This window comes from Ochotona princeps, chromosome 6, assembly GCF_030435755.1.
Source record: "Ochotona princeps isolate mOchPri1 chromosome 6, mOchPri1.hap1, whole genome shotgun sequence".
Taxonomy (NCBI): Eukaryota; Metazoa; Chordata; class Mammalia; order Lagomorpha; family Ochotonidae; genus Ochotona; species Ochotona princeps.
Window position 1 is genome coordinate 28,450,424 of NC_080837.1, and position 288,358 is coordinate 28,738,781.

Genomic DNA, 288,358 nt, shown 5'->3' on the forward strand with positions numbered 1-288,358 from the left:
TCCTATCCTCAAAGGTAAACATGATTTGATCAAGTATCCGTTGATGCTCTCACAGACGTCTAGTCTTTTCAGAATCGTTTGAGTCAAAGAATTTTTTTTTAATTAGATGGCTGCAACACACACACTGTTTCCCTATTGATGCTGAAATACAACAAAAAGCCGTTTTAAGAATACGTATCCTTATCAGTCCTGAGTAGAAGACCAGCCATGGCTGGCTTCACTGTGAGATGGTCCTTTTCCCACGAAGTGAAAGACTGCCTTACACACACATACTACACTTCAGTAAAATTCTTCCTCAAGATTCTTTGTACCTAAGGATCCAACTGTTCCTGGAACCATTCAAGAGATGGAATAGTCAAGAAAAACGTTTTTTTAGAAAATCAAAACTAAGAAACACTTCCTATATTCTAAGAGTATATTCCAAGAGTATTCCCCGAGATCTATGTTGTTGAGTAGAAAGAGCTATCAAAAGACTTAAGTTACGAAGACAAAAAAGCACTAATGTGAGCAGGGTGCTGAGTGAGCACTTCTGTCTGATTTCCAAACAGAACTTGGAGCCTTTCCTCTGGACTGCTGCATGCCGGGAAGCAGTGTGAAGAATGCCCAGCACAATCAGCCCTTTGATTCTACAGCCTCCCTTTTCAAGGAGCGAGTGAGCCATTCAACCCCCTCAAAACAAACAAACAACCAGGCCGACAAACGCAACTGCCTCCTTCTGGAGGTCTTGGCATTTGGAATCTAAGGAGTACTTCTAAATCTAATAGCTACTTCACAACAAATAGCTCTTCCCTGGCAATGATAATGTAACTTTATCAACCCAGTAAACTGCATTTAAAAATATTAATTCATCTTTGGGCCTTGCTCGGTAGCCTAGCAACTGACGTCCTCGTCTTACATACGCTAGGATCCTATATGGGTCCAGGCAGCCCTGCTTCCCATCCAGCTCCCTGCTTGTGGTCTGGGAAAGCAGTCGAGGATGGCCCAGAGCCTTGGGTTCCTGCACCTGTGTGTGAGACCAAGAAGAAGCTCCTTGCTCCTGGCTTTGGATCGGCTGAGCTCTGGCCATGGTGGCCCCTTGAGGAGTGAATCAGCAGACAGATCTTCCTGTCTGTCTCTCTTCCTCTCTTTGGGTCTTTAAAATAGAGATGGCATGTTCTGTGCAGATCAAAAGAATACTTGCTTTAAACAAGTCATTGTGGTGTCAAGTGCGTTCTGACGGAGCCTTTAAAAAAGTCATGAAATTCATTTGGTCTTGAAGAAACATTTCTGAATTTTAAGTGAACTAATCATTTGGTGATTCTAGGATTCACTCACCGACCTACTCCTTCAGCCTCACTTCTTGCTTTTCCCAATCTGGACTGAACCCTCTCAGAGTTTGTAATTGGGAGAAACTCGGGGTGGAATGAAGGTATACAATGGCTAATGGGTAGACTGCATTGCTTACTTACCAGCAAAAAGCAGTTTACCTCTTTTTCTATCATTTGGGCTCAAAGTGATTGTGCTAAATGAACACTAAATCTCAGAACAACTTATATTTCTGATCAAAAGAATTACAGAGCACTGGTAAGCTATAAGCCATAAATTATAGACATTCTTAAGCCTAGACTCACTGTAGGTCCGAATAGGGTGATTTTGGGTTTCTGTAACTTACATATTTATTTGGCAGATGTTTATGGAACACTTAAAATGCACCAGGAATTGAGATGGTGTGTGTGTGTGTGTTATTTTGCTCGTAAGATCAAATATGTACTCTTGTTGAAAATTTAAGGAATTCAGTACTGCCTAATGAATAAAGAAGAAATGAAGCAATGCAATCTATATAATTATATCTACAGTGTTTCCTATTTCCTGATAATTAGCCATTTTCAAGGATGTGAGGATGCATTGTGGTAAGGTCAGTGGTGGAGAAATTTAAACCTGGTGAGAGGGGTTTTGCTCATCGGTGATGCTCTGCTACTACCTGGTGCCATTTTCAACCATTTTTCACAGCGCAGTGTCATTCCTCGTGTGACCTTTAAGCTGTAATCTCCTTAAAAGGAGGGACTGATCAAGATTCACCTAATTTAGCTCAGTGCCTAGTAACATACATGTCTCCCTCCAAGCACTTATCACTTCTTTATGGTAAAACTATTGAAAATCATTTCTTCTAAGGTCTTAAGAAAGAAAAATGTTAATAAATTAGCATTATCTATAGTGTTTCTACTGTGAACTAGAATTCCAGAACTTGTTTGCCCTATCTAACCACAACTCAGTACCCCTTAACAAAGCTTTTTAAAAGAGCCACCATCTTTTTGAAATCTTTCCATTCCATTGTTTTGACTCCACCTGAACTTTGCACGTACAAAGGGAATCAAAAACATATTTTCATGCTTATTTGCTCATTTACATTCAAATGAAAGCAGTGTGCTACACATGAAATTTATTCACTAAATCACTCTTGCTGTTACAGTCATAGTCTTTTTTTGCTATTAAGTTATAAGACCAGCAGTTGAATAGAGTGTTTTTCTCTTTTTAAAAAATGCATTTATTAAACAGAGACCCACAGAGAGAGAGGAGCCCATCTGGGTTTCACTCCCTGAATGTCTGTAATGGCCCTGGAAGTCAGCACAGGGATACGGGAACTCAATCCAAGACTTCCACACAAGAGGCAGGAATCCAATTCCTGTGGTCATTACCAGCTGCCTCCCAGGGTCTGTATCAACAGACAGCTGGAAACCAGAAGCCTCTTGTGTGTGCAGGGGTCCAAAGACTTGGGCCATCCTCTGCTGCTTTTCCAGAAGCATTAGTAGGAAGCTGGATTGAAAGTGAAGCAGCTGGGACTCAAATAAGATAGATATTGGCACTGCAGGTGGTAGCTTAACCTACTTTTTTCTTTCCTTCTCTCTCTTTAAAAAAATGGGTTTATTTATTTATTTATTTTTGAAAACCAGATTTACAGAGAAAATAAACAGAGAGAAAGATCTTCCATCCACTGATTCACTCACCAAGTGGTCACAATGGGTCAGAGCTAAGCCAATTCAAAGCCAGAAGCCGGGAGCTTCTTCCAAGTCTCCCACGTGGGTGTTGGGTCCCAAGGCCTTGGCCATCCTCAACTGCTTTCCCAGGCCACAAGCAGGGAGCTGGATGGGAAGTGGAGTGGCCGAGACATGAATTGGCACCCATATGGGATCCTGGCACATGCAAAGCAAGGATGTAGCCCTTGGGCCATTGCATTGGACCCAGCTTAACCCATTTCTTGCACAAAGGCAGTGGCTAGTGAGTATTCTTAAATTAGCACTTTAGGAACAGAAGAAATAGGAAGGAAGCAGAATTTGACAAAAGAGAAATCAGACTTCAAAACAATATCAATGGATGTCTCAGCCACCTGTACAAGGAATTAAAAAGATGAGAGGACCCTTTATAGCTGCCCTGAGCTGGGGTGAGAGGGCTAAGTCTTTACATTCTACATGGACAACAGCATTGGGTATAGACCTTCCCAGGGCGAGGTAAGTCATAACGTTGGGTGTGCTGCTCCTTTCAGCAGCTGTAGGAGTAAATCATTGAGTTCTAAAGGGGGATCGTTGTATGTGGTATTCACCACTCAAACTCTGCCCCCTATTTCAAATTGCATTCTAGGATGGGCATTTGGCCTAACAGATGCCGGTTAAGACTTCTGCGTTCCATATTAGAATGCCTGGGTTTGACACTCTGCTCCAGATCTTGACTCCAGCTTCCTATTAATGTAGACCTCGGAAAGCAGCAGTGATGGCTCAAGTGATAGTATTGCTGCAATTCATCCGGGAGACTTGGATTATGTCCCAACTATCATCCTATCCAGCTCCAGCCATTGTGGATATCTAGGGAGTGATTTACTGGATGGAGAACTCTCTTTCATTCTTTGTGTCTCTCTGCCTGTGTGTATGTGTGTGTCAGTCTGTCTGTCTCTCAAATAATTACATACATATAATTATTAGAGTAGCAACCCCTCCCCTTGCATTCTCCATTCCCTAGTGTTACAAGATATTTCTTCATTGCACTTACCCCTTTCAACATGTCATGCTAGAAGCTGATGAGCTGTATTTGTTTCTCTCCCACAACTACAAGATGAGATTTATATGGACTGGGATTTTTGTCTATATGCTTTATTATTGCTATACTCCTAGCATCTAAAATAATGTCTGACATGTATAGGAAGTGATTTATAAATATTGATGACTGAAATTGTTTTAAAATACCCAGGGCGGGGGGCAGGAAACAGACAAATAGAAAAATAAGATTGGCAATTAGTTGACAATTATTGAATCTGTATAAACATAGATGCTGGTTCCTCTCTCATCTTACATATGTGTGAACATTTGTATAGCAATAAGATTCATAGAAAGTTTTATTTTAGATGTGCTGCCCACCAGTGTGAGAGATCTATTTCTCTCCATTCTCCCAAAGGCATTCTGAAAAATCCAATGAAACATCTTCCTCAGTGGAACAGAAAATCAATAGCTTTGCTCTGGTGCTCCAGCCATTCCTGTGCTATGACCCAAAGTGACTTAGCTGCAAATTCCACTGCAAGAGGATTGGTACAATTTATAACCACTAGGGAATTAGGCTGGCACTTCTTGTCAGACACTGCATAGGGATCACTTGAAAGGACTGATACAGGCTGATTCCTGGCTCTCCCCTCCCATAAGGCAGGGAAGGGTGGACCGGAGTGTTTTGGGGGGGTTCCTCCTTCACCGCTGCCCCTGAGACCTCTCTGACCTCACTTCCGGCCACTCTCCCCAAACCCATGCTGGACTCCAGCCACACTGGCCCCTGCTGCTCCTGACATGGCCATACTCGCTCATGCTGGAGGTTTACACTTGACCTTCTCTCCTGGAATAGGCTCCACGTGACTTGTTTTCTCACCTGTTCCAAGCCTTAGCTCAAATATCACCTACTCAGGGATTGATTCTTCAAAATTATACCCTCTTCTAGCCCAGTATCCCCAAACCCATTATTTTCTTGTGTGTGTTCGAATTTCTGAGGACAAGATCTTGATTCTCTTGTAGGACAGTATTTGTACTCAGTAAATACTTTTTTTAGAAAAAGATTTGTTTAGGGGGCCTGGCGGCTTGGCCTAGCGGCTAAAGTCCTCACCTTGAACGCGCTAGGATCCTATATGGGCGCTGGTTCTAATCCCGGCAGCTCCACTTCCCATCCAACTTCCTGCTTGTGGCCTGGGGAAGCAGTTGAGGACGGCCCAAAAGCTTTGGGACCCTGCACCCATATGGGAGACCTGGAGGAGGTTCCTGGTTCCCGGCATCAGATCGGCGCGCACCGGCCGTTGCAGCTCACTTGGGGAGTGAAACATCGGACGGAAGATCTTTCTCTCTGTCTCTCCTCCTCTCTCTATATCAGACTTTGCAACAAAAATAAACAAATCTTTTTTTTTAAAGATTTGTTTATTTTTAGTACATGGTTTTAATCATGGTTTTTGAAAAATAAAAAGATCTCAATTTTAATGAAGATGAATTTGTTGATTGTTTTTCTTTTACAGGTCTGATTGGAGGGTTGTGTTTCAAAAGTCCATAAGCAAACAAAACAAAACCCTCAAAACTAGCTTGAAATCAATACCAGACCTAAATGTAAAAGCTAAATTTAAAAATTCCAGAAAGAAGCATAGGAGGAAGTCCCAGTGACCTTGTACTTGGAAAGATTTCCCCAGGTAATTTTGATGGGCTGCTGCCCAGGCCTGAGCATACCTGGTAATTTCATTCTCAATAAACAGCAGGTCAGCATGACTCAAGAAGGTTCTGGGGCTGTGATGTTTCTTGAGTTTAAGGTACCTAGTACGTATCACCAGGTTATTTAAAAATGAGTTGGTAATTCATTTAGTAGTAATCCAGTAATGTCTTAACCTCTGGTCTTTTTTGGTATGCCTGATGATGTCTGAATTGGGATTTTGTCTATTTTGGAAACTGCTTGTGTGTAGATGGGATTGAAAGCCATTTGGCACAGTAGTTAAATTATTGCTTGAAATGCTCACATCCCCAATCAGCATACTTGATGTCCTGGCTCCATTTCCAATCAGCTACCTGCTAATCCTACCCTGGGAAACAGCAGGTGATGGCTCATGGACTTTGGTTTCTGCTACCTGTGTGGAATATTTGGACTGAATCCAGGGTTCCTGGCCATAGCTCTGCACAGTCATGGTTGGTGATGGCATTCTGCTACTGAGCCAGGGCTTGGAAGAGTCCCTTTTGTCTCTATCTGCCTTTCAAATAGTTTCAAAAAAAATTTTTTTTTAGCCAGGCCTGGTGCAAGGGCTCAATTAGCTAATCCTCCCCCTTTAAGCACAAGATCCCATGTTAGCATAGGTTTGTGTTCTGGCTGTTCCACTCCCCATCTAACTCTCCTCTTGTGGCCTGGAAAGTAGTGGAGAATGGCACAAAGTCTAGGGACCCTGCACCTGCGTGGGTGACCTGGAAGAAGCTCCTGGCTTCAGGTAGGTTCAGATCCATCTGTTGCAGCCATTGGGGAGTGAACCAGCAGATGGGAGATCTTTCTGTCTCTCCTTCTCTCTGTGAATCTAATTATCTTTCCAATAAAAATAAATAAATGTTTTTTTAAAAAATAACAGTAAACACTGCAAAAAGAAGTAGCAATCACCTGTCCCACATCTCCTAAAAATAATTTTTTTACATGTTTTAAATATGTATGTATTTTAGCATACTTGTTTTCAATAGTACTAGGAGGAAAATAGAAGCAATTTTGTATATAGTTGGATCACAACTATAAGATTTCTATAGAAAAAATATCAAAAATAGTATAACAATGTAATAACAGATATATTAGTGAAAATATATGTGACTTCTATGTTACTAAAAATTTTTGTGCTCTGCTAAAATGCTTAATGGGGAAATTAGCATCATAAACTTTAAAAACAAGCTATTTGTTGCAGCAGCTCTAAAAGAAACTTCTGGAATTATTCACAGCTGTAATGACCTAGAAGTAATGACCTGGAAGAATCCTATTTTTTGGACTCTTGTGGCACTGGACAGCGTTGCATTCACACGGGAAGGCTGCTTTCTGGCAACATTTAGGAAACACTGCCACCAGGTGGACAGCAGGGGTTTAGTTTGGGTTCCTTTTGTAAATGTAGCCTTGTGACCTTAATTCTATACAAAAGCTGGAAAAGAACAAGGGCTGTGTGGGTTTAATCTCCAGCAACTTGGAGGGTATGGATTGAACCAGGAGGGTAAACTCAGAAATATGCCTTTATGTGTGTGAGCCATGAAAGAAAATGAAATTTTCAACTTAAGAGGGCAGCTGAAGTGGAAAACATAGAGAAATAGAGCTGTATAGCCAGCAAGTGAGTAATGTATGTGTTTCAATTTCAGTTTTAGGATGTATCCTATCTATGCGCTGGGACTTGCCCTTGATGTTGCAAAGATTTAGTGTCAATGTTTGTCACAGTGGGTTTTTTTTTTAAAAGATTTATTATTATTGGAAAGCCGGATATACAGAGGAGGAGAGACAGGAAGATCTTCCATCCGATGTTTCACTCCCCAAGTGAGCCGCAATGGGCCGGTGCGCGCCGATCTGAAGCCAGGAACCAGGAACCTCTTCCAGGTCTCCCACGCGGGTGCAGGGTCCCAAAGCATTGGGCTGTCCTCGACTGCTTTCCCAGGTCACAAGCAGGGAGCTGGATGGGAAGTGGAGCTGCCGGGATTAGAACCGGCACCCATATGGGATCCCGGGGCGTTCAAGGCGAGGACTTTAGCCGCTAGGCCAAGCCGCCGGGCCCCCACAGTGGGTTTTGTTCATGGCAAGTGAAACAAGAATTTAAATAGCTGCAATTAAAGATTAATTGACCTATTCATTAACCATTACACTTACATTTTAAAATGTGTATTTACGATGCTCTTGGGAGGCTTGCCCCTCATTTTTGAGTGCCAGGAGCCTAATTAGGGATCCTTCCTGACTCCAGTTTCCTGCTAATGCACTTCCTGCGAGGCAGCAGGCGATGACTCACATCCCTAGGTCCCTGTGTCACCCTGGTTGAGTTCTGGGCTCCCAGTTTCAAGCTGGCCCAGCCCCAGCCCAGCCCTTACTGTCCTGGGCATTTGTGGAACTAACCAACAGATGGAAGATCTCTGTCTAGTTTGTCTCTCTGCCTTTCAAATAAATGTTTTAAAATGTATAATGACAAGGAATGATATTTATGAAATGCTTTTGAGTGAAAAATGCGGATCACAAAATAGCATATATCTCACACAGGTAAAAGACTACAAGGTAAGTGTAAAAATATTAACAATAATTAACATATTTAAACCTTTCTATGTGCTAAACACTTCAAAACGCTATGGTGAAATGTCTTAGTTATCTTGTCTTCAATACGGTCCTTTCTTTAAGATTTATTTAGTTGAAAGGCGCAGTCTCTCTCTCACACACACAGGGAGCAATACCTTCCATCTTCTGGTTTATTTTCCAGATCACCGTTAACAGCCATGGCTGGGTCAGGCCAAAGCCAGAGCTAGGATCTCCATCAGCAGAGGGTAGCTTAAGTCCTTGGACAACAGTCAGAGCTGAGCTAATGCGAAGCTGGAAGCCTGGAGCTTCTTCTGGGTCTTCCACACGGGTGCAGGGTCCCAAAGTCTTGGACCGTCCTCAACTGCTTTCCCAGGCCACAAGCAGGGAGCTGGATGGGAAGCGGGGCAACTGGGTCATGGACTGGCATTTGTATGGGATGTGGGCAGTGGGGGGGGATTTACCTGCTGTACCACAATGCCAGTCCTCAACTTAGTCCTTCTTATGTTTCCCTCTCCTTCCATTTCTGGATTTTCTTGGCCCTCAAGCCTCTGAAATCTGGTCCAGTGTACAGAAGGATGCTCTTCAACATGTAAAATACAGCATGAAACATTCAACAGACGATCTTAATGCCTGGCACAGGGCAAATTCACACATACATACTGAGTCTGCATCATCTTTCTACAGATTTACTCAGTACATTTAGACTCTCCCTTAAATAGTGGAGGGCAGAATTAAAAATTATTCCCCAGATGTGCCTGAATCAGTGCACAGGAAAATGAAATCATGCTTCTTTCTATTAATGTAGTAGGTTTTATAAAATTTTGGATCCAAATGAAAGTTACTACAAAGCAGATGGCTCCAAAGCTGCCTTCGTGATTGATGTTTTCTGAATCTTTATTAGTTCTCCATGTTTGTATTGCCATTTGGTTTAGTGCTTCAGTCTGCTGAAGTTATTTTGGATTTTGTTTCTATTAGCTTCTGCATTATCTATTGATGTGGCTAATACAATTTTGGTGTCTGTTCAAGCTATTCCAATTAAAGGAGGGTGGGGACTGACTCTCGGTGATGCCTCCATGTGTGTTGTACACCCTGAATCCACGTTAGAGGGTTAAATCCTGATGGAGCTGATGCTGTAAGTGTTTCAGGTTAAATCATCATTTGAAGTGTTAGCATCCCATGTGAGTGCCAGTTCAAGTACTGCTGTTCCACTTCCAGTCTAGCTCCCTGCTAATGGCCTGGAAAAGCAGCAGAGGATGGGCCAAATGTTTGGACCCCTGCACAAATGTGGGAGACTTGGAAGAAGCTCTAGGTTCCTAGGTTCAGCCTGTCCCAGCGCTAATCATGGCAGCCATGGAAGAAAAGCAGTAGACAGAAGATCTCTCCCCCCCACCCCCGTAACTCCAGTAAATTATAAAAACCACACACACAATAAATAAATGGATAGAAAGATTTTTCAAAAAGATTTATTTATTTTTATTGCAAAGGGAGATTTACAGAGAGAAAGATCTTCCATCCAATGGTTCACTCCCCAAGGGCCACAACAGCTAAACCTGAGCTGATTCGATGCCAGAAGCCAGAAGTTTCCTTTGGCTCTCCTATGCATGTGCAGGGTCCCAAGGCTTTGGGCTGTCCTCGACTGCTTTCCCAGGTCACAAGCAGAGAGCTGGTGGGAAGTGGAGCAGTAGGCTATGAACCAGCACTCATATGAGAGGTTGGTGCATACAAGGTGAGGACTTAAGCCACTAAATTATTGCACTGGGCCCTAGTGAAGTACCTAGCTGTATTCTGCTTTTGTGATTTCTGCTTTGACTGCTTGGCTGGGGGCTGTGTGAACTCCAGGCCTGGCAACCTTATGTGACACCCGCAGGACACCTGGCAGGTCACATAGGCAGGGAGGAAGTAAGTACCTGGTGTTAGATAAGATTCACTGCCCTATAGCCCATCAGTTTGTACTTTCTGAAAGTTGCTTGTTTCAAACCCACCAACAGAAGCCTGTCAACTTGATCTTTGTGGAAGTTAACAGTTAAACTGATCAATCGTAACTGTATAATTTTTAGCCTGAATTGGATAAGAATTCTATGCTGTTCAACCTCTGGCACTCTCTTTTTTTCTGCCCTGCTGTTGCTGCTGCAGCCTTGGCTGCAGCTGCCCCTCCCCTGCCCATCCCTGCTGGGTTGGGGGGGCGTGGCTGGGAGACCTAGGTTAATTTGAATAAACTGCCCTTTATGTGTTAGCACTGTCTTCGGACTCGATGATTTTTCTGGGGATCTCAAAATCTGGCACAACACTAGCAGGCTAATTTTTTAAGCTAATCGTTTTGAATGGCCCACAAATAACGTCATACTTATCCAAATGGTTCTTGACAGAAGCATGGTTTCCTACCTCTGAAAAGGGCGTGGTTTTTAAGGTAAATTTTCAGGAACTGCTAAGCTGCTGCTTCAGTGAACATCTCATTGATCAGAACTTAGCCACGTGGCTAAATAGCAACCAGATAAGTTGGGAAAAGTTGCCTTCAGGACAAGTATCTAGTTCCTAGCTAAACAGTGAGGGTCCTGATGAGGAGAAAAGAAACACTCAAGGAGGTCTTCAGCAGTTGTCAACATTCAGACACAGTCCCTGTCATGTGGACTGAAAAGGCCAGAGAAGACGGTAGGGATGCCTCACCGAGGAATCTAATCCACACCGTGCACTGTGTGCCTGATAGGTGCAGCTGAACTGAGTTTCTGAATATGTAGGGAAGACTGGAAGTAAGTAGGTGGTGGTGGCGATGAGGGACTTTGCAGACTGGGAAAGTAGTCAGGGGTTCAAGGCTTGAAAGCTGAAAGGCATTGCCAGTGCTTTTGTGTACTCGAACCAAATGCTCAGAGGTAGACGAAGCATGACACTGGAAACATGAGCAGGGGTCAATTGTTGTCAAATATTCCACAGAATAACTATACAAAGGACGCATGGTTTTACAAAATTAGTTCTCAAAACTCTCACATGAATTTATGACAGCAGGAATCACTGATCTTTATGGAAATTGATTTTATTTGTAGCGTGTTTTTTTAAAAGATATATTTATTCTTGTTGGAAAGTCAGATTTACAGAGAGAATGGGAGACGCAGAGAAAGATCTTCCATCTACTGGTTCACTCCCCAAGTGGCCAGAACAGCCAGAGATGAGCCAATCTGAAGCCAGGAGTCAGGAGCTGCTTCTGGTTCTCCCAGGTGCAGGATCCCAAGGCTTTGGGCTGTATTCGATTGCTTTACCAGGTTACAAGCAGGGAGCTGATGGGAAGTGGAGGAGCTGGAATACAAACCAGCATTCATATGGGATTCTAGCGCTTGCAAGGTGAGGAATTTAGCTACTAGGCTACGGCTCCAGGACCGAGTGTCTTGCTTTTCAAGACCTTTCATAAAGGTACCTGCAATGATATGAAGCCTTTAAAATTTTTTTTAAAGATTTGTTTATTTTTATTGGAAAGGCAGAATTGCAAAGAGAAAGGTCTTGCATCTGCTGACTCATTCCCTAAATGACCACAACAGCCAGAAGTGAGCTGATTTGAAGCGAGGAGGCAGGAGCTTCTTCTGGGTCTATCATGTGGATACAGGGTCCCAAGGCTTTGGGTTATCCTTGACTGCTTTCCCAGGCCATAAGCAGCCAGCTGGATGGGAAGTGGGGCGGCCAGGATATGAACTGGTTCCCATATGGGATGCTGGCACATGTAAGGGAAATATTAGCCAATTGAGCTCTTGCACCAGACCCCAAGCTTTTCTTCTTCATAAACTTAAAATCATCAATCTTCTCAGAGTGCAAGAACCAAAAAATTGAAATAGATGAAAATTTACTTTATTCACGTGTTTATAAGATTCCTTTAAAAATGTGTTTAGAAGGGCCCGGCGGCGTGGCCTAGCGGCTAAAGTCCTCGCCTTGAAAGCCCCGGGATCCCATATGGGCGCCGGTTCTAATCCCGGCAGCTCCACTTCCCATCCAGCTCCCTGCTTGTGGCCTGGGAAAGCAGTTGAGGACGGCCCAAAGCTTTGGGACCCTGCACCCGCGTGGGAGACCTGGAAGAGGTTCCTGGTCCCGGCTTCGGATCGGCGCGTACCGGCCCGTTGCGCTCACTTGGGGAGTGAATCATCGGATGGAAGATCTTCCTCTCTGTCTCTCCTCCTCTCTGTATATCCGGCTTTCCAATAATAATAAAATTAAAAAAAAATGTGTTTAGAAACTGCCATGTATCCAACGCATTCATGTTACAGATAAAAAGCCACAGTTTTACCCTGTCAAACACCTGGGTTTCCTGCGTTGTCACCAAGACAATAAATACTGCCTCTAGTGGGGAAAGAAGTAATGCTTCTTCCAGCTTAGGAGAAATGTTCTTAACTAAAAGCTGAAAATCTCAAAGCAGAAAGGATGGATCTCTTGGGATGTAGAACTTAGGTCTATAGTACAGATTCTTGCAAAGGTGACTGATAATTCCCCTCTACCTCTTTGCAATATGACTTTTCTGTTGCTTCCACTGAAAGATGGAACTCTCTAGCCCTTGAATCTGACCATGGGGATGGGTGGGGGGAGACTCTGTGACTTGTTTTAATGGAGGATAGGGTTGATCATGTGTGCGATTTTCAAGACAAGTCTCTAGACTGCCAGGGCAGAGAGCCTGTCTGGCCTCTGGAGGATGAGTGGCCATATGGAGGAGAGCCGGGTCCCTCAGACAAGAGTCAGCATCAGCTGGCAGACCCGAGGCCCCGCTAGACCTAAAAAGAAAAAAGAAAACCCTTAACTCAAGAGTCACTTGAGAAATTCTGTATTTAAATCAAAAAGGTAGTTCAACAAAGAACTGATACGGATATATCAAAGATCAGTGTTAGAGTAGAAATTCCAGTTACTCCTATAAGAATAGAAATGATAGAAACAATGCCCCTGGACCGTGATGAGGAAACCCTTGGGCTCCGTGATGGGTTGGATTATAGAGCTCCCTGGAATTCTCATTGCTGTTTCTTACTCACTTGGGGACACGCTCTCCCACACATATTACGGCTGCTCTGTGTGCCCAACAGATCATGATAGAAGTGCTTGTCTGACGGTCTGCATCTGTGAGATCACTTCCTGTTGGGGAAGCTGGCTGCTTCTTCAGGACACTCAAACAGGCTTGTGACTTCAACTAGTGAGGAACTGAGGCTTCCCCAGACAGCCAGGATCACCAGCCAGGAGAGAATGCCTTCTTAGAAGCAGATCGTTCAGTCTCAGTGAAGCCTTCACACAACCATAACCCTGGCCAGCATTCATTTCTTAGACAATTTTATTTTATTATTTTTTAAAATATTTGTTTTATTGGAAAGACAGATTTACAGAGAAAAGAAGAGACAGAGAAAGATCTTGCATCTATTGGTTCACTCCCCAAGTGGCCACACTGGCAGGGGAGGAAGCCAGGAGCTTCTTCCGGGGATCCCACTCAGGTGTAAGGTCCCAAGGCTTTGGCCTGTTGTTTATTCCTTTCCCAGGCCACAAGCAGGAAGCTGGATGGGAAGTGGAGCTGCTGGGACAAGAACTGGCACCATATGGGATCTCAGTGCATGCAAGGCAAGGATTTAGCCACTAGGCTATCACACTGAGCCCAATTTTATTAAGGAATGACTTCTTTATTGTAAAGTTCATTAACTTCAAGTGTAAAATCTAATGGTTTCTAGTAAATTTACAGCATTACTATTCATGAGAATTTAATTTTAGAATATAAGGCATTCCAAAAAGTCTGTGAACAGAATTAAATGGTGAGTTTTGAAATTGCACACAAACAAATGATCTTTTAAAAGTTCATTGAAAATGTGATTATGCATAGGTTTCAAATTTTGTTGCACTGGGAGCTAGTGCCATGGTGTTATGGGCTAAGTGTCTGCCTGCAGAGGTGGCATCCATGTGGACAGTAATTTGAGTCCTGGCTGCTACACTTCTGATTCAGCTCCTTGAGTGTAGCCTGGGAAAGTAATGGAACGTGGCCCAATGCCTTGGGATTCTGCATCCACATTGGAGACCTGGAAGTAGCTCCTGGCTTCCTGCTTCAGATTGTCTCTGCTCCAGCTGTTGTGCCATCTGGAGAGTGAATTCAGACAGAAGATCTCTCTGTCTCTCCCTCTTAAGAAATATTTACCTATTTTTGTTGGAAAGGCAGAGTTACAGTGAGGAGAGACAGTGAGAAAAAGATTTTCCATCATTGTGTTCATTTCATGTCAAAAAGAAACTCCATGCACAATAGCTGTTATTCCATTCCTTGATAATCCCCAGGCAACCACTAACCTATTTTCTTTGACTACCCATTTGCCTTTCCAGAACATTTCATACAAATGGAGTCATACAATATGTAGCCTTTTGTATCCAGCTCCTTTTTTTAGCATCCAGCTGACATTTTGACTGCAACCTTATGACAGCCTCTGAGTCAGAATCTCCTTCCTAGTTCAGCTACCACTAGATTCTTGACCCACAGAAACTAGGAGATCATGCATGTTATTGTTATTTTCACTACAAAGTTTTGAGGTAATTTGTTATGCAGTAATACACAACTGGTACACGTAGTAATGTGAATATATTGCTAGAGTACTTTGACACGCAACAATCTTCCATTAAACGCAATCCCCAAAGTACAATACATACTACTGTAAAAATTCTGGGGACTAGCACAATGGCTCTACTGGCTAAATATCCACTTCCAAGCACCAGCATCCCATATGGGTATCAGTTCTTGTCCTGGCTGCTCCACTTCCCATCTAGCTCAGGTTTAAGACCTGGGAAAGTAGTGGAGATTGGCTCAAAGCTTTGGGACCCTGCACCCGTGTGGGAGACCCCGAGGAGGCTTCTGGCTTTGGACTGGCTCCGCTCTGGCCATTGTGGCCATTTGGGGAGTGAACCAGTGGATGGAAGATCTTTTCCTATTTGTCTCTCCTTTTCTCTGTAAATCGGTCTTTCCATTGCAAATAAATAAATCTCTTTTTAAAAATTGGGAACATGGGAGATTGTATCTTGCAATAGCATTAGTCTGTTTGGTTAATGACACAGAATTGTCACTATTTATTTTCATTTTTTTGAGAGAGAATATTTCCCATCCTTGATTCACTCCTGAGATACCTGAGACAGCTGGTTCTGGGTAAAGCCAAAGCAAGGAATTCAATCCACATGAGTAGAAGTGACCTGAGTATTTGAGCCTCACCTGCTGCCTGCTGGAGGAAGCTGGATCGAGAGAGTGATCTGGGACTTGCATCCAGGCATTCCAATTTGACATGCACAGAGGCATCCTGATCCTAGGGCAAGACCTGCATTGTTTTGTTTTGTAAAGATTTGTTTATTTTTATTGGAAAGTCAGATATGCAGAGAGGAGGAGAGACAGAGAGGAAGATCTTTCATCTGATGATCCACTCCCCAAGTGACTGCAACGGCCGGTGCTGTGCTGATCCGAAGCCAAGAGCCAGGAACCTCCTCCAGGTCTCCCATGCGGGTGCAGGGTCCCAAGGCTTTGGGCCATCCTTGACTGCTTTCCCAGGCCACAAGCAGGGAGCTGGATGGGAAGTGGAGCTGCCGGGATTAGAACCGGTGCCCATATGGGATTCCGGTGCATTCAGGGCGAGGATGTTATTTGCTAGGCTACTGCATGGGCCCAGACCTGCCTTATTTTTTCTAATTTCTGACAAGAAAGCCACTTCCAAACCAGAAGAGAGACTTCCCAGCTGATTCTTAGATTCCGGCAAAATGTTGAATAAACAAAGAATAAGTGAAATGTTGTGCAGTCTAAATTTAGCCCAGCCCTCATGGTGGGCTACTAAGGAAACTTGCCATAGTAGTTGAGAATGAGTTATGGTTGATCACACTGGACAATGGAAGACTCACTGTCATGAATTCCTGGAGACTTAGTCAGTCTCAACCTTGAGGTGTTGTTACCAAGAAGTCATTTAAAGGATTCATGAGGGAAGAGAGGGAACAGGAAGATTGTGGCTTCAGATTCTGAGCTGATGTTGAATGGAAAAATGAAGATCATAGTTTCATACCTTTTATTACAAAACAGAGCCCACCATGACTGGTTTAAAATACTGTGGAATTAATAATGTTCCTGGCAACATTGTATGCTGCACTCATGGCGATCTTGCCTCTGTTCCCAATGCAGTGAAGGTCAAAGATGCAGCACAGTATTTATAACTAGCGTACAGCAAAAGCACTGGCTTTCTGCTGGTTTTGAGGGCGAAGATAAAAGTCTTATGGACACAGCGTCCACTTCCTGCTGTCATGTGACTGTGATTCCAAAGATGCTAGCTTCTGTGCATACCTTCAAATTTTCTCCTGTTGTCTGACATATATATATATATATATATATATATATATATATATATATATATATAAAAATGTTTGGAAAAGTATTTGGCTTTTCTCTATGCCTGAAGCTAGCATTGGAATTTCTTTAAATGTATCACCTTGTTGTAGGTTTAGTTCCAATTTTTAGGCAAATGTTTGTCTATGTGAATTAAATCTTATGAAGGAACCTGCTTATATTGAGCAGCTTTCATTGTACAGGTTTTTACAGATATGTTATGCCAGGAAATCGCTCACATTTATTTGATACCATGACTTTGTTTTGTTGATTTTTCTGTCTGTCATGTTTTCAATATATCTCTTAAAAAAACTGTTAAGTTTATTTGAAAGGCAGCGTTATAGAGGGAATGTGAGAAAAAAATCTTCCATCTGCTGACTCACTCACTAAATGGCTGCAACATAGCATATTCATGGTCATTAGTATAAAATACTAAAGAAATAGTGAGTTCTTAGGACTCTGTATATTGTACCCAGTAACAAAAGAAAAAAATTACAAGTTCTGTTTATTAAAAAAAAAAAAGGCAGAGAGAGAGAGAGTGTAAGAGAGTGCCCTGTTCGCTGGATCACTCCTCCAAATGCCCAAATGCCCAAATGCCAGGGCTGGGGCAAGTCAGAGCCAGGATCCTGGGTCTCTCAAACATGGCTTTTAGGAACCCTGGGGTCATTATCTGCTGTCACCCAGTTACCTTAGTAGGAAGCTGGATGGGATGCATGGCTGATCCAGGACTCGAACCAGGCACTCTGATATGGGATGTAGGGCTGCAGTGGTGGCTTCCCCTGCTGTACACCAATGACCACCCCAACTTAAAGTTCCTAATTTTCTTATATTTGTGATTCCAGAAACAGCTAACTTGTCATTAGGTGAGACAGAAAAACATGTCCTGAGGAACCAAGTAGAGGTTGGTTTTATTGACAGAAAATGGTTACAAAAAAGTAGCGACAGGAAACACTGGTCATTCTGTGGAGGGTGTGGGGAGTCTCCATATGGTTTTGTGGGGCTCTAGAGCCCTGGCTGGCTGCAGGGATCCCCAGCTTAGTCCAGGTTCCTGTCTTCACACATGTAAGAATACAAACAGGAGATGAAGAAGAGCAGGGTTTACTGAAAGATAAAATACAGTGTACACACTTGGACTTGGACAGGCATGCAGGTAATCCCCCACCCTCCCACCACTCCTGAAGGGCTAGGGTCATCCTACAGCAAAGAGCCGTGCTCAGGGCAGGCCCTGGTTAAATGCCCAAAGGGACAGGATTTGGGGTAGGGCTGCCATGATCTCTAGGTGTCATAACGTCTGGAGCATGATGGAAAGTGAGGCTTAGTTGCATCCATTAGAGCGGGTGTGCAGAGCCCTCAGTGACGTTGGATTGGTGTGAAGGATGATGGGATTTGAGTGGTGCACACGCTGGGGTAAGGCATTCCTTGCGCATTAACTTCTCCCAACTCTCTGCCTCACCCGAATCCATTGCAAAGTTAGTGTCCTTTTAAAGGTTATAGCAGGTGGGACTTCCTTGTCTGGGGATTTGAATTTTAGCTCACCTGAATTCTCAGAAGGCCAGATAAACAACTTCCCTTCAGCTTGGTGATGCAGAATTTTATGATGAGTGTTTCCATTTTAGTTTGCTCTGGTCTGTTAGGGCCTACTATAGGCAATCAATCAAAAAAGGATGGCCTGCTATATATTTTAAATAGTATACTATATTTACATGCACATGTAATACTTTTCCTCCATAAACCCATCACAACATCACTGAAACACTTCTACAGGTATAAATAAATCTATGTAGAACGAAAGACAATTTTTCAAGCCACACATTTTTCTTGCAACATCAGGTGCTCTGATTCACATTCCAATCTTACAAGAGCAAATAAAGAGTTGCAATTCAGGTCGGTGGGTGGGAAGGTGTGGAGGAAGGAGAGAATCAGGTACTGACAAGAGTTGAAATATCTAAGACTCCAGTTGCGGAAACTGACATCAGACATAAACAAACACATTGCAAAGGGGTAAGTGATATGTGTGTTTACAAAAGAGGAGGCATCAGAGAGTTTAGGAAGGTTTTACATAGGTGACTTTTGAGCTAAAATGTGATTTGCTAGGCCAACAAGGGCGGAGAAGGCGTACTAGACAGAAGGAGCATGGAGATCCGCAGGGAAGCATTAAAGCACCCTGTAGGCTGGGGCGCCCCCCCCCCCCCCCCCCCCCGCTTTCCGGCTGGCGCCTAGGGGGTGGTGAGATTAAAGCCCTTGCAGCAGGCTGAAGCCAGAGAGAATGCGTTTATCAGCCGGGTTTAAGGAGCTTGGACTTTAACCTGTGGTGAGTGGGGAACTGGGGCAGGGTCTTTAGCAGAAGGATCCCTTTAAGAAGCTTCTTCTGGCTGCAGCTTGATGGACAGCCAGGAGAGGAAGAAGCGGTCAGACCAGTTCCTAGGCCGTCATGGTAGTTAAATAAGAAGTGATAAAGGTCTGGAATGAAGGTATCATTCCCCGAAAGCAGGAATCTAATATTTGTTCCCCTAATACACCTGATCATTTCACCCTCTTCCCTACACCCCTCCACCTGCCCCCAGCCTTAGCCTCGGCTGTCAGGTCCCTAGGCAACGTGAGGTCAGGTTATGCTCCGTGTCCTTAGGTCACCTGCCTCTTTGCTGTGGGGCACTGATTTTTCCAGCGTCACCATCACACTCCTGCGTTCTGCCAGGCTTTAAGGGAAGGTTGTATCTTGGTGTTCCTTCTCCTTTCCCACTGCTGTGACTCACACTCAGTATGAGCTCAAATATGCGATGAGTGGACCTGCAGCAGGGCTCTGCTCTCTGAGTGTCAACCACATAAAGTTCAGCAGACAGTCTAGAAAATCTGGAGCTTCTGCAAAGCCATGACATCATTCAGAGAAAAAAAAAAAGGCCAGAGGAGTCACCTATTTCTAGGGACACCTTCCGCAGTCTGCAATACCCGTGACAGATGGTGGAATACGGCATCTCTCAAGGTTGCAAGCTATGAAAAAAAAATTCTTGGACGATTGCCCCGTTTACCGGCCCTCAGGGTGCTAAGATTTCTGAAGGTGGAATTTCCCAGGGACGGCATCCTTTTCTTGAGGTCAGCTGCAATGACCATCACACCCTGGACTCGGAGACGAGACTCGACCCACAGCAGCGCCAGCTCGTGACTGGCCGCGAGCTCCGGCGCGTCCCTGTCCCCGCCCGGCCGGCTGAGGAGCTGAGGGAACTCCCGCACGTCTGCGCGCGCAATCCCAGGACGACCGGTCGGCTCGGCGCGCGCGGTTACCTCGGAAACCACCGCGCGCGCACGCGCACGGCTCGGGAGGCGTGAGGGAACGCCGAGGGACTGCGCTCCAGCCCCTCCCGCCGCGAGCGGCGCGCGCTCCCGCGAGCGGGGCGGCCCTGCTCCCCGCGCGCCCTCTCCCGTCCACGTCCCCTCCCCCGCCTCGCTTCTCCCTGCCCGCCCGCCCCGCCGCCTCGCACGCACTCTTGCCCCGCGTTTGTGCGCCGGTGCGGCAGGCAGTGGCAGCATCCGGGCATTTCCGCAGCCGAGCGGCCACGGGCGGCGGTGGCGGAGCTCCCGTGGCAGGGAGGAGGCGGGAGGAAGGCGAGAAGGGGGCGAGGCGTTAAGCCGGAGCCGCGGCCGCGGCGGGGTGGGTCCCGAGGGAGGCGGCCCGGGAAGCGGCTGGCGCGGCCGGAGGAGGAGGCGGAGGAGGGCCGGGCGCGGGGCTCAGCGCCCCTCTCGCCGCGCGTTGCTCTGTCCATCCCGGGCTCCGGAGGATGCATCTGCATCAGGTCCTCACCGGGGCGGTGAACCCTGGAGACAACTGCTACTCTGTGGGCAGCGTCGGGGACGTCCCCTTCACGGTGAGCCGCGGCCGAGGTGGGGAAGAGCGTGTGGGGCCGGGACCCCCTGCAGCCCCCGCAGAGGCTGTGAGGTGTCGGCGGGCCCCGCCCGTGTCCCCCATGTTTTTTGCAGCCTCGGGTTGAGTGTTCTCCAGGGCGGTGGGGGAGCCGTGACACCGTTGTGTGGGAAATTACCCGTCAGGGGACGGGATTAGGAATCCACCCTGCCTAGCCGCCCTCAGCCCGGGATGACTGGACTGGAAGGTTCCTCCTGGGGCGGCCCTCGGGTGTGCAGGGGCAGGAAGGGGATTGCAGCGGCCGAATCCCCAGCGTCGGGGCCGCACCTGCTCTGCACCGCCGGGAGAGGCAAAGGTTTGAGGCCGGCGTCCGAGCGAGCGCGGAGGCGGTGCCCGCGAGGTGCTGGGGCCGCTAGGCGCTCCCGCAGGAGCCGGTGGCGGTGAGCCGGAATCTCTGCCCTTCCTCATAAGCACAATCGCAATTCCCCGACGAGAAAAAACGGAAAATCCATCCTTTACCCCGAAAGGGGTAAAGCGTGGAAGCAAGGGTTAGAGGGACCATTGCTCTCCTGTCTAGCACGAGGTCACAGTTTGGCAACCCTGCTAGGTAATATTTTAATCTGTCTGCAAGGTTGACTCGTTTCTGTTTTTTTTTTTTTTTTTTTTTTTTTTAAGACGATAGCATTTGGCAGATTTTAGGACAGTGTTTTTCCTGTTTGTGTGAGGAAAAGTGTAAACATAACGCTGGAGGAGCCCCCTGCTCCCGAAATCACAATGAAATACACATGTTTCTAAACCTGATCGAACCTATCAGCTGTAAAACCAGCCCAGAGTTGCTTTTACTCACGGATTCCCGTGGTTTAGCGTGAGTTTCTTTGTAAAAATGAAATTTTTAAGTGGCGCTTAGAAGGAACGGTAGACAATGGGATCTGAATTAAATACAACTTCTTATTGATCGCTATTCTGCTTGATGAAATTGGAAACTAGCCTAATGGTATGCTTTTTTAGACAAGGGCAAATATTTGGGTCCTGGTGCTTGCCTTCCAACAGTATGTTTTTAAAACTGCAGAAATTAAGAAAAAAAAAAGCCCCGGCAAAACTGCAGAATCATGTAGCGGTGCATTCTGGAACAGAATTTATCTCTGAGTGTTTTGTGATGGATTAACCCCACAAGATTGCTTTCAGGACATTTTAATTCCAAATGTAATCAACCTGGCTTCACTTGTGTTTAGCGAGAGCCCTTTAAAAATTCAATTTGCCTCACTTATATTGTCCCACCCATCATTACCCATGGTGTTGTCTGTATTTAGTGTACATGTAACTTAAGATATCTGTTTAGAATTCATTTCAGAGTCTAGTAGTGTAGAGACTCTTTGGGGGCTAGAAGGAATGTTCCTGCCCCCAGTCTGTAGGTTGCCAAGGTGCTGCTCAGCGTTCACACTGGGCTTCCTCCATTAGCACACAGCTCAGCAGGCTTGGGTTAGAGTTTCCTCTCCAGGTCGGTATGGCCTTCATTGCTTGCATCTGTCAGGGAGTGTTGTTTTACAGTGAGGCAGGTTAGTGCGCTGAAACGGTGCAGCTGTGTCTGGAATAAGGCCTGCTAGTGATGGGCAGGTGTGGTTCTGCCATAGGAGCCCAACCATGACCAGATCTTGGAATTCTTTTCAGATTTTCTTCCACCTCCATCCTTCAAGCTGTCACCAAGTCTAGCTAACTGTGTGTAGGGTCTATCAGATTCACACCTTTTCCGGTTCTCAGGCAGCATGTTACCACAGAACCTTAATTTGTGTGACTAAGGGCTTCCAGGTTCTCTGACACTCACCTGTGATCAATTTAGTTTATCCTCCACGTAGCTGCTAGGTGCGTTTTCTTCAAATACCATCTCATTTGTATCGTTCTTGGCTTTAGAATATGTGTTTGTTTGCCAGTCTCTGTTAGGAAATTTAAACATCAAATATTCTGCTGTTTTCTACTCGATCTTTGATTGTAAGTAGGCTTCGCTTTGGCTCCTCTGTTGTAAACTGAGCTGCTCATTCTAACCTAGATTTCTGTGTTGCGGTAAGAGAATCTTTGTGTTTCATCTTCCCGAATATGACTCCTTAGCTTGTTTAGGTTGTCTGCTTTTGACACTTGTTATTTTTACCCTTTGACAAATGCAGTTCAAACTCATTTTGCATGTCATCTCATTTTTAATGTCCTAGTTTTGAATGCATTGATTCAGTTATAATTTTGCAGTGAACTAGAAATGACCTGTTGGGCTTTATAAAAAAGATTTGCTTTAAAAATAAGAACACACCATTTTCAAGCATCCTAAAATCAACTGACGTACTTGGATACCTATATTTGGATAACAAATCACAAATTTAAAAAATAAGTAAAGCTGTTTTACCCAGAGCTTTGCTGTTTGATTTTTGTAGTGTTCAGATGGGAAAACTCTAGTTCAGGGTCAGATAACTAAAAGGAGGCCCAGCCAGGACTGGAATGAGGATCTTGTGACTTATCTTCTGGAGGGCTTTTCTGGGTGTTATGCATGTTTCATTTTTATCTGAATGCCTGCTCTGAAGAGGGTGTGTGTGCGTGTGTGTGTTGGGGGGGGGGGAAGGAAAGATTGTCTCGTGGCTAGTCAGTGGTTCTTAACGAAATATTCCATGGTTACCCAAAACCCTTTAGGGAGATAATTTATTTTGGAGTCTATAAACTGAACATTTTTGAAGAATACAATAGTTCAGAAAGGGTTTTTGAAGTGTTTATGACATTACAGTGTGCTCTATGTTTTTTGCGCATGGTGGTTTGTGTGATTGGGCAATGAGAGATCGCTTAGTAAAGTCATGGTATGCTAATTTGTGCTGTATTGGCATGGTCCTGCAGTTTGTACTGGGCATCCACACTGATGTATGTAGTTTTAGGGGTAGTTTGTAAGCTGTGATGGGTTACAGTTGCACTTACGGGCAGTTAACAGCAGTTCTTAAATTCTTAAAAATTTACATTTATTTGAGAGAGAGAGATTGACCAACAAACCCTACGTTTTCTGATTCTCTCCCCTAAATGCCTGCAATAGCCAGATTGGGCCAGGCTGAACTCAGGAACTGGGAATTCAGTCTGGGTCTCCCACATGGTGACAGGCACACAACTATTGGAGCTGTGACTTGCTGTCAGTATACATTAGCAGGAAGCTGGACTGGAGAGTAGAGCTGGGACTTAAAGGCAAGCACACTTTTATGGGATGAAAGTCTCATGAGTGGGAGTTTAACTGCATCATCAAATGCTGTTTAAAACATTTTTTAGATTTATTTTATTTTTTTATTGGAAATTCAGACAGAGAGGAGGAGAGACAGAGAGGAAGATCTTCTGTACTTTGGTTTACTCCCCAAGTGGCTGCAGCTGCCGGAGCTTTCCGATCCTAAACCAGGAGCCTCTTCCTGGTATCTCACGGGGTTGCAGGGTCCCAAGACTTTGGGCCGTCCTCTGCTGCTTTCCCAGGCCACAAGCAGGCAGCTGGATGGGAAGTGGGGCTGCTGGAGTTAGAACTGGCAAGACATATGGGATCCTGGCACATGCAAGGCGAGGACTTTAACCGATAGGCTACCGTGCTAGGCCCACCAATTGCGATGTTGTAAACATGGATATAATTGTATAGAACACATTTTAAAATATCCCTTTCTGAATGTGGCCTTATGATGCAACAGGTAGGCTACCCCTTGGGACACCTATATCCCATATAGAAATAACTAGATTGGGGCCAGCTCTGCTTCCAGTCCAGCTCCTTGCTATTGTGCTTAAGCAGCAGATGATGCCTCAAGGACTTGAATTCCTGCAACCCAGGTGAAAGATGTGGATAGAGTCTGGCCCCTCACTGGGCCTGGCCCAGCTGGGACTGTTGGGGGCATTTAGAGGGTGAACCAGTGCATGGAAGATCTCTCTAGCTCTTTCTCCTCCATCTGTTTACTTTCTTGTTTTCTTTCTTTCTTTTTTTTTTTTTCCTACATGAACAACAGAGTTTTTAAGAAGCTCATGTAAAAAAGAATTAAAAGATAATTTAAAAACTACCCTTTGATCATTTTGTTCTTTTCAAGGTAACATTAAGTAAGTTCTTCAGATATTATTACACTGTAATAAGTCAGTTGTAGGTCATCCAAAGAAATGATCTGTATATGAGCTTTATTATACTTAAAAAAAGGATTTGTTTATTATTATTGGGAAGCCAGATTTATAAAGAGAAGGAGATATAGAAAGATCTTCTGTCTACTGGTTCACTCCCCAAGTGTCTGCAATGGGCAGAGCTGAGCCAGTTTGAAGGTAGGAGCCAGATTCCTCCTCTGTGTCTCCCATGAGTGTCCCTAGGGTTTGGGCCATCCTCAACTGCTTTCCCAGGCCACAGCAGGGAGCTGGATGGTAAGTGGAGCAGCTGGGATAGGAACCAGTGTCCGTATGGGATTCCCGTGCATGCAAGGTGAAGACTTTAGCCACTAGGCTACCCCGCTGGCCCTTTTATTATACTTTTTAAGAAAAGATTAATACAGAAAGAGGAAGAGGTAGAGATAGACTTTCCATCTTCTGGTTCATCCTGCGGATGCCTCAGTAGCTGGAGCTGTGCCAGACTGAAGCCAGAAACATGGAGCTTCTTTAGTCTCTCATCCATGGAGGTGGCAGGGACCTAACTACTTGTGTCACCCTCGTTACTTACCAAGGCCCATTAACAGGGACCTGGATAGAAAGTGGAGCACCCTGAGATGACACTCTGGCAAATGGGGTAAAGCTACAACCTGCGATGCCAGTATCTCATATGGGTTCCTGTTCTATGCCAGCTCTTTCCCTTCTGATCCAGCTCACTGTCACCATGTGGGAGATCCAGATGAAGCTCCTGAGTCCTGGCTTTGGCTCTACTCAGGCCTGGCCAGTGCTGCCATCTGGGGAGTAAGCCAGGGCACGGAAGAGCACTGTCTCTTCTCTTATTTAGTAAGCACAGTAGTTGGGAGCTTGATCCAGCGTCTGTTGGATGATCGTGTCACAGGTGATGGCTTAGCGTGCTGTGGCACAATTCTAGCCCCTGAATTTTATTATACTTTATTTTGCCTTTTTGATTTCTTTTCAGATACAGGAATGTTGAGGCTTTATGCAGTGTGAATTTCTCATTTATGTCATTATTTGTTACTACTTTCTTGAAAAGCAAAATTTAGTTTTTTTACTTTGTAAATAAATTAAAAGAATGATCATGGTGATTATTACTCTTATGTTTTTTCAACAGTAATCTCAGAGGAACAAATTAGTTTATATATTTTTAGATATATAGAGGCAGTTGATGTAATTCCAGTGCGATAAGAATTCAATACATTAAAAAAAAGAATTAAATACATTGATCCATTTACAAAAAATTATTAGATTATTTCCACTCTTACAGAGGTTATAATATTCTGGCAGAGAACAAAAATGATGTGCATAATTATAATGTAAGTTTGTTGGAAGAGATCATAAATAGTTGGAAACATAAAAAAAGGTTTCCTAGGAGATTGAGAGTTGGAGAAACGGAAAGGAGTTAGAGCTAGCTTGCTGATAAAGAACAGCAAAAGCCAGGGAACGGTGATTTATTTGGTGACTAGCCCCTTTACAAAAGTGATTGTTAAAACCATTGTCTTTTAGCATTATATAGCAAACACCCTTAGAATCTGAAAGATAATTTTTAAGCATTACCCATATATATTTTCCCAAGAAACTGATATTCTGACATTTCTTGTTTGTGTTACTGATGTGGTTTATTATTGATGTGGTTAGTATGAATGAGAAGTAATTCATTTAAAATTGAGATGCTGCTACATGACCTCTTTTGTTGTTTTAACTTTAGTATAGTAGAACATTTTTGTCATAGAGTAATGGCAACACCAAACTCTGAAAATGATCAGTGTTACCAGGTAAGTGTTTAGCTTAGTGACCAAAAGATGCTGCAGACGACGGTGTTCCGTGTGAGTACTTGGCTTTGGCCCCTGGCTCAGGCTCTCTTCAGCTTCCCGCTAATGCAGATGCTGGAAAGCAGTGGTGATGGTGTCAGGAACTGGGTTTCTGCCACTCAAGGAGATTTAGATTGTTCCTGGTACCAGGTTTGTCTCTCGCCTGGACCAGCCCTGGCCCATCGCGGGCATTTAGGGTATGAACCAGGGGATGGCACCTCTCCCTGTCTGCCTGTCTCTGTCTTTGTGTGCATGTCTCAAATAAACAAAAATAGTGAAAAAGAAAATGCCCAACCCATTTGTATGTTCACCAAATATTTAGAACAAATAAATACGCTAGGCTTTTGGGAATTAAACCCCAGACGCAAAAAGAATAGGCCTGATTTCAAGCAGCTTATTAAAGACATGCGAACCTGGCAATCTAATAGAGTTAAGATGTGTGTTTTATCCCAGCAGGCCAGCTGTGATTGTAGGAATTCAGGAGGGTAAGAAGTCGCTTTTTACTTGCCCAGGGAATCGGTGAATTGGATAGAAAAATGGTGTGTGCTGCCTAATATCTCATATCTGTTGGCAGCCTGTGCTGAGACAAAAGGGAAAGCCAAGTTAAAAACAAAACTTTTCCAAAAGGGTTGGACTGTTTGTCCTTGAAGTGTGGCTTCTTCTTTACCTTTTAAAAATTAATATTGAATATATTTCAAAGTTGGTGGTCCTGTGCTTCCTGGCTGCCTTGTTGCTAGTGGGAAGACTCTGTAGGGTTTTATTTTTTATTTTTATTGTATTATTTATTTATTTGTATTGGAAAGTCAGATATACAGAGAGGAGAGACAGAGAGGAAGATCTTACATCCACAGATTCACTTCCCAAGTGGCCACAACAGCTGGAGCTGAGTTGATCTGAAGCCAGGAGCCTGGAGCCTCTTGCAGGTTTCCCACTTGAGTGCAGCATCCCAGGCTTTGGGCCATCGTCAGCTGCTTTCCCAGGCCACAAACAGGGAGCTGGATGGGAAGAGGAGCCGCTAGAACATGAACTGGCATCCATATGGGATCCTGGCGCATGCAAGGCAAGGACTTTAACCGCTAGGCTACCGCACCGAGCCCATCAATTTTTTTTTTTTATTCTTTAAGATTTATTTGTTTTTATTGGCAACATAGATTTCCAGAGGTAAGGAGAGATAGGAAGAAAGATATTTCGTCCGCTAGTGCACTCCCCAAGGAATTGAGCTGATCTGAAGCCAGGTGCTAGTAGCTTCTTCTGGGTCTCTCACCTGGGTGCAGGGTCCCAAGGCTTTGGGCCATCTTCTGCTTTCGTAGGCCACAATCAGGGAGCTGGATGGGAAGTGGAGTAGTAGCTGGGATTTGAACTGGCACTCATGTGGGATCCCAGTATATGCAAGGCGAGGACTTTAGCCACAAGGCTACCGCCCTGGGTCCCTAGGTAGGATTTTAAATAATGCATTCCCCCAGCTGGAAGGTTTGAGACCAGTCCCTGTGTGATCTTGCCTAAGTCACTTAGTTTTAGGTTTTTTAGTTGTAAAATGAAGGTGTACATTAGGTACTCTTTAAGTACATGGGCCTTGAGTGAATATCATAGGGACTTTATGGAGAGATTTCTAGGGTTGTGGTGAGGTGAGGGTCTGCCAGCTTTGTGGGTTGTTGGTTCACTTATCAGAAAACGTAACTTTCTGGTGGAAGCGATCGTGTGTGACTGTGTCCTAAGCACCTGGGGGAAGGGACAGTGGTTGCCTGGGACTGGGTCACGCAACTGACTCCCCCAGTGTCCTGAATCCTTTTTTCTGGCCTTCGGATTTGCAGTGTATGCTTTGCTTCAGAGATTACGATCATGTTGTCTTCAGTCTCAGGAAATTTTTAGAACAAATCAGAGTTTCAATATTTAATCATCGGAATAAGCACAGGATGTTGGGCAGCAGCCACAGTGGCATAGTGGAAAAATAAGTCATGCCTGACCAATTTAATTTCCTTGTGATAGGAAACCAAGCAGTGTTTAAAATGGATAATAATAGAGAGTATCTGCGATTCAGATTCATTAAGGCATTTCCAGCTTGTTGTTTTTCTAAAACAAGCTTGGAAACCAGGTGTATTAATAGAAATTTTAGTTTTCAAATATCTTTGTGTTAATGGAATTAGTGTGTATTTTTGTTCTGGAATCCTAATTCATGATATGATATAAAATCAGACCTGTTAATGAGAGAGGAGCTTGCTTAGAGATGGCTGCTGTAACCTTGGTGCTTTGTGTATGAGTTTAAAGCCACTTGTCTACATTTGAAGCTTTCAGGCCTTCTCATTTCATCCTTGCTGAGGGCTTGCTTGAGTGCACTTCACTGCCAAACAGCTAAGAACTGTGGTGATTGTCATGCTGTCCTCTGGTAGGGAGGCCAGTAGGTGTGGAGGTGTCAGCTGGGTGGAGCTGGAGTTCTCTAGACAATAATTGAGGCTATTGGGATGATAGGAAATTCATAAATAATACCCTGTTAGATGGATTACCCTTAGAAGGATGTTTCTTTTGCTTCATTTCCTTCAATTTCTGTAAAAGTTTATGTCTTGTCAGGAGTAACAACATTTATTTCATACTAAATCATTTGTGTTGTTTTCTTCTTGTGTTTTTTAGAAAAACCTCCAAAAACCTAAGGCTGAAAGGGCGTTTTGCACAGGGAAATAGATGAATGTGTAAAACATAAAAATTAAGTCCAACTTCCAGATGCATATAGTTCGTATGGTGGCTCTCGTCCAATAACAAAATGCTCAGGTTTCCTGGGAATTATGACTTTGGTTCCATGATGTTTTAGCAACTTCTTCACATCATCCTTGGCCTGACTGTATCCAGTTAGGAGGATCCAGTTAGCAGGAGGCTGTTAAATTATGACACGCTGTGCTCCATCATCCCTCTGATATAGCTGAGTGGCCAGTATTTCTGGCAAAGGGCACGTCCTCTTTTTAACACTTGTTCTAAAATGGGGACAATCTCACCCCCTAAGGACATTTGAAATTTTCTGGAGACATTTTTGGTTGCTGTGATTGGGGGTTGTGATTTGAGCATCTAGTAAGAGGCCAGAGATCTTGATAAATATGCAACAATGCATTGGCTACCCTCCATGATGAATTGTCAGCATGCCAAGGTTGTGCGTTACCCTGATTTACGCCCTAGGTTGCCAGCTCTCTTTCCTCCTCAGGGGTGTTCCTGTACCAGTCTCCCTTTTCTTTTCTGTAAAAGTGCTTTTCCTACTCAGAATACTTTCTTTGTTCAGCTCTCTGCTGTGCGTAACTGCTGCCTGTCAGCTGATTCTAGATTTTTGTATCTAGATGTTGCTTTGGTGTCTCCTTCTTGGGAATCTTAGCACCTATCACAGAGTCCCCAACTTCATGATGACATTCTTCTACAGCCTTCAGCAGTTTGTAATTTCATTTTTTTCCAGTTCCCTTGTAATTTGTCTCTTCTGTTTCTGCCTGGTATGTAGTGTTAGTACATTCTGTTAGTTTTCCCTTCAAAATATGCTCAGAACCTGACAATTTCCTGCCATTTCTGTTGCTACCGTCCTGGCTTATGGCAGTAGAATTTTAAATAATTTCCCTGCCTTTTCTGCCTGTAGTCCAGTGCTTAGGTCCGTTCTTGGCATAGAAATTAAAATGATCCTGTTAAAATATAAAGCATGTCTCATGAGTGCTTGTACAGCACTGTCATGGAACTTTCTCTAATGGTAGATAAAGGCTGAGTACATTAATTGCCATTCCATTTCTTTAGCAACTAGACATAACCTTTTTTAAAGAAAGTACACATAAATGAATAAATGGAAAGGGCATTTTTCATAGTATACAACATTTTTATGGTAAACTTTCCACAGGCTATTTTTAATGACGGTTCTTGATATAGTTCAGTGCCAAGAAGTTACATGTAATAAAGCTGGTTTTACAGGGATGGGAGGGCATGACAATACAATCCCTATGTAGAGCTCTGCTGGTGTGAGTTTGAATCCAGGGGTGTGTCTTTTTTTTTTTTTTTAATTATTTATTATTTAACTTCAGTAATTACATTGTATTATGTGACACAGTTACATAGATACTTGGGTTCTCCCCACCCCTCCCCAAACCCTCCCACCATGGTGGATTCCTCCACCTTATTGCATAACCACAGGGGTGTGTCTTAATGTGTTAGGAGGAACTGACAGACTGCGCGTATCAGGCTGACATCACATTTTCCTCAGGTATGCTCTTGCCAGACTTTGATATAACAAATTGGAGATTCTGGCTTTATTTCCAAATACAGGGAGAGGGACTAAGAGTTTGAACCTATCCATTTTGAGGGGGCACCGTTTTGTCCATGATACATGTAAACAATTAGGCTGAGCTGAGTGCACAATTGACAATTGAAGAGCATGGCAGATCTGATTGGGTTGCCAGTCCTCTTCATGATGATCTGGACTCAGTCATAACTCTTGGAGAACAGCAGAAGTCTCTTAAGAATGTGCTAATTCATGAACACTTGGCGCATTCAAATATGACCATAGTAATTGCATACTGGACAATTTTTATGTAGATATAATTGAAAGCCCACTTTTTTGAGGAAAAGACTGATAAACAGGAAGAACTTGCATTTTTCAAAACGTTTATTTTTATTGGAAAGACAGAGAAGATGAGAACAATCTTCCATCCTCTGGCTCACTCCCCAAATGGCTGCAGTGGCTGGAGCTGAGCCAATTGGAAGCCAGGAGCTAAGAGCTTCTTCCAGGTCTCCTGCATGGGTGCAGGAGCCCAAGGGCTTGAGCCATTCTCTGCTGCTGGGAGCTGAATCAGAAGTGGAACAGCTGGAGTTTGAACTGGTGCTCATATGGAATGCTGGCACCTGTAGGTAGAAGCTTAGCTTGCTATCCCACTGTGCCAGCCCTGAACTCAAGTTTTTTTTTTTTTAATTGAGAAATTAATAGTTGCGTTATATACTATGTAGAATTCAGATTGTTGAACTACAGAAAATAAAGCAGAAAGTTTCCAATCCCTGGGTATTTTTTTTTAAGATTTAATTTGAAAAATCAGAGGAGAGAGGGTTAGACAGATTTTTTTATCTGCTGCTTCGCTTCCCAGGTAACCAGAACGTCCTGAAGGTGGGTCAGACCAAAACCAGGAGCCAGGAGCTAGGAGCCAGGAGCTTCATCTGGGTCTCCCACATGGGTGCAGGGGCCAAAGTGCTTGTGCCATCTTTGGTTGCTTTCTCAATTATGTTAGGTGCTGAAATGGAGTGAAGTAGCCAGGTCTTGAACTGCAGCTGGATGGGATGCCCTTGTCACAGGCTGCAGCTTTACTGGATATGTGATCATACAGGCCACTCTGGGGCAGAATTGTGATGAATTTGAGTCTCTGGTTCTCCTTTATTGAAAGAAATACCTGAGTGCCTACCTCCTGTGCATACCCTTGAATAGTAAACTAACAGAAAATGGTCCCTGTTGTGCAGCAGGACTTTGTGTATGTTATTGTTATGCATTAGTTTAATTGGGAATCATCTACCAAAGTGATGATTTTGACCGTAGAATAATTGAACTGTGTGTAGCCGTTCAGTCTGATAGTATCTTAATAATCTCATTGGTATGTAGTCGGTATGTCAGAAATAAAGCAACATTTATTTGTTCGAGAGACAGAGTGGCTGAGAGAGAGTAGAAGCTCCTACCTGCTGGTTCATTTCCTGAATGTCTGCAATAGTCAAGGCTAGGCCAGGACTCCAGAACAGGTGTCCTGAGTGTCAAGGACCCCGGACACTTGAGCTATCACCTGCTTCTTGCCCTGGTGTATTTTAGCAGGAAGTTGAGTTCTGGAGCAGAGCAGGAACTCGAATGCAGGTACTCTGATAAAGGTGCTAGGCATCCCCACTGGCCTTGTAATTACTAGGACAAATGCCCACTCCCAGTTTTTACAAGTAAGATTATTATCTGTCTCTTGCTAAATTGGTATATGACATCAAAACTTTTTTGCAGTTTAAATCCAGTCTGATGCCCTCATTTCACAGATGAGGAAGCCAGTGCTGTTAAGAGACCGAGAGATACAATGAAAGCTGCATAGCTGGATGTGTGGTAGGATTAAGGCTGAAACTTGAGCCTCCCAGCCCTACCCTTCCCTTTTAAAATTTAAAAGGTAACATATGCCCTTGTAAATAATTTGAAAAGTACAAAAGGAAGATAAAATATTTTATGGTGGCACAACCCTCTTTGGTGGGTTTGACTGAGACTGCTTTGAGAAAGCTTATATTGATTTGAGATTGTTGACTTCTCCCTTTTTTTTTTCTTAAACGAGTTTTGGGTAGTTATTTCTAAAGATTTTTTTCTGTATATTTTTAAATGGAGTGTAAAGTTGACAGCCAACTTTGTTTTTTAGGTTTGTAGTATCTGTACTGTTAATTTTCTCATTTGTGCTATTAGTTATTTGAACCTTCGCTTTAACAGAGGCTTGACAACTTCATTAATATTTTTAATAAATATTTTTTAAAAATGGGAATAATATTTGAAAGAGAGAAAGAACATAGGGAGACCTCTTCCATGTGCTGGTCTGCTGCCCAGATTCCTACAGTAGCTGGGCTGGACCAACCTGAAGCCAGGAGCTGGGAACTCAACCCTGCCCTCATGAATGGATTAATGCTGTCTTTGTTGATCCGTGCTTTTTGGGCCTTAGTGGGTTGGATGCGTTCCCAGGTGCATGTCCCCGTTTTATCTCCTGCTTCCTATCTTGCTGGTGACCCCTCTCCCTCTTTTTTTTTTTTAAAGAGTTATTTTTATTACAAAGTCAGATATACAGAGAGGAGGAGAGACAGAGGAAGATCTTCCATCGGATGTTTCACTCCCCAAGTGAGCCGCAATGGGCCGGTGCGCGCCTATCCGAAGCCAGGAACCAGGAACCTCTTCCGGGTCTCCCACGCGGGTGCAGGGTCCCAAAGCCTTGGGCCATCCTCGACTGCTTTCCCAGGCCACAAGCAGGGAGCTGGATGGGAAGTGGAGCTGCTGGGATTAGAACCAGTGCCCATATGGGATCCCGGGGTGTTCAAGGCGAGGACTTTAGCTGCTAGGCCATGCCGCCGGGCCCAACCCCTCTCCCTCTTGCATGAACTCCTGCCATGATGTTGTCTGCTGTGTTTGTGAGGTGGGCAAAGACCCCGCCAGAGGCCGAAAAGGTCGGGCTGCCTGAGCTTGGACTCCCAGGTCTAAAACTGTCAGTGAAACGGGGCTTCTTCCACTTCCCAGCTTCACATGTTTTGTTATAACAACACCAAGTGGATTAAGACAGTTAGTCTTGAGTATCTCCGTGTAAAATAGAGTAGTTTAATCAAATTTTCATTTTTTTGCAGGCCTTGTGCAGTCATTTTTGTTTTCTCATGCTGAAGAGCCTTAAAATGCAGTCCAGTTTCCTCCTTCTCACGCGTTTTAGAAAGGCTAGGGTTATATTGAGGCTGTTTTGTGTGACTGTCCAGTTGGTCCAACACCATTTGTTGGAAAGCCAACCTTTCTCCTTTGTAGTTTTGTATATAAAAAGAACAGTTTTGTTTGTGTGAGTCTATTTCTGTCCTATTGATTTGTTTACCCCTTTGCCACAATAGGTTGCTAGCTTCTTAATAAACCCTACAATTGAATAGTGTGCTTCCTTTAACTTAACTCTCTAACAATAGTCTAGTTCTTTTTATCCTTCTGTTTAAGTTTTGAGAATTTGGTGATTGCTTTTCTGTTAAATCTGTTGATCAGTTTGAGAATTGATGTTTTTACAATGTTGAGTATTCCATTTAGGAGCATGATAATATACCTATGTAAATCTTTGGTGTTTTTGTCAATGTTTTACACGTATGGATCTCATACGTTTTATTAAATATATCAAATAATTTTCAAAGATGTGTTAAGTGGCTTATTTATAAACTGTTTCCAGTTGCTTATATCCTGTATGTAGATACGGGTTTTTTATTTATTTATTTATTTTATTACAAAGCTGGATATACAGAGAGGAGGAGAGACAGAGAGGACCTCCGTCCGATGATTCACTCCCCAAGTGAGCCGCAACGGGCCGGTGCGCGCCGATCCGATGCCGGGAACCAGGAACCTCCTCCGGGTCTCCCACGCGGGTGCAGGGTCCCAATGCATTGGGCCATCCTCGACTGCTTTCCCAGGCCACAAGCAGGGAGCTGGACGGGAAGGACTCCAGCCGCTAGGCCACGCCGCCGGGCCCCTTTATGGCTTCTTAAGAGGATGTATAGTAACAGTGTAGTAGAGACTATTACATCCAGATATGAAGACACAAAGCCAAACAAAAACCGTATCTAGGGCCCGGCGGCGTGGCCTAGCGGCTAAAGTCCTCGCCTTGAATGCCCCGGGATCCCATGTGGGCGCCGGTTCTAATCCCGGCAGCTCCACTTCCCGTCCAGCTCCCTGCTTGTGGCCTGGGAAAGCAGTTGAGGATGGCCCAAGGCTTTGGGACCCTGCACCCGCGTGGGAGACCCGGAAGAGGTTTCTGGTCTCTGGCTTCGGATCGGCGCGCACCGGCCCGTTGTGGCTCACTTGGGGAGTGAATCATCGGATGGAGGATCTTCCTCTCTGTCTCTCCTCCTCTCTGTATATCCAGCTTTGTAATAAAATGAATAAATCTTAAAAAAAAAAAAAAGAAGCTATAAAGGAAAACTGACGACAGGAAGAAAAATAGAAAATTTATAGCAACATGAAGTTAAAATAACATGCTACAGAATGACCTATGTGTTGGTAAAGAAATGAAAAAGAAAACAAAAATCCTTCTTGAAGAAAACGATGCTACTGTATGACCCATGAGAAATAATCGTTTTTGAATGTTGATAATACCATGTGATCTTATTAGCTCCAGAAGTTTGTTTTTGTTTTTGTTTTTTTTTGTAAGATTTATTGACTTGGAAGGTAGAGTTACAGGGAGAGAGGAAGAGACAGGGAGACAGAGATCCTGTGTCCTCTGGTTTATTCCCCAGATGACTACTGCAGATTGAGCCAGGGCCTCAGTTCCTTTTTCTCCTGTGTGGTTGGCAGGAACCCAGGCACTTGAGCTCTTCTCTGCACACCAGCAGGGAGCTTGACTGTTGCGCATATGTGATACTGGCTGTGTGAGTGGTGGTCTAACCTGCTGTGCCACAGTGCTGTTCCTAGGAGTTATTTTAATTTTTTACAAGGTCTTTGGGATTATCAGTATAGACATATATGCTGCTGCAGTTTATTTCTTCCTTTCCAACCTGTTAATATTACAAATGAAATTTTCTAACATTGTGGTGACAAAGATGTCTACTACTAGAGTTTTAAAAAATTCTCAAAATTGAAAAAATTTTAAATCAGCAGAGTGTCATGCTTTGCTACTTATTCATTGTGTCATGTTCAAATCAGAGTAAGCACATTCACACAAAGATTTGTCATTGTGGAACAAGATTTTTTTTTTTATCATTTTTTTTTTTTTTTTAGATTTATTTATTTTTATTACAAAGTCAGTTATACAGAGAGGAGAGACAGAGAGGAAGATCTCCCGTCCAATGATTCACTCCCCAAGTGAGCTGTAACGCCCGGTGCTGTGCCAATCCGATGCCGGGAACCTGGAACCTCTTCCAGGTCCCCCACGCGGGTGCAGGGTCCCAAATCTTTGGGCCATCCTCGACTGCTTTCCCAGGCCACAAGCAGGGAGCTGGATGGGAAGTGGAGCTGCTGGGATTAGAACCGGTGCTCATATGGGATCCTGGCGTATTCAAAACGAGGACATTATTTGCTAGGCCATGGCGCCGGGCCCTTTTTTTAGCATTTTTGTTTTTTTTTTTTCTGGTAGAAGCACATTCTTTTGTTCATTTTTTAAAAAAAGATTTATTTATTTTTACTGCAAAGTCAGATATACATTTCTGTCCGATGATTCACTCCCCAAATGACCCCAATGGCTGGTGCTGCGCCTATCTGAAGCTTGGAAGCCAGGAACCTTTTCTGGGTCTCCCATGCAGGTGCAGGGTCTCAAAGCTTTGGGCCGTCCTCGATTGCTTTCCCAGGCCACAGGCAGGGAGCTGGATGGGAAGTGGATCTGCCGGGATTAGAACCGGTGCCCATATGGGATCCCGGGGTGTTCAAGACGACGACTTTAGCTGCTAGGCCCCGCCGCTGGGTGCTTGTTGAGCATTTTTGTCATAAAGAGATCTTAAAGATTGCCAAGTGCATTATTGCATCCATTAATATCGTTGTGTATTTTTCTTTATTATTAATGTGCTGAATTATAGTGTTAGGTTATTAAAAATTGAACCAGCCTTGCATTATCAGTATAAGCCCAACTTTATATGGTGTATCATTTTTTTATGATTAGGTTTGATTTGCTAATGTTTTGGTAGGCATTTTACATTTGTGTTCATTAATATTAATGTATTTTTTTCCTTGTACAGCTTTTATCTAATTTTATCATTGTGTCATAGTTTTATTATTGTAATGCTGGTTTCATAAAATGAATTTCATCCTTTTCTGTTTTCTTTTATGATTGTACAGAATTGACATAATTTCTCCTTCAAATATTATTAGACTTTGCCAGTGAAGTAATCTGGGTTTTAGAGTTTTCTTTAGGGTTTTCAGCTATGTGTTTGATTCTTTAATAGTTAAAAAATTTTTCCAGTAATGAACTTCATTTTGCATGTCTTTTTGTGATTTCTAGTCTTAAAAGAATTAGTTTCTTCATCCATTTCATTTCAGTTTTATAGATTTACATGCATTGAGTTTATGCATTTCTTTTTAAATGTCACCAGGACTGATACTGATGTATTTTTGAATTGGTTATTTATGACATTTTTTCTTACTAGAGGATTTCATTTGTTCATATTCTCTGTTGCTATTTGGTTGCCAATTCACTGGTTTCTGCCATTTATTATTTCTTACAGTATACATGCTTTAGGTTTGTTTTACTGATTGAGCTGGAAGTTTAGGTGATTGAGTGCTCCCTTACACTCTGAACATTTTTCGGGTAGCTATTATATTTGCCAGATAGTTTCAACATCTTTTTGTTGTCTTTTGGAAGCTGAGTATTTTGGGTTGTGTGCTGGACATTTTTGTTTTATAGTGTGAGACTCTGGATTGTGTGTAAATGCTATGGAGAATAATGGTTTTTTGTTTGTTTTAGTACAAATTGTACTCTTTGTGCTACAATGAAAATTTCAGCCAGCCTTCTGTGGATTGTAATTTGAGTGTCAGTTCCATTTTCTTTCTTTTAAAGTTTATTAATTTTTGTTGGAAAGGCAGACTTACAGAGAGAAGGAGAGATAGAAAGATCTTCCATCCATTGATTCACTACCCAATGGCCACAACTGTTGGTGCTGAGCTGATCCAAGCCAGGAGATTTGTTTTTTTGATCTCCATGGGGTGTAAGGTCTGCATGAAGCTTTGGGCCATCCTCTACTGCCTTCCCAGGCCTTAAGCAATGAGCTAGATGGGAAATGGAGTGGCTGGGACATGAACTGGTGCACATATGGGATCCCAGTGCTTGGAGATGGAGGATTAACCAGTTGAACTGTATCGCTGGGCTCTCAGTTTGATTTTCAAAGGCTTCACAATATATCCTGTGTGTGTGCTGTGTAGTCCTGTAACAGGCATTGTGGTGTTTCTCAAAGATTTTGCTGTTTTAGGTTAAGATTCACGTCTATACAACCTGGACTTGAGTCCAGGAGTTTAACAAACCAGCTTAATGACTAGCTTTTTCAAGCTCTTCCTTTTCTATGGTTTCCTTAATTCTGTCTCCTGTCGTGGGCTCCCCATTGTAGTTCCTCCGGCATGTCAAACTTTCTTTTCCTAGTCCACCTGCTATCATTTACCTTCTAGATCTTCAAAAAGCTGTTCTATGAATTCTTTTCATGTTATTTAAAAGAATTTTAAAAATTATTTATTTGAAAGGCAGAGAAATAAAGTGAGGGATTTATTGTCTCCAAATTTTAGTTGAGGTTCAGGGTCTTAGCCAAACAGATTTCTCATGTGGAGTTCTAACTGGGAGGTTTGGAACAAGCAGGCCTGTATTTTTTTTTTTTTTAAGATTTATTTATTATTTTTATTGCAAAGTCGATCTGAAGCCAGGATCCAGGAACTTCTTCCAGATCTCCCACTTGGGTGCAGGGTCCCAAGGCTTTCGGCCGTCCTCGACTGCTTTCCCAGGTCACAAGCAGGAAGCTGGGTGGGAAGTGGGGCCAGCCACCGGGATTAGAACTGGTGCCCATATGGGATTCCGGCGCGTTCAAGGCAAGGACTTTAGCCACTATGCCACTGCGCTGGGCCCAGCTGGACTGTATTCTATGGAGGCCTACCATTCGTGAGAGGTGGGCATGGAGGCATATCTGTGCAGAGCAGTTGAAATGCAGGTGGGTTAAGTTGGTTACATTCAGGTGTCTGGTAGTCACCAGATGGCAACTGTACAGGGCAGCATCTGGATGAACCACAGTGAGGAGCTAGAAGGAGGTGAAGAACTAGAAAGTATGTCAGGATGACTGAGCTCTGTTGTGAGAAAGGGAGAGTAAGAGAAATCCTTGTGTTTCTTGTGAAATAAGGAAATTGCTGAAAATACGATTGAATGTTGTGTGTATGACACAGAACTAGCTTGAAGGGCACCCTCCTACTAGCCAAATTTGGGACAACTTAAGAAAATAAATGATAATGGATTATAACCCTTTGAATAAGATAAACGTTAATGAAACTGACAAATATTAAGTCAACAGATAAGGAGACATCTCTAAAATTTGTTGCTGTTGTGGTTGTTGGGACCAGAGTGGTTGTGCCATCAGGCTAATCCTCTGCCCTGCAGTGCCAGTGTCCCATATGGGTGCCAGTTCTCTTGCTGGCTGCTCCAATTCTGATCCAGCTCCCTGTTTATGGCCTAGGAAAGCAGCAGAGGATGGTCTTAGTCCTTGGGTCCCTGCACCCACATGGTAGACCTGAATAAAGCTCCTGGCTTCAGCTCAGCTCAGCTCGGGCTGTTGCAACCATTTGGGGAGTGAACCAGCAAATGGAAAAGCTCTCTCTGTCCTTCTCTTCCTGTAAAACCTGCCTGTCCAATAAAAATAAATATTAAGTAAACAAATCTTTAAAAGAAAAAGCTGTAAAATTTTCTTGTTAAATATATATTTATTTGAAAGGCAGAGTTACAGAGCAGGAGGGACAGAGACTTCCCACCCACTAATTCACTCCCCAAATGGTCACAGTGGCCAGGGCTGGACCAGGCCAAAGCCAAGAGTCTAACTCCATGCATGTCTCCCTAATGTGTGACAGGGGCCCAGGCATCTGGCTCATCTGCTGTCCTCCCAGGTACATTGGCATGGACCTGGATCAGGACTTGAACCAGTGCTGACTGGGGATAAAAGTGGTAGTTTTGATATACTGTTCCATGATGCTAGCCCTGGGTTTTAGTATAAAGTACCCTTTTGGAATACTTGGAAAACTTAAAACTGTAGATATGATGATTGTGCTTTGGTCATGTGAAGCCTTTTAAATAGAAAATACTAAAGTATTAAGGAATAAAAAGTCATGCCTATGGTTTTCAAGTTGTTCATAAACCATCTGTTTAAATAGAGAAAGGGATGAAATCAGATGTGGTAAAATATTAACATTTGAAAGGCTGAGTAAAGGGTTAGCAGAAATTCTTTGCAACTATTCTAGCTTTTATTGTAAGCTTGGGATTATAGCAAAATAAAAATTAAAAAAAGAACCATACTATGAAAGAAGAGGTTTATGGTAAATTGGATTGCTTTAAAATTAGGAATATCCTCAAAAATCATATTAAGAGTAAAATGCAAGCCACAGAGTTGGTAAAGATAATTGCAACACACGTTTGACCAAGGACTAGTAATAAAAATGTTTATAAATCAGTAGGAAAGTGGTAACTGGGTATACAAAAATGAATAAAAGAATTGAACAGGCACTTTACAACAGAAGATCTAAATGGCAAACACAGAAAAGGGACTATCCCCAATTAATCAAAAATGACAGATTGAAGTTGGGTGATACCTTACATACCTAATACATTTGCACAAGGTAAGTCTTGTTCGATCATGGCAAGGATGTCTGTCCACTAGTTCATTAATAGGAATCCTCATACTGCTAGTGAGGATGTCAGTTGGAGGATGTTAGTCTCTTTGGAAAGCAATTTAGCATTATGTAGCAAAAATAAGATGTACACATTCTATAATCATTTCTTCTTCTGCATAATGGTGTAGAAAAATACACAAAAGTGTGTATGTTCAGAGCTGCATTGTTTCAGTGAGTAAGTTTGGAGTATTAATAAGTAATGGAAGTGAATAGACCACAGTTGCATATATCCTGCATAAACCTTTGGCCAGCGTGTTGTTCAGGAAAAGAGCAAGACATTAAGAGATGCATGCGTATTACATAATTCTTATGCACACCAAGTTCAGAGGGTAGGCAAAACTAAACCATATTTACATCTGTTATAGATGTTGAAAACTGCAAAGAGACTAAACGAATTCCCAAAAAGTATAGTGGCTACATTGGCTTGTGGCAGGAAGGTGTAATTTAGGAAGGATACATAGTTTTTGCAGTTGCTCATTTGTCATCCTTTCTCAGGATGGTTACATATGCATTTAATTTATTCTTTGTGGTATATATTTGTTTTATGTACAAACTGGTTTAGAGGGGTTTAATAAAGTATTTTTTTTCACCTCCCTCCCTCCCCATTTAATGAGGTTTTAAGAAAGAATGACTTTAGGTGCATAATTGCCTTTATTATTTATTTATGGCTATTTTAAAATAAGAATCCTAACCCTTTACCATACGAAAAAAACTTACAAGTCTTCCCCCCCCCCCCGGCCCCCATCCCACATTGGCAGAATATACCTCTCATATGGCAGGGACACTGTTTTTCATCCACATGATGTGTTGGGTCTCTGGCTCACAGTAACTCTTCAGTAGTTTGTTGATGTAAGTAGAGTTAAACTGCAGAAGTGAGAGATTTAGTGTACGGGTAAAGAAGAGGAAGTGTAGGCAGATCTTCCAGGAATCTTGTCAGTTGTACTACAGCTGGTCTTGGTTGTTAGGAACTTTGGTCAGTTCTGTGGACTGGTGACTCTAGTTGGCCCTGCGGTCACCATTGCCTGTCTCCATTTATTTTGTGTCAGTTGGGACTAGCTTGCACGAAAACCAGTGATTGGCCTGTGTTTGTGTATGTACATAACGACTTTTGGCTATGGTGCCTGTTACAGCCTGTTATGTTTTTTGCTGTTTCTTTGCTGAGTATCAAGGCTTCTGGCCTAGCTCACTATCCTTTGCCCCACCAAGTCGGAGACTTTGCTATCATTCACATAGTCCATTGGAGAAGGAATGTAGCAAATGAGTCACATTTGTGTTTGGGAGCAGGGCTCTGATGGCATCAAGTGCAGCAGCCCTCTTTGCTGGAGGTGTTGTATCCTCTGCATTTGAAGGTGCAGGAAACCCCAGTAAGGCAGAAGCAGTGGAGGTCCATTTGGGTGGGATGGGGTAGGGGGATGCATGGCAACACAGCTCACTTTTTCAAGCTGGAATTTGCTGTGGATCACTGGCCAGTGTTTAGCTTTTTTGGTCTTCAATCCTTGCCTTTGAAATCGGGTGTCTATTCCTGGTATAGTCAGTTATGTGCTGTGGAGGTCGGTCATGTGGTTTGCTATGGCTGCTCCTTCAAAAGAACTGTGTGGGTGGGCAGCATTTCCTAGAAAAGCCTGTAAGATGGACAGTGTATTTTACATGACAGTGTGTCATTTTGCATTAGGGGAAGTGTAGGTCATTCATATTTTTAAAAATTGATTTACATAATACTGCAATAAATATCTTAGTACTAACAGTCTGGATGTTTTCTAAGGATAGAGACCTAGAAATAGACTTAGAGAATCAAGTACTTAAATGTCGATTCATGTTACCAGATTGTTTTCTAGATAAGATTTTATACTGCAGTAGTGCATATGAGTGACCAGTCTGTTATTCTTTTTTTTTTTCTTTAAAGATTTATTTTATTTTCATGCAAAGTCAGATGTACAGAGAGAAGGAGAGACAGAGAGGAAGATCTGTCCAATGATTCACTCCCCAAGTTACTGCAACGGCTGGTGCTGTGCCGATCCGAATCCAGGAGCCAGTTTCTTCCAGGTCTTCCACGCGGGTGCAGGGTCCCAAGGTTTTGGGCCGTTCTTGACTGCTTTCCCAGGCCACAAGCGGGGAGCTGCCAGTATTAGAACTGGCACCCATTAGGGGATCTCCGCATGTTTAAGGCAAGGACTTTAGTCGCTATGCCACTGCACTGGGCCCAGTCTGTTATTCTTGGTCATGACTTTTTGCTACTTTTTATTAAAGGCTGAAGTGTATTTAGCACCTGATGTTGAAAAACCTTACTCTATATGTACCTATTCTGAGTCTCCAGGGGTCACGTATGATTGTTGTAGTGGTTGTTACTATTACACATCTGTTTTGCTAACTTTTTATCTTAATATTCTTATTGCATTCCCTACTCTAATGTCTTCGTTAATTCCGCATTTTCTCTTTCTTTCTTTAAAAGATTTGTTTATTTGAAAGACAGAGTGACAGGAGCAGAGGGAAATCTGTCCCCTGGCTCACATCCCACAACAGGTGGGATTGGTCCAGGCAAGGCCAGGAATCCAGAGCTCTATCCAGATCTCTTATTTGGGTGGCAGGGGCCCGAGTACTTGGGCCATCTTTTGTTGCTTTCCCTAGAGCACCAGCAGGAAGCTGGATCTCCAGTGGTACAGTTAGATTTCAAAACTTCACCCCAATATTGGGATGTCAGTACCAAATGTGACATGTGATGGCTTAACCTCTGCACCACAATGCTAGCCCCATGTTTCACATTTTCTTTGATGCTCTGCTATGTCTCCAATTTTTGTACCAGTTTTGGTTTGGATCAGGACAAAATTTTTAAATTAGTTTTAATATTTTAATTTTTTATTTGAAAAGCAGAACCACACACAGGGAGAGATAGAAGAGAGAGAAAAAGTGTTCTATCTACTGGTTCACTTCAGATTGCTGTCATGACTAAGACTGAGCTAGGCAGAAACCAGGAGCTTTTTGGTCTCCCATGTAGATGCAGGGGCTCAAACACGGGCCTTCTGCTGCTGCTCTTAAGCCATTAAGCAAGGAGCTGGATGGAAAGTGGAGCAGCTGGGACATGACCTGGCACTGTATAGGATGCTGGCATTACAGGTAGTGAGTCTACCCGCTATGCCATAATGCCAGCCCACAAATATTTTTCCATTAAAGATTATTTTTTTTAAAAGATTATTTTATGGGCCCCGTACAGTGTCTTAATGGCTGAAGTCCTTGTCTTGCGTGTGCCAGGATCCCATGTGGGTGCTGGTCTGTGTCCTGGTTGCTCTATTTCCCTTCCAGTTCCCTGCTTGTGGCCTGGGAAAGTAGTGGAGGCCGGCCTGCATCTTTGGGATCCTGCACCCGCGTGTGGAGACCTGGGAGAAGATCCTGGCTCCTGGCTTCAGATCAGCTTGGAAAAGGGTCCTGGCTCCTGGCTTTGGATTGGCTCAGCTCCAGCTATTGCAACCACTTGGGGAGTGAACCAGTGGAGGAGGATTTTTCTGTCTTTCTTTCTCTCTGCAGGTCTGACTTTCTCGGAAAAACAAAGCAAAACAAAACAAAAAACAAAGCTAACTTTTTTTTTAAAGAGTACTTTACTTGAAAGCCATAATTAGATAGATAGATAATCTTCATACCTGGCTCACTACCCAAATAGCCACAATAGGTAGAACTGGGCTGAGAGCCAGAAGCTTCTCCTGGGCTTCCTCCATAGAGACAGGGACTTGAGGTCATGGGCCGTTCTCTGTTGCTGTCCCAGACTGCCAGCAGAGAGCTGGATGGGAAGTGGAGCGGCCAGGACTCGAATTGACACCTATACGGGATATCAGTGCCACATGCTAAGGATTAGCTGCTATGTCACCACACTGGTCCTTAAAGGTTAAACTTGCATTTTTAATAAAAAAAAAAAACTTGTTTCAGATTGGTTGCCTTTTTGGAAGAAGAGATTAAAAGAAGAAAATCATTTGACTTTTTACCAGTTAATAACAGCCATAATAGTTTTTTGTTTTTGTTGTTGCATATTTGTATTCAAACTTTACATTATTTCTTACTTAGCACAGCACTTACAGTTTTTTTTTTTTTTTCCCTAGCTACCTAGAAATACTCTGTTAATTCTGCATTTGCTGATGTGGGCGCCTCTGGTTGCTGCACAGGCACTCATTCTTCCATTAGTTCTGACATTGCTTTGCTCATTATTAACTTAGACTTAACTGTTAGGCTTTTTATTTGCTGCTTAGTTCCCATGTATTTGTTCTGCTCTTTCAGCACTCTCCAGGGGACTTTTGGCTCTTAGAATGAATCATATGAGTAACCTGTGTTCTCAGTCACGTGGAAAGAACTTAATCCAGCGCTACCCCCTTGCTGCTTTTTATCTTGTTTTATGGGCGGTAGTTAGTAATGATAAGGGTTTTCCTTTAGATTTGGTAATTTGGAGAAAGAAAAATGGTATGAATAATCAGATTGCCGACAAAATATAAATAGCTGGTAAATACATGAAAAGAGGCTTAACTCACCTAATGATAATAAGACAAAGCAAAGCAACCAAAGCATGCCAGAGTTAGGTTGGAAAGAGTAAAATATAGGAGCGCAATTACCAAGGGAGAAAGTGGAGAAATAGATACTACACACAGAGTATAATCCTTTTGGAGGGCAATTTACAGTAGCAATTTTAATTAGCAATTTAATTTTATCTTGAAATTTATGCTTGTGCATATGTATGCATATACACAGAAGCACTGTTTGCAGTAGCAATAGACTGGAAACAACCGAAGTGAGTTTTGGCAGGGCTACAAAATGGAGTACTATGCAACTATTAAAAATGAGAAGCAGGCATTTTGGTGTCCTGGGTTGGGACTGTTTCCTGGGCCTCTTACTTCCCATATTGAAGTGCTGGGGTTGACATCTAGTTATTCTGCATTTCAAATCCAGCTTTCTGCTCATGTTTACTCATGGAGACAGCAGGTTATGTATAAATACTTATGTCCCTCCTCCTGTGTGGGAGACTGGGAGAGAGTTCTTGATTCCTGGCTTCTGCATGGCCAATCCTGGCTGTTATGTTCGGTTTGGAAACGAGTCGGAAGATGGAAGTTATCTTTCTCTGTTTTTCTCTGGCTAGCCCTCTGCCACTCTGCCTTTCAAAGAAATGCCTGTTCCTCTCCCCTCCTCCCACCCAAAATGTTGAGGTAATTCATGCAATTATGTATTACATGATCCAATTTATATTAAAGAATGTTTTATACATAGTTATACTTGTGTGTACTAAATGTTTCCGGAAGGGCAAGGGGACTGTTCCTGTTTGTTCAGAATGAGAAGGGTAGTCAGCGGCAAGAAGGTGACTTAGCTTTCCTGCTTAGCCTTTTAAAAATGGTATGTCACTGTTCCTGCTAGGACAGGAGGTGAATTGAACAGGGCTGGCTCATGGACCCACTGGTATGCGTGAAACCTGGCACTGGGAGAGTTTCTGATGGAGGAGCCTGGGCAACTCCTCTGGCAGGACATAGTCCCTGCAGGTAAGCGCAAGAAGCACAATAGGAAACAGCCCAGAACAGGCTATGGAAATTATCCCACTGGTATACACATGGCATGGATTGGGGGCAGACCAGGCTGAACCTGTTCACATCACCCGCTGGTGAGTCCGAGCGCCAGAACAGAGTGTGGGTCGAGCCAGGTTCGAATGAGACACATACTAGTGCACAATAAGGAATGCCAAGGTGAGATGAGCCGTACCAGATGTGGTTGCAGTGCCCAAACAGCACATGTGATAATCAGGGGGAGGAGGCAAAGCTGACAGGGGAATGTGGGCTCCCCTGCTGGACAACTACTTCCATTGGAAGGCGTGAGTCGGGATGGGGGCAGATCAGAATAGGCAGGGCTGTTACACCTGTGGGCCTCATGTGGGCTAGATAAGGGAAGGACCACGGTGGGCTTACTGTTCCGACTGGTGCAAGCAAAAACTAGAGTGGGTGAGGGTCGGTTGGGCTAGCCGCAGTACTAGGTGTCAGAGGCTGGCACTTGGAGCTAATTCTGTCAAATCAAATGCCAGAACTACCTGGAGAGTGCATAATCTGGGAGTGAGTGTGGCCTAGAAGGGAAATAGTGGGCACCTCCTTCGGGGCTACCACTCTCATTCATTGGACAGCACGAACACCAGGACAGTGGCAGGGGTGGCTGTACAGAAGGACACCTGCCAGTAGGTGTGTGGGCTGGATAGTAGGTTGGTTGGGTTGAGCTGGGCTTCAATGCCCATCGACACGTACGAGAGCTAAACAGATATGGGACAGACTTGACAAGCCTGCAGTGTGTACTGGCAAGCATGGGAACCAGGGTAGGGGGCAGAACTGGTGGGGGTTATGGGGAGTCGCCCCAACTAGGCTGCAGCTCCAACCGGTTTGCGTGAGGACCGAGTATGAAGTGGGCAGGATCGAACTGGACTACAACACCCGTTGGTTCACGAGGAAGACAGGGCTGGAAACAGAACGAACCCAGCAATCCCAACGACCAGCATGAGCATAAGCTGATTGGTGTGACGGACGGTGTTGGACTGTGTACTAGCAAACTCGCGCAAGAATCAGGCCTGGGATCATCTCAGATGAAGTTTCTTTGGAGATCCCTCCAACTGAACTGCTGATCTCAGAACCCCAACCATGAAGAGACTGTCAGCTAGTGGATTCTGAATAGGGTTCATTGCGATTGGAACTGAGAGATTGGCAGCAATCCAGAACTGATGAACTATCAAAACTGTATGAGCAGGACCCTCAGAGCGCACCTCCCATTGGGGATCTGGGATGGGTGGGAGGTTAGCTGGGGCTTTTCCCTTTTTTTTCCCTGACCCCAGATACAGGGTAAAATGATATTGATGTGGAAACAATGATATTACCCACTTTCACCCTGTAGCCCTTGACACTTTGTTCCCTAATCAACTAAGTAAGATTATTAAAAATAATTAAAAAAAAAATAAAAAGATCAGCAAAATTCACAAGACTTTTCAAATAGCTAAAATAAAAAAAAATGGTATGTGTGTATGTGTGTTTGTCTGTTTAGTATAAAAAAGATGCTGTTTGAAAACATTAAAATTAAGCATTTTATGTATCTAACCTAGTTCATAGATGGCTTTAATGGATTAAATGGTACATGAAATTTCTGGTTTAACTGGGGATCCATTTGAGTTTTAAAAAAATTGTTAATTTTGAGAAGATTATGAGGAGTTAGGATTTTAATTAGGTGACTAAATGAAAAGGGCTAAGAATGTCTTCCAGATTGAACTTGGGATTTGTCTTTTAGGTTACCATTGGCCTCTTAACCATTTTATGGAGCTAGTTAGATGCAATGAAGTAACCATCAGAGGCTGCACAGCCCTTTCTGATCACAGCAGAATGAAATAATTTAAATGAATTTATGTAATTATTAGCTAGTGAGCAGAGCAAACATTTGTATAATAGAAAACAAAATGATTGAAGATGATCATTTGTGAAGTGGAAGAAAACAGTGTCAGGACACCTGCTCCCCAGGTCTCTATTTTGTGACTGAGGAGTTTAAGTCTTGTAATCTTCCATTTCCTTCAGGAGGGATTATTGGCTACTCTTAGAATTGTTACTGTTTTGAAAAAATGGCTAAGAGCAGGAGAGTCACTGTCACAGTAGGACTTTAATAAATGGGTCCTCTTTGTGCTCATTATCGTCCTCTTTTTAAAAATTTATTTTTATTGGAAAGGCAGAGATACAGAGAGGAGAGACAGAGAGGAAGATCTTCTGTCTGATGGTTCACTCCCCAAGCAACAACAACAACAGCTAGAGCTGAGCCAATCTGAAGCCAGGTTCCAAGAGCTTTTCCGGGTCTCTCATGCGGTTAGCAGGGTCCCAAGGCTTTGGCCCATCCTCCACTGCTTTCCCAGGCCAGAAGACGGGATATAGATGGGAAGTGGGGCTGTTGGAATTAGAACCGGCGTCCATATGGGATCCCAGTGCATTCAAGGGTGGGACTTTAGTGTTACACTATTGCACCATCTTAACTCTTAATACCATGTGCCCTCATTTGCAGAAAAGTGAACATATTTACATTAATCAAAACTCACGTGAAGGAAGAGGTGGGGATCTTAATGTTTTTGTGGATTATTCTGGTATGATTATAATACCATGTTAGATTAGACCAGCCTCTCAACATACTGAATACTCCTATTTTGTCATGCCTTTTGTCTTTTACGTTTACACATTTTCGTCAATAGTTGTCAATGGTATTGAAGTTTGGTCTTGTAGCATGTTAAAGTACTCTGCTTTTCCACAGAAAAACAGAAATGTAATTTGTTTATACTTTCATTTTTTATAGGAAACATGTTGGTGTAAGATTAAAATTTTTTTTCTGATATTTTATTTGTAACATGAAGGAAATCTGGGAATTCAGAACAATGCTTGTGGGGTTAGAATATTTTCTTTTCTGAAAATAGTGTTGTCAAGGCAATTGTATGTAAACTTAGGGAAGAGAAGACTGAGTGAGGTGCACTTAGTAATTGTTGACAATGACATTAACCCTTCCAGAGAAGGAGTAGTATTATGGTAATGATAGTATGTTATTTCACAGTACTTTCATGGCTTTAGGAAATTATTATGTTTTTTCTCATCAAGTATTGATGCATTTTACTAAGGTAAAAGAGGATCTCTTTGTTTTTGGCCTCAGCAAAGCTGTTATTAAGTTTGGATATTGCAACTAAAACCAGTGTAAAGAAGCTTGATATTAGCAAATATTCAAGCCTTTAGCTCCCATATGATTCTGACGGGGTATTACAGTCAGCTCTGCACTTTGTCTAAGGAAGAGGTTCTTAGTAAGCCAAGTGAAAGCTAAGCCCTAGTTAAAAGAAACACATTCGTGTGAGTGCAATTCTGACTTCCCTGGCAAGTGTTTGAGTAGTGAAGATGCAGTTGAGATGTGCCTTCCATATCAGACTTTTATTCTTAATCATCAGGAGGACAGTTAACCTCTCATAAAAGAAATCGCCTCACAGGAATGGAAGAAAATGGAGTTTTTCTACCACTCTTCTTCTTTTTAGGGACCTTAACTGTGTGGAGGGGCCAAACTGTATTTTCCTAATAGACAGCTGCTGCGCAGGGGCATTTCAGTGTTTGCTTATAGTCTCAGCAAGGACACTTTCTTCCTGCTGAACCATAAATGTTTCCTCTGGTAACACTAGATTCTTAGTTGGGAGGGTGGGAGGGAAAGGAAGGCAGGGGGATGGAACAAAATCCCAGAGATCTAAGATTGAGTAACTTTTGAATAATTACAGGTTTTATATAAACTATCTCAAACATTGCTTTTAATGAGGCTTTTTCATTTCAGAATTAGGTTGTTAGGTTGTTTTGAATATTTGGTCCTAAGTAGAATTTGGAAGAAAAGGAAATTGTCCCTACCCTCTACCCCTTGTGTCATCATAAAGTTCACAAAGTTGCAAAACAGGAATAGCATATACCAAGAAATGTGGCAATAGGGAGAACTAAGTGGTTTTGCATATGACAGTTATTTTGAAGATTTCCTAACAGTCTGATTATTGCATTTTGTGATATGGTTCTATTTGCCCAGTATTTTACATAAGTCACTTTTTAATTTAAACTGCTTTAGGTTAGTTTCCTTTCTTCTTTGTGCTTGTTTGAAATTGAGGTGAGGGGTAGAGATGGTGCAGTGTGGCTTCACTCGCACTGTCGATGAGCCTAAGTTTAATCCTCGCCTTAATGCATATAATTCTGCCTTGGATGTTCATGTCTGCCTAGTTATCTCTTGTAAACCACGTGGGATTTTGTTGGAAAATACTTGTCTGATTTCTATCTTTCTGTTGCTTAAGCGTGATGGAACATAATTGTCCTCTGTGCTTTATTATTTTCAGATGGGAATTTCATTCTTTAGGGCTTTCTGAGATGAGTTTTGGGAAGAGACTTGTAAATAGAGTGATTTAGAACCTGTGGAGACTGAAGCTGCAGGACTTGAAGGCAATGGAAAGTTTTTCCTTATTGTGGGAGTACTGTTACATGGACTGTTTTGTTTTGTTTTAATTGGAAAGGTAGATATACAGAGAGGAGGAGAGACAGAGAGGAAGCTCTTCTGTCTGATGGTTCACTCCCCAAGCAACAACAACAACAGCTAGAGCTGAGCCAATCCGAAGCCAGGTTCCAAGAGCTTTTCCGGGTCTCTCATGCGGTTTTAGGGTCCCAAGGCTTTGGCCCATCCTCCACTGCTTTCCCAGGCCACAAGCAGGGAGCTGGATGGGAAGCGGGGCTGCTGGGATTAGAACCGGCTTCCATATGGGATCCCAGCGCGTGTAAAGGCGAGGACTTTAACCACTATGGTATGGCCTCGGGCCCTGGACTGTTTTTTTATTGTGGCTTTGGAATGTTATTACTTAGAAATTAATATTCTTATTGATGACTGCATAAAATATGTCAAGGTACATTTTATAATGACAGCAAAAGTTAAGATAAATATTATAATAAATGTGAAGTGATAATCCTTACATGTTTTAAAACCTTTCTAGGCGTATGGATCGGGCTGTGATATTGTTATTCTGGCCAATGACTTTGAATGTGTACAGATCATTCCTGGTGCTAAGCATGGAAACATCCAAGTCAGCTGTGTGGAGTGCGCTAACCAACAAGGAAGAGTAAGGCTTTAATTACATTCTTACATGTCATTTTATGTGGTTAATAACTTCAGAATATTCCTACCGTTTTGTCATTTGTCCACGATTTCTTGTTAATGAACCCTTCTTAGGGGACTAATGACAGGAGTTGTTATAAGTTGCTGTTGAACTAACATAATTCTTACAGGTGTACACTGTCTCAGATCTGTGCTTTATAATCCTGTGCTTAGGAATTTTCTTCCAGTTGGTAATTTTCATAGCTGTTACGCCAGTAGAATTCAGGAAGTAAACTTCCTTTTTTTTTTTTGAAGGTTCTTTATTTTATTGGAAAGGCAGATTTACAGAGAAAAGGAGAGACCAAGATCTTCCATTTGCTGGTTTGCTCCCCAAATGGCCACAATGGTTGGAGCTGAGCCAATCCGAAGTCAGAAGACATGGGCTTCTCCTGGATCACCCACGTGGGTGCAGGGTCCCAAAACTTTGGGCCATCCCTCCACAGGCAGGGAGCTGGATATGAAATGGTACAGCCAGGACAGGAACCAGTGCCTATATGGGATCCTGACTCCTACAAGAGGAAGATTAGCCAATTGAGCCATTGTGCTCGGCCCAGGAAGTAAACTTTTTTTTAAAAAGATTTATTTATTTTTATTACAAAGTCAGATAAATACAGACAGGAGGAGAGGCAAAGAGGAAGATCTTCCGTTCAATGATTCACTCCCAAAGTGGCCGCAACTGCAATGGCCCGTGTTGTGCTGATCTGAAGCCAGGAGCCCAGGTCTTCTTCCAGGTCTTCTTCCAGGTCTTCCACGTGGGTGCAGGGTACCAAGGCTTTGGGCCGTCCTCGACTGCATTTCCAGGCCACAAGCAGGGAGCTGGATGGGAAGTGGAGTAGTAGCTGGGATTAGAACCGATGCCCATATGGGATCCTGGCACGTTCAAGGCGAGGACTTTAGCCGCTAGGCCATGGCGCTGGGCCCAGGAAGTAAACCTTCTTCTGTCATCTAGCACTCTATCTTCTGCAAATGATAATATCAGATTTTAATCACGCAATTTAGTAAGTTGTTAGTATCTAATATGCTTGTCATATATTAGGTAAAGTCTGTTAATTTAATGAAAATTTGAGTCAAGAATCTTAGAGTTCATCCTGATTTTAAAACAGAGGATTTACTTTGGAATAGCTAAAATTTTACCTCATACCTCTCCCTCAAATTTTAAAACATCAAGTTTTGGTTGCAGGCAAAGAACATGTAACGTTTACTATATAAACCATCAATTTAGTAAGGCCAATATTATATAATAGAGTTGTATGTCTCTACAAGAATACAAAAATGAAAAATTTACCTGTAATTTTAGTAAATAGTCTTAGTTTTGTAAAAGTTGTTCTTTACTGGATAACAAATTTTGTCAAGTGTCTTCAGTCAGATACTTGTGATAAACAGTAATCATGTAAATTTATATGACATGATGATTACTTCATTTAACCATTTTTCATGTCCCGTTTTTTTCTTATTTTTAAAGATTTATTTATTTATTTTTATTGGAAAGGCAGATTTATAGAGAGAAAGAAAGATCATCTGTTTGCTGGCTCACTCCCCAAGTGGCTGCAATGGCTAGAGCTGAGCTGAGCCAGGAGTCTGGGGACCTGGAAGAAGCTCCTATGGGTACAGGGTTTCAAGGCCTTGGGCCATCCTTGACTTCTTTCCGAGGCCACAAGCCGGGAGCTGGAAAGGAAGTGGAGCTGCCAGGATTAGAACCAGTGCCCACATGGGATCCTGACATATGCAAGGCAAGGACTTAGTTACCACGTGGAGCCATCTCCTGCTCTGCCTTGCTGCTTGTATCAAACCTTACTATTTGTGTAAATGTGCCAGAATTTGACAAACAAGGATATATTTGAACTAGTATGGAAACATTGTAATTTCCAATATTTACTGATACTACTTAATTTTTTTCAAGTCTGCCTCCCATTCCCTTCCCCCTAAGAATGACGTATCCTTATTTTAGAAAACATTGAACTTTTCTTATCATTTTTTTGTTACCCTTTTCTATATGCCAAGCATAGTAGCTTTAAGTCACTTAAGAGTTGTAAGGTAATTATGTCATAGGTGAATTTTAATTTACTTCTTAGTGCTGGTGGTAATCACAATAAAAACTTCCCTACAAGTAGACTTTTTATTCTATTTTATTTATTTTAAGTTGAATTAAGTTTCATTTACTTTTTTTCCTTCTTAAAGTTTTTATTTTTCATGATGCAGTATCATAGGACGGAGAGATTTCTCCTTCCACCATCACTATTTCCTTCCGCACCTCCAGCAAGTCGAAAAAATAATATATAAGGAGCCTGGCGCGGTGGCCTAGAGGCTAAAGTTCTTGCCTTGAACATGCCAGGATCCCATATGGGCACCGGTTCTAATCCCAGCAGCCCTGCTTCCCATCGATCTTCCTGCTTGTGGCCTGGAAATGCAGTCGAGGACGGCCCAAAGCTTTGGTACCCTGCACCCACATGGGAGACCTGTAAGAGGCTCCTGGCTTTAGATTGGTGCAGCTCTGACCGTTGCAGTAACTTGGGGAGTGAATCATCAGGTGGAAGATCTCCTCTTTTTCTCTCCTCCTCTCTGTATATATCTGACTTTGCGGTAAAAATAAATGAATCTTTAATATATATGTGTGTGTGTGTGTGGGCCGTCCTTGACTGCTTTCCCAGGCCACAAGTAGGGAGCTGGATGGGAAGTGGAGCTGCCGGGATTAGAACCAGCGCTCATGTGGGATACCAGCACATACAAGGCGAGGACTTTAACCATTATGCTATTATGCTATTGCGCCGGGCCCATTTGCAGTACTTTCTCCCTGAATGTAAGAATTAGGTAATGGTTAAAGATTACTTTTTAATATGAGAGTGCCCCAGAATCACAATGGACCTTTTTTCGTCAAAGGTCCAAATCGTTGCCTTTTCTGTAGAGTTCATTCTCTAGATGTCTGTGGTATTGGGCTGAACCAGGCTGAAGGCAGAACTGGGAATTTGAATGCAGCTCTCCCATGTAGGCCCCAGGAACTAAACCTGTTGCCTTGTCAAGGGTGTAGTCATAGGCAGCTGGAGTCCAGGGTGGAGCCATGACTTTGTTCCAGAAAGCTTCATGTGGGATGAGGTGGTCTTAACTCTTGGGCCAAATGTCTGCCCCTGATTTAGTTTTACAGGTTAATTGGGGTTCAGAAATGTTGCAGGGATGGATTTGATCTGTTCTCTGTGGCTGATTCTGTGTTTTCAAGAGGAAGATGAACTGGGTACTGTACTGGCCTTCAAAGAGTTACTAGAAAACAGGCCCAGGTGACTTGTGGAAGCAGAGGGGTATTTTTGTTTTGTTTTACAGGTATGTGACCAGGAACAAAGTCTTTCTGGTTCCTCAACCCCTAGGATGAGTCCTCTGGAGACTCCTGTATCAGCTCTCATCCCACAGCTCTAGAAGGTGGCTGCTCGAGTTTTCTATGGCCCAAATTTTCTGCTTTTTCTAGATGTTCTCCCGTTTGGTATTTTTTATTTGCTACTGTTACCAGATTTATTGAAAGTATTCTTAAGACCCATTGCTTGATAATTTTCTCTACTGTTCATGGTCTTTACATGATTTTCACTGGGTTACAAAGTTTTTTTTGGGGGGGTTACAAAGTTTCTAACAAAGATGTGACATTCAAATGTATTTTTGTTAATAAGGCTATTTCAATTTTAAATTGAAAAATTCTGATAAAAGGTCATGGAAAAGATGGTGTTTTTGAATTTATCAGGTTTGTATTTGATGTTAAAATTTTTTTTTTGTTTAAGAGTATTCTTCATTAAAATGTCCTTCAGACATGTTTAAGGAAGGAAATAAGTCCACAATGTCATAATGGGAGTGTATTATACATCACTAGTGTATTCATTGTTGTAACAGGGATATTATTTTTTCTAAGTGTTTTCCTAAGTATTAATACCATGTCTGTTCTTTCTTAGATTGCAGCTTCATATGGCAATGCTGTCTGTATTTTTGAGCCACTGGGCATAAATTCTCATAAGAGAAATTGTGTAAGTATTAACTGATAGTAAAACATTTTTAGCGTCTGGTGAACTTTGTTTAAAAAGCTTTTTTAGTTTTATTTTTAGTTGACTTAATTTTAAAATCCCACCTAGTTTTAAAATCCCACGAATGGGTGGCAGCAGTCGGCTGGAGTATTAGCGTGCAGGTGGTACCAAGATCCTGGACTGTTACTGAGGCTCTGGTCTTGGGATGTTTAGGAAAGAGTTTCTGGGATATTGCTAATTGAGATTTACTACTTTGAAATCAACCTCCTCGTTGAACTACTCTCAAATCTTGTTCAAGTCTAGTCTCAAAGTGATACCATCCCTCCCAACCCCCACTCTCTGCTTGGGTTGGGACAGGTCCTGACACTTCTCTTCAGACTCTGTAGTGGCTCCATATTTCTTCCAGATTTAGTGTCAGAAAGTCTTAAACTGGATTGCATCCTCTCTCCCTGCCAGCACCACACTGAACTGCCTCATGGATCTCTTCTGATGCTGCTTCTCTCTCTGGTTCCCCTCAGGCTGCACTGACACTGTTTCTCAGTCACTTGTCTGTGAGTGTGGCTTTCAGATTTTTGTTCTCACTGTGCAGAATATACTTGCCCCACACAGCTGCAGGGCTAGCTCCCACAGATTCTACATCGCTAGATAGAGCAGAACTCGACCATCATTTGCAGGTACTCAAAACTGCAAATGATGGATTTGAATGCTAAGACTATTTATACGTATTCTTGAAAGTGTTTTTAGATACTCAGTGCAATAAGTGTTGTTGGTAGTTTTCCTTCACTGTGTGTATTTGAATATATACCTTTACATTTCCCAAAACAGTGTGCATTGAAATATTTGGTCTTTCCACCAGGGATTTGAGGAGTTGCTATAGGACTCCAATGCTGAATCTGCTTGTCTGACACACAGCAAGCCAATCCCTGCAGTAGGATGGTGCAGAAAGTAGCTTGTATGTTACAAAGTGCAGAACAGGTAGCCGGGCATCCAAGGCTCACATCTGTGATTCAGGTCTCTTTTCTGGCTGTTACCCTTTGTGTCACTCCTCTAATTGAGTTTTAATCTTTCCTGAGGATCTACAGGGTAAGGAGAAGATACTGGGACCTGATGGAGTCTAGGTAGTCGTTAGGGATAGGGGTTGGCCTCCGTGTTGTGAAATGGACATCAGATTTTGGAATACTTCAAGGTCATCAGAGTATACACTAAAAGTTCAGATTCCTGGGGCTTGTTTGTACACTTTGGGATGTGTAGTTGTTCCACAGATTGCACCCCAAAGAACGTTAATGGAAATACCACTAGGGATGACTATATTTATGAATGACTTAGTGATGACTCTGATGGGTTTTTTGAACAGTATTAAAAATACTGTGATTGTTTTTTTGATCAGCAGTGGCAGAGTTTAAAAAATGATATATTTTCTGATTATAAAAGCTGAAATTTACATAATGAAATGCCAAGTTTTACATCTGTACTTTATTTGTGTGTGAAGGTAAATTGCATACCTTTTTGAATTATAAAATATTTTTTTCTTTATTTTTGACAATCTTTACAGGGTTAATTAGGGCACAAAGGGTCAGGGACTACAGGAAAGTGGGTAAGACTATTATTTCCACATTATCTTTTTCTGTATCTGGGGTAAAGGGGGAGATAAAGGGAGAAGCTCCACCCAGCCTCCCAAACATCCCAGGTCCCTGATGTGGGGCATGCTCTGAGGGTCTTACTCAAGTGTTTTAATAGTTTAACAGTTAGGAATTTCTGTCAATCTTGCCATTCTAAGCACGATGCAGTCGCTGCAGAAATACTGATTAACATAGTCCATCTTAGAGTGTCCGTTTGCCCAGTTTTTCACTGCCAACATATGGCTGGGGTAGGTGATCAGCTTGTTCTGTCTTCTGTTGTGGTGCCAGGTATTCTCTGCAGGTTCCGATAGATTGCCATATCCTCTATGTGCACCTGATGATGCTCTCCACGCTCCGTCTGATCCTTTGAGTCGGCTCGGCTCTGGTATTTGCACTCCATGGCAGACCATGGAAACCTGCACTTATATCATGATTAGGGTTCTGAGTCCAACAGTTCGATTGGGGAGAGCCCCAACTTTGTCTGAGGTGATCCTAGACCAGATTCTTGTTTGTACTTGCAAGTACAGGGCCCAGCACAGTCCATCGCCCCAATCAGCTGGTGGTTGGAATTGCTGGGTCGGTTCTGTTTCCAGCCCTGTCTTCCACTGGAACCAATAGATGTTGCAGTCCAGTCTGATTCTGCCCAGCACACACTTGGCCCTCACACAAACCAGTGAGCCCGGCCCACCCCCAGTCCAGCTGGTGAGGGTTACAGTCTAGCTCAACCCAGCGTGTACACTATCCCAGCTGTAATGTGTACCGGTATGTGTTGCGATCATACCTGGCCCAACCCACACTGTTCTAGTGCTTGGATTTGTCAGTGGCTAATGTGTACTGGTTCAACCTGGTCTGCCCCTGACCTGTGCCAAATGTGTGCCAGTTGATACCTTTGTCTGGCCTGTTCTGGGCTGTTCCTTATTGCACTTATTGCGCTTACCTGCAGGGACTGTGTCCTGCCAGAAGAGTTGCCTAGGCTCCTCCATCAGAACCTCTTCCAATGCCAGATTTCGCGCATACCAGTGGGTCCATGAGCCAGCCCTACTCAGTTCACCTCCTATCCTAGCAGGAACAGTGACCTTTCCTGACTGGCTTTTAACCCATTCTGGGTCTTATTGTTGGATGTTTCAGCCCAGCCAAGGCTCATCCATACCCAAACAGAGCTCACCCATGGCTCAGCAGGGGTAGAGACCTAGCCTAGTCCATCCTCCGTCTACCCTGGTCCTCCAGAGCATCAGATGGTGTTGGAGTCTAGCCTGGCTTGGTGTGTCCATTCCCAGTCCACACTGCCAAGGGAGACTGCAGCTATATCAAGACCAGAACGCAGCCCCCACTTTGGCCCCCACACTCACCAGTGGGAACCATAACCCAGCCAGGGTGTCCTCTTAGCTCCCGAACCAGGCCTATTCCCAGCCATAGATTGTGCGTGTGCCAGTGGTTGCTGTGACCAGCTTGGCATAGCCCCTCACCTGTCCTGGTGATATAAAATATTTTTAAAATACTGTAAAGAAAAAGGTTATTATCATTTAAAAGTTTGCCTTGCAGTTAATGTGTAATTTACCTAAGATGATATGGCTTTACATTGCACTATACTGTCATAAAGCAACATTTTATGTTTGTGCACCACAAAGAAATTTGTTTTAAACCTACATATTGTATTTTTGGCAAAGATACTTTTTTTTTTTTAAGTATTCATTAATTTGACAGAATGACAGATAAGAGACAGAATTTGGTAGGCCAGGCTGAAGCCAGGAACCAGTAAACTCAACCCTGTTCTGCCTAAATGTGGCAGGGTACCAGATACTGGGTTCAGCATATGCTGTCTCCCAGGTACATTAGCAGGAAGCTGGATTGGAACTATGTGGTTGGGACTTGAACCAGGCACTACAATGTGGGATTGGGCAAATTGGTGGCTTAACGTGCTATGCCATAACTCCTGCCCATGTGATAAAGATTTAAACTTCAAGGTGCTGTTTAGAATGTCAATGTTAGGAAAAAAGAATGGAAAATCACTCAGTGATAGTATAAATTAAGATTGTGGATTATATATATTGTGTAATTCAAATAGGTTGACATTTGGGGGGAGATTTGTCTAGTTTTCTTTTGGACTTTGAATCCAAAGGATTAAGATAATTTGCAATTCTTTATAGTGTGCATTTATGTTGCTTTAATGAATATCTTGTCAGCTATTATATAAGCATTGAGGCTAGCAAGATTATTAGGACATAAGGAAGTTCCTGTCCTTGAACAGTTGCACTTTAAAAGAGTGGACATAGATACAGGTAGCAGCTGTGTCCGGCCATTGTTTTAAAGCAGAACGTAAAGGTGCTACCAAGGTACCAGGAGGTTAGAGAAGACTTCACCGAAGAGGTAGCTTTAGGTAGATCTGAATGGAAGCAAAGCAGTTTGCAGGTAGAGGAATGAGGGAAAGGATATTCTAAGTGTACGAGGGTATTTACAGATATGCAAGGAGGCCTGAGGGAAAGTGCTTTGTTTGGGTATGACAAACAACTGAATATGGTAGAATAAATATTAAGTTGAGCCAATGAAAATGATTATAAACAATATATAAAAATACTAGTGGAATAGTTGTATTCATGTTTAAGATCATAAGATTTTTGGCCAAACAAAGTGATAAAATAATGATGTCCATGGATATTATTTTAAAAACATGTTTTTTTTTTTTTTCTCTTTCCACATGTTTCAGCAACTCAAGTGTCAGTGGCTTAAAACTGGGCAGTTTTTTTTGAGTTCTGTGACATACAACTTAGCATGGGACCCTCAAGGTACTCAGTAGTTATTTTTAAAAATTATAAAAATTAAATCTTTGTTTTAAATATTTCAATATTATGTAATATGGCTTCGTGTAATGAAAAAATAATTAATACTGTGTATTTCTGTTTCTTGATGAGTGTATATATTCTTTTACTTTTTTGGTATAAATTGTGTATAAGGGCTTCATTTATTAATTCTCTGTGTTTGTTTTTTTTTTTTTGTCCCTGCCTTTGAATGTTTTATTTCAAGAAACAGCAATGATTTGTTCCATCAGTTAACATGTTACACCTCATTGTGCTAACTAAGGAACAAAATTGTAAATAGAACATGGATCAGAAGAAATCCACCTTGTTTGCCTATCATTTGTTTTTTAGGAAATGACTGTTTTATTTTGGAAAACAGTTATCCTTTTCTCCATTTAACTTGCGTGGGATATTTTTATAGTACATGTGGAAAACAGGTTTCAGTACTTATAGCCTGAAATCATTTTATGTTCTGTATACACACTTGAGCATATGCCTGAGTTTTTCAAGTTTGCTGTTCTACTTTTGCTGTTACTTATTTTTGATGCCATTATATTTATTTATTTACTTATTTCTGAAGACTTACTTGATAAATCACTAGTAAGCTTTTCTTTTTTGTTTTCATCTTCCCTAACACTTGTTCTTGTCAAGAATATTTTCTTTTTCAAAATGTTCTAGGGTATTCTTTTGGATAGGCATGTCGAGAGTGTCCTGCAGGGACAATCTCCCTGATTGTTCACAGTAGTTTGCAGATCTAAACACAAGCCCAATGTACATTTCCTTCCCTAGATAATCTTTGCTTACTCATCAGAATTTTGTTGACTTTTCAGATAACAGATTGTTGACAGCAACTGATTCTATTCAGTTGTGGGCTCCTCCAGGAGGTGATATTCTGGAAGAGGAAGAAGAAATTGATAATAAAATTCCCACGGTTTTAAATGATTGGAAGTGCGTCTGGCAGTGCAAGTTAGTGTCTAACTCCATTGTTATGCATGTTAATTAAAAAAAAGGATTCCTAAAATATTCCTTTCACAAAGGTCTTTGTTTTTTGATGATAGCATTGCATTTAGAAACCTTGACAGCAAACTTTTTCGGAACAAGTCTCTGCTACAGTTAATTGCTTGTGTTTAAAATAGGTAAAAATAGTTTCCTAGTTGCATCCAAGGCTTCCGTAGGCAGAGATAACATAGGAATTGCTCCTTAGTGGTTGAACTGTGGAAGGGGAGGAGATGTGCTGTGAGTTGCCAGCCCTTCTCTTTGGGAAGGGTGGCTGTCCTGCTGACGTTATATTGATGATGTGACGGGGAACAGCTGGGGAAGGTGGTGGGATATTGTGGGACACTCAGGTAGAGGTAGATCTAGTATGTGTGCTTTTTATAGTTTGCTTTCCCTGAAAGAAACTTTAGATTAGTTTTATTTGATTTGTGAACACCCTTATTTTGATGAGTGTCACTTTGATGTTAAAATTTTTTGTTTTGTTTTGAAAATCTGCCATGACCAGTGTACAGTGCCCCACATTTGAAAAATGCGCGTCACTTTGTTTTTCCAGAACCTCAGTATCTGTGCACTTGATGGAATGGTCTCCTGATGGTGAATATTTTGCGACTGCTGGAAAGGTAAAGGGCCAAAGAAAACCCAAAAGACTCAAAAACAGTTCAAAGTGTTCCTCATTCATTTTCATTTTCAGTTTTTTGACCTGTAAGATCTGCATAATCCTTATTGCAAAGCTGGCTTGAAGAATAGTCATGGTGATTGTAAAAGTTCTGTTATGTTCCCCCAGGTAGTGAGCACTTGGGAAATAATAGTTGTTTTTAAGCAAAATAATACTACTAGATTCACAATGAAAGGAAGAAGTTTTTGTCTCATTCTTCTTACTTTTAATTCCTGTGTCTTGGAATCAGCTATTTGTGAAGTTAAATATACATATACATATTTTAAATTTATTTCAAAGACAAAAAGAAAGAGGCAGAGATTTATCAGCAGGTGGTTCACTCTTCAAATGCCTGCTACAGCTGGAAACTGGGCCAGGCGGAAGCTCGTATCCCAGAACTTAATCCCAATCTCACGCGTAGGTGAAAGGGGCAGAAGTACTTGAGCCATCACCTCTTCCTGCCAGGGTGTGCAACAGCAACATGTTAGAATTGGGAGAAGAGTTGGAATTGAACTCCACTATTATGATAATACCCGGATGGTGTCTTAACCACTGTATCAAATACCCACCCCAAGTTGAATATTTTGATCTTCCTTCTATGTTCCTAAATAACTTGTATTGTTCCAGTTTTGTGATTTTGTTTCCCCCTCCAGTTTTTTAGTCTTAGTGCTGTGAAAGCTGAGACATTACAGCCTGATGTCTCCAACCCCAATGCTAAGTCTTTCACATTCTCCTACTTACTACCCTTTTTTTAAATCCTGAAATAGGTATGCTATGATTTTTGAGCATATCAATATTTACTATTTATTAAAATTGTGTATTCTTCATAGTTATTGACTTCAGAGATAATAATTACATGGTTTTACCTTCTGCTTCGTTCTCTATGTAACTGATTCATCTTCAGAACGGCTGGCTGATATTAATCTCCGCTCAGCATAATCCTCATAGGAAGTGCTTTGGAAGTGTATTCTCTTTGCTCCATTTTGGCTGATTGCTGTCTGAGGCTAAAATGGTAGAGGTGTCTGGGACAGCTGTCAGGAATCTCACCAACCTTAGGACTTTGTCTCTCTCCTTTGTTAAATTCCTCGTTTCTTTTATTAGTTACCTTCTTTGTTTTGGAGATGGCAACTAGTAAGTTTCTGAGGGAAATATAAATAGGAAAAAAAAATTGGAGAGACGTGGCATGTGTGAACATTTTTTTTTCTTATTCTTAATTTACTGAGGCATAAAATAGTAGGAAAACTCATTGTCTCCTATCCTTTGCATTGCAGTTGTGTTGCCCTCTAGTTTCTAGTGTTGCTGTTGGAGTACAGAGCCGGAGGTCTGCACTGATGCTGCCTCCTCCAGCTGGGGGGCTTCGGAGGGGCTTCCCTTTCTCCCCAGGGCAATGAAATTTCTTGTTGTCCATCTGGAAATAATTTAGTGTTTGTCTCTGAAAGATAAGGACTTTGTGTGGGGGAACTATTTCAAGGAACTATTCAATCTGAATATTCATGCCTGGAGGATTATTTTCTGTTTCTTATTTTTTTTGTTGCTCCTTCTGTATTGTCTGTAATTTTGGAGGGATTTTTCAGCTTTAAGTTGGAAATTTTTTTCTTTTTGTGACATCTTTAAGTTTCAAATGTTTTACCCTTATTTCATGAGTGCTGCTCTTTATTGTTTTGTAAGTGCAAAAAGTATATATAAAACTTAATATGTGGAAGAAATAAGCAAATATACATGTATCATTACTCAATTCAGATGAAGTGTTAGGTTTTTCATCTTTCTCTTTTTTTGTCACCTTTCTCTTACCTCAGGCAACCAGAGTCCTGAAGTTTATGCTTGCTAGTTTGTTGCTTGTTTTTTTAAGATTCATATGTATAAATTTACAAGGTAATTTAGTGTTCAGTTTTGAACTTATATCAGTAGTTGCATTTTTGTATGACTTTTTGTGTTCAGCTTAGTATCTGCTTGTTGGTATATATGTCTTATCCATTCTCTTTAATTATGAACACAGATTTTTTTGACAGTTTTTACTGTTACAGCATGCCACAATGAACATTCTTATTTCTCTTGGTATATTTGGGCTTGAATAAAAGTGAACATGCATTTCCAACTTCACTAAAATATTCTGGTTTCCGAAGTGTTGTCTCAGTTCTTTCTTTCACCAGTTGTATAGGAATGTTATGATTGCCTATATTCTCAAAATAGTATTCTCAGAATAGCTGCTTCAAAAATTTTTATCTTGATTGGTATGGCAGATTTGCAGAGACGGGGATGGGTAGGGAGGGAAGGTGGGAAGGAGAGAGAGATCAGTTGATCTTCATCTGCTGGTTCACATCTGCTGGTTCACTCAACAGCTAGAGCTAGTTGATCTGAAGCCAGGAGCCAGTAGGTTCTTCTGAGTGTCCCACATGGGTGCAGAGGCCTAAGAACTTGAGCCATTCTCTGTTGCTTTCCTAGACCATAAGAGGGAGCTGGATGGAAAGTGGAGCAGCCATGACATGAACCAGTGTCCATATGGGATAGTGGAGCGCTTTGTCATGCCATGTGCTTGCCCAAATATGCCCTAATAATGGGTTTTAATTTATATTTTCCAAGTTACTCTTGAATAAGTGTTTTATTTTGCTTATGAACTCTTACTATTTTTTTTTTTTTTTTGGTGGTGGGGGTGGTTCTTAACATGTTCTGATGAGGAATCCCTTGTCCGTTAAATGTAATGCAAATGTCTTTTCTTAGTTGTAGCTTATTTTTTCTTTTTATGATGCTCTAAGTTAATATTTTTTCAAAACATGAGCAGAAGTAGAAGGAAACATACTGAACTTGGGTGTATCCATCACGCTGCAACAGGTATTATCTGGCCAACTTTTTTCATCTATACCATTCCTCCTTGAGTTGAGTTATTTTGGCTCATAGCTCTAATATTATTCATCTGTAAATATTTCAGTTTTTTTATTTTTAGATTTATTATGTGCTTTTTGAAAGGCAGAGGATCAGAGAGAAAGCGCACTTCTGTCACTCTCCAAGTGACCACAACAGCTGGGAACTACAAACTGTATTTTAGTATTGCTCATGGATGACAGGAGTTTAAGACTTGAACCATCACTGCTGCCCTTAGGCATATTGGCAGAGACTGGATAGAAGCAGAGCAGTTAAGAACTGAACAGGCTCTCTGATATAGGATGTTGGTCTCCCAGTTGGTGGCTTAACCTGCTATTCCACATTGGCCCTGATTTTTTTATTGCTAAGTTGTAGAAATTCTTAATTTTTAATTTTATTTTTATTGGAAGGCACATTTAAAGGAGAAATAGAGAAAAAGGTCTTCTGGTTCTGTCACCAACTGGCTACAATAGCTAGAGCTGAGCTGAGCTGAAGCCAGGAGCTTCTTCTGGGTCTCTCCTGTGGGTGCGACATTCCAGGGCTTTGGGCCACCCGTCTCTGCTTTCGCAGACCACAAGCAGGGAGCTGGAAAAGGGCAATGGACCATCTGGGACATGAGCCAGTGTCCTGGCCAGCAGGACAGTCAACGGGGTCGCAGCCACCTAGGAGAGAATGAAGGGACAAGAGACACGAAGAATGGACAGCAAGACAGTAGGTCTGATCAAGCTGTCAGTTTATTGATTTCAACTGAGGGTTTTTATATTCTTCAGTAACTAAGGCTCAGGGAAAGAGAAGCTGGGACGCAAGCCATGGTCTCAAGACCGATTGTTCTTGAGCAGCCACCATATCAACAATAGTAACCAACATATCGACAATAGCGTAGGTAATCAGTAACAAGATGTTGGTAAGTACAGCATCAATCACATTCTGAAACAGTTGCTAGGAACAATTGAAGCGAAGCGTGTGATTAGTTTCATAACTTCTTTCCCAAGCATCTAGCCAACCGGGGGTTTTCCACTGTCCCATAGGTCTATATTCAAAATGGCTTCAGTGTGGCTATAGTGCACGGCTCCTGACAAGCCAGCACCTACATGGGATCCTGGCACATGCAAGGCAAGAATTTAGTCACTGAGCCAACATGCCGGGCCTGGAATTTTTTATTCTATATATGAGCTGTTTGTCAGTTGTATGTTTTATAAAGATCTTCTTTCAGTCTATTATTTCCTTATTCACTTTCTTAATAGTATGTTTTTATTAAAGCATGCAATGGAATAATTAGATATTTGTGATATTTAATGCTTATAGTTCATTAGTTTTTTTGGGGGGGTTGTTCTTTGAGACATAAGTGTATGCTGCTTTGAGACTCTGAAGGCTTTCCTATATTGTATAATCTGATAGACATGAATTTCTTAAACTTTATTTTGTGTGCTGTGAATCCCTGTGGAAACCACACAGTATGATTTAAAATAGTACTACAAAGAAAATAAATGATTAAAATACTGCTTCAAGCTATAAGAAATAATTTTGTGGTAGTATATTATATTCATTTTAATTAATGTATTAAAGTATGTGAAAGTATATTTAAAAGAGATACATGTTAAGTTTTAATTTTACTAAATTGTGTATGGAATTCCATGTTTCACTTTGAATGATAAAGCTAGACTTTCTAGGAAAACCAGAATTCACCCAGAGGTTTCTGGGTGAATCCCTAGTTGTAAGAACATTCTGCTGTACTGGTTTGTAGTTGCTTAACTACAAGTCGTGCAACATTGTATACAAGATGATTGCAATCCTGTGCAATTTAGTGATGGTTCCTGTAATTATTACAAAGTAAAGATGGGTGTAAAAATATTTTGAGACATGCAGCAACTGTCATATGTGATATGAAAGCATTTGTGGTTTCTAAGATAAAGTCACATGTACTGCAAATGCTACATTTGTTGAAACATCTTTTTCAATTAGCAGTTAAAAAAATAGTGAAATGTTTTTCTCTGTTCAACTTGATGATACCTTGGCATCTGGGTTTTCTTGTTTTCTCCAGATGCAGACCTTTAAACAAGGTTTCAGATACAAGTAATTAACATGTAAAATGGACACAAGAAATATACCGGATTTGAGGCCTGATAGTAAAAGCACGTAACAAAGGGTGCATTATCATGCGATGCGATATCATGCAGCATTCCTTTTAATAAGTGCTTCAACAGGCTTAACTCTCAGGAGAGCCTGGGATCCAGTGTGTGTCACACATGTTCTTCATACACTGAGTCATGGGTTGGGGACTGGTGAGGGAAGGTCATCAATTCTCAGCATTTTAATCAGCTCCTAGAAACTCACAGATAGAGATGCTCTCAGTTGAGACTGGTACCCCAGAATGCTAAGCAGTGGTGAAATACAGGTGATGGATTAAAATGCTTTTTTTAAAAAAGATTTATTTATCTTTATCGGAAAGTCAGATATACAGAGAGGAGGAGAGACAGAGGAAGATCTTCTACCTGATGATTCACTCCCCAAATGACTGCAGCAGTCAGAGGTGCACCGATCCAAAGCCAGGAGCCAGGAGCTTCTTCCAGGTCTCCCACGTGGAAGCAGGGTCCCAAGGCTTTGGGCCGTCCTCGACTGCTTTCCCAGGCCACAAGCAGGGAGCAGGATGGGAAGCGGAGCCGCCAGGATTAGGACCAGCGTCCAAGGGGCGTACAAGGCGAGAACTTCAGCTGTTAGGCTACTGCGCCAGGACCCAAAATGTTTTATATTATGATTCTATCCACAGACCTTTGGGTCAGAGGACCTCAGCTTAAGAACTTGTAGTCTAGAATTATAGTTATAGTATTTCATTGCTATTTTTTCATACTAACGCCACCAATTTATTTTTCAAAGATGGTTTGTTTGAAAAGCAGTTACAGGGCCCAGCGCAATAGCCTAGTGGCTAAAGTCCTTGCCTTGCTTGTGTCTAGATTCCATATGTGCACCAGTTTAAGTCCTGGCTGCTCCACTTCCCATCCAGCTCCCTGCTCATGGCCTGGGAAAGCAGTGGAGGATGGTCCAAAGTCTTGGGTCTCTGCACCCACATAACAGACCTCGGGGAGGTGTCTAGCTCCTGGCTTTAGATCAGCTCAGTTCTGGCTGTTGTGGCTGCTTGGAAAGGAACCAGTGGACAGAAGTTTCCATCTCTCTCTCTCCAACTCTCTCTGTATATTTGCCTTTTCAATAAAACAAGGAAATCGTTTTTTTGTTTTTTTTTTTGAAAAAAAATTAAAAAAAAATTTTTAATTACATTGCATTATGTGGCACATTTTTATATGCACTGGGATTCCCCCCACCTCTCCCCAAACCCTCCCCCCACGGCGGATTGCTCCACCTTGTTGCATTTCCATAGTTCAAATTCAGTTGAGATTCTTTCATTAGAGGTATTTACCAAGCATACAGTCCAGCATCCTATTGTCCTGGTAAGTTCAATAGTTTCTTGGTGAGACTATCTCTGGTCTGAAGGTAGAGCCGGCAGAGTATCATCCCAATCAATTAAAAGCCCCAACATAATATTTACAACCAATTACAACATTATGGCATTAATTGACATGGTATTGATTAACCAATATGTTAATAGTAAAATGCAGGTTCTCAACCACAACCTGTGACCTCTTCATAGACATTTCCATTTCGGTTTATATTCTACCGTGTTCTATACACCTTAAAATGGCTATAGATTGCCATTCAGCTGTCTCATGTCTATTTTAGTTTTAGTATTTAGCAGTTTATAGCATTGAAGCATGGTTTCTCTGAACCTGGCTGGTTATTTTTTTTTTTTTTTTTTTTTTTGGTAGTCTAACTCTTTAAAAAAGGAAGAAGGAAAATCAATTACAGACAGAAGACAGACCTTGCTGGTTCACTGCCTACCTGACCATAATGGTTAGGGCAAAAGCAGGCCAAAGCCAGGAGGTTGATTGGGGTCTGTTGCTTGATGGCAGGGATCAGCCACTTGAGAAATCTGCTTTTCCTGAGCCATTGTCAGGGGGTTGGATTGCAAGTGGAGCAGGCAGGATATGAACCAGTGCATATGGGATACCAGTATTGCAGATGGCAGTTTCAGCTGCTATACCATAATGCTGGCCCCTGCTGCTACCTATCTTAGTTATTCTAATTTTCAATCAAGTGTTGATGTGAAATATAGCGAGGGTTCCCATCTGATTTTTCTTCTTTAAGATGATCTATTCTTGACCCTTTTCCATATAAGTTTTAGAATAGGATTGATAAACAAGCAGAAAATGTCTTATGATTTTGATTGGTATTGCATTGACTCTTATGTCAGTTTGGGGAGGATTGACATATTTAGTCTGTGAAAATGAGAAAGCACTCCCCATTCATTTATTGTACATTGTTATTTTTAGTAATATTTTATAATTTTCTTTATAGAAATCTTGTTGGAGTCATTCATAGGTTTTTGATATTTTGGATGCTGTTAAAATTATCATTATGTGAATTTTGTAATTGTTACTAGTATATAGAAATGGTTACAGAGAGAGAAGCAGAGACAGAGAGAGATTTCATCCACTGTCTCGCAATGGTCACAATGATCCTGGAGCTGGGCTGGTCCAAAGATGGGATTTGGGTTATTCCTTTGGGTTTCCCACATGTGTGCAGGGCCCAAGCACTTGAGCCATCCTCTGCTGCTCTCCTGGTCACAAGCAGAAGGCTGGATCGGAAGTGGAGCAGCTGAAACAGGAACTGGCACCCATATGGGATGTGGGTACTGCAGGCGGACACTTAACTTCCTATGCCACAATACTGGCCTTGAGTTAATTTTTCTTTAAAGACTTACTTTTATTTTCTTGAAAGGCATAGCGAGGGAGGGAATTAATGAATGAATGAATCTATCTCCCATATGTTGGATTACTACCCAGATGGCTGTAATAGTTGGAGCTAGGTTGGTCCAATGCTAGGAGATTTTCTATCTCTCCCACATGGGCACGGGGACCCAAGCACTTGGGCTTTCCAGGTACGTTAGCAAGGAGCTGGATCTAAAGTAGAGCAGCCAGGACTCGAACCACTGCCCATAGAGGATGCCGGCACCGCAGGTGGCAGCTTTACCTGGACACATCACAGCACTAGCCCCAGAATTAATTTTTGTGTATTACTTTATATCCTGCAATTTTCCTCTGTAGATCCTTTCAGATTTTCCGTGCATAGTTATGTTGGCTGTGAATAATGAGACTCTGGTTTTGCTTTTCTAGTTCTTGTGGGCTTAATATAATTTTCTTTTAGAGCAGTATCCAGAACTTCTACTACAGTGGTCTATAAAAGTAGCAAAATTAGATATCATTTTCTTGTTTGGAGTCTCAGAGGATCCCTTTCACTGTGTTAGCATCAAGTAGAATGCTTATTGTAGTTACTGGTTTTCAGATAAGGGATAACTATACATTGTTAGAATTTTTTTGAGCATTATGAATGATGTTGAGTTTGAAATGTTTTGCAACTAATGAGATCACTTTTTGTTTTAACTCTTTTAATAAGATTAATTACAGAGCCTGATTTTGTGTTAAATCAACCTTGCATTCCTGAAATAATCCCAAATTGATTATAATGCACTATCCCTCCCAGATTTGGTTTTTGCTAATCCTTTAAGATTTATGAGATCTGTGTGTTAGAATGAGATCTGGTCAATCATTTTTCATGTCTTTGAGAGGTTCTGATTGTTGGTGTTCATTTGATCGTGTGAATTGAGTTGGAAAGTTCTCTTTTATTTATCCGTGGAAGAGTTTCTGTGAGATTGCTGTTTTATTCTTGTTTTCTGGTGAAGCTATCCTGACCAAGAGCTTTCATTGTGGGATTTAACTCTTCAAGTGGCTGTAAGACTATTCAGATTTTCCTGTTCATTTTTATGTCAGTTTTGGTAAATTGCATTTATCTAGTATGTGTCAATTTTATCTCAATTTTCAAATTTATTGGTATCAAATTGTGCCAAACACTATTTTTATTTATTTATTTATTTATTTTTTAATCTATTTTATTGTATTGTTGTTGACAATCTTTACATAGTTAATTACAGTTAAAAAAAGAAAAAGAAAAAAAAAGGTTCAGGGGGATAGGAAAGTGGGTAATACTATTATGTCCATATTGTTTCCATCATGTATCTGAGGTAAAGGGGGATATTGAGGGAGAAGCCCCACCCGGTTTCCCGCCCACCCCGAGTCCCAAATGTGGGGCATGCTCTGAGATATGTGCTCGAGTGGTGTTAATAGTTCTCCAGTTATGAATCGCTGCCAGTTTCGCTCGATGATGTCATCCACTGATTGATATGGTCCATTATAAAGTCTCCGTTTGCCCCATATTTCGCTGCCGACATATAGCTGAGATGAATGATTGATCTGCTCTGTCTTCTGTCTTGTCTTGATTAGAGTTCTGAGTCCAGCAGTTCGATTGGGGAGATCTCCAAAGAAACTTTGAGGTATTCCCAGACTAGTTTCTTGTATGTTCTAGCAAGCACAGGGCCCGGCACAGTCCATCACCCCGATCAGCTGGTGGTTTCAATTGCTGGGTTGGTTCTGTTTTCGGTCACGAGTTGCACTGGAACCAATGGGTGTTGCAGTCCAGTCTGGTTCGGCCCTTACATCAACCAGTGGGAGCTGCAGCCTAGTTGGGGCGACCCACAATAACCCCCAACAGGCCCGCCCCCTACCATGGTTTGCCAGTATGTGTAGCAGAAGACCAGTCTGTCCCCCATCCAATTTGGCTCTTGTACTTGTCAATGGGTATTAAAGCTTAATTCTATCTAACCAACTCAACCATCCAGCCCTCACGGATGTTGTTGAGTGCCTCTCTATCAAGCCATCCCAGCTCCCGTCCTAGTTTTCATGCCCTCCCACGGGAATAGTGACCCAAGAAGGGGGAACCCACTTTTTCCCTCCCAGGTCTCTCTGTCCCGGTTTATGCACTCTTTATGTGGTTCTGTGATTTGACTTGACAGTGCCAGCTTCTGCGGCTATGCCCATACATCCCTCACCCACTTTAATTTATGCTTGCACCAGCAGGAATAATCAGCCCAGCCTGGCTTTTCCCTGGTCTAATCCATATGCAGCGCACAGGTGATGTAGCCTTGCTTAGTCTAGTCTGTCTCTATCCCAGCCCATGCTCTCCAGTGGGAGTAGCTGTCCAGCGAGGGAACCAGCCCCTTAATCCCCCCGCCGGTTCTGCCCCTCCCTTCCTGGATCTCACGTGTGCTGGATGGGTGCTGCATTCATATCCAGTACAGGCAACCACGCCCTGGCATTCCATACTGTGTACTGGTTTTGTTGCGACCAAACCCGGCTCATCCCACACTCTGTTCTGGTGATCGGATTTGCCAGAGGATGACATGAACTGATTCAGCCTGGTCTGCTCCTGACCCATGCCAAATGTGTGCCAGTGGGAAACTTTCCATGGCCTATTCTGGGCTGTTTCCTATCATGCTTCTTGCGCTAACCTGCAGGGACTGTGTCCTGCCAGAGGAGTTGCCCAGGCTCCTCCATCAGAACCCCTCCCAATGCCAGATTTTGCGCATGCCAGGGGGTCCTTGAGCCAACCCTACCTAGTTCACCTCCTGTCCTAGCAGGAACAGTGGCTTTTCCTGGCTGGCTTTCACCCCATTCTGGTTCTTGTTGTTGGATGTTTCAGCCTAGCCATGGCTCGTCCATACCCACATGCAGTTCACGCATGGCTCAAGAGGGGATTGAGACCTAGCCTAATCAGTCCCACATCTACCCTCTGGTTCTTCATGACACCAGATGGTGTTAGGATCTGAACTGGCCTGGTGCATCCAATCCCAGCCCACACTAGTGCCTCGGGTGACTACAACTGTTTCCTAGATAGAATGCAGCCTCCATTCCAGCACACGCACCCCTTGGTGGGAACCTCAACCCAGTTAAGGTGTCCCCATGCCTCCCCAACTGGGCCTGTTCCTAGATCATGCGCCTGCCAGTGGTTGCTCTGACTCAGCTAATTTCAGTCCCTCACTTGTCCTGGCCTCTGCCTTAGACAGTGTGACTTAGCGTCCTTGACTCAAGTAGCTACCTAAGCAGCGATTCAGACAACCAGTACCCCAGAGCTCCCTGGCCGGGCGGCTAGCAGGTAGAGCCTGGCACCACATGGTGCACTGGCCGCCCTGGGGGAGGCCGAGGACTCGTTCACTGCCTTGCGGCAGTGTCTTTGGCGTGAGCCCCCAGCATTGGGTCCGACCCGGCAGGGGCACCCCCCATAGCCGCCACACTGTGAGGAGCAGCACTTGCCCCCAAATCCCAAGGCCCGAACCCCTCCCAAACTCACCCTGCCACAAGATATTAGCAGCTGGGCGGAGTTAGGAATTTTAACCTAGTTCCCAAGTTCCCTCATGGCGTACTTACCCTGAGGGAAGAGCTCTCTTGGGTCCTGGGGGAGGCCGAGGACTCGTTCACTGCCTTGCGGCAGTGTCTTTGGCGTGAGCCCCCAGCATTGGGTCCGACCTGGCAGGGGCACCCCCCACAGCCACCACATTGTGAGGAGCGGCACTTGCCCCCGAATCCCAAGGCCCGAACCCAAACACTATTTTTAAATCTGTCTTTAAAGTTTGATGATTTTCTTGCTCAGTTTTTTTTTTATTGATTATTTGTGCCTTCCCTCTTTTTTTCTTGTTATATTTCACTAAAACTTTAGCAGTTTTATATTTGCATAGAATTAACTTGGTTTTGCAGAAATTCTGTATTGTGTTTGTTTTCTGTTTCATTAATGTTTAGTTATTCTTGCTTTTATTTTTCTTCACCCCCCCCTGCTTTTAGGTGAGTGTTCAGCATTTTGTTTTTATTATATACATATGACTTATAGATTCCCCTCTGACATTAGTGATACTAGTATTTCACAGGGCTGAATTTCACAAGCTTTGATGTATGTTATTTTCAATACCATTCTAAACATGAGCTTTTTTTTTTTTATTGATTACACTGCATTATGTGACACAGTTTTATAGGCACTGGGATCCTCCCCACCCCTCCCCACCCTCACCCCCATGGTGGATTCCTCCACCTTGTTGCATTTCCACAGTTCAAATTCAGTTGAGATTCTTTCATTAGAGGTATTTACCAAGCATAACATCCAGCATCTTATTGTCCAGATAAGTTCAATGGTTTCTTCGGGAGACCATCTCTGGTCTGAAGGTAGAGCTTGCGGAGTATCATCCCGATCAATTAAAAGCCCCGACATTACATCAGTAACCATTTATATCGTTATGGAATTAGTTGACATGGTATTAAGTAACCAATATATTAAAAGAGAAAAAAAAAAAAAAGAATGCAAGTTCTGAACCACATCCTGTGACTTCTACATTGACATTTCAATTATTAGTTTATATACAACCGGGTTCTATACACCTTAAAATGGTATAGATTACTATTCAGCTGTCTCATGTCTATTTTAATTTTAGTATTTAGCAGTTCATAGCGTTGAAGCATGATTTTGCTGAACCTGGTTGTGTTTCATGTAGTCTAACTCTATAACTCTAACAAGGCATATGTCAACAGTTTAGGTGAACAGTTTTGATGTATGTTATTTTCAATAACATTCTAAACATGAACTTTTTAAAAAAGATTTATTTATTTTTATTGTAAAGGCGGATATACAGAGAGGAGGAGAGACAGAGAGGAAGATCTTCTGTCCGATGGTTCACTCCCTAAGCAGCTGCAATGGCTGGAGCTGAGCCAATCCGAAACCAGGAGCCAGGAGCTCTTCCGGGTCTCACCACCTTGGGGTGCAGGGCCCCAAGGCTTTGGCCCATCTTCGACTGCTTTCTCAGGCCACAAGCAGGGAGCTGGATGGGAAGTGGGGTCGCCAGGATTAGAACTGACAACCATATGGGATCCCTACGCATGCAAGGCAAGGACTTTAACCACTATGATATTGTGCAGGGCCCTAAACATGAACTTTATTTTTTTTTTAAAGATTTTATTATTATTGGAAAGCCGGATATACAGAGAGGAGTAGAGACAGAGAGGAAGATCTTCCATCCGATGTTTCACTCCCCAAGTGAGCCGCAATGGGCCGGTGCGCGCCAATCCGATGCCGGGAACCTGGAACCTCTTCTGGGTCTCCCACGTGGGTGCAGGATCCCAATGCATTGGGTCGTCCTCAACTGCTTTCCCAGGCCACAAGCAGGGAGCTGGATGGGAAGTGGAGCTGCCGGGACCAGAACCGGCGCCCATATGGGATCCCGGGGTGTTCAAGGCGAGGACTTTAGCCGCTAGGCCATGCCGCCGGGCCCTAAACATGAACTTTATAATTTGTGTTGTGGTCACCATGTGATCGCTGGGCTTTCCAGAGATTGGGTTAGAGTGCGGTTCAGTTACTGTGGGGAGGAAGGTGGTGATGCAGGATATGTTTATTGGTGGTGACAGTTTGTATTTTTTATTATTAAGTAAAACTGAAGATGTTTGTTTACTAGCAGTTCTGCTAGAACCACAGCTACCAGTTACTGAGAGTTGTGTTATGTTGTGATTACTAGGTAACCACGAAGCTTTGTGGGATAGACAGTGCTCTTCCTGTTGCACAGAAGAGGAAACTCAAGCTCCAGGACTTCTCCTTCCCCAGGAGAATGAGCCAAATGTTAGAGCTGGGATTTTAACCCATGTGTTGGGTGTGAAAGCACAGTTTCAGCAAGCTTTGTAACTCACCAAGGATACAGTTTCTGAGGTGCATTAGTGGGGACTCTTTGGGGCTGGATTGGAGGGCCTTCTTCCAGAAACAGTGTGGATAGCTTATCCCAGGCACCAGGGGTACTCTCTGCTTGGTGTGGAGTTCCAGCTTGAAAGTTGTGTCATGTGTACAGTATGAGTGTGGTTCTCATGAGGCCCATTTTATGCATATAAATTTCCAGGAGAGACTGCCTCTTGTTCTGAGGAACCACGCTGACAGTTTTCCTTAACATGTCCCTGTTCTGAGAGAATTTACTGGCTGTGAGGGGTAAGTAATTCTGAGGGGTTTTCTTGGCTCATCTGAGCCTGTGCTTTCTGTTCTGGTGGTGTTAGGGCAGAAGCTCCGTGCCACTGGGCATTGGTAGTTTCCCTCACGCCAGTCTGGTCACTGTCTTCAGCATCTGTTTGCTGTGGATTCTGGCCTAAGAAAAATGTGCAGTTATAAGAGAACTGTGGTAAACACCCGCACCTTCCTGTGTCAGTTTTCCTCCCGCCACCTGTCCCTGTATATTCTGTCTTTCCATGTGTTATGATGAACAGTTAGCTTTGTTTTATAAATGGCCAATTCATTCACTGATGTACCAGAGTCCTTTTGTTCTTTGTCATTAAGGGACATCACTATTATAGTTACCTCTTCTCCCTTCTCTTCCAGATCATCACATTGGCTTGGATTGTAGAGTGGACGTTGTGTTCCTCTAAATTTCATGTGTTGAAATTCTAACCCTAACGTGATAGTGTTTGGAGATGGGACCTCTGGGAGAGTTAGGGTTATATATGATCATGAGATTGGAGCCCTCATGATCGTGTTAGTACTCTTGGAAGAACAGACTCCAGAGGGCTTGTTCTCTGTCATGTGAGCACACAGCAAGGTCAGTAGCGAGTCTGAAAGCTTCCGGTAGAGTCCTACAGTGCCAGTACTCTCATCTTGGGTTTCCAGCCTCTGTCACCACAAGAGAATGCATTCTTGTTGTTTAAGCCACTCGGTCCATGGTAGGTTGTTATGGCAGCCCAATAAGGCTTATGCAGGATAGCATACCAAGTAGATTCTAGCCTCAACCAAAGCCTCTGCACCTTTCCTCTCAGCTTCTGCCAGATTTCACAGCACTGGTTATAGCACCTTGAAAGGGTTGCTTAGAGTTTTTGTCTCTACATTTTCTCTTCATTTTTAGTTGAGCCCACTCATCATCATACTTTTGAAACTGTAGTCATTGACTTCCTGTTACTGAGTCCCATGGTTGATTCTTGCCTGACGTCTTAGCATGATTTAACACAATTACTTTTTTAAGTTTTATTTTTTATTGGAAAGGCAGATTTTACAGAGAGGAGGAGAGACAGAGAAAGATCTTTGATCCACTGGCTCACTCCCCAAATGAATGCAATGGCCAGACCTGAGCCAGTTTTAAGCCAGGAGCCTGGAGCCTCTTCCAGGTCTCCCATGTGTATTCTACTGTGAAGCACTTTCTTTATTTGGTTTCCAGAGCACAGCGTACACTCTTGAAGTTTATTTCTTCCCTCCCTCCTTTCCCTCCATCCCGTCCTTCCTTCCCTCCCTCCATTCCTCCATCCTGCATGCCTTCTTCCCAGGCACTCCAATATGGTATGTAGCCATCTCAAGTGGTCCCTTAATCATTGTGTCAAATGTTCACTCCTTTGCTACTTTTATTTTTCATTTAATTTTTAATTTGATTTTTTTCACTATACATGGATTTCTTTTTTTAATTTTTATGTTTAATGTTGTTCATAAAGTTGAGAAGGATGTATGCCCATGTGAACCACTGAATAGGGTGGGGAGAGTGGAGGTATGGAGGAAGCAGAGTGGAACAAATGTTTCCAATTCTCTTTTTCTTCTTTATCTGCTTTTTCTGGGGGGTAGGTGAGTTTGCTCTTTGCTACCAAACTATATCAGCACCTGAGAATGGGGGATGGTCATTTAAGGTCAGCTTAGATACCTCAGTGTGGGAAAGAATGTTCTTAGGATGTTAATTGCATGGTTTTGATTCTGAGACTTCATTCTGTTGCCTTCATTGCTCCAGGATTGAGAAAAATCTTTCCAAGGTCTACTGGTTGACAAGGTCCAATGTAGGGCATCCACAGACCTAGACACTTGCTGCAAAGCTTGGCCAGGAGAGTTGTCCAACCTGTTCTGTTTTCCATCCTCCGACGAGGCACTCAGTGTACTCGGCTGGCCTAGGTGAGCTAGCTCTCATGTTCTCCGTGTGCATCTGAGTATGTTGTCCACTGTACAAGCATCAGCTACTGAGGAGGCCCAGTTCAGATACATGCACTCCAAAGTCAGACCACATATCTTGTGATTTTCCCTGTAGCTGGAGTTATGAGTCCAGCCATCTGGGTGACTCCAGACCTGACTCTAGTGTGTGCCAGCTAGTGTGGGGTCTGATTTGGTCTGTACCCTGCACTAGCCAACGCACATACTGGTGGATGTAGTTGCTTAGTCAGCTTTGCCCCAACTATGTATTTCATGTGAACTGATGGATGCTGTAGCTCAGTGCAGCCAGCTCACCACAGGCCTCGTCTTCACACACACCAATGGAGCCTAGTTGGAGCGACCCCTCTTAGCCCCTTCTAGGCCTGTCCCCAGCTCCAGTTTTCATGCAGGTCGGCATGTGCAGCAGTTTAGTTCAGCTTGTCCTACATCCCATCTGGCTCTCATATGTACTCATAGATATTATGATTTAGCTTATCCTGACCCACCACAGAGTGAGCACATATGTATGCTGGAGGTGCTGTTGCCTTATCCATCCCTGGCCTCTCAAGCTTACCAGTGGGAGCTGCAGCAGAGGAGTGCCTGTTGTTCCCCTGCTAGGCTCACTCCCAACTTCTGGATCTTGTACCTGCTGGTGGTACTGTGGTCCAGCCTAACACACTTGCATCCAGTCCTGGCACTTTTCAACAGATGACCTGCCTCACTTTGGCATTTGCCAGCCGGTGCTGCAGCATAGCCTAGCCTGGTCAGCCTCAGTTCTGGCCCTCACGTGAACTGGCAGGCGTTGAGACCTGTCCTGGGTCCTGAACCTGCCAGCAGGTACTGTGGACTGGTACAGTCTGATTCCCAGACCTGGCCCCATGTATGCTGATGGGTACTGTAGGCTGGACTGACCTGGGCTGCTTTCAGCCTTGGCTCTTTTTTTTTTTTTAATTGGAAAGTTAGACCCACAGAGAGGAGATACAGAGAGAAAGATCTTCCATCCTCTGGCTCACTCCCCCACCCCAACAAGTGGCGTCAGGCCATTAGCCTTGGCTCTTATGTTCACCAGCACAGGGGAATTCCCCAAGTTCCCCTATCAGACTAGCTCCCAGTCACAGATTCATGTGTGCCGATAGCTGTTTGGCTCAGCCTTATATTGCCTGCCTCCAGTCCCAGCATTCACAGTGAGTGTTGTGGCCTTGCCTGACCAGCCTGTACCCATTCCTGCTCTCACTGCTGGTGTTACAGCCCAGATGTGCTTGGCCCACCCCTAGACCCAACTCTCATGTGGACCAGCAGGTGCCACAACCTAGCCCAGCTTGTCCCAGGCCCACTCTGGCTCTTGTGAGTGCAAACGGATGCTGGGGCTTAACCTAGTTTGGCCTGGTCTAGGAGCCAGCCCACGTGCATGCCAAGGGATGCTGCAATGATGTTGAGTTTGATCCATCTCCCCAGCACTGGTGCATGTGCTCACCAGTGGAACTGTAGCCAGCAGGGGGAGTCCCCTTAGTTCCCCTACCAATCCTGCCTCTATCCTGTATGTTAATGGTACTCCAACCCAGTTTGGCATAGCTTGCTCCCACTCTCCGTACTTGGTATCAAATGCTGCAGCCTGGCCTGGCCCTTCCGGCCACCAGTACCGACTCTAACTAGTGGGTGCTGTGTCCTAACCCTGCCCAGCCTACTCGTGTCCTTGACTGAACTAGTTGTGAAATAGCCTAATGTAGCGTGGCCCACACCTGGTCTTGTCTCTTGTGTATGCCACTGGATGCTAAGCTTGGCCTGGCCCAGCCCGCCCCGCCCCCCAAAGCAGCTCATAAACATACTGATGAGTTGTATATCTGTGCCTGGCCTTTTCCACCCACAACCCTGGCTCTCTTGTTTACCAGCTAGAGTTGAGACCCCAAGTTCTTCCAGCAGGCTCACTTCCAGACCCAGATCTCAAACATGCCAGTGGGTGCTAAGCCCTTGCCTGGCATAGTCTGTCCACCAGTCCTGGCCTTTGCATGTGCTGGTAGTTACTACAGTCTGGCCTATTGCCGGACTTATTTCTTGGGTATGCCCACAGTGCTGCAGCCTAGACCAGCCCAGCATGCTCCCAGCTCCAGTTCTGTTGTCAGTGAGCTCTGTGGTTATGCTTATCTTGGCCTATCACTACTCCTAGCTCTTGTGCAAATCAGTGGGTACTGCAGACCCACAGTGGTAAGCCCACATATCCGCTACACAATCTGCCCTCAGATGTGATACGTGATTATCTTTTGTGCTGATTAGTGTCATGGTCCAGTCTTGTGTCACCCATACCCTGTCCTGACACTCACTGGCAGATACTGTGGCCTAGCTCTGCCAGGCAGGCCCTCCAGCCATAGCTTTTGTGTGTGTCGATGGGAGGCAGGCAGAGCCACCTCTTCCAGCCTGGGTCTCCCAGGTAGGTTGGTGCATTGATCTGATCCAGACATGCCCTTCAGTTTCCCAGTCTTAACTCCCTTGTTTTATTTGTGAGTGGTCCTATCCACAGCAGAAGACCCCAGATGTCATTCCACACCTGTGCAGTTCTCCTTTGGTGCCCTCCACTCCCACACACCTTCAACCCCCCCTTCCCTGGCCAATCTACAGCTCTCCTGCCACAGGTCCCAGGGTCATCTTCAGGCAGGGCCTGCTGGCCACCTCTTAAAAAAAAAGAATAGGCAGCTATGTTGGCACACTGGTATAGTTAATGCATATCTGGCATTAGCTGTACCAGCTATTGACTGCTTTTCTCCTATCAGTACAACACTTGCCTAAGTACAAAACAGCCTAGGCAGTTGCCTACAGCCGGGTGCCTCTACTACTTATAAATTTTGGAATATTAGAGCTTGTTTCTTAGTCTCTGACTGTACTCTTTCTCTGGGAGCTCTCATCTAATCTCATGGTTTCAAATGCCATTTTGTATGCTTACAACATTCAAATTTGTGTTTTTTGCCAACATCTCTCCTTTGATTTCCACTCCTGACCTGGTCTGTGACCCTTCAGAATATAATCACAGCCTACTCCTGTATCATCAGCAGGTTGAAACCTCTATCATTTATATCTTGCATTATTGTAATTTCTTCACTGAAACAATTTGCCTAGTTTTTGCTGTGCTCTTGAATAGTGTGCTTTTAAATCAGCAGGTGGCATGACCTTTCTGAAATGTGTCAGATCATTCTGTCCATCTGTTCTGAGCTGTTAAAGGCACCCATGTAATTGAGTAACAGCCTGTTTTTATGATAATATCACTCGGCAGTTCCCCATCTCTGCTTCAGCCATGACTCTGGTTTCTTGCCACCCTGCCTGCACCACCCCAGCACTTGGCCTTATTATTGTTGCGAAACAAAAACAGAGTTTTTTTCTTGTTCCTTCTGCCTGTAAAACAGCTGCTGCCAGTGACCTGCATGGCTATACTCTTGCACTTCTCAATGTAAGCTTCTTAACCAGGCTGTCTGTCATCACCCTGCTTAAAATTGCACCTGCTTTCTACTGAATGCTCGGCTTTTTTTGGCCGCCTCATTTTTGTTCATACGTTAATCATCAGGAGACTGGATTAGTTTTCAAATTGCTACAAGTGTTACAGTTCCAAAGCACACATTTATTCACTCAGCCTCTGTGAGTTGGGGGTCTTGCTGCGGTTCATCTGGGTGCCCTGTCCAGCAGTGCAACAGATTATAATGTAGGTGTCAGATTCTCACTGGGACTTGTCTAGGGAGGAGTCAGGCAGCTAAGCTCCCTGTGGTTCAAAGTGATTTTTCTTAGTAGTAGCTGAGTTACTGAGGGCTTGGCTTCCTGCTGGCTGTTGACTATAGGCCTCTCTCAAGCTCACACATTGCCTGTAGTTCCCTGCTATGGGTGTGTCCTCTCCTTCCTCCTGCTAACTAATAGAGCTCCTCAAATAATTTGACTAAGCAAGAAGTAAGGAGCCAAATTAATATAAATAAATAAATAAATAAATAAATAAATAAAAAATAAACCAGAGGTAAAAACTTAAACTTGATTTTAAAAATAAAACACTGAAAAGTTTGATACCATAGTAAATCACCCACAAATGTTAAAAACCCTGCTTAATATTCTGAATAGAGTGTAGAGATGCATGACTGATTTTCTGTGTCTGAGAAGCATAGACCAATAAAGAGAGAACTCACAGAATCACAGGAAAAATTGTTCTAAAAATAATTTCTGCTTTTGATTTTCAAAGCCTGGACAGTCATCAAAACCCACTAGCTTTAATAAGTAGTCCATCATTCCTATGTTAATGCCCTTATATTTGAGAGGCGGACACATAGATACAGACACATGAGTGCATATACACTCAAACACATAAACACAGGAACCAGGAACACAGTCCACGTCATTCACCTGCAGGGTAGGAACCCAATTACTTGAGCCATAACTACTGTCTTCTGGTCTGCGTTAGTGGGAAGTTGGAGTTGGAAGCCATGGCTGGGAATCAGACCAGGAACCCTGATGTGGGACATAGCTGTTTTACCCCTTAGGCTAAACACCTATTCCTATTTCTGTATTTTTACATGAAAAATACCCTCTGATACGTCCTTTTGGTTGTTCATATTTCCTAAGATTACCATGGTACTAGTGAATGATTAGTGAAGTCATTCCTTTAACTATATGAGCTTGTAGTAAATAAAGCATGGATGATTCAATAGGGAACCAATTTAGTGTGATCAGATTGCTGTTATAGATTAATACTGGATTATAGCTTTGTAATTTTCCCAGTAAATGTGCTGATGTCAGCTTGAGTATTGTACATAATAGAAATCATTTGAAACATGTTTTCCTGTTAGCTTCTTTCAGATACCATCAATGGCACAATTATTATGGACATAAATTTCCTTAAAATATGTGCTTAACATATGAATGTATATGGTAAAAAAATGCATTTTAGAATTCAGGCTATCTATACTTGAAAGGCATGATAGCACGACAGCTTTCTGTTTATGCAGCGAAGTTCACTTTTCAGGATAATTTTGCTGCAGTAAGCTGAAATACCAGACGCAGCCAGGTAACTAGGAGGTCCTTTATTCCATCAGGATAGGGATGGGAATGGAAGCAGAGGGAGGGAGAAAGGAGAAGGGGCTGTTTCCTGCCATGGTGGCAGGAGGGGGCTGCAAGGGAAGGCAGGGTGAGACGAAGGAGTATGGGAGAAGAGCCAGGCGGGGAAGGGGCAGCAGGCATGGGAAAAGAGACACATGCTGGAGTGTACCTATTTTGTAGCAGGGGTAGGCCTTACGGGGCTGTAAGGGATTGGTGGATAGGATTGTCAGAGCCACAGGGGATTGGTAGGTGGGAGGGCTTGAGGGAGGGGCTGAGAGAGGTCGGAGAGGGCTGTCAGGTCCAGCACCATGAGGTTACAGCAGATTTGTGGGAGCTGGGGGTGGGGTGGGTTTAGGAGAGTACAGTGGATTGGTGAGTGACCAGAATGGTGCAAAATTTGCAAGCTGTGGGACGGGGAAGCAGATATTTAAAGTAATATAGAGTACAAAATGGTGAGGGCCTTCAGTGCTGATGTTCAAATCACTCCTCCCACTTTCTCTCTCTACTTGGAGGAAATTCTAATTGTACCTGAAATTAGCATTCCTCACATATTTAACAAATATGCTTTTTGAGCATCAGTCTTGTCAGATTCACAGCCAAGACTCCTGCTGTTGTGGAACTTAACTTCCAGCAAAGAAAGAAAAAAATGAAGTAAAAAAATGAGTATTGACAAGTGCTATTTAGAAAATTAGGACAAGGTGATGTAGTTGTGCGATTCAGTTTCTGTGAAGGTGAATGATCTTTAAAGAAAGCTTCTCTTGTGAAAATAAATGGAGAATTGAATAATATGTGTGGTGGTCAGGAGAAAGAGAGCTGGCCAAGAGAACACCAAGTACGGATGCTGCTCTGAGATAGAGATGAGCAGGGCTTGTTAAAGAACAACAAACTGGAGTGTTATGGCTGTAGCAGAGTTTGAGATTCAGAAGTCAAAAAGGATAAAATAACCCAGAATGACTTGGAGACGTCTGGGATAGAGGTACAAAGTTGGGTTCTTTGACCAAAGGATGATATTGAAAGTTATCAGACTGGGTGAAAACTAGGGGGGGGATGTATGAGATGAGGAGAACGAAAATCTGAAATTGGAAGGATTGGAGAAGCCTGCAAAGGCTGCTAAGGGGTAGCTCGTGAGATAGAAGGAGAATCAGGAGAGTGTGATGTTACAGAGATCAAGGAAGACAGATGCAGGAAGGAAGGGATAATCTGTTGTTCATGTCAGACAGCCTGCAGTGTGAACACATCTTGACAGTGTGGGCCTGTTCTATACACAGATTGCTTGTAGAATTGCAGGAATTTGGCAATCACAGAGGAAGCTGAGGCTTTTAATCCATTTCTCTGCATCTCTGCTGGCACTCTTTATGAGTGTCTCTTTGGCTTTGAGCCCAAGCAGTGGTTTCTTTTTTTTTAAGATTTATTTATTTTTATTGGACAGTCAGATATACAGAGAGGAGGAGAGACAGAGAGAAAAAGATCTTCTGTCCTATAATTTACTCCCCAAGTGAGTGCAATGGCCTACCGGTGCTGCGCTGATGCGAAGCCAGGAGCCAGGAGCTCTTCTGGGTCTCCCACACGGGTGCAGGGTCCAAAGGCCTTGGACCGTCCTTCACTGCTTTCCCAGGACACAAGCAGAGAGCTGGATGGGAAGCAGGACCACCGGGATTAGAACCGGTGATCCTATGGGATTCCGGCATGCTCAAGGCAAGGACTTTAGCTGCTAGGCCACTGTGCCAGGCCCTAAACAATGGTTTCTTAAAGTACACCCTGCAATCATCCTGTAATCCAGTGTTTCCAAGGTAGCTTGTCACCTGAACATAACATTCTCCTATCCTAGTCCTTTGGTGACCGAGTCAAGGTCAAAAATCTTGCCTATAGTTTGTGAGCTGTGCTATAGGATCCAGCAATTTCATGGCCCTCCAGCTACATTCCCACCTCAACACCTACTACACAGATGATCTTTCAGGGCCCTGGAATGCCAAGCTCTGTTGCTTTCAGGCTGTTTGATGTGCCATCCTCTCTGCCCAGAGAACACTCACCCTTCCCTACTTAGCCATCTTTCATGAACGCTTTAACTCCATTTAAATATCACTTCCATAAGTAAGGTCAAACCTTCCTGTTAAATATTTTTCTAGCATTCTCTGCTTGTTATCTGTGTGCTTGTCACAGTTATTATTAAAATAATAATTTGTAATCCTTATTTAATATTGTCTTTGCTTCTGCAGAATAAACTGTGCAATTGAAAAACATATTTTATTAGCTGTATGTCTTCTCCTGCCGGAGCTCTATCTCATTCATACGATGCTTGCATTCAGTCAATATTTGTTTTTTGTGTCTTGTACTTATTCTGTTTTTGTGCAGTTAATAGCTTATCAGCATTATCCATTTTGCATGTTTTAGACTGATCTTGTTTTGAGTCTGAAATGGCTTGAAAAACCATTGCCTTCTTGGCCAGCGCTATGACTCAGCAAGTTAAGTTCCTGCCTACAGCTCCAGCATTCTGTATCTGTGCAGGTTGGATTCCCTGTTACGCTACTTCCTATATAACTCCTGCTATCAGTCTAGGAAAAAAAAGTGAGGTGGTCCAAATGTTTGGACCCCTGTAATCCACATGGGAGGTCTGGATGAAAGTCCTGGCTGTTGTGTCTTTTTGGGGAGTAAATGATTAAATGGATTCTGTTTTTCTCTCTAACTCTGCTTTCAAATAAATAAATAAATAAATAAATAAATAAATAAATAAATATCTTCCAAAAAAATCATTGAATTTTCTCAGAGTAAAATTTAGGTCTTTAATAAATCTGTATTTGGACATGCAAATACAGTGTAATGATTGGTTCTTTTTTTTTAAATATTTATTTATTTTTACCGCAAAGTCAGATATTCATAGAGGAGGAGAGAAAGAGAGGAAGATCTTCCGTCTGATGGTTCACTCCCCAAGTGGCCGCAACGGCTGGAGCTGAGCCAATCCGGAGGCAGGAGCCAGGAGCTTCTTCCAGGTCTCCCATGTGGGTGCATGGTCCCAAGGCTTTGGACCATCCTATACTGCCTTGCCAGGCCACAGGAAGGGAGCAGGATGTGAAGTGGGGCTGCCAGGATTAGAACTGGTGACCATATGGGATCCTGGCATGTTCAAGGTGAGGACTTTAACTGCTAGGCTATCATGCCGGCTCCAATGATTGGTTCTTATGAAGTATATTTAATGATGTATAACTGAGTATAATTATATGAATTGTATAGGTATAGGATGTCTAACTTTGTCTAAAAGAGACAAGTTATTAAAAGATTTGCAAAATATTTTTCAGATTCTTTCGTCAGTAATTTCTCTTACATGTTTCTCATGTTTCTGATGAACTCTATTGCTTCTGTCACAAGTGCCTAAATCTTGAGATTTTAGGTTGTATAATCTTTTGACAGAGACATTTGGTACTTTAAAAATTATTAATGACTCATGTTAAGCTGCTCAATGTTCACTGTTTGAACATCTTCTGAATGTTTGAACTCTCCTCACTCATGAATCTGAAAATGCATTTCTTCATAAACACATGAGAAAAAGACACATTCCTTTAGATGGGACAGCTGAATTTTTAAAAAGCCTTATCCATTTACTCTTGAAACTTGAATTTAAAGAGAGGAAAAAGAGACACAAGGAGGGAGGGAGGGAGGGAGAGAAAAAGAAAGAGCATGAGAGCAAGAGAGAGATCTTCCACTGCTGTTTGACTCTACAGATCGCTGCAACCGCCTAGTGCCGGGTCAGACCAAAGCCAAGAGCTTCATCCAGGTCTCCCATGCGTGTGGCAGGGGCCTATACGTTTGGACCATCTCCTACTGCCTTTCCCAGGCCATTAGCAGGAAGCTGAATTGGCAGTGGAGCTTCTAGTACTTAAACTTACACTCGTATGGAGTGCCAGTTCACAGGTAGCAGCTTTATGCTCTATGCCATGATGTGAGCCATGAATTTTAAGTGCTCTAACATGATGTTCTTGTTTGCATAGTTCAGAATGCCTGATTTTTTTAAAAAAGTTATTGCACACAGCATTGTTTATTATTTCTATTGTAATATGCATGTTCTTATATGTTGCTTATATTCAGTTTTCCTAACAGATGTCTTATAATTCTTCTGGAGAAGTAAGAATTATTCACTGATAAGGATCCTCTGAGAGTTAAGCAGATGTGTCTTAGATTTAAAAACCTTAGGCTGGTGGATTGAGCTGCTACTGCAATTCTAGTGTCCCATATGGGTTGCTGGTTCATTTCCTTGCTGCTGCACTTCTGATCCAACTCCTTGTTAGTGGGCATGAGAAAGAAAATGGAAGATGGCCCAAGTGCTTGGGTCTTGGCACCCAGATGGACGATCTGAATGAAGCTCCTGGCTTTAGCCTGGTCTAGTCTTGGGTATTGTAGCCATTTGGGGGTGGCGAAACAGCAGATGGAAGATATCTATGTTTTGCTCTTTCTCTCTAATTTAGCTTTCAGGAAAATAATATATAGTAAGAGCCCAGAGCGAGCCTGGGAGGCAGCTGCATGCCTTTGTGTGCACCAAGACGGCCCACTGGAGGCTGACCCTTCGGACCCCTACCTCATCACGAGAAACATCATGGCGGAGCCTAACTACACGGACTACGACAACCCTGAGCTGATCAGACCCCAGAAGCTCATCAACACGATCAAGACATCCCAGAACCACCAGGACCTGCACAGAGAGCTGCTGATGAATCAGAAAAGAGGTCTTCCCCCTCAGAATAAACCTGAATTGCAGAAAGTGATGGAAAAGAGAAAAGAAGACCAAGTAATAAAGCAGAAGGAAGAAGAAGCATAAAAGAAGTCTGACTTAGAACTGTTAAAACGCTAGCAGAAGTTGGAACAGCTTGAACTTGAGAAGCAGAAATTGCAAGAAGAGCAAGAAAATGCCCTGGAGTTTGTGAAAGTGAAAGGCAATCTCAGGAGAACAGGCCAGGAAGTAGCCCAAGCCCAGGAGTCCTAGGCTGAAGCTGGGAAAGACCTGGGATGTTCTTGCCCATTACTGCATGGAGCTGTGTCTGCAGGGGACCCCTCAGCGCTTCATCTCATGGCAGAGCCCCTGGAGAGAATTCCAGCCAGCAGAGAATTGTGGATTTAGGTTAGATTTCCTACGATCTGGGTGAATAACTTGTCTGTGACAGTTGCATTTCCAGTTCGCCAAATAAAGACTATGACCAGCACATGAGATGAAATACTGGACCTCTGTTAGGGGAGTGTGAGATGACAAAACAAGCAAAACCGAAGGTGACACTGGGACTAATTCATGAGTTGCACAACTTGGTTTTTCCTCCCAGTTTAGTGGGGCATGGAGCCGCCTTTTTTTTTTTTTTCTCTTCCTGTAAGAGTTATAGTAAATATGTTTAATTCTGCTTTTAGGTTTCTAGTAAGTAATTCAGGTTACTTTGGGATGCATTTAATATGTTATTTCCAGTATTGACAAATCTAAAAATTTTATTTTGGAAGCCTCAGATTTTCTCATTACTTTTGCCCGTGTCAGAGTTAGTGCCAGAGAATGCTACAGCAATTACATGTAGTGGCACTAAAATTGACAAGTTGGATCAGAAGGTTTAAAGAGCTATAAACATTCGTTTTAATCTCCTTTGAATTTTTTTGACTCTATGTGATGTGTGCTACATTCAAGTTCTGAGAAGACACAACCTGTCAATTCATGTGTGGCTTGGGTAACAGTAGACGGAGGATTCCATTTTGTTTTTAAATTCCTTGCTGAGCTAGTCCTTTCAGATGCAGTCAGCTCTGGATCCTTAATGGAGCTCTAACCCAGGCTTGCCATCACCATAGAGGATCCCAGATCTTTCCATTTCTTCTGAGCAGTGTGGGAGAGTAGGAGCTGGGTGATGAGGACTGGTTCAATGTGAAAGAAGTGTAGATTGAACTCAAAGAGTGTCTTTGAAGATGCACAGCTTCTGTACATTTTGAGTAACTTTAGAATGGAGACTTTGAAACTTTCTGGTTAAAGACCCTGTGTTTCTTGATCTTATTTTCTCTTGGGAGGGAAGGCTGTTTTCCCACCATCTCAACACAGATGATGACACTGATGACTACTGTATGGCGTCTCAGCAAAAGCCGGGGTGAAGGAGGGGCTGCTGTGTTTGCCCATCCAGCCATCAGGCTAGTCAAGAAGAAGCCCAAGTTACAGTGATGGCAGAATTCTCATGCCAGGTTAACTCTGTGCTGCTGGTACAGGGGGACTCTGGACATGGTTCTCCACGAAGATCTGCCAGGGAGTTCCACATCGCACAGTCTTCTTGTACTTCCTCTAAAGACTCACAGGAAGCTGGATGCAGAGTTGCTAAAATCCTGACTAATTATAGTAGAAACTAGCTTTCTGGGGGAATGGCTTCATTTTAGTAGCTGCCTATTAGTCCCTCTTCAGTCCTGATGTGAACAAGATCAAAGTGAAATGGGTGATACTACACTGCTAGTTAGAGAAACTAGTTAGTTGATTATACCTGTAATAGATTATCGTCTCATCAGGAAATATTGAGTGTAATTCGAGATGCTTAAGATAATATGTTGCTTCCATAGTAGTTTGTTTTTGGAGAATGGAATATTAACTAACCTTCCTATCATTTTCTTCCTTTTGAGAGAAGAAAGTATAACAGCAGATCAACTTGAAAGTGCATTTCTGATTGCACATTAACTAGAATTATTTGTGTGTATGGACTGATGACATGGTTGGTAAAAAAAAAAACACAAAAATGGTTAGGGACTGTCTCAAATCATTTTGCGTAGTTAAATGTTCGATATTTACATGTGAATCTTTGAAACTATTCTGCCACTTGATAAAATTCTCAAGGCACCTGACAGGCTCCTTTGGAAGTACCAATTCTGTTACTAGAACTGGGACAAAGTAAATGTCAAAAGCGGTTTTCTCCTACTTACACCGTAGTAGGTAAACAGCAGAGGGCACAGGTAGAGACGTGCTTGTAAGTTCCCTGGTCTGTCGGACTCAGAGCCTGAGTGGTAAAGGCAGTGAGCCTCCCCTCCCGCCTGTCACTGTGCAACCCAAGCACCGAGACCCCGGGCCAGCTGAGCGACTTTACGCTCTGAGCCACCTTTGGACAGAAATGGCTCCATCTTTTCCACATGAAAACAGTTCCGTGGTTTTATAGTCTCGTAGTAGTCGTGTTGCTTTCTAAGCTGTAACAGTTGACTTTATTCTTCTACTCTGAAAATCCTAACTTGTTTGAGTGTATATAATATATATAAAGGGAGCCTTAATGAATTTGTTTTCATAATTTAATATTTTTTATTTGCTCTTGTATAATTTTTTAATAAAAAATTATAGAATTGAAGGTGGAATTCTTAGAATCAAAGTTATTCGTAATATAAATCAGTGTATGCTTGGACCACAAAAAAAAGACACATCACTGAAGATTTTCTTGATGAAAATAGATTAATCTTAAAATTTTGGGCAGTGTTTTTTCTTCAGTTTTGGTGCCATCTGTTCTGTTATAAATCAGATTTTTCTGACTTGGTAAAACAGATGGCCACTGTGCAAATCTCCCCCTACAAGGCATTTTCCATTGCCTCTGCTACATGTGACAAAATTTCAGTTCAGGTTTTGTGGGACTCAAATCCAGTTATCTTCAGATTTTTTAATGTTACAGTTCCTTGCAGTCCTTTACTGATAACATCTATTCTTCAAAAATGTGGTCAATTTTACTTGAGTTCCAGTGTATTATATATATATTTTATAACTTAGAACCTTATTCAAGAGCTTTTCTCTTCAGACACACATGATTAGAACTTCAGCTCAGTAATTGGTTTCCTTTGGTCGGCTTGCTATGTATTTATTGAAATTCTGTGAACACTTGTTTTGTAACAGTTTGTTATTTTGTAAAATCCACAAGTGATTAAAAATATCTGATCTGCCTAGTATGTGCTGGGCAGAACCAGGCTGGACTGCAACACCCATTGGTTCCAGTGGAAGTCAGGGCTGAAAATGGAACCAACGCAGCAATTGCAACCACCAGCTGATTGGGGTTATGGACTGTGCCGGGCCCTGTGCTTGCTAGTACATACAAGAATCTGGTCTGGGAACACCTCAGATAAAGTTTCTTTGGGAATCTCCTCAATCGAACTGCGAGACTCAGAACCCTAACCAAGAAAAGACAGAAGACAGAACAAGTCAATCAACCACCTCAGCTATATGTTGGCAGTGAAATACTGGGCAAATGGAGTCTATGATGGACTATGTCAATCAGTGGATTCTTCAACGACCTCATCGTGCTTGGAGTGGCGAGATTGGCAGCGGTTCATAACTGGTGAACTATCAAAACCACTTGAGCAAGTATCTCGGAGCATGCCCCACATCAGGGACCTGGGGTGGGTGGGAGAGTTGGGTGGGGCTTCTCCCATAATACCCCCTTTACCTCAGATACATGAAGGAAACAATATGGAAATAATAGTCTTACCACTTTCCTATAGCCCTTGAACCTCTTTACCCTAATTAACTATGTAAAGAGTGTCAAAAATATAATAAAAAATGAAAAAGAAAAATATCTTTTCAGAGGACATTTTCCTTAGGTGCAGGATGATCTTTTTGCGCGAGAAGCTGGGATTCCAGGGTCTAGGCTGAGGTTTCTGCATTGGGGCGATTTGGGCTGGAGGGAAAGGTTCTTCAAGTGCTTCCAGAAACTTCCTTCCCTTTAGGAGTTTTTCACTGTTCAGAACTCACTGAGAGATTGTTTAAGGATTCACTTCCCAGCCTTTTATGCCCCTTTCAGAATGGAAATATATTTACTGGCTTTTTAATTAGTAAGGGCTAAGTATAGAAAACATGCAAAATAAGTATAATTATCCTGCCAAGTAGTCCAACCCTCAATAAAAGTCATTGTTTTCTGTTAATGTCTTTTGAGAATTATCGATGCTTTGCAAACTACATAGAATATACATATATATGTATATACATACACATGTAGACATATAGAATTCTGTTCTTAACCTGATTTCTTTACTTTATGTATCATAAATAAATTGCCTTGACAATCCCATATATCTTGTTCTTTTAAAAAATGACATACTTTTCCATTATAGGAATAAATATACTATTTATTTCCAGAAACTGCTAATAAAATGCTTTAAAATTTTCCGATTGCTATTAAAAATTAATATCCTTATATACAAATGTTCTTTGTTACTTAAAATTTGTTAGACCATGAGTTACATAAAACAGAATGTATTGTAAACGGATGGTTCCATCAGTTTTGACAAATTTGAAGATGCGTTTTATCACCACCAGTTATCAAGTTATATGACATTTCCATCTCTGATTTCTTTTCACATCTTCCTTTATTACCATCTCTGACCACAAGCATTAACTACTATACTGTTTATCACCATTGATGCAATTTGTCTTCCCTGGTGTTTCATGTGAACAGAATTGTAAGATACATGCTTTACTGTCTGATTTTTTGTGCTCAGTAAATATTTTTCTGGATACATCCATGCTGTATCAACAGTCTGTTGATGTATATTTCGTGTAAGGGGTTTATGACTTGTTTATCCATTCATCTGTTGATGGTCATTGGGTTGATTGGAGTTTTGGGATTAATAAAGCAATTATGACCATTCATTAGCAGGTTCTCTGTAAATGTTAGTTTCTATCAAAAAAGCTTCTTGAGATCTTGATTGTGTTTACAGTGAATTTTTAAATTTTTATTTAAGTAATTTATTTTATTGTTATATAGTTCCATAGGCTTTTAAAAATGTTTCTGTTTTTAAAGATTGATTTATTGTACTTGAAAGAGTTACAGATAGAGGGATTAACAGAGAGAGAGAGAGAGACAGATCTGCCATCTGTGGTTCACTCCTAAGGTTGCAATGCTCAGAGCTGATCTGATCTGAAGCTGGATATGCTTTTGGTTGTGCTATATGGGTGCAGGACCCCAAGCTTTGAACCATTTTTTGCTGTTTTTCCAGGCCACAAGCAGGGAGCTGGACTGGATTTAGAGCAGCTGGGATTTAAAACTGTCACCCATATGGGATGCTGCTGGTTCATGTGGAGGACCAGTGTACTATGCCACCATCCCGACCACTTTAAAATGAATTTATAGATCATTTTTCAAAGAAATAATATCTTAGTAATATTTGGTCTTTAGAAACATAAAGATAGTGTATTGTATGGTTTTTTGTGTATGTATCTTGCACAGAATTTGTTTCTTAATGTAAAAGGTATTTTTAAGGGAATTGCATTTGTAGTTACTGCGGACATTTAATAATACACAGTAACTTTTTATCTTTAGTGTTAAGATTTTGTTGGTTAGTTCTAGCATCTTTTTTTTTTTCAGTTTTAGTAGACATGGTTTATTACTGTGTTTTATAATTCATGGATAAATACATGCTTCCAAATTTGTGACACAAAATTTTGTGTTAGCTACATACTTTTAGCTATAATTAGCTCATTGTTACTTTTGTATCTTTAAATGTCACTTTGAGATTTTCTTTTCTTTTATTTTTTATTTATTATTTTGAATTCATTAATTACATTGTATTATGTGACACAGTTTCATAGGTACAGTTCTAGTATCTTCTTTTGGGTAGACTCCTTAGGATTTTCTTTTTCTTTCTTTTTTTAATTTGGAATTGGTAAGGGAGAGAAAGATATCCCATCTGCTGGTTCACTTACCAAACTTGTAATGGCTGGTACTTTGTTGGAATTAACTGCTCTAGAATGTGTAAATTTGGTTACACCTTTGGTTACATCATGAAAATGATGCCAAGATAAGGAAGGGGATCAGGTATTTGGTCTATTGGTTAAGATGCCTGTGGTACCATATTGGAGTACCTAAGTTTGATTCCTGCCTCTAGCTCTTTAGCTTCCTCCCAGTGATGCTCCTAGGAGGCAGCAGTGCTGACTCAAATTTTTAAGTTTCTATCACCCACTTGGGATACCTGTATTGCATTCTTGTTTTCAGTAATGATATTCTTTGGAGAAATGAACATCATTGGATTTTGTAGCATGTAGATCACACATTAATTTTTAGATATTTCTTAACTTCAAAATTTATTAAGTATATACATATTTATTTCACATTGACCCATATATTTTGCAGGATGATTGTCTTCTGAAAGTATGGTACCCCATGACTGGTTGGAAATCCTCAATAATACCTCAGGATCATCACGAAGTGAAAAGGAGACAGGCTTCCACTCAGTTCTCCTTTGTTTACTTGGCACATCCCCGAGCCGTGACAGGTTTTTCATGGCGTAAAACTAGCAAGTATATGCCCAGGTTAGATAAATGTATCATATCACTTTAGTCCGTGTGCTTATATGTTTATAGATGGTCAAGGCCTTGCACTGTGCTGACCTGATGCTCACCAGCATGAAGACTCTGGAATCAACCTGCTGCTCTCATAGCTTCTGAATGAGCTCTCAAAGTGCACCATGCCTGTTGTTATTTCTGTGAAAAGAGCATCATAGTACCTACCTTGTATAGTTTTTGTCAAAAACTGTATGTATGTGAACGAGTGAATTAGAAAGAGCAGCGTCTGGTATAGGCCTTTCCACATGCTTTGTGCAGGCAGCACTGGGGGTGATAGTGGGCACTGCAGAAGAGGCTAGGATGGGCATATTTATGAGGAGGAAAGCAAACACTAGGACCAATCAGGCATACCAATAAGCTGTGAATGGTTCACATGGTGGTAGTGCATATAATTTAAGTGAATAAAGTGTCCAGGTTATTTTGTTTTAAATATTAGGACCATCAAGTTGTTGTGTGTGTATGTTCACAGTTTTTTGTGGTATTTGTGGGGGTTGGTTCTAGGACCCTCTACAGATACTAAAATTTGTGGACGCTCAAGTCTCTTTTTAGTTATTAAGTAGTATTGCATTTACACATCACCCATACATTTCAAATATATGCTGTGTTGTTCAGGGGATAATTATGAGAGTAATTGTATATAATTTGTGGAAACATTTTTAACCTCCAAAATTTTCAACCTGCAGTTGGTTGATGCTACTGACGGATGCACAATTTGCTAATCTGGAGGCTATGTGTATTTTGCTAGTTGTTAGTGCATTACCTAAAAGTGCTTTGGAAATTCAGTACAAAACATATACTAAGTATAATTCATAGAAGTGATTCCTTTATTACATATACAAATCTAAATAAGTTTTTGGACACTCAGAATTGCTTAGGAATTTATATTCATTCTTGAGGGAGGGTTATTTTACCTACTCAGTATATCTGAGAGCTGTATAGGTGTGGAAATATAGCACACATAGGGATGTTTAGAGAGTGATTACATAAGACAATAATAAATTATTTTCAATTATTGAATACATTTGCAAAATAATTTTTACTTTGATGGAGTCATTCTGTGTAAATATTGCTGAAAAGAGAATTTTCTTTTTGTTCTTTGGAAACAAGTCTAAGTCTAAGCCACTTCTCCTTTATGAGACTTTGATGCCTTTGTTTAATTTGGTGGCAGTGGACTTATAGCTTGAAGTGATATCATCCTCACAGTTTTGTTGTGAAGATGCTGTTTTTCTTAAGCCTGTTTACAACTAGTTGGGTTATAAGTAGAGTGATGCAAAATAACAGACCTGTTGCCATAGGCAGATAGTTTAATTATGTTTAATTATCTTTTATGTTTATGACTCCTTGCATCATTATGTAATTTGTAGTGATTTGATCTTTTGCTGTTTTGTTTGGGAGATAATAATAATCTTCCAGAGCTCCAGTCTGTTGATGGCTTGGTCTTCATGGTGACCTTGGTGTGTATCTGTCGTTAGGGGCTCTGTTTGTAATGTGTTACTGACTTCATGCCATGATGGTGTGTGCCGGCTGTGGGCAGAAACCTTACTGCCAGAAGACTGTCTTTTGGGAGAACAGATTTGTGAGACGACCACTTCCAGTGTCTCCAGCACGCTTTCTCAGGCTGGGAAACACAAAGACAGAATCCAGCATGCCCTTGAGGTATTGTATGATTTAAGAGGGCAAATGTATTTTCAAGATGGGTGGGTCTGCTGAAATTCATAATTAATTTACCTGGTAGGAAGAATCAGGTGTTTTAATTTGTATGAATAGTAAATCCCATCTTCTTATGGGGATAGCCACAAAAAAACGCTGGAACCTTGAAGTCTTAATCAGGGATTTTATTCATGTTTTTTGGTGCCATGAATACATATTTTTGGTCAATTACATTTTGCCTTGAACTGTAGAATTGATAAAACAGTACAGAATATATCCAGAATAATTGTTATAATTATGAAAATTTATTTAAAAAATGGTTAGGCTTTACAGAAAGAAAATCTTAAAATCCTTCCTAATCATTCAAGAATGACACTTAATGGACCTTTCAGAACTGAATCCAGCAATTACTTTTTTATTTCAGACGATTCATCACTTGAAGAATTTAAGGAAGGGACAAAGGAGGTCATCTGTTCTTGTAACTCACACAGACTTAATGCCTGGCCAGGTGACAACACATGAAGTTCAGAGACACATTTCCCACCATGCAAATGCTCTGTGTCATTTTCACATCGCAGCAAGCATCAACCCTGCCACAGGTAAAGATAGTAAAGTTTTATTCCTTATCAATATGTTGAAATAAATAGAAAATGAGGCTTACATTTAACATCTTTGAAATTTTTGTCAGTAGTTCTCTTTGCCCTTTTTAAAAAAGTTGTAATTGGACTAGGAATACAATATAAAATGCCATTTCTTAAGTTGGTATTGTGTCATACTCAGGGTGTAATTTCAGCATTTTTGAACATCTCTGTCTAGAGTATAATAATGCTTCTGGAGGGCTGCGGGAGAGGACGTCTAGCTCGGATCCCGAACCCAGTCCGCCATGTGCCCATGGCTCATGGCGGGCTGGGCCCGGACATGCCTGGGTGCGGGGCCTGCTTCCTTCTGGGGTGAGTACGCCGAGGGGGGAGGCCTCCGTGACTGGGCATGTCCGGGGCCCACCCACCACCCTCATTGGGTGGTGAACGGGATTGGGGAGGGGCGCAACCTTGGGCCTGCAGGATTAAACCTCCGGCTGCCAGAGGCGAGCCGAGGGCTGCGGGAGAGGATGTCTAGCTCGGATCCCGAACCCAGTCCGCCATGTGCCCATGGCTCATGGCGGGCTGGGCCCGGACATGCCTGGGTGCGGGGCCTGCTTCCTTCTGGGGTGAGTACGCCGAGGGGGGAGGCCTCCGTGACTGGGCATGTCCGGGGCCCACCCACCACCCTCATTGGGTGGTGAACGGGATTGGGGAGGGGCGCAACCTTGGGCCTGCAGGATTAAACCTCCGGCTGCCAGAGGCGAGCCGAGGGCTGCGGGAGAGGATGTCTAGCTCGGATCCCAAACCCAGTCCGCCATGTGCCCATGGCTCATGGCGGGCTGGGCCCGGGCAGCCAGTGCGCCATTTGGCGCCAGGCTGTGCCTTCTGGCCGCCCGGCCGGGCAGCTCTGGGGTATTGGACGTCTGAATGGCTGCTGAGATAGCTCTAGAGTGACCCCACTGTTTCTGGGATCTGAGTCAATCCTAAATATTCCCAATGCCAGTAACTCTTCCTTTGAAGAACTTCCAATCCCTTAATAATGCTGAGCTTTGAACACCTATCAAGTAAAAGATAAGCTCCGGCTTGTCTAGCAGGCTGGCACCTAATGGTCCTCGGAGCAGCCACGTGCAGGTGCGTGATTTACGGCTAGGAATGGTCCCAATCTGGGATGCCACAGCTGGGATGCGGTTCCCACCAAGGAGTGTAGGTGCTGGAATGGGGGCTGCGTTCTATCTAGGAAACAGTTGTAGTCACCCGAGGCACTAGTGTGGGCTGGGATTGGATGCACCAGGCCAGTTCAGATCCCAGCACCATCTGGTGTTATGGAGAACCAGGGTAGATGTGGGACTGACTAGGCTGGGTCTCAATCCCCTTCTGAGCCATGTGTGAGCTGTATGTGGGTATGGACGAGCCATGGCTGGGCTGAAACATCCAACAACAAGAGTCAGAATGGGGTGAAAGCCAGCCAGGAAAAGCCACTGTTCCTGCTAGGACAGGAGGTGAACTGAGTAGGGTTGGCTCAAGAACCCCCTGGCAAGCGCAAAATCTGGCATTGGGAGGGGTTCTGATGGAGGAGCCTGGGCAACTCCTCTGGCAGGACACAGTCCCTGCAGGTAAGCGCAAGAAGCATGATTGGAAACAGCCCAGAATAGGCCATGGAAAGTTTCCCACAGGCATGCATTTGGCATGGGTCAGGAGCAGACCAGGCTGAATCAGTTTATGTCATCCACTGGCAAATCCAATCACCAGAACAGAGTGTGGAATGGGCCGGGTTTGGTCGAGACAAAACCAGTACACATTATGGAATGCCAGGGCGTGGTTGCCTGTACTGGATATGAATGCAGCACCCATCCAGCACACGCGAGATCCAGGAAGGGAGGGGCAGAGCTGGCGGGGGCTTAAGGGGCTGGTCCCCTCGCTGGACAGCCACTCCCACTGGAGAGCGTGGGCTGGGATAGAGACAGACACGACTAAGCAAGGCTACAACACCTGTGCGCTGCATGTGGACTAGATCAGGGCCACAGCATCAGCTGGCAGAAGCTGACACTGGGGACTAATTCTGTCGAGTCAAATCACAGGACCACCTAAAGAGTGCATAAACCGGGACAGAGAGACCTGGGAGGGAAAAAGTGGGTTCCCCCTTCTTGGGTCACTATTCCCGTGGGAGGGCATGAAAACTAGGACGGGGGCTGGGATGGCTAGATAGAGAGGTACTCAACAATATCAGTGAGGGCTGGATGGTTGAGTTGGTTAGATAGAACTAAGCTTTAATACCCATTGAGAAGTACCAGAGCCAAATGGGATGGGGGACAGATTGGTCTTCTGCTACACATACTGGCAAACCAGGGTAGGGGGCGGTCTGGTGGGGGTTATTGTGGGTCGCCCCAATTAGGCTGCAGCTCCACTGGTTGATGTAAGGGCCAAACCAGACTGGACTGTAACACCCATTGGTTCCAGTGCAACTCGGGACTGAAAACAGAACCAACACAGCAATTGCAACCACCAGCTAATCAGGGTAATGGACTGTGCTGGGCCCTGTGCTTGCTAGAACATACAAGAAACTAATCTGGGAATACCTCAAAGTATCTTTGGAGATCTCCCCACTTGAACTGCTGGACTCAGAATTCTAACCAAGAAAAGACAGAAGACAGAATAGGACAATCATTCATCTCAGCTACATGTTGGCAGCGAAATATGGGACAAATGGAGACTTCATGATGGACCATATCAATCAGTGGACCACCTCATCGAGCGAAACTGGCAGTGACTCATAACTGGAGAACTATTAACACCACTAGGGCACATATCTCAGAGCATGCCCCACATCCGGGTCTTGGGGTGGGCGGGAAACCAGGTGGGGCTTCTCCCTCAGTGTCCCACTCTACCTCAGATACATGATGGAAACAATATTGACATAATAACATTGCCCACCTCCCTATCCCCCTGAACCTTTTTTTTTCTTTTTCTTGTTTTTCCTTCAACTATAGTTAACTATGTAAAGATTGTCAACAACAATACAATAAAATGGATAAAAAAAAATAATGCTTCTGAGCAAATGAGAATTTAATTTGAACCTGGGAATACAAGTGGTGGCAGTCTGGTTAATTAGTGTGATTTCTCTCTGAAAGCACTTTGATTATTCTTTCCTTAAAACTATATCTAAATATACTTTTACAGTATATTTTGTTTTTCATTCTTGTAGATTTATATTTTTTCTCATAATGCTGATAGTTTTCTTTACCTGCTCTTCCCATGTGATTGAGAAGTATTTTGAGCTCCTGTTTAGGGACAATGTGTATTCTTATTGCATAATAACGTGTAAGAAAGGGGCTGGCCTGATATGATAGCCTAGTGGCTAAATCCTTACTCTGCAATTGCTGGAATTCCATATGGGTGCGCGTTGTGTCTGGGCTGCTCCACTTCCCGTCTAGTACCCTGCTTGTGACCTGGGAGAGCAGCAGGGGACGCCCCAAAGCCATAGGACACTGCGCTGTCGGGGGAGACCCAGAGGATGCTCCTGGTTTCACATTGGTTCAACTCTGGCCATTGTGGCTGTTGGGGAGTGAACCAGAGGATGGAAGATCTTTGTCTTTGTCTCTCCTTTCTGTAAAATTTGACTTTCTAAAAACTAAAATAAATGTTTAAAATATATATGTATGTATATAAGAAAGTATAGATTTCATATTACATTGAAAATAGAAACCTATATAAAGCTATAGTTGCATTTTGTTGAAATGAAGTTTATGGTGTCAGTGAAGATGGTTTTATTTTAAAATTCTAAGTAAAATGCTAAGTAAAGATAATATTCAACAAATACAGTTCCGGGCCTAGCACGGTAGCCTTGTAGCTAAAGTCCTTACATTATACGTGACCGGGATCCCATATGGGTGCTGGTTCTAATCCTGGCAGCCCCACTTCCCATCCAGCCCCCTGCTTGTGGCCTGGGAATGAAGTCAAGGAAGGACTAAAGCCTTGGGACTCTGCACCCGTGTGGGAGACCTGGAAGAAGCTCCTGTCTCCTGGCATTGGATCGGTGCAGCACCGGCCGTTGTGGCTGCTTGGGGAGTGAATCACTGGACGGAAGATCTTCCTTTCTGTCTCTCCTCCTCTCTGTATATCTGACTTTGTAATAAAAATAAATAAATCTTAAAAAAAAATTTAAAAAATTTATTAGTGGCAGAGAAGGAGGCAAGTATGGTAGGAGAGAATGAAAATGAGAGATAGAGAATGCACTTCCATCTACTGGTTCAAATGCCCACAATGGCTATAGCTGGACCTGGTTGGCTGGGAACCAGGTTCTCACTCTAGGTCTCCATTTGTGTGGTAGAAAACAAATAGTTTGATGCATAACTGCTACCTGCCACGGTCTGCATTAGGAAGAAATTGGGAGCAGGATCCTAGAGCTAAGGATTGAACCTGGGCATTCCAGCATTGGATGCTGGTGTTTTAACTGGCATCTTAATCACTAATAAACACCCAACCTGTCATTAGTTCTTAGTGTTTACATTTGCCATTAAGTTCAGTTAAAGAAATTCTGCTAGAACTATAGTGACTTTGTGCTTCTCACTTTCTCTGTGTAAGCACAGAATTGGTTACTATATTGACTTGTCATATTTTTAAAGAAATTAAAGATTCATGTTGAAATCTTAACTTTTCTCTTTCTACAGATATCCCAAATATCTTGGGTGGCACTTCATTTAACATTGATGATGGAAATGGGGGCTTTGTAGTTCATTGGTTAAACAACAAGGAGTTCCATTTTACATCGTCTACTGAAATATTCATGCATCAATTACGAAAACTTTCTGAAAAACAAGTAGATCATGAAAGTGATGATGCAGATAGAGAAGATGAGGACCATTCACAGGAGGAGAGAGAGAGGGGTTTACATATGAAATTAGACCATGGTTAGTATCCTGTGTGTCTTTTTGTTTTTCTCCTAAGTTAACAGTTTTTGTAGTTTAACTTCTCATTCAACATGTATTTACTATCCATCTACCATGGACAGGCACTGTGATAGCTCTTGGACTAGCACAAGAAACTGTGTTGTTTTTTTTTTTAATAATGTGTTGCCTTCAGTGACATACTCCTTCGTAGGAAACAGGTTTCACAAATGATGGTACTAACAATAGTAGCAATAATGTTTTCATTTACTTAGAAGTAAGAATAGTTATTTTTAATTTAGGCAAAAAATAGTTTTCCACTTTGTTTTTTTTTCTTTGCATAAATTGGAACACAGATTTATAGCTTCTGAAGATAGTGTGCCATTAATTTATAGTGTTATGTAAATGAAGTTTTACAGTGTGATTCAATGAGTGTACTGAAAACTGTACTTTCTGGTTCAGAATTATCCCTGGATAGAGAATCTGAGGCAGGTACAGGATCATCTGAGCATGAAGAAGGAGAAAGAGAGGGAAGTCCCAGAACCTGTTTGCGACCTGGCGTACCATTGCCACTGCCCACCGTTCTGCTCGACCGCAAGATTGACATGCTGCTCACCGAGTGGAACAAGAATCCTGACATGCTGTTTACAATACACCCTGTAGATGGTACCTTCCTGGTGTGGCATGTAAAGTACTTGGATGAATATAATCCTGGAATCTTTAGACAAGTCCAGGTACATTTTACTGATGAAGTGGCTGTATATTTAAAAAGCTGATGCTGTGTATATTCAATAGGTATTCTAAATTACTGAAAAATTTTGTTTTTGATAACCAATTTAAAAAAAAAACGATTTTTTCCAAGGGATCAGTTTCTGTATATTTTTTTGAAATGTGGTTAGTTTTAAAAAAATTTGACTTTTGAAAACAATGCTTTTTATTTAAATGCATAACTGTTGATTTTTTTGGGAAATCATAATATTTTTAATAAAGTTGAGAAACTACACTGAAAATGTTACTAAAGAGCCCCGGCATTACTCTTGGTTTTGTTAGCACAGTCAGGCTGCCTTAACTGCTAGCTTTCTCACCTTTATTGCCCTTTGCATCTGTGGTTCTGGTCATTTTGATGTACAAGTGAGGCATTTGAAATTTTTTTCCCTCAGTTTTCTCATGAATCATGAATAGAAATGTGATACTAAAGACATCAAACAAAAAGATCATAAAGAGATTGAAAATGCTTTTTTTTGGTAGTTGAGACTTGATATTTTGAGGGAAAAAATGATTTTGGATGACTATTTTGGAGAGATTGCAAATAGATTCCAACAAATTGTATTTTTCAGGTTTCTTTTTCTTCTCGGATTCCTGTTGCATTTCCTTCAGGCGATGCAAGCTCTCTCAGTAAGAATATCATGATGTATGCCTGTGTGCATTGTACAAAGGAGTCTCACCACGTGTCGCACGCCCAGGTGATGTCTGCAAGCAGCCCTCAGGGCTCCCAGCTGCATCCGAGGTCACACAGTACACATGTGAATGTTGTCACTCCCACAGTAATGATGATCTCTAAGCACATAGATGGGTCTTTAAATCAGTGGGCAGTCACTTTTGCTGATAAGTCTGCCTTTACCACTGTCCTAACTGTATCCCACAAATTTAGATACTGTGGCCATCGATTTCACCTCAATGACCTGGCATGCCATTCCGTTTTGCCACTGTTACTGACATCCTCACATCATAATGCTCTGTTGACTCCTGAATCAGATTGTCGTTGGGACTCAGACAACAAACTAAGTAGATTAATGGATCCTGTCAAACATGGGAAAGGCACCTTGAAACAGCCTCTCCGAAACGCAGCCACTCGGACCTTTCATGACCCCAATGCCATCTACAGTGAACTTATTCTGTGGCGGGTAGACCCAATAGGACCTTTGTCATACACTGGAGGGGTGTCAGAACTGGCTCGGATCAACTCTCTGCACACCTCAGCCTTCTCTAATGTCGCGTGGCTGCCAACACTTATTCCCAGTTACTGTCTTGGTAAGTGTTCACTTCAATTGTGAAGTACATAAATTTTGAAATTATTTTTTAATGTAACTGCCGGCAACGCCTGTGTCAGCGTGTACCCGGAGCCGAGTGGAGGGACTCGGGTTGAAAAGAAGATAACACACAGCGGCTCATTCTTGTAAGAAGAATGCTGTTGATTGAAACTCTAGGCTGCCTTTTATACTCTGCCTAGTTCCTCCCAGTGTTTATCCAATCTTCAAGCCGCCATCCTTAAATCCTGTGGGGGCATAACTTGACAAACAGGAAGCAGGAACTTGCGGTTAGGCTGGGGGGCTAAATGTGTCACACCAAGATTGCATGCCCTGTTACACCTCTTGAGAAACAAGGTAAGCTGTGGAGTTAACCCTTTGGAGACCCGGCCCTGCATGTAACTATTTGTATTTGTCATTATTTAGGTGATTTTTAATACATAGTCAGAATATAGGTATCATACTTATTTTTTAGACATTTGTTTTTAATCTTTTTCCCTCATATAAATCTGTTCTTGAATTGAATTTTTGGTAAAATTTTACTTTTTTCCTCCCAGGTAAATTCTTTTTAATTAAATGTTTATTCATTTTCTTCTGCTTGAAAGGCAGAGGGGCAAGGGAGAAGAGGGCTGGGCCAGGCCAAGCTAGGATTCTGGACCTCTATCTGGCCTCTTACTGAGGTGGCAGGGGCCCAAGTGCTGCGTGCACCCCCTGCTGCCTTCCAGGATGCATTATCAGGAGACTGGATTGAAAGTGGAGTTGCTGGGGCTTGAGCTTACACTCTGATAAGGGATGCAGGCATCCCAGCTGCCATCCAATCCAGTATGCTACAAAGCCCATACTCGTGATTATTTTATAGTCATTAGTTTTGTTTACTTATGATTCTGGACCATGGTTTTGCCTACAAAGGAAAGTGAAAATCCTTATTTCTCCTACTTTAGCCAATTATAAGAAAGAACTACACATTTTAATACATAAACTCCCATATTATAACTCCAAAGCCTTGTTTTCCTTTTACAGGCACATATTGTAATTCTGCAAGTGCTTGCTTTGTTGCTTCTGATGGCAAAAATCTGAGACTCTATCAAGCTGTAGTAGATGCAAGGAAATTACTGGATGAATTGTCAGACCCAGAATCTTCGGTAACTATTTGCTATTCTCTTTAGTATATCTAAGCTGATAAGGAAATATGTTCTTACTTCGTGTTTAGGAAGGGAGCGTATGTTCTGGGTTCTATGTAGCATGCATATGACTCATGAATTTTCTCTTAATTTGTATTTAAGAAATTTGAATCAAAATTTCAGTGTAGATATCACACATCAATACAGATAAATGGAAAAGATTTTATCTAAAATATTATCAATTTCTGACATTTTTTACTCTTGTTTGGCCTTGCTGATCTTTTTTTTGGCTCAGAAACGGTATTTTTTTTAAAGATTTATTTATTTTTATTTGGAAGGCAGATTTTACAGATAGATAAGGGGAGAGAGAGAAAGAGAGAAAGATCTTCCACCCACTCATTCCCCAAACAGCTGCTGTGGCTGCAACTGAACTGATCTGAAGCCAGGAGCTGCTTCTGGGTCTCCCACATGGGTACAGGGACTCAGAGACTTGAGCCCTCCACCACTACTTTCCCAAGCCATAAGCAGGGAGCTGGATTGGAAGTGGAGCAACTGGGACTCAAACCTGCAACCATATGGGATGCCAGTACTGCAGGCAGAGTATTAGCCTATTGAGCCACTGTACTGTCCCCTCCAAAATGGTTTTACAGGCATTTTTACCCAGTCATATGTTTAGGTTGGAAAATCCAGGTCAGGCTTAGCTTTATAACAAAATCTCTGATTATTTGGTTGTTCATTCATGAGAGATAGGAAAAAGAGAGAGACTGCTAAAGCTCTCATGTACTGCTTGACTTCCCAAATGCCTGTGTGGTTGGGGATGGGCCATGACCAAAGCCAGGAGCCAAGAACACAGACCAGGTCTCCCGCATGAGCAGCAAGTATTCAGTTGCCTAAGCTATCACTGCTGCTTCTCAGAGCCTACAGGAAGTTGAAGTCAGGAGCTGAATCTAGTTTCTGAACTTAGGTATCCCAATGGGATGTGAGCATCTTAATCTCAAGCCTAGGTGCCAGCTCCCTAATCTTTTAAAATCCAGATTCTGTAATCTCACCAGCCCATTTAATGAAATAGGATAGTCATTAGTTACTATTAATGTTAGCAGTCACTCCACATCATTTGTATGTAATTGATGTAGATAATTAATTCATGTTGATTGTCAGATATTCTAGTCTTTTTTTTTTGCTAGTAAGCCATTTTTCCTTTTGTGTTAGATTATATCACCAGTTTGGTGAAAAATCTTTGTACATCTTCATCTGAGAATGTTAATCATTAGGCCCCCTCTGAAGACAGAGCCTAGCAGTAAAAGGATTTCAATCCTTTTAGACATTTTTTTTCCATTTTTATGTTGTAGAATATTTTCCAGCTTCTTCCAAGAATATCCACTCTGCCAGGTAAAATATGCTTTGTCTACCAGCTATCCTGGAGTCAAAGGTCAAATTTATATGAGCTGATCTGTTTTGTTGTATTTAGGTTTAATTTATATCTTTGGTGACTAAAGCATTGTCCTAGATAGACATGAGTCTCCTTGTTTTGGCTTGCATAAATTCATATTTTGAAACATTTTCAAATTAAGGGAAGTCTCCTGTAGATTTACTACTTCCCTTGATGTCTTCTGAAAGAATCAGACACTTGTTTTATTGAGTTCTTTTTTCTTTCATTGACTTCTACTTTTATTATTTCCTTCCTTCTACTTGTTGATAGTTTTTCTTCCTCCTCTCCTTTCTCCATTTCCCCTTTTCATCCCTCCATTTCTTCTTGCCTCCTCTTTTCTCTTTCCATCCTTCTTCATTTTGCTAGGCTTATAAGAAAGGAATTAAGATTATTTTTTTAAAAAGCCAAGTGACTTTTAAAGGATTTTCTTTTAATTGGGAAGGCAGATATACAGAGAGAAAGATCTTCTGGTTTTCTGGTTCACTCTCCACGTGGCTGTAATGGCCGGAGCTGAGCCGATCTGAAGCCAGGAGCAGGAGCCTCTTCCAGATCTTGCCACACAGGTGAAGGTGTCATGTCTTTGGGACCTCGACTGCTTTCCCAGGCCACAAGCAGGGAGCTGGATGGGAAGTGGAGCTGCCGGGATTAGAACTGGCATCCATATGGATCCTGGCAGTTGCAAACTGAAAATTTAGCCACTAGGCTACAATGCTGGGCCCTGGAATCTAGAGCATTTATTTGAAATTGTTCCTACTTTGTGATTCATACATTTAGGGCTCTAGATTTCCTGTCAGCACTACTCTGACATTTGTGTATGTGATCTTTTTATGTCCATTCAGTTCAGTGTGTTTTCTAATTTCTCATGAATTCTTGTTGAACCCCTAGTTTATTTAGGAGTGTGTTCTTTAGTTTCCAAGTATTTGGGAATTTTCCTATTGCTGATTTATAGTTTGATTTCATTGTCATAGAACACACTGTATGATTTCAGTCCTTTTAAATTTATTCAAGTTTGTTTCATGGCCCAGGACATGATCTTTCCTAATGTATGTTCCATGAGCTCTGGGAATGAATGTGTATTTTGTTGTATGGTGTGTTTGAGAAGTATCAGTGAGACCCTGTTTTGCTTGAATCCTTGTCTGTCCTTACTGTTTTTTCTAATTGTTGTAGTAGATGTCGAGAGAGGAGTGAACTCTATAATTCTAGCTATAATTATGAATGTGTACATGTCTCTTATTTTTGTTCACATGTTGTGCATTTCTTTAGTTTTGTGCATGTACATTTAGTTCAAAATCAGGGTATTGCCAAGGCCGTGTTCACTCTGAGGCTCTAGTGGAGTACCCTTCCTCGCTTTTCCCTTGTTTCTGGTGGCTCCTACATTTAGTGTTCTGTGGTGTGTGGCCGCGTTACTTCAGTCTCTGCCTGTGTATTCACATGGGTGTCTTTCCTCTGAATGTTTCTCCTTTTCTTCTTCTTCTTCTTCTTCTTCTTTTTTGCAAAGGATACCTATTATTAGAGTTAACATTCACTGTTAATTAGTATGACCTTTTCTTTAGTTATTATTGTGAAGATCCTATTGATAAATAAGATTGCATTCTGAGATTTTGGGTGAGTTTTCTGGGTATACTATTCAACTCAACTTTTCTACCAGCTTTTTTTTTTCCCCTTGGATAGTCAAGAACCTCCACTGTCCTCTGAGCCTCCATACTCTCTGAAGCCGTTTTGGCTTTGGAAGTTCTGTGCTCTAAAGAAGTCTGCAATGAGAGTCCAGACTCTCTCTTGTTGGAGGATTTAAACTCCTGAGAAGAGGCTGTTTATTACCTCTGGTCAAGTTCTCATTGTTTCTGTCCTTTTTGCTTCCTTGCAAATTAGAGCAGCAGTTCCTCTAGTTCCTTCCTCTTACTAGTTAGGAGTCAAAATGGTGCAAGAAGTTGCCACATTTGTTTCTCAAAGTAGATTGTTAGTGTAGGTAGAATAAAGGCCAGGTTTTTTTTTTAATTACATGTCAGATATCTGAAAAGATCTGATTTTTATTCTGTAGATATGTAATTTTAGGGGCATTGAGGATTTTTGGACAGGGAGCTAAGTGAGATCACTGACTTCATTTGAGAAATGGCGCCTGGTGGTAGGTGCTGGAACCATTTGGTAAAGCAGAATGAGGCGAAGTGGGAGTTGGTAGACAGGGCAAGGAGCAGAGCAAGCCTCCAGGTGCTTGGAGACCCATGGAAAAGAGTTGATACTAAGGTTTCTTGTCTGTAATGGTCGTTCCACTGGTTGTGGCAAGATTTTTGAGAGGCATTATGATGACTTGAATTTGGGACATGTTGATGTTGGCTGACTCTAGTTTTAGAATCCTAAGTGTGGTTTAGATAGCTTTTACAAAGGTCACTGGAAGCACGTTCATAATGTTCCATATTAGGTACCTGTGTGCATTTAGGATTTCTTATTACAGAGAGAGTGCTTGAATCAGAAAAAGAATACTAATGACATCAGTAATATTGTTCATACAATTGACCCTTATCATTACAAAGAAATTTATGTTTATCAAACAGTTTAGGAAGTGGATTGAAATGATTTTTAAAAACTGTAATCTAAAATACTGCAAATGCAGTTACTTTGCTGCCTGAAAAACAAACTTTGGTATATTTTTGTCCAACGATGTTAGATTGGTAAGAATTGTTCGTTCAGCAAATGTTTGTTCCTTCAGAATTTACTGATGGCTTCTATCATGAAATAACAGGGAAGAAAATCCAGGTGTTTAAAAGTAGGGTGGTGGAGTATATGCTGCCATTATTCATCATTGAAGACAAACTTTTAAAGTATAAACAATCTAAAGTGTAATTTGGTTTTACTCACTACTGTGTTAACTTGTTCAGTGTTTAATGTTTGTTGAGGATCCTCTGTGTGAGAATAATTGTGCATATTGTACCGGGTGCTAAGAGTGTTAAAGTAAATAGAAATAGTTCTTTTCCTCAACCACCTTACATCTATTGGTTTATAAGTAAGTACATGTGCTATGTAATGGATATTCTGTTAGAGGGAATAAAAATGCTAGCATAGGATTTAAAACTCATTTAATTGACTTCCATCTAAGTAGCTTCCTAGATCTATTGATGCTGTCCATTTCCTCTGCAAAGCATACATTGAGAACTCCAGAACCACAGCAGTCCCTAAAGTTTAAGTATAAGCACTGGAACCACCTGGAGCTCTTGTTACCATGTAGGTGCATTAGTTTGTGGATCTGAGAGTGATGCTCGCCAGTTGACCACACTTTGAGGAGCAAAGCTTTACTCTCTGCTGGAGAAGTTTCAGCATTTCAGTATCACCAACTGTAGATCATTGTTGTGTCCATATTTCATTGAATAAATTCAGTGGGCATTCCAGGGGTTATAAGTACTACTGTACCCATATCAGCAATCCAGCCCTGCCCTTATTTTGTCTCTCTTTAACTAATAATCTTGTAATCTGGTTTTATGGTGCTTTCTGGAATCTGTAAGCAGTGTATACACTGTTGCCTTTCAGAGCTGAGCTTGTACTTAAATCCCAGAAGAAGCTATTAGTAGCCTGGAGGTGGTGAAAGATGGTAGAGATGGGTGCTGAGAAGAATGGGTGTCTTTCTGAGATAAATGCTCTAGGTGAAGTTATTGAAAGGTTTTCATACAAGAGAAGGTTGGGTGATTCCAGAAAAGAAGTTTGGGGGATCCAAAGTTAAATTATATGTGTTAGTTCAAGCCTGCTCATCCTGAGACACAGACCTACTTCCTCTCACCCATAGCCCCTGCCTTCCCTCTAGTGGACTCCTACTCTTAAATCTCAGTACACACTCAAGCTGGGCCAGATCCTCAGCTGTCTTTGGGACTTAAAAGTTGCAGACTTGAGGAAAATGTTTTAAAAGAAGTTGGTGCATGGCTGGCATTGTGGTGTAGCAAGTAAAGCTGTGCCTGCGCTGCTGGCATGCTGTGTTGGTGGGGGTTCATATCCAAGCTGCTCCATATCCAATTCAGCTTCTTGCTTATGGCCTGGGAAAATCATCAGAAGATGGTTCAATTAATTGGATCCCTATCACCCACTCGGGAGACCAGGAAGAAGCTCCTGCCTCTTTGCTACATGCTTTTGCCTTGGGTCAGCCCTGGCTGTTGCAGCCACTTAGGTAGAAACCAGCAGATAGAAAATTTCTCTGTCTCTCCCTCTCTATTTTTGACTTAAAAAAAAATGCTCTGAAATGAAGTATTCACATATAAACACTCAAATTGTTGAATTTGCTAGTTAATATTGAAAATGAATGTAGAAGGTTGAAATATTTTTGAATGTCCAAATTGTTGTTAATCAGTGAGTAGAGGAAGCTTAATGTTCATAATGCTGTATTGTATTGACAGTAAACTTTTAAGTTGTTGACCTTTAACATTTTATATTTTTTCATTTGCAGAAACTAATTGGAGAAGTGTTTAATATTGTGAGCCAACAGTCTACTGCTCGGCCCGGCTGCATTATAGAACTGGATGCAATAACTGACCAAGTAAAATGTGCTTGTAATTGGTGTCACTAAAATACTTCATCCCAAAGTGTTACATGTATCCAATGTTTCCATCTCAAAATAATTCTCTTGTTTGGTGCCGTCTACTGTTCATTCCCATGATTCCCACAGGGAAAAAAAAAAACAAATGATTTAGAAATTATTCTTCTCCAACTGAATTTTTATCTGTGGCCTTGTTTCTTCTTTAAGGGAAGCTTGTTTTTGTTGTGGAATCCAAGACCCTGGTCTTGAAATGCTGACCGCAAAAGCAATGTGACTACTCAGAGGCCTGGTGCTGCTGGCTTTATTATGATTACTCCTCCTCTCAGAGGGAGATCTCAGCTTTAGAACCTTGGCCGTGTCCATGTGTTGGATAGTTTTATGAGATTCATTAAAATGCAGATGAAAGTAGGATCAAGTATGAGTTTGCTTTGGATTCACAGTTCTTTAATCAGTATTCCTCCTTAGCTGCTAAGGAACAGGAGAGCTCTTCCCTCTGTTAGTTTGTACAGCCAGTTTACCCTAAGAATATGTGTTGCTTCAGAATGATGTTGATGGGCTAAGAGACAGAACTAACATACTCAAATATAGAAAAAGATTACTTTGACAAGAAAGTTACCAAATGTTTTAAACAGGGAAATGAAGAAAGAGCAGACTGATTAAAGGCAAGTGTAGAGTTACATCATGGTGTTTCTGTGGTGCCTGGCACATTCTGTTAAGGAAAATGTAATCATTTCCACTAACAGAGAAGTTACTTCATCAGCTCTTGGTGACAGAACTAGGCCTGCCAGACTCAGATTGCTAAAGCCTCCTAGGAAATTCTTAACTTGTTTTTTTCATCCCTAGGCTCCATGCCTTTGTTTTAAACTCGACTTGTGAGTTCCTTTGTCTCTTCAGAGAGATCTAGCAGATGAGTGAGTGGGCTTCTTTCCCATAGAAATGCTAATTGTGAATGGACTGGATGTTAGCCTGGTCTGCATTCTTTACCATGTAATATTAATATGAGGGGATCTTTAGAAAGTTTGTAGAAAATATGTGTTAAGAAAAAACTGAATGGGCTTCAAATTTTTTACACCACAGTAAACTTTTTTAAAGTGTTTTAAACACATTTTTTTTTTATTCATTAATTACATTGTATTATGTGTCACAGTTTCATAGGTACTGGGATTCTCCCCACCCCTCCCCAAACCCTCCCACCATGGTGGATTCCTCCACCTTGTTGCATAACCACAGTTCAAGTTCAGTTGAGATTCCCTCATTGCAAGCATATACCAAACATAGAGTCTAGCATCTTATTGTCCAGTCAAGTTCAGTGGCTTCTTAGGTATACCCTCTCACAGTAAACTTTTAATTCCATTTTTCATGAACTTCTTGAGGTACCTTTGAATAGCCCACTCTCAATGCCTGCAGCAGCCAGGGCTGTGCCAGGCCAAAGGCAGGAGCCCAGCATTCAGTCCACATCTACCAAACGTTTGGCAGGGACATGCTTCACGTGCTGCCTCCCAGGGCAGCCACTAGCAGGACGCTGGATCTGGGAAAGAGGAGCTGGGTCTTAAACCAGATACTCTGATACAGATTGTAGGCATCCCAACCTGTGACTATGCCAATACTAAATGCCTACCCCTAGCATTCTTTTTCCTTCATGTTTGCTCAAGATTGTTTTCACCTTTGCTTGTGGCCATCATGAATACAACAGGGGCAAATTGCAAGCACTGATAAATGACATGGGCTTATAGATGACAAAGTTTACAACTTACTTTAGGTTTGGTCCCAGTCTATTTTAGGATTTCTGTATCCATAGAGGGTTCACCCTTCCTGTGTGTGTCTTTTGTTTTTTTCCCATCAGATAGATAACCTTCCATACTGTGAATGCAAGAGGACTTTTTAATGTTTTTATCTGAAGAAACATAAACATATCCTGTAACTTTCACAAAAAGTCTGTGGCTCAACCTAATATATAATCAATCCTTGGTTAATTTTTGTTTGTATTCTATAAGATTATAGCTTACTAATATAGTGCCAAGTTAGGCAGGATTGGGAGCCATTTGATTGTCTTTTTTTTAAAGATTTATTTATTTTTATTACAAAGTCAGATATATGGACCCAGCGGAGTGGCCTAGCGGCTAAAGTCCTTGCCTTGAACACCCCGGGATCCCATATGGGCGCCGGTTCTAATCCCGGCAGCTCCACTTCCCATCCAGCTCCCTGCCTGCGGCCTGGGAAAGCAGTCGAGGACGGCCCAGTGCTTTGGGTTCCTGCACCCGTGTGAGAGACCCGGAGAGAGGAGGAGAGACAGAGAGAGAGGAATATCTTCCGTCCAATGATTCACTCCCCAAGTGAGCCACAACGGGCCGGTGCGCGCCAATCCCATGCCGGGAACCTGGAACCTCTTCCGGGTCTCTCACACGGGTGCAGGAACCCAAAGCACTGGGCCGTCCTCGACTGCTTTCCCAGGCCGCAGGCAGGGAGCTGGATGGGAAGTGGAGCTGCCGGGATTAGAACCGGTGCCCATATGGGATCCCAGCACGTTCAAGGTGAGGACTTTAGCCGCTAGGCCACACCGCCGGGCCCCATTTGATTGTCTTGACACACTTCCAGAATAAGCTTTTGTTGTTTGCCTGAATTTCACTTCCTTGTAATTTAACTGTGTGGAACTAAAGCAGGCTCATGTAACGTAGCAACTGGTAGTGATGTTTCTTCCATCCTTCCTGGCTTCCTAGTCCTTGCATGCTAATACATTTCTGTGGAGACGTCTTCCTACTGGCTGTTAATGGGATCCCTCACAGTTCCCACTAGGCAGATCTTCAGAGAATTTTGAGACTAATTTTTGATAAAGTTGTGTGCATGTCTGACATGGTTAGTCCTCCCTGGCTGATCATGAGAACTGATGTTTGTAGGCTCAGTGTAGCGCTCATCATTGAGCTCTGTTTTGTGTTTGCTCGTTTTTAGAAGCAAACTTGTAAATCTGTTTTCACTGGACCTCCTCTGTGGTCTTGTCTGTTGCTTATTTGGATGTATTTTTTCCTTACCAGGATCGTGTAAATGATTTTCCCTCTCTATTAGTAACAGATAAAGAATAGAAGCTGTTAGAGATGTTATTTCTTCTGCATTGATGTTGAGTGTGAGACAGATTTCAAAGATAATGCCTCACTTTTTATTTTTCGTGTTTGTAGTGTGGCTCACACACGCAGTTGCTCCATGTATTTCAAGAAGACTTCATTATAGGATACAAGCCACATAAGGAAGAAATGGAGAAAAAGGAATCAGAAATATTTTTTCAGCCATCACAAGGTACTTTTAAAAATAGTCTAAATTTAAAAATTAGTTGGCACCTAAACAAAAAATGTCTTGGTGTTTACTGTCTGTAGTTCTTTAAAATCTTGTCTCATAATTTTTGGCAGATACATGACTTCTAGCCAGGTTGTTTGTGGATAAAGAAGGTATGTGGGTGACAATGCCCTTTCGCAACATAGGTAACTGACAACAGATTTTTGCTAAGAAAAGATACTTATGAAATGTAGTGTTTTTTTTAATATTTAATTGCAAGTCAGATTTACAGAGAGAAGGAAACACACACACACACACCCTCCTCTGTCTTCTGGTTCACTCCCTAAATGGCCACAGTGGCTGGATCTGAGCTCATCTTAAGCTGTGAGCCAAGAACTTCTTTAGGATCGCCCATGTGTGTCCCTGGGCCCAAGGACTTGAGCCATCCTCTGCTGCTTTCCCAGGCAATAAACAGGGAGATAGTTAGGAAGAGGAGCTGCTGGGACATGAATAGGAGTCCATGTGGGCACCACAATAGATTAGCCTACTGAGCCACTACACCAGCCTCAAAATTTAGTTTTTAAAAGTAACTTTAATTATTTAACTCTATAACTATTTTATTTGATTTTAATTCTCTGTGGTGTTAAGGAAGCCAGTTAATTTTAATATGGGTTTGTCAGGTTTCCAATGATAAATATCAGTTGTAAGATACCATGTCAGTTGTTACATTGGAAACTTCATGGATCCTAAGAGTAGAATATACCATTTCATAGTTTCCCCTCTGTAATTTTTCTTTTTCCTTTTTTGGTGAAAGAAAGAAATTGCTTCATAAGACCTTTTGAAAACAGGTGATATGACTTCAGTACTAAAGCTAGTTTATCTTAAAATGTTCTTTTGGAGTTATGACCTTGCAATGATGAACTCAGGTTCTGTTTCAATGAAAAGACATATGCTACTTTCAGGAGGAATTTTCCATATTTTTTTTTGTTTACAAGGAGTTTCCAGGTGTTCTATCTCATTGGTTATAGACTATGTCTAGATGGACATAATAATTTTTTTAGTAGATTTTCATCATAAAATTTTGTAGGATATCTAAGTAAGCTATTTTAACTAAATGTGTATGGATATTTTCTTCTACTTTAGTTGAAAGAATGATTTTCTATCTTTTTCTACCTTCAAGCAAGTGTAGTCTTTTTCATATATCTTTCGTCTCACATGAGAAGTTTTTTTAATTATAAATTTTTCAGTTGTCATGTTCAGTTTTATTTCATTGTCTCTATAGCATAATAATTATTCTTCACAGATTTCAAATGTGCTTTTCTATAGCATTTTTATCTTTTTTGAATTGAACTTTCTAATATGCTTTCCAAATAACCTAGTTACCATTTACCATACTGTTGCTAACCTTCCACCCTACTATAAAATAATCCTTATTTAAATTTTTTGTATTTTTATTGTTATTTTTTCCTGTGGTAGTTTTATAGTTATAGGGATTCCCCCCTCCACCTCCTCTTCCTTCCTTTCCATTCTGTACCCACCCTCACCATTTCCATCATTTCCCCCAATATTAATACAAGAGGGTAATCCTTCACTAATGGTCACCAGTTCAACATTCTGCTATTTAAGTGTATCATGGCATTGTAGTTATTGGCAGTGATGGAAAGTCTAGTATATTGTCAAGGCGTATGTAATAATTTCCTTGGGAATCCTTTTATTTGGGAGTAGAGATGCATACTGCCATGAATCTTCACTTCTCAATATGCTAGCCTTCATTATATAGTTCATCCATGAAAATTTATGTATATACATGTTTATGTATGCATTTGTTTTGTATTATGCATGAAGGTTACATATGAGAGAGAACATATTATATTTGTCCTCTTGAGATTGGGTTAGTTCATTGAGGATTATGGTCTCTAATTGGGACCATTTTGTTGCAAATGGTAGAATTTCATCCTTTTTAGTGGCAAGTAGTATTCCGTGCAGTAGATACACCATAGTTTCTTTATTCATTCCTCTTTTGTTTGGCATCTGGATTTTTTCCGTGTCTTTGCTATTGTGCACTGTGCTGCACTAAATATAGGGTTGCAGGTCACTCTTTTGTATGAAGAGTTCAATTCCTTTGGATGTATTGCCAGGAGTGGGATAGCTGAATCATACAATAGATCAATTGACAGTTGTCTTATCCCTGTCCATGCTGACTTCCATAGTGATTGCACTAGCCTACACTCCCACCAGCGGTGGCGTAGGGTATATTTCTCCCCACATCCATGCCAACAGGTGTTTTTTAACAGATTTCTTTTCTTTTTTTTACATTTTATTATTATTGCTATCATTTTATGATACAGCTCAATATTGCCTTATCCCCTTCCCCCCACCTAGTTCCTCTGTATCATTACTAATATATAGTTCTTCATACTCAGTCATATGTCCATCATTGCGGGCATGGACAATGGAAGAGAGTCCAGAATCCTGTTGTCAAGATATAGTAAACAGTTTCATTGTAAGTCCATCTTTGTCTGGGAACAGAAATGCATACCACACTGCATCCTCACATCTGGATGTTAGTCTCCATTTCACAGCTACTGTACATCCCCTTAAATGAAAAGTCATGATAGAAAATCAACAATAGAAAGAAAAATAGAAATTTACAATGCCCTGAAGTTAAATGACGTGTTACTAGATATGACAGCCTCCATTACACAACTACTGTACATCCCCTTAAATGAAAAGTCATGATACAAAATCAACAATAGAAAGAAAAATAGAAATTTACAATGCCCTGAAGTTAAATGACATGTTACTAGATATGACAGTCTCCATTACACAGCTACTATACATCCCCTTAAATGAAGAGCCACAAAACAAAATCAACATTTGGGAGAAAAAAGAAATTAACAACATCAAAAAGTTAAATAACATGCTATTTAATGACTAATGTGTAGCTGAAGAAATGAAAATCAAGAACCTTCTTGAAGAAAATGATGCCACTGCATGATCTACGAATCATTGAATGATTTAATCAGAAGAAAGTGTTTTGAAGAGATGAAACCACCAGAAAACAACAAAACCCATGTGATATAGTTTCTGCTGATCTTTGTTCAAGTGTGTCTCCTCCAGACAATAAACAGATGGGTTTTGTTTTTTAATCCAGTCTACTAATCTAGTAGACCAGTCTCATTAGAGTTAGGTGGAACTCAATGTAATTTTTATTTTTATTCCTATAGGTGCTAGGGAGCCTGAGCATTTTTTCCATTTATCTGTTTGCCATTTGAATTTGTGCTTTTGAGAAATGCCTGCTTATTTCCTTTTTCCATTTCTTAATAGTATTGTTTGTTTTTGGTGTTGTTGAGTTTCTGAAGTTCTTTTAAAATCCTGGCTATTAGTCCCCTATCATGTGGTGTGCAAAGATTTTCTCCCACTTGTTTGGTTTCTTCTTTGCTTTGTTGATCATTTCCTTTGCTGTATAGAAACTTCTTAGGCTGATGTAGTTTGTTTGTTTAGTTTGGCTTTGACTGCCTGTGCTTTTGGTGACTTTCCTAAAAGAACTTTACCAATGTGTATGTTTTATAGAGTACTTCCTATGTTTTCCATGAATAGTTTGATGGTTTCTGGGTGCAGATTTAGGTCCTTCACCCTTTAGGAGCTGATTTATGTATAAGGTGACAGGTGGAAGTCTTGGTTGTTACTTCTGCATGTGACTATCCAGTTGTCCCAAACAGCTTTTGTTGAAGAAACCAACATGCTTCCCAGAGTTCATCTCAGTTTTCTTGGTGAAGATTAGCTGGCTGTGCACCTGTGGTCTAATTTCTGGGGTTTTTGTTCTGTTCGATTGATCTCTGTTCCTGTACCAGTATCAGACTCTTTTGATTACCACAGCCCTGTAGTATGTCTTGAGGTCTGGTGTTGTGATTCCTTTAGCTTTATGTTTAGTTTTCAGAATAGCTTTTGCTAGTCATGATCTTTTGTGCTTCCAGATAAATTTTCCCATCATCTTTCTGTTTCTGAGAAAAATGTTGTTGGTGTCATGGTGAAGATTGCTTTTGGTCAACCCTGTTGGGAATTATGTACCCCTGCTGGATGTTGTTTCCCAATTATTTCTCCAGATTAGAGAAGTTTTGCTTTATTATTTCATTAAATACATTTTTTAAAAAACCAGCTTCTGCACCTCTGGAACTTGCATAACTCTTATATTTGGCCTTTTAATAGTGTCTCTTATTCTTGACTACTTGATTGTTTCCTCATGGTGATAAGAAATAGCTTCCAATTATGATATTCTTTGTTCTGCCTCATTCATTCTATTGTGGAGGCTTTCCAGAGTATTTTAAATTTGCTCATTTGCAGTAATTTGGCTTGATTTTGTTTCAGTGTTGCTATTTCCTGTGCGACATATTTCTTAAATTCCTTGAACTCTTGTATGTGCTTCTTGCTGTTGATAAGCTTTATCATGAGTTTTCTGAATTCTGTATCCCTTTTTTCCTTGATGTATTCCTTTGCTGGGGTGTCTTCAGTAAAATTCATTGTGTCTGTCTTTTCTTTTGCTCTTGGTCATTGTCCTTCTAGGTAGCAGATTCTTCTCCTTAGGGCAGGTTTATAAGCGGTGTCACCCACAGGTGTATAGTTCAATTTTACTTATTACAGTTGGTACCTGGTTCTTTGCAATCACTTGTGCCACTCCCTTCAGCAAGTTCCAGATCTGGGCTCTCGTGTTAGACTTCCACTACTTTGTCTGTAGCCCCAGATCCTGGCTCACCACCCTCCACCTCCTTAGATCCTGTGCTGCAGCTGCACCGTTGCCTGTATAACCTTTATCCCATTTCTGGTTTGAGCAGTTCTCAGGATTAGAGAGACACCAGTTGTCCTAAATAACTAGGTTGTTGGTGTTGCTGATCTTGATGGAACATGCTGGCCATTATATCTTAGGGCCACCTGGACCTATTTTAACCCATAGGATGCCAAAGTCAGTATTTTCCCTGTGGGACCAGTGTAATACACTGAGCTGGAAGTGAGTTTACTCCCAGCTCAGCGCATGCACAGATCATTGTTGTCCCTGCAATTTGATAGCCTTTGGCGTTGTGTACAAAATGGCACCTGATGTGCCACTGCTGGAGATCTGGATCTGCTGGCTGTTAGGTCTCAGGGCTATCCAGACCTACTTTGGATGAAACTTGTAGGATATCATGTCAGTGCAATGTACTGAGCCAGAAATGAGTTTGCTCCCAGCTTAGTGCATGCACAGTCTTGTCCCAAAGCCTTTGCCTCCCTGATGTGGCCTGGTGGGGGGTCTGGGCTGTGAAATCCACCCTGTTCCCACACAGCTTGTTTGGGATCTGCTGCTTTCTGTCTGCTGCTTGTTGAATCAAACGAATCAGCAGGATGGGTAGTTCTTTGCCTGGGTTCACCTGCTGAGCTCCCAGTGAACTCTTCCAGCCTGGCTGCTGGTGGAGCTCAGATCTCTGCTTGCCGAACGTACTGGAATATCTGGTCACTGCAACACCACATTGTTGTGTCTGCTACTTTCCCATGTCTTTCAGTCTCCAGGTGACCCTCTGCTGTCGGACTGTCCTCTCCTGTTTCCTGGAATGTACCCTCTCTGCTTCACCTTGGTTAATGATTCTCCATCTGTTCAAATGTATCCTTACCCTATTCTGCCATCTTAATTCTGCCTAGCCCTAGCTTTCATGTACACCATGTGCTGTGATCAATGCCAATTAGCGCAGCTCAGATCTTCCACATGAGTGAATGTCTTAGTCTGACCCATAAGTGTCCTCTGGCTTTCCCCCTCTAAACTATGCTATCTGAACCCCCTTGTTTACCTGCAGTTGCAGTGACCTGAACTGCGAAGTCCCCTATAAGTCATTCCTCAGCTGTAAAGTAGCACAGACCTAGGTCTGGTCTTTCAGTAGGGAGCATGGCAGCCTGTAACGCCACCCTCTATGCCTGTCTTGCATAGGGTTTTTAAAGATAAAGTGGTGTTGGATTTGATCAGATGCCTTCTCTGCAACTATTGATATGATTGTGTGGTTTTCATTCTTCAACTTGTTGATGTGGTATATTACATTTATTGATTTGTTAAGCCATCCTTCATGCCAGGGATAAATCCCACTGGTGCAAGTTAGTTATGTATCTGATGTATTGTTGGAATATGTTGACTAGTATTTTGGTGAGGATTTTTACATCTGTTTTCATCAGGGATATCAGCCAGTACTCTTTCTGTGTTGTGTGTCTATCTGACTTTATGTTGCCTTCATAAAAAGAGTTTGGAAGAATTTCCTGTCTTTGTATTGTTTTGAATAGTTCGAGCAGTACTGGGGTAAGTTCTTGAAACACTTGGTAGAATTAAACAGTGAAGCCACCTGGTCCAAGATTTTTCTTAGTTGGGAGGGATTTAATTACTGGTTGAATCTCCATCCTGGTTATAGGGCTGTTGAGATTTTAACTACTTCATGATCCAGTTTTAGTAAATTATATATGTTTAAAAATGTATCCATTTCTTCTAGGGCTTCTGATTTCTTGGTGTATAGTTGCTGGTAGTAGTTCCCTATTATTCTGTGTATATCTGATGTATCCATTGTTTTTTTTTTAAAGATTTATTTATTGATTTTTACAAAGTCAGATATACAGAGGAGGAGAGACAGAGAGGAAGATCTTCCATCCGATGGTTCACTCCCCAAGTGAGTGCAACGGCCAGTGCTGTGCCGATCCTGAAGCTGGGAACCAGGAACCTCTTCCAGGTCCCCCACGCAGGTGCAGGGTCCGAAAGCTTTGGGCCGTCCTCGACTGCTTTCCCAGGCCACAAGCAGGGAGCTGGATGGGAAGTGGAGCTGCTGGGATTAGAACTGGGGCCCATATGGGATCCTGACTCATGCAAAGCAAGGATTTAGCCACTGGACCGCTGTGCTAGCCCTGCCCTCCTATTTTCTTTGCAGCTTTTGATTATAGCAAGAAGTGTGTTTAGATTTTAAAAGTTGCTTTTTTTTTTAACTCTATACAGACATTCTTCTAATTGTCTCTTCCGTTTGAATGATAGGATATCGCCCACCACCATTTTCAGAAAAATTCTTTCTAGTAGTGATTGAAAAGGACAGCAATAATAACTCAGTTCTGCATATGTGGCACCTTCATCTTAAATCTGTGCAAGCATGTCTAGGTAAGTACATTATCATTTTATTCAGAGATGATGTGACAATCGTTTTATGGAATGTGCTATAGGTTGGTTCATTCTTTTAATTCTCATGAACTGTAACTGAGTTGTTGGATTGAGATGTATCGCTGCCAGATTTTTAACTACAAGATCATAAATCATTAACAGGCCAGTCTTAAGAACCAACATTAGATACACTGAAAATAAAATCTTGAGTGACTTATTTTTGGAGTGAATAATTCTTTAATGCCCGTCAGTATTATGATTTGGATACTGTGTGTTTGAGTTAGTTTTGTCATCCCTAGAATGAATATTTTTTATTGAGTAGCCTGCCTTTGTAAGATAGAGTAGTATTCTTAACACTCACCAAAAGCACAATGGATAATTTATTATTTCTTGGGAATTTGAGTACTCCTTGATGTGTTCAAATTAGTAAGATATCATTCCTGTTCTTGGTGAATTCCTAGCCTAGTGGGAGACACAGACACACAAATAGACAAAAGTAAAGCGCAGGATTCTTCCTTCACCTTTAATGGAAGCCCTGGTAATGAAGTCGGCCTTGGAGTTTATATACCATTCTGCGAACTAGAAATTCTTCAGAAGTAGATTATGGTTAATATGCCTTACAAAGCCTGTCAACCAAGACTATCTCATTTGAAGCTTTTGTCATATTGCATCTGTTCTTGAAATCTTGCTTGAGTACTTGGTAATTAGGAGGATTGTATTTCATTGTCTTTTCTTTTTTTAATTGGAAAGTCAGATATACAGAAAGCAGGAAAGATATAGAGGAAGATCTTCCGTTTGCTGACTCACTCCCCAAGTGGCTGCAATGGCCAGAGCTGAGCCAATCCGAAGCCAGGAGTTTCCTCCGGGTGTCCCATGCAGGTGCAGGGTCCCAAGTCTTTGGGCCATCCTCAACTGCTTTCCCAGGCCACAAGCAGGGAGCTGGATGGGAAGCAGGGCTGCCAGGATATGAACCAGTGCCTGTATGAGATCCCAGAGCATGCAAGGTGAACATTTTAGCTGCTAGGCAACCCTCGCAGGGCCCTCATTGTCTTTTTTTATTTTTTTAAAGATTTGTTTGTTTTTATTGGAAAGGAAAATTTATACAGAGAAGGAAAGAGAAAGATCTTCAGTCCACTGGTTTAGACCCCAGATGGCTGTAATGGCTGGAGTTAAACTGATCTAAAGTCAAGGGCCAGGAGACTCTTCCGGGTCTTCCGTGTGGGTACAGGGCCCTTGATTTCCTGCCCATACACAGGGAGCTGGGTGGGAAGTGCAGCAGCCAGGATATGAACCAGCACCCATATGGGCTGCAGGTGCTTGCAGGTAGAGAATTAGCCGATTGAGCCATCGTACATTGAGCTCTCCATGCTTTAATTTCTTCTTGTGTGGGAATGTGTAGTTCTCAAAATTGGACTCATTCCCCCTGTGTTTCAGAAATACCTAGACTACTTATTAAAAATGTAGATTGCTAGAATCTGTCTCTGATCAACAGAATTATTGTATCTTTGGTTAGACATGAAAATTGGCATGTTAACAAATTCCTTAAGCTTTTTTATGTCTTTAAAGTTAAGAACACCGTACTATGTAAGTAGGGATTTTATTTTCCTTGCTTATTGTGGTTCTTGATATACCGTGTTTCTGTGATAAAATTGGTAATATAAGAAAGAGTAAAATAGTTTAAAGAAAACAAATTTGCCAGGGTAACTAACCAGTAGTCAGAAAGCTGATGCTTTCTACAGAAATACTTGTAAGAATCGATTTTTTTAAAAGACATTGATTGATCAATTCATTCATTTGTTTGCTCATTCAAGAGAGAATCTCTTTCCATCCACTGGTCCAATTCTCGAAATACCCCAATAGCCAGAGATGGGCCAGAGGTAAGCAAGGAACCAGGAATTCCATTCAGACTTCTGTGTGGATGATGGGGGCAGAAGCTTGTGGGCCACTTTCTGCTTCTTTTCTTGGCACATTAACAGGGAGTTGGATCAGAAGTGGCAGCTTAATATGCTGTGCCACAATGCTGGCTCTGCCAGATAACAAAATACCTTATTGCCAATGTGTATAGCAGATGCTGATATTATATCTCTTCTATAATTTGATTTTTTTAGCCAAAGCTTCCGAAGGTGTTTCATCTGAGAGTCTACTTACAGTCCCTGGACAGAAGAATGTAGACTCATCTCCAGAAACCTCTCCTAGTGTGAGCCCCATGCCACATTCTTCATCCATTGCCAATCTTCAAACTGCTAGTAAACTTATTTTGAGTTCTAGATTGGTGTATAGCCAACCTCTTGATCTCCCAGGAGCAGTTGAAGTAATACGAGCAACACCTTCAGCAGGTAAAATATCTTGAAGACAGAGCATTTGTTTGCTCAGTGTCACAAAATGTTACAACTCTGTGGTTGACAAAATAGATGAACTCGGAAATATCTGTTGCATTGACACTGAAATAAAGATTTATTTTCCAGTCATAGTATTTCTACTTAGAAACATGTCTTTGTTAGAAATTATTTTAGTGACAAATACAATCAGCTGAACAGGAAAAGGACTACTCATGTTATTGTGAGATGTTTTGCTTACGTAATGGAATATCATAGTAAATTTTCAAAAAATAAATATATTCATTTGGAAATCAGAGAAGCTTTTTTTAAAAAAAGAATTTAAGGTTTTTCATCCATGTTGTGCTAGTCCAGCCTCCCTGAGTATATTTTAATAAGGGTGGGCAGATATTTGGAGAAAAAAATCAGGATAAAAGACTAGTTTGACTGATGTAGAATGATACTAACCTCAGCAAGATGGATAGATAATTTGAAGAGCAGAGTGGCAGATATATCCAAAGTAATCTACCACTGTGGAATTTTAGTCAAGGAATTCCTAGAATAATATCTTTTGGGGAGGGGCCAAAATTGGAAGTTTAAGATCATCCCAGTTACTGGTAAAATACATTAAATATGGATATTCTCTTATTCATGCATATGACAGGTTTGCATTCACACTTGGGAACATTATGCTGGGAAGAGGAAGTGGAGGCTTCTATGGCAACTGTAGATCTGGTCTCGTTTTTTTAATCCTTCCAAGTATTTGGAGGATTTGAAGTGAACTCAAGCAAGCCTACTTGGGCACATGTTAATAAATTGTATCTAACAGAAGCTTTATAAAAATGTTTTCAGATATCATATTTGGCAGTAATAATCCAAGGAAAGTTGTAACGATGCCAGTTATTGAGATGGAATAGGTTCAGGTGTGTAAGTGGCTTTCTCATGGTTATAGAAGTGTACATGGTCTGGGATGGAATCTAGGTCTTACCTCAAATTTTTAAATTTTAAATTCTATATCTTGTGTTTTTAAGAATTAAAAAAACTATTTATCTCCTATCCACTGTTTCATTCTCCAAGTGCCTACAACAGCTGGGCTTACTCCAAATTTTAAATTTATTTATTTTTATTGGTAAGTCTGATTTACAGAGTGAAGGAGAGACAGAGAGAAAGATCTTCCTTCTCTTGGGTTCACTCCCCAAGTAGCCGCAGCTATCGGTGCTGAGCTTGTCCAAAGGCACAAGTCAGAAGTTTCTTCTGGGTCTCCCATGTGGGTGCAGGGTCCCAAAGCTTTGGCCCGTCCTTGACTGCTTTCCCAGGCCACAAGCCGAGAGCTGGAGGGGAAGTGGAATAGCCGGGATTAGAACCAATGCCCATATGGGATCCCAGGCATGCAAGGCAAGGATTTTAGCCACCATGTTTCCATGCTGTGCCCTCTGACCCCAAATTTTAGTCACTGACGCCCCTTTGCTTATTCTTGACAACAGGTGAGAATCGTTACTCTTTGGCATCCACTAGTAAAAATGAGGGTCATGGTTCAGTGTCAAGAGAAGATGAATTGAACTTTATAAAGAAAGTGAGATCTATTTGTCTTTTAGCTTTCTGAAACAAAAGTGATGGTAGAAGTGATTATTTGAAGGCAGGGTAGGGGCACTTGGAGGCAGATTATAATTAAGCATCCATGGTGAAAATGATAAAATATGTAGAATGAAAGTCTGGTAGGTATGTTATAGTGAAGGCATTTGTAAATTATGGCAGATAATACATTTATTGATTAAAGGTTGATATATTTCTTTTCAGTTTTAATTAAAAAATTGCTTTATTTAAACTTAAGCTAGAAGCAAATTAAATGACGTATTGCATATTTTGATTTTGCTAATGGATTGTTAAAGACCTAATTGGATAACTTGGCCAGTAAATGTTTAGTGTAGGATTATGCCGAAGAAGTTAATGATGGCTTTGGATTTATCATGTTTTAGGCTTGATTATTAGCATATTATTTGATCATTCTATTATTATTATCACTATCTGCACTTTCTTTTTTTTAAGGTCATCTGAGTTCCTCTTCAATTTATCCAGTGTGCCTTGCACCATATTTAGTGGTTACAACTTGTTCTGACAATAAAGTACGCTTCTGGAAATGCTGTATGGAAAGCAACCCACAGTGTGATAAAAGTGAAGCCAAAGAAACTTATCATTGGAGGAGATGGCCTTTGATGAATGATGAAGGAGAAGATAATAGCAGTACAGTGAGCATTGTAGGAAGACCAGTTGCTGTTAGCTGTTCCTACACAGGCCGCCTTGCAGTGGCTTATAAGCAGCCTGTCCAGCACAATGGTTTTGTTTCTAAAGAGTTTTCCATGCATGTTTGTATATTTGAATGTGAATCTACTGGAGGGTCAGAATGGGTTTTAGAACAAACAATTCATCTCGATGATTTGGTTAAGGTTGGTAGTGTACTCGATTCAAGAGTCAGCGTTGACAGTAATCTGTTTGTTTATAGCAAATCAGATGCACTTTTGAGCAAAGATAGATATCTTATTCCAAATATCAAGCATTTAGTACATTTGGACTGGGTATCAAAAGAAGATGGCTCCCACATTCTCACAGTGGGAGTTGGTGCTAATATCTTCATGTATGGTAGACTTTCAGGAATTGTCACTGAACAAACCAACAGTAAGGATGGCGTGGCTATTACTTTACCACTAGGTGGTAGTATCAAGCAGGGAGTTAGATCAAGATGGGTCCTTCTAAGGTCAATAGATTTGGTGTCTTCCGTTGATGGTACACCATCACTCCCTGTCTCTCTCTCTTGGGTGAGAGATGGGATATTGGTAGTAGGAATGGATTGCGAAATGCATGTATATGCACAGTGGAAGCATGCTGTCAAATTTGGAGACCCTGAAATTGAGAGTCCGGATGTAGAAGAGACAGCAATACAAGATCATTCTGCCTTTAAGTCCAGCATGTTGACAAGAAAAAGTATTGTTGAAGGCACAGCTGTTGTTGATGATGTTTTCTGTTCACCAACTGTAGTTCAAGATGGTGGTTTATTTGAGGCTGCACATGTACTTTCCCCTACTCTCCCACAGTATCATCCAACCCAACTGTTGGAACTGATGGACTTAGGGAAAGTTCGAAGAGCCAAAGCTATTCTCTCTCATTTAGTTAAGTGTATTGCTGGTGAAGTTGCAGTAGTAAGAGATGCTGATGCTGGAGAAGGAACTAAGCGGCATCTTTCTCGAACTATTAGTGTAAGTGGCAGTACAGCCAAGGATACCGTCACCATAGGAAAAGATGGTACACGAGATTATACGGAGATAGACTCTATTCCCCCACTACCACTATATGCTTTGCTGGCTGCAGATCAGGATGCATCTTACCGAACTTCAGAGGAAAGCACAAAAATACCACAGAGCTATGAAGATCATACTGAAAGTCAAGCGGAAGATCAGTATTCAGAATTGTTTCAAATCCAGGAAGTAACAACAGATGATATTGATTTAGAGCCAGATAAAAGAGAAAATAAATCAAAAGTGATAAATCTTTCACAATATGGACCAGCCTACTTTGGCCAGGAACATGCTAGGGTACTTTCAAGCCATCTTATGCACTCGAGTCTACCAGGCCTTACTCGTTTGGAGCAGATGTTTCTTGTGGCCTTGGCTGATACAGTAGCCACCACCAGTACTGAGCTGGATGAAAACAGAGATAAAAGTTGCTCAGGTAACCATTCTCATTTAGAATTTATGAAGTTGTCATTAATAGGAATATTTGTATTGTTAATATCATGACTGATGAATTGTAATCTTCCTTTCCATCGTACTAGGGAAAATACTTTCCTAAAGTTACTATTACATGATATGCTGCTTGGCAGTGAAAGAAGAGACAGGCAAGCCTGACTGTTGCTTGCATTGGGACTTCATGGATTTGTGTAATGCAAATAGTCATACGAGTTTTGTTACAGTTACTTTCTTTAAAAGTTTATTGAGAAATAGTTTTCAGGCATTTCACATAATACTGGTTTTGCCAAAATTTGTACACAAATACTGTGTAACCAAAAAAGTTTTTGGTTGTCTCCAAGGTAATGATGTTGAATGTTAACATTGGCATTAGTAGAATAGTCATTCTTTTCTTCAGTGAAATTTGCAGATTTGTGAAGAATTGCTGGGTATTAGACACTCTGTATACTCTACCAAATTAGCTATAACAGCAATCTCCCCATCAATAACTGATAATTTTTTTTTAGATGAAGAGTTGGATGCTTTGGAAATTCCATGACTTATCTAATATTATGTAGGCAGTAAATAGCAGAAATAGGGTTCATGTGTAAATCCAGCCTATATATATTTTTTTAATGTTTCATAAGATTTACAGATTAGGGGTGAAAAGATTGTTCTCTTAGCCAGCTGGAAAATATTTCTTCATATAGGTTTACTCACTTCAGGATGTCCCCAGGATTTTCTTTTGTGTAGATGAAAATAACAATAAACCTGAAAGAATTTTGCTTTTGACCTATTTTCTAACTATGTTGTGTACAATAGGGTGAAATTCTGTTCAGAATTAAGATTTTCCCTTCAGATTTTACTGTGGATGTTAATTTTTACTCTGGACATTAAGAAAGTAGGCATGTCATGTCCTTGAGCAATTGGTTAAAATTTGTGTTATAAAACAGTACCGTTGAAGAAAAAAACAAATGAGAACAACAACAAAAAAAAACCCACAAAACTGTACCATTGACCAGGGAATATGAAATAGTTTGTCATAGTCACAGTGAACATTTGTGATGTAATTGAGACAGGAATGAATGGCTCCATTTCATAGGTGGAGTTCAGAGATTAAATTAATTTATGTACCTGTGCATTAGCAGCGAGCTGGCTAGGATTGGAACAGCCAGAGCTTGAACTGATGCTGATGTGGGATGCTGGCATTGCAGGCAGTGGTTTAATTCACTGTACCAAAATGTCCCCCCCACACTCATATTTTTTTTAATAGAACTACATCAAATTGCCCATTGTACACTAGTGTCTCCCGTCTCATTTTAGAATAAAAGTTAAGCACCTCACAGAGACCCATAAACCTGTAGTACTGTATCAGTTAAGCTGATCAACCTAGAAATAGTTATCTATTTGTGTTTCAATTTAGCTACTATCCTTCAATCTCATCTTTAATCCTCATTTCATAGGAAATACTTTTTAGAAGTTATCTGTAAGAACTAAATTGCAATTACAATAAAAAAATTTACTGGAATTCAAGATGTCAAGAATGCTCTTATTACCCATAATGACAGGTCATTATATTTTCCAAAACCATCATTTAGGAATTTCAGCATAAATTTTTGTGAAAAGACATACACACACACACACGTATATATACATCTTTTGTATAGATTATTGTTACTAAATTGAATGCTTGATGATGTTTTATGGGTTTGTGGCTGTTGTGTTCTTTTTTTCTTGAACATACTTTCTGTTTAAATTACAGGAAGAGACACTTTAGATGAGTGTGGTTTGAGATACTTGTTAGCCATGCGCTTGCACACATGCCTGTTGACATCCCTGCCTCCTTTATACCGAGTACAGTTACTTCATCAAGGTATCTCATTCAGTGCTTGAACCTTTGCACAACTTTTACTTAGTGCTGGAGGTGGTGAGTGTATTTATGTGGTTGTGTGTCAGGTGGATTGTTATGAATGTATGCGTCTATCACTGACCCGAGATCTGCCTGTCGTGTGTCCTTTTTGTGTTCTGCGATTTTTCATTATCTAATTCAGTTTGTGAGCCTTTACTCTTTAAAGTTATAGTGCTTTAGGGTGAAAAAGTGGTTTGTTCAAAGTTGTAACCCAAAGTGGCTTTCCACAAAGTACTCAAGAATTTCTTGGTCTCACATCTTTCCTTTGAAAATTATACTCATTTTGCTGTATCTGTTATATTTGCTTAAAAATTAATATGAGCCTTGTGTTCTAAGTTACTTGACATGTAAGATAATCTGCTACGTTGACACAGGGTGATTGCACTTATGCATTTGACTACCATATACCCCGATTTTAGATATAAGGATTTATATTAACCCTCTTACTTACAGATGCTTTTAGAAGATTTATTCATTTATTTATTTGAAAGGCCAAGTTACAGAGAGAGGAGATACAGAGAGATATTTCTTCTGCTGGTTCATTCCCCAAATGGCTGTAATAGCCAGAACTGGCCCCACTGAAGCTGGGAACCAAGAACTTCATCTGGGTCTCCAATGTGGATGCAGGGGCCCAAGAACTTGGACCATGCTTGGGTCATCTGCTGCTGCTTCTCCAGCTCATTGCAGGAAACTGGATTGGAAGTGAAGCAGCTAAAACTTGGTCTGTTGCCTACACAAGATGGCAGTGTCACAGGTAGCAGCTTACCGTGCTACGCCACAATGCTGGCCCCTTAATTACAAACTTTAGAAGTGAAACTATTTACTGAAGCTCCAAGTGTCTTTCTAATCATTCAGATTCAGCATCTATCTTTTTGTACAGTGAAAAAAGCAGATATGTTTTGGAAAAAGTTAGAACTTTGGGTTTTATATGTCCTGCCATGTTATTGAATTCAGAAGCTTATAAAATCCTGAATGATGGCAAGCTTCATTTTCTTTATATTTTAGATTTCTTTTCAGAATTGAAATGCCTATGTGATTATGTGAGCATGTTTGCTTTAATCTCATTCTGATTGTTGTTATCTCACTTCCAATGTAGGTGTGTCCACTTGCCATTTTGCCTGGGCGTTTCATTCTGAGGCTGAGGAAGAACTGATTAATATGATTCCAGCCATTCAGAGAGGGGACCCTCAATGGTCTGAGTTGAGAGCAATGGGAATAGGTTGGTGGGTGAGAAATATTAACACACTTCGGAGATGCATTGAAAAGGTAATTTTACTTCACTGGATTTTAAAGTTTTAGAAAATAGTCTTAAAGGAACAAAAATTTGTAATATTCCAGAAAACCCATCATGAGGGATTAGTTTGGACGTATTAAGATCTTCAAAAAATTTAAGTAAAATTATTTGATAATTCCAGAAACTTAATATTTATTATAATATTCTTATGCTATGATATCAGTTACTTCTTTCTGTGTATACTGAATTTATAATATAATATATTTATGTGGAATAAAATAATTGTCTTATGAGTTGAGGTATGATCCAGTTTAAGTAAATATAGTAATCAAAATGAGAAGCTAAACCAAACTTTTTATCCTTCCACATCACACAGAAATATTGCTGGTGTAGTAAGTTGCAGACTTCCTTTACATACTTAAGATGTCATTCAGTAAAAATAGTTTTAATTTGAGTGTTTTTGAATCTATCTGTGGCAGCAAGCACAACAGGCTACAGACTTTTCAAAGTTAGTTACATGTTAGATTCCTTTTGGAAAAAAATGCAAGAGGAAGCAAAATTCTTTCATTGTCCCAGAAATTAAGTTTCAGTGAGCACCTACTCTCTGCCAGGTTTGATGCTAATTGCTTTTCATTAATCTTTCAGGTAATTACCATGTCTCCCATTTGATATTTTTATGTATATAAATTTTAACTTGTTCATTTTGATTGGAAAGGCATATTTATAGAGAGGAGAGAAAGAGAGAGATAGCTTCCATCCACTGGTTCACTATTGAAATGGCTGAAGTGGCTGTAGCTAAGCTTCTTCCAGGTCACTCACATGGGTACAGGGTCCCAGGTTTTGAACCATCCTCCACTGCTTTTCCAAGTCATTAACAAGGAGCTGAATGGGAAATAGAGCAACTGGGACACAGCTGACCCATATAGGAGGCTGGTGCTTGCAGACAGAGGATTAAGCCATTGAGCCACCACACCTCCATTTCATATTACACATGAACTAAGACTCAGGAGTTTTGGTAGGTAGGCGAAACTCCTGTCATTTGCAATTGTGCTCTTAACTCTCTAAAGGTTAGGAAAGCATAATTCTCATTTTAATTTTAGAAGTGCATTGAAATAACATGATGTACAATCAGTGTATTTTATGAACTGTGAATTTCTTTTTAGTCCCAAAGATGCAGAGACCTTACCCTACCATGTTCCTCTACAATAATTCTCAAATTTTAGTGTTAAAAGAATGCCTGGCAAACTTTTAAAATGTGTATTTCCCATCCCATTCTAGAGGTGTTGATTGGTAGAAGGGTGGGAGCACTGTGGCCTCTTCCTTCATTACGTCTTGTGACTCTGGTATACATGTTTATCAGCTCACGGTTTGAAGTTTGAATGAAATTTGAATTTACCTGTATTTTTCTGCTATGTGTAAGACAGTCAACAAAGTATCAGTTTTTATTCTCAGAACAGGCACACATATAGGAAGGAATTCCTTCCTGCACTGATCAAAAAATGTTTCTTTTGTACAGCGAAAGTTAGTTATTGCAGATTAATGATACACTTCCACATTATATTTTTATATCCCAATGCAGTAGACAAAAAAGAATGTATTACTTTATCTAAAAAGTTTCAGATGTGTTCTCCAGACATTTTTGGTCAGTAACATGTTTTGTCATTTTAGTTATTTCTGGCAGGCATGTATGACTTATTCCCCCGCCCCAAATACTTCTGAATGTTAAATTAAGGACCTGTATAATTTTTTTTGTATTAAAATATATATGATGATAGTTCAAGCAGTCTATGGAAGAACAAAATTGAAACATAAGTTTATTTTGTTGCAGATATTTAATATCAGTGTAGTTTTTTTCATAATAAATTGTCTGAACATTTTAGCTGAATTTGGGTAAAAACCTTCTCTAAAAATGGTTGAATATTGAAATACTGAGTTAAATGATGGAGGAAAAATAATAAGAAAAAGGGAAGGGAAATATACTGAGGGAAATGAGATTTGGCTGAGGACACTGGTGAACTCAGCTGCAGTGGAGGAAGTTACGAGGAGATGTGACCACAGCATCCAACTGGAAACAAATCCAGGTTAACCTACCAGACCAACACTCAATGAAACTTCTTCAGGAAGAAAGCCGGTGACCATGAAGGTCACTTTGTAAAAGCAATAGAAACAGTTGATGACCAGAAGTATAAACACCAGTGAAAGGATCTGGGAAATATGAAAAAAAAAAAAAACTCTTCTCCCTGGCTGCATGAAGGGTTGCCTGCCATCAGGAATTACACAGTAACTCTCTGGGCCAGGAAGGTCATCAGAAATAGACTAGTTCAGAAAAAACAAATGGTGATTGACCCGGGGAAGGTCACAGTGCCAGAGAGAGTTCAGAAAGAATGAGCCAAAACATACAAGTCTACTCCTGATGTCATCTTCATATTTGAATTTAGAACTCACCACAGTGAGCAAGAAAATGGACTTTTGCCTTCCTTGTACTATGGCAAGAAAAATTAACCCAAATATAGACTTGGAAAACAGAGCCTGTATGAGAAGAAAATACCTCAATAAAACAGCAATCTAGAACAGTTGAACAGGTTAAAGAGGGTCAAGGGGACTGCAGATGTCAACACTGGTGCTGGCAAAATGTTGAAAGAGTAAAGATTTTGCAATGACTTTATCTATGATGATTCTGTGGAATTTTCATGGGGATTAATAAACTATAAAAACTTAAGAAAAAAAAGTCAGTTGATGTCCCAAAGGAATACAGCAATGCTTTAGAATGAACAAAGAATATTTGAGCAGAGCTCAGTGGCTGCCAGAGGTGCCAAGTGTCAGCCTGAGGAGTGGCCAGGGACACGTGGAGCAAGTGATTGTGTACACTTGAGACAGACTACAGACCACTGTATAGCAGAAGTGGAAGTCCAAGTCAAACATAGGAGGGCAGTCAGGAGTATCACTTGTACCCTGGACATTCTTAGCAGCAGCAAGTACCTGTGGTGGATTTCCAGGCAAAATTGAAACAGGCACCCTTAGCTGAGATACCAAGAGGTGGTTAAAGCAATATTAGAGTAGCAAGGCTACTGATGTCCGAAGACCAGGCTCTATCTACTTTTGGGAAGCTTTTGCCCAGCATGCATGGTTTCTAGGAGAAGTTGCCATTTTCCCTTAGGACTTAAAGGTCCTGAAATTGTATTTTGTGCTTGAGGCCAGCTCTAGCCGAGTTCAGAGCTCCAGAAGGGTGTGTAGAGTTGGTGAGGAAAAGAGACATGGACACAGTCACTTGGTGCCCTTGCTTCAGTAGCGCAAGAAGCTGCCCTTTTTATTTACTCAAAACACATCACAAGCCTTTTCACAAACATTTGATTGTTCTATTTTTAACTTCATGATTAAGTGGGTATGCACAGTTGTTTGTTTTTTACTTCATGGTCAGCCAGGTGCTGTTAAAGATAATTCTGTAAGTTACTATAATCATTTTTCTTCAAAGCAAGTCATTATCCATTCTTTAGTAGTAGCCTTTGGATGACAGAACTCCAAGGCCAGGGCACATGTGGTTAAGTCTTAATCAGTAATACATTTCTTCTACATTTCTATTTCTACAACATATCTATCTCTAAATGGGAGAACTACATCAAAAGGGAAAGAAACACAAATATCCAAAAGTTTCAAATATTAAATCCCCCTGAAACTACAGGCTTGAATGTACTCCTGTGTGCATTAATTTTCATGAATTGTTACAGGCCCATTCAGCATGACATCATCAGTAACATTAACTCTTAAGCTCACATCAGTTGCAAAAACCATCTCACAATGCCTCAGTAGATCATGGAATTCTTTAATGGGGTAGTTGAGTGTCCAGGCAAAGAGGGTGGTTGGACAGAATTCCATCAGGCCTTGGCAACAGGGGAGCTGTTCCCTTTACGCCTTTGTGTGTCCGTGACACAAAAGCTGGAAGCCCTCGGCTGCTGGCCACTTTGGACATCGGATTTGGGTGGAACAGCAGTCCTTGCTGTGGACAAGAGTAGCAAAATGTTGCAATACATTGACTGTAGAGTGGAATGTATCCTGCAAGATCTTCATTGGCCAAATCTTCATTGACAACCTTAAGGCTTTTGACAGCGTATGGATTTGATCCTCTTTGAGGTGAATTCAGGAAGATAAAGCTGAAGAATGAGAAATGAGCAGAGCACAAGGAAAAGCAGTTGGTCTGTTGCTGTTGCATGTGGAGAACTTGGTATCCATGTATACATGACTGTTGAGGGACCAACTCCCAAAGATAATGTCATTGCTTGTGCACCACTTGTTGGAGCTACAGGAGGCCCTGGAACTGGTAGGCATAACAGCTGGAGCCCCACTTCCTCAAGCACCTGCTGGATTAATAGGTCTTGTACAAGGAGTTGGGGGACAATCACAAAAGGTCATGCTGTTGCTGTTACTGCCAACATTGCTGTAGCGCCACTACAGTATCCACATGGACAGGGGACTCCACCTGGTATGAGACCACCCATTGATCCACTGTGCTCTTTCTTGCTCAAGGGACACTAATAGGCATGCTTCCTCCAAGAATGGGACCCCCTCCACCAGGAGTTAAAGGCCCACCTTCCCTAAGAATGCTCACAAAGACCCTAGCATGCTGTTGATCTAAGTCACTTTACCTCTGCAGTGCTGTTTGTGAAATTGTGCAGAATATTTGCGGGCTTTTAGTGTCTTCTTTCTGTGTTAATAATGACTAATAATATGTGTATAGAGCAATTAAAAAACATCTGAAATCAAAATCTTTTGAAATATTCCATGCAGATAACAATTCAAAAAAATGAAAAAGAATGAAAACAGTGTCTGAATTTTATGGCACACCATTAAATATTTGAGTTGATTCCTGAGGATGAAACAGGAACTGAAGCTGTAAAGTTTATTTGGTAACATTATAATGGAAAATTTCCCAAATCTGAAGAAAGATACGGACATCCAAGCAAGGGAGATTGTAGGGCCCTTCCTGAATAAATATCACAAAAAAATCCTTACCAGGATGCCTGATCAATCTTTTAAATACAACAGAAAAAGAGCATTTTTTACATCAGTTATATTTATTTTTGGTGATATTTGATTAGGGTGATAAGGGTCAAGGGCTACAGGAGGGTGGGTGAGATCACCATTTCCGCATTCTCTCTCTCTCTCAGCCTCCCAAAAATGAAAAAAAGCATTCTGAAGTTTACAAAAACAAGTGTCATCTTTCTTCCTAGTAAACTCTTTTTAGACCAATAGCAATTTTTCAATAGAAGCTTTACAGACTAGGAGGGAATGGGATGGTACATTCCCAAGTTCTGTCAGATAATAATTTCTAATTGAAGATACATAACCCTGTTAAAGTATCTTATAGTGCAGGAGAAATACAGGCTTTACAAGCAAGCCAAAGCAGAGAAATTTATTACCATTAGTCTTGGAGTAAGTGCTTAAAAGAATCCTATATAGGGAAGCAAAGTAAAGGTAATAACCATGATGGAAACCATGAAAATATGAAACTCACTAGAATCAAAAGACATTCAAAATAAACAAAAATTTCGGAAGTGGCAGGAATAAATCATAACTTATTATCACTAAAACCATTCAAATGCCAATGACTAGGTTTCTTAATAAGATATGGACTGATTGGACTGACTGAATTGAAGCAAGGCAATGATATGCTGTCCCCAAAGATGCACTTCACTGGCAAAGACAGCCTGAAAGTGAAAGATCTTGCAAACAGAAGACAAAGTAAGCAAAGTAGCTATTTTTAGACAAAATAAAAAAATGTAAAAAGGGACAGAGGCTGCTGTGCAATAATTACGTGATCAAGAAAATATATTATAAATGTATCCATACCTAATGCATTGTATACTATTTTATAAAACAAACATTACTAAACCTAAGGGAGAGAGATAAGTTCCAGGATAATAATGGTGGTTCTTTAACACCTTTCTTTCATTAGTGGACATATCATCCAAATTCTGCTCTTACCCCTGCCCAACCCCAGAAGTCAGCATCAAAGTTAAACTGTTTTGTAGACCAGAGGAACCTAAGAGATGTTTATGGAACATTACATCCAACAGCTGCAGAATACAAATTGTTTTTAGAAGCACATGGTATATTTTCCAGGATAGTTTACATATTAGGCCACAAAGCGGTACTTTAAAAATCAATCCAAATTGTGTGTTATACTTTTTTTTACTACAATGGAACAAAACAAGAAATCAGTGAGAAATAGAACTCTCACAGTTATACAAATGCATAGATAGATACTGAACAGCTTACTCCTGAGTGAAGAAATCAAGGGACAAGTTTAAAAACCCTTTGAAACCAATAAAAATAGAAATAACAGCATAGCAAAATATGGCACAGGCAGCAAATTTTTATGTTAAATGGCAAAACTCAGGTTGCAAAAATAGACAAATGGGATTATATTAAAAGGCTTCTACACATAACAATAAAGAGACAGCCAATAAAGTATTTGCAAACTACATCTGATAAAGGATTAAATCCAGAATATATATAAGAAACTTAAAAAAAAAATCTCAACAACCAAAATCCAGTTAAGAAATGGGGAAAGGATCTTAACAGCTTTTCTCACAAGAGCAAATACATCAACAAATATGTGAAAAAGTGCTCAGTGTCACTAATCATCAGGGAGGTACAATGAGGTGAGGGTGTGGGGTGGTTGTGTAAATTACTGCAGTGATTATGGAGAACAATAGAGGTCCCCCCAAAAATGTAAAAGAAAGAGCTTTACTGTATTTGATCCAGCTGTCCCACTTCTGAGCATATAGTTCAGATGATGTAAATACCTGTAATCCTGTAATCACAGCAGCACTATTCATAATAGATGAGAAGAATCAACCTGGATGTCATCGTTGGATGATCAGATGAAGAAGAGGTGCTGTATCTATGAACTGGGGTATTATTTAGCTATGAAAAGAAGGAAATCTTGATATGTCAGTAAAATGATGGAACTGAAGGTCATTAAGTTAAGTGAAAAATCTGAGACAAATACCAAATATTTTCACGTGGAAGTTAAAATAGTCCATCTGAACTTAGAATAGTGATTATTAGAGACTGAGAGGGACATGGGAAAGAGACATCGAAGGATATTGAGTAACGGATACCAAAACATTTAAATAAAGAAAAAATACAGAGATAGGGCCTGATGTGATAACCTACTGGCTAGATCCTCATTTTGCATGTGCCAGGATCCTGTATGGGCACCAGTTCATTTCCCAGATGTTCCACTTCCCATCCAGCTCCCTGCTTATGGCCTGGGAAAGCAGTAGAAGACAGCACAAAGGTTTGGGACCCTGCACCTACGTAGGAGACCTGGAAGAAACTCCTGGCTCCTGGCTTTGGATCAGCTCAACTCTGACCATTGCGACCACTTGGGGAGTGAACCAGCAGATGGAAGAGCTTTCTCTCTGTATCTGTCTCATTCTCTGTAAATCTCTTTTTCCGATAAAAATAAATCTTTTAAAAAATACAGAGGTAATGAATTCTGGTGTTTTTATGGCATAGCAAGAAGACTCTGTATAAAGAACTGGAGGATAGGAGCTGGCAGAACCGAACCAAACAAAAAGGCTAATTTCCTGGCTTTACTGGGTTATGTTGAGATACTTATATTGTACTGCTACAAAAGCAAGTTATGTAAATAACCTTTTTTAAACTAAAATTTTTAAAACAAAAAGGCAATATAAATGACCCTCCTGCAAAGAAATGTTTTAGTGCAAAAGCCATTTCTGGTTAATAATCCTAGGTGTCTTTTCACTCTTTCCCATACTTCAGTAAGTGTCCTGTTTTCAGTCACTGTGGCTAATAGAGCATCTACTTTTGTTGTTGTTGCATCTCTCAGGGATTTGCAGAGGACATCCTAGCATCTTGGAAAAGTAATACCTGATTCATACGGTTTAGAGGCTTAATTTTTATTTTTATTATTTTTTAAAAGATTTATTTTATTTTTATTACAAAGTCAGAGAGGAGGAGAGATAGGAAGATCTTCCGTCCAATGATTCACTCCCCAAGTGAGCACAACAGCCTGTGCTGTGCCAATCCGGAGCCAGGAGCCAGAAACTTCCTCCAGGTATCTCACAGGGGTGCAGGGTCCCAAGGCTTTGGGCTGTCCTCAACTGCATTCCCAGGCCACAAGCAGGGAGCTGGATGGGAAGCAGGGCTGCTGGGATTAGAACCGGCGCCCATATGGGATTCCGGCGCGTTCAAGGTGAGGATTTTAGCCACTAGGCCATGCCGCTGGGCCAGAGACTTAATTTTTTTTTTTTTTAAAGATTTTATTGTTATTGGAAAGCCGGATATACAGAGGAGGAGAGACAGAGAGGAAGATCTTCCATCCGATGATTCACTCCCCAAGTGAGCCGCAATGGGCCGGTACGCGCCGATCCTGAAGCTGGGAACCAGGAACCTCTTCCGGGTCTCCCACGCGGGTGCAGGGTCCCGAAGCTTTGGGCCATCCTCGACTGCTTTCCCAGGCCACAAGCAGGGAGCTGGATGGGAAGTGGAGCTGCCGGGATTAGAACCGGCGCCCATATGGGATCCCGGGGCGTTCAAGGCGAGGACTTTAGCTGCTAGGCCATGCCGCCGGGCCCCAGAGACTTAATTTTTAAACTGGTTTAATTGGTTCTGAATAAATATAGCAACTTTGATTATATGGCTCAAAGGTTGCTATCAGTTACATTACATGATTTTATGTACTTGTAAAACTTTACCTGGTAGAATTACCAAGAACTAGAATTTGTAAGCTTCAAATAAAAGAGCTATTTGTGTTTTAATTACATATGAGAAGAATATGTCATAACTTTAGAATTTTCACAATTTTCTTGAAAAGTAGTTATATTTTTTTTATGAAAGTGTTTTAAAAGAGGCTGGGATATATATCTGTATATGGTTTTTGTTTTAATATTTTTAAACTAAGGACCATAAAAATATCCAGAAGGATACATATGTGTGTGATTTAGTGGATTTGTGCTAATCTGAAGAACTTTGTCACTGTATAGTTTTCCTCACCATGGCCTTCAGATGCAGTGGCTCCATGCTATTCCTCCTCTTGTATTACACACTGCAGATTCCTGAATCAGTATCCTGCCTTCAGTCTTCTCATTTTTAAATCAAATCCATTTGCTGTTAAAGGAGTATATTCTTTTCTGTTCCATAAAGAGGACTGTTTTCTTCACAATTGGGTCTTTTTTTTTTTTTTTGGCTGAGATTCACAGTTTATTCTCATGTTTTTAAGGACAGTACTTTTCTATTTGGGAGAGAGGAGTAAACGTGACATTTAATTCTAAACCAATAGTGCCTGAAAAGTCTTAGATAAAACTCTAAAAGGCACATAGATAGCAGGAAATATAATCAAAAAACAGCCCATGTGTTTAACACAGCAGTGAAGAAAACATATCAAGAAATATGTAGTCAGTGAAGGGAAGGCTGAAGTTATAGGACCCACAGTATTTTTTTTTTAATGATTTATTATTTAACTTCAGTAATTACATTGTATTATGTGACACAGTTACATAGATACTTGGGTTCTCCCCACCCCTCCCCAAACCCTCCCACCATGGTGGATTCCTCCACCTTGTTGCATAACCACAGCTCAAGTTCAGTTGAGATTTCCCCATTGCAAGCGTATACCAAACATAGAGTCCAGCATCTTATTGTCCCGTCAAGTTCAACGGCTTCTTAGGTATACCCTCTCTGGTCTGATGACAGAGCCAGCAGAGTATCATCCCAGTCAATTGAAAGCTCCAACATACCATCAGCAAAAATTTACATCATTATGGAATTAATTGACATAGTAATGAGTAACCAATATGTTAAAAGTAAATGCGGGTTCCCAGCCACCTTCTGTGACCACCTCACCTATACTTCAATTTTAGTTTATACACAACATATAACATTCAAAACATAACATGTTATACATAACATCATATCATCTTAAATCAAGGCAAACATGTGGTATTTAACCTTTTGGGATTGGCTCATTTCCCTTAGCATTATGGTTTCCAGTTTGGCCCATTTGGCCACAAAGAACTGCATTTTGTTTTTTTTAATAGCTGAGTAGTATTCCATGGAGTAGATGAACCATAGCTTTCTTATCCAATCCTCTGTTGATGGGCATTTTGGTTGTTTCCATGTTTTTGCAATTACTGATTGTGCTGCTATGAACATAGGAGTGCATGTTGGTTTCTCATAGAACAAGTGTTCTGGATATATTCCTAGGAGTGCTATTGCTGGATCATACGGTATGTTGAATTTGAGTTGTTTGAATATTCTCCATACTGATTTCCATAGAGGCTGTACCAGCCTGCAGCCCCACCAGCAGTGGAGTAGGGTTCCCTTTTCCCCGCAACCTCGCCAACAAGTGTCGTTGGTGCTTTTATTCATGTGGGCCAGTCTTACTGGCGTTAGGTGGTACCTCATTGATGTTTTAATTTGGATTTCCCTTATTGCCAGGGAACTTGAGCATTTTTTCATATGTTTATTTGCCATTTGGGTTTGTTCCTTTGTGAAGTGTCTGCCCATTTCCCGTGCCCATTTCTTGAGTGGGTTGCTTGTTTTGACATTTTGGTTGTTTTGTAGCTCTTTGTATATTCTGGATATTAGCCCTCTATCACCTATGTCGTGTGCGAAGATCTTCTCCCATTCTGTGGGTTGCCTTTTTACTTTGTTGATTGTTTCTCTAGCTGTACAGAAGCTTCTTAGTTTGATGAGGTCCCAATTGTTTATTTTGGTCTTGATTTCTACTGCATCTGGAGTCTTTTTTAGGAAGTGAGGGCCTACCCCTAAGTGTTCCAGTGTGTTTCCAACATTTTCTTCCAAAAGTTTGAAGGTTTCTGGATGTAGGTTTTAATGAATAGACAGTTTCTTCTGTAGCTAGTTCCCCTTGGTTCTGAAAGAAATCTGTGTCAGCTTGCTCTTGGCAAAGGAGACCTTCGAGAAGAACATGATAACTGTTCCTGTGTATAGATTCTAATGAGCTGTGTGTCTTTGTGTACAGACAATTGTTTATTCATGGATATCTGTATCAATATTAGTTCAGAGAGCCTTAAATTGAGCAATTGCATATACTATAGATAATAGCATGTTAAGTTTTACAAGACCTTAAGAAATGTAATGTGTTGAATTTGCTAATATGTGCTAAGCTGATGTCAGGAACATGTAGCCAATACATGTTAGCTGTTGCTTCTTTATAATGTTTCACAAGCCAGTGGGGGGTCGCTAAGTGCACATGTTAAAAGCTGCTAGAGATGATGGGATGCACCATGGTTTCCCACCCCTGTAACTCCTAATAGCCGTGGAAGTAGCAGAAAGCAGCAGTTTTTTAATGAGTGACTGCAATTTTTTTTAAGAAATTAATTTACAGCAATATTTTTTCCACTGCATAGGTTGCCAAAGCTGCTTTTCAAAGGAACAATGATGCCTTGGATGCTGCATTATTCTACCTTTCAATGAAGAAGAAAGCAGTAGTGTGGGGTCTGTTTAGGTAATTTCCCTCAACACTTGAAATGATTATTTTCTACATGCTGGAAGATAGTGTTTAGAAAGCTAAAAACAGCAAAAACGAATCTCCAAAATGTCTTAGAAATATCATTGGAACAATAGATTTGATGTTTCTGTGTTACAACTATGGAGTCATTGTGAAGGATAAAGAATTTTCAGGCAAGCATGGAATATGGTTGGCTAAAAAGTGACATTATAAAGCAAATGGAACTATTCTAAGATCAGCAATATTATTTCATGTTTGTAGAACAAGTATTGTGCCTTGATTTCTTTATCCACCAAAAAGTAAATCTTTTCAAGTTAACCTGATGGGTGGGATGCTGTTAGAAAAACCAAAAGCACCTTGGGAAGTAAAAAAAAAAAATGCTCTGCCTTCTGTTTGTACATATATAAAGCTTTTATTAGCTTTCCTTACTGGAAGAAGTGAAGAGGTGCTTGCAAACTGCATCAGAAATGGATGTTCTTTGAGGTAGATGTTTTGGTTCTTAGCTGTTTTGAAGCATTATGTGCAGGACTGAAGACATTCCCAATTTGGTTTCACTCACCACTGTTCTCTTCTAGGTCACAGCATGATGAAAAAATGACAACATTTTTCAGCCACAACTTTAATGAGGATAGGTGGCGTAAAGCTGCTTTGAAAAATGCTTTTTCTTTGCTTGGAAAACAACGCTTTGAACAATCTGCTGCCTTTTTCTTGTTGGCTGGTTCATTGAAAGATGCCATAGAGGTATACGTGAGAAAACATGCTGTGATACATTTGTAGAAAGACTGAAAACCTGAAAAGATTGTAGAAGAGATTGAGGTTTTTTGTTTTTTTTTTTTTTACAAAAGATTTATTTATGTATCTGAAAGGCAGAGTTACAGACACACACACACACACACACACACACACACACACACACACAGATGGATGTTCCATTTGCTCTTTCATTCCCTAGTGCTTACAGCAAGGAGATTGGTATTTTTTGGGTTATAAGTTTGTAAGGACAAAGAATAACTATGTAGGTTGTGAACTTAAAATAGTGGCAATGTGATAAATGAAATTATAAAGTAATTCATAGGAAACTATGACTTCATATATGGTGCATAGAATTATAAGATAATATATAAAATATAGAAAAATTATGGATGTTTTATGAATATTGCTAGCCATTTTCTGATTCTGAACTAAAATATATAAACCACAGCCTCTTTTAAAAAATATTTAGATATTTTTATTGGAAAGGAAGACTTACAGAAAGATCTTCCATTCACTGGTTCACTCCCCGAAATGGCTGCAATGGAGAGGGCTGAGTTGATCTGGAGCCAGGAGCCTAGAACTCCTCCAGGTGTCCTATATGGTTGCAGGATCCCAAAGCATTGGACCATCCTCCACTGCTTTTCCAGACCATAAGCAAGGAGCTGAATGGGAAGTGGAACAGGCAGAACACAAACTGACACCCATATGGGATACCAATGCTAGGAGGAGGAGGATTAGCCAAATGAGCGAACATGCCAGTCCCTACAGCCTCTTTATACAGTATAGAAAGGCACATGCTTTATGTTCTTTTCCTTGTGAATAACTTCATAGATAAGAAATTGAAATTGCAATTTTTGGCATTTTGTAGCATAGTTGTAAATATTGAGAAATGAATGCAAGAAGATAAAACTTTTTTATATACAAAGGCATACATAGTTTTTTTTTATATACAAAGGCATAGTTTTGCTATAAAAATTTTTTGAAGTCCATCTGGTTTTTCCATAATACTCATTTTCCATAAACTCTGAGATCCTTTGTGTGATTTCAGAGTTTTTTATTTTATCAAAATATTTTTAAATGTTTCACAAATTTTTGAAGTATCCTCACATAATCCTGGCAGTTGAGAGTATTTATAAATCCTTCTGCTTAGTTACAATCTCCTATTTTGTTTAAAAACCGACTAATTTGAAAGGCAGAGTTAGAGGGAGGGACAGACTCCGCCTGCTCCTGCACTCTCCAGCAGGCAGTGGCTTTACTCACTACCCCACAGAGCCAGCCGCTATGATGTTATTTTCTCAGGTTGCTTTTCGTCACTATGAACAGGCCAAAGGTTGAAGGAAAAGTAGATGGTACCCATGATAGAATCAATGGAAATTAAACAAAAGCGATAGTAACTGTAGTCATTTTCACAGTTATCTCAGGTATACGATTCTTTCTTAATAAAAAAAAAATCTTATGATTCTGAAATGGGAAATTTGGCTTAGAATATATGAGTTTGCTTCTAAAGTTTATGAGAAAATTTAATTAAAAGGTTGTTGTACAGAACAGTTTTGGAGTGCAGACATAATTTTTTTATGGTAGGCATTTTCATAAATGTATTGCGAACCCTTCGTATGCATGGATTTCAATTCTTTTGCATCTAAATAAACTTATCGTTTAATTCCATTTCTGTGAGCGTTCTAGTGTCCCATTGTATTGGAGTGAAGAAGAGCAATGGTCTGCCTGTTCTTGGTCTCAAGATCAATACTTGCGTTTGAATATAGGCACCTAGAGAGACTAGCATTTGTAGCTTTCTTTATATTTCTAACTTGTTATGTGGATAGAAGGGCTATAAAACTATTAATACTTATGTTTACTATGAAAATACATATGATAATTAAGAAGAGTTGATACTTATTCGAATGTCATTAAGCAGTATTTAATTTGAAAATTAATATTATTTGAATTGATCTAAGTCTCAGCTGTTGCTATCCCTCACTTCTTGCCTGTTTTGTAAATGATCTCTGTAGCCTAGAAAGTGGTATGTTCTTGTCATTTGCTTTTCTTGATTTGAACCCCTAAAGAAATAATCATTTAACTGCTTATTAGCTATCTCAGCTGTCCTCTCCTCACCATGAAAATTCAAATGGCAGATAATGTGAGAGTATTGGTAGGATATTTCATTTCATTATATAAGTGCTTCTTAATACGTACATTTTCAGGTGTGTCTTGAAAAAATGGAAGATATTCAGCTAGCCATGGTTATTGCTCGCCTGTATGAATCAGAATTTGAGACTTCATCCACTTACATTTCCATCTTGAATCAGAAGATCTTGGGTTGCCAGAAGGATGGCTCAGGATTCAGCTGCAAAAGATTACATCCCGATCCCTTCCTGCGTAGTCTTGCCTATTGGGTAATGAAAGATTATAGCCGGGCCTTGGATACGTTACTGGAGCAAATACCAAAGGAGGATGAGGAGCAGCAGGGTAAGATGTCGTCTGGTTTCCTTTCTATATTAAAGGAAAGCGATTTTGAGCTAATGTACACTTAGGTTAAAATAAAAAATAGGGCCTGGTACAATAGCCTTGCAGCTAAAGTCCTTGCCTTGAATGTGCTGGGAATCCCATTTGGGCCCCAGTTCTAATCCCAGCAGCTCCGCTTCCCATCCAGCTCCCTGCTTATGGCTAGGGAAAGCAGTCGAGGACGGCCCAATGCTTTGGGACCCTACACTCGTGTGGGAGACCCAGAAAAGGCTCCTGGCTCCCGGCTTCAGATTGGCTCAGCTCCAGCTGTTGCAGCCACTTGGGGAGTGAGCCAGCAGGTAGAAGACCTTCCTCTCTGTATATATCTGCCTTTCCATTAAAAAAATTTTTTTTAAATAATTACCAGGTGATTTTTTAACCTAGAAAAAAATTTCTTGTATAACTAAGGAATATTGTTTGTAATTGAATTTAGCATATTGTAATTTCTGTAGTGATACTAAAACTTCACATACTCAGTTTATAAGACAGGATCACTGTGTTCTAATTTAACCTAAGTTGAGCAAACATATGGGATGTTTGCCATATTACCCATATAATCACATAGCCAACTTTTTAAAGCAGAAATTTTGGTTATTACACATACTGGTTTGGTGCATGGTCTGGAAAAAAACATGTTTGTCAATAGAATTGCCAAGTTCATTAGAATACCACTAAAAATGAGGTAGATTAATATGTTAATGCTTGATTATTAATTGAAAACTAGTAGAGCAGTGTGATTGCTGGTACATTTAACATAAGTGGGAGAATTCAAGAAGTTTGTTGGAAATGTAGATTAAAAGGTCAATTTGTAGTAAAATTTTTATGAAATTTATTTTTATGATATGTATTTTTCATGATTTTTTAAAAGAATGTTAGGTTTATTTAAAAGATGAGGAGGTCATAGATACATTGGAGTCCTGTTCGGGGGTAGAGTAGGTTGTGGGGGAAAGGTGGGAGAGTGGGGAATGCCTGTGCCTTCTTGTGGCTGTCTGCAGGAGGAGAGCCATCACCCCTCTGAGTTGCCAGTCTGCATGTGATATTAGGAAATAATTTTCATGAATTTCTTGAAGATTCTCACATAGATGGTATATGTACATGAAAGTAAATCCTATAAAGAAATCAATGGCTTTTTTTTTAAAAGATATTTTATTTTGAACTCACAGATTTAAATAGATTTGTGTTTAAATCATTGGCAGATTTTTATAGAATCTCCGATTTTCCAGTGTTTAATTGTTGCAAGTTTTAAGTTCCAAAATCCTTTTGTCATTGTTTTTGTGACATTCACATTTCTCTGCTTTCCGGGAGGCAAAGCAGTTCAGGTTTACCTTGTACATCTCCTGCCCCAGCCCCAGAGACCTCAAGTCTGCCAAAGACTGTGACTTTCTTCTAGTGGGGAGAAACAGAGACTTCCATCTGTGCACAAGAGTCCTCCTTGTCACTGAGCAGGTTCATGGCCCCAGACTGTTGCAGTTAATGGAGCTAGGGAATTTTTTTTCCCCCTAATGAATTAAGGTGTTCATAGAGAAATTTCAGGCTAAATGTGCCTTATAGGATTTTTTTTGTTTGTAAATTTCAAATGTATGCCTGAAATGAAAGGGTTAGATTCTGAATAGTGACGGCCTAATAATTTGTTATTTTTATATGTATGTAATAGTATCAGAATAATATTTGAAATATTTTTCATGGCAAGATGATGTCTAAAAACATGTTAAGCCTTTTTGTTGCAGGTATTTTTGTTTTTATGGTTGATGTGTGGTCAGATCAACTATTTAAAAGTTACTTTGGGGCCTGGCGGCGTGGCCTAGCAGCTAAAGTCCTTGCCTTGAAAGCCCCCGGATCCCATATGGGCGCCGGTTCTAATCCCGGCAGCTCCACTTCCCATCCAGCTCCCTGCTTGTGGCCTGGGAAAGCAGTCGAGGACGGCCCAAAGCTTTGGGACCCTGCACCCGCGTGGGAGACCTGGAGGAGGTTCCTGGTTCCCGGCATCGGATTGGCGCAGCACCGGCCCATTGCGGCTCACTTGGGAAGTGAATCATCGGATGGAAGATCTTCCTCTCTGTCTCTCCTGCTCTCTGTATATCCGGCTTTCCAATAATAATAAAATCTTTAAAAAAAAAAAAAGTTACTTTGTGGGCCCGGCGGCGTGGCCTAGCAGCTAAAGTCCTCGCCTTGAACGCGCCGGGATCCCATATGGGTGCCGGTTCTAATCCCGGCAGCTCCACTTCCCATCCAGCTCCCTGCTTGTGGCCTGGGAAAGCAGTCGAGGACGGCCCAAAGCTTTGGGACCCTGCACCCGCGTGGGAGACCCGGAAGAGGTTCCTGGTTCCCAGCTTCAGGATCGGCGCGTACCGGCCCATTGCGGCTCACTTGAGGAGTGAAACATCGGATGGAAGATCTTCCTCTCTGTCTCTCCTCCTCTCTGTATATCCGGCTTTTCAATAACAATAAAATCTTTCAAAAAAAAAAAAAGTTACTTTGTATAGTTCATCTCTGTATGACTATGATCCCAACTTAATTGTATAATTTAATTGTGGCATGCTTTTTGAAAATTAATTTGCTATTAAGGTGATACAAAATGATGATACTGTTTGGCAATATATAAAATCAAATATTTTTAAAGAAATATCTTCTTGTTCTCCCCCTTTTTTTAGGGAGCCAGTTAAAAGTTTATGTGTGTTTTTTTCTTCCATTTAAAAAAAAATATGAGAATAAGCAGACATGAATGAGTGTGTGTTTTTATAGCCCGACTTCACTTTATTAGATAAAAGACAGTTCACTGCATGCATTTCTGTATCTCCCTCTGTGTTCCCTGTGCAACTGTCATAGTGAGAGACATCATTCCATGGCCTAGAGACAAATTCTTAGGATTTCAGATGTACAGGTACAAATCATTGTGAGGATGAACCATAGTTGAACCTTTTGTAGATTAATATTCTCATATTCTTTAAAGAAATATTGATGAATTTTGTTTTGTAATATAAGTACAAATTAACACCGTTGTGATTTTTTATCTGTTTGATTTCTATAGTTATCATCAAATCTTGTAATCCAGTGGTGTTTAGTTTTTACAACTACCTTCGAACTCATCCTTTGCTTATTCGAAGAAACTTTGCTACCCCTGAAGGAAGTTTGGCAACCCTAAGTCTCAAAACCGAGAAAAACTTTGTTGATAAAATTAACCTTATAGAAAGAAAGCTCTTCTTCACCACTGCAAATGCTCATTTTAAAGTTGGATGTCCTGTTTTAGCCTTGGAGGTGCTTTCCAAAATTCCAAAAGTAACCAAAACATCTGCCTTGCCTGCAAACAAAGATCAGCCTGACTTAATGTCCACAACCTTGGTTGGTGATCCTTCAGAATCTAAGACTCTGGGGAATGGCATTGGTAGTTCTGGCACTGATTGGTCACAGGTAACTTCGTCACAGTTTGACTGGAGTCAGCCAATTGTCAAAGTTGATGAGGAACCCCTGGATCTTGATTGGGGTGAAGATCAAGACAGTGCCTCAGAAGAAGATGATGCTGATGGTCTAGTAATGCAAAGTACGGATGCCAGAGGAAAAGCGAGTCGAGGGGATCAGAAGGACTCAGACCCTGCAGCAGGACTGACCCCTCAGGAAGAGGACAGCCCTGACTGTGACACCGAAGTCGATGTGATTGCTGAACAGCTGAAGTTCAGAGCTTGTTTAAAGATCCTCATGACTGAGCTAAGAACGTTGGCTACAGGCTATGAAGTAGATGGAGGAAAACTCAGATTCCAACTCTATAACTGGCTTGAAAAGGAAATTGCTGCCTTGCATGAGATATGTAATCATGACTCAGTTATTAAAGAATATCCTAGTAAGACATATTCTAAGGCAGAGAGTGACCTTCTGGAGCAGGAAGAAATGATGGACAAACCAGATATTGGTTCTTATGAGCGCCATCAGATAGAAAGACGGAGATTACAGGCGAAACGAGAACATGCGGAAAGACGCAAGTTGTGGTTGCAGAAAAACCAGGATCTCCTGAGAGTGTTTCTTAGTTACTGCAGCCTTCATGGGGCCCAGGGTGGTGGTCTAGCTTCAGTAAGAATGGAACTCAAGTTTTTGCTGCAAGAATCACAGCAGGTATGATCAGCACTTTGATTTCAGTGACTTCAATAATGCTTCCAGGTATAGCTATAAAACTGATTAAAAAAAATTTGGGCCTGTTGCATTAGCCTAGTGGTTAAGTCCTCACCTTGCATGTGCCAGGATCCCATATGGACACCGGTTTGTGCCCTGCTTTCCATCCAGCCCCCTGCTTGTGGCCTGGGAAAGCAGTCAAGACAGTCCAAAGCTTTGGGACCCTGCACCCACATCCCAAGGTCTTCCAGGGAGACCTGGAACAATCTTCTGACTCTTGGCTTCCGATTGGTATAGCTCTGGCCGTTGTTGCCACTTGGGGAGTGTATCAGTGGATGGAAGATCTTGCTCGCTGTCTGTTTTCTCTTTGTATATCTGACTTTTCAATAAAAATAAAATAAATCTTGAAAAAATAAGATTTATCTATTTTTACTGGAAAATCAAAGTTACAGAGAGAAAGAGACAGAGAGAGATCTTGCATTTGCTGATTCACTACCGTAAATGACTGCAATGGTCAGAGTTGAGCTGGTCTGAAGCTGAGAGCCAGGAGTTTCTTTTGGTTCTCCCTCATGGGTGCAGTGTCCCAAGAACCTGGACTAGCCTCTGCTACTCTCCCAGGCCATAGGCAAGGCAGCTCGATAGGAAGTGGTGCAGCCGGGACTGGACTAGCATCACAGACGAAGATAAGCCTGCACTGATCCCTGTAAGCTCTATTAGTTAATTTGATTTATTCAGCTCCTGTATTCAAGGAATCAAGACACTTGCATTCTTTCTGGGCCCTGTTAAGATAAAGTTCTGGTTGTTTGGAGTGGGCTCAAAAGCTTGAAAACATATCTGTCATCTTTATGTCTTTTGTATTTTAGCATAAAGCCTGTAGCATAGCACATATAGGCTGCTCAGTAAGTTTCTGTAGATCATTTGAATAAGAAGCTGAAGAGTCTGTGTTTATAAGTGTGTTTTCATCAGTAATTTTAAACAGAACTATTGAGTTCCCCCCTTCATTTTAATCACTTAGAAAAAAAATATTCACTGTCACCACAGGAAACCACAGTGAAACAGCTCCAGTCTCCACTGCCATTGCCTACGACCCTGCCTCTGCTTTCAGCAAGTATTGCTTCGACAAAAACAGTCATAGCTAATCCTGTATTGTACTTAAATAATCACATCCATGATATACTTTATACTATTGTTCAGATGAAAACACCACCTCATCCAAATGTTGAAGATGTGAAGGTAATGTAAAGTTAATGATTATTTGATATACACACTGAGGAGGTAAATACATTATAATTGTCTTCCAGTTTGAGTTAGAAGGAATATTTTAATATACTCTTTCATGCCAGCTTCTCATTCTTGATTAATAGAATATTATTTGTCCAACGAATGTAGTTTAATAGTAAGCATTCTTCTAACCTCCAGAAAGTTAATCACCTTTCTTTATGATGGGCAGGTTTTTCTAGACTGTAAATATCCCTTTAATCATCCATTCCTCATAAAGGAGCCATTATATTAGAGATACATGTGCTATTTGTTTATATTCCAAGATAATGTGAAAGGTAATGTGAAAATTGAAGTTGCAGAATACCTGTGAGAGAATCATGATTGATGAAAAATGATGCTCGAGAAAGTATCCTTGTTGCTGATACTTGACATTTGTATTTATTGAAAGTTGTGCAATAGGGACAATTAGTTTGGCAGAATTATCTATCTGAAGTTAACCTATAATTGAGTATTGAGGACTTAAAAATTGACACTTCCCAAGAAACACCAGGAGGCTTGGCAAGAACTGGGGAGTTGGTCAGACTTCACTGTGCCAGCCTAAGTTTGTGTGATGCCTTTTGCATTTCCTGTGGCTGAAGTACACTTCAGATCCCCAATCTTCTAATTTACCTCCTCTGATTTGACAGGTGTGCTTCTGAAGAACTATGATTTTCTAGTCATATGGACCTATTAGAGCTTTCCAGTCAGTTCTCTAAACAGTTTCGCTGTGTTAGCAGAGATTACTTAAATTATTCGATGAATATGGACATGTAGAAAAGGGATGAGTGCATTTAAATTCTAGGTATATGCTTCCAGTTCCTTGAAATTTGGAAAAAGCTTTTAAAGAGTATGAAGCTGTTTCTACTTCCCATTGATTTAACCTAGCATTTCAGGGTGTGATTTACTGACAAGGATAGTTTTAAAAACTTTTAGGTGAAAAATTCGAAGGCTATGCCCTACATATGAATGCTAAACAAATTATTTGCTTACTGGAAAATCAGCCATTTCACACAGTGATTGATACATTTACTAAACAGGTTTAATTCATTTTTTACTGATAAGCTCAACTGTCATAAGACAAACTGAAATAAAAACTTTAGAAATCTTGGTACTTACTTTGGTCTTTTTTTGTTCCGTATTGGTATTTAAGCTGATAGTTGGTAACCAGGACAAATCCCAGTACCGTCACTATGTTGCTCAGAGCCTGGTAAATGACAGGCTCAGAGTAGGTGATCATTTTAAAAAGTTGTGTCTGGATAGTGAGCTTTCCAGTGAGCATGCGAAGAAAAGTCAGTGAGAGCAATCTTAGAAGACTTAAAGCAGAGTTAGTAGTATTATTTAGATTGAATCTTCTTTATTTATGATATTGCTAGTTTCCTGGGTGTTTTCTGATTCTTAAGATATGACTATTGTGTAGATATGTTAGTATAAAATGTAATTGTGGCTGTTTTGGTTTTAGGTGCACACACTTCATTCACTAGCAGCATCACTCTCTGCATCAATTTACCAAGCATTATGTGACAGTCATAGCTACAGGTAAAAAAAAAAAAATCACCCCAAACAGTAATAATACAGCAACATTAAATTGTCCAGAGTTTCATTAGATTTCTATTTCCTAGTTCAATGAAACCCCCCAAATATGACTGCTATGTTTATTTCAGTAGGAAAGGTAAAATCAGAAATAAAATAGTTATTAGTTGGCTAGTTGTTGCCAAGAGAGAAATACAGAAAATGACAAGGAGTAAATGATGCTCATTACCATCGTTGCTCATTTTTAAGAAGTGGGTACTGTCAAATTATTTAATATGAAAGTTCACAATTATTCCTTGGGACTATTTCTTCTGCATTGGATTAACTTCTGTTTACTTAACTAGTTTTCACTTCAAAGGAAAAAATACTTTTGAAAAATGTGAAAAGCATGTGAGGACTTCAAAAAGTTCGTGGACTAAATTTGGGCAAAAAAAAATGTGTAATCTGTGCATTGAGAACTGGTCAGAAAGCACATGGAAATGCATATTATGATGAAACTAGAAGTTGAAATTCTTTTGCAGCTAGAGAAAGTGACAAATTTTCTAAAATATGTTTTAGAGGGGAGAGAGACTTAAGTTTCTTTTGGTTTACTCCCCAAGTGCCCTGGAGCTGGGCTTACTCCAGGCCTCCCATGTGATGGTAGGAAGTCGGCTACCTGAGCCATCACCAGCTGCCCCCCAGGTTGCATATCAGCAGGAAGCTAGAATCTTGATTAGAGCTCATATTTGGACCAGGTACTCCAGTATGGGATGGAGACATACCAAGTGGTTTCCTACCCCTGTGCCAAATGCTCACCCTAAAGTTTCTCTTTAAAAAATATTTATTTATTTTATTGGAAAGGTAGAGTTACAGAGAGGAGGAGAGATAGATATTCTATCCATTGGTTTACTCCCCAAATGGCTGCAGTGGCTGCAGCTGAGCTGATCCAAAGCCAGGAGCTAGGAGCTGGGTCTCCCACATGGGTGCAGGTGGGCCATCCTCCATTGTTTTCCCAGGCCACAAGCTGGGAGCTGGATTGGAAGTGGAGCTTAGCTAACTAAGCTACCGTACCCTCATCCACTCCCTGCCAAGTTTCATTCCTGCACACTTTCTGAAGTACCCTCATAGATTCCTAAAACTGAATTATTAAGGTGAATTTTACTTATCCATTTATATATAATGTAAGAGTTTTGAGGAAGCAATGTAACTAAATGTAGTGTTTTAGGTTTTTCTAAAAGTGTCCAGTTACATTTTTGGTATATACTTACTGGTGTGAGTACTAAGAAACTTAATAACTTGTTGAAAAGATAATCCAGATTTAGATAAACTGATTATATTAGCAAATGAAAAGTTTATAATGGAAATAAATTTGTGAGAAATTGTTATTATATGTATATCTAGCATTTTCTTACAAATGTAGCAAATGTACAAACTTTTGATACCAGCTTAGGGGGTTAACGCTCTCAAAATGGATTGTATGTTGATTCTGCCCTAATTATGTGTGTCTAAAAATTTCCAAACATTTAAAAATGTAGTTAAAGAAAAAAAGTTTGAGTTGGCAAGGTCCTCTAAATGATCAAAGGTAATTTGTTTGATATCAGTCACTGGTTAAAATGGCACCAAATGAGAATTTGGATATATTGTTTTTAATACATAATATCCCATATTTAGGTTACCATTTATCTTCCTAATTGTAACTCACCTTTACTTTCTGTTTTTGTATTTTTTCCAGTTCCACAAGGAGAATCATTATGAACAGGGAATATTTGAGAACATTCTGCTTTAAGTTTAGGAAATTCTAAAATACAATTCTTTAGCTTTTAGTTCATATTTCAGGATTAAGTTTACGCAACTGTGCAGAACTACAAAATGCAGCAGACTAGTAACTTGAAATGTTGTCTCCTATGTCATAAACCAACAGCAATCTCCTTACTTTGAACTTAAAAAAGCATGCAGAGGATAGAAAAGATTTGAAGAAGTTACACCCAGAAAAGGTTTTTAAATAACTAAAGGTTATCTCCCAAACATAGTGAAATTAATCTTTTGTTTTTGAAAAGGATCAATAAGCATTTGTAATTAAGTGCAGCTTTCTAAGATAAACTTTTTTTTTTAGAATAGTGAGTTCACTGTTAAGAATTTTGGCATTTCTTATTAATGATTGTCAAAAGCAAATCATATGGATCAGGTACCATTGGTTATTGCCTCTGAAGTTGGTAAGTAATTGAGCCTGTTTATTTTAGCAGTCAGACGGAAGGAAATCAGTTTACGGGAATGGCTTATCAAGGACTTCTCTTAAGTGATCGTCGAAGACTAAGAACAGAAAGCATAGAAGAACACGCAACACCAAATTCATCCCCTGCTCAATGGCCTGGTGAGAATTTGTGGTTTTGTTGGATTGGTCATGTGGTTTATTCAATTTATTTTTTTTTCAATTCCAATCTTTTACTTGACAGTTCCTTTTTAAGAGCCTGCTGATTAGTTTTCCTGAATATATTCTTGTGGACTTGCTGAGCAGCCCCTTTCATGTTTGCTTTGATGCTGTTTGGAGACACAGTGAAGGCTTCAAACGTTTGTTCTGTTGACCAGCATCTAGAGGAAGGTCTGAACATCATCTTACATCAGGGAAGCACTTGATCTGCCATAGCCGTAGACATTCTGAATTATCTTAGAAAGCAAGCTCACAGATGCGTTTTCACAAAATCATGAGAGAGAATACAGTGGCTCCCAAGAGTGTAAACTTACAGATCAGGGCAGCAGTGAGCAGAAGTTTGTCCTACTCTTTACCTCTTGAGCTCTATTTCTGATTTTCTGAATTATTGTAAGCCACTTCTATTCAGTGCCCTAAGGATGTACTTAAGATTAATTTCACCTTGGCTTTTTGAAACATATTGCTCTCATTTTGTCTCATTTTGAAATAATTCCAAGCTTGCAAAGGTGGTACAGATTTTTAAAATATAATCTTTATCCAGAGTTCCCAAATGGTAATATTTTTATCATACTTTATCATTTATCCTTTCTCTCTCCCATTTGATGTGTGTATGTGAGGGTGTATTGTGTTTCTTTTGAAATATTTGAGAGTAAGTTGCAGAGTGATATACTTTTCCATGAAAATGCTTTTATTTCCTAACCAAAGCATCCTCTTACTTAATGTAGCATAGTTGCCAGATTTAATACATCAATATTTTAATTAATACATAATTCTCTTATATATAGATCTTACCAAATTTTTTCCAGTTGTTCTACCAACACCCTTTCAGTCTGTGTACAAATTACTTGTAATGTCTTAATAGTCTTCTCCATTAGGGAGTAAAATTTTCCTTTTTTTTCCTTCATGACTGACACTTTTGAAGAGTGCTTTCTTTTTTTTATAGAATGTCTCTCAGTTGTGTCTTTTCTGATTTTTCCCTAAATATTAGATGCAGCAGGTTATTTTTGTCAGGAATTTCACAATAAAGATGTGGTACTTAATGTTAGTACTTACACTATTAATTTTGATCATTTGGTAAGGGGATTCTGCCAGGTACAGTTAATATTTTTTTCCCTTTGTAACTAATCAATATCTTTTTTTTTTAAGATTTATTTATTTTCATTACAAAGTCAGATATACACAGAGGAGGAGAGACAGAGAGGAAGACCTTCCGTCCCATGTTTCACTCCCCAAGTGAGCCGCAACGGCCGGTGCACGCCAACGCAATGCTGGGAACCAGGAACCTCTTCTGGGTCTCCCATGCGGGTGCAGGGTCCCAATGCATTGGGCCATCCTCGACTGCTTTCCCAGGCCACAAGCAGGGAGCTGGATGGGAAGTGGAGCTGCCAGGATTAGAACCGGCGCCCATATGGGATCCCGGGGCGTTCAAGGCGAGGACTTTAGCTGCTAGGCCACGCCGTCGGGCCCTAATCAATATCTTTTAAATATACAATTTGAGACTATAAAATATCAAATTTTAGCCTTCAGGGATGAGTGATCCAGTTGTTAGGATGCCTGTCTATGAGGATGGACTTGGGTTTAATGCCCACTTCTGGTGAACTCCAGCTTGCTGCTATTTCCAGTTCTGGGAAAGAGTGGTGATGGCTCAAGTAGTTGGGTACGTACCACCCACTGGGGACCTGGGCTTAGTTCGTGGGGTCTGGACTGCTGCTGGCTGCTGCAGAGAGTTGGGAGTGAACTTGCAGGTAAGCACTCTGTCTCCCAGTTTGTGAAATAAATTAACAACATCTTCTAGGAGTTTAGTGACCAGGGGTGATTCCTGCCCAAACCTAGGTATCACTATGTGGTTAGCAGGTGATAATTTTTCTATCATTCCTTCAGTTTACTAATTGAAATCCCATTATAAGAAAATGCTTTTGCTTCTTTCATATTTAATGATTTATTATTATCAACTAATGAGTTCTTGTTCTGTAAGTTAGAATTCATCTTATCATTATTTTGTTACTCAGATTGTGGAAATCTTCCTTCTACAGGAAATACATGCATGCTTTTTAAGAATGGCTAGGTCTGATTTTTTTTCCTTCTGGGCTTTTATGCTGACATATGTTGTTTGCCTGTGCAGGTGTGAGCTCACTTATTAATCTCCTGAGTTCAGCTCAAGATGAAGACCAGCCAAAATTGAATATTTTGTTGTGTGAAGCTGTTGTTGCTGTTTACTTGAGTTTATTGATACATGCTCTTGCCACAAATTCTTCCAATGAGTTGTTTCGACTTGCAGCCCACCCATTAAATAATCGAATGTGGGCTGCAGTGTTTGGAGGGGGCGTGAAACTTGTTGTGAAACCTCGAAGACAATCAGAAAATATTTCAGGTAAGAGGAGTTTGACACCAGTACTGTAGACAAATGTGAATAATTCTCAGTGTTAAAGAAGATTTTTTCATTTGTTAAATTTTATTTTGAAAATCAGTGGTGTTTGAAATATAATCATTCTTTCTAGGATATTGAGTAAATTAATTCATACTAGGGTAAAAATACAGTGTTACTTTTTTTTAATGGAAGCAGCACATTTGAAGTTGATAAAGCAGACATGTTTGAAGAGGGTAAAAACTAGGGGAAAGGAGAAGGTAAGTGAGGAGACACTCTGCAGGCAGGAGGCGATGGGAATCATGGGATGGGTTCCTGTGTCAGTTAAAGCAGCCAGGTTAAGTCACAGGCTCCCACTGAATTTTCTGCTATTTTTGTTTACAGTAATTCTGTCCGTGAAGTTACCCATGTTTAAATTCTTTAAATATCTATTCGTGTCCACATTTTTAACTTAACACCTACCACATACTAAGCAGTGTTTTAGGCATTGGAGGAATGGGAATGAACAAAACAACAGTAACTTCATGACATCCAGCAAACAGGGGACTGGCGCCGGGACGTTGTAGGTTAAGCCTTCACCTGCAGTGCTAGCATCCCATGGGGCATCAGTTGGTTGGGGATGTTCCACTTCTAGTCCAGCTCCCAGCTTAAAAGCAGCATAGGCTGTCCCAAGTTCTTGGGCCCTGCATTCACATGGAAGACCTGTAAGATGCTCCTGGCTTCAGACCAACCCAGCTCTGGCCATTTTGGCCCTTTGGGGAGTGAACCAGCATGTGGAGGACACACATACTATCTGTCTCTCTCTTTGTAACTCTGCTTTTTCCAGTAGAAGTAAGTCCTTTTCTTTTTTAAAAAAAGATATACAGTAAACAAATTGATGTGTACTGTGTCAGATAGGATAGGAATTATGGTAAGCATAAAACAGAGAGTGACAAAACAGTCCTGAGGGAATGGGACTGGGACCAGTTTAGTCAGAGTGGTCAGAAGATACATCTCTGATAAGATGGCATTTTGAGCCCCTTGAAGCTAAGAATCACGCCATGCAGATATCTGGGACCAGGAGCCATGGTTAAGTAATGGGAAGTCAGTGCCTCTGTTTTTTTATTCAGCACCTCCTGTTCCTTCTGAAGACATAGACAAACACCGGAGGAGATTTAACATGCGGATGCTGGTCCCTGGAAGGCCTGTGAAAGATGCCACTCCACCACCAGTACCAGCAGAAAGACCATCATATAAAGAAAAGTTTATTCCTCCTGAACTTAGTATGTGGGATTATTTTGTGGCAAAGGTAAGGGATGTGAGAAATGTAGGCTTCACTAAAGTGTCTCTTTCGTATTAACTCTGTATGTATCACAGAGTGCTGATGGGTTGAATCATCAGAGGTTAGAAAACTTATTGTCTAAGTCCAGAAACTGAATAGTCACAATAAATTCAGTGTTGGTCAGAAGCTTGATAATAGATGAGACAAATGAAAATCCTACAGGAAGTAAGTATAAGCCAGAATTCAGATGATTAACACGTGATAACTACCTTATTTTTTTTAAAGTGTCTGAGATACTGAAGTCTGCTGTCCAGACTCCTGCCTTCTGATTACAGTGGTCTTTGTGGTCCCTGTGGAATTAAAGCTGGAGATGGATAGATATTTGGTGTGCTTTATCAAATGTGATGAGACCCCATGACATTCTGTCTACTCAGAGGCCAGCAAACTACTCTGAGGATCAGAGAACTCATGCTGACTGCGTCCTTTAGAGCTCGTCCTCTGGCAAGCTGGGCGCATGCTACTTGTGTTCTGCATTTTGCTTTCTTGAGCTCATCACTCTCCTTCCTGAAACTGCTCCCTTTTCACACACATTGACACTGTGGTCCCCTTGCCAGAATGGAGATACTTCTCCTATCAAGTCTTCTCATTATAAAGCTTTTATATGGATCTCATCTTACAGTTCCTGAGGCACTGATTCCACACTGGTTTTAAAAGTCTTACAAGGAAGAGTCTGAGGTTTTGTAATGCCATCTGTAAACTTTGGTTGATTGTGCAGTGGTTCTCAGCACCAGCAGCAGCAGCATCTCCTGAGCTGTGTAAGAAGTGCACAATCTTGGCTCCTCCCTCACCAGTCGCAGGTGAGGACCAACTACGCTTCACCCAGGCCTGCTGGCATCACTGAGATAAGCTCAGGTTTGAGGACTGCTGAGTAGGCAGTTTGTGAGTGCAAATTCCTGGGCTTACACTCTGTCTTGGGATTCCAGTTTATACTTCCAGGATCATTCCAGGTTTTCCCTTGAGTCTACTCATAATTTGCATTTAATTCTATCAGGTTAATAAGCCCACAAAGTAATAAGTTAAGAAATTGAAGGCATCAAACAATTCATGGAAATGTATATGATGAGAAAATACTGCAGAAATTGCAGTTTCTTTTTTTGTGTAAAAATAGGTTTACCTTTCTAATTCCATTCTCCTTGAACTTTTTGAAGGGTTCTTGGGCCAAGAAATGATGTTTCCATCAACATTAGACCACATATATGATGATGGTCCCATATGATTGTATTTCCTGGTGCCATTGTAGCCATGTCACTTTAAATATGCTATATTATATTTCCACAAAAGAGAGATTGCCTAAGGATACTTTTCTCAGAACCACTGTTAATTAGGGCAGAACTGCATATGGTAGCTCCCAGGCTTACTTTTTTTTTTTTTTTTTAAGATTTTATCTTATTTATTTGAAAGGCAGAGTTGCAGGAGACAGAAGGAGAGACAGAGAGTTTCCATCTACTGGTTCACTCTCCAGATGGCTGCAGAAGCCAGGAATCATGAGCTTCATCCCATGTGGGTGTGGGGTCCAAGCACTTCAGCCATCATGCTCATGCTTTCCCAGGTGAATTAGTAGGGAGCTGGATTGGAAGTGGACCAGCTGGGACTTGAGCTGGCACCCTTATGGAATGCTGGTGAGGCAGACTGTGGCTTAACTTGCTATGTATCACTATTCCCCTGCCTATGTTTCCAACTTAAAATTTTTTTGTCTGCCATTTTGAAATTTCATTGCAACATTAATGTGAATGTTAGCTTCAACATGTGAAATCAGTATTGTGCCAACTTAGTTTTTCTTTTTCAAATACTTTCCCGTGATTTATATAAAGTTTTGAAAAGTTGGAAAACACAAGCAGTATAAAGAAAATAATACTCACCTATCCAAAGATAACTGTTAGCACTTTGATTTAGGTTTTTTTGCTCCGATTTAAAAATATTACATATAATTGGATATGTGTGTTTAGTTTTATATTTGCTTTTTCCAGTTAACAATATAATGTAAGCCATTTCTCATGCCATTAACAATTCACCGCTGTCATCTCCAAAAACTTGTAATGGGGTGGATGTTTGTGGCAGGTAAGACACAGCTTGGGAACCCACATTCCATATCAGAGTGCTTGAGTTTGAGTCCCAGCTCCACCTCCAATCCAACTCCTTGTTAATGCACACCCTGGGAAGGTAGCAGGGCCTCAAGTAGTTGGGCCTTTACCACCCAGTTGGGAGACTCTTCCAGCGTTCCTGGCTTCTGACCCATCTAGTTCTGGCCGTTGCTGGCATTTGGAAAATGAACCAGCGGATGGGCATTCAGTGCTCCCATTTTCCCACTTGGCTCTTAGAAGTTCTTGTATTGCTGGTGTGTTTGATTGGGATTCAAAATAAGGGTTGGTTGTTAGGTGTTAAGACTATTTTAATCTAAAAGTTCCACCTCCCATCTCTTTTTGTTTTTGTTTTTAAACTTAACACCTTTTCTGGCTCCTTCCCAGAGAATTTGTTGGTTGATAATCTATTAATGCAATTCTGTCATTCATTGTTCACTTATTTGTTAGAACACACCTCTGATCAAGCTATTTGATGACCTTGGATATATTTTAATTAGAAAAGACCAGATGGATACTTTTGTTCCTGCTTCTATGTGTCCATTTTCAAACTGATATGCTTCTCCAGAATCCTTCAAGGGAGGACAGGGCATTTTGTTTTGCTCTAACATCACTTTGATCACATGGATTGAGACCTATCTTGGGTGTTTCAGTCCACTGTGGTTACTCTTTGGTTGCTTACATTGTCAGTCTTGGCCTGTGACGACTCCTTCCAACTGGCTCCCATGTCTTCTTGAGGCTCTTCTACCAGTTTTTGAGTTTTCTTGCTTTCTAGGATAAATTATTATAGATTAATTAGTGTATCATATTTACTGCTCAAGTCTGGCATCAGCCATGTGTCCAGGGACCTTGGATTCTTTTTGTGGGAAAGACTGAGAAGCCACAGGTGAGTGGTGGAGGGGCACATTCTTACTTGGGCTGGTCGTTGTTTCTCTATGGCATCCTGTCCGAGGGCCACGTAGCTGTTTGGTTTTGATGAACATGTCAGTTTATTTAATCGCTTAATCACTTGCCTGGCAGTGGTTAATGGGTCAAAATGTATACACAGATTGCTAATTTATACTCTCAAGAATAGTAAGAGTATATTTTGCCTCACATTCATTAGCATTAAGTACTTTTAAAATTTTTGTTACTTGGCTTAAATCATTTTATTTCCTATTGTATAATTTTAATGTACAGTTCTATTTTACTTTCCACCTTGATAAACCTTCTCATACTCTTAAGTGAACTATCTTGGGACTGAAATGTTTTTGTCTTATTTTTTGTGAGTTATTTATTAAGGTTATTTATTTTGGGCACAAAGTTTGCTTTTGTTTATGATGCTGTTTGGTATACAGAATTTCTTAAACGTTTGTCTAAAAATAGTTCTCTTCCTTACTTATAACATTTTAATGAATATAATAAAATCTTTTCCATTTATCATTATTTTATTCTCCTCCTCCTCTGTTTCCACTTACCTCTCTTCTTCCTTTTCCTCTCTAGCTTAATTCTCTGATTTACTTAGAATAAAGTAAGGAACCGGCTCCATCTCTATCTCCTGTCCCCATACACAGCTAAGTGGATGTTTTAGCATCATTTGTTAGAAAACCCTCCCTTTACCTGTGCTGACTTAAAACGTTAACCTTGTCATCAGTTTTTCTCCCCTTTGGACACAGTTCTTGTACTTATACAGTTGGTCTATATTTTTGCACAAATCAGCTGATAGCCTTTATTTTTCAGTTTGATATTCACTAAAATGGTATTTTTTGGGGGAACCCCGTGCAGTAGCCGAGTGGCTGAAGTCCACACCTTGCATGTGCCGGGATCCCATATGGGTGCCTGTTCTAATCTCGACAGTCCCACTTCCCATCCAGCTCCTGGCTTCTGGCCTGGGAAAGCAGTCAAGGATGACCCACAGCCTTGGGATCCTGTACTCCCGTGGGAGACCCAGAAGAAGCTCCTGGTTCTTAGCTTTGGATTGGGTCAGCTTTGGCTGTTGTGGTCACTTGGAGAATGAATCAGTAATCAGAAGATCTTCATCTCTGTCTCTCCTCTTCTCTGTGTATCTCAATTTTTCAATAAAAATGAATAAATCTTAAAATGGTATTTTTTGTTTAAAATGATTTCTTAACTGCTTGCTTGTGTTTTTTTTCCTTCTGTGTGAACTTGAGAATCATGACCAGATTTCATAAAAGGAAAATCCCAGTGGGGTCTTTTATTGCCATTACTTTAAGACTACATAAATTATCTTGGAACATAATTATTTCGAATATATTTTAGCCCCTTATATAGGGTTTGTAATATCCTTCACTGTAGTTCTGAGTTTCTGTAGTTTTGTTGGTATTTTAATCTTTTTCTTTAGACCTTTCCAACATTTTATTGCTTGTAAGAAGAAAAATAATTTTGAAAATACCTGTTTACGTGTATCTAGGTATATTCAGTTATTTAATTGAATCTGGATTTTCCCTGGATATCTCGACTTTCAGGCCTACTGGCATGTACAAAAGAACATTTTCTAAGTTAGACAAAAGTTATGTATTAAAAAAACTTATATAACTACTACATAGTACATAGCATATCAGTTATGTATTTTATGTTTATAAAATAACATTTAAAAACTTTGTTTCATTGCAGCCCTTTCTACCTTTGTCTGACAGTGGTGTGATCTACGACTCTGATGAAAGTGTTCACAGTGATGAAGAAGATGAGGATGCTTTTTTTTCAGATACACAAATTCAGGAGCACCAAGATCCCAACTCCTACAGGTAAATAAAGCTTTTCTTTTATATTTATAAAAAGCTGGATGTTACTAATCTTTTTAAAAGAGATATTTATTTTTATTTGAAATTAAGATTTACAGAGGAGAGATCTTGCATCCTCTGGTTTACTCCCCAGCATGGGTGCAGGGCCCAAGGCCTTGGGCTTTCCTCTGCTGCCTTCTTTGGCAGTAAGCAGAGAGCTGGATGGTAAGTGGAGCAGCTGGAGATGAACCAGTGCTCTTAGGAGATGCTGGCACCACAAGCACAGGATTTTCCTGTTAGGCCACTGCTCCAGTGATGTTAGTAATTTTCAGCAACATTATCATGAACTTATGTACAAGGTGACTTAAATGTTCGAGTTAGGAATTCTGCACCTTTGAGATAAATTTCTCAAAAACAGTTATTTTTCCTCACATCCAGTTTCAAGGAATAGCTTTTAAACAGATTGAAAACATACACTTTTTTTCATAAGGAAAATGAATTTATTGATATTAGAATAATATATCATTTATTGACATGCTGTTAGTTTCCACATGATCACCAAGGTAGGTTTCAGATATTCCAAATGTAGCACATAACTGCATGTTTAGTTTCAAAGACTGTAAAGATGCCACTTTGATGTTGTAGAAGACAGCAGCAGCTTTTGTTCTAGGTTGTAGATGGACTGGACAATTGATGGGAAGTGTTATTGCTCCTGTCAGGATTATGTTTGATAATGTTTTGGGTTTTGTCCTCCCTGACCAGCTGGGCTCTCCTGCATCTGACAATGGTTAAACTAGTACTTCACAATGTCAAGAATTTCTTCCCCATTGCTGGACTAGAATTCTCTGGTGAGTTTGGAATTTGATAATTAATGTTATTAAATATAACATCACTGTCAGCTTTCTCTTTATATTACCTGTACAAAAGGTCATGTGATAGTTCTAACAATACTACTTTGAAGACTTTTGAAGTTTTACTTTGCGTTTTAATCTGTGGTTTTGGTTCAGAGCTGGAATCACTGTGTAAAGGACTGAGGGGGCAGTCTAGCAGTTCAGACACCTGTTAAGACATTGCACCTCTCACCTCAGAGTGCCTGGCCTTGGATCCTGGCTCCAGCTCTGAGGCAGTGGCAGTGTAGTTGGTTTCCTGCCACTTCGTGGGAGACCTGGACGGTGGTACATGCAGGCTTCCCTGACTCCTCCTGCTAGTGCTACGACTGGGCTGTTCGGTGGGATGGGAGCCTCCCTTCTGCCCTGTACTTAACCCTCCTACATTGAAAAGGAAAAATCATCAAATAAAAGAACAGTAAACCAGACAGGGGCAACTAGGCATGTCTCCATTCATTTTAGAGTGTTAGCCTTTTCTGTTGAAAGCATTAAGAATTCAAATAAGGGCAGTGTGTAGCTCCAGAGGCTAAGCCATTACTTGGGACACTGGCATCCCATATCAAAGCGTCCATTCGAGTCCTGGCTCTTAGCTTCTAATCAGCTCCCTGTCCCTATGGCAGAGAGGGCAGGGCAAGGTGGCCCACTGTGCTTGGGTCCAAAGCATCCACATAAGTGACCTGAATTGAATTTTTGGCTTCTAGCTTCCCTTTGGCTCAGCCCTGGCTGTTTCGGGAGCAAGCAAGTGGATGGAAGATAGCTATTTACTTATCTCTCCCACTTTCCCCTTTTTATCACTCTGCTTTCAAATAACTAATCTAAAAAGAGAATCCAAATAGCCTTAGATTAACATTTTCTAATTTATTTGTATTTCCAGAATCTTGGCTATAAGAATTTGGATTTTGTAAATAAGTGGATGATGATCAATACTTTGAAAGTAAAATGACAATTCTGTCACCTTTTAGAGCTGCCTGTGACATCACCATTAGGTATTGCCGTGATTAAGAACTTGGAGAACTGGGAACAGATCCTGCAAGAGAAAATGGATCACTTTGAAGGTCCACCCCCTAACTATATCAACACATACCCGGCAGACCTTTCGGGAGGAGCTGGGCCAGCTATTCTTCGAAATAAAGCCATGTTAGAACCAGAAAATACTCCGTTCAAGTAAGAAAGGTCTTACAGTGCTGCTGAGAATATAGCTTATTTAACTTTTTGAAAGAGTTAAAAGAAAACATACTGATAACCTTTGAGACATTACAGCTTTTAATATACAGTCTTTTTTTAGAAGATTCTCTAAGGAAAAAAATCAGAAATCTGGATACAAAGTCATTTTCTATCCAAAAAGCATTAGTTTTATAATATCTGTAGTGTGTTTTTTTGAACCTCCTGTAGAGGTTTTGTTTTTCTTTGGTTATTGTTTTTGGATAACAATCTGTATTGTATGTAAACAAGGTACCGACCACTGAGTTTTGTTAGCCAAACAGTAGACCTGTAAAGGTTCCGATGTTTGCATCTTCCACCTGCTTGCTTAGGCCCCTTGTAAAGCAGGAGGCCATACAGAGGCTAGCTCCTGTGCATGACAGAGCGAGGCTGGGTACCCTGGCAGGCTTCTTGCAATCTGAGCCGTGGCTTCAAAGGCATCGGCGTGCGCCACAGGAGCAACCTAAGGGGCGATTTGAAAAGAATAAGAAATTCATTTGTCACTCAGTGCAGTTAGAGAATTGTTAGATGAAATAATAAACTAAAATTCATAAAGCATATTGAACTCAATGTTGTTGACAAAAATGGTATTTATAAGAAATATGTCACTATGCAGCATATTTTCTGAGGACTGAAACTATATGATATGTTCTTTTTAAAAACAGATCCCGGGATTCTTCTGCACTTCCAGTCAAACGGCTTTGGCACTTCCTTGTTAAACAAGAAGTCCTTCAGGAGACATTTATTAGATATATTTTCACCAAGAAAAGAAAACAGAGTGAGGTATTAACATTTTTGCTTATTTTTAATGTTAACATTTGTGATTTAGTGCTTGCTTTGCTTTAAAGCTGTCATTTTGGTTGAAACTTTGTTTTCGTACACCATGAGTAGGCCAAGCATACTAAACTATAAGAGGTCTGGTATCTCCTGGTTCACTCTGAATGGCCCCAAGTATAGTCCTGATAGCGGGAACTCCATTCCTGGGCTGAACTACGTCCATCTGCTACTGCCTTTCCAGCTGTCATGGCAAGAAGGTGATCAGAAACAAAGCAGCAGTATTTGAACAGCACTGCAGTATGGGGGCAATGTCACAAGTAATGATGGCTTAACCCACTGTACCATCATTCCCCCTGCCTCTTTACACTGATGATATTTGATAGGGAAATCAGAGACATATTATTGGTGGCTTGCCTTTCTTTCAAGCTACCAGGTGCAGCACTTAAAATGATGCCAACTACAACTTCTACGAAATAGTCAGAAATGGATTTACATTTGGTAAATTAGGACTCACAGAAAGCTACTTGATTGAAGAACTCAGTGAATCACATTAAATTTAAAAATTTATCAGAAAAATATTTTGGGGATTAGACTCAATAGCTCAAGGGTTAAGTCCTCACCTTACAAATGCTGGGATCCCGTGTGGTCACCAGTTCGCATCTTGGTTGCTCTACTTCCCATCCAGTGGTGGTCTGGGAAGGCAGTAAAGGATGATCCAAAGCCTTGGAACCCTGCACCTGCAGGGGAGACTCAGAAGAAGTTCCTGGCTTCAGGTCAGCTCAGTTCTAGACATTGTGGTCATTTGGGAAGTGAAGCAAACCAGCTGATGGAAGATCTTTCTGTCTCCTTCTCTATTTTTACTGGAAAGGCAAATCAGATTTTATAAAGAAATCTTAAAGCGGAGACATAGTTAAGTGGGTTTGGGTAGGATGCCAGGGAGACCAACGTTGTGGGAAGCCTCTGTACAGGTTTCTCTGCCCCTTAGGCACTTGTCTTGCCCTTCAGGGTCGTCTTCTGTTCCTCAGCTAGGCCCTGCCCTCTGCCAGTTTCTGTGCTTCAGGAATGGGAAGTGCAGGCTGCATTCTATTTTTCTCCCAGCAGAGGGCCCCATGAACAGGGAAGTGAAAAATCGGTAGACCCTGTTCTCAGCTGCGGTGGGAGCTTTCATTGTCTCCTGGGGAGGAGTACCTGGCTGGGAGTCGGAGTGAAATAACTTTACCATAAATTCTTTTGAATTTTGAAATGCTGAATGAAAGTACTATCTTGTCCAATGCAATCCAGTAACACTTTCTATGATGATGATGAACATGTGCATGGTTACTGAGGACTTCACATGTAGCTACTATAATTGGTGGCCTGAATTTTTTATTTTAATCTAAATGCAAATAGCCACATCATCAGTGGCTACTGTATCATAAAATATCTATTGAAAGAGACACCAATTCTCCGAGCCCAGGTGCAGAAGCTGTTCTAACTCGCCGTGAAGTCAGCCCTGCAGGACAGGGGTCTGTTCAGTAGGTATGCTTCTGCTTCCCACAGTGCTCTGTAGAGACACAAACAACTCCAAGGTCTTAAAGCTGCCATAACTGACATATATAATTTTGTTTTGAAATAGTTTGTGTTTGTTAAAATGGTCACATTATGACAACTATAGAAATGACCCCTGAAAGTATAGTCTTAAAATGGTCACATTAATTTGCTATTTTCAAGTTGTTTGATGACGTGTTAAGTTTTTTTCTGTAGGATTCATTTCAGTTTAGTTTTTACCATCTTTAACGGTGTGACCATTTCAGCATCAAGTGCCTCATTCTCTAATTTTGTTTCATGCATGTGTTTGTGTTTGACGGTGTGGTGTATTTAGTCTGTAGAAGAACATGTGGAGCAGGTCAAACAAAACTGCGTAGCAGAAGATTGCCACATCAAGGTAGTGTTCCACACGATTGTGTTCAGAACAGTCGCTCCGTTCAAGGAGCTCACTCTCTGCTCTCTAGTACTAACCGTGGCTTCCCAGCTGGCTAACCAGAGAACCGACCGCCAGAGCAGGGCGGCGGGAGGGGTTTCACTCTCTTCCCGCTGCCATTCTCACCCCATCATTTGCCCAGTCTGCTCCCAAGTGTGACTGCTTCATCTTTTCTTCCTGGTTCTTCCTCTTCCCTTCCTTCCACTGCAGAGCTCAGGCCATCACAGCCTCCTCTTCGTCTCCTGTCCTGCCAGCATCTCCTGACTCGCACACTGCACTTTCCAGTGCCTTCTCTCTCCTGTGGCTCCTCTGCCTCTTACTGTATGCTCTCCGTTCTTACCGCAGACTGTTCGTGCACTTTCGGTAAACTAGAAGAGGCCCTGCTATTGCTATCAAAGATTACCCTTAAACATGTTAGTCTTGTGGAAATCGTTTTAATTGGGGTGATTCCAGGGCATCAGAGAATTTATACTAATTTTCAACTCCGCAAATTATCCTTACCTGTTTTCTTGCTGCTGCTGCTTGGTTTTCTTCTTATCTTCCTTGTAAGAGTTTTGGAATGTACATATCTTGGTACACAGCCGTGCTGCAACAACTTCAGCTGACGTGTATTTTGTAGGTTGAAGCAGACCTGGGCTATCCAGGAGGAAAAGCAAAGGTCATTCATAAGGAGTCTGACATGATCATGGCATTTTCTGTTAATAAGGTAAAAGCTTATAAATAAGGTAAAAACATTATCAAGAATGCTCTTTTTAGTGGAATTGCTTGAAACATTGACTCTACCTTTGCTTTATAGGCAAATAGCAATGAAATTGTTTTAGCTTCAACACATGATGTTCAAGAACTTGATGTTACTTCTCTGTTGGCGTGTCAGTCATATATATGGATTGGAGAAGAATATGACAGAGAATCCAAAAGGTTTGTTTCATAGTCAAATTTTGAATGTAAGTTTTATTCAAGAATTTTCCATTAGGCCATTAAGTACATAATTTGAATTAAGAAGTACGTATTTTTGTTGGCTAAGGCTTATTTGCCAATAAAAATAAAAGGCTTTGCTTACAGTGATGAAGAGGTTATAGAATCATCTAATAGGGTCTGTGTTAACAACTGACACTTCGATATTTAACCTCAAATGAGAGGAATTACACAGCATTCAGTAAACTCAAGCAAATAATTGAATAATTAAAAGTAGGGAATTACGTACAATATACTATCTAGATGATTTCCTGCATGATTTTTCAGTGTTTCTTCAAAGTTAGACACTGCACTAAAAGTGTTTATTTAGGGATTTCTTCTCCATGTTTGTCTCTTTCATTTCTACCGATTCTAAAATGTGACAGGCCTGGGAATGTGATGGCCTCTCCCCTTGTTTGGTTGAATTGTGTCTTTTGTTAGTACGTAGCTAGACTTCTGTATTACACCTCAGAGTACATATGACCATGGCATATCAAACAGTCCCTCATCAACTCTCATTCACATTTTATATGATATATTAACTAGTACCTTACTGTCAGAAATCTTTCAAGTCTTTTCTCTTTAATGTATCAAGTTGGTATGAGAGATCTAGACTTGAAGAAAACATTATTTTCTACATATGATCAAAAGAATATCTGTTTTAAATAGTTAAGATAACTATCTTTTCCAACTTACATAGCAGAAAAGTTGCCTGCCCCCAAAACATTAGATTGTATATTTTATCTGAAGGGATAAACTTCACAGTAAGATTAGATGTGACTGAGACTCCTAAGTCTTTTTTTCAGGGACACTTACTTTGTTAAGTGAAGGATGTTTTACAGGTGTCTGGACAGCACTGATTGCAATTTGTGTTTAGAGGAAATGCAACTTCCATGTCTGCCTTTCACAGTTCGGATGATGTTGACTATCGTGGTTCCACTACAACTCTGTACCAGCCCAGCACCACCCCCCATCCAGCAAGCCAGGCGCACCCACCTTCTTCCCTGCCATGGCTGGGCAGCGGGCAGACCAGCACGGGAGCGAGTGTGGTATGTTACCAGCTCTTACAGGTTCTTAGGAATGGTCTGTGCCATGGGCTCCTGAAAAAGACAGTGCCATTACTTTGCATGGAAAATGAGCCTAAAGAGGAGGGGCAGAGATTCACGGGGAACAGCTTTGGTTGCGACAGTGACCCTCGACAGTTCGTCCCATTCCTGTCCTCCACTATCATTTGTGGATTGGTGAAGTCAGGACGGAATTTGTGTTGACTCTTAGCATTTCAAAGTGCCAGTAATGTTCTCGCTTTCACCATAGTGGAGTACCACCAAGGTGTCCTGGGTTGTCCTGCTGACAGGGAGACCCCTCTGTCTTATACTGAAGCCTCCAAGGTGCCTCCCAGGCCACAGCTGCCCTGGGAAGTGACTGCCCCCTCAGCCTACTCAGGCGTGCACTCAGTGTTAAATGGCTCAGACAGTCGTGCCAGGCTTTCCCTCAGCAGTAAGTTGTAGGAAAGTACAGACTGTAATTAAAGTTGTTTTCATCTCTGCTGCACAGTGGGAATCAGTTATTTTTCCTTTCTTTTAAGCTTATGAAACGGAATCTGCATAATGTTAAGAGAATGACCTCACACCCAGTCCATCAATATTGTGAGTATCTGAGCTCTGGCTGAAGGCTACGCATGTCTTCTGTCATTTGGTGGTGTTTTTTTTTAAGATGTTGGGGCTCTGACCTTGCAGTCTCCCCTCGTGTTGCAGACCTCACAGGTGCCCAAGATGGCAGCGTGCGAATGTTTGAGTGGACACGGCCTCAGCAGCTTGTCTGCTTCCGTCAGGCTGGCAATGCCAGAGTCACCAGGTTATATTTTAACTCTCAAGGCAACAAGGTTGGTTCTTGAACATTTGTGCTGAAGTTATCCAGTAATACTTGTGGCTGTTTAGGAGTAAGAGGTTAATTAAACCACTTCAGGAAAATAAAAGTTCAGTGGTGCTGGGATTGAAGTCTGTGTATGGATCCTCTTCGTACCTGTAAGCAGATGAATAACTGATTCACACTGACTAAAAATTTTTTTAAAAAACAAAAAACCAACCTGCTTCTGTCCAGCTGGGTGGTGCATGGCAGCACTGTCAGGTCCTTGGGAGGAACCGTGCTGTTTCTTACTGAACTCCACTGCAGAGGCTCAGAGGGAAACAGCGAGGCGTGGGCTGAGCAGCGGGTGAGAGCTGGCAGAATTGACAGGCCTGGGACTTTCTTGAGAATGACAGCAGCACCGGCCGAGCCACACGCAGGGGGTAACTCAGGGTGCGTCAGGGGGTCCGAAAAACTGCACTGAATGTGGACGCCTTTTGTTACAGTGTGGAGTGGCAGATGGAGAGGGCTTTCTCAGTATCTGGCAAGTTAACCAAACCGCCTCGAATCCTAAACCTTACATGGTAAGTGAGCCCCTGGTCGGCCTGCTGGCAGGGGCACGGGCTGTTCTGCAGGCTCAGCGCAACAGCCTGTTTTTGATGGACACTTGCTCTCTCTACCATGATGGTTCACCATTGTATTTTCAGAGCTTTCTCTGTGTGTCTACTTGGGATACTTTTTAATTATGTTTTCTTTTTTTGAAAACTCTGAGCTTTAATGTTCACTCTACAAAATCTGCCATTACAAGGTCTAACTCTCCAGCCCCATTACCTCCTGAATTTTGCCCACTATATAAAGACTAATTTCTGGGCAACTTCATCCACTAGTCCAGATCTTAGTTCAACACGTGATGAGGAGGACTCAGAGCAGAGAGGAAGTGATCCTGTCCTGCCTGGGACTCTGGCATCCCACAACTGGAGATGCAGAGGGTCCCGGCAGAGCACCCAACTGCTTGGCAACTACATATGTCCTTAATTGTGTGTGTAAGACATTTCTTTTAAATTAGTAGAGAGTACCATAAATCATGTCACAGAACTAGAAATGATGTTGAATCTGTTTTTTGCCTTCAGTCTTATCTAAACCTGGATTATTCTAAATAGAGAATTTTAAAGTATGATGGACAGTTTTCTGACCTCTTCCTTTGGGTTCTTACCTCCAAATTCCCATCACCACCTGAATTGCCAAGAAAAGCCCAGCAAGCCGTTTCTGCCACTGCTGTAACATCCTTTGGAGTCCTTCAAGTCCCTATGGACATGGGATTGACCGCAGGCCCGCTTCTGACCACCTGGGGTGGGATAGAAGGAGGATGGTTGTATTTAGTCAGTTAATTAGACATAGGTCCCTCACCCCACAGCCTGTGCATGGAATAGCCTTCCATATTAGATTGTTATTATTTAAAGTTTATTGATTGGATTTGAATCTAATAGGCTTATTTTGGTAAATTCATTGATGTCTTAGTCAATTTCGAGTTAGTTTTTGTTTTTTTGTTTTTCAGATATATATAACTGCATATTATTGAATATTAACCCAATAGCAAATGACAGTGAATTGTCTGTCACTGTTTGTCCTAGACTTTTTACAGATAGTTCTTTGCTTCTGCACATGGTGTGTCTCTGCCACTCCGTGCTGTACTGGATACTTAGATAACACCTCTTGCACTTGGTTTCCCGTAGAGCTGGCAGTGCCACAGTAAGGCTACAAGTGACTTTGCATTCATTACCTCTTCAAGTCTGGTTGCCACATCTGGACAGTCCAACGACAATAGGTAGGTTGGCAGAAACAAAACAGGAAATAAGAAAATGTTAGCCAAATATTTTTGCAGAAAGTATGGATATAATTTTGTGAGTTTTTTTACACCCTAGGAATGAAAATACATTCTTACATAATTCTCAGTTTTCTTTACTGAAAAAGATAAAAGCAAAAAGTATTCTTGTAGTATGACAGTAAACATGCGTAATATTTAGATGAAAGCCATGCAGTCACCTTACTTCCTTCTCACGTGTAATACTTTGTAGTTTTTTTTTTTTGCTGGAAGCACAGGCTTATAAGTTGCAGCTTTTCTGCGCCTGCGGTTCCTGCCACCTGAGGCAGAGCAGCCCGTGCATGTGGAAGGCATAGTGCAGGGTCCCTGTGGCAGACACGAAGAGGTCAGCTCTCAGGAGATCTAGACCCTGGGTTCCTGCTACTGCCCTGGTTGGGACTCACTGAATAAGTGAAAATATTTCAAGACAAGCTTTGCCCCCGGTGATTAGTTAGAACATTTTTATGTACATGTTTTTATTTATGTATTTTGTTTCTTTAAAAGAAACGTATGCCTCTGGGACACATTAATCTCACCTGGAAACAGCCTCATTCATGGTAAGTCAAGTCAAGTCTGTGGTTTTTAACACTTTATCAAAGAATGCTGTCCTGGTTTTATTTTGGCAAGTGAATCTCTGTTCACTCAAGTTGCAGTTGGAGGTTCAGGAGAGTTGGCTGCCTTGCTGAGGTCTGTGTATGAGGTCACAGTGCTCCAGTTAGCTTAGAGTTAGCTTAGGCGTGGAGAGTGGAGCAGAGTATTCGGTGAGCTCAGTAGAAACAAGATCAAGGTTTAAAATTGTTAAATAAAGAGCTGAAAATATGGAGCCTGGCATGATGGTTAACTGGCTAAATTCTCACCGTGCAAGTGCTGGGATCCCAAATGGGTACCGGTGCTTGTCCTGGCAGCTCCACTTCCCATCCAGCTCCCTGCTTGTGGCCTGGGAAAGCAGTCGAGGACAGCCCAAAGCCTTGGGAGCCTGCACTCATGTGGGAGACCCAGAGGAAGCTCCTGGCTTCTGGTTTCAGATCAGCTCAGCTCCAGCTATTGCGGACAGATGGGGAGTGAGCCAGCAGATAGGGTATCTTTCTCTGTCTTTCCTCTCCAACCAAACTTTTTTTTAAAAAAAGAACTGGAGATGTAAATATTTCCACTTAAATGTTATTCATTTTCTTAGGGACACTAATTTGTCAAGTACTGTCTTAGAGATCTCTGATAATAAATTATTTTGAACAAATATTTCTCAATTTGCTGACATACATTTTTAGAGATGCAGGGTATTTTTGGTTTTGTTGACCATAAAAATGTTCATGCCATAGTTGTACACTACCTCAGAATATTGTTTATAATTTTTTTTTTAATTTGATGGGGGGAGAAGACAGAGCTGCCATCTGCTGGTTTACTTCCTGAATGCCTCAAGGCTGGGCAGGCACTCCACTGGAGCCATCCCCACTCGTCTCCTGCTGTGCCTCAGCAGGAAGCTGCAGTCTGGGGCAGAGCCAGGACACCAGCTTCCAGTGTCTCAACCAGAGGATCACTGCTAGGTCAAAACCAGCCCTCTAAAAGAAGCTTAGGTGATGTTTTAGTTACGGGTCATGCTAAAGTGACTGGACCACCAGAGGTCTGGTTTCAGGGCTGGCACAGATGCTGCCACCTGTAATGCCAGCATCCCATTGGGGTGTGGATTCATGTCCTGGCTGCTTTGCTTTCCTTGCTGATGGTCTGGGAAAAGCAACAGAAAATGGCTTAAATGCTTGGGCCCTTGCTACCCACATAGGAGGCCTGAGAGAATCCTGCTGTGGCCATCTGGGGAGTGAACCAGTAGATGTAAGCTCACTGTGTTTGTAACATTGACTTTCAAATATATAAATCTTAAAAAATTCTGGCCTCCTCATTTTTGCCTGTATACCTCTGGGGCAGCATAAGGTTTAACTTTCTCTTTTCTGTGTGTTTCTTAGAGATTATGGATAGGTATTTTTTCTTTCATTGCTTTGCATTTTTCTTTGGTCAATATTACTAAATAATGACTTAAAATGAGGGAACTTGAAATTAAATTTTTTTCCACAAAAATAACTTTTGCATAAATTGCACGTTTCTTCATATTATGCCTTTCAATTATTTTTTCTTAATTGCTTATGGAAATTCAGAGAGCTCACATCTGCTGGTCCCCTGCCTATATGTCTGCCAGATCTGGAAGTGGGGAACTCAGTCTATATCTTCCATGTGGGTAGAAGGAACCCAGTTATCCAAGCCCTCACCCAGGGTCTGCACTTGCTGGAAGCTGGAGTTGGGCATTCTGGGTACTGCAACGTGGTATGCAGGCCTCCCGGCCTTCCTCTTAGCCAAAGCTGGCTGCATGGCCATCCCCATCTGGAACATTCTGAAGGCCACTCCTATGCATGGATTAAGATTTTCAGTACCACAATAAACTTACCTGTTAAGTGCAGTTTCCATGAACTTTTTGAAGTATCCCAGAAACATACCTTTGAGTGAAAATGCCTCAGTCACGTCCACGTCACGTAGAGTGGGGTTCCGCAGCGTCAGCGTTGCAGGGCTGAGGTGGGAGACGGCTGCCGGCGTTTCCCTCTGCAGGCTTCACATGTCACGATCATGGAGCCACCGTGCTGCAGTACGCGCCTAAGCAGCAGCTGCTCATCTCCGGAGGCAGGAAAGGCTGCGTGTGCATCTTTGACATCCGGCAGAGGCAGCTCCTGCACAGCTTCCAGGCCCATGACTCGGCCATCAAGGCTCTGGCTCTGGATCCCTGCGAGGAGTTCTTCACAACAGGTTCAGCAGAGGGCAACATCAAGGTGAGTGGGATGGAAAGAGAGAAGCCCAGCACAAGGCACCGTACCCATTCTAGAACAACATGATGGGAAAAGCAGGCCTTCCCACTCTCTGCACTCTCTAGTCACTGGAAAGCTGTAGAGACCTCTGGTCTGAGTGGAGGGTATGAGCTTAACCAACGCCTGGTCATTTTTCTGGCAATGTTAGCTTGGCTCCTCAGAACCATCTACCCGCACCATCAGGGCTTGTCCTTGGGTGGTTGAGTGAGGCTTCCAAGCAGGGAGGGTTCCTGGGCCTGGTGTAGGATTAGAAACAGGAAACTCTTTACCTTAGTGCTTGTTTGCCTCAGCGCCAGGCTAAGTGCAGGTGAAGGCCTGGTGACAGAAGCCACGGGGCAGGCTGCTGAGGGCTGCCCTGTTGCCGCAGCGGAGCAGCTCTGTGCTGAGGTGGCGGCTGGGAAACGCCGCTGCGGCAGGAACTGGCCGTGTTGTCACTTTGGATGTCTGTCTTTTTACTTTTAACCCCAGGTCTGGAGACTGACAGGCCACGGCTTGATTCACTCATTTAAGAACGAGCACGCCAAGCAGTCCATATTCAGAAACATCGGGGCGGGCGTCATGCAGATGGACATCGTCCAGGGCGGCCGCATCTTCTCCTGCGGCGCCGACGGCACGCTCAAGACCAGGGTTTTGCCCAGCGCTTTTAACATCCCTCACAGAATTCTTGACATCCTATAGACAGAGATGGGGGCTTTATTTTTGTATCTGTTTCCACTGAAAAACTAAGCCACGCTGCACTTACTAGGCATTCCTGCTTTCCAAGCAGTTAGCACATGGGACATGAGACAGAATTCTCTGTAGGACTCGAGTCTGATCCCAGCTGGGGTTGCCCTGAGGCCTGTGTAAACGGGGCCTGGGAAGAATGTGCATGTACCTTGTTCCAATGCTGTCACACTTAAAACCAGGTCACACCTTGTGTTGTGTGAAGGGTAGTTATCTGCAGCTCTAGTAAACCCGATTTAGAAGCGTGAAGTCAGCGAGTGAGTTTGGAGAGCCAGAGGCCCTCCACACCAGACCAGCGAGAAGCCGCTGGCTCAGGTTTCCTGTCCTGCTCCTGCCGTCACTGAGCATGCCCGTGGCCTTGTCCCCCGTGCAGGCTCCTCGCAGGCGCCCTGGCCGCAGCCCACCGCCCCAGGAACCACTTCCCCGGCTGGGGCGTGGTGGGCGGCGACTGCTCTCTGCCCCAGGTCGGCATTTTCATTCTTTCCTGCTGAGTATATTTCCTGTTAGTGTTTCTACTGAGCTAGTACTGTAACCTGCAAATGAGTGCAAACTTAAATGCAATGTTTTCTTCACTTTTTTTGGACTGCTGGTTTTTTCTATTTAAATATTTGCCTTCATCTTAGGAATGTAACATGTGAACATTACATTTGTAGCTAACTGAAACATACCTTCTTTTTCTGGTTTAGTACCTTTTTTTCACACATCCAAGAATAAACATCCACCTTTAAACAGGCTATGTTGAAACTACACCCATAGAACATATCTTATCAATTAAAAAGAATGTTAGGCTTCTTGTGGCCAGTTAATAGTTGATGAAATTGGTGATATTATTTATTGCCACAGCCTATTGTATAAGCTATGCAGAGTTAAATATTATTTGCTTGTAAAATATTAGCCAATGTTGTCATATTTTGATGCATATCCTTGGTTATGACCAAAAATGTTGTTGAGATATTGAAACTGATGTCTCTGTGTTACATGTTTACCAGCAAATCGTCTCATCATGTTAATGAGAATGTTTACTGCCTGGCCGGTAACTAGTACAATATAAGGGCATAAAAGCACCTTTCTCTGAAGGCAATGTGATGTTCAGGCTGTGAAATACATATGTAAGAGAAAAATAAATGTTATTTGTTAAGAGTTTTTGCTTGGTTTGGGCTGTTTAACTATACTGGTCTGGCATTGTTTCAGATGCTATTCAACTGCTGTAATAACGTTTCATTTGACAAAATATTGAACTGTATGCTATTTCCCATTACTCCAGAGAGACACCCAAGGCAGCCCAGCCTTCTGAAGAGGTTTACTTGACTCACAGTTCTGGAGGCTCTGTCTGAGATGGGCCCCAGGCTCTGGTCATGGCCTTTGCGTGGGTGGAGTCGCAAGGTGGCAGCGGTGTCATATGGAGAGGGAAGATGTCTGTTTTCAGGGCTGCTTTCAAAGTGTTCTGGGAAATGGAACTAAGTGTTAGTGCAAAAATAATTTGGAATCTGTGCATACAAGGGATCGTCAAGCAGACTATAAGAAAATATATAATTTGAAAAGCTATGCATGAATTTTGAAATCTTTGTATAGTAAAACAACATTTGGTCCCATTTTTCATGAATTTCTGAAGTACTCAGGTATGTCCACATGGTCTCTTAAGCCACCAGGGTTTACTTGAGGGGCTGTACCCCAACAACAGCCTAGACAGATCATTGCCAGAAGACCCACCTCTGAACACAACTGAATGAAGTTTTCCTTTTCTTTGTGCCAATTAATGAAGGACTTTGGGGACTAAATTGCAAGTTTGGGGTCAAAGCCTAGTCAAACCAAAGTAAATTGAGGATTTTTAAGCTCTTTGCGCATTACTCTTTCAAAAATATTTACTGACAGGCAGTTGGTGCCATGGTTAAGATGCCACAGGGGACAGCCACGTCTCAGAGTGCCTGGGTTCAAGTCCTGGCTCCACGTCGGAATCTGCCTCCCTGGCAGTATGAACACTTGGGGACGGGGGAGCAGGCGAACAGAGGCCAGTCCGCCTGCTGGGGACATCTGGGGAGTGAGCCCATGACTAGGATGTCTCTATCCCTTTGTCTTTCAAATGCCTAGACATGCTTAGCAGGTGTTCAGTAAGTACCTGATATACATGCTAAATGCCACTCGAGGAAAGGGTGAGTCGGAGATGGGTAGGGGCCCCCCTGCCCTTCCGCAGACACACCTGACACATCAGTGCTGACATGAGGGCAGGAATTGCACTGGGAATGACGCTTCTGAGTAGTGGAGAGGCAGAGAGAAGGAAGAGCCGTTTGAATGCACACACATCTCACACATGGCAAAGTACACCAGACCATCCCACACACGTGGCATTCTCTCCATCACCATGTGAAGGTGCTTCAAGAAGCTCATGGAAAATGGAACTCAGTCTAGAGGGGGCAGCGCAAGGTGGTGGCTAATAAAACACTGCTGTGAGCATCTCCCCTGGGAAAATTACTCAGGCACCCTTTGTCCCTTCCGCAGAGGCCGAGGCCAGATGAGACCATGACGCCTGATAGTAGTACAGTAAGACCACCGCTGAAGAAGGCAGTAAGGGAAGTGTTACATCACCCCTCCTCCAGCTCCATGTAGCACAACGTGCCCCCCTCCACTTGGGGGCGGTAGCGGCGGGTACAGCTGGAATTAAGACCTTAGACTTGGAAGTCAGTAGCAGGTCTACCATGGCTAAACTGAGTGGGTAAAAGATAGGACCAGGCTGGACTGGACCGGACCGGGCTGTATAGCCATGGCCTTCAGTCTACTACCTGGCCACTGTCAGTGAGGGAGAGCTGCTCTGGCCGGGGTGGGGAGGAGCAGCCATGCTCCAGCTGCCATCAAAATACAGTGGAAGAAGACATCAGGAGAATACACCACAGTGCCCTCAATAGAACTAAGGCCAAAACAGCCTCCCAAGCTGACAACCAAGGTACTTCTGGAAAAAAACCTTTTACCCCAATAGCCATGCTTTAAAAGTGACAGGAACGGGCCCGACGGCGTGGTCTAGCGGCTAAAGTCCTTGCCTTGAAAGCCCCGGGATCCCATATGGGCGCCGGTTCTAATCCCGGCAGCTCCACCTCCCATCCAGCTCCCTGCTTGTGGCCTGGGAAAGCAGTCGAGGACGGCCCAATGCATTGGGACACTGCACCTGCGTGGGAGACCCGGAAGAGGTTCCTGGTTCCCGGCATCGGATCAGCGTGCACCGGCCATTGCGGCTCACTTGGGGAGTGAATCATCGGACGGAAGGTCTTCCTCTCTGTCTCTCCTCCTCTCTGTATATCTGACTGTAATAAAATAAATAAATCTAAAAAAAAAAGTGACAGGAACAACTGATCTACCATATTTGCAAATACCACTGTAGACACAGGCAACAGGAAAAACAAGGCCCCATCATGCCCTCAGAGGAACAAAATAGCATTTTAGGAACAAACTCCAGAGCAAGGGAGATTGACAGAATGCCTGCAAAGAAACCAAAAGAATCATAGTATTCTCTGATCTCTCAGGTGCTTAAGACAGTTTAAGAAAATTCATGTCAGAGAGAGGACATGCCCCAAAAAGAAAACATAATAGAGAACTCAGCAAGTTAAACAGCTGAAATGCCCAACAACCTACTAGAAGTGGAAGAATATACAATCTTCATATATAAACAAATATTCCAGTCAGGCCTAATGAAGAAGAAAGCCTTTGAGATCTGTTTTCACCATGGTCTCTGTGAAGAGGAAAAGAGGAATAGGGTGTGGAAAACCTACTCAAAGTTACAATAGCTTACAGATTCCTCCATCTTGGGAACACCGGACATGGAGCTGCAGGGGCTCACAGGACCCGACACTCATGGTCATGTAAGATCCTCACCTGCCACATCACAGTGAAACTCTCAAAGTGTGACACAATGCGTGAGGTGAACACCCAGCCACATGCAGGCCAATGCCGGCTTAGGACATTCTTTTTAAGCAGAAACATCACAGAGCAGAACACTGGGTGACATGTTCCAAGTCCTAAAAGAAAAAAACTTCCAACCAAAAATGCCAAAGCCAGCAAATCTGTCTCCTTCAAAGGAAAGGGATATAAGAACTTTTGAAGTAAAAATGGAATTTGTCACCAGATTAGCCTTACAAAGATGCTGAAGTATATATTACAGCAGAAGCAAAATAAATCATTACCACATGAAAACAAAAAGAAAACTTGCTGAAAAAGCAAGTAAAAAAAACAAACTAAAGAATCACATGTTCTTAAACAGGAACCACTAAACCACAAAATGATGGCAAAATAAAAGTGAAAGATATTTGAATAAACAGTGTAAATGTTTTAAAATAGCATAATTAAGTCACTAATTATCAATAAGGATCATGAATATAAATGGAGTGATTTTCTCAATTATGATATAGATGGGCCTGGTGCAGTGGCTCAACTGGCTAATCCTCCCCCTTCAAGTGCCAGCATACCATATGGGCACTTGTTCATGTCCTGGCTGTTCCACTTCCCATCCAGCTCCCTGCTGAGAAAGCAGTGGAAGATGACCCAAAGCCTTGGGACCCACACCTACATGGGAGACCTGGAAGAGGCTCCAGGCTCCTGGTTTCAGATTGGTTCAGCTCTGGCCATTGTGGTCACTTGTGGAGCGAACCAGCAGATGGAAGATCTTTCTTTGTCTCTCCTCTTCGTAAATCTTCCTTTTCCATAAAAATAAATGTCTTTAAAGAAAAAGAAAAGATACAGGATGGTGGCCAGTGGGGAAGAGCCATTTGTGGCACCAGAATCCCATGATGGATACTGGTCTGAATCCCAGTTACTCTGCTTTTGCCTGGTCCAGTGTCCAGTCGATGTTGTTGATAGGCAGGAAATTACGGCTTTGAGAAGTCCATGGGCCCCGCACCCATGTGGTAGACCTAAATAGAGTTCCTGACTCCCACCTGGCCCAGACCTGGTTATTGCAGCTATTCAGGGAACAAACCAGCAGACGGAAGAGCTGTCTCCCCCTTTTTCTATGACATTGTGTTTAAATCAGTAAGTAAATCTTCATAAAAACTAATTCATAAAGATTCAGATTCACTTGAGGGCCAATAAGATGCTGCCCACTGGAACCTCATGTTCCATTAAAGACACACCAACTAAAAGGATGGGAAAGGTGCTCCATGCAAACAGAAATACAAGATAGTAGGGGTAGCTGTATTTACATCAGACAAAATGGATTTTAAGACAATGTAAAAACAAAGAACGTCATTTAGTGATCAAGGGATCAGTTCAAAATGAGACATACTCATTGCAAAAGGATCTGTACCAACGCCACAGCACCCCATCTTCTGAACCAATATTAGATCTAACGGGAAATGTCGGCTGTGGCACGTGGTAGGGGGATGGCAACAGCCCGCTTTCATCAGCAGAACAGATCAGACATTCCAAGAAACAATCCACCAGCATCAGAAATAGACCACACGTAGACCGAATGAACCTGATGGGCAGGTACACAACAGTTCTTTCCGCCAACAGCTACTACATAGAAATGTTTTTTTTTTGTTTGTTTGTTTTTTAGCACATGGGACACTCTTTAAAATCAGTCATGGACATAAAACAAGTCTTAAAACAATCAAAATTATATCACATATCTTTTCTGGCCACAATGAAATAAGACTAGAAATCAACAAAAGAAACTTTAGGGGTGCACACATACATGAACATGGATCAATGAAGAAACTGGAAGGAGGATTTAAAAACTCCCTGAAAGGAGCAAAATGGAAACACAAAGTACCAAAATTCACAAGAAGGTGTCCGAGCGGCGCGGCGTTGAGAGGGAGGTGTGTAGCAACAGGCACCCACAGCGAAAGGAAATGCTAAACCATCTAATGTTTGCTTTCCAGATTGCAAAAGGTCTGGAAAGAGCAAGCCAAACCCAAAGTTACTAGGCAAAGAAACAAACATCAGAACAGGATTAAATAATCCTCTCAAAATATAAAATGTCAATGAAAGGTAGAATTGTTTTTTGGGGGAAACATAAAATGAAACTTTTAGCTACAGTAACCAAGCAAGAAAAGAAGGCTCATGTAAATCAGAGACTAAAAATGAGCTATTACAAGTGATTCTGCAGGATCTGGGGTCTGAGAGTGGAGCGCATGGGTCAGAACTGGCCTCCTCTGTTGCTAAAGATGGAGCAGTGGATGGCATGCCCGGATGCACATGGGGGATATGGCAGTCCATTGGGGCCTGTAGAGGACATCTGGTGTCATAGCAGAGATGGAGAGCAGAACAAATTGGACAACTCTCCCAACCAAGCATTGACAGCAAGTATGGTAAATGGAGACTCTAAGGTGGACTATGTCAGCCAATGGACCTTGGAAGGATTTCTTCATCCTTGGAGCAACATCAGTAGCATGTCAACACTATCAAAACCACTTGAGCAGTAACCCCAGAGCATGCTCCCCATCAAGGACCCTGAGATGACACTGAATGGCTCTCCTCCATCCCCAGGTACTGATGCAGTTAGGATGCTGGCTGTGGCTTCTCTTCTCTCTCCTTTTACCCCAGACACACGAAGAAAAACAAAATTGGAAACAATGGTCTCATCTACTTTCCCCCATTCCTGACCCTTCCCACCCTGATCAGTGGTCCACATAGGCATGCACCCTTCTCAACTATTTTTTTTTAAATAAAATTTAAAAAAAAAGAAAGGTGATGCTGGAGAAACACCAAGATAATTAGAAATAACTACAAACAACTACAGACCCACAAATTGGAAAACTAAAAGAAATTAAAATTTCTGGATACTTGGAACTTACCCAAATTGACTCACGAAGACACAGAAAACCTGAGCAAACCAACAAGACCAATGATATTAAATCAGTAATCAAAAAGTCTGACAAAAAAATAAACCCGAGACAAAACTACTTAACTGCTAAATGAAGAACACTGATTCTTCTCCAACTATCCCTCTCACCCAAACCAACGAGTTGAAGGGGGAACCCCCTGAACTGATTCCACATGGCAATCCTCGTCCACATCCCAGTGCTGCACATGGACTCAGGAACAGCAGGAGCAAACTTAGCGATCCATCTCCCCGATACCAGAGATGCAAAAGTGCTCAACCAAATACTTATAAACTGAACCCAAAAGCACACCAAAAAATCATCCATCATGGTCATATGGAATTGATCTCAGGGAGGTTCACCATAAGCAAACCTGGGTGGACATTTGCCCTCATTGTCCAGGAGCCCACTGGGATGCCCCTGTCCCACACTGCAATTCCTGGATCTGACCAACTTCAGATCCCGACTCTGGATCCATGCTCCTACAGCCCCAGGAACCAGCGGTTGAGTTTCTGCCATCTACGTGGGGACCTGGACTTGGTTCCTGCTTCCAGGATGTGCTCTCTGGCCAGGGCTGAGAATGTTTCCAGCATTTTTGTTCATGGGCTGGAAGCACTCCTTTTTCTTTGTCTCTCAGATACATAGTGTTATTTAAAATCACCAGCACATAAAAAGGAACCATGCCAGAAAAAGACTTTAAGTGGTTGCTCTAGCATTTTTGGTATCCATTTACGACCAACTGAAGTCCATGTTTAAGTGACACTATAGTGCCCTTCGAGGAGTCAACTGTCTTGTCACTCCACATCTCCAACTTTTCCCTTCCATCCCCTTGAGTGCCTTTCATCTCACTCATATTCCCAAAACATTTTTGCTGCTATTTGTTTGAATGGTTACCTACTAGTTATAAATAAGAATATATTTTTAGTTTATTTTCCTGGTACTTTTAATGTAAATCAGTTTTTGCCCCTCTCTCTCTCTCATACACACACACACACGTGTGTCTCTCTATAAATCTTTCTCTGTAATTCTACAGGCAGATTCAGATTCAGGTGAGAGATTCCATATTTTTGTGTTTGAGTCTTTTGGAGGGTGATTTCACTTGCCATAAAATTGTGTTTTTTTTTTCTTTCAACCCTTTAAATATTTCACTTCATTCTCTATGCACTTATATGGTGTCTGAAGAGAAATTTTTATTCTTATCCATAAGTAAAGTGTTTTCTAAAAATATTTGAAAGGCAGAGTGAACTAATTATTTGGAAGTTAAGCAAGAATGAGGGAGTTCATTGGGGCCATCATGGTGGTGCTGCTGGCTCATCCTCCATCCTGTGGTGTCAGCATGCCACATGGATACTGGTTTGTGTCCTGGATGCTCCACTTCCTATCCAGCTCCCTGCTTATGATCTGAGAAAGCAGAGTTTAGTAGTTCAAGTCCTTGGAACCCTAAAACCCACATGGTTTTAGGAATCCAAAGTGCTAAGCTTTGGATCAGCTCAGCTCTGGCCATTGTAGCCACTTGGGGAGTGAACTGGCAGATGGAAGATCTCTGTCTCTCCTTTCCTCTGTAAATCTGCCTTTCCAATAAAAAATAATCTGTAGAAAAAAACATATTTTATATAATATATAAATATATAATATATATACATATTTTTTTAATCAGCTGGTTCACTTCCCAAATGCCTGCAAGAGCTAAGACTGGGTCAGGAATTTCGTCCAGGGCTATCATGTGGGTCACAGTGGTCCAGTTACCTGGGCCATCTTCCACAGCTTTCCCAGGTGCATTGCTAGGGAGCTGGGTAGGAAGCAGAGCAGCTGGGACCAGAACCAGCACTCCTACATGGGACGCCAGAGTCCCAGGTGGCAGATCAATTCTCTGCCCCGATGTAGACGTTGTCAGGCCTCAGATCATCCCTCAGCCTGCAGTTCCCATCTTCACCTTGACACTGACAAAGTAACTTCCTGGGGCTGGTGTGGTGGTGTGGCAGGTGAAGTCACCTCCAATGTCACTGACATTCAGAAGGGCACCGATTCAAGTCCCGGCTACTCCACTTCTGATCATCTGCCTGCTGTGCACGGGGAAAGCAGGGGGAGATGGCCGAGTGCGTGGCCCTGCACCCAGGTGGGAGGCCTGGGAGAAGCCCCTGGCTTCAGCCTGGCGCAGCCCTGGCCATGGCGGCCATCTGGGGAGAGAAGCAGCAGATGGAAGCTCTCTCTCTGCAGCTCTGCCTTTCAAACAAATTTTTAAAAAACAAAGTAGAAACAAATTATCTTCTTGCTAATTGTTAACTTGCTAAACAAAGGGAACTGCACAAGGGAAGAAGAATGGCCACGCAAGACTCAGAATCACAGAGTGACTTTTCTGTGATTCTCACGCAGGGCTGGGCTTGATTCTGAGAAGCACAGTAGAAACGACGGGTCCTGACCAAATAAAGCCACACCCAGCTTCCCCACAGGCGCCCAGCAGAGCACAGCTCAGTTCCCCCGTCACAAAAGCACACAGAAATCTCTCAGCACCAGCCATGCGAGACGGGCTGGGCAATCGCATGCCAGCCGAAGACCTGCCTGCAAACCCATTACACACTGCTCCAGCTCCGATTTCGATCCGTAAGATTCACCTCAGGTTCTGGGAACTGCTAATTGCCCAAACCCTTGCTATGCGTCAATCAAATGCCTACTCTATCTCACCATCCTAGTATGGGGGTTTGCCTGCTGTCTGGGGGGCAATCCACCAGGTTTTGGGGGACTTTCTATAACTGTGGGAACCAAGCCTCTACATGCACCCTCAATACCCAGGCACCAACACAGCCTGGTCTCCCAGCTTCAGCATGATGCTCCCTTATCCCGTTTTCATGATTGTGATCAACCTCTTACAAAAACTCCTTCATGGAATTCACTGAGTGGTGTCACCATTCCTACAGGGTCCCTTGGTCACCTGGACCATGCCGTCATGGGTTTCCCACCTCCCCAGGAAGAGACTTAGGGGTCAGTTGGTGTTGAGGGGTTTCTTTCCCTGGGGCTGCAGGCCCTGAGCAGGAACAGCAGGCACCTGGTGCCTGGAGCCACTCACCCATCCCTGGTAGTCCTGAAGAACAGGACCCAACCAACCAGCAGAGGGCCATGAGCACCCCAGCACAGCCAGCTACCAGCCCACAGAGCGCACCTCTCCACTGCCCCACAGTGGGAAACACTGGCTGTCCCCTCGGGGAGCCGATGAATCAGCAGCTGCCCAGCTCCTTGCTTGGCTGTCAGCAAACTCATAGGCTGGCTGCACGTGGGGTGAGCTGACCTGTGCAAGGATGGGTTTCTGTGTTTAATTTTTTTATGTATTTTAAAGGGTTACAAAGAGAGACACACACAAGGAATCTTCTACCTTCTGGTTCACTCCCCAGATAGCCACAATGGACAGGACTGGGCCAAGGGTTTGATTCAGGTCTCCCATGTATGTACAGGGGCCCAAGCACCTTGGGCCAGCTTCTGTTGTTTTTCCAGGCACCTTAACAGGGAGCTGGATCAGAAGTGGAGCAACAAGCATATGAACAGGGGCCCAAATGGGATGCCGGTAATGCTGGCAGAAGCTTAATGTGTTGCACTGCAACACCGGCACCCAGCTCTGGGCATATTTTGTAATGGTCACTTTTCTCCTCCTGGTCTGCTCAAGGAAGGAGGGTGTATTTCTATCATCTTCATTATGATTCTTTAGGAACCTTCCCAGGGCTAGGGGGTGTGAAATCCACAGCACTGTGGCGCTTTGCCACGGCTGGTCCCCAGAAACCTTCAGTTCTGGTGCCGGCCACACTCAGCCTCCAGCTGTGTTCTTGTTCCCAGCCTGGGCTGCCGTCCCAGAGAGCTGCGATGCTCCGTCTGTGTCGCTTCTCTCTGGTGGATCTCACTTTGTTGGGTTTTACTTTGTTGAGATTTTTTTTAATGGGAAGGACAGCCCTCTGTGTATCAGAATGGAACTGAACGTTCTATTTTGTGTTTTTACCAGCATGAAGAACTAGCTATTTAAAATTTTGCTGTTCTTGGCTCTTGAGGCTACTTGGGTAGTGAACCAATAGATGAACAATCTTTGATTTTCAGAATTAATATTATTTAGCAATTTGGCTGTCCTATAACTTAAATAAATTTGCATGAATCAGTGTTAGCTACCTTGAGAATACTTCTGTATTTGGGCTGCCCTGAAAGTCTTAGCTGCTCCAGCACCTAGAATCTGCCTAACATGTAGGTGCTTGGTGGTCCACTGAAATAAGGGAATAGCATTATGCCGAGATAGTGAAAGATAGATTTGCAAAGTTTGTAATATTCTCTGTAAAACTTGAAAGTCATGCACATATATGTACAGAGACAGGATTGCTCTTCTTAAAAACTTTTGTTTCAAAGTCAGAGTTACAAAGAGAAAGGGAGGGAGAGAAAGATATTTAATATGCTGGTTCACTCCCCAGGTGGCCACCACAGCCAGCATTGGGGCAGTTCAAACCTAAGAGCCAGGCACCTCATTCATGTCTTTAATATGAGCCGAGCCAACTCGAAGCCAGGAACCAGGAGCTTCTTCCAGTCTCCTGCATGGATGCAGGGTCCCAAGGCTTTGGACCATCCTCCACTGCTTTCCCAGGCCACAAGCAGGGAGCTGGATGGGAAGTAGAGCAGCCAGAACATGAACCCATGCCCATATGGTATGCTGCCACTTTCAGGTAGAGGATTAGCCAGTTGAGCCATCATGCTGGCCCCAAATATTAAAAAATTTAAAATAAGTACTAATTTTTAAAAAAAATTTACCTATTTATTTGAAAGGCACAATTACTAACAGGGAAAGAATGATCGATCTACCATTCACTAGTTCAATCCCCAAATGGCCAAAATGACTGGCGGGTGGGCCAGTCAGAGGCCAGGAGCCAGGAGCTTCCTCCAGGTCTTCCACGGCAGTGCAAGCACCCAAGCACTTGGGCCATTCTCTGCCGTCTTCCCAGGTCATTTTCTAGGAGCTGGATCAGAAGTGGAGCCACCGGGATACAAACTGGTACCTTTATGGGATGCTGACACCACAGGCAGAGGCTTTGCCTGCTATACCATGGCACTGGCCCTCAGGGTATGCACTGGTAGGAGGCTGGAACCAGAAGCAAACCCAGGACTTGAACCCAGAAACTCTGAGATGGGAGTATCCCCCAATAGTGTCTTAAGAACTAAGCTAGAGTTGTGGCGTGGTGGGTTGAGCTGCCAGCTGCAATGGCGGCATTTTCTATGTTTGCTGATTCGGGTCCCGGCCGCTCCATTTTCTTCCTATTACTGTGCCTAAGAAAGCAGTGGAATACGGCCCGACTCCTTGGGCTCCTGCACCCACCCACCCACCCCACATGGGAAACCCAGCTGGAGCTCCTGGCTCCTGGCAGCCCTGGCTTGCTGAGACCATTTGAGGAGTGAACACTGGAAGGAGGACTCTCTCTCTCTTTCAAGTAAATAAAATCAAATTGGAAAAAAAAGCTAAGCCAAATGCCTTTCCCAGGAGAATGTATTTTTAAATAGTTGGCTCCTCCAATGATACCTCAAGAAAATTCATGGAAAACTAAGTATTATGACAAAACCATGTATGGATTTCAGTGTTTATACAAAAATAGACCTGTTTTATTTTTAAAATTTTTTGGATTACTCTTGTTTTGGTCCTATAAATTTTAATTAACTCATGGAAAATAAAAATGGTAATTTTTTTTCTTCTCCAGGGTGATTATTTATTGCATATTTACTGCATACCCACTTGTCAGGCAGCTTATATAATGAGGCTTTATCTCCATGGTTGGAGATAACAAACAAAATAGCTGTTTATCAAGAAATTAAGATCTGGGGGAAAAAAAGAAGGGCGGCATAAGCATTTTAATTTGGTTTAACCCCAGAGTTCGCCGTTTTGACCTTTATACTATATGGAAAACATTGCCCTACTTGAGTTCCAGATGCCACCTGCAGATTCCTGGGTAGTTGCCGAGAGAACGACAATGCTGGGTTTATAGTGCGAGGTGGACTTTTAGACCTCATGAGAGTTTCACGTGTGACATGTGTGTGCAGGGAAGGGCGGAGCACCAGAGGAGATCCCCCAGACCCTCTGCTGGCCTCCTTCCCAGCCCAGCTCCAGTGGAGGTCTTGGCCCTAAGCTTGTTCCAAAACAAAGCGGCACGAGGGTCCCTTTTGCTGAGAAGAGACTTATGATCCCAGAGCTTGGAGCAAGACTCGTTCCCCCCGCCCAGGGCAGCGGGCTTGAAGTGAGTGCTTGCAGAAGCAGGAAGAGAATGGCCTCGGTCTGATCACAGAACACTCTGGCTGGAGCCCCTCGCCTCAAACCACCGGTGAATCAGATGCAGAGAGAGCCTGGGGCCCGTGAGACACGGGCATTGGAGGCCGTTTGCTGTGGTATCGCATATTAAGCTACTGTTGGTGACACCAAGTCCCACATTGGAGCAGCAGTTTAAGCCCCAACACCTATGTGTCTGATCTAGCTCCTGGCTAGCAACCTGGGAAAGAAAACAAAGAAAAGGGCTTGGGCCCCTGTCACCCATGTGGGAGACACAGATGAAGTTTCTGCCACTGGCTTTAGCCTGGCTCAACCCTAACAGATGTGGTGGCCTGGGGGAGTGAAGCAGCAGGTGGAAATTTTTGTATGTGTGTAACTTTCCAATAAGTATGCCTTAACTGACTCCTGTGAGCCGCTTCTACTCTCGTGTGAAGGGGAGCCTTACCTGAAGGGGGGCTGTGACCCAGACATGCACGCTCACAGGCTGGGGATGATGTCAGCCAGATGGACATGGGAGATCCTTCAGCTCTCAGCCCTTCACAGCCTCACTCGGCATGACTACTGACATCTGAAAATAGTTTGCAAGTGCTAAGGAAGCCAGAGGAGAGATGGCAGCCTCTAAATATAGACATAAGAGACAAGTGGCCATTCACACTTCCAGGGCCATCCCTAACCCCAGGCCACACAGTGTAGACAGAAATGCCCTTCACATGGGGAAAGAAGGACTGATCTGCTCCAGTGATGTACAGGTTCCCTAACCCCAGACTCCGGCCTTATACTACAGACTAAACATCCAAGCCCAACTCTGGGCAGGCCCAGTGAACTTGGCCTCTGGGCTCAACCCCCATGCAGCCTCACCCGTGTGGTCCTGGGCCCTGGACCATCCCTGGCACCAGGCTGGCCACCAGAGACTCAGGCTGTTGCCCAGCCCCACAGATCCTGTCTCAAGGTCTGGCCCAGCACCAAACTGGCCATGGACCCAGCCTCCAGGACTGCCTCAGCCCCAGCTTGCCCTGGTGCTCTTCTAACCCCCTGGGCTTGGTGTCTCAGCACATCACTGGGCGGGCCCCTGCAGCCCCAGTTTCAGACCCTCTCAAGTACCTGGCTACACCCGCAACCCTGCTCAGCGAAGCCAGCACCTGGGGACTGAAACTCCGAGGTCACACCTCCACATGAACCTGGACCTTGTGGATTGGGCTCCCAAGTTCCCATGCATGCTCCCTCTTCCAGCCTGTCTCTGGCCCATAGACCTTAGAATGTCCCAGAACCAGGTTGACACAAGAGCTCTGGACTCCAACATGGTCCCAGTGGCCCCAGGCTACAGGTCTGCCCACATCATACTACCTCAAGGTCCAGCAGCTACAGGGTCCAGGTTTGCCTTATTAGAGCAGGCCCAGCCCTGGTCACCGAGGCTCCAGGACAAAGCCTGCAGACCCAGGCTCTGGGGCAGTGGATAGAGCCCTGACCTAGACCTGCCAGCAGACTTAGGCTGAAAGTTTGTCCCAGCATCTCGGAGGACTGTGGATTCAGGCTCAAGGAATCTACCATGCTAGTTTGATTTGCCTTGGACCCAGGCTTGAGACAAGTCCCCAGCCTGACTCACTCTCATGGGCCCAGGCTCCAGCCTACCCTGCAACTTGCATGAATAGGTCCATCCACTCTGGTAGCCCAAACCCCACTGCCGACCCAGGCCTGAGAACAGCTAGCCTGAGAGCAGCAGTTACAAGCCTGCTACTGCAGGTTCAACAGCATTTGTCCTTGGCTGGGACCTGGCTTAGCGGGGAGTGCCACCACCTGGGCCCTGGCATCCCACATGGGTGCTGGTTGGAGTCCCAGATGCTCCACTCTCAGTCCCACTCCCTGCTGATGTCCTGGGAACAAAGTGGAGGATGGTCCAGGGCCTTGGGTCTCTGCACCCTTGTGGGAAACCTGGAGGAAGCTCTTGGCCCTGGACTGGCCCATCCATCTCCGACTATTGCAGCCATTTGGGGCATGAACCGGCAGATGGCCGAAGTCTGTCTTCCCCTCTCTAACTCTGCCTTTCAAATAAATATGTAAATCTGAAAAAAAAATTTTCATTTGTCCACTGTGAGTTTAACCTTTGAAGTCATATGATGATTGTATTAATGTAGCTATGGTGAACAGAGGTGAGGACCTTGGGACACATTTTAGATTAGATGTAGTCATCTGAGTGAACCAAATCCCATTGGCTTTAACAGTAAAGAGGACAGATGGATGCCCTGACTCGTTGTCTCATGCCACATACCACCAGGAAGGCCACCTGCCATGAAGTGACACCACCAAGTTATCCTCCCAAGAACCTGTGAAATGCTGTTTGAACTTGGAGCCCCTCAAACTGTGAACTATAGAAACCATTGTTTTCATAAGAAGCCTGCCCCAAGTACTTAATTACAGTGATGAAAACAAATGGGCTTACTTCCCCACGCACAGGCCCGCAGGCCTACTCAGACTCTGACAGACTGGCAGCTACACTCCCCCAGCGCCGGCCAGGAGCCGGGCTGGATTTAATGTGTGCCAGCCAGCACGTAGCTGCAAGGATCAAGACAAGGGAAATAATATCAGCAAAGGGACAAAACGAAGCACCGGTCACCAGCCCTGAAGAATGGCAATTTGTAACCCAGCAGTGCCACCTTGGGAAGTTTATCCCAAAGCTATGCAGTTTGTCTAAGAGACACTCCCACATTCATTGCCATGCCTTTCCCCAACTGCCAGGTTATGGAAGCAACTGAGGTGCCTGCTAAGGTGTGGGTGTGGTTTGTCCTATAGAAGTTCATGTATGGGAAGCATGAATGCCAGTGTGCTGACGTATGATGTGGAGATGTGGTAGCTTTAAGAGGCTATGCCCATGCAGCCCCTGGGTTTGCTACCCTTGGCAGGGTCTGTGGGAGTGCATGGTTCCAAAAACCTGACCCCGACCTACGTCACTCTCTGGCTTCCTCCTGACATATCCCACCATTACGACCTATCCCTCATGAGGTCCCCACTGTAGTCCAGCTGGCTCGAGGGCCGTGCGCTTGAACTCCATAGCTGGGAGTTCTATAATCCCTTTCTTGTCAATTATCCAGTTGCAGATATTTCATAACAGAAGCAAATATCAGAGCATTACAGGCAAGTCTATGGAAAAACCGAGCACACTTCCCCCAAGGAGAGGCCTGCTCTACAGCTTTTACAAAGAGGGAACTCTCACTTGCAGCACCACATATGAAACTGGAGAATATGCTAAGTGCAATAAGCCAGGCACAGAAAGACCAAGAGTGCACGATCTCAGTGCAGAACTGTAGCATCTAAAACAATCAAACTCAGATGCGAAGGGTCAAATGGTTTAGTGGGAGAGTGTAGATGAACAGGGGATGGTAGTGACACACATTTCAGCAAGAAAGGGGTACACTTTCATTTTCTTATTTGAATGGGACACATAGATGTGTATATATGTATGTGTACATGTGTATGAATAATATGAGAGAGACACAGATTTTTCCATCCACTGGTTCATTCCCCAAATGCCTGGAACAGCTGGGCCAGACCAAACTGAAGCCAGCATCCAGGAACCCAGTCCCAGCTTCCAGGTGGATGGGAGGCTCGCTGTCACCTGCCGCCTCCCTGGGCCACAGCAGCAGGAAGCTGGAGTCATGCCTGGAGCAGAGCTCAACCCTCTGCCCCCTGGTCTAGGAAGAGGACACACGAACAGCACCATAGCTGTCACCCTGACTCCTGGCCCATGTTTTCCAGACACACTTATGTATAGTATGGCACTTACAATGTGAGGATTATACATGTCAAAAGTTATAATTCCAATTTCCTCACCATAAAGAATTAGCATGTACACAAACTCCAAATACTAACCATCTTTATTATACATTGCTCTGTCCTCCGTACACAGGCATAGTTACCATTTAGGAATTTATAATAGGATAAAATTGATAAACTACCCAAGAATTAAGAGTAATTGTCTTGAACAAGTCCAGTGACATACAAGAGTGCAGATAAACTACTAAATGGTGTCAGACTGAGATCCCTGACTCCAGCCACCATGTGCACGTGGTGAGCTGTGCCCGGGCAGAGCTGCTCCCTTCAGGGTGAGTACACTGAAGGAGGTAGGCTCTGGGTCCCGGGCGGGCACAGGGCTCACCCGCCACCATCATTGGGTGGGGGTTGGGATTGGGGAGGGGTGCGACCTTGGGCGTGGGGGCTGGAACTTCTGGCAGCCAGCTGGCCGTTGGGGGGTCTCAGGCCAGGGGGCATCTTCATGCTCAGATCCCTGACTCCAGCCACCACGTGCATGTGGTGAGCTGTCCCCAGGTGGCCAGGGCGCCATTTGGCGCTATGCTTTGTCTGCCGGCCACCCGGCAGGGAGCTCTGGGGTTTTGGTTCTTTGAATTACTGCTTAGGTAGCTCCAGGTTGAACCCACAGTGCTTCTGGGATGTGAATCAATCCAAAAGATTCCCAATGACAGTAACTCTTCCTTTGAAGAACTTGTAATCACTGAACAATGCTGAATATCGAACACCAGTCCATGCAAAAGCTAAGGCTTGGGGCTTGTCCAGTAGGATCATATCCTATTACCTGACATGATGATGGATCAGGAGACGGGTCACATTAGACAGGGCCATGACATTAACTAGCACTCGAGAACCATGTCCAGGGGTTCTGTGGGGGACGTGTGAGCCACAACCTGTGGAAATTCTGGTTAGCTCAAGAGTTGCGGTGGTGATGGACTAAGCTAGGTGTGACCAAGGAGCCTGCCATCAATCACAGGTAAAGGAACCAACAACAGTCTAGACTGGTCAAGGCAGCAGCACCCAAATGTGCATCCTGAATAGGGTGTGGGGTGGGCCAGGCTGCAACGTTCACCAGCTCATACAAGGCCAGATGGAAGGCCAGACTGCGCTGGGCACTAGCCTAAAACCCAATGGGATGTATGAGAACCGGGTCTGGGAGTGGATCAAGTGGAGGAACTTGGGAAACTCCCCTGGCGAGCCATAGCTCCCGCTGGTGAACATGTGGTCCAGACCTGGGGGTCGGACAAGCTGGGCAAAGTAGCTCCAACAGCTGGCCAATGAGTCAATTGGTAATGGAACGGGGTGTACTGGGCAGGACTGAGCAAACCTTAGCCCACAAGCGAAACTAGAAACCAGGATGGAGCACAGGTCATGCCGAGCTAGGCTCTTACACCTACTGGTCTGCGTGAGCCAGGAACGCTAAGCCACAGTGTCTAAGGCAGAGGTCAGGACAGGTGAGAGGCTGAGCCAAGCTGAGTCAGAGCAACCACTGGCATGCGTGTGATCTATGACTGCAAACAGGCCCCACTGGGAGGTAAGGGGACACCCTAACTGGTTTGAGGTTCCCATCAAGGGGCACATGGGCTGGAATGGGGGCTGCATTCTGATCAGGAAACAGTTGTAGTCTCCCCTGCCACAAGTGTGGACTGGGACTGGACGCACCAAGCCGGGCCAGACTCCAACACCTTCTGGTGTCCTGGAGGACCAGGGTAGATGTGGGACGGACTAGGCTAGGTCTCAACCCCTACTGAGCCATGTGTGAGCTGTATGTGGCTATGGACGGGCCGTGGCTGGGCTGAAACATCCAACAGCAAGGACCAGTTTGGGTTGAAGGCCAGTAAGTAAAAGCCACTGTTCCTGCTAGGACAGGAGGTGAACTGAGTAGATCTGGCTCATGGACCCCCTGGTATGCGCAAAATCTGGCATAGGGAGAGGTTCTGATGGAGGAGCCTAGGCAACTCCTCTGGCAGGACACAGACCCAGCAGGTAGGTGCAAGAAGCATGATAGCAAACAGCCCAGAATAGGCCATGGAAAGTTTCCCATTGGCATACATTTGGCATGGGTCGGGGGCAGACCAGGCTGAATCAGTTCACGTCATCCACAGGTAAATCCGAGCACTAGAACAGAGTGTGGGTCGAGCCAGGTTCGAATGCAACAAAAACCAGTGCACAATACGGAATGCCAAGATGAAGTTGCCTGTACCAGATGTGACCACAGTGCCCAAACAGCACACGTAAAAACCAGGAAGGGAGGGGGCAGAGCCAGCAGGGGAATAAGGGGTGGTTCCTTTGCTGGACAGCTACTCCCACTGGAGAGCGTGGGCTGGGATGGGGGCAGACCAGACTAAGCAAGGCTACCAACACATGTGCGTCTCATGTGGACTAGCAGGGAAGAATTAGGCTGGGCTGATTATTCCTACTGGTGCAAACAAAATTAGAGTGGGTGAGGGTTGTTTGGGCTTTGCTGCAGCATCAGCTGGCACAAGCTGGCACTGGGGGCTAATTCTGTCAAGTCAAACCACAGAACCACCTGGAGAGTGCATAATCTGGGAATGGGAGAGACCTGGGAGGGAAATAGTGGGCTCCTCCCTCTTGGGTTACCACTCCCACTCCCACGGGAGGGCACGAAAACTAGGGCAGGGGCTGGGGTGGCTAGACAGACAGGCACTCAACAACATCCACGAGGGCTGGATAGTTGAGCTGGTTAGATGGAACTGGGCTTTAATATGCATTGACATGTATGAGAGCCGAATGGGATGTGGGACAGACTGGACTAGTCTGCCACACATACTGGCAAACCAGGGTAGGGGGCGGGCCTGGTGGGGGTTATTGTGGGTCGCTCTGACTAGGCTGCAGCTCCCACTGGTTGATGTGAGGGCCGAGTATGTGCTGGGCAGAACCAGGCTGGACTGTAACACCCATTGGTTCCAGTGGAAGACACGGCTGAAAACGGAACCAACCCAGCAATTGCAACCACCAGCTGATTGGGGCAATGAACTGTGCCGGGCCCTGTGCTTGCTAGAACACACAAGAATCTGGTCTGGGAACACCTCAGACAAAGTTTCTTTGGGGATCTCCCCAATTGAAATGCCAGTCTCTGAACCCTAACCAAGAAAAGACAGAAGACAAAACAAGTCAATCAACCACCTCAGCCATATGTTGGCAGCGAAATACAGGGCAAATGGAGACTCTATGATGGACTATGTCAATCAGTGGATTCTTCAAAGACCTCATCATGCTTGGAGTGGCAAGATTGGCAGCGATTCATAACTGTTGAACTATTAAAACTGCTTGATCAAGACCCTTGGAGCATGCCCTACATCCGGGACCTGGGGTGGATGGGAGAGTGGGTGGGGCTTCTCCCTCAATATCCCCCTTTACCTCAGATACATGAAGGAAACAATATGGAAATAATAGTCTTACCCACTTTCCTATAGCCCTTGAACCTTTTTACCCTAATTAAGCATGTAAAGAATGTCAAAAATATAATAAAAAATGAAAAAAAAAAACCTAAATGGAGGTGCGAAAAAATGGCCGACCACGGAGGGTTGATGTAAAGGGGAAGGCAGAGAGAGAGGGCCACAAAGTGCCAGAAGAAGGAGCAAGTCTAGTTAAAAATAGTATACACAGGTGTGCGAATCCCACAGGACACTGCGGAATCAACAAGATCCACGCAATTTGGAGAATCAACCAAAAATAACAACAAATAAACCAAAGCAGCGCTCAGCAGCTGGCTCAGTCTCACCGCAGCTCAAAAACGGGTGAGTTGGGAACCCAGCAGTGGGGAAAGGCCGGCGGGAGTTTTGAACGGCCAATTTTGGGAGATTGTTGCACAAGGCCCCGCCAGTGGCGGCTGGAAACTGCAGGAGTGCTGAAACCTCTAGCGCTGGTGGCGATATTAGTGACCTTGGTGGGACCCAGGCAAAGACAGGGACGGCTAAGTAACACACATTCCCACATAACGAACGCTACGGTACTGGAAGGGCGCTAGGACCCTGAAGTGCGGTAGCCCAGGACCACAGCTAAACTAAATTCTGGGCCAACCCAGGCCAAAGGAAAGCAGCCGTGCCTCAGACAAAAAACCAAAGCAAAACAACAACAACCAAAAAAAAATCCTAGGCGCTGAAACCTAAGGCTGAAACCTAAGGCGCTGAAACCTGAAACCCAGAAGGGAAACAAAAACAACTCCCTGGGCCGAAGGAAAACAAAAACCTAGGCTAGCAAGACCTCAGGCCACCCACTAGGTGGCAACAGAGGTCAAGGGTGAGAATTCAGCAACACCCTAGGCTACAAATATGAAACATAGTAAGAAAGGTAGTGACCTAGACGGCTTCCTCCAACCCCAAAAGCCAACATAAAGCCTGTTCAATCACAGAGATTACAGATGAAGAAATTGAAGACGTCTCTGATAAGGAGTTCAGAAAAATAATTATAAAACTCTTCAGAGACAATGAAAAACGATGGGACGAACTCAAAGATTTTAAAAACCACATAATCACAGAAACAAAATCACTCAAAAACGAGATCCTGGACTTGAAGAATAAAGTTGAGAGCTTAGCCAACAGAATTACAGCTGCAGAAGACAGGATATCCGACTTAGAAGATTCCCAGAATGAAAGCAGGCAGATTATTAACCAACTAGAGTCACAACTACACAAGGTGACCAAGACGATCCAGGAGATGAACGACAACATCAAGAAGTCAAATATCAGAATCATGGGGCTCCCAGAAGGAGTGGAAAGAGAAACAGGCATACAACCAGTACTTGAGGAAATTATGCAGGAGAACTTCCAAAATACCTGGAACATGAGTCCAATCCAAATTCAGGAAGGCCAGAGGACTCCCCACAGGGTGGACCCAAAACGATCCTCCCCAAGACACGTGGTAATCAAGCTACCCTCCAATGAATACAAAGAAAGAATCCTAAGGTTAGCACGATCCAAAGAGAAGCTTACATTTAGGGGCAGGACCATCAGAATCACTGCCGACTTCTCAGAACAGACACTCCAGGCAAGAAGGGAGTGGAACAAAATCTTTCAAGTACTGAAAGAGAACAACTGTCAACCAAGAATACTCTACCCAGCAAAGATTTCATTTGTATACGAGAACGAAACTAGATACTTCCACAGCAAAGAGAAATTAGAAGAATATGCCAACACAAAACCAACTCTACAAAATCTCCTTAGAAATGCGCTACTCCCAGAGAAAAAGGAAGCAAGCCATAAGCAAGGATGGCAATCAGGGAGATCTCAATAAAGTCCATCCACGGAAACGACAATCAATTACTAACAACCTCAAAAACACAGGCATATGTCACGGCATAATTATAATTTCTCAATATTAACCCTCAACACAAATGGCTTAAATTCATCACTGAAAAGGCACTGATTAGCAGACTGGGTTAAAAATCAGGACCCAACTATATGCTGCTTGCAAGAAACACATCTAACCAGAAGAAACTTCAGGAAACTCAAAGTGAAAGGATGGAAACAAATATTCCATGCCAATGGACGAGAAAAAAAGGCTGGGGTGGCAGTCCTATTCTCAGATGATACGGACTTCAAAGTAACAAACGTCAAAAAGGACAGGGAAGGGCGCTACATCTTCTTGAAAGGGAGGATCCAACAAGAACCAATCGCAATTCTTAACATTTATGCTCCTAGCCCGGATGCACCCAGCTATGTGAAACAACTACTTTTGGACTTAAAGGGAGACATAGATGAACATACGATAATTCTGGGAGATCTGAACACCCCACTAACACCAATAGATAGATCAACACAGCAAAAGCTCAACAGAGAAGCCACAGAACTCACACAAACAATAGAACAACTGGACCTAGTAGACATCTATAGAATATTTCATCCTAAGGCCACAGACTACACCTTCTTCTCAGCAGTGCATGGTACCTTCTCCAGGATAGACCACATAATAGGACACAAAGCAAGTTTAACTAACTACAGAAATATCAGAATCATACCATGTACCTTCTCAGACCATCATGGAGTGAAACTGGAAATCAACAACTCAAAATGTCCCAGGAAACATGTAAACTCCTGGAGGCTGAACAATATGCTACTAAACGAACAATGGGTTAGAGAAGAAATTAAAGACGAGATCAAAAAATTTATGGAAACCAACGAAAACCCAGATACAAATGTCCAAAACTTATGGGACACCGCCAAAGCAGTGTTACGTGGTAAGTTTATTGCAATTAGCGCGCACGTCAAAGCTCAAGAAAGGCAACAAATGCAGGAATTAAGCACACACCTCCAGGAACTGGAAAAGCAACAGCAGAAGGACCCCACAAACAAGAGGAAACAAGAAATTATCAAAACAAGACAAGAACTAAATCAGAAAGAAATTAAAAAAACCATTCAGAAAATAAATGAATCAAAAAGCTGGTTCTTTGAGAGGATAAACAAAATAGATACCCCACTGGCCCGACTGACAAAGAAAAAACAAGACAAAGCAAGAATTAGCAGCATCAAAGATGAAAAAGGCAACATAACAACAGACACTACTACCATTAAGGAAATAATTAGAAATTATTACAAAGAACTATACGCCAACAAATCCGATAACCACTTGGAAATGGAAAGATTTTTAGAATCCCACCACTTACCAAAACTCACTCCAGAAGCAACAGAAGACCTGAATAAACCCATTACCGAATCAGAAATAGAATCAGTGATTAAAGAGCTCCCAACAAAGAAAAGCCCAGGCCCAGATGGTTTTACCACAGAATTCTACAAAACATTCCAACCAGAGCTAACCCCAATCCTTTACAAGCTCTTCAAAACAATAGAAAAGGAAGCAGTTCTTCCAAACTCATTCTATGAAGCCAATATCACCTTAATCCCCAAACCGAATAGAGAATTAACAGAGAAGGAAAACTACAGACCGATCTCCCTGATGAACGTTGACGCCAAGATTCTCAATAAAATCCTAGCCAATAGAATACAAAAAAACATCACACAGATCATCCATCCAGACCAAGTAGGTTTCATCCAGGGAATGCAGGGATGGTTCAACATAAGAAAATCCATAAATGTGATACATCACATCCAAAAACTGAAAAACAAAAACCATATAATAGTATCAATAGATGCAGAAAAAGCCTTCGACAAAATTCAACACCACTTCATGTTAAAAACCCTAACCAGGGTGGGGATAGAAGGAACAATCCACAACATAATCAAAGCAATATATGAAAAACCCAATGCCAGCATCATACTAAATGGAGAAAAACTGGATCCCTTCCCACTGAGATCTGGAACAAGACAAGGCTGCCCACTATCACCACTGCTATTCAATATAGTCCTAGAGGTACTTGCAGAAGCCATAAGACAAGACAAAGAAATCAAAGGAATCCAAATTGGAAATGAAGAAGTCAAGCTTTCACTATTCGCAGACGACATGATTCTCTACATAGAAGAACCAAAAAACTCAATACAAAGACTCCTAGAACTCATACGAGAATTTGGCAGAGTGGCAGGATACAAAATTAATGAACAAAAATCAATAGCCATGGTGTATGCAAATGGCCGCAAGATGGAAGAAGATCTAACCAACAAGCTACCATTCAAAATAACAGAGAAAAGCATGAAATATCTGGGAATAAATTTAACCAAAAGCGTAGATGACCTTTATGAAGAAAATTACAAAACACTCAAAAAACAAATAGAACAAGACCTCGAAAGATGGAACAACATCCCATGCTCCTGGATAGGCAAAATTAATATCATCAAAATGTCTATACTACCAAAAGCAATATATACATTCAATGCAATCCCAATCAAATTACCCACAGCATTCTTCATCGAACTGGAAAAAATGATACACAGATTCATCTGGAAACACAAAAAACCACGAATAGCCAGAACCACTCTGAAGAACAGGCACTTAACAGGGGGAATCACAGTACCGGATCTATGGACATACTATAGGGCAGTGGTCATCAAAACAGCCTGGTACTGGCACAAAGATAGAGAGGAAGATCAGTGGAACAGAATAGAAACAACAGATGGAAACCCACACAGATACAGTCAATTAATCTTTGACAAAAAGACAGACAACAACTCAAGCAAATGGAAAGGTCTGTTCAATAAATGCTGTTGGGACAACTGGTTGATAGCCTGCAGAAACAAAAAGATAGACCCACATCTCTCACCATACACCAAGATCGAATCTAAATGGATAAAAGACCTAAACCTACATCCAGAAACCTTCAAACTTTTGGAAGAAAATGTTGGAAACACACTGCAACACTTAGGGGTAGGCCCTCACTTCCTAAAAAAGACTCCAAAAGCAGTAGAAATCGAGACCAAAATAAACAATTGGGACCTCATCAAACTAAAAAGCTTCTGTACAGCTAGAGAAACAATCAATAAAGTAAAAAGGCAACCCACAGAATGGGAGAAGATCTTCGCACACGACATAGGTGATAGAGGGCTAATCTCCAGAATATACAAAGAGCTACAGAGAAACCAAAACAACAGAACAAACAAACTGCTCAAGAAATGGGCACGGGAAATGGGCAAACACTTCACAAAAGAACAAACCCAAATGGCAAACAAGCATATGAAAAAATGCTCAAGTTCCCTGGCAATAAGGGAAATCCAAATGAAGACAACAATGAGGTACCACCTAACTCCAGTAAGGATGGCACACATACATAATACCACCAACACTTGCTGGCGAGGATGTGGGGAAAAGGGAACCCTTCTCCACTGCTGGTGGGAGTGCAGACTTGTACAGCCTCTATGGGAATCAGTTTGGCGAATACTCAAACAACTGAAAATCAACATACCATATGATCCAGCAATAGCACTCCTTGGGATATATCCAAAACATCTCCTACTCAAGAAACCAACATGCACACCTATGTTCATAGCAGCACAATCTACGATCGCAAAAACCTGGAAGCAGCCAAAATGCCCATCAGCGGAAGACTGGCTAAGAAAGCTATGGTTCATCTACTCCATGGAATACTACTCAGCTATTAAAAAAAACGAAATGCAGTTCTTTGTGGACAAATGGGCCCGACTGGAATCCATCATGCTAAGAGAAATGAACCAATCCCAAAAGGTTAAATACCACATGTTTGCCTTAATCTGAGATGAAAAGAGAACAACTTGGAAAATAGTACCTGTATAATGTAATATTAGTGCAATCTCTTATAACCTGTATCCAATGCAATAAGATAACACGATATAATCTATAAACCAACAATTAATGTCAGAATATTTAAGATCTACATCATAAAACTGTAAAACCTACTATACCCTCAATACGCTATGTTAACCTGTAATGGGGGGGAGTGCAGGGAAATCTTTCAGGACCATAAAAAGAGTGAGAAAAAAGTACAATATAGCCTATCAAGGTCAAATCTGGTAATTCATAGACAACAGACTCAAAGCGGCACTAAGCAACAATAAAACTACTATACCAATGCATGAGGGGGGAATCGGGTGCGATCCTGACAACCTCTTAACAGGAGGTCATGTGCGTGGAGCAGGGGGGCACTCCAGACCAGAGTGGAGCAGGTGGTAAGGAGGAAGCTTGGATCCCAACCATGAAGACTCCCAGACCTTCACCACAAACTATTAATACGAGCAACAAGGACTATATCCCAACTGCCAAGGAGGCCACAGGGAATTGGATGCCCTCGGAGGCCGAGTACTCTGAGGTCACCCACCCCCAACTGGAGCTTCCAAAGGGGATGGAAGAAGTCCAAACACTACCGTGCAGAAACCAACGTCATTGGAAAGACAACCAGAAGCCCTGAGTGGTCTGCAGAAACAGAAGAACAATAAACGTCCTTCGGGACCAGAGAGGAGAGCTTTCTCTGGTCCGAGCCTGGCTCCACCTCTGGACCCCCCCCTCCCTCGCAATGACCATCGGGATCGCTTCGAAAACCCCTCACAGCAAACAATCCTACAAACTAAAAAAAAAAAAAAAAAAAAAAAACAAAAAAACGAAAATAAATAAACAACAGAAAGTAGAACTTGAAATCTGACAGGAAAGAGCTGGCATGGATTGGCTCATGCCTCGCTGGGTGGGTCACAAAGATTAGTTACTCCTCACCATGGTGTTGAGGATTTTCCTGCACACCCCCCCCAAAAAAAAAATGTTCTGCACCTAAAATGTTGACATATATCTTGTTAGAGTTACAAGCCAGTCTGGATTATCCTAAAATCTGCCAAGATCAGCAAAATTTTACTTCAACACAACAACTGGCTAAATACTAAGATGAAATGGACACGAAACAGCTGACTGGTGCCTTATGGCCATTTTAAGGTATAGAGCAGCCGGTCCTGTATATGAACTAAAATTGAAATGTCAATGAGCTAATCATAGGTTGTGGCTAGGACTTATTTTCCTTTTTTTTTTTTTTTTTTCTTTTTAATACACTGGTTACTCAAAACCATGTCAATTCCATAACATTGCAAATTGCTGTTGATGTTATATTGGGACTCTTAATTGACTGTGATGATATTCTGCCAGCTCAAACTTCAGACCAGAAAAGGTCTCCCCAAGAAACTGTTCAACCCATCTGGACAATAAGTAGCTGGACTCTATGCTTGGTATATGTTTGCAATGAAAGAATCTTGATTGAATTTGAACTGTAATACTGCATCAAGGTGGAGGAATCCACCGGGGGGAGGGGAGGGAGAGGGAGGGGGGGGATTCCCAGAGCCTATGAAACTGTCACATAATGCAAAATAATTAACAATAAAAAAAAAAAAACCTAAATGGTGTTAGACTAATGAGACATAAACAAGATGAGGAACTCAAAGAAAAGCCATAAAGAAAAACTGAGAAAATTCTAGAGCTGAAGCACACAGTGACTTGAAGGAAACATTTCTTCAGGACTTGCACGGCAGATTTACCAAACAGGAAAGAATCCGTGAGCTTGAAGGCAGCTTGCATGAAATGATCCTGTCACAGAAACAACATTTTTTGAAGAATGAAACAGAACGAGGAACACCTATGAGAATTGTAGCATATCAGTAAGCAGAGCAACATGCTCATTACTGGGAATGAGCAGAAAGAGCAGAGAAAAAGTGATGGAAAAAAAAATTGAGTTGTGGCACAGATGAGCCCTGGGTCACAGCAGTGGTGTCCAAGGGCTGGTTCAAGTCCAGGGGCCCCATTTCCGGTGTGCAATCCCTCCTGCGCTTGCGAGCTGGGACAAGGCAGGGGCTGGCTCAGCATCCCAGCGGGCAGTCACACCCCTGGCCCCATGGAAGCCTCTGCCTCCCTGTGCGCCCAGTGGGCCCGGGCCAGGATGGCACTGGAGGAGGCAGCAGGCAGCCTCTGGCCTGGCAGCCTCCTCAGAGGCCAGCAGCTGACAGGAGATCTTTCACTCACTCTACCTGCACCTGAGGTGAGACACTGCCTGCTCCTTCCCTCCTCACCACTTTGCCTTCCTGGGGGTGGTGTGCTGTGTGCAGTGTGTGGGGAGTGTGTGGGGTATCAGGGGTGTGTGGGGTGTGTGTGGAGTGTGTGGGGCGTGGCAGGTTTGATGGGGTGTGTGGGGAGTATGGGTGTGGGGTGTGAGCGGTGTGAGTGGGATGAATGTGGAATGTGTGTGGGGTGTGTGTGAGGTGAGTGCAGAGTATGTGCAGGGTGTGTATGGGGTGTGCGGAGTGTATAAGCGTTTGCAGTATGGGGTGTGGGGGGTACAATAGACTGTGGGGCATGGTATGGGGGTATGATGAGGGGGAGTGTGCATGGGGGGTGTATGGGTGTGTGTGTGAGGTGTGGTGTGAGGGGTGTGTTGGATGTGTGGTATGTGTGGGGTGTGTAGGGTGTAAGGGGTGTAGGTGTGCGTGTGGGGTTTGGGGGCTGTGTATGGGGTGTGGGATCTGTTTGGGGCTATTGGTCTGAGTATGGGTTGTGGGGTGTGTGTGGCGTGTGGGGTGTGTGTATGGTGTGTGGGTGTATGTATGGAATGTGCGTGTAAAGAGTGTGTGGTGTGTGTATGGGGTGTGGGTACAGTGTGTGTATGTGAGTGGGTTATGTGGGGGTGTGTGGGTTATGTGGGGGTGTGTGGGTTATGTGGGGGTGTGGGTTATGTGGGCGGTGTGGGCAATGTGGGGGTGGGCGGGGTATGTGGGGGATGGGTGGGGTGAGGTGTGGAGTGGGTGGGGTGTGTAGAAAGGAGGTGGGGTGTGGGTGTGGTGTGTGGTCTGTGTATGAAGTGTGGCATCTGTGTAGAGGGTATGTGGGATCTGTGTAAAGGGTGTGTGGGGTCTGTGCAAAGGGTGTGTGGGGTCTCTGCAAAGGGTGAGTGGGGTCTGTGTATGGGGTGTGGGGTCTGTGTATGGGGTGTATATATGGGTGTGGGGTGTATGTATGGGTGTGGGTTGTATATGGGTGTGGGTTGTGTATGAGTGTGGGTTGTATATGGGTGTGGGGTGCATGTGGGATGCGTGTGGGGTCACGTGTGGGTTTAGGTGTGGGGTCGCATGTGGGTTGAGGTGTGGTACATATGTGGGGTGTGGTGTGTGGGGGTGTGTGTGGGTATGTGGGGGTGAGGGAGTGTGTAGGGGTGTGGGGGTGTGAGGTGTGTAGGGGTGTGGGTGTGTGGTGGTGTGTGTGGGAGTGGGGGTGTGGGGGTGTGTGTGGGGGAATGTGGGGCGGGAATGTGTTGGGGTATGTGAGGATGTGTGGGGCTGTGTGGGGATATTAGAGGGTATGGGGGTGTGTGGGGGTGTGGGAATGTGTGGGGGCTGTGAGGGATGTGGGGGGTTGGGGGATGTGTTGGGTATGTGAGGGTGTGGGGGAGTGTGTGGGGCTGTGGGGGTGTAGGGGTGCGTGTGGGTTGTTGTGGGTGTGTGTAGGGGTGTGTATGGGGGGTGTGGGGTGTGAGGGGTGTGTTGGATGTGGGGTGTGGGGGTATAGGGGGCTTGGGTGTGCGTGTGGGGTTTGGGGGCTGTGTATGGGGTGTGGGCTGTGTGTGGGGGGGGTCTCTGTAGGGAGTGTGTGGGGAATGTGTATGCAGCTTGTGGGGTATGTATAGGAAGTATGAAGTATGTGGGGTCTGTGTCGGGGGTGTCTGGGATCTGTTTGGGGGCTGTATCGGGGAGTGTGGGGTCTGTGTATGGGGTGTTGGGGTCCATGTCAGGTGTGTAGGGTCTGTCGAGGGAGTGTGGGGTCTGTGCACAGGGTGTGTGGGTTCTGTGTGTGCCATGTGGGGTCTGTGTGCCATGTGGGGTCTGTGTGCCATGTGGATTCTGTGTATGGGGTGTGTGGGGGTCCGTGTAAAGGGTGTGTGAGGTCAGTGTATGGGGTATGTGTGGTCTGTGTATGGGGTATGGGGTCTTTGTACTGGATGTGTGGTCTGTTATTAGGTGTGCAGGGTCTGTGTATGCAGTTGTGGTTTCTTTGCACAGGGTGCATGGGGTCTGTGGGGTCAGTGTAGGGGGTGTATAGGGTATGTGTAGGGGGTGTGTGGGGTCTGTGTCAGGAGTGTACGGGGTCTGTGTGTGGGTTCTGTGTACGGGGTCTGGGTATGGTGTGTGTGGAGTCTGTACGGGGTGTGGGGTCAGTGTGTGCTGTGTGGGGTCAGTGTGTGCTGTGTGGGGTCAATGTGTGCTGTGTTGGGGGTGTTTGTGCGGTGTGGGGTCTGTATGGGGTGTATGGGGTGTGTGTATGGGGTGTAGGTGGAGTGTTTTTATGGGGTGTGGAGTGTGTGTATGGGGTGTGTATGGGGTGTGGGGTGTGTGTATGGGGTGTGTGGGTGTGTGTATGGGGTGTGGGGTGTGTGTATGGGGTGTGGGTGGAGTGTTTTTATGGGGTGTGGGGTGTGTGTATGGGGTGTGTATGGGGTGTGGGGTGTGTGTATGGGGTGTGTGGGTGTGTGTATGGGGTGTGGGTGGAGTGTTTTTATGGGGTGTGGGGTGTGTGTATGGGGTGTATGGGGTGTGTGTATGGGGTGTAGGTGGAGTGTTTTTATGGCGTGTGGGGTGTGTGTATGGGGTGTGTATGGGGTGTGGGGTGTGTGTATGGGGTGTGTGGGTGTGTGTATGGGGTGTGGGTGGAGTGTTTTTATGGGGTGTGGGGTGTGTGTATGGGGTGTGTTTATGGGGTGTGTGGGTGTGTGTGTGCAGTGCAGGGGGTCTGTGTGTGTGGGGTGTGGGGTCTGTGTATGGGGTATTGGTCTATGTGTGTGGCTTGAGGGGTGTGTGTGCAGTGTTGGGTGTGGGTGTGGAGTGTTGTGTGTATGGAGTGTGCATATGCACGTGTGGCGTGAGTATGGGTGTGGGTTGTGTGTGGGATATGGTGTGCAGGGAGTGTGGAGTGTGTAGCATGTGTAGGAAGTGTTGGGGGGCATTATATGTGGGGCATGGTGTGTGGGGTACAGGATATGGGGTGTGGGGTGTGGGTTGTGGGTATGGTGTGGAGGGTGTGGGGAATTGGGGTGTGGGGGTATGTGGGATGTTTGGTGTGGGGGGTGTGTGGGGGCATGTGGGGGGTGTGTGGAGGCGTGTGGGGGTGTTGTGCATGTCTGGGGGTGTGTAGAGGGGGTGTGTGGGGGGTGTATGTGTGGGTTATGTGGGGAGTGTGGGTTATGTGGGGAGTGTGAGGGTCATGTAGGGGTGTGTGGGTCATGCAGGGGTGTGTGGGTCATGTGGGCGGGGTGTGGGTCATGTTGCGGGTGTGTGGGTCATGTTGGGGTGTGTGGGTCATGTGGGCGGGGTGTGGGTCATATTGGGGTGTGTGGGTCATGTGGGCGGGGTGTGGATCATGAGGGGATGTGTGGTCATGAGGGGGGTGTGGGTTATGTGGGGGTGTGGGTTATGTGGGGGTGTGGGTTATGGGGGGGTGTGGGTTATGGGGGGGTGTGGGATATGGGGGGTGTGGGATATGGGGGGTGTGGGTTATGTGGGAGGAGTGGGTTATGTGGGAGGAGTGGGTTATGTGGGAGGAGTGGGTTATGTGGGAGGAGTGGGTTATGTTGGTGGTGGGTGGGGTGGGGAGTGGGTGGGGTGGGGTGGGGTGTGGAGGGTGTGGGGTGTGGAGGGGCGGGGTGTGTGTGGAGTGGGTGGGGTGTGTGGGGGTGGGTGGGGAGTGGGGGTCTGTGCATGGGGTGTCGGGTCTGGGTATGGGGTGTCGGGTCTGGGTATGGGTTGTGTATGGGTGTGGTCTGTGGGGTGCATGTGGGATGCATGCGGGGTCACGTGTGGGTTCAGATGTGTGTGGTGTGTGTGGTGTGTGGGTGTGTGGGTGTGTGGGTGTGTGGTGTGTGTGTGGTGTGTGGGGGTGTGTAGGGGTGTGGGAGTGTGGGAGTGTGTGGGGGTGTATGGGATGTTTGGTGTGTGTGGGGGTGTGTGTGGTTGTGTGGAGGGGTTGTGGGTGTGTGTGGAGGGGTTGTGGGGGTTGTGAGTGTGTGGGGTGTGTGGGGGCTATGAGGGGGTGTGGGGTGTATGTGGGGTGTGTGGGTTGCGTGTGGGATATGTGAGAGGGTATGTGGGTTGTGGGTTGTGGGGGTTATGTGGGGTGTGTTTTTGGGGTGTGTGGGTTCTGTGGGTGCGTGTGTGGGTTCTGTGGGTGTGTGGGTTCTGTGGGTGTGTGGGTTCTGTGGGGGGTGGGTGGGTTTTGTGGTGGGTGGGTGTGGGTTATGTGGGGTGTGGGATATGTGTGGGGTGTGGGATATGTGTGGGGTGTGGGATATGTGTGGGGTGTGGGTGGGGTGTATTGGGGTGTGGGCGGGTGAGGTTGTGTGGGGTGTGGGTGAGGTTGTGTGGGGTGTGGGGTCTGCAGAGGGTGTATGGGATTTGTGCAGAGGGTGTGGGCTCTGTGTATGGGGTGTGGGGTATGGGTTGTATGTATGGGTGTGGGTTGTGTATGGATGTGAGTTTTACATGGATGTGGTTGTACATGGATGTGGTTGTACATGGGTGTGGTTGTACATGGGTGTGGTTGTACATGGGTGTGGTTGTACATGGGTGGGGTGTGTGGGGTGCATGTGGGATGACCTGTGGGTTGAGGTGTGGGGTCACGTGTGGGTTGAGGTGTGGTGTGTATGCTGTGTGTTGGGTGTCGTGTGTGGGTGTGTGGTGCTTGTGGTGCGTGTGTGGTGGGTGTGTGGTGGGTGGGAGTGTGGGAATGTGTGGGGGTGTGAGGGTGTGGGGGTGTAAGGGTGTGTGGGGGTGGGGGTTGTGAGGGGGTGGGGGTTGTGGGGGTTGTGGGGGTGTGCGGGGTGTGGGATGTGTGTGTGGGTGTGGGGTGTGGGAGTGTGTGGGGCAGTATGCGGGCGTGTTTGGAATTGTGTGGGGGTGTTGGGGGTATGGGTTGTTGGGGAGTCGGGGTGTGGGTTGTTGTGGAGGGGTGTGGGTTGTGGGGGTTGTTTGGGGTATGTGGGTGGTGTGGGCTGTTGGGTGTGGGGGGCTTGGGGGTGTGTGGGCTATGTGTGGTGGTGTTGGGGTCTGAGGATGTGGTGGTGTGGGGGGATGTGGGAGGTGTGAGTGTGTGGGTGTGTGTAGTGGTGTGTATGCAGGGTGTGTGGTGTGAGGGGTGTGTTGGATGTGTGGTATGTGTGGGATGTGGGGGTGTAGGGGGTTTGGGTGGGCATGTGGGGTTTGGGGGTTGTGTATGGGGTGTGGGATCTGTTTGGGGCTATTGGGTCTGTATGGGGTGTGGGGTGCATGTAAAGAGTGTGCAGTGTGTGTATGGGTGTCAGCTGTGTGTATGTGAGTGGGGTCTCTGTAGGGAGTGTGTATGGGGCTTGTGGGGTCTGTGTAGGAGGTGTATGAGTTATGTGGGGTCTGTGGCGGGGGAGTGTGGGGTCTGTGGCGGGGGAGTGTGGGGTCGTGTGTGGTCTGTGGCGGGGGAGTGTGTGGTCTGTGGCGGGGGAGTGTGGGGTCTGTGGCGGGGGAGTGTAGGGTCTGTGGCGGGGGAGTGTGGGGTCTGTGGCGGGGGAGTGTAGGGTCTGTGGTGGGGGAGTGTGGGGTCTGTGGTGGGGTCGTGTGTGGTCTGTGGCAGGGGAGTGTGGGGTCTGTGGCGGGGGAGTGTGTGGTTTGTGGCAGGGGAGTGTAGGGTCCTTGTATGAGGTTTGTGTGGTCTGTTTATGGGGTGTGTGGGGTCTGTGTAGGGGGTGTGGGGTCTTTGTATTGGATGTGTGAGGTCTGATATTGGGGTGTGTGTGGTCTGTGTATGGGGTATGCAGGGTGTGTGTATGCAGTTGTGGTTTCTTTGTATGGGGTGTGTGGGGTCTGTGGGGTCTGTGTAGGGGGTGTGTGAGGTCTGTGTAGGGGGTGTATGGGGTCTGTGTCAGGAGTGTACAGGGTCTGTGTCAGGAGTGTACAGGGTCTGTGTAGGGGTGTATGGGGTCTGTGTGTGGGGTCCATGTATGGGGTCTGCGTATGGGTGTGTGGAGTCTGTATGGGGTGTGGGGTCTGTATGGGGTGTGGGGTCTGTATGGGGTGTGGAGTCTGTATGGGGTGTGGGGTCTGTATGGGGTGTGGGGTCTGTATGGGGTGTGGGGTCTGTATGGGGTATGGAGTCTGTATGGGGTGTGGGGTCTGTATGGGGTATGGGTGGAGTGTGTGCATGGGGTGTGGGTGGAGTGTGTGGGGTCTGTGTATGGGGTGTGTGGGGTCTGTATGGGGTCTGTGTCTGTATGGGGTGTGGGTCTGTGTATGAGATGTGGGTCTGTGTGTGCGGCTTGAGGGGTGTGTGCGTGTGCAGTGTTGGGTGTGGGTACGGGGTGTTGTGTATATGGTTGTGGTTTGTGTGTATGGAGTGTGCGGTGTGCATATGCATGTGTGACATGTGTATGGGTGTGGGTTGTGTGTGGAGTATGGTGTGCAGGGAGTATGGGGTGTGTAGGGTGTGTAGCAAGTGTGTGGGGGCGTGGTGTGTGGGGGCGTGGTGTGTGGGGTGTGGGTGTGTGGGGTGTGGGAGATGGGTGTGGAGGTGTATGGGATGTGTGGGAGGTATTTGGTGTGTGTATGGGTGTGTTTGGTGTGTGTGGGTGTGTGTGGAGGGGTTGTGGGTGTGAGGGGTGTGTGGAGGATGTGAAGGGGTGTGGGGTGTGTGGGGGATATGAGGGGGTGTGGGGTGTATGTGGGGTGTGTGTGGGTTGCGTGTGGGATATGTAAGAGGGTGTGTGGGGTGGTGTGGGGGTTGTATGGGGGTGTGGGTGGGGTGTGTGGGTTCTGTGTGTGTGTGGGTTCTGTGTGTGTGGGTTCTGTGGGGGGATGTGGGTTCTGTGGGGGGGTGTGGGTTCTGTGGGGGGGGGTGTGGGTTCTGTGGGGGGGATGTGGGTTCTGTGGGGGGATGTGGGTTCTGTGGGGGGATGTGGGTTCTGTGGGGGGGATGTGGGTTCTGTGGGGGGGATGTGGGTTCTGTGGGGGGGATGTGGGTTCTGTGGGGGGGTGTGGGTAGGGTGGGGTGGGGTCTGTGCAGAGGGTGTGTGGGATCTGTGCAAAGGGTGTGTGGGATCTGTGCAGAGGGTGTGGGCTCTGTGTATGGATTGTGGGGTATGGGTTGTGTATGGGTGTGGGTTTATATGGGTGTGGTATGTAGGATGCATGTGGGGTCATGTGTGGGTTGAGGTGTGGGGTTGCGTGTGGGTTGAGGTGTATGGTGTGTATGTGGTATGTAGTGTGTGTGGGGGGGAGTGGGGGAGTGGGGGTGTGGGAGTGTGTGGGGGGTGTGGGGGTGTGATGGTGTGGGGGCATGGGAGTGTGTGGGGGTGTAGGGTTTGTGGGGGTGTGGGCGTGTGAGGATTTGTGGGGGGGTGCGAGGGTGTCGGGGGTGTTTTGGTCTGGGCTGTGGGGGGTGCGTTTGTGTGGGGAGTGTGGGGGTGTGAGGATGTGGGTGGGGTTTGTGAGGTGTGTGGGTGTTTGTAGGGGTGTTTGTAGGGTGTTTGTAGGGTGCGTGTGGGGTGCGTGTGGGGTGCGTGGGGATAGGTGTGTGGGGATAGGTGTGTGGGGATAGGTGTGTGGGGTGTGGGAGGTGTGTGGGGTGTGGGAGGTGTGTGGGGTGTGGGAGGTGTGTGGGGTGTGGGAGGTGTGTGGGGTGTGGGGTGTGGGAGGTGTGGGGTGTGGGAGGTGTGTGGGGTGTGGGAGGTGTGTGGGATGTGGGAGGTGTGTGGGGTGTGGGAGGTGTGTGGGATGTGGGAGGTGTGTGGGATGTGGGAGGTGTGTGGGATGTGGGAGGTGTGTGGGATGTGGGAGGTGTGTGGGATGTGGGAGGTGTGTGGGATGTGGGAGGTGTGTGGAATGTGGGAGGTGTGTGGAATGTGGGAGGTGTGTGGAATGTGGGAGGTGTGTGGAATGTGGGAGGTGTGTGGAATGTGGGAGGTGTGTGGGGTGTTAGGGGTGTGTGTCTGGGGGTGTGGGGTATGTGGGGGTGTGGGGGTGTTGGGGATTGTATGGGGGTGTTGGGGATTGTATGGGGGTGTTGGGGATTGTATGGGGGTGTTGGGGATTGTATGGGGGTGTTGGGGATTGTATGGGGGTGTGTTGTGGATTATATGCGTGTGTGGGGGTGTGTGGGGTGTGTGGGGGGTGTGTGTGGGGTGTGTGGGGTGTGGGATGTGGGGGGGTTTGAGGGTGTGGGAGGCGTGTGGGGGTGTTGGGGGTGTGTGGGGGTGTGGGAGTATGTGGGAGTGTGAGATGTGTGTGTGGGGGTTTGGGGCATGGGGGTGTGTGGGGGGGTGTTTGGGATTGTGTGGGGGTGTTGGTGGTGTGTCTGGGTGTGTGGGGGATGGGTTGTTGGGGGGTCGGGGTGTGGGTTGTTGGGGTGTGTGTGGGTTGTCGGGGGTGTGTGTGGGTTGTCGGGGGTTGTTTGGGGTATGTGGGCTGTTGGGGGTTGGGGGCGTGGGGGCTGTGCGGGATGTGTGGTGGTGTTGGGGTCTGAGAGGTGTGGGGGGTGTGGGTGTGTGTGGTGTGTGTGGTGGGTGTGGTGGGTGTGGTGGGTGTGGTGTGTGGTGTGTGTGGTGGGTGTGGTGGGTGTGGTGGGTGTGGTGGGTGTGGTGGGTGTGGTGGGTGTGGTGGGTGTGGTGGGTGTGGTGTGTGTGGTGTGTTTGTGTGTGGTGTGTTTGTGTGTGGTGTGTTTGTGTGTGGTGTGTTTGTGTGTGGTGTGTTTGTGTGTTTGTGTGTGTTTGTGTGTGTGTGTGTTTGTGTGTGTGTGTGTTTGTGTGTGTGTGTTTGTGTGTTTGTGTGGGGGTGTGTGTGTGGTGTGTATGTGTTTGTGTGTGTGTGGTGTGAGTTAGGTTTTCTCACCTATTGAACAGATGTGATCATGTTGTGCCTCTGGTCTACACCTGTCCCTAGAAGCTTTTCTAGGTGAAAGGCAAGAACCTGTACCAAGAATCTAGATCCCATTCCTCCCCCAACACTTGGGGTCCTTCCACCCACGCGGGGACCAGCACGGGATCCTAGCTCCTGGCTTTGGCCTCGTCAAACCCTTGCATTGTTGAGATCCGGGAGAGCCAGTAGTTAGATCTGTTTGCCAGTCCGCCTTTCAAATAAATTCTTTTTTATGGGCTAACACCTTGGCACAGTAGGCTAATTCTCTGCAATGCTGACTGCCCATATGGACACTGATTTGTGCCTTTCTGCTCCGCTTCCTATCCAGATCCCTGCAAATGGCATGGGAAGGCAGTGGAGGAGGACTCAAATCCTTGTGCCTCTGCACCCACATGAGACCTGAACCAGCTCCTTGGCTCCAGCTCTGCTGCCTCTGGTCATTGTGGCCATTTGAGCAGTGAGCTAGCTGATGAACACCTGTCTGCTTCTCTCTAAATCTGCCTCTCAAATAAAAATAAACCTTAAAAAAATACTCAAGCTTTAATAGTGGAAAAATAGAACTCATTCATCCTTATTGTCTCCTAGAAGTCATGTCAAGATGCATAGCTTTGAAACCTAGAGAATTTCTAAGCACATAAAAACATTGACAAGCTGATCTGTAGCACAGAATTGAGGACTCAATTATGCAGAGATTATTTTTCTGCTCACAACTGTTCTCATTTTAGCATTGCATTTAAAAGCACAGGTTTGTGGCCAGCACCGTGGCACAGAATGTTAAGCTGCTACTTGTAGTACCCGTATCCCACACCGGAGTCCCCACTGCTCCATGTCCAATCTAGCTGTCTGCTCATGCATCTGGGACAGCTTGGGAAGGTGGCCCATGTCCTTGAGACCTTGGCAGTCAATATGGGAGACCTGGATGGAATTCCAAGCTCCTGATTTTGGCCCAGTTCAGGCCATTTTGGTCACCTGGGAAGTGAACTAGAGAATGGTACATCTGTCTCCCTTCTGTCACTCTGCCTTGCAAATAAAGAAGTCGAAGGTACCGGCGCAGATTCTAACATTAGCCTGCCTCAGCCATCAGCACTGCTAGTTATAGGGCCCTGGAGGAAAAAACACACTGCTCTTACAATAGTTTCCTCATTTGTAAATGCATAGAAGTACAACTACATACATAGTTAAGATGAGCAGAAAGACTTCATTAAGGGACCAGTGTATTGAGCCATGTGTGAGCAGTGTCTGGGTATGGACAAGCCTTGGCTGGGCTGAAACATCCAACAATAAGAACTGGAATGGATTGAAGGCCAGCAAGGAGGGCTGGCCCACAGAACCAACAGTATGCCAATATCTGGCATAGGGAGAGGTTCTGATGGAGGAGCTTGGGAAACTCCTCTGTTGGGACACAGTCTCTACAGGTGAGCACAAGAACCACGATAGGGAGCAACCCAGACCAGACCAAAGATACCCATTGGCATACATATGGCATAGGTGGGGCGGGGGGGAGGGCAGACCAGGCTGAACCCGTTCACATCACCTACTGGCGAATGCGAGCACCAGAATAGAGTGTGGGTCGGGCCGGGTTCAGTCGCAACACAAACCAATGCACAGTACAGAATGCCAAGATGGGATGAGCCGTAGCAAATGTGGTCGCAGCACCCAAACAGCACACGTGAAAACCAGGAAGGGAGGGGGCAGAGCCGGTGGGGGAATAAGGGGTGGTTCCCTTGCTGGACAGCTACTCCCACTGGAGAGTGTGAGTTGGGTTGGGGGCAGACCAGACCAGGCAGGGCTATAACACCCATGGGTCTCATGTGAACTAGATCAGGAAAAAGCCAGGCTCGGCTGATTGTTCTGACTGGTACAAACATAAATTGGAGTGGGTGAGGGATGGTTGGGCTTAGCCGCAGGATCAGCTGGCAGAGGCTGGCACTGGAGGCTAATTCTGCCAAGTTAAACTGCAGAATCACCTGGAGAGTGCATAATCCGTGAGTGGGAGTGGGCCCAGTAGGGAAATAGTGGGCACCTCCCTCTTGGGTTACCACTCCCACTGGAGAGCACGAAAACTAGGACAGGAGCTGGGGTGGCTAGACAGAGAGGCACCTGCCAGTATGTGTGTGGACTGGATAGTGGGGCTGGTTGGGTTGAGCTAGGCTTCAATGCCCATTGACATGTATGAGAACTGAATGGGATGTGGGACAAACTGGACTAGTCTGCCACACATATTGGCAAGCAAGGGAACCAAGGCAGAGGGCGGGCCTGGTGGGGGTTATTGTGGGTCGCTCTGACTAGGCTGCAGCTCCCACTGGTTTGTGTGAGGGCCAAGTGTGTGCTGGGCAGAACCAGGCTGGACTGCAACATCCATTGGTTCCAGTGCAAGACAGGGCTGGAAACACAACCGACCTAACTATCGCAACCAGCAGCTATTTGGGGCGATGGACTGTGCTGGCTCCCTGTACTTGCCAAGTACACACAAGAGTCTGGTCTGGGATAACCTCAGACAAAGTTTCTTTGGGGATCTCCTCATTCAAACTGCCGGACTCAGAACCCTAATCATGAAAAGAGAGGGTAGAACAAATCAATTAACTACCCCAGCATATGTTGGCAGTGAAGAACTGGGCAAACGGAGACTCTAAGATGGTGCCTGAGAAGGCAACAATGAATGACTCAGGTACTTGGGCACCTGCCTGCATGTGGGAGATCCAGAAGCAGCTTCTGGTTCCTGGCTTTGCATTATCTCAGGTCTGGTCATTGCCATGATTTGGGCAGAGATTGTCAATGGATGAGATTGAAAATCTATTTGAAAGAATTAGAGGGAGAAAGATATACAGAGAGAACTTCCATCAACTGCCTCACTAGCCTCATGGCCACAATGACCACCACTAGGCCAAACCAGGCCTAGAACTCTACCCAGGTCTCCTAACAGGTGGTAGGGACCCCACTACTTGACTGTCTTTCATTGCTTTTCAAGGCACATAGGCAAATTCCTAGAAATCTGCAATCTACTGAGGATGAATCATGAAGAAACAGGAAATCCAAACATAGCAATAAGGGGTCAAATTGAATCATTAATAAAAATTCTCCCAACAAGAGAAGCCCAGCACCTGCTGGTTTCACTGCTGCTGAAATCAGAGTTCAAGCACTAACAGTGTCCTCCCTCAAGGCTTACAAAGTGTTGTAGAGGAGTACCAACAAGCTCCTCTTGTAATATTACTCAGCTTTACCCCAAGGACCCTATAAGATCAAGGTTACGAGCTAGTATCCAGATGAACCCAGATGCCGAAGTCCCCAGGAAAATACTTGTACATGGTATCCAACAGCACATTGAAAGGACCATTCACCATGATCATGTGAGATTTAAGTCAGGAATACAAGTATCATGAACATACAGAAATCTGGTAAGGTCATATAACACATTAGCAAAATGAACTCCCCACATGATTATCTTAAGAGACACAGAGAAGCATTTGAGAAAGTCAATGTCCTTTTGTGTCAAAAGTATCAACAGTTAAGTATGGGAGGAATGACCCTCAGGTGAATATTGACCATCTACAACAAGCTCACAGCTTACATCGGACTCCAAGTTCAAACATTGAGAGCCTTCCCTCCAAGATAACGAACAAGACGAGGATCCCTGATCTCACCACTTACACTGCATACAGTACTGAAAGTTTTAGCTAGAACAACTAGGCAAGAGAAATAAACAGCATCCAACTTGCAAAGGAACATAGTTCCTAACTTACAGATGAGCGCAATTGTAATTATACAAAACCCTGACGAATTCACCAAGAACTATTACAATTAAAAAAATTTAGTCAGGTTAGAGGACACAAAAATTTACATCCAACCACCAGGAGCATTTCTGTAATAAAAACAAATCCTATTTACCATAAAAACAAAAAAATACTTAGGAGTAAATTTAAACAAGGAGTTTCCATACTTAAATAATGAAAACAATGTAATAACACACAAATAAATGGCAAGATATCCCATGTCCATATGCTGAAAGAAGTAACGTTAAATGTCCATCCGACCTAATGGTATCTACAAAAAATGTAATCTTTCTCAAATTTTTATTGGCAACCTTCATAGAGATAGCCTCTTAAGATTTGTATGGAACCACAAAAGACCCCAAATATTCAAATCAATCCTGAGCCAAAAAGCTGCAAACATTTCTAAACTTGACTTCAAAACACACTGCAATGTTACAGTTGTCAAAACAGCACGATACTGGCATAAAACACAAACCAGCAGAATGAATAGGGAGCCCAGAAATAAATCCACATGCTTAATCAACTTTTTTTTTTTTCCAACAAAGGAGCCAAGAACACATGGGGCACGGACAAAATCTTCAATAAATGGTTGAGAAAACTGGATATCCAAATGCAACAGGAAAAAAAAAATTAAATCCTTTTCTAACACCATATGCATTAAAGGCATGAAGCTAAGATCAAACATTGTAAAGCAACTAGACGAAAGCATAGGGAGAAATCTTTAATATGGTTAACTGACTTTTTGATATGATACCATAAGCACAGGCCACAAAGATGTAAACAGCAAATGAGGCTATAGCCAAATGAGACTAAAGGGCTTCTGCACAACAAATGAAATAATCAACAGAGTAAGGAGACACCCCTGGCATGGGAGAAAATAGTTGCAAAGCATACCTCTGGTCAGAGGTTGGTAGGAAAGTTATATTTGAAAACTCATACAACTCAGTAAGAAAACGTGATTTAAAAATGGGCAAATAGGCTTAAATGGGTCAACATCCACATCCCTTGTCAGAATGTCTAGGATTCAGCCCCAACTCTCCTTCCAATCCAGCTTCCTGCTAATGTGCCTGTGAGACAGCAGGTGATGGCCCAAGTGCTTCACTTCTGTCACCCACGTGGGAGGTCTGAGTGGAGTCCCTGGTTCCTGGCTTCGGCCTGACTCAGTGCTGGCTGTTGCAGACATTAAAGGTGTGACCCAATGGATGGGTGATCTGTCTCTGCTTGTCTCTCTGCCTATCAAGTACATTTTTAATAAGAAAGAAAAAGGGGCTGGCACAAGGAGCCGATTGTATAAAGTATCATAAAAGCTCATAAAAAAGTGCACTGTGAACACATTGTGCATTGCTGTCCAAATGTTTGCATAATAATAAACTTGTGGGGCTGGCACAATGAGTCAATTGGCTAATCCTCTGCCTAAAAGTGTCAGCAAATTATGGGTGCTGGTTTCTGTCCTAGCTGTTCCACTTCCCATCTGGCTCTCTACTTACAGCCTGGGAAAGCAGTGGTAGATTGTCCAATAACTTGGGACCCTGCACCCATGTGGGAGACCTGGAAGGAGATCCTGGCTCCTGGCTTTGGATTGGCTTAGCTCCAGCTGTTGTGACCATGTGGGGAGTGAATCAGTGGACAGAAGATCTGTTTTTCTCTGTAAATTTACCTTTTAAAAAATAACTTTTTAAAAGAATAAACTTCTGTTTAGCAGAGTTCATTATCTGAAAGGTAGAGTAACAGAGAGAAATCTTCCATCCACTGGTTTCCTCCTCCCCAAATGCCTGCAACAGCCAGGGCCTCGGCCAGGTTGAGGCTAAGAGTCTCAAACTCTATTCAGGTCTCCCATGTGGACAGCAGAAATTCGAACACCCAGGTCATTATCTTCTATCCCTTGGGCACAGTGGAAGGAAGCTAGAGTGGGAGCATGACATAGCTGGGATCTGAACTTACACACTTGAATATGCGGTACAGTTATTGCAAGAGGCCACAGCAGGTTGCCCCTTGTTTTTTGTGTTTCTAAAATATTTATTTGGAGGTCAGAGTTATGAGGAGGGGAGAAGGGATACTCTTTAATCTACTGGTTTACTTCCCACACAGCTACAACTACTAGGGCTGGCCCACGTCAAAGCCAGGAGCCTCTTCCGGGTCTTCCACGTGGGTGCAGGGTCCCACGGTCTTGAGCCGTCCTCTACCACTTTCCCAGGCCATAAGGAGATCGGTCATAAGTGGAGCAGCTGGGACATGAACGAGTGCCCATATGGAATGCTAGATAGGCAGTGGCTTTTACCTGCTACAATACGGGCCTCACTCTGGAGAGGGGAAAACACAGAGATCTTCCACCTGCTGGTTCATTCCCCCTGACAGCGTGGTCTGGCCCAGACTAAAACCAGGAGCCAGAGCTCCGTGCAGGTCTCCCTCGGCGGTGACAGGTCTGCTGCTTCCCCAGCGCATCTAGCAGGGAGCTGAACCAGCACACTGCAGCCTTTAGGTCAATTCCAACTTCGCATCTGTTTTTGCACTGCACGGCAACCAAGAATGGCTTTTTCATTTTTAAATGGTTTAAAGAAGAGAAAAAGCTTATGTCGCAACAACTGTGATAAACTCAGATTTTAGTGTCCATAACTCACATACACACTGTCTGTGGTGGTTCTCAACTCTTAACAGCAGAGTAGCTGCAGCTGAGACGGGAGGGTCTCAGAGCCCGAAGTATTTGCTGTCAGTTCTCTGCCAGCTGAAGTTAACCAGCAAATGTGACACAGTGGCCGGCACTGCAGGCCAGCCAGTTAGATCTCCTCCAACTATGATACCAACAGCTCTGCCGAGCGTCACTTTGGGACCTGGCCGCACTGTTTCCTATCAGGCTTGGCGCTAACACACCTGGGAATACAGATAATGGTCCGACACCCACTCGGGAGACCCAGATGAAGTTCTTGGCTCCTGTCTTGGGTCTGGCCCAGCCCTGGCTGTTGTGGCCAACTGGGGAGTGAGCCAGCCGACAGAAACTCTTTCCTCCACAACTCTGCCTTTCAAATAAACAATAAGCAAATCTTAAAAAACAACCACCTCAGGTTACCTCAGGCTTAAATTCCCTCACCATTTCCAACGCCCATGGTCTCTGCATAAGCCACAGCTGGGTGGGTGGGTGGGTGGTGGCCGCCCTGACAGCCCCTTCCTGTGGGGCAGGACCCCACCTTGGTCTGTCCAGGTACTGACCTTGGGCACAGAAGAGCTTTGCTGCTGCTGCCGCCGCCGTTGTTGCGATTGAACCTTCTTTGGAGCGTGGCACGCTGATTTTCAGCGTCAGGGTCCCAAAGCCGCCATTCTCCGCCCGCCCACGGGCCACGGGCTCTCCCTATAGGCTGGAGATCCGCACAGCCTGTCGGGAGCCACGGGCTTTCCCACTGAGTTTCAGCTGGTGATAAATCGCACTCAGCCTCGCGGCCGCTGTTTCCAATCAAGCCAAGCATCGCCACCTGACTTCCCCCAGGGACGCCATCTTCCCAGACCTCCACCAGACAGCTCCAAACAGCGCGGCCTTTCCCCTGGCACACCCTGTAGGTTGTCAGGGTAAAGGTTCTGACAGTTCGCCTCCTCTTCCAACCAGCTGACGCTCCATTCACTCCTAACTGGGCCTGTTCTGGGCAAGCAGGGCGGGGAGTGATGCAATAACAGCACCCTGGCTCAGGGGCTTCCTCCTGGGGCTACCTGGGGCAGGGTTGCCAGGTGTAGCAATTATACATTTGGAACTCCCAGTTAAATTTGAATCTCGTATAAATGTTTTTAAAAAGATTTATTTATTTGAAAGGCAGAGACACAGAGAGAGGGAGAGACAGAAAAAGAAAGAGATCCTCCATCTGATGATTCATTCCTCAAATGACTGCAATGGGCAGGGCCGGGCCAGGGCGAAGCCAGGAACTTCAGCCAGATCTCCCAACGGGGTGCAGGGGCCCAAGCACTGGCCATTGTCTGCTGCTTTCCCAGGTGCCTTAGCAGGGAGCTGGATTGGCAGTAGAGCAGCTGGGGCTGCAACAGGTGCCCATATGGAATGCTGGTGCTGCAGACGGTGGCTTCATGTGCTGTGCCACACGGTACCAACCCCGAAATAGTTTAATTTTTTAGAAGATTTATTTCTTTGAAAGGCACAGAGAGAGAGAGAGAGAGATCTTTTATCAATGTTACTCCCCAAATGGCCACAGTAGCCAAGGCTGAACCAGGCCAAAAAAGTCTAGAACTTCCTCTGTGGGTCTTCCACATGGTTGCAGGACCCAAGCACTCTGCCCTTGCTTTCCCAGGCCCACAGCAGAAAACTGGATTGGAAATGGAACATCCAGGACTCAAAATATCAACTTATTGGTTTGAACGGCAGAGCACTAGCAACAACACAACACACACACACACACACACACACACACAATTTTCCATCCACTGGTCCACTCCCCCAAAGGCTGCAGCAGCTGGTCCTGGACCTAAGTCAAGATGCAGGAACTTCATCCTGGTATTCCAGGAGGGTGGCAGGGACCTGAATAGTTGATCCATCCCCTGCTGTTTTCCCAAGAGCAGGGAGCTGGATCTGAAGTGGAGCAGTTAGGACCTAAACCAGTGCTCCGATATGGGATGGTGGTGTGGCAGGCGGTGGCTTAACCTGCAGTGCCATAACATCAGTCACCCAAGACTGGGACTTCTAACGCACTTTCTAAAAGACGTACATGCTAATTCAGTAACTACCCTCTCAGTTGCTATTGTCCATACAGTTGGAATCACATATGTTACTAGTACTACCATCGACACAATGATATTCACACTCAGGGCACGCAGGTTCAGAGCTGTACCACATATATTCCAACATGAGAGTTCTTGACTTTGTGACACAACATGCACCTGAAGACAGCATTAAAAAAAAAAAAAAAAAAAAGGCCAGCAGAGCACACAGACAAGTAATGAAAAGTGAGAGAAATTAGCTTCAAATACTCACTCTCTGGAAAACAAATAAATTGCTAGCAGCTGCCCAGGCATCCTCAAGGGGCAGGGGAGGGCCAACCTTAGATGTGCATGTCCCCTAAGTTTTAAAATGCTTCTATTAATCAGGTACAAAGCTTTGACTCAAGGTCACTGGAAATGAACTTGGGCTCAGAGGAAAAGTTTTCAGGGCACACCCGAACTGGAGCAAACTGCTGGCAAGCCCTTCCTTGAGCATCTTTTTTATCATCCTTCCTGGCGTCACAGGCTGAGGACCTTCCCAACCTCCTCTCTCCTCTTGGGGAAGTCAGTGGAGGTGCCTGAAGAGCTGAGCTGGCAGGGCAGGTGCACACAACAGGGCATGTAGGAGCCCATTGCCCTGGCTTCCCGCCTCGCCTCCAAGGGCTCGGGCAGGCATCCTCTGAGGCCAGGGGTAGGGCAGGGCCATGCGTTCAGGGCTTTGCGCAGGGCCCTTCACTACACGCTGCCTCAGCCTCCCCTCTGCTTACCACTCAAACCACAGCAAGGGTCACTTCCCAGTGTCACATCCAACTAGGTACAGTGCCTAAGCCCGAGCCTGAGGCTCACAGTTTAGTCGAGCACAGGTGAGCACAGCTTTTCTGGAGAGAGCCACCTGGTACGTGCTGGAGGCTTTGCAGATGTGTATATTCTAATAAAGCTTTATTTCCAAGGACATGGGAAAGAACTGGCTTAGAGCCCTGGAAACAAGTTGTCCCATCTCCTAGATAAAATCACACATGGTGCTTCTCTTCCGACAATAATGTACTACTCCTAGTTCTGGCCAGATAATGTCCACTCCCACAATGTTTTGTCCAGCAGGGTCCTGCTGTCCATAGATCATCCTAAGGTTTTAGTGGATGCCTGAAATCACAGGTAACACTCACCGCTAGGTATGCCATGTTTTCTTCCTATACAAACTTACAGTAATGCTCAATTTGTAAATTATGCATAATTGGAAATTAACAACAGTTCTAACAACATGCTGTAATAAAAGTTCTGTGATGGTGGCCTCTCTGTGTCACTCACCACGGTGGACTGGAGCTCCCACACTCTGGATCTGCAGCTGCGGCAGAGACAGCTGGAGTGCCCTGAGGAGTCAATATTTATGACCCACAGTTGCACATCAGCCTGATTGGAAATGGACAGAAGCCTGGAGGAGCCGACTCTGTGTCACTCAGAAACCTGGGCACAGAGCTGCTCTTACCTGCGTCTAATGGAGGAGGTGAGATCAAGAGCCGAGGGTCGGTGACAGCAGCGGTACAGAGGAGAGTGATCAATACGGCCTGCATGGCACCTGAGAGGCTAAAAAGAGGCCATGCTTCCCAAGGAACCAGATCTAAGTCAGCACTGAAGAACCCACTGTTTAATCAAGAGGGCTTTATGGAGACGAAGCGCCTGACTGCAGAACCAGAACAGAGGGCTATAAAAGCAGAGTAGCAGGAGCCACAAATCACAGAATTTCTTTCAGGTAGAGGAAATCATGGCCATTTCTTTAGCCACCTGTTGCATATTACCCCTGGGGAAAGTGGAAGCCCAAGGAAGGGGCAGGAACCTGCCCAACCAGCGTGTAGAGGAAGATCCTGGGCCACCTCAACTTCCAACCTGATGCCATTTCTGGGGGCAGGGGGCGGGGACAGTTGGATTTCAAAGGGAGCTTGCTGAAGGCATGGATGTTCACGACAGGAGATGAAGTGCTAAGAGGCTGGCTGCCCTTCAAGACAAGCTTTTCTGATAGGATGAGAAATGGTCCCAGGAAACATGCGAAATCTGCCAGGAAGAAGAGAGGGTGGCCCGTCACTGCTCAGGGGGCTGACGGGAAATGCACCGGGTAGAGCATCAAACGGCCGTCTTCCCAGGAGTACAGGTGCTGGTCTCTCATATTGTAGGCCAGCATGGCAAGCACAGACTGGGAAGTCCTGAACTCGAAATTGGCGTTGATCTGGGTCCCTCCAAGCAGATCAAAGGCAAACGTGACCCTCATGTCTCTGGTGTCCGTGACGTAGAGGACCCCGCGGGCGATGAAGGCATTGCCGGCCTTGGACTTGGGGTACGTGGTGTTCATGTGCTGCACCACGGAGAAAGTCCTTTCGTCCAGCTGTGCCACGACGATGCTGGAGCCATCCAGGCTTGACGCATAGATGATCCACAGGCCCCTTTCGTCCACGGCCAGGTTGAAGTACGTCTTGGAATTGGCGAAAAGGTATTTACGGTCAAAATAGAGGGCGTTTTCAAGCTTCAGCATTTCAGATGTTTCTTTGCCAAAATCAAATCTGAAATGTGTCAAGAAAAAAGAAAAAAAGAAGCAGACAGGAGTCACTATTTTTGTGGACAAATGTGGTTTGATGAGCTCCTCTAACCCAAGCAGGCGGGCCTGGAGGGAGGCCTGGGTGTGCGCCGTAACAGGGCCCCAATGCTGCAGGCAGCCAGGCTGTGCCGCACAGTGAGTGATCGCATAGTGAGTGACTGCTGAAGCCAGCACCTCCTGCAATCACAAGTGAGTTCACACGGAAGTGACCACTCCCTAGCCTGCAACCCAACCCTCAGGGGATGGCTGACCCCTGTGGAAGATGACCCAGCCCAATCCTTCCAATGTTACAAATGACAAAGAAGGCGTGGTTGGCCCATGAGTGCAAATGTAAGCAGCGGAGCCAGAGTTTGAAGGACAGAATTCCAAGCTGGACGGGACGGGGGTGAGGGTAATTCCTTCATTGTATCCTGTGATTTTAAGGGAACTCTGGATTACATTTTTTTCTTCTCCTTTTTAAAAAATCTTTTATTATTATTATTATCATCATCATCATCATCATCATTATTTTATGATGCAGTTCCATAGGCCCCTGGGATTCCCCTTATCCCCTCCATTACATTTTTTAAGCAAGTGAATTTTGGCGCAAAAGGTTTCCAACTCCAAGGATTCAGAGATGATCAGGCTGAAAGTAAACCCCCAGAGGGCGCCACTGAGCAGCGCAAGCAGAGACTCGGGGTCTGTGGCTCAGCATCTGAGCTGAACCTCGCAGCAAGCTTGAGAAGAAACCACAGCAGGAAGGGGTGCTTGGGGAGGGCCTGGCCTTCTCGGCTCACAGGGATTCGCCTTCCTCTGGGTGATGGGACTTAGTCCTGCCGTGTGCCCAGTCTGGCCTTGGCACCTGCCTTGCTGGGCGAGGCTCCTTTCTCCCAGCAAGTGCAGGCTCTAATTCAGATCTGCCTCTCCTGCTGCTCCCAGCCTGTGGCCAGGCAGAGAGCAGGGGCTGGTTTTGGGTCAGTGGTCCTTTGCTCCAGGCACAAGCTCCAATTGAGTTGAGTGGGAGGACAGGTAGAGATGACAAGGGAGCCCAGCAGAGGGGGAAGAGGCCTGGGAAGGGACACTGCCTACTATAGGCTGCCTCTGCCTGGCACTGCTGACCTCCCTGCACATTGCCTTAGGTGGTTGCCCCCAACTCAGTCTGGGCTCTCTTGTGCTGGGAGCGTGAAGGCGGAGGGGCCCAAGGACCCAGTTGCTTTGAATGCCCAAGACTGAGGCATTCGCTGCAGTCGGCAGATGCAAGATGCTCTTTCAAATAAATAGATAAATCTTTTAGAAAAAGAATTTGCCACGAGAGCAGGACTCCTCTGGGAGAGCTGTGAGGCAATGGCCGGAGGGCTTGCTGCTTTAGTTAAGGGGCAGTCCGGGTCAGGGGGCCAACTTGGGGAGGGGGCACAAGAGCGGAAGCATGAAACGAGGGGTCTTGTGCCCCTGCAGTGCCTGCTGATCTGCCCATGGTGACGCGGTTCCATCCCAGAGGCCCAGAGCTGCAGCAGCAGCTGCCCAGCCACTGGCCTGGGCACAATGCCTCCAGGTGACCACCTGGGACTGCAGAGAGAGCGGGCCTAGCCTCGGACTGCACTGGGAAGACAGGGCATTCCAAAGGCAAAGTCTCCATCCTGGAGGTGCAGTCCCTGGTCTTCACTCCCAAAGGTTTCCCAAACAAAACTGGTATTTAGGGGAGCAGCCCTGCCCATCCAAATTCAAGATGACTTGCCCTTGGCTCTGACTTTCCTGGAGTGGAGGGTGAATGGATCAGGCAGGAGCTGGGTCACGGGCTCCCTGCGGTACTCTGCAGTTTGTTTAGTTGACTGATGCTGGTTTACCTGTGACTGTGCGCCAGCCTTAGGGATGTGCAGATGACAAAAACACAGACCTGACCCCTCAGTAGCTCATAACGGCACCACATGGCAGGTGCTGCCCGAGATACATAGTCCCATGGTGCTGGTACAAACGGAGCAGGCGCTGTGGGGCCGAGCGACTCACCTCACGATGGTATTGGAGCCTCCCTTGTGGTAGTAAAGGGAGTTGTTGTAGATGGCATGGCCACAGCCGTGGAAATAATACGGCAGGTGGATGAACGTGCAGCTACCGTTGAGGAGTGAGGGCTGGTCTTTGAACTCCTTCACCATGATGCCTGTGGGGAGAAAGCCAGCGACAGCTGCTGCAAACTGCCCAGCACCCGCAGTTCACCGTGAGTGCGTGGCTGCAGGGGGTTCAGAAGGAGAGGAGCCGAGAGTGCCATGTCCCCTCAGGTGCCCTGGGCCTTGTGAAGACCCTGACATTCCCACCCTGCTGGTTCAGTTCTCCCAGTGGAACCGTGAGCTGTCTCTCAAAGCTCACGGCTATAAGGATTGGTTCTGCTCCTCTGGAGAGACCTGGGTACTCTACCCCTGCACCCTACTCTGAGATGTTCTATCAAAGCCATGTTGGGGCTCAGAGAACCCTCTCTCCCCCAAAACTGTGTGTTCTGGCATGCTAACCATCTAGCCCGAAAAAAAGTGCGCACTGCTCCTGCCCGCACAGGTGCAGGGAGACACCCACAGGAATTCCCTTATCTGGGTTCACACTGCAACAGCCTCTCCATCACACCCTGCACCTCCTTATCTGTCTCTGCAAAGACAACTGAGGAATGCACCCCCTCCCCACCTCACCCCACCCTGGCCAGGCCATGCCCTTTGCTAGATCCCTTCTGTCCTGTGGGCCCGTTCAGATTCCAGCTCATCCCTGTCTCCCCAGAGATCATTCAAACACTTCAACATCCTTGCTGACAGGGGTGTGGGGTGGGAGACCACCCTCCCATCACCTGTTCACCATTCTGCATGTCTTTTCTCCTCTGGCTCTTTCCCACTGAATTCCAGGGATCCTCCGAAGTCAGAATGGAAACGTCCCCTCTTCGCTGCACTGCACAGGCCCATGTGTGTGTTTGGGGAGATAGGGTTCCCTCAATCTGCTCACGCTTTCTGCTGCAGCGGCTGCCACTGCACCCACATTCCTTTTGAGCCCCAGATCCTTCGGAGCTGAACACCCTGTGGCAACTGTCAGGTGACCTGCCAGCCCCAGGGAAGAAAAGCAGCCACTTCTCACTGCCAGGTGCCTTCTGCAATAGGGTTTTTGTCACCACCATGGGCAATCCCTGACCGCCCAACTCTAGGATAGTATGATGGTTCATGAGTAGATGCAGGGTGAGGGCAAGGTGGCCTGTCACCTTCTCCTCCGGGCCCTCTGTCCTGCCAACAGCTGAGAAAGATGGCTAAAGGTATTCTCCTGGGGGAGAGCCAAAAGTGTAGCAAGATGGGCAGTGCACCAAGAATTTTATCTTTGGGGGCTAGTGTTGCAGTAAAGCAGCTTCAGCTGCTGCTTACAGTACTGGCATCCCTGCTAATGCCCCTGAAAAGGCAGCGGGTGATGGCCCAAGTAGTTGGGTCCCTGGCACCCACATAGGAGACCAGAACAGAGATCTTGGTTCCTGGCTTCAGCCTGACCCAAGATCATTTAGGGAGTGAGCCAGCACATGGCAGATCCCCCCTCTTTGTTTCAAATAAATAAATATTTTCTTAAAAGATTTATTTATTTCTATTGGAAAGGGGGATACAGAGATAAGGGGATACAGAGATCTGTCCACAGATTCACTCCCTACGTGGCTGCAGTGGCTGGAGCTGAGCTGAGCTGATCTGAAGCCAGGAGCCCAGAGCTGCTTTCCGGGTCTCCCATGAGGATGCAGGGTCCCAAAGCTTTGGGCCATCCTCTACTGCTTTCTCAGGCCACAGGCAGGGTTTATGAACCGGTACTCATATGGGATCCAGACACATGCAAGGTGAGGACTTTAGCCACTAGGCTATCATGCCAGGCCCAAATAAATAAATCTTTAAAAAAAGAATTTATCTCTGATACTTTCACTTTGTGTTTAACAGGTTGCAAGGCATAAGACATCATGCTATTTCTTTACTTTTAAATACTTTGGTTAAAAATGGATAAAGTTGGGGCTGGTGTCATGGCTCAACTCATTAATTCTTCATCTTCAAGTGCTGGCAGGCCATGCGGGCGCTGGTTCTAATCCTGGCTGCTCCCACTTCTGGTCCAGCTCCCTGCTTGTGGTCTGGGAAAGCAGCAGAGGATGGCTCTCAGTTTGGTACCCTGTACCCATGTGGGAGACCCTGAGAGCTCCCAGCTTTGGATTGGCTCTGCTCTGGCCATTAAGGCCATTTGGGGAGTGAACCAGTGGACGGAAGATCCTTTTGTCTCCCCTTCTGTCTGTAAATCTGCCTTTTCAATAAAAATAAACCTATATTGCAAGTCCCCAGTCATGCCCCTGTGACCCGAGCTATAAGGCGTACCACTAGCATGTTCAAAAGAAGCCAGTGTTTTACCCACTCCCTTATCCTTCAGCGGGGGTTTCAGGTGCAGAGACAGAATAAGTTTGAAGATGGGCCATGGGCTGAAAACGCACTTAGAGCACACATGTAGAGCTTCTGTCAGAGTACCTGAAAAGTGTTCAGTCACCCAGATGCGGCTGTCACTCTTGTTAGCAGACTCTCTGATCCAAGTCCCAAATGTCTCCTTCATCTTGAAAACTTGGGTTGGGTTTCCGATGGACGTGATCATGGATTCTGTTGGCAGAAGAGAAAAAGAGTGGAGAGTTAGTAACCTGCCCATGACGACTTTAAGGCATCCAGCTTAACAATGGGACACTGTGCTTTAGTACCTGCTCGTGGGGAGTGACGTTCACTGACTTTCTCATCAACTTTTCCAGCCAAGGTATCATCGTTGGGCACGGCACATGTCTCACCTACAATAACAGCAGCAACATTACCCAGAGCAGATAGAGTTGGCACTGGGAGATGCGTATAATGTGACAACTGCTGCTCCCTACTCCTTGCTCAGGCCTAGCCCCCTAAGCTCTCCCTTTACGAGAAGCCCACTGAGTTTCTTGAATCTGACTTTTCGGCAAACTTAAACTGAATGTTTCTAATTTTGTTCCCTTGCTTGGTAGGTTCCCAACAAGCTTTCTCTGACCACAGTTGCTAAGAAGCAATCCTGGTAGGATGGCAATGTCTTAGTTTACCTTGTGTTGCTACAATACAACACCACAGACTGAGCACTTTAGCTTTTCAAAATTGAAATTTATTTAAGAGATGAGAGAAGACTCCCAAGGGCTGGGATTAGGCCAGGAGCCAATAACCCAATCTTATTTTCCCAAGTGGGTAGCAGGGACCTAAATATTTGTGCCATCACCACTGCTTCCTGAAGTCTGAATTAGCAAGAAACTACAGAGCAGCGCCATGGCTTGAGTTCAGGCTCTCTAGTAGGGGTTTAAACACCTGGCAACAAAGGACTCACTGGTAGAAGGCAGGGGGGAGGAGCATGGCTTCTGGTTTAAGCATCATTCATAACCCTGGGCCAAACCTCTGCCCACCCAGAGGCCACCTGAGGGTCTCTGGCTGCAGAGCCTTTGGTCAACCAGAATTCTGCAGAAGTTCAGGTCAGACTTGCTCTTGGGCACGATCCCTGCTCAGGCCATTTCCCAGGGGGGAGCTGAGCAGAGGGCTGAGGCTAGCAGCAGGGTAGAACTGGCTGCCAGCCACCGAGTTGTTTTGCTATGAGTGAATGGGGTGCTGGCTGTTGGGTACAATGATGAAGAGGCTCTGTTTGTTGGGGACAGAGTGGCGATGTGCCCACTTTCAGGAGGAACGGTGCACCCCCATTCACCTGCAAACCCTTTAGGAAACTCCAGGCGGGATCCTCCTCTACATTTTGTACTGAAGTGCTGGCCTCAAGCAGAACCGCCTTGTGGTTTATAGCCAGACAGGTCCTGGATGCCTCTTCTGGGACCACATTCCCAAATCACCCAAGAGGTATTTTCCACTAGTGGGACCCTTGATTTCTAATTAGCTTTCAATTTCATGGCCACTCCCGCTATAACTTAGCTGAAAGACCAGCAATGATCAGGTAATCCTGGTCCTTGGTTGGCCTGGGTCAGGCCTCAAAGTGTGAATTTCTATCTCTGAGGGTATTCTGTTGGCAGTCAGGAAGACCTGGGTTTGACCCTGTGTTATCACTTACTAACCAAGTTCTCTTGAGAAAGCTACTAAGCCCCTTGGGTTGATTGTTTTGGATCAACACGTTACAGAACATAATGCACCCACTGTTAGAGTATTGTTGTAACAATTAGATGAACTAACTGCTGAGCCTGGTGAACCATCACCATTCAAGTCAGTGGCAGTGGGTGGGTATTAGCACTTAAACCCTTGGTTAGGTTAGGATGTTGGAGTGCCTGGGTGGGGGACCTGACTCCACCTGCCATCACAGCTTCCTATTAACATGCATCCTAGAAGGCACCAGGTGACAGCTCAAGTGGTTGGGTCCCTACAACCCACCTGGGACAGTCGGATTGAGTTCTGGCTCCATACTCCAGCCACTTCAGTTCTGGCTGTGGAAGGAATTGGGGAACGAAACCAGCAGATTGAGAGCTCCCCACCTCTCTGTTGACAGTACTGCTGTCGTGGCTATTTGGAAGGAGTTAACCCATCGGAACTTCCCCAGCAGCTCCTGACAGCAGTAAAGCCAGTCATTGTCCCAAGATGGCATTACTGGAAAAGTGTACAGTTCAGCCTCCAAACCTTTACAGAGGAGAGGAAAGAGGAACAGCAGCTATGGTGAGGGGGCCTAGTCTGGCGATTAAAGAAGGCTGAGAGATGAAAGAGGGAGGGAGGCCCACTTCTAAACCTGCCTCCAGTTCCCAGCCCAGGGCTGCCTCTCAGCTCTCCCGGTAGTATGCTGCAAGGGGGATGCTCCTTTGAGCAAACTCTCCTCCCTCTTTCTCTTTTTTACATCTGGTCACACACCCTGGGTGGAAGGGCTGTTCCCGGGTGGGGGTTGCTGACCTTCGCATTGGCCAGTGAACAGGTGTGGCTGCCGCGGGCCTTTGCCTCTCCTGTTTCCCGGAGGCCCGGGTGGACCAGGAGGGCCAGGGGGACCAGGGGGACCGGCTGGGCCTGGGTCACCTTTGGCACCTAGATATGGAGAGAGAGAGAGAAGGGGAGGGCAATTCAGGAACAAAGGAAGAGCTCTGAACAGAGATCCAGCTTCGCCTGCAGGCAATGGACCAGTCATCAGCCAACGAGAGCTTCCCCTTAGGCCACTCCTTCCCAGAGCTGCTTGTCTACACTGGGCAAAGGGCCAGCCACAAGGCAGGAATTGTGCTGAGTTTTGCCAGACCCCCATCGTTTTTCCATATAACTCCATGGCTGGTAGATGTAACACATCCAGTAACCGTGTCTTGGCCAAGTTCATCAACTTGCACAGAGCCAGGACTCAGGGAGCTTTCCTGGCACAGGGGACAGGCTTGGTCATCTGCAGTCAGGGTTGTAGAGCTCTGCTGGGTGCAGAGAGCTCCTGGCACCCTTTGGCTTCATGACCTTGGGCAGGGAAATCAACCCTCCTGAGCCTGTTTCTTTACTGGGTCTCAAAGTCTGTGCTCAGAGAGATCCACTGAGGGCACTGCTATGTGTTAATTCGGCAGTTGTTCTCCCTACATACCTGCAGGTGGCCATGGCCCTAGCTTCCTGGACCACTGCTTGGGAGCTTTGCAATAAAGGATGCAGTCTGTGTGCTCCCCAGCCCTGTTTTTCCCCAGGTTCTGAGCTGGGAATGGTGAGCAAAGACCTCCCATTCAGACCAAAGAAGCCTTTTCAGTCTTCCTGAAGGAGACAAATGGGATGGTAGGGGCTGAAGCTGCAATACTGTCCCCTCTGGACCAGGCAGAGCCAATGGGGGCGGGCCCTCCTGCACCTTCCCCACTCCCCACCAGGGGGCACACTCCACTCTGGCCTGGTTTTCTTTTCTTTTTTTTTTTTAAAGATTTATTTTATTTTTATTACAAAGTCAGATGTACTGAGAGGAGGAGAGATAGAGAGGAAGTGGAGCTGCCGGGATTAGAACCAGCGGCCATATGGGATCAAGGCGAGGACCTTAGCCACTAGGCCACGCTGCCGAGCCCTGGCCTGGTTTTCTAAACTACAGTCAAGGTCAACTCAAGGATGGCTTGTCATCACCCCCAATTTGTGCAGTGGCTTGACTGGGGTGGGGGTTGGGGGATACAGGACTCCAGACTGTCAAGTTACAAAAAAAAAAAATTGATCTATTTCATGAAACTAGATTTTAAACACACAAATAGTTTTCAGTGTCATGCATTCTGCTTCTCAAGGTCCCCTGTGTTTGAAAACCAATAAATTGTGTGCTCCCCATCCTTAAGGCTCTGCGAGTTCCTCACCCTTCTGGGTGCTGGGAGGGTGCCTGATTCAGGCTCTTGCCTCTGAGCACCTGTGACCATCCTCGCTCCTCGAGGGCAGGTATCACATCTCACTCATTTTCCAACCAAAGTCACAGGCAAAGTCTCTGATTCCTAAGTGGTCTCTTTGGTAGTCAGTAAGTGCTGCTTGAGCTAGCCGGGTGATGCAGATGGCCTCCAAAGCTCTGTGTGGATATAAAATCCTCCTGCCTATCCATCCTCAGTGACCATCAGTTGTCACCTGTTCTCTCTGCCAGGCGACTGTCTCGGTGTGGCTTGCTGCACCCATCTCCCTATCCCCCCAGAACTTTCTCACTTACAAACACCAACTCTCTGCTTGTACCCTGAGCTAGAAAATCAGCTGGTGCAGTCTGCCCTGATTGTATGCCAAGAGGCAGAGGTCCAGGACCTGACAGGGATCCATCTTGAATTTCTGTCCAACGTCCTGAGAGACACAGTCAGGCATTCACCTCCTAGTCCTGTACCGGACCTCGCCGCATTTCATTAAGCACTGAGCAAAGGAAGCCTGTTTCACCCCATCCAGTGCCACTGCACAGCTTTTAAATCTGAATCATAAGCCTGACTTGCATGAGGCTCCCAGCTCTGAGCTGCCATGGGTAGTAGCGTGTGCTGGCTGATTCTGAAAACACCGACTGCAGAACCTGTTGCCGTACAGATGGCCCCGTGCAGCCAGCGTGGGTCTCCGAGGAAAAGCAGCAGGCAGGCCTCAGGGCCCCAGGGCCTCACCTGACAGAAGTACATCATTGGACACATCTCCTTTGTCTCCCTTCTCCCCCTTCTGCCCGGGCGGGCCCTCGTTCCCAGTGGAGCCCAGTTCACCGAGGTCTCCCTTCTCTCCCTTTTCTCCGGGATTTCCGGTGGCTCCAGGTGGCCCTGAGGAGGGGAGGAAATGACATATTAGTTCTGTTGTGCAAGGAATTCTGAACAGCATTTTGTGATCTTTGTATGTCCCACTGAAGGGGGCCAGGAAGCAGCTTTACAAACACACACAAAACCTCGTTAGGGCAGCAGGGGCGCAGCTTCATAAAAGAATCCCCCTCTGCAGGTGGGTAGCTCTGAGAAAGAAGGCAGCCCGAGCAGTGAGTCCCCCACGGTGGCCATAGTGGAAAGAGGGTAGGAGTCCTGATTAGAGGCCTGGCACTGTCCCCACCAAGGCTGACGGGGTCACTGGGCAGAGCTTGTTTGGTGCTATTGCAGTGCGTGTTATTCACGTGACTTAAGTCACTCTCTACCACCTGTCTATCGAGATCGGCTGTGCAGTTACCCTTCCAGGAACTTTATTAATGATGTCGAGACTTGAGGCACACAGCAGGTAAAGCCAATGCTGCCAAGGGATCCCCTCTCAGTGGCCCTCCCTCAGACCGTCCAAAGGGAGACACTTTCAATTCCAAGAGCAGTATGGGAAAGGCTGCCCATCAGTAGTGATGGCAGTGGTGTGGACAACCATAATAGGGGAACATTCCGGCTGCTTTTGGGAGGCGGGACTCCCTAAGCAATTGCTAATCACTTACACACGGCTGGAAACCAGGCGAACTCTAGGTAATAGCTCGTCTCTGCTCCGGGCCAAGGGTGGCACAGTGGCACAAGGCCCCTCCCAACTCACTGCCTGGAAATGGGTCCTGGCAACACAGAGAGGGAGAACCCACAGCTAGATGAGGAGCCAGAACCTTGGGTGCCTGCCACTCAGTAGGTGGCTAGATTAAGATAGTAGATATATCTCTGCTCTCCCTCCCCATTTCTGAGTAGCATAGAGAAATATTACTTCACCCTAGAAGGTGTGAGGAAGACGGGAAGTATAACATATTAAGATCATAACTGGTAACTCGTAGACAACAGACTCGAATCAGCATTAGACAATAGCAAAACTACAAAGGCATATAGGGGGAATCAGGAGCAATCCTAACAACCTCTTAACAGGAGGTCATATGCATAGAGCAGGGAGGGGTCCCCAGAGTGGAGCAGGCGGACAGGAGGAGACTTGTATCCCAACCCTGAAGACTCCCAGATCCTCACCAAGGACTATCAGTATGAGCACCGAGGACTATATCCCAACTGCCAAGGAGACTATGGGGAAATGGAGTGCCTTCGGAGGCCAAGAACTCTGAGGTCACCCATTCCCATTTGGATCTACCACATGGGATGGAAGAAGCCTAAATCCTGCCTTGCAGGATCCAAGGTCATCGGAACGACAACCAGGAGCACTGAGCAGTCCGCAGAAACAGAAGAACAGTAAACTTCCGTCGGGACTAGGGAGAGGAGCTTTCTCTGGTCCTTGCCTGGTTCTGACTTTGGGTCCCCACACTCTCTTGTAATGACCATCAGGATCGCTCCAGAAACCCCTCAAAACAAACAAACAAACAAGCAAGCAAACAAAAAAAACTAGAATAGATACTCAGGGAACAAGGAAAGCTTAGAAACAGACAGAAAATGGTCAGCGGGGATGCACTTATAACTCACTTATAACTGACACAAAGACTAGTTACTCCTCACTGGGGTATTGAAGATTTCTCTGCACACCCTTCCTAAAACTGTTCACCTAAACTGTTGACATATGCCTTGTTAGAGTTATAGAGTTAGACTACATGAAACACAACCAGGTTCAGCAAAATCATGCTTCAACGCTATGAACTGCTAAATACTAAAATTAAAATAGACATGAGACAGCTGAATAGTAATCTATAGCCATTTTAAGGTGTATAGAACCCGGTTGTATATAAACTAATAATTGAAATGTCAATGTAGAAGTCACAGGATGTGGTTCAGAACTTGCATTCTTTTTTTTTCTCTCTCTTTTAACATATTGGTTACTCAATACCATGTCAACTAATTCCATAACGTTACAAATTGTGGCTGATGTTATGTTGGGGCTTTTAATTGATTGGGATGATACTCTGCCAGCTCTACCTTCAGACCAGAGATGGTCTCCCCAAGAAGCCATTGAACTTATCTGTACAATAAGATGCCGGACTCTATGCTTGGTATATGCTTGCAATGAAAGAATCTCAACTGAATTTGAACTGCAATAATGCAACAAGGTGGAGGAATCCACCATGGGGGGAGAGGTGGGAGAAAACCAGTGCCTATAAAACTGTGTCACATAATGCAATGTAATCAATAATAAATAAATAAATAAATTAAAAAAAAAAAAGATAATAGAGATAGTGGTGTAGGAATCCCTAGATACCTGCAGAGGGCACCCTTGGGTCAGTGTTTTAATAGTTTAAGCAAGAGGCAGAAAAGGCATCGGGTAAAATTAAAACAAAAACTCTCCAGAAGACTAGCAATGGAAGGAAATTTACTGTTTTTGAAGGGAATCTAGAAAAAACCTACAGCTGGGGCCAGCATTGGGGTGCACTGGGTTAAGCCGCTGCCTGCCACAGAGGCACCCCATGCAGAGTGCCAACTGGAGCTGGCTTCATTCTCTCTCTCTGCAACTCTACCTTTAACATAAATATATCATATTTTAAAAATATGCCTCTTTCTGTTTCCCCTCTGTCACTCTACCTTCCAAATAAATATATATATATTTTAAAACTCTGCAGCTAATATTATATTTAATGGTGAATGATTAAATATCTAACATTGAGAACAACATAAAGATGATCTATTTTCTTTTTACATTTTAAAAACATTTAAAAATATTTATTTTGAAAAGTTATAGAGGAAGAGAGAGACAGAGAGAGAGACAGAGAGACTCAAAGAAGTCCCTTGAGCATTTGGTGGACAAGTTGTATTTTGAGCTGAGAGTTCCCTTAGCATCAGACAGCTTGATTCTGAAGGCCCTGAATTTATCAGCAAGCAAACATGCACTGAGAGAGACTTCGATCTCCCTCCTTAACAGATTAGCCGGCAGAGGTAGATTACCACATGTTCGATCATGCAGCAGATTCGTTCACATCATTTCAAGACAGTTTGTAGTTTCACAGGAAAGGAGTTAACCTCTAAGTGGCCCGTTCCTGATTTTATTAAGTAACTCAAGTATCTGGCACTAAGGGAGGGAACATTAGAATGGTGAAAAGATTAAGGATTTGTTCATGGGAAATTTTTCAGTTTTCCTTTAAAAGGGAAAACAAAATCTCTTAGGAATTTGTTATTTATGTCTCAGAGAAATACAACACAAAAGTGCAGACTTATATTTGAGAATTAATGCTAACCCTTTGTGTCTAGGTTGAAGCTTCTTGTATTTGTCTAAAACAAGCCAGAATTTTGTATCTCCTTTGATAAAAAGTGTGTATAATGTAAAGTAGTGTTGCATATTCTTGTGCTGCACGTGGGCTGAATTTTTAGAAAATTTTTTAAAGACTTGAAGCAGAACCTTGTAATTTGTGTAAATGACAAGTGTAAAATCCTATCATAAAACACTAAAAAAAAAAAAGATACAGAGTTTCGAATACAATCAAGAAATGCAGCATTAAAAAAAAAAGTGAGAGAGACCCCCCCAGATAGCTGTGATGGAAGTGCTGGGCCATGCAGAAGCCAGGAGCCAGGAGCTTTACTTGGGTCTCCCACGTGGGTGGCAGGGACCCAAACATTCCCATGGACAGGGAGTTGGATTGAAAGAGGAGTAGTCAGGACACAAATAGGAACAATCATGGGATGCAGTGTAGCAGGCAGTGGCTTTGCCCACTATGCCACATACTGGCTCCAAGATAGTTTACTTTTCTCAACTTTATTTAACACTCTACTGGAGGCCCTAGTTAGGAAAATAAAATTAGGAGAAAGAAGGACAGGGCATACAGATGGGAAAGGATGATGTCAAAACAGAAAAGCCAGAGGCAAATGTTGGGGTTCAGAAGATGACATACCAAAGTAGGACCCTTTTTGGCATGCTAAGCATTTAACCTAAGCAAAGTCATGTGCTGCCTCTGTCCACCGAGGCACAAGGAGAAGGCGTGTGGAATCCCCTTGTCTGCATGAAGGTCGGACAACCTCCAGCCCCACCCTGAAATCTCACTAGCTGGAAGAAGGCTGGGAATGCAGCCAGATCATGTCTGGTCTGGGAAATCATTCAACTTCCAGGGGAACCTCTTTTTTTTTTTTTTTAAGATTTATTTATTTGTATTAGAAAGGCAGATTTCCCAAGAAAAGGAGATACAGAGTAAAAGATCTTTCATCTGCCGGTTCATTCCCCAGTTGGCCACAATGGCTGGAGCTGAGCTGATCTGAAGTCAAGAACCAGGAGCTTTCTCTGGGTCTCCCACACAGGTGCAGGGTCCCAAGGCTTTGGACCATTCTTTCCTGCTTTCCCAGGCCATAAGCAGGAAGCTGGAAGGGAAGTGGAGCAGCCGGGACTCAAATCAGCGCTGTTTTGGGATCCCAGCACTTGGAAGTGGAGGGTTAGCTAGTTGAGCCAACACACTGGCCCCAGGGGGAATTTTTCTATACACCGAGTGCTGTCTGTCTTTTGGACAGGCTCTCCCAACCAGTCCCACTTACCATCCCTGAAATGAAACTCCCCTTTCCTGTTCTTTCCCCTATGGGGAATAGGCCAATGAGCTTCTGAAAGTCGGTGGTCTGCTACATGGGAATCTGTTTGCATGCCTTTTGTCTTTTTTAATTCATCGCCAGGGAACAGAGGAGGAAACTTCCCTTTGTCTCTACTCAAATCTTCATGATCCTCAAACTCCACCATCAAGAAGACTTCAGACCCACTGCCTTCTCTGCCCTGCTGCTCCCCATGCCCCTTCTGATTTCTGGCTAAACAACTGCCCATGTGTCCTTTTCTTATGTCCCATCAACCTGGCCAATCCCTGTTCTAGAACTGTCATCCTTCTGGTATTGCAAACGTCTCCCCTTTAGGTTTAAAATCCAATCCCATGCATCCCACTGCTCCCACCCCTGCCATGCCAATAGCTCCTGCCTGCCCTGAGGGATTCCAGGGTAATCTTCCCAAGAGCATCACAGATTGGAAGGCTCCTAACTTGGAGGCCACTTAGAGCAACCTCCCACCCAATTCTAACATGTCTCTGTAGCATCGCTTGGCTCTGCACCAGCCCCTGCAACCACAGGGAGGTCATTTTGCCACAACACAGCCCAGTTCACACTGCAATCTGCTGAGGAACAGGGCTTGGTCATTATCTGATACTAGATTATTCCCTTTAAGGGATGTGGCAGTCTCCGCCTTTCAGATGCCCCAGAGGGGTGATAAATATCAACATGTGTCTACTTTTCTGTTGCTAGGGAACAGCCATGGATGGTCTCAACTAAGGGCACCTGGAGAACTCACGCTCCCAATGGCTGTTGGGAAGCATCGTGGACAGAGACATGGCTTTCAGCCAATTACACAAAACCTGTGTGTGCAAACCAGGATGTCCAGTTACAGTGAGAGTCAGAGCCCCACAGGCCCTTACCTCTGCCAGCTGGAAACCTCAGATGAGCTCCACCTCTCAGGGATGTCCCAGCTCAGAACGCATCCCTCACCATGGCATCAGAAACCCATGGCTCTAGGCCACCCTTGCCCAGGTCACCAGGATATCCAGCACTTTGGCATGTGGTCTGGAGGCGACTGTGGTATTCAGCTAGCCCAGCACATTGGGCAAGACTGACGCCCACTTGCAGTTTCACATGACGCAGGCTTAGCTGTGCTCAGGGCAGCGGTGGTATCTGCTGGTAACAGCAGGTTCATCTTGGTTAGACACTTGGTCACCAAACGCCTTCCTGCCCCTTCAGCCCAGCTCTCCTTCCTTTTGTTTGTTCTTTATGTCTGTTTCATTTTCTCTGGAGAGCTGTATGTGAATTTGGAAGGCAGCCCTCTGCTGGAGCAAGTGCTGAAGCCAGTGGAGGCCTTTGCCTGAGGGTGTATTTCTGACCTTGAGTTGGAGATGGGAGGACGATGGGTATCTGTTACTATTAGGGGGCTTTCATTAAGAAAGCATGGGGACAGTTTGTCCCCCACATAGTATGCCCTTGGCCTCTTGTGACCTATCACATACAACAAAGCCGCCCCTCAGCTTTGCTGGCCAATTATGCCTGGTGTGCTGTTACCCGCTTCCATGCTGCTCCGCTCCTGTAAGGTCCAGGCTGCTGGCCATGCCCAGGGAGCCTGCCGGGGCTGGCCCCTGCCACAAGCCGGCACATCTCACAAGGGGAGAGAAGCCAGGTTCCGCCAGCCTAGCGGGCTCAAATGCTGCAAGTGGCTACCTGCTGGGTTTCTCCCTGGTGTCACCCACGCAAAACAGGCAGCACCGGATTGTGGGGCCGTGTGCCTCCAGCTGGGACTGACTCCGGCGGCTTCACCACGGGGGCTCGGAGGGGGGGGCTCTATTTTTGGCAGTGCCATCTGTCTGCCACAGATGAAGATGGGAGAAAGGGGGTGGTGGTGTCTCACAAAGCCCAGTCCTGAGACACGTGGAAGGAGGGGGCGGTTTGTTTCTACTTAGTATGAGAACTTGGTTTTTGCAGAAGACACGCCAGTCTTAGCTCTCAGAGAAGAGGGAATGGAAAGCAAGCAAATGTTTGATTCTGCAGAATGTGCCAGTTGCACAACTGAGAACAGGAAGTCACCTTCACTTCCAAGTCCAAGTCGACAGTTTCACATGAGGGTGGAACATTTCCCCTGATCCAAAGTCAAGTTTCTCCTGCCCGGGTTTTGGAAACAACCACTACAATAATAATAGCTAAACAAAGCACTTAGCACATGCCAGGTCTTGATATAAGCAAGCACTTAATTTGCGTTAGCATAGTCCACCTTCCTTACCACACTGTGAGGAAGGGACTAGTTGTCCCCATTTCACAAAGGCAACTATGACACAGAAGGGCTGAGCAGCTTTCCCAAGGTGCACATGTGGAAGGTGGAAGGCCCAGGACCCAAGACATTCCCCCGGGCTCCCTGCTATCCCACCTTCATTCTTAGCATTTCCAAAGTCAGAAAGCCAGACTGATCTTCAGACGTTTCAGCTTCCTGGACACCCCTCAGAGGCTGCAGCTTTCCATCTGCAGCCCCACCGGGCTTACTGCCCTCTCAGGAGCCCACATTGGCTCTGGTTGTCTCCTGTGTATGTCCTGCAGAAGCCCCTGGCGCTGCTTTGCAGGCCTTGGGCCCCTCTTCCACCTCACCTGGGAGCCCAGCAGGGCTAGGGGAACCTCACAGCCCTGAGCAGGGGCCCAAGAGGAGAGACCTGTAATGCTGACAAAGATTTGACCCTATCACTGGCTGTGCTCAGGTTCAAGGCCCTTCTCCGCTGCACCCCGCACCTGATCCCTTCTCTCACCCTTCCCAGGGCCCAGAAGTACATGGAGAAGAGAAGCATGGCCCTCGGGCCTTAGGCCAGGGACTCAACAGGGTGGCTTTGCTCTGGGGCTTGAGTGGGCCCAGGGTTGCTCATGTGCTCAGTATGCTCTTTCCACAGGGCCCAGTTCATTCAGATAACCTTTGTCTCAGATGGAAGAAAAACTCAAGTATGTCATACATTTAGTTATGAAGAGGATGAAGTGGGGCAGAGACAGAGGGAAGCTAATCAGCTCACAGGTGAGGTATAGCCCCATAAGAAGGCTGGTAATGCTGGAAGCTTGACTCAGACCCCACCACAGCTGGGGAGCAGCCAGGGAGTGGCGGTGGAGCAGATGGGGAGTGTGCCCAGTAGAATCCCGGCTGTTCCACTTCCAATCCAGCTCCCTGCTAATGTGCCTGAAACAGTAGCATAAGATGGTCCATGTCCTTGGGCCCCTGTGCTCATGTGGGAGACCCAGATGGAGTTCCAGGATCTTGACTTTGGCCCGGCCCGGCCTCCGATGTTGTGGCCATTGGAGTGAACCATGCAATGTAAGATCTCTTTCTCTGGTTCACTTCCGTCTCTCTGTAACTCTGCCTTTCAGATAAAGACATAAATCCTTAAAAACAAAACCATGATTTCTTCTGAATGGTTCCCCTCTCTCAAAGCCCCTTTCCCGTTCCTCTGTGGGCAAGGTGGCTTCAAGGGGAACAGCGTGGGTCTTCCTTGCCCAAGCTCTCAGCCCAATGAGCCCTTGGATTTCAGAAATCCAGAGTTTGGCTTTGACCTCTTCATACATCTAGTGTGGGGGCTGTTCTCCTCCTGTGGGACCCTTGGTGACTCAAATTCTACGCCAGCCTAGTGAGGCATCAGAGGTCAAGGCTGCAGACCACAGGACACCATCCTCAGTGGAGTGGCTGCCTGTCAGCTCCAGTTCCTACATCTGGGTTCCCCTGGGAATTGAGCATCATGCTTAAGCCTTGCCAATACCCAGAACCCTCACTTTCGCCCAGCCCTGTGCCAGCCTCACCCTTCCTTCCTCCAACCTCTGAGCCCAGCTGTGGCCTTCCTCTCACCCCAGAGTCAGGGCTCAGCTCTGCTCCACATTCCCCACCTTTCAACACACACACCTTGTTCTGAGCATGAGCCATGTCCTTAAGCCATATAGGGTGGCCCAAGCGCACCCTGCTGTCTCTGCTCTCAACTCCTCTGCCTTCACCTCTTTCCCTACCTGGCTGCCCTCAGCCTCTTGCCTGCTCCACAACCTCCCTGGGAACTCAGTACCCACACACTGGGCCTGGCACCCTCTTCACAGGGGCCCCACTGCACCTCCCCCAGGTAGTTCTTCCAGGGAGAGCTTCCTGGCCTCCCAATCAGAAAGTACCACCTCCAAGTCCTCACTCATATCTTAGGGTCCCCTCCTGGACTCTCTTCTCCCCTCTATTCTACCTCTCTGGCTGCTTCACTGGGTAGCCCTCTCAACTAGAAGGAAAGCTCCAGACAGGTGTAGAAGGTGAGTGGGGAATTACACTCCCCTGAGAAGCCCACTGCGCAAGGTGATCTGAAAGCAACCAAAGGCCTCAGAGCCAGAAGCTGGGAATGCAGGCATCTCCGAATACCTGAGAATGCAGGCACTTCTGGACGCTGGGCAATTTCTTAACCCGCATGAAGATTAGGCTGCCAAAGGGAACGCCTGGCTTCCCCTTCTCTCACCTCCTGGAAAAGGAACCAAGGAATGTGGCCCAGCTGGAGGGACTCCCTCCAGGGTTACAATTCAGTGGCCCTCCTGGGGGCTCACTCAGAGTCCAAGGGCTATCGTTGCAAGCGCCAATCTGTCTCCTCAGGTATTTGCCCACCCCAGCCATCATGCAGGATGCCTTAACACAACCTTCCTGGGCCCTTCTCTTCCTCTCCTAGGGAAAAGTCAGAGGCAGGGTGACCACTCTGGGGGTGGGATCATACTCTTTGTCCTGTGAGGGCATTGGCTCCTACCCCTATCAAGGCAGGGGTTAGCGAGCCCTGTAGTTCCAGGTTCTCCAGGGCATGGAAGGCAGAAATGCCTGTTCCATTAATTAGCACACACTTTCTTTTCTGCCCCTGCCAGGGTTGCTGATTACATACTTAGCACATGCTCTCAGGGCCTGGATCTGTTTCAGATATTTCTGGGAAACAACAACAACAACAACAACAAACCCCCCAGCCCTTTTCTCCATGCTCCATGCCTAGTTCTCCCATGATGCCCCGTCTCTAAGTTGGCCCGTCATCCTCACTGCTGAAGGCCCCAGACTAGCTCACATTTAGGGGTCTTGCTCGAAGGAGGAGCGAAGGCCCTACACACTGCCCTGAGTGGGCTATGCGGACGCTCACTAACACTGCAGTGATCATCCTACACGCGGTGACCCACTCGCGCCCCGACTCCGTGTTCCTGCTGGTCCCCAGGGATTGAGTCAGTGCAATGTGTGCCTGTTCCCACAGGGCTGCCCCAGGTAGGCCTTGCAGAGTGGCAGAGGGGCTTCTGAGTGCTCTCTCACCTCCTGATCCTCAGCCCCCCACAGGCATGAGCCATATGCATTCTGGGAAACATGTAACGTATTCAGTCAGGGTCCTTCTGTGCATGCCCCACCCTGGGATGGGTGCTCAGCATCCTTCAGACCCCACCGCAGCCTCAGCCCAGCCTCCTGCCAGGCATATCTGACACCTTGGTACAGTGCCCACTCAGAGCAGGGTGGAGGAGGTCCCTTGGAGATGTCATGTACAGCTCCCTGCCAGGGACCGGGGCCAGCCCTGGACTCTGCCTTTCTGTTCAGACAGCGGGAGTTGTCTCTGCGACTAAGACCACCCTTCCCAGGAAAAAATAGGAGCCACAGAACTTCATCTAAGCTAAGACTTGCAGGGCGGGAGGGGAAGAGAGCAACGGGGGCTGAGCTCTGAGAGGCCCTGGGGTCAGCAGCACTGGCTGCCACCTAGCAAGCCCAAGGCTGCCACCTGCCACAGCCCAAGGCTACCTGTGGCCCCAGCTCCTTCCATGGCCCCACTAGCCTGAATGAGCAGAGCTGCACATCGGTGCCCAGGGACACAGAGATTCCAGTTTCACACAAACACTTGTCAGGCATGGACCCAGAAGCCTGCCCTTGGTGTCTCAGCACACCATGACTCCCAGGTAGGTCATGAGATGGAACAGCTCACTCCACTGTGCACAGCTTTAGTTCACCCCAGATGAAGTCACAGGGCTAAGCCACAAAGAAGACAATTAGAAGAGCTGTCAACAAATACCCATTTTCCCTCTTTTTCCATTGGCTCCTTTTTCTCCTTTGGGGCCCTGGGGACCAGGCTGTCCATCGGAGCCGTTGTGTCCTGGTAAGCCACTTACTCCTGGAGGGCCTGCAGCAAAAACATGGAAGAAGAACATTTTCAATGCATTTGGTGACATTGAGCTGGCACCTGTGCCTTTTCCACATTCTTCCTTCTCTGTCTGAAACAGTGGTGGGTGATGGGTACAGTAATGACAGGCTCTCAGATGAGAGGAGCAGAAAGGATATAACTGGGCTTGCCTCTGCAGCCCTCCCCTTCTCCCCACCTCTGTCCCTGCAGAGAACCCCAAAGGATCCAGCCACCTGAAGCCTCCCCTGAACTAAGCAGAGCCCATGGGATCTTACCTGGGGGGCCAGGAGGTCCTACAACAGAAGAAATGCAGAGGATAAATGACCATAACCACCAAAGGACTCCCTCCCCCTTCCAAATGTTCCGCTCAACTGCTGACCTTAAGAAATGGACCCCACGCCTTCGATTTAGAACTCTGCAGTCCCCAAGATGCTTAAAACCAATCTGGTCAAGACTCATTTGCCAAGCAAACCATGTCTGCTTCAGACTCAGTCAGCAATCTCCCAAGTCATCATCAACTCAATCAGTGCTGGCACTGGTGGGTATAGGGGTGCCAGGCCAGGGCAGGGCCACATGGGCCACCAAGGGGGCTTGCCACCAGCTGATGCTGGCTTGGCGAATCTGTGGCTGCACAAAGCAGCCTGAGAAAACGGAGAGCTCAGATTGGATAACAAATGTCTTCCTTGATGGATAATTACCTGCATCACTCAGACTCTAAGAGGATTAACTGAGTCATTTACACACAACTTTGTTTCACAAGTAATGAAGAGGGAAGATCTTTTCATAAATACCAGTCTTCAACTAGTCCAGAAATCAGCATTTATTAAGCATTTACTTTGTGCCCCAGAATCTGCCCAGAAATCTTGGTCCCTGTGTCTGTTGTGCAACCAAGTCTACACGGAGAAGGTAGATCCTGACACCACAGCACAATATGAGGAAGTCATGGAGAAGTGGGGGAGTCTGAGTGCTCACCAGTGAGAGACTGCACCCCTAGAAGGTGAGCCTTGAACTACAGCACTGAAGAAAAAGTGGGTCACAGACAGCTGCAGGTGAGGAGTAAGCATTACATTTAGGGCACCGACAGGAGCAAAAGCACTTAGGTGGGAACTGCAGGATGCAGGGTGGGAGCAAGGAAGAGGATCCGCCAAGCCTAGCAGGCAGTGATAGAGTGGAACAAGTTCGTGGGTGTGGTGGCTGGGGGAAGCCCTTGAATGCCAGGCCGAGGGGTGCAGGCCTCACCCAAGAGGCAGTAGGGAGCTTTGGCAGATGGTTGTGCAGTGGGGAGCTGGTGGTGCTGGGGAGTGATGTGACAGCAGTGTGGGCTGATGATCCTCTCTGTATCAGGTACAACAACAAGAGGGGAGTGGAGCAGGGATGGTTGCAGAGAAAATACCCAGAGGGTGTTTGGAGGTCAAGTCAGGAACAGGGTTGTGGATAGCCGGGGTGAGCACAGAGTTGTAGAGGAAGCTAGAAATTCAAGCAGTGTCTCAGCAGAGTGAGCAAGACTCCATGTCTGATGGGGTAGGAGGCTTCCAGATAACTGGGGCTCCAGGACACTAGATGCCATTTTGGCAGATATGGGGATTCTAGAAGCTCACGTGTTTGAGGGGACGCAGTCCCAGTGTGGGCACGAATCAGCTGAGAATCACATCCCCACTCTCTGTGGTCAGCGTACCTGCGGCTGCACGACTTCACCACCAGATGGTGCACAGGCACCGGACAGGGGTGGGGAGCCTCTTCCCAGAGATCAGAGGAGGCAACCACAGAGTGCGGACGGCTAGGAGGACGACTGGACTGTAAGAGAAGCAGGCACGGACTATACAAATGGACTCCTATCGCGACGGCATCCCACATGGGTGCCGGTTCAAGTCTCGGCTGTTCCAGGCCAGCCCCCATGCTAACATGCCTGTGAAAGCAGTGGAAGAAGAACCCAGTACTTGAGCCCCTGCATCCAGAGATAGAGTTCCTGGACCCTGGCTTTGTTCTAGCCTGGCCCTGGTTGTGTGGCCATCTGGGGGAGTGAACCAGCAGATGGAAGATATTTCTGTCTCTCCCTCTCTTTCTGTAATTCTCCTTTCAAATAAATAAATGCATGAACAAAATGGAATGATTAATTTATTTTGGCACAAAAATTTTTGAAATCCTTGTATATGAGGGGGTATCATATAAACTTTAAGAAAAAAACTGTGCATTTTATCTTTTTGCATCAAAAGAAACATTTTAAAGGTTTCTTTCAAAGTTCTATTCATTTATTGAAGGGCAGAGTTGCAGAAAGGGAAAGGATGGTGGATTGAGGGGTAGAGGGAGGAAAGGAGAGAGAGAGAGAAAAAGGGAATCCTCCATTTGCTGGTTCACTTCCCAAATGGCTGTAACCACCAGAGCTGGGCTAATCCAAAGCCAGGAGCCAGGAACTTCCTCTGGGTCTCCCATGTGGGTACATGGGCTCAAGGATTTGGGCCGTTGTCTGCTGTTTTTCCAGGTGTGTCAGCAGGGTGCCGGGTGGGAAGTGGAGCACTCTCGTAAGGGATGCCAGCATTGGAGTCAGTGGCTTTACCCACTATGCTACAGTGCAACCTCCTAAAATACACATCTTTTAATTTAGTCTTTCCACAGGTGTTTTGAAGCCCCAATACACAGAGCCAGCTTCAGGAGTCCCTAGGAGAGCTCACTGTACCCTTGCAGCAGAACTGATGGTGAGAGCTGCTGGCTGCACTGGTATTTGGGACCCATTCACTCCTTTAAGGGTCTCATTGGAGTGAAGCAATCAGATGACATTTCCTCAGAGAGCTCCCCTGACATCCCATAGCTACAATTCCTGATGAATAAGACACTGGTAAAATGCAGATGCCTGGGCCTGCCTTGTGGAGATCCTAAAATGGTTTGGGTTTAAAGTGAGGCCCAGGAACCTGTATTTTTTTTTTTTTTTTTTTTTGTCAAGCATCACAGGTGACTGGGATACAGATGATCATGATCCCTTCTCCCCACACCCCCTCAGAGGATGTGAACATTTTCTGTGAAAACAATTAGATCCCATTCCTGGACTCTTCAAGGGCTTCTGGCCAGTGGGATCTGCCCTGGGGAAATGCCACTGTAGGCCTGCAAAAGCAACATGTGCCATCCTTTGGGACTCTGTGTTCTCCACAGATGACCATGGAACCAGGATTCCTAGAATCTGGTGCAAAGATGGGGACTTCTTGGACCCCTTGGTCCTGGAGGAAGCAGAACTACCCAGAAGCATCACCCAATCTTCACTGTGCTCAGTGGGATGACAGCTAAGCCTCTGCTTTTGGGCCACCAGGGGTTTGCAACCTGATTAGCACCAACCGATTGCAACAAATACATCCTTCTTTCAATCATTTTTGATAGCCCCTCCTTACTCCGCCCCGCCCCCCCCACCACAAATAAGCTCTAGTGGGCTTTTGCTGCTAGCAGACACAAGAATGTTCATTCCGACAGGAAAAACTGCTGTTGCAGTTGTGAGGAATAAGCGATGTGAAGAGTATGTTTGTACTCAGCGGCCTCAAGAGAGGGTGCTAGCCAGTGGAAACCACGGCAGGTCCCTGGGCACCAGACTGTTGCTACAGAGGCCATTCAGAATCTGGGGGAAGAGACACACCTTTGAAGACCTCTACTTCTCTCCCAGTCCTCCCCCCGCACCACCCACAGCCTCCCAAGGATGCTGTCCAAATAGGTGTTGTCTGAACCAAGCACCTGCAGTGACCACAGAGGAAGAGGCTTAGCATTGTCCAAGGTCTTGCTCAAGGAGAAGAAATGAGGACGTCACACCAAGCCCAAGTAGTTACTCGGGAGAGTGAGGCCTGGCTCTGCGGCTTCAGAATGAGCTGGGGAAAAATGCAGCTCCATAATCCCAGGGCTGGCAGGCCTGGGGATCATGTCCCCGACTGTCGCCCTCCTCCTCCCTAGTGAGGACTCGGCCTTCACATCAGCACAGCTCCCGGGCTGGACAGGGGCTCGGGCCCATGCGGATGTGGTCCCACCTTCCCCATGAGAGCTGGCACGCTTGGCTCTTCCTAAAGCATGACCTGAGCAGCTCACGTGCCTGGAGGTGGATTCTCCAGCTGGTTTCGGGGCTGCCTCTCGCCGATGAACACACAGTGAACAACAGTACCAGCGATCTGGGTGCGGCCTGTTCACTAGTGTTGCCCTGGCTGCAGCTTTGCAGCCTCGGTGCTTTGCCTCCGTGTACCATGCCCTGTCACAGCTACCTGGCCGGGCTCAGGCCCTGACCTGGAAAGGCATCCTTCCTGGATATGTCCCCAGTGAAGTACAGCCTCAGTTCAGTCCCATTTAGTGAGTGCTTTTCAATTTTGGACCATGAACATGGGAGCCTTAAGAAATGAGAATAGGGATGGCAGACAGGCTTTGTTTTAGGTGCCAATTCAAACAAATAGTCATGGTTTTCAGGAACACTGGAGAGTGACATGAAGCCAGGCTCAGCAGCACCTGGGATACATTATTGAAGCTGGGCTGGGTGGAGCTAAGGAAGTGGTGACAAATGACAGGGATGGGTGAGGAGCCCCTGGCCAGGAGGATTTGAAGTGCCTTGGTCCCACCATGCAGTTCAGCAATGCGATGGTTCAAACATTTTCCAACAAGTCTTCATGCAGATACCACTGTAAGAACAAACCATGAACCTGCCATCTTTGAGCCACCTGCTCTTCTGTAAGATCTGCTTCTGAGGCTCCCAAGAAAAATGAGCATGGGAGTAAGTGAGATACATTCAGAAGAGCAAACGAGGGTACTTAAAAAGTGCTGTGAGAGGCAGTGCAGTGGCATAGGAGGCTAGTCCTCTACACCAGCATTCTATCTAGGCACTGGTTCATGTCCTGGTTGCTCTATTTCCAATCTAGCTCCTTACTTACGGTCTGGAAAAACAGCAAAGATTACCCAGTGCCTTGGGACCCTGCACCCATCTGGAAGAAGCTTCTGGCTCCTGGCTTTGGCTCGGTTCCAGCTGTTGTGACCATCTGGGGAGTGGACCAGTGAATGGTCTCTGTGTCTCTCCTTCTCTCTGTAAATCTGATCTTCTAATACAAATAAATAGATCTTAAAATTTTTCACAATAAAAAGAAACAAATCAAAGCATAAGTCTACTTGGGTCAAGAATTTTTGAAAACCATGTACTTGAGGATCTTGGAAAATTCATGGAAAAAAAGTGTTAAGAAAATTGCATGATTTCAAAAGACTTTCACACAAAATTAAACTTATCTTAATTTTCTTTCCATAAACTTTTACAAATAAAACATGCAGTTTGACAGACTCTAGCTAAAACAGCTATCTTGTCCAGCCAGTGGATTGCCCTGCCTACTCGTCTGAGAGGTCACAGACAACGCAAAGTTGCATAGCGTGTGCACGTCTTGCTGTAGGGCACCAAGCCCAGAGCATCCTCCTGGGTCTCAGCCAAGACCCTTTGCCCACTTGCTGAAGCTGCCCAAATCAGTCCTGGGTCCTACTGGCTCTCCTGCGCCTAGCACCCTGCTTCCAGTGCAGGTGGTATGTTCCATCCGGGGGCACCTTTTTACTCTGTAGCTTGTATTTTTCACACCTAATTTTTAATCAAAAAGCTGTCTGTGCAAAAAAAAAAAAAAAAAAAGACCCAATTTCAAGCTGACACGAAGGGATAATAAAGTGCTGCCTTTTGAAAAGCATTTGGAGGTGCCAAAGAATAACCCATTCAGCCCACTTCCAGGATGGAGCTGACCCCCGCTGCCCATCGCTCTCCCCTAAGTGGTCTTGGTGGCTCTCTCCTTGCATTCACAGCGCTGCCTGGCTCTCAGGGCTGTCACTACAAAAATCAGAAAGGAGGAGGTTTTTCCTGGGCCTCTCAGAAAGGCTTTTGTGCCTGTAATTCCACCCATTTTAGCATTTCTCTAGTACTCATCACTGTCACATGCGGGAACTCTCAAAAGGGACTTCCAGAGATGGAAGGAAGGTGCTTTAGCCTCAAGAGTTTCAGAATAAAGGACCGGGCTCTTTTGAAGATATTGAATTTTCTCTGAGGACCCAAGTGTGACTTGAGTAATTCAATTAGCAATTCCCAAGGGGACATGGGATCAGTTTTTCCTCCCCAGGGTCAAAATAAAACCAAGTGGGGTCTGGGCTTTCTGAGAGAAGCTTCTCCCTGCAGCTGGTCACAGAGACCCCAGGTTTATTCATACAACACACTTACATTGCACTCCTAAAGCACAGCACATTAAGCGAGGAACTGTGAGAACAGAGCACAGAGGGGCAAAGCTCCTGCCATGGCACACGCACCCTTGATGGGGAGGCTCCTCCCAGCCAAGGGTCCCCAGAACCTCTCCAGACCCTGCGGCCACAGATCAACGAGGCCCCACCAATGTTTCCCGCGGCTCCTAAGGTTCCTGTTTTCTCAAGTGCAAGGCAGCTCTGTGTTTACGCCACAGCAGCCATAGCTGACTGTTCCAGGAGAAGAGAATGTTCTCATTTCCTCAGATTGCTACACCTGCTTTAGAGAGGCAGGCAAGGCTGTGCCTGAATTCAGTCGACTGGGCCTGCTCAGAGTCTTCTTTGGCTGAGGCAGCAGTGGGGAGAAGAGGAAGCAGCGGCAAGAGGTGACTGACCTGGGGATTGGGCTTTCCTCGCCCTCACTTCGGGAAGCAGGAGGCAAACAGCGCTCCTCCCTCATGAGAGGCACAACTCCATCAGGTCTAGCAAATCACCTCTTCTCTTCCCCCCAGCCACCACCATCATCAGCATTCCTCATACCTTCTGACTAGTCCATTTCCTTAATACATGACATGTAGGGAGTCAGCATGGTCAACCTCTAGGCCTACTCAGCAGGCAGAGAGGTTCAAGCTGTATGTGTAAGGGTGCTTCAAAAAGGCCCATGAAAAAGGCAATTAAGAAGTTAAGTTTGGGTCAGTGTTGTGGCACAATGGGTTACACTGTCGCTTGCAATACTGGCACTTGATATTGCAGGACTGCTTTGAGCTCCTCTGTTTCTGACCCAGCTCCTGATAATGCACCTGGGAAAGCAGTGGAAGATAACTCAAGTGCTTGGGGCCCTGCAACCCACATGGGAGACCAAGATGGAGTTCTTGGCTCCTGGCTTTGTCCTAACCCAGCCCTAGATGCTGTGGCCCTCTGGGGAGTGAACCAGCAGATGGAAGATCTCTGTGTCTTTGATCACCTTTCAAATACAAACAATCACACATAAATGCATATATGTTTTCTCAGATTTATTTATTTTTATTGGAAAGTCAGATATACAGACAGGAGGAGACACAGAGAGAAGTATCTTTTGTCCATCGATTCACTCCCCAAGCAGTTGCAATGGCCAGAGCTGTGCTGATCAAAAGCCAGCAGCCAGCAGCCAGGAGCTTCTTCCAGGTCTCCCATGCGGGTTCAGGGTCCCAAAGCTTTGGGTCACCCTACACTGCCTTCCCAGGCCACAAGCAGGGAGCTGGATGGAAAGGGGGGTGCCCATATGGAATACCGGTATATGCAAGTTGAAGACTTTAGCCACTAGGCTATTGTGCTGGGCCCTACATAAATATTTTTAAAAAGATAACTTCATTTTAGTGCAAATTTTTTAAAAATTCCATACATTTTTTTATAAAACACATTTTAATGGGACTTTTTCATGCTCTTTCACATGCATGAATTTCAAAGTTTTATGCATCAAAATAAGCATATTTTCTAATTTTATTTTCATAGCCTTTTTGAAGACCCCTCTCCTATGCTATGGAGAAATAATTCTTATGAAAGAACTCTACCACTTAGCAAAGCCCCCTTCTTATTTCTTTTTCCTATTTAAAGGCCATGGGGTTAAGGAAAAAACACCTGGTTCAAGATACCTCACATTGCTAATCACCTAGGCCTTTGTTATTTCCATGGCCACATTATTATGTGAATCCGCACACACTGTTTTTCCTAATTATATTACAGTTACTTTCAAGTATGTTAAAGACATTTGGTTTTATATATGTATAGACACATAGGATCCCTGAGTGCTCCTCATCCACACACATGCTTGCTGCAGGCTGGCCCTGGGTCAGCGGCTGGCCAACCCACCTGTGAGGCAGATGCCTTTGGTGCTGTTGCATAGGTCCACCATCACTCGCACCTGCAGGTAAGAGAGGACAGTGAACAGCAGACAGTAAGCAGTGGGTCCCGGACACTAAGAAAGTAGTCACAGCTCCCAGTGTGTCTTTGATCTAGATAATGAGCACGCAGTCACTAACATCCCACCATGTGACTTCAGGGGACTCTGCATCACAGAAGTCTGGGGAAAATGTCTTGAAGATCTAAGGATGTCTCACACCAGCAGCTGATGCACCAGTGTCATCAATGGCACTGTCTTGCTTTTCATCACCTTGTGCGGACACAGAGGGTGGTGAGAGGATCACCAAGTTCAGTGTTTACCACTACAGTGAGCCAGCTCCCCAGTGTCTGAGGGCTTCAATCTGCTGGTCTCAGTCAAGAGGCAGAGGTGAGCCCAGTGGCTTGGAGCAAGTACTAACATCAGATCCAATCACGTCAAATCCATAGGCTAACACTGAAAGATCTCTTAAGACAAACAGAGGGAAAAAGCAAAGTACAAAGCAGAAGTACACACACAAATGCTTCTAGAAGCCTCTTTCCTGCTGCCCTTTCTCTGTGCTTTACTTTCTAGAATGTATCTAGAATGTTCTATCTAGAGATAGAACAAAGCGAACTCGTGTGAGGAGGAGTGGAGGGCCAGGGTAGTGGGGGTTGTACTAAGCGTGATATGCCCTTTGTCCTATTTAATATTTTCACTGATAATACTTTCAATCAAATGTGGTTAAAAAGAATGTGTTTTGATTTGATGAGAAAACAATTCATTTCCTATTTTGGTTCATTTAATTTGCCATGTGATCCACAGGAAAATTCTTTTTTGTTAAGAATCAGCAAGTACCAACTGGTTGCTTTGTGAAATATATATCACACATATTAAAAATGCACAAAATGTATACAAACAATTTAAAGATGAGTAGCACAGAAATATGTACAGTTGGCCCTTTATGTCAGGTACCACATCTACCACATTCAACCAACCAGGGAAGGGAAACAGCCAAGAAAAATGCATGCATACTAAACATGTAAAGTTCCCCCAAACCCCATCATCATTTCTTAAACAAAATAGCTAACAATTGTTTACGTAGACCTAATATTGTATTAAATAGCATGAGTCATCTCAAATGATGTAAAATAAATCAGAAGACATGCACAGGTCATCACGCAAACACTACATTGTTTTCATAAAGGACCTGTGCTTCCTCAGATACTGTTAGGCTGAGGAGAATCCTAACAGTAAGGCTCTGCAGACAGGGAGAGACTGCACAGCAGCTGAGCCGAAGAGCTGGGAACTCTCCCAGCATAGTGCTCCAGCCCACCCTGACAGCCTTCTGGGCAGTGTCTCCTCCTTTTCACTCAGCTAAGAATCCCATGGCTTGGCAGAGGTGACAGCATGGACTCCAGGGCATGCAGCTGGGCACCTGGACTCCCAGGTCGGCTGCACTTTCTGTTTCATCTTTGATGATCATCTTAATGCCACTAAGCAGTAAGCACTTTGGACTCATTGTTTTTAGGCATCTTCATAAATGAATGTAATCAGTAACACTAAGGACAAAATTCATTGTCTTAAAAAAAACCCCATCTAATTGCCCATTGAGAAGATCAGAAAAGACTCTACAATGCTTCATCTGTTGCCTGGGGGATCACAGCAGAAAGGACCAGTTTGAAGCAGCAGCCGCATCAATAGGGAAAATGAGCCTTTCTCTTGGGTACTCCTCACCGACCCGGAAGGCACAGCTAAGAGCTAGGAAGAGTTTCCATTTCCTGACCTTTTGGCTTTCTTTGTGCATTAAACATTGGTTTAGATATTTCCCAGTAGATGGGAATATATTTTCTCAACAAAATAGGACTATATCAGAATGAAGGGAAATACAGTATGAAAAGGGTATGGCATAAAGTAAGAATCTGCTTTTTTCTGATCATTAAAATGAAAAATTTTGATGAACAGAGGGAGAGACAAAGAGACAGGTTTTCCTTCTGGCTCACTTCCCAAATGGCCGCAGCATCCAGGGCTCAGTTAGGCTGGAGCCAGGAGCCTGGAATTCCATCTGGGTCTCCCACATGGGTGATGGGGGTTCAAAAATTTGGGTCATCTTCTGCTTTTCATTGCATTGACAGGGAGCTAGAATGCAAGTGGAGTAGCCAGGACTCGAATTGGTGCCCATGTAAGATGTCACAGGTGGTGTCTTAGCTCACTTGGCCACAATGTCAGCTTGGTTGGCCTTTCTTGGAGACCATTTGTCACTACTCTCCCTGTGTCTCTGGTTACAGTCGTACTGGCCTCCATGTGTCATACTGGGTTGCCATGTGTTTATTTCATTGGCTCACCAAATCCTCAAGTCTGGCTTTGCTTGACTCCCTAACAAAGGAACCCAAGCAGCTACTCCATCACCTCACCCGGCAGTTGTGTTGGGAACACTCATTATTATTCAACATCGCCTTTCTTGTGAATATATTTATTACCTGCCACTGCTCCTCAGCATGCTAGAGCATTCTGAGAACAGGAGAACTTGTCTAGGTCAGTGCTTGGGCCAGGCCTAGAACTTCTCCACTGGAGTGAAACAGATCAAGAAGGAAAGCACAATAGACTGTCAGGAAGAACCTGCCTAGAGATGGGGGACAACAAATTGCTCACCTGGGCTTATGATACCAGAATCTGACAGTACTGCAAAGACATGTGGGAGGCACGGGAAAAGGTTTGGGGCAGCCAGTCTAGCCTGGAAATATAAGTTTTGTGGGAACAACAGTTGTTACCCTGCATATAAAGCAAAGAACAGTGACCCCAAGAGCTCAGGCTAATGCACCCATGGCCAGGAGCATTGCCTCCTAGGCTGTGAACTCATCTTATGAGGAAGCAACACAGTCCATCAGGTTCACCAGCAGATGGGAAGATCAATGGGATGGGGAAACAGCTTCACTGTGACTATGGGTATTTCATCAAGGGGTCATAGGTCTTCACTCTGAAGGTGCAGATCCTCTATGACTTGTCTTCTGGCATAGAATTGTCAGCCATGGCTGTTTGTGTCAAAGGTCACCCCCCTCTTCCACTCCTACAACAACATATGGTAGCTGGGGTGGAAGATGGCCTCAAGGCAAACTTCCCAGTTTTCTCTCTGGCAACTCATGGGGGTTCTGGAAAAGGAGGGACCCCCAGAGGAGAATGACAGGCTTCTGCTCCCTGGCATCAGATGGTTTGAGCTGGCTTTAATTCTAACTCAACCAAGATGAGACAGAACTTGGCAGTATCTGTTAGAGGGGGAAAAAAACCAGCTATGAATTAGGAATATCACTTGTAGGGAGAGTACACACAGGTATGAGAACAAGATTGCTCACTGGAACACTGTGAGGCAAAAACGTACAAATCGTCTTGCCAGGAACTTGTTACACAGATGAAGAAGGATGAGGTAGGTCCATACGCTATCTGGAAAGGCAGCCCTGGCATGTGTTAAGTGATAAAAGCAACCTAACACAATAAAACGTTCTAATGGAAAAAGGAATCTAGGGGTGGGCATCTGGTACAGCGGTTAGGACACAGCTTGGTATGCCCACACCTCAAATGGGAGTGTCTGGGTTGGAGTCCTGCCAGTCCTCCTGCCTCCTGTTGATGTACTCCTTGACAGGTAGAAGGTAAGGGCTCAGAGACTTGGATCCCTATCACCCACACAGGCAATCCACATTCAGTTTTGGGCTCCTAACTCTTCTGGGCTCTAACGGCTGATGTGGGCATTTAGGCAAATAAACCAGTAGATGGGAAAACTCTGTCTTTGCCTTTCAAGTAAGGTGAAAAAAATTTTTTTAGACTACCTCATTATGTATGTATAAGCGCAGAGGAAAGTTGGGAGCATGATGAACCAGATCATTAACTGAGTTTTGATTTTTTTTTTTTAACCACATGGTGACAGAGACCAGGGAATAAAAGGTTTTTTTTTTCTTAAATCCTTAGCTTCTACAGTATTTTTTAAAGAATAAAATATTTGTGTATTTTGTTTTGAAAACTAGAGATCTTCCATCCACTGGTTTATTTCAAAAATGGTCACAATGGCCAGTCCAGGCTACAGTCAGGAACCTGGAACACCATCCGGGTTTCCCACGTAGGTAGAAGGAGCCAAGTACTCGGGCCATCATCTGCTTTTTCAAGCGCCATTGGATTGAAAGAGCACCTGGGGCTTGAACCAGTGCTTCGATATGGGATGCTAGCATCACACGCAGCAGATTAACCTGCTGTACCACATGACTGGCCACAGTTTATATAGTTTTACAAAGTCATTTTGGGATAAAAATATTTCTTTAAAAGGATTTTATTTATTTAAAGGGATGGAGGGAGAGAAAAAAGGAGAGAGAGAAAGAGAGAGAGAAAGAGAGAGAGAAAGAGAGAAAGAGAAAGAGAATGAGAGAGAGGTCTTCCACCTGTTGGTTCACTCTCCAATACACAATTTCTGGGGCTAACCCACGTAGAATCCAGAGGCAAGGAACTCCATATGTGCCCTGTGAGTGAGAGATAGGGACCTTAGTACTTGAGCCATCACCTGCTGTCTCCCCCAGTATATTAGTAGGAAGTTGGATCCAAAGTGGAACAGCCAGAAATTGAGCCAGCACTCCAAAGTGGGATGAGTGTTCCGAGCAATTGCTTAACCTGCTGCACCATGGTGAGTGACTGACACTTCACTGGGTTTTTTAGTAATTCATGGGTTGGGAAGAAGCGGAAGCAGGAGGGGAAGGAAAAACTTGCTAGTGAAACAATGGATCTAATACCCAGTTTTGTCTTTGAGGCCAAACTCTGAGCTCTCACAGTCCCATCAGCTGGAAAAAGCAGATTGCTGTTGCTTGCAGACAAATGAAAGGAAGGAATGAAAACAGCTGTCTAGGCCCTTGACTTCTAAACTGGTCACTGGATCTAAGAGCTTCATTCTTCTCAAATTGCCAATCCATCACTCTCTGAATTACCCTCACTGCTTGGCTTTTATATACACAGTTGTCTAAACACAACTGAAAACACATATTTCAGGCTTACTTCATACAGGCACAGGATTTGAGATTTGTACTAGTAAAAGTGTAGTAGAAATGTACCAGTGTCTATGGAAAAGTGAGCAATTTCACTGTGAGTTTCTCAACAGAGTGAGCCAAACACAGCGAGTTTCCAAGAACCATCCCAACCAAAGCCTTACAGAGGGCAGTTGGCTGCCCTTCCCATTGTTTTCCTCTCACCTTTCACTCTCAGGAGCAAATCAGAAGAAATCCAGGGAACAAACCCACGCAGTGCCACCAGCCTGCTCTGGTTGGTAGTGAGACAATATGCCTCTGTCCTGTCATCATTGTTCTGGGGTCCCCCAAGGACAGGCTCCACAGTGTTCAGCAGAAATCTGCTCAAATGCTGACTTACCTTTCACAGCTGACCTACTATGTGACTCAAATTCCAGCTCTCTTAGACAACTAAATGCTGTTTATAACTCTCCATAATTGTATACATTGCTGCTATTGAGAGCATACAGGTGATAGTGCTATAAAATGTTCCAGGGAGCTGATAATCAACCTGACACTGAGATTCCTTGGGCTGAACAGATGGGGGCTGTGAATGTGGTGGTCCAGCTGCTTCTGGCTGGAGGCTAGAGTACAGATGTTGAAGGGATCCCTCGTGGAGGTCTGAAGCTAGGGTCGGATGTCCTGGACTTACCCTGGGAAAAGCAGGAATTTGCACTGCGGCTAATGTGTAGTAAAGGCAATGTGCATATCCCATGGGAATGTGGGTTTTTTATTAAAAGCAAATGAAAACCAGGCCATGTGGTGTAGTGGGCTAAAATGCTGCATGGGACACCCATGTCCCATATCAGAGTCCTGGCTACTCTGCTTTTAACCCAGCATACTGCCAATGCATCCTGGGAGGTGCAGATGAGGACTCTGATGCTCAGGCCCCTGCCATTCAGGTGGGAGACCCAGATGGGTTCCTGCGCTCCTGGTTTTGGTATGAACCAACCCTGGCTGTGATGAACATTTGAGGAGTGAACCAGCAGGTGAAACATCATGTTCTATTTCACTCTGTTATTCTATCATTCAAGTAGATGAAAATAATACATAATTTTTTGTAAAAGTACATAACAATGGGGAAAGGACAAGATGACTGAGCAGGGTACCCAATGCTCATCTCTTCATTTTGAAAAAGAACAAGAGCCGCAAATAAACAGCTGCTGTCAGAGATGAGTGGCAGTGAATCCAGCCAGGGAAAGATGGAAACATTGAGAGAGTGGCATGGAGAGCGGGACAGGGCATACCAGGCACAGCCCCAGCCCCCCAGCTGGTGGCTGTGGATGCTACCAGCAATCCCTAGCAACAGGGCTGTCTCAGAATTGGAGCCCAGTTAGAAGAGCCCCATGGAAGTTCCTTACATTGTCTCCCTGATGGAAGTGTGCTATTCTGCAAACCAAGAAGAAAATAAAATTCACACTGAGATATCATCTCACTCCAGTGAGAATGGCCATTATATACATAAAAGGACAAAAACATAACAAATGCTGACAAGAATGTAGAGAAAAGGAACCAAAGACTCTTGTTGGTGGGAATGTAATTAGCACAGGTGTTGCTGAAACAGTATGGGGGCTCCTCAAAGAAGTACAAATAGAGTTGCCACACAATCCAGTTGAAGGACAGAGAGATATCTTCGATCTGCTGCTTCTGTCTCCAAATAATCTCAATGGCTGGGGTTGATCCAGGCTGAAGTCTTGGGGACAGGGCCACCAGCACTTGAGTCATTGCCCTCTGCTTTCCTAGATTCATTAGTAGGGAGCTGAATCAGAAGCAGAGCAGCTCTGATAACGGGGATGCTACCATGACAAAGGATGGCTTAACTTGCCTCCTCTAAGATATTTTTGCACTGATTGAGAAGTACCTATTTATTCATCAGCCAATCCATGACAAATGGATCCTGATGCTTCTAATGTGGGGACACAGTCTGGGCACAGAAGGTTCATATTACAGTTAACTGATGTAGTTAGGTTGTTTTTAAACAGTCTGGGTTTCATGAGAAACAGACAAATTGTGGACTAGAACCCTCCTGGGTGTGGGTGAGGGGTAATACCTCACTCAGCAGTTACTGAGCATGCCTCTGGCCAGGACCCACTCACTACCCTGCCCTTGTGTGCAGATGCATCTTGCCTGTCCTTGTCTGGACATCTCATGGCAACCTCAGTGTTAACAAAGTCCCAGAATCAACTCATGATCTTCCCCCACCAAGAGTCCTTGGTGGCTCTGTCCTCTGGGTTAATGGCGACTCCTTCCTTCCATTGTCCAGTCACTGATTCTGAAGTCATTTTGCTCCATTTTTCCCTCCTCACACATTACATTCAAACTCAGAAAATTCCATCAACTCCTCTGTGGGACAGCAAACCATTCATCTTTCCGTTTTGCAGTCCTTCTGTCTAACTCTCCTTTACCCAGCAGAACCACCTGCCAATTGACTTGCTGTGTCATTATCCAGCTGGATCTTTAATGGCATCACAAGTCTGGCTTAGGAGGCCCAAACGCCCAGAGCACCACCCAGGAGGCTGGTTGCTAATGAAGAAGGAAGTGATACTGGAACACAAGCTTTAAAACTTAGCCCGTTGGCGATTTGTAAACGTATAAAGCTCGGCGCCCTATGTCATGCTGTGTGGAAACCAACCACAGCCAAGTGTTGGTGTGTCAGAACTACCTGTTTGACCTGGCCTGAGTCCTGTCTGTAAGTTTCCCTAATGAATTTGCGCTGTCTCAGGATTCCTCCTTAGTAGGGGTAAGGGGGCATTCTGTGCTATCCCCACTGTCAGGCACTCAGCTTGGCATCTCTATGGCTCCTACTCTGGTCTAAACCACTCTTCCCCTTCCTTATCACATTAGCTACACAAATGGCCTTCCTACATCTACCACTGGACTATGCTTCCATCCCCTTGTTCTCTGAGCTCTCTGGATGTTCTTCCATCTCAGGGCCTTCACATGTGCTCTCCCTTCTGCCCAAACAACCCTGCATCCAGAAAACTACATGGGCCACTCCTTCAAGTCTTAGATCAAACAACATCTTCTCATAGAGGATTTCCCCTGTCACACATGACTTCTAGTCACATCTTTCTAGCCTTTCTCCCTAGTTCCCACTGTCTCATACTTTGGATAGCTTAGTGATTTTCCCTGTCCCCAAATACACACCCCAAGAAGACAGGGATTTGTTTTCTTTGTTCAGTCTGTTTCTTATGCACCTATAAGAATGCTTGGAACACAGCAGTATATCAGGGACTGTCTACTGATTGACAAGGGGAACAGGTCTCTAAGCCAATCTCACCAACACCTGAAGCCATTTCCTACTTGGTGGGCAGCACAAATCCCAAGGAGGGAATTTTTACATTCCATGAGACCCACCTCCAAAACTCTTACATGGCAAGAAATCAATCTCAGAAACACATATGCTTCTATACTGGTATAAAATTTATACTGGTATTTGTTGAGTTGTGAATCAATTAGTCAAGAGACATTCATCAAATAACCCTCTAGAGACATGGTAAAGAACTTTGAGGTATATTTGAAGAGACAAGGGAACTAATGGTGACAAATTCGAGATCCAAACTGCACAGAAACAAAGTTGGAGTTGTATGACACAGGCAAGGAGCTAGGCTGGGAGGAGATGAGTGTTTTGAAGTAAGCTAAGAACCACTTGACTCCCCAGACCTCTCTAATGGAGTTTCTGAAGCAGGAGGATGGTAGAACCACCTTTCATTGCCTGTAGCAGTATTGTGTGGTCATATCATTCCCTTCAACAAGCATCTTCAAATAATCTGTGATTCTTATCTAAGTATTCTCAGCAGTCACAAAACTGTACAGTTAAGCAACTTATTTGTGTTGCAGGCAATGAAAAAAAGATTTAAACTATTACCCCAAAACTCTGCCCTGAAGCATCCTTCATATACAGCACAAACATTTGTGAGGGAGACACCTCATAAATCCACTCTGTGCTCAGTCCCTCTTTCTTTAGCTAAGGTTGTAGTGAGAGATTTACCTATTCAACAGTTGTTGGTGAAGTTAAGTGTCATGATGCTGGCTGACTGGGGCCCTCGGTTTAACAAGCACACAAATGTAGTCAATGAAAGAAGGAACACCAGTAAAAACATCTGTAAACTGTACTTAGCTTAATTTACTTTTCTAAATCCAATAATCAAAATGCTTTATTTTTCCCTTTTGGAAATATTAAACATCAACACAACTTCCGAGAAAAGTTTTTTTTGTTTTTTGTTTTTTCCTTCCCTAGCATTTTCCATGCTACTGCAATTACCTAAGATTTCAATTACCTAATAGTACTCTTTCCTTTTTCTGGAAAATTCTTCTTGTTACAAGTTTTCTAAATTCCTTGGAGTACAGAAAGGGAACACATGAGAAGTACTGAGTAACAAAAACAACAATGGAACATAAGACTGGACTGGAGCGAAGGTGAATTAACTACTTATGGTAACACACTGGTTACAGAGCTAACATTGTCTCTTTAAGGATGAGGGAACTGAGATAATCTGCCCAAGTTCACACAGCTCATAGCAGGCTGGCTGCTGTGCTCATGCTCTTAACGTGAGGAATGGTTGGGCTCACTTCCTGGCCTGCCCTTCTCCTTGCTGACCTGGAAAGCCCTCTCTCCTCCAGAGAACAATGTGCTTCCAATGGATATGTTTTCTTTCTTCATTTTTTGCTTTTCATGTTACATTCATTTCTATTTATTTATTTAGTTATAAAGATTTATTTATTTTTAATGGAAAGTCAGATTTACAGAGAGAAGAGACAGAAAGATTTTCCATTCACTAGTTTATTCCCCAAATGATCACAATGGCCAGAGCTGAGCCAACCCAAAGCCAGGAGCCAGGAGCTTCTTTCAGGTCTCCCACCAGGTGCAGAGTTGCAAGGCTTTTAAGGCGATCTTCGACTGCCTCCCCAGGCTACAAGCAGGGAGCTGGATAAGAAGTGGAGCAGTTGGGACATGAACTTGTGCCCATATGAGAACTTGTGCCTAGGACTTTCTCCACTATGCTACTATACCAGGCTCAGCATCTTTATTTCTAAATGAACCTGCTTTCACGGGTCCTCATTTCTGCCCATGTTCCCACCATCCCTCTCAGGGCTGAGTGGATCTGGATCAGGTGGCTCCTTTTCTATACATTTTATTGATTTGTGTATGTGAGAAAGTGTGTGTGTGTGTGTGTGTGTGTGAGAGAGAGAGAGAGAGAGAGAGACATATAGTTATAAGATATTGATTGCTCTTCCTCCCAACTGTGAATTCAGTCCCCTGATTCCCAAAACAACCAGGACTAGAAACCCTGAAGCCAGAAAGCTGGAACTCCCTTGTCAGGTCTCCCAAACGGTGGCAGGAACCCAAGTATTAGGATCATCATCTGCTGCCTGCGGGGGTGTGCATGGGCAGCATGATGGGTCAGAAGCAGCACAAGGCCTCAGAGCTGGGTGCTCAATATGGAATGTTGCCATCTCAGGTGGTTGCTTAACTGCTGTACCACAGAGCCCAACCCCACCCCCTTTTGTTTTTCAAACTTTTAGCTATTTTGAAAGGCTAAGAGGCAAAGTGCAGGTGAGAGCAGGAGAGGGAAGAAAAAAAAGAGGGAAAGGGAGAGAGCAAGAGCCAGAACATGCATGCCAAAAGAGAGACCTTCCATCCCCTGGTTCACTTTTTTTTGGACCAGGTTGAAGCCAAGAGCTTAGAAATCATGGGGTCTAGTGACTAAAGTCCTTGCCTTGTACATGCTGGGATCCCACATGGGTGCTGGTTCATGTCCTGGCAGCTGTGCTTCCCCTCCAGCTCACTGTCTGTGGCCTGGGAAAGCAGTAGAGAACGGCCCAAAACCTTGGGACCCTGCACCCGTGTGGGAGACCTGGAAGAAGTTCCTGGCTCCTGGCTTCGGATAGGCTCTACTCTGGCCATGTGGTCACTTGAAGACTGAATCATTGAACAGAAGATCTTCTTTTCTGTCTCTCCTCCTCTCTGTATATTTGACTTTCCAATAAAAATAAATAAATCTTTAAAAAAAAAAAAGAAAGAAAGAAATCATGGGGTCTTCCCCATGGGTGACAAGAATCCAAATACTTGAACTGTCATCTGCTGTCTTCAAGAGTACAGAAGAAGTGGAAGCTGGATTAGAAGTGGGGCAAGTAAACTCTGGCAGGACCTGGACCCGGCAGGTAAGCGCAAGAAGCATGATAGCAAACAGCCCAGAACAGGCCATGGAAAGTTTCCCATTGGCATACATTTGGCATGGGTCGGGAGCAGACCAGGCTGAATCAGTTCACGTCATCCACTGGTGAATCCGAGCACCAGAACAGAGTGTGGGTCGAGCCAGGTTCGAATGAGACAAAAACCAGTGCACAATACGGAATGCCAAGGTGAAGTTGCCTGTACCGGATGTGACCACAGCGCCCAAACAGCACACGTAAGAACCAGGAAGGGAATGGGCGGAGCCGGCAGGGTGAATATGGGCGGGGCGGGGGTTCCTTTGCTGGACAGCTACTCCCACTGGAGAGCGTGGGCTGGGATGGGGGCAGACCAGACTAAGCAGGGCTACAACACCTGTGGGCCTCATGGTAGCTAGATCAGAGAAAAGTCAGGCTGGGCTGATTGTTCCTACTGGTGCAAACAAAATTAGAGTGGGTGAGGGTTGTTTGGGCTTAGCCGCAGCATCAGCTGGCAGAAGCTGGCACTGGGGGCTAATTCTGTCAAGTCAAACCACAGAACCACCTGGAGAGTACATAATCTGGGAGTGGGAGTGGCCTGGGAGGGAAATAGTGGGCTCCTCCCTCTTGGGTTACCACTCCCACTCCCACGGGAGGGCACGAAAACTAGGGCAGGGGCTGGGGTGGCTAGAAAGACAGGCACTCAACAACATCCATGAGGGCTGGATAGTTGAGCTGGTTAGATGGAACTGGGCTTTAATATGCATTGACATGTATGAGAGCCGAATGGGATGTGGGACAGACTGGACTAGTTTGCTACACATCCCAGCAAACCAGGGTAGGGGGCCGGCCTGGTGGGGGTTATTGTGGGTCACTCTGACTAGGCTGCAGCTCCCACTGGTCTGTGTGAGGGTCGAGTATGTGCTGGGCAGAATCAGGCTGGACTGCAACACCCATTGGTTCCAGTGGAAGACAGGGCTGGAAACAGAACCAACCCAGCAATAGCAACCACCAGCTGATCGGAACAATGAACTGTGCCAGGCCCTGTGTTTGCTAGTACATACAAGAATCTGGTCTGGGAACACCTCAGACAAAGTTTCTTTGGGGATCTCCCCAGTTGAAATGTCAGTCTCTGAACCCTAACCAAGAAAAGACAGAAGACAGAACAAGTCAATCAACCACCTCAGCCATATGTTGGCAATGAAAAACTGGGCAAACAGAGACTCTATGATGGACTATGTCAATCAGTGGATTCTTCAATGACCTCATCGTGCTTGGAGTTGTGAGACTGGCAGCGATTCATAACTGGTGAACTATCAAAACCACTTGAGCAAGAATCTCGGAGCATGCCCCACATCCAGGACCTGGGGTGGGTGGGAGACAGGGTGGGCCTTCTCCCTCAATTTCCTCCTTTACCTCAGATACATGAAGGAAACAATATGGAAATAATAGTCTTACCCACTTTCCTGTAGCCCTTGAACCTTTTTACCTAATTAACCATGTAAAGATTGTCAAAAATATTATTTTAAATGGAAAAAGTTAAAAAAAAAAAAAAAAAGAATTGGGGCAAGTAGAAATCAGGCACTCCAATGTGTGATTGGGCTTCCGAAGCAGCAACTTAACTGTTGTGCCAAATGCCTACCCCAATTTTTTCTTACAGCCAGTTACTTATCATGTATAATTTATTATTATCTCTTAATAGTTCTTGGACCCATTCTCATGCCACTCTCTTACCCAGACCCATTAATGGAATTTCCCCCAAAAGGCTTCCTGTTCAGAGAGTCCATGGTTCTCAAGGGTTGCCCATGGGGAGAATATTTTCCACTTTCTAGTGTACAAGATTCCAGACTCCAACATTCATCCACTGAGTCACTGAAAAGCTGAAAAACTATTTTGCACTCAACATTACCCACAACTCTTTTCAAACTACTTCCCAGCTTTTATATACAGTACAGGAAGGGTGTCCCTGGTTCCTAGCATGTTTTTGACACGTGCAACAATCCTATTTTGAGAGTCAGATGAAGAGGGTCACTTACTTATTGCATTTAGAACAAACTCTACAAATTGCTTCTTGAATGTAGTTTGTCTTGTTATTTCAACTCTTTCAGTTAAAAAAAAATGTGTCTTGAACTTTAGCTAAACTAGAAATAAATTAGATCCATTTAAAATAAAGAGCTGTTAAAACTCAAAGAGCTACATAAAAAGCCGTTGATGGGCCGAAAAATGCTCTCTTTGTAGCTGAGTCACAACCTGAAAGCTTTAGCTTGTTTCATACAACATGACCTTCAGTCTGCAGATAAAATGCACGTAAATTAAGCCTGAATGTCAGCTAGATTTGGCCAAGGATTTCTCTTTGGGTGGTGGTGGTGGGGGGTGAGTGGTGGGGGGAGGGGGAGCAGTTTGGGAAATGAGGACAAAAAAAGAAAAGTCTATTTTTTTTATTAAATCACACAAGTGTTCACATATGAAGACTGATAGTTCTCATATATGTAACTAAGACCCCTAGGAAGCAACTTATCTCCTTCCTTAGCTGTTTTTCCTCTGTCTCCCATCTGCATTTTCTCACTTGTCCAAGTAAAAGCCTACAGTTTTTGTTTGTTTGTTTGTTTCAGAAATGCCACCCACAGGAATCAGCACGAGTGAACAGAAGCTGAGCCAGTCCGGAGGGGGTGGTGAGGACCCCTATTCGGCGGGTGTCACACCTCACATTTGGTGGTGGTCCAGGGTGTGGCAAGCGAGGGAATCTTGAACTGCTCAAGAAGCCCTGGAACCATGTCAAGGGCAACCATGTTTTGTGGTCTAAAATGAGGTACTTTAGGGTGTATGATGCCAATCTAGGCTGGAGGAGCCAAATATCACACTAAAGAAGCAGCTGATGAAAGCACAGGTGAGCAGACAACTTGGAACCCTGAAAAAGCTGGGAACAAAAAGTAGGCCCAGAAGGAAATGGTTGAGTGCAGGGGACATGAGGGTTAATAATAAAGTCACAGTGTCTGCTATGGCCTGAAGGGTCTCGCCCACCCGTAACTTAGCGAAAACTAACTACCACTGCGATGATTGACAGGGCATCCATGGGACAGACCTGGTCAGGAAGACCCAACCTTCATGATGGTGATATGGCACTGGCACCTGGTCACATCTAACATTCCTTCAGTACACGACATGGGTACTGAGGCTGCTTATGTCTCTTACATAAAATGGCATAATATTTGCATACAATGCTTACATATCTTTGCATATACTTTAAATCATCTCTAGATTTGTAGAAAATATAATATAAACAGTTGCTATGCTATGCTGTTGTTGATGGAATAATTACAACGCGGGGGGGAGTCTGTACCTGTTCACTACAGACATAATTTTATTTTCTGCATATCTGGATCTGAGGTCAGTTGAATCCACAGATATGGAGCTGAGGGGTAGAGAGGCTGACTGTGTGTACAGGGAATGGAGCTGAGGGGTACAGAGGCTGACTGTGTGTACAGGGAATGCTTCATTAGGTGTGGGTGAAGTACTTATCAATGTGGCAAAAACCTGAAAGACAGAGCTAAGGGGCCAACTATCTGCTGTCTTTCCCAGTGGGCCACCTGGACCTAAGACATGAGTTAGACTTGTGAGTGCGTTTGTAGCAGCAACACCACTGAAACATGATCTCAGCAGAAATGTGGCTTCAAGTTCCCTTGCTGGTCCCTAACTGACACCTAGTAATGGCTTCAGTCATACAATCTGACAAAACAGTGTCAGGTGTGCTTAGAGTACACGGTACCTGACATTCTAGGTGCCCGTGCTGCTGGGAGCCCATGGAACCCACAAAACCCGCCTCCCAGGCTCTGCCTGTGGGTTCCGTGACTTCGCTGCCCTTTTGGTTGGCCTACATCAGGCCTCTAATGTCTCAGGTCCACATGGCAGGACTGGTGGAGTAAAAATCTCTTTCAATTGAAGAGATCAGATAGAGTCTGCAACAAGGTTAAGATTTAAGGTTCATGGGTTAGAAGCTGTCCCACTCTGGACTGCTCTTGATCTGGGCAGCCCACTGCCTGGCTGAGCTTACAGCTTTCCTCTCGAGGGAATCCGGGGTGGCTCTGTCCTGCCTTATGTAAGGTCCTGGACCTCAGAATGAACCCAGACTGAAACATCTGGGGCTGTTTAGTGCTGCTCTAGTGGACCAGAATCTAACTGAAGAGTTGGCAAACTTGGACTCTAAAAGACCAGAAAGAAAATATTGTAGCTTTGGGGAGCTGACAGTCTCCACTGCAACTGTCCAGCCTCCTGCAGTGGTGCAAGGGCAGCTGCCGATGGCACAGAGACATATGGCCATGGCTGCATTCCTTATCATTTTATTTATGGTTGGTGAAATTTCAATTTCATATAATGTTTCATATAAAGTATGCAAATAATTACATGCTTTTGATTTTTTTTTTTTACCCAATCATTTAAAGTGTAAAAAACTATTCTTGACTAATGGGTGGGGACAAAGACAAGTAGTGAGGTAGATGAGGCTGGCAGGTTCTAGCCTAGTTCCTCAGCTCTTAGCCCATACACAAATCACCCAGCCCAGGGAGAGAGGATTGGGAGATAAAGTAGCACAGCAGCCCCACAAATGGGAGCGGTCACTGAGGGTAACATGATCCCTCTCATCTTAGCATTAATGATAGAACTTACAGGTCCACAGAAGTGTACTTTACAGCAGTTATCCTGAAAAGTTGTAGGTTTGCTACTATAAGCTAGTGCTTAACTCAGCTAGAATCTCCTCCCCAATAACTGCTTTCAGAATTTGGAGCAGACTTTGAAAAGCCACAGTGACAGTACTTTCTAAAGGTGAAGCTGACTTTTAGAAAGAGCAAAACCAAAACTAAATCCAGCCTAAGCCTAAAGAATCACTTCCACATCAACATATCAGTCACAGCTACTGCCGCTCTTTCAGAGTCAGGCTGGTAAACATAGGCATTGTGGTTACGCTAAATAAAGATGCTTTTGTTAGAAATCACTCAGAATTAGAAAATGAGACTGCTACAAACTCATACTTAGAAGTCCTAACATATTCGCTAACCTTTGAGTATTGCCAGCCAATTAAAAACATTTTTAAAATTGCTGTCAATATTCAAAAGTCAAATATTTCAGATGAAAATTCATTCTTTGCTTGTCTTGCAACAAATAAGCTTGATTCTGGTAAAGCAATCACTGGCCAAGAGTGTCCCCTGTGGACAACAGCATGTCAACAATCTGAGTTGACCTCCAAAAGTTCATGTGTTGAGAATTGACACCCCAAGTTCATGTTACTGGTATTTGAAGATAGGGGCCTTTGGGAGGTCATGAAGATGAGACACACTCCCCCCATCTACCATGTGGCACTAGTGGGTTTCTAAGAAATGAAGAGAGAGCTTACAAGCACACTGGCTCTTTCTCTTCATGCCACGCTGGTTGGTTGCAGCAGGGCAGACCCTCAGCAGATTCTACAGCCATGCCCTTGGCCTTCCCAGACTCCAGAACTGCGAACCAAATAAACTTTCAATCTTTCTGTCTTGGTCTCAGGTACTTTGTTACAGTAACAGAACATGGTTTAAGACAGAACCGCAGGCTTCTTTCCATAGTCCCTATTAGGCCCTACTGGTACTAGCACAATAGCAGCTGCCATGTTAAATGTGGTTTATGGATTTTTCACTAATGCCAAAAAGAGACTAGTATATCACATGGCGCAATAGTAAAAATTGATGCAACAAACTATCCAGTAAAAGGCTTTTTTTTTTCTCATCTTCACCCAACATAACTAAGCATTTGTGTTTATTTATTTTCCCTTCTTGCTTAGTAAAGGTAACACAATATGTACTTTCTTTTCTGCCTTTCTTTCTTCACTTAGAAAATATCCTGGGAATTAATCTAAGCAGTACACAGAGAATTTCCTCATTTATGTGTTCTTATCTAGATCAGTTTATTTAATTGATTCTAGATTTATGGACCTGTGTTATATAGTCTTTTGCTTTTACACATATGCTGCAAGGAATGACTGTACATATGTTGCTTATAGATGAAGTGGTCTATTGGAGAGGAGAAATTCCCACAAGGGGGATTGCTGAATCAAAAGGTAAATAAATAGGGCCCGGCGGCATGGCCTAGTGGCGAAAGTCTTCGCCTTGAATGCTCCAGGATCCCATATGGGTGTCAGTTCTAATCCCGGCAGCTCCACTTCCCATCCAGCTCCCTGCTTGTGGCCTGGGAAAGCAGTCGAGGATGGCCCAAGGCCTTGGACCCTGCACCCGTGTGGGAGACCTGGAAGAGGTTCCTGGCTCCTGGCTTCGGATTGGCGCGCACCGGCCGTTGCGGCTCACTTGGGGAGTGAATCATCGGATGGAAGATCTTCCTCTCTGTCTCTCCTCCTCTCTGTATATCTAACTTTCCAATAAAAATAAATAAATCTTTTTTTAAAAAGGTAAGTAAATACATTTGTAATTTTTCCAGATTATGCCAAGTTGCTTTTCATGTGGGTTGTATCAGTTCCACACTCCACACGGCAATGTAAAAACATATCTGTTCACTTTCAGCTTCTCCAAGAGTGTGTTGTCAAACTTTCAGAGCTTTGGCATTTTGACAGGTAAAAATTATACTTCTGCATTTTTTCTGTAATTCAGAGATCTTTTTGTTTATAATTCAGAGCTCTTTCCCCATATTTTGAAGCAGCATTTATATTTCTTGAAGAGAATTATTCTTTACATTTTCCTATTGGGTTCTTATTTCTGTCATTGGTATTCTTGTCAAAATTCTTATTTTTCCGTATCGATTATTAGAAGCACACTATACATAAATAGTATCATGTACATATATATTAAAGATGAAGTAGCTATGATATGTTTTGCAAATACTTTTTTTTCCCAAGTTACCACTTATCTTTTGTTCTTTGTTTATGGTGTTTTCTGTTGCTGTTTGTCATATAGAAGCTTTGCTGTTGTTTCATATACCTTGAAAATTCACTGAAATTTACTTATTATTTGCTTTTGAGTTACTGTTTGAGAAAAGACCTTCTCAATTCTAACATTAAAAATGATTTTCCTCATACTTTTCTTTAGTGAATTTAGCTTCCTTTAAAATATATATAATTATTTGTTCCCTTTAGTGTCATGAAGGTGCACACTGTGAGACTAAAATTCTTTTTCTCACTTTTTCCAGAGGATGGGCCCACTGTTCCCATATGGATGTGAGATGCTGTCTTGAATCATATACTAAATTGCCGCATTGTAAATTTCTAAATATTCTGTTCCATCCCAACGATTTATTCACATTCCAAGTTGTTTTAATTACTCAGACCTTGATTATGTTTTCATATTTGGTAGAACTAGTCATCTACTTTATTCTTCTGTCTCATACATTATCTTGCTCTGTGCACTTGTTTATTTCTTTAGATTAACTTTGGAATAAGTTTGTGCACTTTCAGGGGAAAAAAAACCCCACTGATATTTTTATGTTGGGGTAGGATGATATTAATTGGAAAAGTTAACTCATTATAAGGCTAAGTTTCACATACCAAAACATGGTATTTTTTCCATTTGTTTGAACTTTTTGCAGTTTTGAAGAGTTGACCCCCAGCTTTCTTTTTTTCCCCCAGCTTTCTTAATGTAAAAGATAAAAGATATATAAGTACACACATAGGTTTTTGCACATCTTTTCTTCCATTATCTATTGCAGTAGTTTATTATTTGGATATAAAAACCTATGGATTTTTTATAATAATTTTATAATTTAATTCCCATTCAATTCCATTATTCTTTTGCAGAAAGTAGATGACTCAATCGATTCTATTGGATTTTCCAACTACATGATCATATGATCTCAATACATTCAAACATTTACTCCCTAGCATTTTGAGCCCAGATTTCCTGGTTTAATTGCCCTGGATAATTCACTTGGACAATATGAGACACTAGTGGTGAGTGAGCGTCCCAGTCTTTTTTTTTTTTTTTAAGATTTATTTTATTGGAAAGGAGGATATACAGAGAGGAGGATCTTCTGTCCAATGATTCATTCCCCAAGTGACTGCAATGGCTGGAGCTGAGCCAATCCGAAGCCAGGAGCCAGGAACTTCCTCCAGATTTCCCATGTGGATGCAGGGTCCCAAGGCTTTGGGCCTTCCTATGCTGCTTTTCTAGGCCACAGACAGGGAGCTGAATGGGATGTGGGGCTGCTACGATTAGAATTGGTGCCCATATGAGATCCTGGTGTGTGCAAGGTGACAACTTTAGCTGCTAGGCTACCATGCCAGGCACAACCATCCCAGTCTTACTACTAGTTTTAGCAAGGCCATTTCCCTATTTAGCAGAAAGCTGGGTTTTGGGGTGAAAGATACAAATTGCATTTTATCATATTATGGAATAAGCCACTGATTTCCATTATATTGATATAAAGTATAGGTGCTAAATTATGTCAAATGCCTTCTCACTATTTTAATCATTGAGTTATTTAAGCTCCTTGAATTTATCATTTGTATTAGCAACCTATACATTAAAACAGGTCTGAATTTCTTGCTAGGGAGTGCTCAGGATATTTTGTTCAATGTCCTGGGAACAGAAACATGGTCCCTCAAATGCAATTACCGTGGATGCATATTGACCAGTCTCAGTGTATCATTTTACTTTTTCTGTGTTTAGCTTTATATGTGCAAAATGCTTAGGTGCTCCAGCTTTAGTGCAGCTAAAGAAAAGATTATAAAACTAGCAGAATATCAGCAAAGGTGAAAGAGTTGGACAGCAGATTAGCTGTTGGGAAAAGAAGACGAATATGAGTGACAAAGAGAAAAGAGACAGGAGAAAAAACATCTCATTCAGGAGTTAGTGGCTCAAGTTTTCTCTAGTCCCCACCTCTCATTAGTTCCTTGCTCTAATTACAGCTCTAGGTCAGTAGTTTCCTAAGCTCACACAGGACCCCTTTTAGGTAGTTAATCCCCAGAGTACTCACATATTTTTAAAGATTCAATGTACTTTCTTGGAAAAGAAACAAGCACAGGTAATTAAACAAAAATAAACAGTTTGGATTGCATCAAGCTAAGAAGCTGCTGCACTGTAAGAAGCAATCAACAGAATGGGAGAAAAACATCTGCAAACTATGTAACTGACAGCAGATTAATAACCAAGATCTATGAAGAGCTCAAGAAACTTAACAACAACAAAAAATATCAAGTTAAGAAATGGGTAAAGGGGGCCCAGTGTGATAGTGTAGTGGTTAAAGTCCTCGCCTTACACGCACCGGGATCCCATATGGGTGTCAGTTCTAATCCCGGCGGCCCTGCTTCCCATCCAGCTCCCTGCCTGTGGCCTGGGAAAGCAGTCGAGGATGGCCCAAAGCCTTGGGACGCTGCACCCGCGTGGGAGACCCAGAAGAGCTCCTGGTTCCTGGCTTTGGATTGGCCCAGCTCCAGCCGTTGCGGCTCCCTTGGGGAGTGAACCATGGGATGGAAGATCTTCCTCTCTGTCTCTCCTTCTCTCTGTATAACTGACTTTCCAATAAAAATAAATAAATCTTTAAAAAAAAAGAAGAAGAAATGGGCAAAAAATATGAACAGGCAATTTTCAAAGGATGAAATTCAGCAGACACATGAAAAAATGCTCAGATCACTAGCCATTAGAAAAATGCAAATAAAAGCCACAATGAGGTTTCTCCTTATATCAGTTAGAATGTTATACATGGGGGTGGGGGAAACAGCAAATGCTGGTGAGAATGTAAACTAGTATTGCCATTATGGAGGGCAGTGTGGAGGTCCTAGAGACCTGAAAATATATCTACCGCTCCTGGCAATTTATCTAAACAAAAGCAACTCAGCATATGAGACAGTTACTTGTACATTCATGTTTATTGTCTGTGTCTATGGCTCAGGCATCCTATTTGGATGTCGGATCATGTTCCAGCTACTCCATTTCCAATCCAGCTTCCTGCTAATGACTTGGAAAAGTAGCCAAGGAAGGCTCAAGTCCTTGGGCCCCTGTGCCCACATGGGATACCCAGAAGAAGCTCCTGACTTCTGGCCTCAGATCAGCCTAGCTCTGTCTGTTGCGGCCATTTGAGGAGCAAACCAGTGGATGGGATATTTGTCTCTCTGTCTCTCCTTCTCTCTGTAAGCCTGCCTTTCAAATAAAAATAAATAAATCTTTTAAAAAATGAAAGTTATGTCACTATAAAAAATTTTGGGAAAGAAGTAAGCAGAGGATGGGTGGAGAATGTGGGCAGAAGAGAAGGTAGCATGGGAAGTATCACTGAGCCCCTAAATCTGCATTGTGAAATGTGAGCAATTTGTTCACTTGATATAAACAAAATAAGTTATAAAAAAGATTAAATGTATTTGACTATACCAAATTAACTGTAGTTAAATAATAATTATCTTGCCTTTTTGAAACAGTCATTTACAGCTGCCAACCACTTTCTGGTCAGAATGTGCTAATCAGACTTACCATGCTAATCAGACTTACCATGCTGAGCTGATGTACTTTCAGCCAGAAGTACTGAAACGTGAGTGTCAGCCTGGAGGAGGCTAATCTTGGATAAACAATACAATCTGGAAGGCTCCATGAAATGCTGACATCAGTTGGCACAAAGTTTATTTCTTTATTCCTTAGATCTCTAACAACATAGGATCTTGGGGTGACTACCTCAGATCTTACTCTCATTCAAGATCCGTGTTAGACAAGAACAACAGGGCAAGGTGCATACCTACCTCCATGATAAATGCAAGAATTCTTCAAAAAGTTCAAGGAAAATTTATATTATGAAAAAATCATGTATGGACTTAAAAAAACAATTCATGAACCAAAGTAAGTTTATCTTTTCTTATTTATTTTAAATTGGTCTATTCATGTATTTCAGAAGTACATTAGCAGAAAACTTGAATTAAGAGCCAAACCAGAAATTGAACTCAGCCACTCTAACCTGGATACTTGAAGCCCTGCCTGTATCTCAATTGTGGGGTCAGATGTCTGATTCTGAGCTTATCTTAATTCTTTCTTCCCCATGAACTTTTTGAAGAACGTTACACAAGATCATCACCTTAAAATCTCTCTGCTGGAGGTATTTAATGATTTACAAACCCAGGGGCTGATTTGGTGTCATGGTAGGCAAATCCTCCATCTGTGGTGCAGGCATCCCGCATGGACATTGGTTAGAATCCCAGTTGTTCCACTTCTGATCTAGCTCTCTGCTGACGTCTTAGGAAGGCTTAGGAAGTAGAGGATGAGTCACCTGGAAGAAGCTTCTGGATCCTTTCTTTGAATCAGTTTACCTCAGCTGTTGTAGCCATCTGGGGAATGACATGCAGATGGAAGATCTCTCTCTCATGTGAAATAATAAATCTTAAAAAAAAAAAAGTAACCAAAAGAAAACATGGGGAGATTAAAACCAATGTTTTCTCAATTGAATTCTGTTCTGGGAAAAGTAGAGAGCAAAGATTGGAAAATCTGTCAACATGAATGCTAGAGTAAAGGAAAAGACCTGTAATTCTTTCTGAGGCCAAGGCCTTCACAGGCCTTTGGGAGAGTAGCACGCTTTGCAGAGCCAACTGTCATCAGTCAGAAAGGCCAGTAAGGAGCACCCCACTTCCTGGCCACACCCCAACAGAATGAGAATCTCTGGGGGTGAGATTTAGACATCAGTGGTTGTTCTTAAGCCCCCAGATGATTCTGATGTTCCATCAGGGCTAGAGAATCTTGCCAATATGTGGTCTTCACACCAGCAACACTGGGATCGCTGGGAGCTCAGCAGGAACGCAGCATGTGGGCCTCCCCTAAGACTTTCTGATTCAGAATGAGGATCCCAAGAGACTCCTGTGCACAACATAGCTAGAGATGCTATGCTCCGTAGCTGGAGGATCTAGCTGCTTCAAACTCAAAGTGGAATGGGAGGGCCAGGGACATTTTTCTTTTTATAGATTTATTTATTTCAAGGTTAGAGTTTCAGAGAGAGACAGGGAGAAGGACAAAGAGAGAAAATGAGAGAGAGAGACAGAGAGGGGGAGAGAGAGAGAGAGAGAGAGAGAGAGAGAGAGAGAGAGAGTATGTTTCATCTACTGGCTCACTCTCTAAATAGCTGCACTGGCCAAAGCAGAGCCAATTTGAAGCCAGGAGCCAGGAGCTTCTTCCAGGTCTCCCACATGGGTGCAGGACCCCAATGCCTTGGACCATCCTCTGCCACTTTCCTAGACCATATAAGAAACCATATGGGATACTGGCACCTCAGATGGAAGATTATCTTGCTACACCACTGCATGGGCTTTGAGAGTCTGAGGGTAGGACCTTGGAATCTGCTTTTCCTGTGTGCTTCCAAGTGATTCCTAAGCCTACTGGTAGAGAACTACTCCCAAGAGCAAAGGCAGCCCTAGGCTGGTTGCTTTCTCCTGGCCTCACAGAAATGTTCCCAGAAGCTTGAAAATGTCAAAATGTGTGAGGAGTTAGACTGGGTAGTAGGCAGTTAGGACATTCTGGGTCCCCGAACCATTTTCTTCGCCTCTTAGGTTCACCAGAGCACCTTTCTTCTAAGGGACAAGGGCGACATTAGCATATCAATTCCCCACCTGAAGTATCAGCCATTATCTCCAGCCAAGGGGGGGGGCGGGCTCAGGTTGGTCTCCTTATCATTGAGCAGGTCTGACACCTGTCTGGCCTTTTGCCCCAAAGCCAGATACAAGGGGATCAGAATTTCCTTTTGTCTTTGGAAAACCCCACTGAAGTAAACCTTTAAAAGGTGCTTTCCCCACCATTAATATGGGTCTTTTTACTTTTCCTCCTGCCACTATGGCAGAAGTCTAGGGCTTTTCCCACTTTTCCTCCTGCCACTATGGCAGGGGGTAAGGGTTCTTTCTATTTCAAAGCCCCCTCCCATCACTAGGATGGGAGTCTCCTTTCTCAGCTTTTCTAATAAATCTTTTTTTTCTAATAAATCTTGTCCTGCAAGACAAGAATTGAGGTTGCTGCCGTTTTCGGGGGTCAAAAACCCTACAACAAAAACACATAGATTTGAGGTGAGAGGTGAGTTGCTGATCACCTGTAGAAGCCTCCCAGCCCAACACAAATGCTGGTTCTGTCCTTTGACCTCTAGCAGAGCGAGTGGTAGCAACGCCTGTTCTCATATTCACCGTAGCTTTGTGATGACCCAGAAACAAGTCTGCATTTCAGCGTGTTGGTGACTGAACAGGGTGCAATCTGAACACAGACTGTCTATACCAAAAGCAGAGTTAAAAATACAAAACCTTGCCTGATCAGAAATGTCCCTTTGTGGGGGAGGGGGGGAGCGGGGTTTAAAAGCTCTTAAAATACAGCACGGTAAAAGACCAAGATGCGGAAGGGTGAATTCCCCCCAAGGAGATTTCATCATCAGCCATTAGTCCATTTTTTCAAATTTTTGCTGAAGTTCAGATTTTAACATGATGATATGGGAGAAAAAAACAAATGAAGCCAGGAATGGGAAAATGTTTCTCTGAAGGCACATTTGCAATGTGAAGCACTTGCATGTAGTTTTAAAAGCATTTCAGCTCGGGTTAGGTATTTGAAAGCTTCTGCTGGAGAAGCTTTAAGTGGACTTATCTTCTGCCACCCAGAATCCCAAAGCACAGCTGACACCTGATTCAAGGTGTTAGTGCTGAAATCCAAACCAGTTCTCAGCAGCTGCAGCAACAGCCGTGGGAAGGACTGCAATGTGCTCCAAATGTAGCTGCTAAGTAATGACCGAGTTAAAGCTCAGCAAAAGCAAAGAAACTAAAACAAAAGATTTCTGAAAGACTTTACAGCAGTGTTTTCTTAATTCTTTGGTTGGAGGATGGGGTTTTCTGTGGAACCACTTTGAGAACCTACTGGAAACCGACAGATTCTTCCCCTAGACAAACATGACTGCTAGGGACTATACCAACCATCCTGGGGTTCCACACACTCCCTGGGGCCCAGGTGGAGAGGTGCCAGCTCTGTACTGCACACCTTAGCTGCCATACTGACTTCTCCTGTTTGGAGCTGCTGGAGACCCAGGCGCACACTGTGCAGTTCACATGTACCAGATGAGCGTCACATTGCGGAGTGATTGTTTTCACATCAATGAAGGCAATTAGGCTGGCAGCCTCGTGTAGATAAGCCGAGCCAGGTAAAAGCCTTTCCGCTAAATAGTGCCAGGGAGAGAATTCCTTCCTAGAAGAAACCTGCTCTCTTTCAGGACCTACTTTCCCCCACCCCCATTCTTTCAGAGAGCTCAAGAAGGTCGCTGTGGCTGCGTTCACACCGGCAGGCGAAAACTTTGGTCGGAAGTCATAAAGGAAAGAAGGATCTTAAAACACTGCCCCCCTTCAACCCACGCCCCCAGACTCAAGCGATGTTATGGGTGGAAAACGCCTATCCCCATCCTCTGACAGATGAGGAAGATGATGATGCCAAGGGTTCAGTTGGTTGCCAAGGTGACATGTCCAGCCAGGCTCAAAGCCAGGGCCCTCTCTATTGAGCCTCGCCTCATGGCCAGGGGTAAAAGAGGGCGCCAGACACCCCCTCCGCACCCCTCCCGCCGCCCACCCGGCGGGGCGCCACGGGGAGCCGAGCCCCGCCTACCGGCACCATGGAGTAGGTCATCATCATGAGCATGTCCTGGCTCTCGGCGCGGAGGTGTGTCGCGGGCTCCCCGCCGTGGCTGCGCTTGTTGCGCGCGGCGCTGGCCGGGTCAGCGGGTGGCGCGGGCGGCCGGCGGGGCGCACGGCTCAGCTCGCTGAGAAAGGCGCGGAGGGCGGCGTCCTCGCGTTGTTCTCGACCCCGTTGTGCCTCCAGCGCCCGTAGCGCCACGCTCAGGCCTCGCCACTGGCACAGCGCAAACACCGTGCCCACCGCGTTGAGCGCCGAAAGCAGCGCCACGGCCGCCAGGGCGCCGCGCACCCCCCAGCCCGCGGGCCCGCGTCCCCGTTCCTCGCCGTGGGCCATGCTCTGCGCGCCTCTGGCGAAGCAAGGCAGAGTTTCACCGCCTCCCGTTAGGGCAGCCTTTATACGCACGGGGCAAGCCGTGGGCTGGTGGCAGCGCCGTGAGTCACGCTGCCCTTTGGCCTGGCTGGCGGGGCGGGTGGGGGACAGCAGTGGTGGCGCCCGAGCAGCCCCCGAGGGACAGGCTGGCAGAGGAGTAAAGGAGCCAGTGGAGACAGCGCGTGGAGGAGGGGCGAGCATGGCTATCAAGGCTATCAAGGCTTGGCCTGGGGGTGCAGGAACTGGCAAAGCGGAGCCGCCTCTTCCCTCATCTGTCTGCTCTGCCGTGGGCACTGTTGTGGCCCGGACAGAGAGAGAGAGAGGGGTCAGACTGAGGGGGAGGGCAGGAATTCTTGGAGCCTGAGAAGTCTGTGGATTCCACCTCCTTCTCTCCCAACACTGCTTCTTTGGAGAAAAGGAGCAGCATGCCTAGATGCCAAGGCGCGTGGCTGTCCCCAGGAAGTATGTTGCTGGCCTGCAGCCCCAGTACCCTTAACACACACACTTGTGTGTGTGTGTGTGTGTGTGTGTGTGTGTGTGTGTGTTGGATAGGCAAGGACAGGAGGCAATGGTGTTGGAGTATTAAAAGACGACCACACATCAGAACTGGAAAAGCCCAAGCCTGCTTTGCAAGCAGGTGACAACCCTGATGGGAGCCATCCAAGATTTGACCAGCCAAGACCAACTACCCCAATTCCTCGTCCGACAGAACCAGGGCCAAAAGCCTTCAGGAACCAGGAGACCTGACTGTGAAGCCACCCTCTGCCACCCACTCCCTCCACCCCACCGCCCATGTTCATGTCCCAGCGTTAGGCTGCAGCATTATCCAGCTGAAGAGCTCCGAGTCTGGCCGGGCTGGGTCCTCCCCAGCCTGCCTTGCGGCTGTCCCCCGTCTCCTATGGCCTTCTTCACACAACACACTTATTTCCTGGCTCAGCTTGCCACTCTGCCTCAGGGGCCACTGCCCGCCTCTGAAACACTTCTGAGCTTCCACCTTGGGTCTCCCCACTCACAATCTTCCTTTTCCTAGGATAGTGGTGCTTTCCTCAGGGCCAGGACCTGCAGGAGGCCCTGTTTCTAGAGTAAGACCCAACCAGGGACCCACAACTCACGGAGGGAGACAGTCATTCTCTGCTATCAAGCGGGCTGGTGCATTCAAGTAGCTGGTACTTCGAACCTGGCAGCCACAGTGGTTTCAGCACTGGGGAGACCAATAGGATGTTGGAGGGTTACACACCCTTCTTCATCTAAGGATAGGAGCTTTATGAGAATCTATGCCTCAAAGATGTGCTGGTGATGCTTACAGGTGGGGGATGACGCAGGAGAGAAAGCCTGGGTGGTTTGAGATCTCTTGCATCCAGCTCTCCAAGGTGAGTCAGGGTAGGGCCTCTGAGGAAAACTATATTCTAGGTCAGGAGTTCTGAGTCAAGATCTGGATGCCTGAGCTTTATCAGGAATCCAGATGAGGTATTCTTACAAGAGCACCCAGGATGAGGAGGGATTAGAAAAAGTGTGAATAAAAAAAAAAAAAAGAAGAAGAAGAGTATGAATGTCCATGTGGCTCACACAGGACCCTGACTATGGGGATATTCTAGACAGAGAGGATGCCAGTGATGTAACTGCTTCCTTCCAATGAATCTAGCAGCTGCTGCCTAACTGAGGAATTGCTATGTATCTTTTGTCAAGTATCATTATCTCTTCTCATTCAGCCACCAGGGCCAATGGGAAGAAGCCACCAAGATCAGAGCTGGGGCTCAGCACCACCAAGATCTTCAATTCAGTAAACATTTACTGAGCAGTTTGTGTGTCCGGCACCGTGATGGCCACTGGAGATACAGAAGTGAACAAGACAAGCATCTCACAGGGCAAGTAGTTAGAACACCATGGGGCTTTTACTTTCTTGCTTCTTCTTTTTAAAATCCTAACATCTAATACTATTACTGTTAACTGATCACCTGTCACCAGCACTCACTACCTCCAGTGGAAGGAAAGGCTACATCTTGTCTAACCCATCATCCTCATCACAGAGTATACTCCCTAGCTTGAAATCAGCATTCAGGAATTACCTGTTGAATGAGTGAATGAGTATATGAAGGAAAGGCTGTGCAGTGAGGACATGTTTGTGCAGGACAATGTGTGGTGGTGGTGTTACGTCACAGAACTGGTCTTCTCTATTCCCTGAAAGGCTGGCTGTCCAGTGGTTGGGAGAGTATGTTGTAACTTGAAATGTTCCCTGCCTCAGTTCAACACCAGTATATGGAGTGGGACTAAAACTCATTTGGAGCCAGCCAGGTTCTTTAAGACAACTATAGGCCAGCCCAGGAAATGGCAATGTTCTGGCATGTAGGAGATAAAACGTTGTGTTAGCACCACTGGCAGGCTGGGTGGATGAAGGGCCTGGGATATTGCACTGGGGCCAAGAGAGGGGGTAGAATAAGCATGAAGAAAAGGGCAAACTCCTTTCCCATGAGCTCTTTTCCCAGGTCCTTCCCGTCTTTTCCTGTGCTGGGTTGCAAGGCAGGTCCCTTCCCTCAGCCCTTACTCCAAGGTGCCTGTATCCAAGCAGCAACCTTGCTATGTGCTCTCTTCTCGCTCTCCTTTCCTGTCCTCTGTCTACTATCTTCTTTCTGCCCAAGGGCTATGCATCAACATTTTCCTTCACTAGCCCAACTCAGAACTGCCCCCTTGGAAGGCTTAGCGTAGAGCCCCCTTTCTCAGAAAGCCTTACCTTCTGCCCGCCCCCTAAACCTCCTGAATATTACAAACTTTCAGGGCTCAGTAATTATGAGCATGGGCTTTGGGATCAGATAAACCTGAGCTTGAAGCTGCTCTTCAACCATGTGAAGCACAGGTCTCCAACACTGAGTGGCCAACGGTGTGCCTATATCATACAATCGTGAAGATTTAAGGAATAAGTGTTATGTGAAGCATCAACCCTGTAGCAACTGTTCAGCGTGGGTTAGTGTTTTAGGTATGGCCTGTATGCATGTACAGATGCTCACAGTGTGCCCCGTACTGCTCACTAACACCTCAGCTCTTTCACATCTCTGTTCTTCAGTTTCGGGCATAGAATGAATGCTCATGGCAGGGACCTACCTTCACCATGTCCCTCACAGCAGGAACTTGTGCCACAAAATACTCGATTAACTGATTGGCTAATTAATCACATATCTTGATGCTTTTTGAGAGACAGGTTTTTAAATGCATGGTGGACTGGGGCTCTAGTCTGAACACTGTGGCTCTGACATTGGTTATGTGGGTCCCTGCAACCTGTGGACTCCTCAGCCTCTTGAAACATCTTGAGAGGCAGATGTCTGCATACTCTGACCTGCCTGGTACTTCTCAGGATGGGTGGGACTTTCTATTTGTTATTAAAAAAAAAAAGGTTAGCAATCAATCTGGGCTGTTTTGTTGACATAGGGGGCTTCGACTAAAGTAGGGGAACAGGGAGATATCTGAATTTCCTTTTCTGAAAACCAAAGAAGCAAGAACATTGTGTGCTATCTTTACAATGAGAAGTGGATTTTTTCCATTAAAAGACAGATGCTTCATTTCCAAAGGTTAAATAGGATGGTCCTTAAGAAATGACTCCAGCTAGTTAACTTTGGGGCTATGGAGAATGAAATCCAATTCAAGATGATACTGCAACTGCAGCTCTACAGTAAATCCTCCTGATCATCAAGTGAGTAATTGTCCTTTAAGGCCCAGCACTGGGTATTTGGGACTCCTGTGATGAGAGTGGCAGCTAGGCTGTGACTTCTGATGCGACTTTGCTGCCACCCCACCCCACCCCACCCCACCCCACCCCCCACTGCCCCATGCTGCTGATTACAGAGAAAAGCTCTCTCAAAGTTGCCACTTGTCTATTTCCCAATCAACCTCCTTTGCCTTCAACTTCCCATTTCTGTGCCTTCATAACAAGAAACACCAAATCATCCACCCACAGCCAGCAATTCTTTTTCTTTCATTTGTTCATTCATTTATCCATTAGTCAACAAATGGAAATTGGGCACGTACTATCTGCCAGGGATTGTGCAGGATATACAAATAGAATGGGGAGGAAAAATAGTTTTTCTTTCTGAAGCCTGTCGCCTAAGTGAGGACACAGAAAAGGACTGTGTCACCCCCAGACATCCAGATATCATTCCAAAAGAGACCATGACATCAATGTTCTAAAGGACATGAGTGCAATTCTTTGAGATCTTGTTACTGAGCAGTCTGTGCTGGACTTGTAGGGTAGGTGGGGTACGCAAAGATCTTCCTGAGCCAAGGCTGCCTGAGCTGTAGTCTGGAGATGCATAGCTGATAATCAGGTAGGGGGGCTGTGAGGGGAGTGCAGCCTGAGAGAACAGCATGTTCAAGGCCCAAGGCAGTAGGTAGCATTTTTATTTGCGTAACCACATGGAGGGCATTGTGGCTGACGTACAGAGAGCATCAGGAGCAAGAAGGGCATGGGAAGAGGCTGGTGTCAGGGCCCAGAAAGATTTAACATTGTAGGACTGGAATTAGTATAGTAAAAACAATGGAAAGTTAAGGAGTTTTACCTGTGCGGGTGAAGGGGAGGCTTGGGGGCTAGTAATAAGAGGTAGGACTGGGTAGAGGGGTGATACATTTTCATGGCAGGTTATCTTTGATTGCCAGAACTAGCAGTGGCTTCAGGAACACTTCAATTTCTATTAGTGTCAACCTCCTTTCCAAATAAAGTGTTGAGTTAAAAAAAAAAAAAAAGAAGAAGACACTTCCTTTGCCTTCATCTGAACATATAAAGACAGCTGAAAACCAGAACTTTGAACAGACATTTAAATAACTGGCTATTCCTGATACCAGCTAGGGCTTTTGTATGATACCGAGCATGATTCTGCATTTTCTTAGGGGTCAGCCTTTGGCATTTCAATGTGAGCATGTCAAATCTGGTTATCTCTGGGAATGGGAGTAAAAACATGATATTGTTTCCTTGTGAGGATCTGGTCTAACAAGGACAGGTAACGACAGACTTCCATCAGTCAGAATTACAGGGTCTTAGCTCAGTTAGGTGTGGAACTGTCCATGTTGGTAGCAGAGATGCCATGTCAAATGCCCCATACACAATCTATCTTTCCTTTCTTTGTAACAGACATACTCATTCTTACCCCCCACTAGTATATCTACTGTCACAGCCTGGGTTATGTGTAAGCAGATGCTGGTATAAATTTTGGGGTACAATATGTTTACTAGGGGATCAGCCTCTAGGAAGGAAGGGGTGAAGAGAAACAGGATTGGGCAGAGGGAGAAACCAAAATTAAGGCAGCCATGCAAAGCACTGGCCAAACCATTGCAGAGTTCTGAGTCAGAGCTGTCCATGGAGTGTTCCTTGTTAGAGCATAATCACTGGGCTTTTACCCTTATCTCACTTGACACAGGGCAGATATGGAAGGGTTCAGGGGAGACACACACAAATCTCCACTCTCTGTAGTCAATCCTTCCTTGAAGGAGGACCCAGGCCACATCTCCCTGTCTATACCAACAACCTGATGAGCACTGGAGACAAGCCTGCAAATCCCAACATAAAAAAATTTTAAATCGTAGCCATGTCAGACTGTGGAGATTGTCTCCATTTGCACTAAGAGTTACAGCCTTTCTGCAAATAACAAAATGATTGTCTCCAGAAACAATGAAAATATGAAGAGACATTCTAAGAGTGGATTCTGGGAGATCATGGGACTCAATCATGAATTTGAAACTGCTAAGTCCGCGGAAGTAAGCTAATACTGCAAAGCCACTTAGGAAATTTGAGCCACTGTTTTTGAGTGGATGAAACAAAACCTTATGTGTGCAGACTACTTTGGTTTTCAAAGTGCTTTCTCATGTCATTTGAGTCCCCTAATAAGCCTGTGAAGTGGGCAGGACAGGTATATAATCATTTTCCTGTCCTAAGCTGCTAGTGTTTTCCAGGGTTTGCCCCTCTTTCTCTGCAGAGGACTATCCCCTTGGTAATCTTATCTATTTCCAAAGTTTCTGACCATTACCTACAATTCAAACCTTCCACCGGTAGCCCAGGCCTCTCTTTTCAGCTCTAAGCTCACAAATGATAACTACCAATGGTGTAGCTCCACTTGGAAACCTACAAGGACCTCAGGTCAACATGTCCAAATCTTCCCCAAGTCTTCTGTTCTTATATTTCCTACTACAACACAACACAACACACCTCATCTACATGATGGAAGAAGGTATAAGTATTTTTTTTTTCATTGTTCATTGCCCTATGAAAGATATGGCACTTTCTGTTAAATCTTCCCAAGTGGACTTGAAGATAGTTCTCTAGACCTGCTCACCTTGTAACAGTTCCCTAATCTTTGTCCTTGACCTGGCTGCCCTTCCTGCTACATTTTAAAAAAAGATTTATTTATTTTCATTGGAAAGGCAGATATACAGAGAGGAGGAGAGACAGAGAGGAAGATCTTCCATCTATGGTCCTCAAGTGGCCATAACGGCTGGAGCTGGGCCAATCCAAAGCCAGGAACCAGGAGCTCTTCCGGGTCTCCCATGCAGGTGCAGGGTCCCAAGGCTCTGGGTCGTCTCTGCTGCTTTCCCAGGCCACAGGCAGGCAGCTGGATGGGAAGTAGGGCTGCCGGGATTAGAAACGGTGACCATATGGGATCCTGGTGTGTTCAAGGCGAGGACTTTAGCCACTGCACTATCGCGCCAGGCCCTTCTGTTACATTTCCCCCAGGCACACTACTGAAACCCTTTCTCTAAAGACCCCTCTCTATTGTATAAGAGGCTTCAAGCCTGATCACTCACACAGACATCTGAATAGGATTGGAAATCTCAGACTCAGCCGGCTCATTGATGGTGCTTTGTGGGGACTCCCTTACTGTTTGCCATTGCCTAGTTCCTGCTGAGTCTGGAAGGGATCCTGGGCATCAAAGCTGGAACCTTATGACTGAGAGCTCCAGGGTAGAGTGGATTAAGAGCTGTGACAGCAGAGAAGCCAGAGCCCAAGGCCAGAGGGCAGAAGGCAGGCCAGGACAGCGACATGACCCAGACTTGCGTGGGAGTAGTATTAGGGTGCTTCACAGCTAAAAAGATAAATAAGGAAAGAGATTTATTTTAAGGAACTGGCTCACATGACTACATAGGCTGACAAGTCCTAAGACCTGTTGGCTGAGTCAGCAAGCTGGGATGCCCCGGACAGCTTGTAGCTCTATTCTGAAGTCCAGCAGAGTTAAGACCCAGGAAAAGCTAATTCTATTAGGTACATCCAAAAATAGGAAAAGCTGATGTCTCAGTGTGAAGGCTAACAGGAAGAAGGGACTTTCATTCTTGGGGAACAATTGGCTTTTTTGTTCCATTCAAGTCTTTGACCGATGTTAGTGGGCTCACCCATAGTAGGGAGAAAAACTTTCCCTGGAGCTTACTAATTCAAGTATTACTCTCCCACTAATGTGCATAATTATTTAGCATTAATCAAAAATCTAGGGAAAAAAGTTTCAGAAGATGGAAATGCAAATTCACCTGATGTGATCACTACTCACTGATTACATGCATCCAATTATCACATGGAACTGCATAAATATATACAAAACAAGTAAATAAATAATGGAGGAATCAATATTTTAAAAGCCTATGGGAGGGCCTAGCACAGTAGCCTAGTGGCTAAATCCTCGCCATGCACACCTGGGATCCCATATGGGTACCAGTTCATGTGCTGGCTGCTCCACTTCTCTTCAGGTTCCCTGCTTGTGGCCTGGGAAAGCAGTATAGGACAGTTCAAAGCCTTGGGACCCTGCACCTGCATGGTAGACCCACAGGAAGCTCCTGGCTCCTGGCTTTGGATTGGCTCAGCTCTAGCTGTTGTGGCCACTTGGGGGAGTGAACCAGCAGATGGAAGATCTTTCTCCCTGTCTCTCCTTCTTTGTGTAAATCTGACCTTGCAACAAAAAAATAAATCTTTTTTTAAAGCCTATGGGAACATTAAATTGAAAAACAAGTTTATTATGGTGCTAGAAAAAAAGAGGCCAGTCTCTTCTATGAAAAAATAAATCAATAAAACTACAGACACTCAGAATGCTTGCTCACAGATCCGGGCACCACATGTCCGATTACGGTGGCCCATAAACTCTCACGGGGAGCAATTCCGGGATTAGCTGGGTCCTAATTCGTGTCTGGAAGAGAAGTCTCATTTACTCACCCACACAGAAACCTGCCCTTTGACTCACGGTTCCCATTGAGGGCAGTCCGGAGAGTACTTTCAGAAGCGTACGGAGGCCTTCATTACAATCACATTTTGTCATGATGGCGACAGAGGGGTGCTGCTCACATGTGGTGGACAGGGGGCAGGGATGTCAGATGCCTTGTGGAGGTTAAGACATACCTCACTGACTGTCCCACATGACTTCCAAGTGTCCCATTGCTTGTTTACATCTGCGAAAGTTCTGTTCATAAGCAGCTGGGTCGGGCACTGAAACATCCATGTCACAGCAAAGGATTTTTGCAGTTTTCACATGCACTGAAGTTTTCAGGAATGCCACGTTGATTAGAGTTAGTACATTTCTTCTTAGGACTCTACTGAGAATTTTTTTCACAATTCTAGAACAAAGTTTGAGGCATCCTTAAAGCCTATCAATCTGTGTACTTTTCTTCTTTGTGCGCTTGTCTGTTACATTCACACTGATTCTGTACATATGTGGATGATAAAATTGAAATCAATGTGGACTTTTCATAATATGCACTTTTCCTTGAGCTTTCTGAATATCCTGCCTGCATGGATTTCAAAATTTTTTTGCACAAAAATAATCTTGCCCTCCAATTTTATTTTCCATGAGCTTTTTGAAGTCCTGTCATAATTAGATCTTCCTGTGCAGTCATATACAAGTTGCAGGTCTCAAAATACTTTTCTATTAACTGGCTTTTCTTTATTCCTTGATTATAACATGGTGAATACCCTATAAATTTTTTTATTATTTTTATTACGAAGTCAGATACACAGAGAGAGGAGGGGAGACAGAGAGGAAGATCTTCCATCCGATGATTCACTCCCCAAGTGAGCCGCAACGGGCCAGTGCGCGCCGATCCGAAGTCGGGAACCAGGAACCTCCTCCAGGTCTCCCACGCGGGTGCAGGGTCCCAATGCATTGGGCCGTCCTCAACTGCTTTCCCAGGCCACAATCAGGGAGCTGGATGGGAAGTGGAGCTGCCGGGATTAGAACCGGCGCCCATATGGGATCCCGGGGCTTTCAAGGCGAGGACTTTAGCCGCTAGGCCACGCCGCCGGGCCCATATCCTATAAATTTTTGATATTACAGATTGGGGTGGAAATTTTGTGTATCGATAGGTTACATTTTCTACAGGTTTCATTGCAGCATAACAAAGGAAGAGTTGCAATTTGTCACAAGAAGGGTCACTGAGTTGGAAGTAGCTGACAGTTACTATTGTAATGAAACTAGTACCACTGAAGAAGCACTTATCTGTTTTCTGGCCTGCAGCTTTGCTCTATGGAACTTGAGTATAGTGAAGACATTGGGTTCCCCAAACCTTCTACTTTCATGAACCATCAGAAACTAACAGGTTCCCAAAGAACTAACTGGCAAATTTGTCCTAACCCTCAGCATCACTTATTTCCCTATTCAATCAAGGGATGGAAGACTGAGAGGTGCCATATCTAGATCTTCCTAAGATCTGGCAGGATGTCCCCTCAGGAGTTCTTCTGATTAGTGGTGTCTTGAGCAAGCACTGTCCCCTATTTTTTGTTCTGCCTACCTACAGCTGCTCTACCTTAGCTGGTTTTTGTGAGTTCTTCTCTGTTCATATGAGCTATTAACTGTTTGGTGTGTACACTGTAGTAAGGTATTCATTATGAGTGTCAAATAAGGGGGCCAGCATGGCAGCTTACAGGTTAATCCTCTGCCTGCAGTGCCAGGGTGCCGGCTGCTCTACTTCCCATCCAACTTCCTGCTTATTACCTAGGAAAGCAGTGGGAGATGGCTTAAGTCCTTGATACCCTGCACCGATGTGGGAGACCCATAAGAAGCTCCTGTCTCCTGGTTTTGGAAGCACTCTGCACTGGCTGTTGCAGGCATTTGAGGAGTGAACCAGTGGTTGGAGGATCTTTCTCTCTTCTCTTTCTGTAAATCTGCATCTCAGATAAAAGAAAATCTTTAAAAAGGACTGAAAAAAAGAAGAATGTCAAGTGAATGGATCAACAAACAAATTATTCTGGATGAATGAATGAATGCATGCATGCTCTGGGGGAATATCTGAAGGCTCCACTAATTTAATCTTGTGAGTTGGTAGAAATCAAGTAGCAGGAGCTACTTCATACTTTCTCCCCAGCCAGCTCACCAGCTGAGCCCCTACTGGTGCCCTGGGCTTTAATTGGGAGTTTAATTAGTCCTGGCACTTGATTCTGAACGAAGTGATAAGCAGCAATGAACACAAGTGGAGAGATGTGGGCTGTCACTAGCCCGACAAATGGTGCCATCATCACCCACTGGCTTCCATTTGGGGCTGGATTAAGTCCTATGTAGCTCAACGTTAGAAGTATTGCTTCTTTCAAGATTTTAGGCCAGTAAGACTTTCTATTGAATTTTCTAAATCCCAAAAAGGCTGCTTTTGGGTGATTTGAAGTGTAAAAAATGTTGGTGAGGTATTGTGAGCAGGAGACAAACAGTTCTGGATTGGATTCAAAAGGCAGGTTTGGACCCCTGATGTTTCCATCAACCATCTAAACAGCCATGGACAAACCAATCATATTTCCAGGTTGGAAGATCTCCAAGTCCATCAAATGCAGTAAAACAGCTGCTTAGATTTATCACAAGGCTGTGTGCTTGCTGCACTAGGAAGCTAACACACCTGAGCTTTCAGATGTCCCGTTGCACGAGCCCCTCCCAAGGCTCTGTGTCTGGTTTTGTCAGTTGGTGTCATTCTGCTAAAGCTGGGTGTCATATTAGGGTTTCCTTCAGGCCCAAGTTCCTTTTTCATGCCAAGGGACTTAAAGAAGGGCATTTTCTGTTATACAACTCTGTTGGAGGGCACTTCAAAAAGCTCAAGGAAAAATGGAATTAAAAGATAAGCTTACTTTGGTGCAAAAAATTCTGAAGTCCACAGACATAAGGGTCTTGCAAAAGGGGATGGAAAATGCATAGGATGAAAAACTGTACATGTGTTTCCAATTATGTTTCGTATCAAAACAAACACCCTTTAATTTCATTTTCCACTAATTCTTTGAAGTACCCTCATATTTCCTAACTGGTGAGTTCTGAGCTTTCAGGACACCACTGTGTTTTGTGTACACAGCTCCTTTCTCAAGGCACTTAGCATGATTTGGACAGTTTTGATTTAAAAAGAAAACTCGGAGTAAAAGTCTGGACATCTGGGATTTTCCAGCATAATAAATAAACTT

The 288,358-nt window shown here is 44.0% G+C and overlaps 2 protein-coding genes, 1 long non-coding RNA gene and 2 pseudogenes across 11 annotated transcripts; 3 read left to right on the top strand and 2 right to left on the bottom strand.

Annotated features, from left to right (window-relative positions):
* The first annotated feature begins 20,095 nt into the window (after positions 1 to 20,095).
* On the top strand, positions 20,096 to 178,230 carry DMXL2 (Dmx like 2). Of its 8 annotated transcripts, none has more exons than XM_058665851.1 (44): positions 20,096 to 20,463; positions 50,974 to 51,099; positions 55,061 to 55,132; positions 59,453 to 59,531; positions 60,374 to 60,509; positions 61,093 to 61,159; positions 93,093 to 93,271; positions 94,777 to 94,960; positions 95,379 to 95,553; positions 100,203 to 100,442; positions 100,881 to 101,152; positions 101,756 to 102,449; positions 103,466 to 103,587; positions 109,419 to 109,508; positions 112,679 to 112,796; positions 119,803 to 119,922; positions 122,031 to 122,258; positions 124,284 to 125,960; positions 127,719 to 127,829; positions 128,962 to 129,131; positions 140,496 to 140,593; positions 141,172 to 141,337; positions 143,551 to 143,815; positions 146,880 to 147,955; positions 148,994 to 149,185; positions 150,672 to 150,748; positions 152,965 to 153,092; positions 155,272 to 155,520; positions 156,624 to 156,802; positions 161,527 to 161,657; positions 162,396 to 162,481; positions 163,483 to 163,684; positions 164,386 to 164,503; positions 166,359 to 166,421; positions 167,077 to 167,163; positions 167,254 to 167,375; positions 168,322 to 168,460; positions 168,997 to 169,057; positions 169,166 to 169,293; positions 169,763 to 169,840; positions 170,990 to 171,081; positions 171,622 to 171,674; positions 173,707 to 173,924; positions 174,429 to 174,786. In XM_058665851.1, exons 1-44 carry the CDS (start codon positions 20,377 to 20,379, stop codon positions 174,636 to 174,638), a joined length of 9,165 nt encoding a protein of 3,054 aa, XP_058521834.1. In that variant the 5' UTR covers positions 20,096 to 20,376; the 3' UTR covers positions 174,639 to 174,786. The 8 variants fall into 8 exon arrangements, 7 of the variants coding, with proteins under 7 accessions (XP_058521834.1, XP_058521835.1, XP_058521836.1 ...); XM_058665854.1 differs by lacking the exon at positions 174,429 to 174,786 and adding an exon at positions 178,196 to 178,230 and having other exon boundaries at positions 20,298 to 20,463; positions 152,962 to 153,092; XM_058665850.1 differs by having other exon boundaries at positions 20,298 to 20,463; positions 152,962 to 153,092.
* LOC101518030 (protein FAM107B-like) lies at positions 86,530 to 87,264 on the top strand (annotated as a pseudogene).
* LOC131480534 (small nuclear ribonucleoprotein-associated protein N-like) lies at positions 133,096 to 134,055 on the top strand (annotated as a pseudogene).
* On the bottom strand, positions 168,407 to 170,577 carry LOC131480535 (uncharacterized). The gene is made up of 3 exons (XR_009245601.1): positions 170,470 to 170,577; positions 169,141 to 169,340; positions 168,407 to 168,511 (listed from the first exon to the last, which is right to left on the bottom strand). It is a non-coding gene; the product is annotated as an uncharacterized LOC131480535 (long non-coding RNA).
* A 44,078-nt stretch (positions 178,231 to 222,308) lies between the features above and the next one.
* On the bottom strand, positions 222,309 to 277,031 carry GLDN (gliomedin). Of its 2 annotated transcripts, XM_004578374.2 has the most exons (10): positions 276,580 to 277,023; positions 250,832 to 250,883; positions 243,052 to 243,069; positions 242,669 to 242,776; positions 231,912 to 232,058; positions 229,759 to 229,887; positions 227,580 to 227,663; positions 227,359 to 227,484; positions 224,861 to 225,011; positions 222,309 to 222,842 (listed from the first exon to the last, which is right to left on the bottom strand). In XM_004578374.2, the coding sequence occupies exons 1-10, from the start codon at positions 276,940 to 276,942 to the stop codon at positions 222,374 to 222,376; spliced, it is 1,647 nt and encodes a 548-aa protein (XP_004578431.2). In that variant the 5' UTR covers positions 276,943 to 277,023; the 3' UTR covers positions 222,309 to 222,373. The 2 variants fall into 2 exon arrangements, with proteins under 2 accessions (XP_004578431.2, XP_058521841.1); XM_058665858.1 differs by lacking the exons at positions 242,669 to 242,776; positions 243,052 to 243,069 and having other exon boundaries at positions 276,580 to 277,031.
* Between the last annotated feature and the right edge of the window lie 11,327 nt (positions 277,032 to 288,358).

Excerpts from the sequence above, each read along its gene's own strand:
- GLDN (XM_004578374.2), bottom strand. The coding sequence starts at position 276,942 with ATGGCCCACGGCGAGGAACGGGGACGCGGGCCCGCGGGCTGGGGGGTG. Across the intron at positions 227,664-229,758 it reads GTTCACTGGCCAATGCGAAG|GTGAGACATGTGCCGTGCCC; the intron begins GTCAGCAACCCC and ends CTGTTATTGTAG. Across the intron at positions 225,012-227,358 it reads GGTGACTGAACACTTTTCAG|GCATCATGGTGAAGGAGTTC; the intron begins GTACTCTGACAG and ends TTCTCCCCACAG.
- DMXL2 (XM_058665850.1), top strand. The coding sequence starts at position 20,377 with ATGCATCTGCATCAGGTCCTCACCGGGGCGGTGAACCCTGGAGACAAC. Across the intron at positions 112,797-119,802 it reads ATTTTTTCAGCCATCACAAG|GATATCGCCCACCACCATTT; the intron begins GTACTTTTAAAA and ends TTTGAATGATAG. Across the intron at positions 125,961-127,718 it reads CAGAGATAAAAGTTGCTCAG|GAAGAGACACTTTAGATGAG; the intron begins GTAACCATTCTC and ends TTTAAATTACAG.